General features: G+C 44.0%; 3 protein-coding genes and 2 non-coding genes across 5 annotated transcripts; 1 reads left to right on the forward strand and 4 right to left on the reverse strand.

The window, feature by feature from the left end:
- Nucleotides 1–6070: 6070 nt before the first annotated feature.
- Nucleotides 6071–13323, reverse strand: CLEC3A (C-type lectin domain family 3 member A). Its single transcript, XM_061173986.1, has 3 exons — nt 13209–13323; nt 8232–8315; nt 6071–6462 (listed from the first exon to the last, which is right to left on the reverse strand). Exons 1-3 carry the CDS (start codon nt 13321–13323, stop codon nt 6071–6073), a joined length of 591 nt encoding a protein of 196 aa, XP_061029969.1.
- Nucleotides 13324–47900: 34577 nt separating this feature from the next.
- On the reverse strand, nt 47901–205615 carry VAT1L (vesicle amine transport 1 like). Its single transcript, XM_061172851.1, has 9 exons — nt 205299–205615; nt 178301–178430; nt 173722–173937; nt 139597–139739; nt 131797–131900; nt 129585–129640; nt 125744–125938; nt 52373–52456; nt 47901–50451 (listed from the first exon to the last, which is right to left on the reverse strand). The coding sequence occupies exons 1-9, from the start codon at nt 205523–205525 to the stop codon at nt 50353–50355; spliced, it is 1254 nt and encodes a 417-aa protein (XP_061028834.1). The 5' UTR covers nt 205526–205615; the 3' UTR covers nt 47901–50352.
- Nucleotides 133324–133434, reverse strand: LOC133079252 (U6 spliceosomal RNA). The gene has a single exon (XR_009698131.1). It is a non-coding gene; the product is annotated as a U6 spliceosomal RNA (small nuclear RNA).
- Nucleotides 174924–175086, forward strand: LOC133079267 (small nucleolar RNA SNORA15). The gene has a single exon (XR_009698144.1). It is a non-coding gene; the product is annotated as a small nucleolar RNA SNORA15 (small nucleolar RNA).
- Nucleotides 205616–250892: 45277 nt separating the features above from the next.
- Nucleotides 250893–262367, reverse strand: NUDT7 (nudix hydrolase 7). Its single transcript, XM_061173256.1, is given in 5 exon segments — nt 250893–252321; nt 256984–257142; nt 259599–259752; nt 262257–262349; nt 262351–262367. Coding segments are annotated over 5 exon segments (792 nt in total). The 3' UTR covers nt 250893–251952.
- Between the last annotated feature and the right edge of the window lie 25991 nt (nt 262368–288358).

Consider the following 288358-nt stretch of genomic DNA (forward strand, 5'->3'; position numbering starts at 1 on the left):
TTTAATTATATGTATTTTGGGTAACTTTTTATTTAATGCTGGTCTCTATTCCCAGTTCTTAGCGCAGCTTGAATTTGTGTAACCCAAATGCATATACCAAATGTCATAATAACATTACCTGCTACTTGCGAGGCTTCTTCCAGGCACCTCTCTTACCCCCACAGTCCCATTCTTTTTCTTAGCTTAATTGAATAATTAATGTTTCTGAAATCAACTATTACCAAAAAAGAAAAATTAACTTTATTTTTTAATTAATTAATTAATTTTTATTTATTTATTTATTTTGGCTGTATCAGGGTCTCAGTTGCGGGCTCCAGAGCGCATGGACTCTGTAGTTTGGGCACGCAGGCTCTCTAGTTGAGGCGCACGGGGCTGAGTTGCCCCGTGGCACGTGGCATCCTAGTTCCCCAACCAGGGATCGAACCCGCATCCCCTGCATTGGAAGGGGGATTCTTACCCACTGGCCTACCAGGGAAGTCCCCTAACTCTGTTTATTTTTAATCCTAACAATTTTCTAAGGTAAATACGATGAACCCCTTCACATTATTGTTTTACTTTTATTGTCTGTTTACAAATTGGGAAGGTATTCAGCGAGGTAAAGTGACTTCTTCCAGGTCATAGAGCATGGATGCTGGTATTCAAACGCAGGACCAACTGACTCCAAAGTTAGTGGCATTACAGGGCATGCTGCCTCTTCAGTTTACACGATCTATTTGGAAAGCAATTTCGCACCATGATGCAAAGTGGCTAAAGTTATTCCTACCCTTTGATTTAATAATTCCACTTCTGGAAATTTTTTTTTTCTTCTTTTTGCCACTCCGTGTGGTATGCGGGGGGATCTGAGTTCCCCGACCAGGGATCCAACCCGAGTCCTCTGCAGTGGAAGCACGGAGTCTTAAACACTGGACCACCAGGGAATTCCCTGGAACTCTATCTTAATAGGGGAGAAAAATCTACAGTCAAAAAGAAAGAAAATTGCCACAAAATGTTCATTACAGCATTATTTACAGGAGAGAAATGAAAAGCAAAATTTCCATTTATTTATTTAAAGACTATATATTTATATTTAGATGTTTAAGTAAAATTCCATTTGTAAATGTATTAAAAATTGCAGTCATATATGTGCTCAATTAATAACACATTGGCATATTATGGAACCATAGAAGGTACATTATGGAAAAGCTAGGAAAATGGTTAAGTAAAATAAAGCAGGATATAACATTGCCTAATGATGTAACCTCTACAACTTTGCATGGGTGGTGGTAAAATTAGACGCTGCTGGATACATGTGCTTAATAAATATTAACTGGATAAATGAGTGAAGAAGACCAAGATGCAGGATAATTTCTAAATGTTTTTTCTTACTCTGCAAATTTTTCTATCATGAGATGTTTTGGTTATTTTACGGAACAAAACTGTTCTTTTTAAAAGATGTCGTATCCAGAGTGTTTCCTTGCTCAGAAATTGTATTTTCAAATTTCAACTCACAGTTCTGTGGATGATCTGTCATTTCTACTGATAGATGGGGAAGCGGGGGCCCAGAAGTTTATTCTTGCCTAAAATCACACATGTAGTAAGTGTGGGGTCTAGGTCTTCTGACTCCAAGCCCTTTGACCTTAAATGACCTTGAACTGGGCTGGCAAGATACAGCCTCTGCATTGGGAGACAGGAAATTGAATTCCAGTCCCTGCCCTGTCCCCAGATTGCTGGGAGATTTGGGGTCAGTCACTTCTCTCAGGGTCTCTCTTGGACTTTTGCTCTGATGATTCCTAGGTCACTTTCTTTTCCATTCTCTCTTTCACTGGAGAGAGGAGTGTATTAAAAGAGTTGTTCACCCTGTCTGGCATCACTCTCTAGTCACTCCATCTTTCATTGCCTTGTTTTATTTTCTTCTTTTGTCATTTTAATTGTGTCATTTGTTATGCCATTTTGTCATATTTTCTGAAATGATCTTGTTTTTTCTTTGTTTATTGTATGTTTGCCTATCTAGATATAAGCTCTGTGAGGTCGTAACCTAGGCTATCCTGGCTGATACACAAACTCCAACTAGCTCAAATGCTCATAGAATTTACAGAAATAAAAACCAGGGCCTTAAGAATGATAAACTCAGCATTATGTGAAAACATACACACACACACACACACACACATATTTCCTCCCTTTCTCTCTCTCCCCCTCCCCCTTTTCCCTTCCTGCCCTATCATTGCTCATCACTACTTATATTTGTTATAATTCATTCTGCGCATTGCATCCAACTGGAAGGGAAGTATTCTGTCAGAGCCCTAAATTCACTTTGTCCCAATTTAGTGTATCCAGCAAAAAAAAAAAAGAGTTTCATTACTCCCAGTGTCCATTGGCAACCACTGGAAAAGATTCTGATTGGGTTTGCCTGGGCTCTTTATGTCTCCCTGAACCAGTAGAAGTCAGCTATGCTTGTTTGAGTGTGTGCACAATTTTTTTTTTTATTAGTGTATATTCAATTTGGTGTTTATTTCCAGGAATTTATTTAAATCCGTGCCCATTTTGTGGGTTTCAGTTTAGGTTAAACTAGATAGTAATAATCTGTAAATTCACAACTTTCATATGTAATTAGAGCTACTAGTATTTTCTTCTCAGACTCCAGTGGAGAGTCTTGCTCTCCTGCTGTGGGCTAGGTTGTAATATCCTTGAGTGCAGATACCATAACTTACTTCCTTTCTGTCCTTCCGTATTACCTAGCACGATGCTTTATAGTTAGTAGGCGCCCTTTGAATCTCTTACAACAGATTAAATTAGTTACTTAAGTAGCTAAAATTGGTTGGCTTCTTCATTCGTTAGATGTGCTTTATTTGGTGACGATTATGGAAGTTCTCACTAATGTGAGAACAGGAAAATGTTTCTATCTTAATTTTAATTTCAGAAATGTTATTCAGCATTGTTAGAGAAGAGAAAGGACACATTGAACCTTGAGATATGTTCTCCTTTGAATCCCTAGTTTGAATCTCAACTATTGTTTCCTTTAACTAATTGATTTTTACTTTGTACCTCATTTAACGATATGGATGGAAGCATCTGTGATGGGTAGAGAAATTGCTCTTCTTATTGTTCTTCATACAGATGGATTGTAGATCCTACCCTTGACTTGAGTTAAAGGGAAACAAAACTGCTGGAATCAGCAGAGACTGTCTCTGGGCAAGTAGCTACAGCTTTAGACACTTGCACTCAGACTGTGGTGTGTGGTCCAGCCCTGTTCGCTTGCACTAGATGCTTTTAGAAGTGAAGAATCTGGGGGGCTTCCCTGGTGGCGAGTCACAACTACTGAAGCCCGCACGCCACATCTACTGAAGCCCGCACACCGCAACAAAGAGTAGCCCCTGCTCGCCGCAACTAGGGAAAGCCTGCGCACAGCAACGAAGACCCAACGCAGCCATAAATACATAAATAAATAAATAATATATATTAAAACAAACAAAAAAAAGGAAATGAAGAATCTGGGGCCTCAGTCCAGATCTATGGGGTCTGCAAGTTGATAAGGTTCCCATGCGATTTTTAAGCACAAGAATGCTTGAGAAACACTTCTTTAGAGATTAGAATCAGCTTTCTGGTAAATCTTGTAGGGACTTGACTACTTTAAATATAACTGCAGGAAGCCAGGTGTTTATACTAGGAATGACAATTATGTAGTATAAATGTTGGTGTCCTCCTACCATGAACTTGTGAGACATTGCTAATTGCTCATGGCACTCTTTCAACCAAGTTTCAGAATTCTCTATGCTATAGTCCAGGCAGCTTCCAAGGAGTGGGTCTGGCTTCTGGTTGATATGTTGGCTAGGTAGTAAAGTCAAGGTCATGAGTCTGACCCTGGGCAAACCAGATAATCTCTTAATCTACTCCTTCCCATCTTGCTCTGTCTCCCATCCATCTGCCCCTTGTCTTGCTAACTCATCTTGATTTGCCCTCACTAACTAACCTTCCTCTGTTGCTTTGAATTAAGCTTCTCTTGAGCTTTCTGGTTGGGGCATTTGGGGGAAGATGACCTTATCTATCACCATCTCCTAGGTACCCAAACTCTGACACTGACTTGTGTGAACCAGAGTTGTCTTTATTTAACCCTTTCGAAGCAGATTCAGACTGAATGCCTCATCAAGGTCAGGTGTTGGCCCAAACTGTTACCCCCGGTGAGGGCACAGGGAGATGGATTAGAGTCCACTTCCACTGCCTGTTTGAACAGGCTTGACCTTGTCACAGCTCCTTCTGAGTTGCTAAGGATGTAGACTCTGAGTCAGCTTGTTGGCTTCTGGTCACAACTTCACTAATCCTGGGGGTGATTTAGGGCAAATTACCACACCTCTCTTCTTCAGTTTATTCTTCTGTGAAATGAAATAATTCTAGAGCCTAAATCCCTAGATTGTTCCAAAGATAAATGAGAATTATGTAAAATTGAGCACAGTGTCTGGAATATGCTACTCATTACTATCTATGAATCTCATTATTGTCATTATCTTTAAGGAGACTGTGGTTGTGTTGGCTTAGGAAGTTGGCCAGCGTCAACCAAAAACAATTGCAGATACAAATTTTTTTTTTAAGTCTCCTCCTCCCCCTGGACTTTTTTTTTTGGCCGCGCTGTGCCGCTTGTGGGATCTTAGTTCCCTGACCAGGGATGGAACCCAGGCCCCGGCAGTGAAAGCGCTGAATCCTAACCACTGGACCACCAGGGAATTTCATGGACTTTACTTCTTTATTGTCAAGTAAAACTATCCTTGTAGTACAGCTAAATCACCGGTTTGATTAAATCCAGGGTATTTCCCCGTGAATTTTGCCAAGTCTGATATAAACCAACATAGTTTAAGTAACTGTAATCAATACCCACATACATCCACATTGATCAGAATTCAGGCTTTATTATTGTGCAATGTAAAGAACTAAAACTTAATTCCAAGCATACATAATTAAAGTTTGTAGAGAAGGATTTTGTTCCCAAAACACAATCAGCATTTAAAGGAAAAAAAAAGACATTTATTTGAAAAACAGAATATACTTAGAATTGTTTGCTTCTAAGAAGCCCACTTCCCCCAAGTCTTAACTTCATAATTTCATATTAAGCAATGACGTTACTTTACACAATCTAGTGAAACAATTTAGTGGGAATAGCAGAATAAGAAAAAATAACGTAGACATGTGACTCCAAAATAATATTATTTAAATCCAGCTTTCAACCTCCAAATATAGATTGCTCATAATAGACTTAAATATATGATTGTTAAATATATATAAGTATGTAAAATATGTTAAAAAAAAAAGGAAACTAACATGTAATATCCACCCTTGATTTCATAAAGGCAGGTAAAGATGTTAATGCAGGGAAAAAGTAGACTTTTTAAAACTTTCTTTTTCTATACAATCTGCTGCTCTATTCTGTCTTATGGTTACCGATACTGCCTTAATATTTCCTTCCAGATCTTTACTTGGAACTTCCAAAAAAAAAAAAAAAAAGATGTGTATATGGCTGGAGGGCTGGGGGGAGTAGGATGGTTTTGAAGAAAACAGAATTAAATCAGAACCTGTCTGAGACGTTCATGTTTTGATGTGACAGAGAAGATACTAGTCCCACCAGGGGATGCTGCAACTCAAAGAAAGGGTGATGGGCTAATAAGATACTATCATTAGGATGGAACAGATTGAACATCAGACTGAAAAGTTTTTGGATTATGTAGCACCTCATCAATCAAATATATACTAAACTTTTAAGAGAAAATCTTCCAGGTAGTCTAAGCTTGCTTTTCTGGCTATTGTATTTTTAACACTAAGCTGGTCTATATAAGTAAGAGGGACCAGGAGTGAGAAAGGTCTGATAGCCCATTTTGCAGAAGCCACTTTAACAGTGTGTACATGGTTAGATCATTATTTTCTGCTCCCCCATACCCCAGGGAGGGCAAAATCACAATACAATGTGGTAGCAAAATTGGCTGACTCTTGTATTCCTATGGACACAAAGTCCTGTGAGGGAGGACACTTTTGACTTATTCTTGAGATCCATCAGCCTATAAATCATGACCGATCTTGCTTGGAAGACACATTCAAGAAGGGTTTATTAGGGGATGGTGAACTCACATATGTACCTCTTGCTGCTACGACAGACCTCGTCACTCCATTTGCCCTGAGCTGACTGGGAGAAGAGGACACAGTTTTCCCGCTTGCCACCATTAGGCTGTGCATGGTCCCAGTTGAGGAAGGAGATGGCGACTCCATTGATATCGACGAACTTGCCTTCTGTGACCATGTCGTTGATGCCCAGCCAAAAGTCATTGACCCCCGGCAGGCTCCTTTTACCATAGTCTCGGACGGCGTTGATTTCATCGGAGCTTCTGGGGACAACCAGCGTCCCTCCCTTGGAAATGCAGTCTTCGTTGGCTTCGTGGAAGTGCTTCGAGCCTTCCAAAGCAAGGTAGCACTTCTTGTGAAATTTTGTGCCTCGGAGACAGACTGTAAAGATGTGAAATTTGACATATTAAGATGCTTTTGGAGTATAATAATCCAGGACTGGATCTGGCCAATAGCAATAATGTCATGTCATAATCACAACCATCCCATGAAGTGGGATTTTATTACGCCCATCTTTACATATCAGGATAACGAAGCTTAAAGAAGTTGGTACTTATTAACAACTTAGCCTATAAAAAGGTGACTTACATGTGTAACTGATTCACTTTGTTGTAAAGCAGAAGCTAGCACACCATTGTAAAGCAATTATACTTCAATAAAGATGTTTAAAAAAAAAAAAAAAAAAGGTGACTTACCTGTCACATAAGATCACAACTATGGAAACCCAGGTCTGCCCCACCCTTAAACCCTGGCCTTTAGCCTCCTGCTGCTTGGATATACACATGTTCGCTAGTTTGTGTAGCTCCATTATGTGCTGAATTTCCTTGGGACTTTTGGAACTGGTTGGTGTGCCACAATTATTAAAAAACAAACAAAAACAAAAGTCTGAGTTTGCATGTGGAGAGATAGGGCTTTTCTTATGCAGATAGCTGAGCCCTGGTAATATTTTTTATCTTACCCAGGATAAAACAAGTAGAAAGATAGTTTCAAGGCATAGCATTGGAGAGTCAGGCTCCAGGGCTGTAGTGCCTGGACTTAGGTGTCAGTTCTGACATTTACTAGCTGTGTAAGCTTTGGAAAAATTATTTAATTTCTCTGTGCCTCAGTTTCCTCATCTGTAAAATGAGGATAATCATAGCAGCATCTGTCTCATAAATTGTTGGAGGATTAATGTGTTAATGTTTGTAAGGTATTATTATAGTCCCCAACTGTGGTTGGAGGGTTAACAAAACTCTTTCCCCTTCTGCAAACGCATTTGGCCGTCCTTTAACTTTCTAATTCTGTTCCCCTGGGAACCTGATAAAGGGCCCTTTCACCAGTGTTACTAGGCAACGTTGCTTATGGTAAAAATGACTCAGGATCAGTAACATACAGCTGGCCTGGGAGTTGTAAATATTTGATGGAAAAGCTGTAACTTCAGTCTTCCTTGAAGGTGGTAAGTCTTATAATTGGGCAGTTCTCTTGTGAGACCCTCAAAGCTCTGCTTTTGGAGTTGCTATGAGAGTATTCATTCCTGAGGGTGTGAACCTTACAAGCCAGGGATGTTCCTGAACTTACCTAGTGTGGCTCTCATTTCCTTGCCCTGGGAGCCATCAGAGTAGCTCCTGGACAGCAGTGTGTACAGCTGCATAGGCTGCCAGGAGCGCTACTCCGTGAAAAAGGAACACTGAATGCTGCCCCCTGCTGGCAAGCTATGGCTCTAACCACTGGTCTTCTCTGCACGTGTTGCCCTACTTGTCGGGAGTGAGTCCTCTGATCCTGTGTTTAGTTCAACCTCGGCGATCTCCCAATGGGCACTTAGTAAATCTAAATAATGCTGATTATTTTAGCTAGTTAATACTTCTTCAGTTTCCTTTCATTGCCCATTAAAGAAGAATTATGGACGGACTTTTAAAATGTATTATTGAAATGCCTGGGTTTATTTCTATACCACCCATTTACAGGAGTAGGGAGTGGAAAATCAAGCTGATTTCCCCAAACAATCATCTCCCCAGCTTTTAGATCCTTTCTCCTGGACACATCTCTGGCTTGTCAATGTCTCTTTAAAAAAAATGTCGCTTACAACTCAACATGTACTCTCTATATGGTTTGAACTGCTGACAAATCACAATTTCTTTTCCTATCTTGTTTGAGATGAGATGGGATCTCACCTGTCTGCAGGGCTTGCATTTCCTTCAGGGCATTGACTTCTCTCCAGAGCTTTTCCACTTGAACCTTCAGGTCTCCATCCTTTTCTGAGGATATTTTAGGGTAGGGCGGGGTAGGAGGAATGAAAAGCGTATGATTAAAATAAGATACAAATAAAACAAAATAAAATAAAGCTTTGGAATCCAGAATCTAAGGCGAGGGTGATTTTGATGAAACTGAGCCCAGTGTACATGGAAAATAATGCATGAAAATAAGTTAGCCAGAAAGATGTATAAGGGCTTGGTGGGGGTAATAATATTAGAAGGTCTTTCTGGGGGATGGTGCTCCTGTCTGTCTCTCCAGCCCCACCCTGTGGGACTCGCCCTCCATCACCAGACTTCAGACTTGTTGATTTCGGATGCATCCTAGAGCAAGCTGTCTCATCTCAGGATGCTTCCTTTGTGTTCCTTCTGCCTGGAACACTCTTGCCCAGGTCTTGTCCACCTCCTTATCAAGCTTAAAGTTCTCCTCTTCTTTTTTTTTTTTTTAACATGTTTATTGGAGTATAATTGCTTTACATTGTTGTGTTAGTTTCTGCTGTATAACAAAGTGAATCAGCTATACATATACATATATCCCCATTTCTCCTCCCTCTTGCGTCTCCCTCCCCCCACTCCCTATCCCACCCCTCTAGGTGGTCACAAAGCACCGAGCTGATCTCCCTGTGCTATGCGGCTGCTTCCCACTAGCTAGCTATTTTACATTTGGTAGTGTATATATGTCCATGCCACTCTCTCACCTCGTCCCAGCTTACCCTTCCCCCTCCCTGTGTCCTCAAGTCCATTCTCTATGTCTGCGGCTTTATTCCTGTCCTGCCTCTTCCTCTTCTGAGAAGGCTTTCTGATCATCCTCTCTACATTAGCATCCCTCTGGCTGATCTCTTTCCTTGAACCTTTATTTTTCTTCCGCACACTTTCTCCAATCTATAATCATCTTGCTTTACTTACTTAATTTCATCTCTCTGGTTGTCCATGGTATTCCCGATGTTTAACATGATGCTTGGCACATAATCAGTCTCATAATGTTTGCTGAGTGAACAAACACTTTATGGCATACAAAATACTTTTGTGTTATTTTCATTTACTCTTCAAAAATAGTTACGAATGGAGGAAAATGAGATTCCCATTGAAGAATGAGAATGAACTCAATGAGCTAAATTGGCAGATAAGTGGTAGAACTCACACTCAGACTTAATTGGGTCCCCAAGTCCCCTGTCCCCAATATCCCTACTCAACTGATGTTCCAGGTATATTGGCTCCTAGCAGGGTTAAGTGATTTTCATAGAGAAACAGGGAAAGGCAATGATAAAAAGCCCTCTAAAAATGCTCTGTATTAGGGATTAGCAATTTACTTAGTCTTGAATGCCCCTGGATGAGGTTAATCTTCGTGGCTGTCCTCTACCAACCTTGGGTATAAGTAAGTAGTAGAAAATTAGCAACCTTGACTAAATAAAAAATCCAGACCTGATGGGGACTTAGAAATTGACAGCTTGTGAGCTCTTCAAAGGCAGGAATTATAATAAATCTTAATAAATATTAAAAGCCACCATATACTGTGCACTGGGAGCTTAATTCTTTCAGTATTACTATGAGATGGACACTATCATTTCACAAATGGAGAAAGAGAGGCACAGAAATCTGAATTAACCTGCCAAAGGTCACCCAGCTAGTAAGGTGCAGAGTTGGGATTTGAATCTCGCTGACTTCAAGTCTGTTCTCTTCCCACCCCTCCCATCTGCTTCTGCGCAGTGATCACCTTTACCTGGTTGGTCCCTAGTACGTGGCCTCGAATAGCTAAGATGCTTAAAGCTTGATATGGCTGTTCCTAACTGCCTTTTTGTGGGGATACCACACAGGGAATCTGTGTTCTATCCTGGGTTTTTCAGGACAATACCAAATCCAAATATGCTGATTCACTTTACCCTCCCACCCCTTTTCTTTTTTTGGCCACACCGCACCGCAAGCAGGATCTTAGTTCCCTGACCAGGGATCGAACCTGTGCCCCCTGCAGTGGAAGTGGGGAGTCTTAACCACTGGACCGCCAGGGAGGTCCCTCATTTTCCCCTTAAACATATGCTTTGCAAGCCAGGTGTTTCCACATTTGGGTTAGGAAATGCCTTCTGGGGTATCCAGGGATGGACATCAATTCTCAAAGCGTCCAGTAGCTCAGCTGAGAAGGACAATAACGCAAGGGTTTCCTCAACGGGACCATAGAATCCAGAATAAATGTAAGGGTACATTCAGGGTGCACAGCCATCGCCTGTCGGAGGCCAGACTTGCAAAGACTGATGAAGGTTTCTCCCAAGTTACAAGTTGTAAACCATACAGATGTCACCCCCAGTCCGTCGTGGCTTCCTGCTCCACGCTATTTAAATAAAGGGCCTCGTAGGGAAGCTGTAAACATTGTAATTAACATGACGACACATGAATTAATATTAGGCTCTTGGGAGATCACTATGGAAGTCGTTATCCAGGTGGCTTGGCTTCTGCTTCCGTCCTTGGTGAGAAATGTGGATGTGTTTTGTCGACAATGAATACAGGGAACAGCTATTTCACAATAAAAAAATTTATTTTTGATTCATGACTACAACATAATTTGCATTGCTCCACCTAACTTGTTGAGACCTATGAAGTAAATAGCAGGGAAAACTTGGTTTTGGAGCTAAATCACTCAACTGCCATTTCGAGTTTTTAAAAAAAGCTCCCTTTCATTTTATTATTGTTGTTCTCCAAAAGTAGGTACGGAGTAGGGATGCAAAAATAATTCCTGGAATAAATGACCAGTAAACGTATGAAAAATACCTCAACTTTGTTAACCATCAAAGAGGTGCAAATTAAAAGAAGGTTTTTGGGTTTTGTTAGGCTGGCACAGCTTAACCTGATGATAGGATGTCAGGTTGTCAAGGTGTGAATGGGTGCTCTCATACGCTGAAGATGAGAGCATGGGTTCATGCTACCATTTTGAGAGACAGTGTAATTAACCTACAATTTTACTTCTAGAAGTGTATCATCACAATATTCTAGCAGGGGGATCAATATCTGTGTGCAAAGCAGTTCACTGAGGCATTGGATCATAAAGGGATGGATCTGATGAACACAAAAGTTCACCAAGAGAGAACAGATTAAATAAGTCATGACCCATCCATAAGGGAATATTATGCAGCTGTTAAAAGGGCTGAGGTATGCCTTACATTTAAGGTTATCCAAGATTTAATAGATAAAGTCAATTAATTTGTCTGCCAAGTACTCTGGATAGCCAACTCTTATTTTGTTAAAAGTATCAATTTTTAATCGGACATTAAAGAAAACTCTGGGGATGCTATCTCCTAACAGTTAATAGCGGGTAATTCTGTGGAAAGGATCGAGAGAGAAAAAATGGCTTTCGCTTTTGATTTCATAAACTTTGGTATTCTTTCCAGGTACTTAAAATATTTTTAAAATGTATGGGGGAAAGAAATGTTTAGCAAGTTTAGACTAATGGTTTCACTTACTGTAGAATTTACTTTCTCGGATCTCATGGCAAAAATGAGCAAAACCGCTTTGGGAGGATGATATTTAAAATGTGGACCCAGTCTGTTGAAAAACAAACAAAAGCATGTGTGCATGCTGTGTGTGTGTCTTGGAGGGTAGGGCATAATAACCTGAACTACAACTGAGAAACACCCACACAGCGCACAAACACACACACTCACATATTCAAACACCTCCCTGCATCCTTACTGGGTGGTCACCACTTCGCTAGTCCTTCTTTATGGTAAAGAAATGCTGGCAACAAAAATATGCCACATCTTCTCTCCCTCCTTTTCCTGTCTTCATCACTCATGAGAAATATTTTAATCTATCATTAAAAGAAGTAACAGAGAAGTGTAATATTTTATAAGGAAAAGAGATTCCACTTAAGAAACTTTGCATCAGACCTAAAGTGTATAAATAAATATTCCTGGAAAAGGGCACTGTGTAATCTTAAAAACACGGTGCAAGATAAGCTCCCTTTTACCCACCAGCCATTCGTGTTGTGTTAAATCAAGACTTTAATGTTGTTTGTATTTTTGGTGTGTTTTGTTACTAATGAAGTGAAATTGATAAGGAAATAGTGTTCTAATATTTACCTTGAAATATCCTGATATGAAAATGACTCAGGATGAGATAAAACATCACCCCACACTTTTCTTGATGCTTTTCCTTTTGATTTGGTTTTAGCATATTGCAAATACATTGCCATCATCATTGTTCCTTGCAGGATTTTTTTTTTAAAATCTCTTAACCCAATTCAAGCCACCACAAATTTGGGTTTGCTTGGAGATTGTTTTGCATTAAAATGTCTTCAAATGCTATATGACTTTTGTTTGTTGAAATATTTTTAATTGAAAGAGTTTCAACTTCTCTATGACATTAAAATCTTAAATATATGTTATAGTATAGACTGTCCTTATATTGCCAGGGATATGAAAATATACCTACATGATAACTAATGATGAAACGGAAGTCACATTACCAATAGCTCTATCCTCTACTGCACATTTAATAAGATTATAGTTATCTTACAGATATATGTGAACATCATACAATATCTACGAGTGAAATGGTATATACCCTGTTAATCAGTCTCTTCTACTTGATCCCTCATTCCAAATACCTGATGTTGTATCCAGGTTATGACCCTCCAAAGAACATTCTCATGCCTAAGCTCACCTGACAAAAGATATACAATACAGAATACCATACAGATATACAATACAGCCTACCATTTGATTCCTTTAAATATCAAGCTGTCCCAGAAAATTAAGAGGTCCCTCAGTCCCCTGAAAATGCCATATCCACATGAAGCCACGGTACCGTCACCAGAGGTGGTCTCCTGGAAGAGTTTGGAAATGAATATTGTCCAGCTCCTCCCCACCTTGAGCAAGCCTAGGGTTTTGCTGGACGGAGAAACCCCGTTACCTTTCACTCGGCGTTTGCTGTGCTTCTTGGCTTTGAACTTGGACGTGTGGCTGGTGGTCTGGTCCAGGAGTAAGGTGATAACCAGGATGTAAATTACAAGTCCATTCTTTGCCATGGCTCTCAGGCAAGTCTGACAGCCACTGTGCTGGCTCCTCTGAAGTACGAAGGGGCAGGTAGACTTCACAGCCACATCTTGCCCTGACATGCCTGGGGCCACCTTTATAAAAGCGCACTGTGCAGGTCGGCTGGAATCCTGCTGACGGAATGTTTGAATGCCTCTGCTGGCTGCAGCATAAGGTGGCCCCTGTTCTCATGTCTTGTTTAGGCTTTAAAAAAAATTTTCCTGCTAGGAAAATTTTTCCTACTTGACTTGCCTTTTCAGAGCATATCAGAGTTTATTAAGGGACTAAGAGTTTCGCTTTTGTCTTTTTTTCTTTTCTTTTCTTTTCTTTTTTAAATTTAAAGTCCAGGAAGCATGGGGTCTCTCCGTGAAGACCCCAATATTTAAGTCTTTGGTTTGGAGGTCTGAAGTTCACTTAATATTCTGGGAAATGTATTCAATGACCCACACACAAATCTAGCAAAGTTATTGTGTGCGTGCGTGCATGTGTGATGCCAGAGCACCACCTGTGTCTCTTCACACTCACGTGACTACACAGCTCATGTGGAACTTGGGAAGGGTTTGCTCGCAGGGAGTAATGAAGGCGGTCGAAGGGGATAGTCCATGATCAAGTATAAGGCCTTCTATTAGGATTTTGTAGATTCACCAAGAACTAGATTCTTGGGAAAACACAGAAAGAAAAGAAAAGAAAGACGGTGAATTTTTTCCATAAGAATTAATGTAAAATATCAACTATTGTTACCTTGCATATCTCCACCAACCAACACTTTTTTCTTTGAAATTATTCCAAACACCTAAAAAACACTTTCAAAGGAAGTACAGAAATAATGGAGAAGTATAATGAAAGACTTGGTATAATTATTCTTACCCGAACAATGGGCTTTAAGGAAAAATACTGAGAACCAGGCAGGCTTTTTGTGACATAAGCAAGGGACCTCCATGGGTGTGACCAAGATGGAGTGAGTTAGACCCTGGGAAAGGCCTCTGCCCTAACTGACTCCGTTCATATCACTGTTGGGTGACCAGGTGCAGATGGAGGCCAGGGTTTGCAGATTTTGGAAGGTCTGAAGGACCAAATCCATTTTCTCTTTTTTGTTGAGACAATACAGGAAGAATCAAGGGGTGATTGATTCCTTCTGAATCTTAGTGAGTAAAATGAGTCTAATCCATCTTCATTTCCTTCCTGCTAAAGCCACTTTGTAGACTACCTGTGTACTGACATCAAAGGAAGACCACTGATGTAGGAAAGTCTAACATAATGTAGAGATGTAAGTGTGAAATAAAAAATAAAGATTTTACTTGTGATGTAAACTCCTTGTACCGATGTGGGCAATCTACGTGTAGGCATTTGAGAGCGCTGTGGAAACAAGCTGAGCTAGGTTCACATCCTACTTTCATCTGTTTAGCAGCTGTGGGATCTTGGGCAAGTCACTGAACCTCTCTGAGTCTTTTCTCATCTTAGTAATGGGACTAGGGATACTGACTTTTCAGGGCTGTTGGAAAGATGAAACGAGACAGTGACTATAAGCACTTAGCACAATGTCCAGTGGTTAATAATTATAGTGATGATGATAATAGTAATAATATCTGAATATCCTTACCATAAATTATAATAGTATGGTAATGGCAGATATTTCTGGTCTTTACAGGTCTTTACAAGCCTACGGGATACGCATTCTCTCCATTTTTTAAAAAAATTTTTATTGGAGTATAGTTGATTTACAACGCTGTGTTAGTTTCTCCTGTACAGCAAAGTGAATCAGTTATACATGTACCTACTCTTTCTTGCATTCTCTCCATTTTATAGATGATTGAAACTGAGCCTCAGAAAAATTAAGTGGATTTGTTTAGTGTCACTCAGGTCCCAAGGGTGGGAGTAGAATTTAAAATCTAGTTCTGATTGACTCTATTGATCTGGGAAACATGTGCTTTGATTTGAAAAGGGAAAAGGATCAATGTTTTACAGTTATCTTGTGATTGATCCAAAAAGCTTTCTGCCAGCTTCTCAGATCCTTTACTCTGAGATTTCAAGTTATAGAACAGTGGTGGAAAGCTAATGATTCCTCTTAGATCTTTGATCTGTGCTATGTTCAAGCTAGGCTTATAAGAACACGGTCTTTTTTCTTCAAAATAAATCTATACTGTTTTAAGCTCTTTTCTCTTTCCAGGAAAGCCTCTGATACTTTTTTTGATTGTTTTCTGTTTGCCATATCTGAAAGCCCATGCTTTCTTCTTTCTAAATTAATAAACTGTTTTTTAGAGCAGTTTTATTTTTTTCCATAAATCAGGTTTATTTTTTATCAGCGACCTCTTCTTTTAATTGAAGTATAATTAATTTGCAATGCTGTGTTAGTTTCGAGTGTACAGCAAAGTGGTTCAGCTATACATATATATATTTCTTCAGATTCTTTTCCATTATAGGTTATTACAAGTATTGAGTAGAGTTCCCTGTGCTATACAGTAGGCTCTTGTTGTTTACCTATTTTATAAATAGTAGTGTGTGTATGTTAACCCCAAACTCCTAATTTATCGCCCCCATCCCCCCTTTCCCCTTTGGTAACCGTAAGTTTGTTTTCTATGTTTGTGAGTCTATTTCTGTTTTGTAAGTAAGTTCATTTGTATCTAGACCAGTTGTAGATTTGTAGAAAAACTGAGCCGAGAGTACTGAGAGCTCCCATAAACCTCCTCTTCACTCCCTGCCCCCCAGTTTCTCTTATTGTTACCATCTTACATGTGTGTGGTATATTTGTTATAATTGATGAATGAATATTGATATATTATTATTAACTGAAGTCTATAGCTTATATTAGGGTTCACTGTTTGTGTTGGATGGCTCTGTGGATTTGGGCAAATAAATGTAATGTCATGTGTCCACCATTACAGTAGCATATAGGACAATTTCACTAAAGCCCACATTTTTTGTTTTAATTAAATAATTGAGTATTCACCTCTTTCTCACTGCTATTGCCTGGTCCTCCTTAGGACTCCCTCCCGGATGCTCTAATCTTCTACACGCTCTCCTTAGGTGGCCTTATTCCTTCTCAAGGCTTCAAATTCTCTGTCTGGGACTCTCCCACACTTACCTCTTGACTTGGATCTCCTCCTTCAGACTCACAGCTCCAGTTGCCCGTGTGATGCTTCCAATTGTATTTCAAAAGACACCTCAAACTCGTGATGCTTTAAATTCAATTCTGGATTCTTCCCCTGTTAATGTCCCATGAATATGTTTTTTTTTTTTTGGCCGCATGGCGCGGCTTACGGGATCTTAGTTCCCCGATCAGGGATTGAACCCAGGCCACCACAGTGAAAGCACTGAGTCTTCTTAACACTGGGCCGCCAGGGAATTCCCCAGTGAACTTTAAAAAGCCCCGTTCGTCCTGAGCCTTCCCCATCGTAGTCAATGTTCCTTCATCCACTCAGTGGGCCAATTCTAAAACCTGGGGGCCGTTTGGGGCCTTTGGCACCCACCTTTGCCCTCAACACCCCTCTCCACAACCTTGTCAGCAGCCAATGCTGCTGTGGATTCTACCTCCACATACATTTGCCCTCTCTCCTGCCATCATCCTGTGTTGCGTCACCAAGAGCTCTCATCCTAACCCATCTCATCCTTGAGATGGAGTTGGGCTCCCGCCCAGCTCATGGGAAAGATCCACATGTCACTGATGTGATTGTCCCTGTCCTATGTAAAACCCTCCAAATCTTTCCATTGTACTTAGAATGAAGCCCAGACTTCTTCTTCTTCCTTTTTTTTTCTTTTTTTTGGCTGGGCCGCGCGGCTTGTGGGATCTTAGTTCCCCAACCAGGGATCGAGCCTGGGCCCTCGGCAGCGAAAGCACTGAGTCCTAACCGCTGGACCGCCAGGGAACTCCCAGCCCAGACTTCTTCCCAAGATGTCCAAGGCCCTCTTACCTGGTGAGAACTTACCTGCTTCTTCCTGGTGGCTTTCTCCAGTTGTGAAGTTTTATCAGGTTTGACTCATCTTCACATCTCTCCATCCACCCCCACTGTGCTTTTCCACATGCTTTTTTTCTGTCACTATAGCCCACCCCTTCTTAAACTTGGTGTGTGCCCAAATTAGTGCCGTTTAGTGTATGGCTTATCCTCCAGGTCTGAACTCAAAGATCGCCTTCTCAGACATATCTTCTCTAACTGCATAATCTAGGAAGGTCCTGCTCTGTTTTCTCCATCAAAGTACTCTGCTTCCTTTATAGCCCTTATCACAATTTGTTACTTATTTTTAAATGTTTTTATTTGATTTACTTGCTGGATGTCAGTCTCTCCGGCTAGACTGTAAGCTCCCAGAGGGCAGGGGCTGTGTCAGATTAGCTCGACTTTGCATGTAGTATAGTACTTGGCACGTAGTATTTGCTCAATAAAATATTTACTCATGCAGGGCAGGGAAGTTTTGCTTTGCTTCCTTTCCTTCCCACCTCCCCTCTGAGGTTCCAGCAACAAGGCACTTGACCCAGGAAACAGCATCTCAACTCATGGAAGAGTAAAGAGCCTCAGGCTCATTTGGATGAATAACACGTGGAGTCATGCTAAGAAATCATCCCTCTCAGAGCTGGGGAAGTTGTAGGTGCTTGGCCCTGAGGCCAGACAGGGATGGGAACTTTCCTTTCCTCCTGGAGAGATGCCCAGTGCAGGGCCTCCTCCTTCAGGGGAAAGCACTGGAAACTCAATGTCCGCATGATTGGCTAGAAGAAGAGGAGGGATGGGAGTCAGGGGGTAGAATCTGAGAATATTCTCAAGGTGAGTATTTTTGTCCCTGTCCCAAATGCTGATTGACGCTGGACATGGCCTACCCCCTTTGGGTGGACCCCCACCCCCAAAACCTCAACAGGAAAAGCCCGAAGAGAAACGGCAGTGATCTGAAGAAAACACATCATGAGCCACACACACATCAAAGATAACGAGGACAGATGGCCCTTTCCCCACCTGGTCCTTGGGGAAGGCAGGCCTCACTCAGTTTTCTTGGAGGTGGAACAATTCCTTTTTTGTGGAGCCGCATGATGTCACCAGCTTGTCCCCTGGGCTGGACCTGGGCTTCTGAAAGGGCTATTTAAGAAGAAGCCCACATTTATAGCCAGGGAATAGGAGCTATAAAAATATTGCCTTTAATCCAAAAGTGTTTGGTGAGGATTTTAAAACAGTCACCAGGGTTTTACTTTCTTTATTAAATTGCTGTTTACAACATGTCCCCTGACCACCCAGAGTCATTGGTGTGTTTATTCCACCAGTTGCTATTTTAAAGTTGCTCCAGGCTGTTTTCCAGAGTGTCAAATTCTAACAGACACATTCATCTGGTCTCGTGGCTGTTTGTCTGTTAATACTAAAGGCGGGACACATTTGAAGGCTGTGTTCAGAGGTTCTGGGGAAGCATTCAGGAGAAGTGATAGGAATGAACTTGGAAATAGCACGAGCAATGTTGAAATGTTTGGAGGGAAGATTGGTGATGGTAGATGTGCAAGTTGCCTTCTTTCTACTTAGGACTCCTACCTGTAGCTGTGACTGGTGGACGATTAATTTGAAGAGAAGGCTGGGGACAGGTTTTGAGACCATAAAGACTCTGCTAAGATGGGGCAGTATTGAATAGAGGTAAAGAGTAAGGGTGCTGATAGTTTTGGGGACACAGATCTGGGACTTCCCTGGGGGGTCCAGTGGTTAAGATTCCACGCTTCCGATGCAGGGGACACGGGTTTGATCCCATGTGCCACACGGCGCTGCCAAAAGAAAAGAAAAGAAAAACAAAAACAAAACAAAAACTTCAGATCTGTCACTTATTAGTTATATGACAACGGCCAGACTTTGTCGACTCTCTGAACCTTGGTTTCTTCATCTGTCTTGCGGAATGGTTGAGAAAACTAGAGCATGTGTATAAAACATGCAAGCCACATCTTGTCACAATAGCTGATCAATCAAAGGGCTTCCCTCACTACCATGATATAGATGCATGACGCATCATCCCTGCCCTGACCCCAACCCCACAGATTTGGTCCCATTTGTACTTGCACTGAATATACTTCCATTACAGAACTTCTACACACTTTATACTTATTTTGTATTTGTCTCCCCCACATTCATTATCTTGGACACGGCTCTTGTCCTATTCTCTTCTGATTTCCTAGACCAGCGCTCTCTGATGGAAGTGTTCAATAGCCACTTGTGGCTAGTGGCCGCCATGTTGGATTGCACAATTTTGGTGCCTAAAAAATGGCTACTGTTGAGTGGACACTTATAAATGTGTATTACATGAAATGATCCAACCAAGAGGGTTTAGAGTAAAGTGATTTAGATTAGTGATTTAGATTCATTTAATCTTATCTGAACTACTGTGCTAAGATTTTTTTATCTAAATATATTGATAGTCAGGAAGGCATTGTTATCCCTGTTTTGTAGAAGATGAGACCTAACCTTAGAGAGTGAAGTGGCTTTTCTTAGAATACTCAACTTCGAAGCTTCCATCAAACTGGGGTCTCCCACTCAGGGCTCAGCTGAGGGATGAGGTCCACCTGGTAGTGAAGAGGGGTTTGGGACTCTGTGTGGAAGCCCTAGGAGGTCAGTGTGAAAATTTCTGGTAAAGTCAGGGCAGTGGAACCTCAAGTTTAGGAGAGACATGCAGTCATCCATTTGAACTTGATACATAAGTCTCTGATGTGGTTTCCCTGTCAAAGCTACTTTGAATCCTTCTCATGACGGAGAACTCACTACCCAGCAAGGTAGCCAGTTCTACTGCTAGAAAGTCCTGGCGTTCTTTCCTCCTTCTCCATGTCTTCTCCCATCTACTGTGACCAGCTTTCTTTCTTGGAAACCTGTAAGGAACGGCTCCAGCCCCAGTTTAATTCATGAAGGCCCCCTTGAGGTTGCTGTGTCTGTCCTGCCCATTTGACACTATTCCGCCATCGCTCCAAGTTCCTTGGGTTCCCCCTGACACTGATTCCATCAGCTTCCACCTGAGCCCCTCTTCTCTGCTCCAGGCCTGTGGGAGCTACTCCTCTGAGCCAGCGTCTAGTGTGTGATCTCATCTGGAACCGGCTCCCTCCCCTCTTCTGGGACCAAGTGTTCTTCGGGCTCCATCCCACCCTGCCTTCGTGTGGAGCCTCTCAGACAGTGGCTGAGACCACTGCATCCTTGGCCCGAACAGTCAGACACCTCACTATGTCCTTGCTTCCCACAGCAACGTGCGGTCGTGGAAAGTGCACAAATGACATCATCCAGACCTGGGGGTGAATCGGGGCTCGCTCGTCTGCCAGCTCTGTGGTCTGGGCAAGCTCATTAACCGCTCTGATCCTCATGTACCTGTAAAGTGGGGACCATGATGACTATCTGCCAGCGTGATTGGGAAGATTAAAAAGGTGCCCTAAAAGCGATCAATATAGTGGTTGATACAGAAGAGAGTTTTCCTATGTGGACCTACTATGATAAATTATTCATCATTATCACCATAATCATTATAATATTGTCCCAGCTCTTAATGACTTTGCCCATCCTGCCCCGATCTGACTACCCCCTCCGCCCCATCCTCCAAGCACTCACTGTATCAAACAGTGCATTTTTCATGGAAGGCAAACATTCTGTTGGTCTGTTTTTCCTAGGTGTACCGATGTTTCAAATTTACTGTGAGTTGTGCCTGGCCCTCCTGCCAAGATAGTTTGAGAATACAAATAAGTCAGTATTTACCTCCCGTCCACTGAGAACAAGGTCAGTCCATAGTGGGAAAACCTTCACAATTCCTCTCTGTGGGCCTCCGAAGGTTGGACTTGGTGGAACTAGAGTTCAACCTTCAGGTGACAACAGTGAGGTCTTTGTTCTTCCTCGTAATTCAGAGGCTTGTGACTTTGCCTGTGCTCCAAGCAAGATGACAGTAGGTTGCAGAGTGAACCTTTGAGAAGGTCTGCCTTTCTGGGTATTAACTAATTTTCCAACTTTAAATCCATGACCATCTTACTGGTGGAAATTTAGTGAGAGAATTCCAGTCACCTTATGGTCCCCCTGAGTGGGCTGGAGTAAACAGTCAAGCTATTCCTTTTGGTTGAGATGACATAAAAAGGATGGCCTTTTGGTCACCTTTCCAGCATGTGCTTCCTGAGGCTGAAACCCTAAATGGGTAAACTGAGGAAACTGTGTCCATGAGATCTGTTTCTCAGAAAGAATAGGAAAAGGAACCAAATAGGTGGATGAATTGTATGTACAAGGCATTACTTATACTTCTTTTGCTTCTGATTAATAATGAGAAAGAGGAAGAGAAGCAGCGGACGGAGAGGATGGAGGGGTTGGAACCAGTTTGATGCTGGACACGTTGGTCCTAAGGTTTTCATGGTGCACTCAGCTGTGTCTGCCTCGTTGGTGATTGAAAATAATGGCTGGATACTTGAATGAGGTAGCAAAAGAGAGTTCCATGAGAGAATCAATTATTTGTTAGTAGAGAATCAATGACGGTTAATAGTGGGAAACTGATGATGGGGGTGAATCCAGGATACTTTGATGGTTAAAAGAGGAGAATCAGAGGGCTTCCCTGGTGGCGCAGTGGTTGAGAATCTGCCTGCTAATGCAGGGAACACAGGTTCGAGCCCTGGTCTGGGAAGATCCCACATGCCGCGGAGCAACTGGGCCCGTGAGCCACAACTACTGAGCCTGCGCGTCTGGAGCCTGTGCTCCACAATAAGAGAGGCCGCGATAGTGAGAGGCCCGCGCACCGCGATGAAGAGTGGCCCCCGCTCGCCGCAACTAGAGAAAGCCCTCGCACAGAAACGAAGACCCAACACAGCCAAAAATAAATAAATAAATAAATAAAAACTCCAAGGAGACCCAGTCATAGCGGGGCCTCCACAATTTAAAAAAAAAAAGAGGAGAATCAGAGACAAATCCATGGGGTCCTGGATACTGAAGGGGTGAGAAGAGACAGGAAAGGGCTTCAGTGGCCACAAAGGCCAGAGAAAACCTGCATTTCCCTTTACCGAGTCAACAAACATTTAAAAAAATCTAAGAGAAAGTTTCTTAGGAAGGAGAGAGAAAGAACTGGTCAAAGAAGTAAAACAGGAAAAAAGACTAAAATACACAATTGTCTTGGGAGTTAGAAAATGACTTGAAGCAATTTTTGCAGTGCATTAGACATTGAAGGTGGATTGCAGTAAACTGAGTTTAAGAAGTTAATTTTTTTAATAGACTTTTTTTTTTTTAAAGAATAGTTTTAAGTTCACAGCGAAATGAACCGAAAGGTACAGAGATTTTCTGTATACCCTCCACCTCTAGGTCTCTGCCTGTGCGTTGGGTCAGATGGGTAAGAGGTGTTTGTGTGCAAGAGGGTGGGGGCCCTGTCCCTCCCTCCGCAGCCTCCCACCCCAGGCCCTGCTTTGCCCCCATCCCCTGTGCCACCCGGATCCAGACCCATGATCTTGCATGGACCTCACTCTCAGTGCAGGAATGTGCTGGCCGCAGGGCCACACACATGCATGCCCACAGGCTGGTGGGCAGGAGGTGGCTCCCACTGCAGGCTCTGTGCTGGAATGGCTGTGTGGGGTGCTGGTTAAGGCCGAAGACTGTGGAACCAGAGGGCCTTGGTTTGAATCCTGGCTTTGACTTTTCAGTTGTGTGTGTCTGCTGCAAGAGAAGATGTAACAGCAGTGTCTACCTCTTAGGTAGCGACAAATTAGTGACTACACACAAAATGCTTAGAACGGTGCCTTCCCAATAGCAAGTGCTAACAATTCTTATTAAATAGATGGTAACGTTGAGTGGTTCTAACCCTGGGCTGAAGCTTTTGTCTGTCAGAGAGAGGCTAGTTGTCCATTTAGTGAGTTGTCTCAGAGCCTCTGCAGGAACCTGGTCTCCTGATTCTCCCCTAATATTATAGGGGCAGGAGGAGGCTGCCTGACGGCTCAGAGAAACCCTGCTCTCCGTATCATGTATTGATAGAAGCCTCGGGTAGGTCTGCAACAACCCAGCAACCCGAGTTATTACACGTTGTTTTAATGGATACATAATATTTCATATACCCTACTTTAACTAAATCTTCAGTTGTTTTAATTTCCAATTTTTCCTTTATTGTAAATAATGATGAGATGAACAACTTTGTGTGTTAATCTTTTTTCTGTACTCAATTCTTGTCTTAGGACACACAATTCTATAAGTGGTTTTACTGAAATGCAGCAGAGTTTAATACTTAACAACACAGACTGGAGCCTGATTGCCTGGGATCGCAGCTAGGCTCTGCCACCAGCTCAGGTCATGGGCAGTTTTCTGAGCCTTTCCATGCCTTGGTCTCCCCATCTTTAAAACAGGGGACAGGGACTTCCCTGGCGGTTCAGTGGTTAAGACTCCGTGCTTCCAATGCAAGGGGCATGGGTTCGATCCCTGGTTGGGGAACTAAGATCACATATGCCATGAGGCCAAAAAAAAAAAAACCAAAAAAAAGGGGACAAATAGTAGTACTTAAAAATAGTAGTACTTAAAATACAGGGTTATTATGCGGGCTTAAATACGTTAACACTTTTAAAGCACTTACTTAGAACAATGTTTAATCCATAGTAAACAATGATAAATGATAATATCACTGGGCCAAAGGGAATGAATATTTTAATACTCTTGATACATATTGCTAATTATATCCCATGGGAAAGAGGAGAAGGGTTTAGTTTGTCTCCTTCCCGGGAGGAGGGAACTGTGATTGGACTGGGTCAGTTTTAGGATACAGAATGGGCCGTGTGGATCCGCAGTCAGGGTCACTGATTCTTGGAAGGGTCCCACATGGAAACGGCTAGCTCTTTCTTTTTGCCTCTTCCCATGAGCATTCCTTCTCATGGTGGTAAAGTGCTGAGATATGAGTCTAGGCAAAGGAAGATACAGAGGTTGCTAAATTTGGGGCAAGTTTCTGTGTTCCAGCCCAGTACACTGTGGAGTACTCTGTAGTGGAGTTTAAGACACAAGCTCTGCACTAAGTTGGTTCTTGTGTCCATTCACCACTGTCCCTCATGCATTGGGGAGGAGGGTTGGGTGGGCCAAGGCAGGATTCAGGTATTTCTCTGCTGTCTGACCATAATATCATCTAATAATGCCCCAAATGCCATCATCCTGCATAACTCTATTTTAAAGGGACGCGCCCATTCTCCCACTAGGAAAAAAAATCTGTAAGAGGCAGATTTCAATTTTATATTTTTTCTCAGAGATGTGGAGAGGTCGTTCAGATTAGGGAGCAAAATGGTGGGTATAATGAAGGTTTGTGTGGGCATCTAGAAAATGCTGGTCTTTTTCTCAGAGTCAAAGCCTTTAGGGCTTCAGAATCTGAAGCAGCTTTTCTTTCCTTTCAGGAGAGCACTCGCATGTCCATTTTGAATGTCTGGTAAACAGTGAAGGAGTTAGTGCTTTATGAGTATCTAGTTTTCATCTCAGGAGTCTTTTTCAGCTTCTGCTTTCGCCTGAGGGGCAGAGGGGCCGTCCAGTTTGCATTGGATGCCGTTTCTTGCTGAAGGGTTCCTCCCAGTGGAAACCAAACAGGAAATATTCCCAGAGCTTGGCTGCCTGGGTGTGGAGACAGCAAGTCCAGGGGACAGGTTTATGTCTTTGAAAGACCCACATTCACCATGCCTGCTTCCTTCTATAATTTATTTCTGCCCAAGGTGACTAGGCCATCCTCCAAAATGTATACCAGATAGCTGGGATTGTTGTTGAAAAACCCAGTACTTGCCTTGAGTATCCCTTATTGGAAATAAAGGAGCAAACAGTCTCTGGCTTAGGTCTATTCGCAGTAGTTTAGAAGGAGTAAACAAAACAATCTTTTCTAATGACCAAAAATTGAAAGAGGATTACTCAAAGGGGATTAATCTATTGGACTTTTTAGCCATCATTAAAATTCTGCTGTAAAAGAATATTGATCAGGCTTCCCTGGTGGCGCAGTGGTTAAGAATCCGCCTGCCAAAGCAGGGGACACGGGTTCAAGCCCTGGTCCAGGAAGATCCCACATGCCGCGGAGCAACAAATCCCGTGCACCACAGCTACTGAGCGTGCACTCTAGAGCCCGCAAGCCACAACTACTGAGCCCACGTGGCACAACTACTGATCCCGTGCTCTACAGCCCGTGAGCCACAACTACTGAGCCCGCGAGCCACAGCTACTGAAGCCTGTGCGCCTAGAGCCTGTGCGCCTCAAGAAGAGAAGCCACCGCAATGAGAAGCCCGTTCACTGAAACGAAGAGTAGCCCCCGCTCGCCACAACTAGAGAAAAGCCTGCATGCAGCAACGAAGACCGAATGCAGCCAAAACTAAAATAAATAAATTAAAAAAAAAAAGAATATTGATCTACATGGAAAATTCCCATAGTATATTTTTGAAGGGGAAAAAGCAGTTATAAAACAAAACTTATGGGCTGGGTAGTAACAGGTCGAGAGATGCATGTATATATCTGCATAGATTAGGGATAGGTCAAAATAATGGTTACTTGTGGGTGCTGAGATTGTTTTTTTTCCTCTTTGGTTTCCTAAGTCTTCTGCATAAAACATGTATCAGTATTTTAAATGTAAACATTTTATTGAAGTATAACATACTTACAGAAACATGCCCAAATTATAAGTATACAGCTTTATGACTCTTCATAAAAATTAAATATGACTGTGCTACTAGTACCTAGATAAAACCAGCAGAACATTCCCAGCACCACAAATGCTTCTTTGTGCCCAGTCCTCGTCACTATTCCTTAGAGGGTTAACAACTGCAGTGGCTTTGGAAGAGGTCACCTCAGCCTGGCTCAGCCGTGTTTCCCAGAATTCCCTTCCCTGCATGTTTTGGGATATGATGGGGCACCAGCTTTCCCTGCCAGACACCCACATCACCCAGGTAGGAGGCAGTGAGAGATCGATAGGTATTTCGGGTCATGCCCATGGCGTCTAGCTGGTCCTCCTTCTCTTCCACTTACTTCCATCTTCCCTTCCGCATGGCCAGCCCTGTGGACCTCAAGCTCCAGCCTCAGACATGAAGATGACAGCCTTATTAACAGAGACTGTGTAACCAGTTTCCACAATTGCATAAGGTTGAATCCTGGTAATAAATCCTTTAATATGTGTGTGTGCACACACATGTGTATCTCCTAATTAATGGCTTTGCTTCTCTGCTTGGACCCTGCCTGATAATAGATTGAGAAGGTGGAGGATGGTGGCCAGTGTTCAAGACGGCTCCCAGTGATGGGTCCTCACTTCACACACTTGTGTAGCCCCCTCCCACCCGTGAGCAGGGCTGACCTGTGTCACCGGGAGGGTGTTCTGGAAATGGTGACGTGCGCCTTCCAAGATTTGGCCATAAAGGACATTCCATCTTCCCCTTCTCTCTCTTGGGTTTCTTGCTCTGGGAGAAGCCAGCTGTCATGTCATGAAGATGTTCAGCCAGCCCTGTGAAGAGGTCCAGAATCCCCAGAACCACCCAGCTAAACTGCCCCCAAATTCCTCACTCACAGAAACTACCTGAGTTACTAAACGCGTGTTCTTTTTTTGAGTTGCTGAATTTTGGGGTACTTTGTTACACAGCATTAGACCCACAGAACTGTGAGTAAATGAAATGGTTATTATGTAAGATCCTTAAGTTTTGGCGTGGTTTGTACCTATAAATAGATATAACAATCCTTTCAAAAGTTCTGACAGTCTTGCTACAAATCTGCATCAGTTAGAGGCTGGTTCTAGTTACAGTTGTATTTCTGCTATAAGGAACAGTGTCTTGAACAAATGGGTGTGTTCTTCTCACATTAGGACATCTAGAGGGAGACAGTTCCAGCATGGGCTCAGGGGCTCAACATTTGGTATCAGTTCAGTGTCTTTGCAGCTCTCTGGGCCTCCTCCTCAGGTATAAGATGGCTATAGTGGCTCCAAGCATCACATCTTTACAGACCACTTTGTAAAAAAAATTATTTTCATTTTGTTATTTTTATACAATTTTAAAGGTTATTTTTCATTTACAGTTACTACAAAATATTGGTATGTTCCCTGTGTTGTACAATATATCCTTGAGCCTGTCTTACACCCAAGAGTTTGTACCTTCCACTCCCCCCCGACCCCAGTAGCCCCCCACCGACCCTGGGTAACCACTAGCTTATTCTCTATATCTGTGAGTTACAGCATCACTTTGAAAGCAGTGGGGGGGGGGGGTGGCGAGGAGGGGGGCTTTGTGGGATGGAAAGATGGTCTTCACATGCTCCCTTTTATCAGGGAAGGAAACTTGCTCTTAGGCATCCCGTTGCAGATTTCCCATTTATGTTTCATTGGCCAGAGGAGACGGGACCAAGGGTCATCCCTAGACAGGGGCCGAGCCTACTTTCTCTGACATGAAGGGCACTCTGCAAGATTCTTGGACAAAACAAGGGTTCTGTTAGCAAGGAAAAGGGCAGGGGCGATGGCTTTTGGATAGGCAACCAATGGGGTTTGCCACAAATTCTACCTGCCAAAATCCTATTTATCTCTCAGATTTCCATCTTTTCAGGAAGGACTTCTCTGACTGTGTCAGAACCTTCTTTTAAACTTTCTGGGTGTACAACATTGGGTTCTTTCTCTTTGGAACACTAATCGATGTAACGTGGGTAGTTTGTTACTTAACGACACATGTATCTCTTGTTAGACCACACATCTCATGGGTCGTGCCCAAGGATGCAGGGTCTGGCACACATGACTCCAAGAAGTTCATTCTCTTCCCCAACTCTGCCTCTCTTGTTCTTTTTTTTTGCTATTTCTGAACAGTAGAAATCATTGTAAGAGGTAAGATTTTTCAGTTTTCCACTGACTTTTATTTGTAAATCTATCCCAGGGATGTTCAGTTGACTTGCTGGGCATGAGTGTTTAATGAAGCAAGATGTTGGATATTTAGCAAGTGGAATGTTCCACTATGAATGAGAAGTCCCACGACAGGGGAATTGGATTTCTCCTTTCCTTTATTTAACTGACAGGGCTTGATTAAATATTAATTGGACTCTCCTGGAAACAGGACCTGAGTTTAGTGATATAATTGAGGCTCATCTTCATAACTTAGGATTCATGCTCCTTACTGTTTCCTCCGGAATAATAATGCCACTTCCCCCAAGGCTTGTCAAGTCAGGGAGAATAGACAGAGGGGGTGGGAAGTTGACACACGTCACACCTGGTTTGCTGGACAGAGAATGGGGGAGACCACTGATTAGTTTTGACTGGAATATGGCTTTTGTCTGGATACCTATTTCAGATTTGTCCATTTGTTAAGCATTGGTTGGGTCCTGCTGTCTGCTGGGAAGTGTTCTAGGTGCAAGGATACCACAGTAAACCACACAGACAAAACCTCTGCCCACGCAGAACTTAAATTCTAATGTTTCTTGATGCCCACTATTTTGAGAACTATTACATGTGTTCTCAAATAATGCTCACAATTACCTGTGAGATATAATTTATTATCCCCCATGATGGACATAGACAGATATTTTTCCTGCCCGGCATGCATTTATCCTCTTAGTTACAAAACCTCTGTTGTAAGAAACAAATTCTTTGTGGTTTGGGAGGAGATGAACAGCTCCCATTCCTGTATTCCAGAATTGGATCAGTTAACCAGATATGACCAACCAGAAAATCTTATCTCCAGGCCAAGCTAGAGTTCTCTCTGGGGCTTAACACCAGCATTCTTGGCAAGGCCGATTTCCCCCTGCTGAGATTACTAAAGAGACAGTCAGTGGCAGACAAAGATTCACATGCTGTTCTTCCTCCTCCACCCCATCCTGCCCTGCCACTACACACACACACACACACACGGGAGTGAAAAGTCTTACTGACATCTTTTGAGGTCCTGGATTCGGGACTAAAGTCAAATATCTTCCAGACTGACCTGCCTACTTACTGTTTCTCTCTCTCATTTCCTTTCCTTTCTACTTCTCTCTCTCATCTCTGCAGTTTTCAGTAAATATTTACTGAATACTGTTTTAGTTTACTATTGCTGTGGAACAAGTGACCACAAACTTAGAGGCTTGTTTATTATCAACCTAAGTTTATCTCAGTTTCTGTGGGTCAGGAGCCTGGGCTTGGCTAGTTCTCTGCTCAGGGTCTCACAAGGCTGCAATCAAGGTATCATCTGGGCTGTGTGCTCATCTGGAGGCTTGACTGGGGATGAATCATCTTCCAAGCTCATTCAGATTATTGGCAAAATTCACTTCCTCGGAGCTATCGGACCACGGCCCCATTTTAGTGCTAACTATGAGCCAGAGGCCACTCTCAGCTCCCAGAGGCCACCCACAGCTCCCAGCCATGTGGTCTACTCACAGGCCTTCTCTCGGCATGGTAGCTACTTCTTCTAAGCCAGCAAAGGGGAATCTCTTGCTGCAGTTTGCTAACCTAATCTAGGGAATGATGTCATCACATTTGCCACATTCCACTGGTTGGAAACAAGTCCCACTCAAGGGGAAGGGGTTATACAAGGGTTTGACTCATTGGGGGTTACCAGTGAGTGTGTCTGCCACAAGTACCTACTTTGTATGCCAGGCACAATGCACCATACTGGGGAATACCAAAGTGCAAAGAGAAAAAAAAAGTGTTCCTGCCTTCTTGGAGCTTCATTCTTATAAACTTGGAGTTTGTAAACTATATAAGTCAATGAGATGTTCCTTATCCCCCAGTCTGTTTGTTTGTTTTTCTCTTAAGCTGGCTTGAGTTTTTGGCAGCAGGGAGAGTCCTGACTGATACATCTCCATTTTGTAGATGGGACATATATGTAGGTTGTAGAAGCCCAGGATCCTATTATCGGGCTCTTTCCCTGGGCCCCTAATCATGGAAAGGGGTAAGACCCTGGGGTGAGTTTTTGAGGTTAACTGTCTCTTGTCTTGGCTGCACTGTTTAGAAACTGTCTGACCTTAGGCAGACACTTCACCGTTTTGAATCCCAGCTTCCTCGTCTTTGAAATGGACATAGTACCTGTCCATTATTGGCCTTTTTGTATGGTTCATATGTGAACATGTTCCTGAGAATAGTTGTGGACCCTGGTAAATACTGCTAGTGCTACTTGGAGACCAGCACCAAGATCACGGCTCTCTAGGATGTTTCTGCGCCAGCTGCTGGTTTACCTGGATCTTCCCAGAGTAAAAGCATCTTGAGACTTACTCTGCTTGAGACTTGCTTACTCTTATGTGAGACTGACTCTTGAGACTTACTCTGTGGGGACTCTGCCCTTGTACAGCATCTTTGCTTCTCCAGTGCCTAAAGCGCAGAATGTGCTAAGTAAGTGCTGTTTCTTCCGGGATCTTGTACATTCTTTCATCAAAGTGTTTGTGGTAGATAGAATAATGGCCCCTCAAAGATGCCCATGTTCTAATCCCTGGAAACTGTGAATGTGCCAGGTGTCATGGCAGAAGAGACTTTCCAGCTGTGATAATGTTAAGGACATTGAGACAGAGAGAGTGTCCTGGATTATCTGGGTGGATCCAATGTAATCACTAGGGTGTTTATAAAGAGGGTCAGAGTTAGAAGGAAGGGAAGGGTCAGAGTTAGAAGGAAGGCAATGTGATGACGGAAGCCGAAGCCTGAGTGATGCCGTGGCTGGGAGAGACCACAGGCTAAGGAGTATGGGCAGCTTCCGGAAGGCATGCAGCCCTGCTGACACCTTGATTTGGGGCCCTAAGACTCATTTTCGAACTTTCTGACCTCCAGAACTATACGATAATATATGTGTGTTGTTTTAAGATGCTAAATTTGTGGTAATTTTTTATAGCAGTAATTGGAAAGTAATACCATACTATTGTGATGCTGGGTGGTATTGCGTTATATGTATGGCCCTAATATATGCAGGAATCACTTCCTAACAGCACCCCAGAATGCATTTTCAAATTTGGAAATTTTGCAAGCTTACCATCAAACTCTTGATAGCATGAAATTGACCACGTTGGTATTAGTTACAGAAATCAGCAGCTACAAATTAGAACTTTAAAAAACGTCTGGAAAGCTAGCTGGCCAGAACATCACTGTGGGTGGGTGTTTGTGTATTATGGGGGAAAGGCTGGGACTAATCAGAGATATACATGACGGTGATTCCAGGGGACCCTAAGGACCTTGAAGGCGGGGGTCATGCCTTGTTCACCTCTAAAACTGTTCCTTCCCTATGCTTTGCACTTTGTGGGTTCCCAAAATATTTACTAAATAAAAAATTTAAATATGTTAGTTAATAACTGGCCTAGACAAGGACCAGCCTTCCAGTCTTGGCTTCATGCATCCTATTGTCCAACCAGCTGTCCGGGGCAGCCTAATATAGCATAAAACTGTGGGATTTGGAATCGGTCAGGACCTGGATTTGGGGCTCCGCCTTATCACTGATGAGTTATGTGACCCTGGAGAATTAACCTGTTGAGCCCAATTTCGTCATCTGCAAGATGGAGATTATCCTTGCACCTTGTTGTGTGATGATCAAAGGCTATAATCGATTTGAAGGGAGTTTATAAACTGTAAAGTGCCACATAAATAATGATCATCATCACACAAAAAACTGGGTGAGAGCCTCGTGATTTAAAAATGTTGTTTTCAACTTGGTGTGTGTGTGTGTGTACACGTAAGAAATTATTATCTGTGGAGTTTAAAAACTATATTCACCATGAGGGAGCCCATGCTAGGCTTTCTGAATATGAAACTCCAGGATTGGGCCCCTCCCTGGACAGGTGTATTGTGAAAAAGCTGCACAGGTGTTTCTGATTTACACCACCTATTGTGTAGAGGAAAAGAATGTTTGAGATGTGTTATAAGAGGAGTTGACACGGGATCTTGTGTAAGACACTCCCCTGCTTCCTGGGCTTCAGTTTCACCATTGGGAATGACCGAAGGAAATGATTTCTAGGGTTCCTTCCAGCTCTACAAGACAGAGTCTTACTTACCTCCAGAGCCTAGCAAGGTCCTACAACACCACAGGTGCCTGACAAAGGGATTCTGGATCAATGAATCAGAGCCAAGTGGAGGTTGAGATAAATTAGCTGCATGTCTTTGACTGACCACTAGGTGGCAGGAGCATCATGCCAAGTCCAAGCTCCGGTGCTGATTGCTCTGGGTGGGGCGGAGGTTGGGGGCTGACTGGGAGGCTTCCTTGAGGACCCTAGGCTAAAGCTTGTTATGGGGTAGGGAGTGGGGAGAGATGGAGGAGGCCTCTTTCACAAAAGATCTTGCACTTAGATTTTCACCTTATCTTCAAAGGCATGTATTTCCATTGTCATAGAAATTCATAGATAGGACTGAAAAAATTCATGCAACTATAGATCTGTATATTTTGTAAATGTAGCATTTCGTACATTCTTTCATGTATGGACAGTCTCAAAAACAGAAGTGCCAAGCTTTCCTTCCTCTTTTCCTGCACTCCCTCCCAGCCACCACACTTGAGAGATCCCGCACCCCTGACCTACAGAGCCAGGTGTGGACAGGGCTTCCTGATGGTGAAATGACACTTGACGGTCCAGCCTCAGAGCTCGCTTCCATTGCAGGAGGAGCCCGGCTCCCAAGCAAGGTTTTTTAAAATGTAGGAGAATCACCTGGGGTTGGCACATTTAAAAATACACATTCTCAGGGACCACCAGACTCTAAATTGGAATCCCTGGAAGTATTTTAGTCTGCAACTGCATCGGCTTTTAATAAGCTCCTTGTGGTTCTCATGTATAACTGAAGCGTGAGAACCACTCCCTTAGGCTTTCTCGGGAGGCTTTCTGGGGCTCCCACCAGCACTCTCAGAGGTCCAGAGATGCTGCAGCCACCTCCAGCTTCACACACACATATGCACACACACACACAGGTTATTTGTTTCTGGATTCCATGCACAATGATGCACATTAAATCCACAGATTAGAAGAATAAATAACAGGAAGTAGAAATCCTCTGTAATGTAGATCAGAGAGAGCTGCTGTTAGGAGTTGGTATTTTACTACCTTAAGTCTTGCTCCCTGCTCCCCATCTAGGTACTAAAATTTAGCAGTTTTCTTTTTTTTTTAACCGAAAAGCTTCATAAAAGCAAATAGGATGCCTAACCCCAGAGAGAGACATAATCTGTGTTTTTATGTAACAAATATCTCCTGGCTTCTTTACAACCAAATGTCCTCCAAGCTCCCCTGGAGAGATCTAGCTTGGGTCAGCCCCAGTGTTGATCTGCAGTACTGCAAAGTCAGATCCTCACCTTCTGAAGCCAAAGGGTAGGAAATCTACAATGCAGGCCATACGACCTGTTTTTCACATTAGCATATGTCATGGGGAAACACTCCAGAGTCCAAGTTCAAGGACATCTTAGAACAAGTTTTTTTTGCTGTGAAGTTTAAAGTTTGTGAAATGTGTACTTGTCCCCACACTCTGTTGAGATTTCCTTCCCTTGTTGAGGCTGAAATGGTCCAGCTATGCTCAGGAGTGGATGCTGTTTGAGCCCGTCCTGTGAGCCAAGCCCTGAACTAAGTGCTTTATGTACACGACCCCATTTAATTCTCATGACAACTCAAAGGGCTGGCGGCTATTTTCATCCTCATTCTACATATAAGGAAAGTGGTGTGTTTACATGAAGTTATGGCAAGACGGATCCAAGGACTCACAGGTAATAAATTAGTGGCAGGGCCAGGATTTCTGGAATCCATGTGGTCTGACTCTAGAGCCATACCCTTATTCACTGCAATAGAGTGGGTCGTTCAACTGTTTCCATCACCTGCCCAAGGAGAATCAGGGTCAGCCCTTGCTATTCTTCTTAAGGGGATGCTCATTACATAGGATTTCTCATTTAATTCTCTCAACAATACTACAAGATGAGTGATGTTTTTCCCATTTTGCAGATAATGGAACTGATACTTAGAGAATAGGCACAATTCTAAGTAATGATTCCCCCCAAATCTCCCCCCATGATTCCCACCCCCTGGTCTCCACACTCATGTATAATCTCCTCTACTTGAATGTGGGAAGAGCCTGTGACTTGCTTTCAATTAATAGAATATGACAAAGGTGAAGAGATTTTGCAGATGTAGTTCGGGTCCCTGAGCAGTAGATTCTGAGTTAAGTGGGAGATTATCCTGGGTGGGCCTGGCCTAATCAGTCAAGTCTATAAAAGAGGGTCCAGGCCTTGCTTGAAGCTAGAGAGATTGTTGTATTGACCTTGAAGAAACGGGCTGCCGTGCTGTAAGAGGGCCTGTGAGCACATGAGCGAGGTAGATGGCGCTGGGGACAGCAGGGAAGACCACCTGCTGATACCTGGATTACATCCTGTGCAAAGGACCCATCCGTATAAGCCACGTCCAGATTCCTGACCCACAGAAACTAGGAGATAATACAAGTATGTTGCTTTAAACTCCTAAAGTTGTGGTGATTTTTCAGGCAGCAATAGAAAACTAATACGGAGACATTCTGCAAATTCCCCAAGGTCACATCGCACAGCTTAAGAAGCAAATTCTAGACCAAACACTCAGAGCATCAGAAAAGTTGAGGGTTAGACCCACCATACCCGCACCTGGTTTAGTGCCCGGCACACGACTGGAACTCAGTCCACATGAAGCCAGGGTTTGAACCCAGATTTGACCTCTTCTGTTATTCCATGCTTTCTTCTTCTGTCCTAACACATGGGCATGTCCTGCCCTGGAGCTGTGTGTCTGTGAGGCAAACACCTCTTACCTTTGAACTTGATCTTCAATGAGGCAATGAATCTGCACATATTTACTGACTGAGGCTAAATTCTCTGCCTGACTTGGTAAAATACGGTGGGAAATGTACAGCTCTTGTCCTGAAGTAGATACGTTTTGTTTGAAAAAGAGGAGACAGATGCCCATAATGCAGTTACGATTACGAGATGCAGGTATTGGTAGGTGATTCAGTGCAGGAGACCACTTCCCCGGCTGGGGGCTGTGGCGTTAGTGCAGGGGCCCCTCCAGTCTGTACACCCACCTGATGGTTGACTGTGAACCGAGGAAATGCAGTGACACGTGTGTATCCACCTACATTTGGCCATTTCATCCATATTTGTTCATGTGTTCCTTAGGGTGAAGGGAGGTACAGGCATTGCTGGGCTAAAGATGTTCTTTCTTCTAATGACATAACCTTTCTCCTCTAGTAGCTGCCCTGTGACCTTCTGGGAGGGGATTTTAGTTCCCATGGAGGCTTTTAACAGAGAATTCCGGGGGGCACGCTCTGGAGAACGCTGATCTAGGATCACCTAGTCCAGTTGCTTTTTAAAATTACCATTTAAAATTCAATATATTTCTAAATTGAATGTAATTCACATATCATAAAATTTGCTATTTAAAAGAACAGCTCAGTGGTTTTTAGCACGTTCACACGGCTGTTCAGCCATCACCACTGTCAAATTCCAGAACATTTTCATTCTCCCCAAAGGAAACCCCATCCATGCCACATGAGGGAGATTGTCTGTTGCTGGCTGTGAAGATGGAGGCGGCCCATTTGCAAGTACCTGAGAGCAGCCTCTGTGAGCTGAGGGCCCTCCCAGCCCACAGCCAGCCAGAAGACAGGACATCGGGTGACACAGCCTCAAGGAATTCTGCCAACAACACGAAAGAGCTGGGAAGTGGATTTTTCCCCAGAGCCTCCAAAAGAGAACCCCACTGGCCTGACATCTCCAGTGAGGCCTTGAATAAAGAACCTAGATTAGCCAGTGTGGATTTTGACTGACAGACTGTGTGATGACACATGGCTATTATTTTAAGCTGCTAAAAAAAAAAAAAAAAAAGTAGTCACTCCTTATTCCCTCCCCCACCTCCCATACCCTAATCTACTTTTTGTATCTATAGATTACTCTATTCCGGAAATTTCATGTGAATGGAATTGTCCAACACGTGGCCTTTTATGTTTGGCTTCTTTCAACTAGCATAATGTTTCCAAAGTTCATTAGTCCAGTTGGTTTTAAACTGCAGGCTGCCTCAGAATCCCCTGGAGATCTTACTAAAATGCAGTTTTCCTGGCTCTTCCTTTAAGATTTCTGGTTCAGGTGGCCTGTAGGGACCAAGAATCTACCCATCTGACAAGTTCTCTGGGTGATTCTGGTTCAGGCAGCCTGGGGGCCGCACTTTGAGAACGCCCTGCCTGGGCTGAGGCTTGCACTCTGGGTATGAGAGGTCAAGGGTCAGGAAGGGAGAATGACAGCCCGGAGGTCACCCAGCTGACAAAGCCGGATCCAGGTCTTGACCTGAGGCCTTCAGGCATCTCTGTCTCGCTCACCAGACCCAGGACTCTGGGTTCAGCCCACAGGTGACCCTGAGTTTTTTTTTTAAATAATCATTATCTGTAGGATTCTTTGGCATCTTTCTAGAACTCACATATCACCCCCTTACCACCCTCCAAAAAGTTCTGAAGCGAATGGAAGGGCATTGGGCACGTAGACTTTTGTGAAAGGTTCCAGCAGATCCAGATGCCACTGGTGTAGCTGAGACCTGTGGCCTAATAGTGAAGCCACGTGTCTTCTGAGCCAGGGGTCGGGGGTTTGAGTCCTACCAGATTTAGGCTTTCCAGATTCAGCAGATAAAAATGCAGGGTGAATGCAATATGAATGCATTTCAGTTTCCTTTTAGTATGTCTCGTGCAATATTACCTTTTAGTATGTCTCGTGCAATATTTGGGACATATACTAAAAAGTTATTCATTGCCTAAAATTCAGATTTACCTGGGCATCCTGTATGTTAGCTGGCAACCCACCAGCAAGGTGCCTCTTTAGTTCCCTGAGGGACAGCTTAGCTTATTGGTTGACGGTGGTTGAGCACATAGGTGACCTGGCTTGGGGCTGAATTCTGACAGCGCGTGGCTGGCCATGGCACAAGGGCGAGTTACTGAACTTCTTGTAGCCTCACCTTCTTCATCTGTAAAATGAGAGCATATAGTGAGAGGGTTAAACGAAATGATCCATGCAGAGTGCTTAGTGGAGTCTGCCTTGTGGAAAATGATAAGTAAGTATTATTGGGGATGATGTTGAGAATCCCTAAGACTCTTCCCAGCACCACAGTCAAAACTTTGATGGGGATCACTGTGGTTTCCTTTCTGGCACTCTTTGGTACCTCTAAAATTTAGCCCCTTCAGAGTGGTGGGGCCATCTTGGGGGGCCATTTGGGGGATTCTGTCTTGTTTAGGGACTGCAGGTGCTTGGCAGTGAGAAATGGGCTGTCGAAGTGGCTGATGGTTTCTGTTTCCATCTGAGTTTCCTGGTGTGGAGGAAACAAAACTTCTGTTGATGATTCATTGTTGAAGCTGGCTTTAGCCAGCATTTAAATAGAAACGACTGGCTGTAGAAAATATTGTCACCACCCAGAAGCGAGATCTGTTTCACAGCTGTTGTGAGCACAGTGGATTTCTTACAGGTGAAACCAGGGCATTCGGTTACCTGCACTGGTGTGGCTTCTCAGCCAAGCACTTGCCAGAAAGTCTGACCACGCCGGCCTCCAGCCTCCCCGACAGATCACAGCTTCTACAAACCCTGTTTGCTGAGAACAGGCTTCCCTGAAGTTCGGTATTCATAGCACTGGGGCACGTACATTAAAGAACATTGGATGACACAGCGAGATGGCTACTCCCTTGCCAACTCGCTTTCAATCTTGATGATGGTGTTCAGGAGACAGTTTGAATTTCATGTCGGTATGTCAGAAAATCTTTCGAAAACTTGCTAATCTTTTTTTATTAACAAGAAACTAGCCTCAAGCTCAGAGATTTCAATGGGCAATAGTTTTTGACCAGACTCTATTAATATATTTTATTATATTAATTTTGTATTGTTCTTTTGGTGAATTTTTATTTTGATATAATTTCCAACTAGAGAAAAGTTGCAAACATAGTGTGGGAATTCCTTGGCCATCCAGTGGTTAGGACTCAGCACTTTTACTACCGAGGTCCTGGGTTTGATCCCTGGTTGGGGAACTAAGATCCTACAAGCCCTGAGGCATGGCCAAAAAAAAAAAAGTTGCAAAAATAGTGTAAGGAACTCCTTTCTACCCATGACCCAGATTCACCTACTGGTTACATTTTGCCCCATCAACTTTATAATTTTTTTTCTCTCTGCATATTTTTTTGGAACCATTGGAGAGAATTTTAGAGACATCATTCCCCTTTACACCTAAGTCTTTAAGTGTGTTTTTCCTAAGAACCACGACACTCTTTTATATAGATACAATACAATTATCAGACAAATAAAACGAGACAATGCGATATCGATGCAAGGCTATTCTCTAACCTGCAGTTCATATTCAGTTTCCTCAAAAGTCCCGTAATGTCCTTTACGGCCCCTCCTCCACTGCCACCCAGTCCAGAGTCCAGTGCAGGGTCACCCACTGTCTTTAGCTGTTCTGTTTATCATCTCCTTAGTCTCTTAATTTGTAATAGTTCTTCAGCCTTTTGTTGACTCTCTTGCCAGTTTTGAAGAGTACGGGACATTTGTTTCTTTTTTTAGAACATTCTTCAGTTTGCATATTTTGTCGGGAATATCACAGAAGTGATATTGTGTCCTTCTCAGTCCATCCTGTCAGGAAGCACCTATTGTCAATCTGTCCATATTGGTGAGAATGCCTTTGATCACTTGGTTAAGGTATTGCCTGCCAAGTTTCTCAACTACAAAGTTATCATTTTTTCCTCTGTAATTAATAGGTAAGTTGTGGGAAAATATTTTGAGACTAGGTAAATAAACTGTTTCTCATCAAACTTTCACCAACTAGTTACTTTTCTAACTCTATCTTTTTTTTGTATTTATTTGTTGGCATTCTACTGTAATTGTCTATTATTTATTGGTAGACTCATAGATTTTTATTTTATTCATGGTTTATATTGAATTACTATCATTATTTATTTTGAAGCTCAAATCTCTTGATATGTGGGCAGTGGGAGTCCCTAACCTGGCTCCATTTATTAATGTTTATGACTACTCTCTATTTTCTATTCTTGGCAAATGGTATTGATTTTCCATTTATGGTAGTAATTGAATTTTTTTTTTTAAATGCATTTTAAATTTATTTATTTATTTATTTTGGCTGTGTTGGGTCTTCGTTTCTGTGCGAGGGCTTTCTCCAGTTGCAGCGAGCGGGGGCCACTCTTCATCGCGGTGCGCGGGCCGGGCCTCTCACTGTCGCGGCCTCTCTTGTTGCGGAGCACAGGCTCCAGACGCGCAGGCTCAGTAGTTGTGGCTCACGGGCCCAGCTGCTCCGCGGCATGTGGGATCCTCCCACATCAGGGCTCAAACCCGTGTCCCGTGCATTGGCAGGCAGACTCTCAACCACTGCGCCACCAGGGAAGCCCCAGTAATTGAATTTTTAAAATATGTCTTTATATTTTTAAAATTGATTTTATTTAAAGAAAAATACTAATTATATAATGATATATATAAATAATATTAAGAAAAATATTAATGATACTTACGGTCCAGGTTTGACAAAACTCATGAAAAAGTTGGTATGCAAATAGCTGAAATTTGGGAAATACTGCTCTTGTATTATGGGGTATGTTGGTTCTATTTTTTTTTTTTTGGTACTTCAAATAGTTGGCCATTGTGTCCCAATTAAGAACTTGAAATGTTTCCAAAGTGCCTACATTTGGACACGCACACTCTGTCCCTTATTGCTGCCTCTTATCCCTGATGTGAAATCAATCCTTTGCCAGGCTATACGTCCTGACCTTCCTTTGGGAAATAAAGATGCTTATACACGGATACAATCAGAAGATAAGCTGCCTCAGTTACAACCCACCAGGTTATTCAAGGCCCAGTTCAAAAGCCCTCTTTTTATCAGGTAGGATTCTTTAGCTGCATGCAATAGAAATCAGGTCTGGCTAGCTTAAGCTATTTGTGTGGGATTGCTCACAGAATCCAAGACAAGTCTGAAGATCTAGGCTTGGGAAAAAGTGGAAACACAAGTGGCTTTGGGGATCTGGGTAACAGGGAATCACGGGCACCACTGTCAGGATGAACAGGCTCCATTCATTTTTTGTGTTTGCATCTCTCTTCTTAAGCTTCAAATTACTTACTTGGAGGGACTTCCCTGGTGGTCCAGTGGTAAAGAATCTGCCTTCCAATGCAAGGGGACACAGGTTCGATCCCTGGTCGGGGAACTAAGATCCCACATGCCGTGGGGCAACTAAGCACACATGCCACAACTACTGAGCCCACACACCTCAACGAGAGAGCCCGTGTGCCGCAAACTACAGAGCCCAGCACTCTGGAGCCCGCGCGCCACAACTACAGGGCCCTCGTGCCAAACTAGAGAGAAACCCATGTGCCATAACTAGAGAGAAGCCCGCGTGCCACAACAAAGAGCCTGCATGCCGCAACTGAGACCCAGCGCAGCCAAATATAAATAAATAAATAAATAAATAAATAAAATAAGTTAAATAAATAAATATTTTTAAAAACTACTTACTTGGACAACATCCATTTGGCCTTCCCTGAGTCATGAATCCCATTGGCTAGAGGAGAACAGGACATCTTTTTTTTTTTTTTCTTTAATTTTATTTTTGGCTGTGTTGGGTCTTCGTTGCTGCGCATGGGCTTTCTCTAGTTGCGGCGAGCGGGGCTGCTCTTAGTTGTGGTGCACGGGCTTCTCATCGCAGTGGCTTCTCTTGTTGCGGAGCACGGGCTCTAGGTACGTGGACTTCAGTAGTTGTGGCACGCGGGCTCAGTAGTTGTGGCTCGCGGGCTCTAGAGCACAGGCTCAGTAGTTGTGGCACACGGGCTTAGTTGCTCTGTGGCATGTGAGATTTTCCCAGACCTGGGCTCAAACCTGTGTCCCCTACATTGGCAGGTGGATTCTTAACCACTGCGCCACCAGGGAAGTCTGAGAACAGGGCACCTTGATTCACAGGACCCTCAACACAACATATAAAGGGCATCGTCATTCCCCAAAGGAAAATTCGGTGCCACTGACAATTGCATTTTGCACCTATTGACTCCTTTAATACATACCACAACGTGATAACATCTTAATGTTATCATTCCCCTTTTACAGAGGAGGCAACAGAGGCCTAGAGAATAAATCACTTGTTCAAGGTCATGCAACTGTAAGAGTCAGGATTCAAACTCAGGCCATCTGTCTTCAGAGTCCCTGATTTTGACCACCATGCTACAAGTAGGGTGCAGTCAATTACTGGCAGGCAAAATCTGGAGCGTCCCTTTACTTCCATCCCATAGAAACTGTCTTAGCCCTGGCCTAAATATCACCTCTCCCAGTTTTGCACCCTAGAGCCCCCTGCATCTCTCCCTTTTAGGCTGCTAGCCTTTCCTGGCTATTGGTGTCCCTGTCTCACTCAGTGGGCTCTTTGCCAGTAGTGGCCAGGCTGTATTTATCTCTGAATCCTTCACAATACATAGAACAGGGACATGCACATAGGCAAAGCTTAGTAAATATTTGTAGAATTTAATTGAGTCACCTTAATATTATTTACCTTACTAGAGATAGATAGATAGATAGATAGATAGATAGATAGATAGATAGATAGATAGACAGACAGACAGAGATAGAGATCCTGAGAATGGGAGCTTTTGATATACTCTTAATTCATCTAGTTAATAATTAAACACTCAGTGTCGATTTGATGGTGCATTGACTTCCTGCCTTGTTTATTGATTAATCTCGAAGGATCATTGGGATATTCCGACTTCTGCCCCCAAAGACAATAGACAAACCAGCTCTTACCATCAGCAGTCAACCTGAGCCTGAGCCTGGGCTCAGTAAATAGGTATTTGTACTTGTTTTTGCAAAGGATGAAGAGATCAACTTTACTGCAACTGTGTGATGGTCTTTCCCCTGCTTCACAGCACAGTCCTTTAACTCATCAGGGTTGCTGGGCCCCATCCTGCTGGCCTTGGATAGACGGCTCCAGAGTCAGGAAAACAGCAATAATCCCTTCTCACTCCCTGGGTAGGCTTTTGAAAAGCTAAGAAGGGCTGGCCCCAGAAGTCATTTTAATTGATGCTAGCTTAGCTTTTGAATAATTTTTTCCAACTTGTTAAGTGATTTTGTGCATTTTCAGTGACTTGGGCATTAGAGAGAGCTTAGCTTGATGTCTGGGCCCAAATTCTGGAAACTCAGTTGCTATGTGTAGTTTGGGGCACTTTATTTAACTTCTCTGGCTTCATTTATATATATATATATATATATATATATATATATATATATATATATATATATATATATATATATACACACATACATATATTCTTTTTGTTTTTGTTTGTTTGTTTGTTTTTTTGGCTGCGCTGTGTGGCTCGTGGGGTCTTACTTCCCTGACCAGGGATTGAACCCAGGCCCTTGGCAGTAAAAACGCCAAGTCTTAATCACTTGACCAACAGGGAAATCCCTGGCTTTGTTTTTCATCAGTAAAGTAAGGATAGTATCACTTACTTTATAGGGTTGTTATGAGTCTTTGACAAGTTAATACGTGCAGAATGCTGTCTTCATTTGGGTTCCCCTGAAGTAGCCCCCCCCAGATGAGGACTTGGGTGCAGGTAGTTTATTTGGAAGGTGATCTCAAGAAGCAGGAGTGGGGGGTGTAGGGAGAATGAGGTAAGGAGGGAAGAAAAGCCAGTGGACTTGCTAATGAATAAGTCACCATTGTGGGCACCTTGGGCTTGACCCCACTGAGGGGACCCTTCAGATACTGTGCGGAACATGGACAGGGAATCCGGGCATTTATCCCCCGTCTCCCGTCCTCCATGGCTGAGGCTGCCTGCGGGGTGTTACTCCCCCCGCCCCCAGTCCCCGCCACAGTAGTTCTGGGTTACCTTGGCACACTTGTGCCCTGTGGTACTGGAGGCGGGAAGCAGTCAGCTTGCCAGGAGCTGTCTACAGCTGCCGTGGACTCTGGTGTCAGGTGAACCAAGACAAAGTGTGGGGAGGTGTCAGTGGTGACTCCCACAGTGTCCAGAAAATAAAACTAAAAACAAAAGAAAAAGAAACAAACCAAACCAGACAAACAAAAAAACCAGTGTCCAGTGCACAATAAGTACTCAGTAGACTGTATCTACAGTGGACACAGTTTTAACTGTGCAGCATACTGTCCTGTGGGGATCTACCTCTCTGTCACCTGATGGGGTTCAGGTAGGGATATCAATCAGATTGCCTGCACCTACCATGACCAGTCACAGGGGTGGGCACGTGACCCAGGCTGGCCAATCAGAATAGCCATCCCTCTGCTTCAATGATTGGTTGATGGATGCACATGTGACCCAAGCTGGCTAATCAGAGCCTTCCTGAGAGTACCTTGATTCACACCAGAGCTAACAGAGAGGAAGGTCTTTGTTCTTGGGAGGGGGTGATGAGGAGAGAGAAGAGGAGAGGAGGGAACACCTCGCCAGGAGGATGTTAGGTTGGAACTGCTAGCCCCTACCTTCCCCAGCTTCGGGGAAGAAACCTTTCTATTATATGGAGTCCTGGGTTCTAGACAGAACTTTACTTTGCGGCTGAGTGAATATGAGCAGGCTACCTAACCTCTCTGGAATTTAATGTCCTTAATCTGTAAGCAGGGATGATATCTACTTTTCAGGGTATTGTTTCGATTCAGTAAGAGTATGTGTAAAATGCCTGGCAAATAGCAAATCCTCAGTAAATGTTAGTTTTGTTGGCATGCTTTGCCTTGACTCGATTTCACTCTGTGGAAATCTCCAAACTCTAAGCTGGGACAGGTTTTTGAAAATGATTCCAAGGTTTTTGAGCATGAGTGTTTGTGAGTATGCCCCGTGGGTCGTTGTCCTATGTTGGTTTTGACTCCCAGCTCCAGAAGGTAGTGATTTACTTTCTGGGGGCCTCCGATGGACATGTCCCCATTTCTCCAGAAAAAGCCTGCCTCCGTCCCTCATTGTTTCACTCCTGGAAGGGAGAGGTGTTCTTTTTCTCCCACTCATGCCAGTTTAGTGGCCACTTGACCAGTTAGACTACGGATGGGCTTTGGGGGACTAGCTAAAGAACCGTGATTCCAACATGCCCCATGCATCTGATCTGCCTCCCCAAACTGGACCAAGTAAAATAATGATGTTCATTTGGGGGAGATTTCCCATGGTCTCCTCTTACTTGAGCACGTTCTCCAGTTATCCCTGGATTAATCCCTTTGCTTTTAGTACAAAATCCAAAACCTTTGAAGGGGTATTAGTAGATTTCTATAATCCAGTCTTATTAATCTTTTGTCTCTTCTCTTGATGCATGCAACAGCTAAATGGACCATTCCATGAACCTACCCTGCACTTTCCCTCTAATGGGCCTAAAGATAGTTTCTTCTCCCAGACCACTTTCTTCCCCTGCTCCTGATGGACATTGTTCATCAAATACAGCACTGTTTACCACTCAGCCCACACCAGCTCTCAGTACCAAGGCAGGCTCTACAGATAAATTGCCGTTTGCATGCAAGATAAAACTTACTGTTGTTACATCCTTCAGTGGTAAACTCCTGAATCGCTGGAAGAGACTATGTATTTATTTCTAAAACACTGAAACTATTGTGTTGAGAACACGCTAGGTATTTGATTAGTGTTTGATGTGAATGAAAAACCGTGTTTTGAAAGCATCTGCCATCTGAATTCTAGACTGGAACTTGTGGGTCATGGTTTCAATCTGGTTACACACTTTCACATTTGATTTTCATAATGATTCTAGGACATAGACAATATGATCCTCCCCATTTCAGTATGGGAAAGCTCAAATGCCAAGCAATTTGCCCAAATTTGATTCCCAGTTTGCAAGACTCCAGAGTTTGTGCTCTCAGTCTCTGCACACGTGGGTGCATATGCCCGTGGTATGTTGGGGTTTCACTCACCCCTGTCTGAGTCGCTCCCGTGTTTGGGTGTTTGGGAGCCAATTTGAATAACCCATAGGACATGTTTCCCAGCATTTTTGCTTGGCTGGTAATGGGAACTCTGCTCCTTCTGCTCAAGGCAGAGAATGCAAAAACATTTATGTCTTAGACAGTTTAGGCTGCTCTAACAAAGTATCATAGACTGGGTGGCTTATAAACCACAAAACATTATTTCCCAGTCTGGAGGCAGGAATTCCGAGATCAGAGTGCCAGCGCGGTCAAGTTCTTGAGAGAGCCTCTTCTGGGTGGCAGACTGCCAATATCCTTTTATCCACACAGGAGAGAGAGAGAGAGAAGCAAGCTGTCTCTCATAACCTTATAAGGGCACTAATCCCATTCATGAGGGTGCCACCCTCATGACTTCACCTAATCCTGATTACCTCCCAAAGGCCCACCTTCTAATGCCTTCATGTGGGGGTGGGGGAGGGTTTCAGCCTATGAATTTTGGAGGGACACATTTAGTCCATAACAACTTATTTCTTTTCCCACAAGCAAACCTGGAAGTGAAATATTGAGGTCTGTATATTATCTGTTTTGTTTTGTTTTGTTTTAAAAGGAAGCTACTAAGTATTTCCTAAGCATCCCATTTTCCCAGCCCTGGCAAACAGGAGTAAGGAAAGGAAGCTAATGTTTATCGTGCTCACTAGGTACCAGGCACTATGCTGTGTGCTTTCATTCTCATGAACAACACCCACTCAGCTTAAAAGACTGCACTCAGGCATCTCCTCCTCCATGAACACTTTTCTGGACATCATCTTCCATCACAGAGTTGGCCCCTCCCTACTTTGCACCCCACTCTGCCCCCTAACATTGCCTCTCTGAATCCTTGTTACATATCTTGGTTTCCATTTCTGCCCTTCCTCTAGACCTGCCGTACAAGATGGAAGAGCATCAGGGAATCAACATGCTTGTTAGGAGTCACTTTCATCCAATGATGCTTGGAACTTAATGGAGAAATACACCTTCCTCACCAAGTGGGACAGCTCCATGGTCTCCCACAGTGGTCACCTACTCACCAACACATGCTGAAGTGGCTTCTTCCCTTCCTGTTTTACGTTCCCTCTCCCCAGTCCGTGCTTCTTGGGATCACCTCCCAGTACTGCTGACTTTCAAATCCTTGTTTCAGTGTCTGATTCTGGAGGACCCAAACCGGGGCAAAGGAATCAAGGAACTTGACGTCTATCTCTGCACCCCCTTTAGGCTCATCTTATATCCCTCCTCCCACTGAACCCTACATTTACTCTTTGTAATCACCTGCCACACCCACAAGCTTTCATGTCACACCATTGCACATCCTTGTTCCCTCCCGTGGAAATCCAAGATTATTCATTTGGCATTCAAAGACCTCCATGCCCAGTTGGGACTTCCCATCATGCCTTTCTCCAGCTCCACTCCACTTCCACGTGAGTGTATTTCACCTACTATTCTACTCTCCTTTCTTCCTATACGCCCTTCAATGTTCCCACCTCCTTGCTTTCACACTAATGTTTCCTTCTGCCCCAAATGGCTTTTGAAAGGTTTACCTCCATTTCTGCTCTAACTTCACCCACATGGCTGAAAAGAATTTTGTTCTCAACTGCAAGACCTCTTCCCCACTCTCAGAGTTATAAGGGAAGATGTGGATTTTAGTTTAGATTCCAGTTTTTCTTGCTGGACTGTGTTTACATGTGACAGCACACCACCACTGGCTATGTGAGGCCATGAGCCTTATGTGGAGTACATGAACATTAAATGAGAACATAATGAGAAAATCCTTTGCATAGTGATCTTGTAAGAATTTCACTGACAAGGTGACTAACCGTTCTACCTTGTAAATTCAGGTTTATGTATGTGGTGTTTTATTGACATGGGACCTAGCTCTAATTTTTTTGGCTTCCTGCTGAGAAATATAGTAAATACAGCCAAACCTCCCTAATCATGAATTCCTCCTTCATGAAATCTTTGCCCTTGGAGATTCACTTTTGTGCATCTCTTTGATAACCTTGAGGATGTTGGATCATGAAAATGAAAATGGTTGAGGTGTGTGAGTTTTGAAATCAGCACTTCACTGAACACTTGGATCGAGGGCCAGACAAAAAAATGCTTCTTGATGTGCATATTATTTGCTACAAAGCAAAACAAATGGATAAACATATCCTTGAAATCAGAGGAAAGAGAATCCCTGAACAGTTTCTAGTGAGAAGGGATGGTAATTGAAATGCATTGTATTTTACCCTTATTTAAGCCAAGAAGCATGGTGGGGCGGTTAAGAGCATGGATTCTACCTTGGCTCCAGATCCTGGCTCCATCACTTCCTAGCTGTGTGGTCTTAGTGCAGAACCTCAGTCTTCAGTTTTGTCACCTATAAGGTGGGCGTAATGGTAAACCCCACCTCTCAGGGCTGTTGGGAGGGTAAGAGAGTATACATATATATATATATATACACACACACACACACACATATATATATACACACACACACATATATATATAATATATATATACACATATATATCTTTTAATAGCATATAGTAGGTATCATAAATACTATTATAATTATTGTTATTCTTGTTATCATTACTATTATTACATGATGCCTTTAATAGTTCTTTTATTTAGTGGTGTCTTATTTTCTTGCCTGAGGGAAGCTGAATGTATTTTTAAAGGCTTATTTCATCATGACTCCTGTTTTCTGTATATAGCCTTTAGTTTCTCATCTGAAGATTCTTCTATGACATGTTTTTTATATTTTCTTTTTCATTCACCCATGCCTTGTGTTTTAATAGTGGGGCCGTTTTTGCAACAGCTATGTATGTGGAGTAACACATGCCAGGCGAGGTTATGCTATGCTGAATACTTTATTTATATTTTTTTATGTAAACATAATTTGCTTTGTAGGCACAATATAACAGAAGCTCTAAAGCCACAAACACATTAGACAATGTTTCAGTTCCCTCCCATCAAACGTAAATTACTGAGAAGCCTTCACAGTTCCTTTAAGGCAACCTGAGACGTTCTGTACACTTCCTTCAGAAAAACAGTCAAGTGACAGCAAAGAAGATGCTTCGAACGAGAGTGTGTTAAACAGTTGATTTTGATACTTTAATTTTTTTCCCTATTCTTCATGGCATAAGTTGGTCTTATTGGTCAAACACTAGTTTTCTCTTCTCATTCTGTATCCCAAGGAGACAAAAGGGTTTTCTTTAACTAACCAGCATAATTTGTGATTATTGTCTAAACCTTATAGTTGAAAACACAGATCTGGGGAAGAATGTCTTTTCATGCTAATCCTCTGGACATAACAAAGGCCATTTGGATTCTGAATGGAGAGTTCGTCTCCCCTGGCAAATAAGAGGCCTGATATGGCCAGTGGGTCTCTGCTCCCCCAGCCCTAAAAAATGCCATCTCTGGCCAGCTCACCAAGAATGTCACTTGGGTGACGGTTCCTCTTAAGACCTCATTGAGGGCTTGGTTATGGGAAAAACATGGACCAATAGCACTGCATTTAGCAAACATATTGGGGGGATACAACCTCTATGTTATCTTTCTAAATGACCCAGAGAAGAGAAGTTGATGTTGGTGTCTTCTTTTGAGATGCTCTCATCCCTTTGCTCATCAGATGGCACCACCCTTTCTCATCTTCATAGCTTACATGTACATTCACAATGAGGAGACACTTCCTTCAGATAAATATTTGGCATAAATAAGTCATCATCACAAGTTTAGGATAGGAAAAAAAGAACATGATTAATGAGGTGACATTTGTTACAAATGGACTTAGGGAATAAAACAGGTAGTTGCTGAAATGCATTCATTGCCATCACTCGGGGGAAGTGTGGGGTGTACCCTAAGGCTCATTGGTGGAGAGGTTGGGCAATGCAGGAGCCCTCGGAAGTCTTCCGGAACGCAGGTGAGTTGGGGTGCTAACCCTGCGGGCTCCTTGTGTCTCCGGTTTGGTCTGTGAGCGATGGAGTCCGCCCTCTGGGCCAACAGGACTGGGAGGAGGTGGGGAGGAGCACCCCCTCCCCGCCCCGTGGAGATACTGAGTCTCTTGTCCTCCCTCCAGAGGAACTATTCACCTCAAGCCGCGTCAAGTGGGGTGGGGCGGGGGGTGGGCTTCTTAGGAGTCTGGGAGCTGGAAAATTAATCAAGGGTGTGCAATCAAGTAATTTGGTACCGGATTTCCAAAAAGCAGGGCCTTGCAAAGAGTCTGCACCATAATTTTATATTTCAGAGGAGAGGAACACATATTTGGCATCAGGTACTAAACATCGACTTTTGTATCGCTAGAGTTTGTGACACGTTGGAACACGCTTTGGCAAGAAGAAAGATACTCATTGATTTTTTTCCCCCCAAATATGGTCTACAAAGGAGATCTTTCTTGGGGGATCCAAGGTAAAGGTTGTTATTCAGTACCAGGAAATGAAAAGAGCAAAATCGGTAATGCCAATGGCAAGTGTGCAAACATAGGCGGGTCTCAGTAATGACTTTGAAATAGTCCCACACCTGGTGAGTTTTCTTAAAATTAAATACATATGGCGGGGAGAGGATTTTGCTCGTGAGATGTGGTTTCAGAGGAGGGATCTCTGTGGCTGGTCCTCATACTGTGGCTGTTGACCCATCTTCTATCCTGAAAAATCCACACCTATTTCCCTATGTGTATGGTTAAGAACTGGTGAAGGAATCAAGCATCAGAGGGTGAGGGGAGGAGGTTGGTTTAACCTTTTGACTGTGAAACACCTGAATGAATGTAAGGAGGTTGCCTCTTCAATGGGAAGTAGGAAAGTGCAACTTGGAGAGATCATAAACTTACAGGCTTGTGAAAACATTTCCTGGCCTACCCTCTTTCTGCCAGCCAGATTGGCAAGTGGTCTTGTCGGAAGCATGGGCAGCTGGCAGCAAAAAGTGTCATTGGCCTGAAGAATTCTAGGACAGTGCTCTGTGATAACACCTTTCAATCCAAACTTGTCTTTGCCCATGTCTGGTCTCTTAAGCAATGGACCTGTGGGCTTGTATCAATTTGCAAGGCTGTTCTAGAACTGTCGAGAAGGACCCAAAGATGGATGGTTTTGAAACAGGGGAGTGGGGAGAGTGTAACACGCAGATGGGGGAAGGACGTAATACTGCATGGAATGGGATTGGCACTTAATTTCAAAAACAACAGTGATCAACAGCTTTTTAGCTCAGCTGACAGCAGACAAACACAACACACACTGGACTACAGCATTTGTTCACTGGGGCACAGAAGGGTTTTCTCAGCCGGCTCCTCTTTCTCCAGAGCATCCCTCACGTCCTCCTGCCTGGGTCCTGGGCTACTGGATGAAGGGCATCCTCTCCTTGTTCTCACCGTCACCCTCGTGGTCCTCCTCCTCTTCGCCCGCCTCACTGGTCTCTGTGCTGTCATTGGCCATCTGTAATTCAACAGAGGACTTTTTAGAGGGTTCTGCAGTCTGTCTCCTGCCTTCTTCGAGCATCTGATGAAGTCCCTTGGGAAAGATTTCTCTGAGGGCTGAACGCTAGGGTCACCTGATTCCTCAGGAAGGCAGTGTGGTACCAGGTGACTCGTGTTGGGCGCCCTAAGAGGCAGACTCTGACAAAGCATTTGACTGCAAGTATTTGGAGTTGGGGAGATGATTCCAGGGCTTGGGAGATGATCCCAGGGAGCACAGTGGGTCAGAGTGAGGAAAGGAGACAGAAAAGGCAAGGAAGCTGGCACGGGGTATGTTAATACTTAGGTCCTGCCATGGGCAACTGGGCTCGGTCCTGCTGGGGACCACTGGGGGGCAGTGGGGGACACATGAGCAGGGGAGAAGCCAGGGAGCGCTGATTTTGTGCATAACCCAAGCCTCTGCCATGGCCAGAGGAGGCTGTCAGGCAGAGAGGGGCAGCGGCCAGCAGGAGGACAGCGCCGGCATGCAGGGGAATCATGAGTGCCGGGGGCATGGGTGGGCATTGACGCCGTCCACTGCACCCACCGGCCAGGGTTCAAATCCTGATGCTGTCACTTCCTACGAGCCAGAAGAACACTATTAACAAATGTGGGTTTATCCACTTTGTTGTCTATATTCCCCCGTGGGAACGTCCTTTCTGTGAAGATGTGGACTCTTTCTGGTCCTGTCTATCCATCCATCCATCCATCCATCCATCCATCTGCCATCTGTCTACCTACCCACCTACCTTCTTGTCATCGCTAGTACCTGGCACACTTGTCACCCTCTTTGAGCCTCCATTTCCTCCATCGTTAGGACGAGGATAAACCCACCTGCCTTATAAAGTTGTCATGGGAGCCAAGTGAAACAAAGGGAAATGATGTATTTGAAGCATCTGGCAAATTGCTGAGCACATGACAGATGCTCAGAAACATCCTAGTCCTGTCCATTTACAGCCCCCTTCGTGAACGGTGCCTCAGATTTCTTTTCTTGTTCCTAGACCCTGAGCTAGGTAATTTCCCTTGAATCCCCTGAACCTCTGCTGTCCCCACTTATTCTTACAAACAGGAATCATCTCCTGAATCTCAGCCCCCCCGCCGCCCGTACCACATGGCTAGTCTGGAGCTGGACTTCCCTCTTGGCCACAGCACATGCAGTGCCATCCCTCCACCCGCCTGCCTACTCAATGCCTGCTTTTCCTTTCGTGCTCAGCCCGCTTCCTCAAGGAAGCCTTCCCAGACTTCCCTAATGGGAACAGACCCCCTACTGCGAGCCCTTCTTTGGCCTGGATCCATAGCTGCAGTGTCCCATTTCTATGTAGGGCTTGTTGACCGATGTCCACCTGCCCCACCTCTGGATCTGTGCAGTCTGGTGGCAGTCTGTGTGTCGACCGCCACACTGCAGAGCCCCTCAAGGGACCCTTGCAAGAGTGTCTGGCATGTGAGTGTGACATGCCTCACTCCTGGTGGGTCCCTGCGTGTAAGGGTATTGTCCTGGTAAGAGAAAACAAAAGCCGTGGGACCATCAGGAGGCATTTCGGAGGCAGTTGGCATCATTCTGTTGGATATCTGAATGTGAATTTATTAAATTTTACCAGGAATTCCTCCCACTTGTGCAGCCAAGAGTGAGCAGGTGTAATAGACACGGGTGTGGTCTTGTCCTCTCCTGACTGCCCTCAGATTGCTCTTGAAACGTTTTCACCAAAGCGTTTTCCTTTCTTTATTAGCGTTCATCCCATTTGTGACGAATCCCTCACTTGCACATTCGTTTCATTTCCTCTGGTCTCCCCCCGCCAGCCCCAGCCCAGCAGAGGGCTTCCTGTACTTCCCTCCATCCCCCCTGTGCCTGCACCGGATAAACCTTCTGGTGTTGAACTGAACGGATCCCTCTGCTTTTGACTCACCAGTGGAGTCGGGGTCTTTTCTACATCCAGAATTAACTTGCCGATGTTCCCTCGGTCGTGGATCCGCTGCATGGCCTCCTTCACCTGAGAGACAGGGAGAGAAAGCGCCAGTTAGATGAGATGTCGCTCAGGTGACAAGAGGGCCTGGAAAAGCCAAACCACCTGCTGTCCACCAGGGGGCGCTGCGGTTCAAGTTTAGCAGCTAAACTAGCAATGGTTTCCAAAAGCGCGTGCAGATAAATTCTGGTTGTCACTCACACTCTCTGCTCTTATGCAAGCGACTTGGTTTCCTGAGTCTGAAAAATGAAAGTGATAGCTCCGGAAATAAAAAGATGAACATTTCTTTAAAAAAAAAAAAAAAAGGCTGGGGGGGGAGGGTCCTATATAATTCCAAGAGTTACATGCTGCTGAGGGGCCAGGAACATTAGCTAGAGTAAATTTTGACCAATTAAATTATTTTTCAAGGGTCATTTGTGCCCTGCTTACCTAAATGTTATATAACTCTGATTCGTAGTTTGGCTAAAATGACCCATCACCGAGGCTGAACTACATTCAGGAAAATTCCCATGGTTCCTGGTTATTGAGTGGAAATTTTGTTTCCACCTAAGCAGAGGTTTCCCCAGAACTAGTATTCTCCCCAGTGAAGAGGACCTTCTGTTTCTTTTCAAGTGATGGGAGCTTGTCAGACAAATATCAATACATAGACGCCTCCTGGGACCCTCTGAAAAAAGCAGGTGTGTGATGTAATCTGATGTAGCCTTTGAGCATTTCATTGTGTTGTTGTATGGAAAATGAACTCTAGGGGGTGCTGTGAGGATAAAATAAAATAAGGAAAGGGCAACAGAATGCCAGGGCTTGGCGTGGGTAAGTCCTCCACATCTCTTAGTGAAACCTAAGTGGAAATGCAACATCTCTTGATTTTAAAAAAAAGCGATAGGTCTAGTTGAAATATTTTTCCTTAAGTCTCAGATTTTTAAGTATTTTTGTTCATGCATTCATTCAGTGCACAAATATTCACTACATGTTGCTTATAGGCTAGATGCTATGGTTTATTTTAGGCATATCTTTTATTGCTAGCATATGTTTTCATTTAGTTGTTTTTTTAAAAATAAATATATTTATTTACTTATGGCTGCGTTGGGTCTTTGTTGCTGTGCGTGGGCTTTCTCTAGTTGCGGCGATCAGGGGCTACTCTTCATTGTGGTGCGCGGGCTTCTCACTGTGGTGGCTTCTCTTGTTGCGGAGCATGGGCTCTAGGTGTGCGGGCTTCAGTAGTTGTGGCACATGGGCTTAGCTGCTCCGCGGCATGTAGGATCTTCCCGGACCAGGGTTCGAACCCGTGTCCCTTGCATTGGCAAGCGGATTCTTAACCACTGCACCACCAGGGAAGTCCATTTAGTTTTTTTAAACTATATCTGAAAGTATTTTCTTTTAGTTGGCAGGTTTCTCCCATTCAATTATTGTTATGCAGATAGATTTAGTTGTGTCATCTTTTACAGAGTCAGATTGCTTTTTTTTAATTTATTTTTTATTGAAGTACAGTGGAATTATAGATGCTATGGTTTAAAAAAATTTTTTTTTGAAGTAAGCTAGGGTGTCTACCTTTGAGGAACTCAGTCTGGGGCTGATGGAGCAGTGTTTGCTTATATAAAAACCAAAGCCATTTTCCCATTTGAATAAAAACTTGATGGAGCCATTAAAATGTGCATATTTGAATTGCTTTTCTGGGACTTTATACTAAAGACACAATTCAAATTATGGGGAAGAAACTTACCACACAAAAGATACTCGATTGCTTTCAATGGCAAAACATTGAAGCAACTTATATGTCACAGAATAAGGGAATGGTTAAGTAAACCATGGCTCTGACATTTATCTACTGAATGGAAATGTTTTGTGGCTGTTAAAGTGCTAACTATAAAGAATGTACAGCAGGATTAAATGTCTTTATAATATTGTTAAATGAGAAAATCGAGGTGCATATTTTTATTTACATCCCCATAAAAACATGGGCATTCTAAAATAACTAGAAAGGGATTTGGATATATGATAAAACATTATGTAGGGGGAATGGGTACTTTTTAATTCTAATGTCCAAACATTGTTATCTGGTAACATATTATCAAACTGCTGTTTGATATAACTTAAATGTATCTTTATTTTTTTAATTTTTAAAAATATGTATTTATTATTTGGTTGCGCTGGGTCTTAGTTGCGGCAGGCAGGCTCCTTAATTGCAGCACGTGGGATCCTTAGTTGTGGCATGCGAACTCTTAGTTGCTGCAAGCATGTGGGATCTAGTTCCCCAACCAGGGAATGAACCCAGGCCCCCTGCATTGGGAACGCGGAGTCTTGACGACTGCACCACCAGGGAAGTCCCTAAATGTATCTTTAAATGCAGTCTTTGGATAAGTGAGCATTGGTTAGAATCAACCTCTTTTATAGACTGACAGTGTCATGTGATTGTTGAATTTCCTCACCCTAATACATAATCCAGGAGATTTCTCCTATTTCTGTGATGAACGTTGCTTTCCAAGTGCTTTTGTATTCAGTCTTAACAACAGCTACTATTTACTGAGAATCTTTAAATATCGTGACAGACAGCTTGTAAAACAGCTCCCAACCACCTCCTGGGACTCACAGCCCTGTGTAGTCCCCTCCCCTTAAATGTGAGCTGGACCCAGCTACTTGCTTGTAACCAACCGAATACAGCAAAAGTGACAAAATGTCACTTCCAAGACGAAAAGACAACCCTCAGAATGGGAGAAAATATTTGCAAACGAAGCAACTGACAAAGGATTAATCTCCAAAATATACAAGCAGCTCATGCAGCTCAATATCAAAAAAACAAACAACCCAATCCAAAAATGGGCAGAAGACCTAAATAGACATTTCTCCAAAGAAGATAAACAGATTGCCAACAAACACATGAAAGGATGCTCAATATCACTAATCATTAGAGAAATGCAAATCAAAACTACAGTGAGGGGACTGCCCTGGTGGCGCAGTGGTTAAGAATCCGCCTGCCAGTGCAGGGGACACAGGTTCGAGCCCTGGTCCGGGAAGATCCCACATGCCGCGGAGCAACTAAGCCCGTGCACCACAACTACTGAGCCTGCGCTCTAGAGCCCGCGAGCCACAACTATTGAGCCCACGTGTCACAACTACTGAAGCCCACGCACCAAGAGCCCATGCTTCGCAACAAGAGAAGCCTCCGCAATGAGAAGCCCGCACACCGCAACGAAGAGCAGCCCCCGCTCGCCGCAACTAGAGAAAGCCTGCACACAGCAACGAAGACCCAACGCAGCCAAAAATAAAAATAAATAAATAATTTTTTAAAAAACCCAAACAAAACTAAACTACAATGAGGTATCACCTCACACCGGTCAGAATGGCCATCATCAAAAAATCAGTTTCTTACCAGTTTAAAAAAAAAAAGACTGTGACTTCTGTCTTCCAGACTCTCTCTTTCTCTGACTCTTCTTGCCTTCTTGCTCTTTTTTTTTTCTTTTTTTAAAGTCTGACGTGTTTTTATTTATTTTATTTTTTTAACATCTTTATTGGAGTATAATTACTTTACAATGGTGTGTTAGTTTCTGCTTTATATCAAAGTGAATCAGCTGTACATATACATATATCCCCATATCTCCTCCCTCTTGCGTCTCCCTCACACCCTCCCTATCCCACCCCTCTAGGTGGTCACAAAGCACCAAGCTGATCTCCCTGTGCTATGGTTGCCTTCTTCTTCTGATGACACAAATTGCCATGTTGTGTGCTGCCCTATGGAGAAGCCCACATGGCAAGGAATGGAGGGAGAACTCCAGCCAACAGCCAGTGAGGAACTGACACCGTCAGTTCAAAAGCCTGTGAGGCCCTGGATCCTGCCAACAGCCAACGAGAGAGCTTGGAAGCAGATCCTTACCCAATTGAGCCTTGAAATGAGATCACAGCCTGGGTTGACACCTTGATTGCAGCCTTGGGAAAGACCCTGAGCCAAAGGACCCAGCTAAGCCCTACCCAGATTCCTCACCCACAGAAACTGAAATCATAAGTTGGTTTAAGCCAATAAGTCTTAGGGACAATTTGTCAGGCAGTGATAGATAATTAATACATTGTTACCTTGAATGTATAATTCTTATCTTGCAAGATACATATTATACCCATTTTACAGATAAGTACCTTGGTTCTCAAAGACATAAGCAATTTGTCCAAAGACTACATGACTATTGGCGACAGAAATGTGCTTCAAACTCAGATTTGGCAGACTTCAAAAACCAATGCTTTTTCCCAGTTCTGCCCAGATCATGCGGCTTCCTTTGATTCTCACATAATGGTTTCCCAGAATTCAGTTGTTTATTACCCTGGCAAGTCATTAAGCACCTGGAAATTCCTTGGAGATTAGGAACAGTTTTTAAACTGCTTCTCCAGTAAGGTAGAGCCCAGGGAAACAGAAAAGCTGTTTTCTTACCAGTTAAAGCTGACTATGATGCTAGAAAAAAGTTCCCAGCTGGGCTGTCTGTAATCTGCATATTTTGGGGACATTTCTTTCTGAAAGGGACTGACTCCTTGAAGTTCCTTATATGGGGGTTGGAGAAAGGATTAGGAGTCTGATCCCCAGTCATGCTGTTTGAGTTTACATCCTCTTGGGCTGCTCTCGGGGGTGTGAAGAGTCTTTTATGACAACTCTCAGAGGGAAAGAAACTACCATTTTTTGATCAATTCTTTATGAAGCACAGCGTGAGGCATTTTACATATCTTGCTTCATTTTATCTGCACCTCAAGCCTCTTAGGTGAGTATAGGCATCAGAGTTTCAACAGAGGAGAAACCCAAGGATGAAAAATCGCAGGGATCTGTCGCAGGTCGCCCTCTGAATGGTGTGGGAACCACGTAGGAATTGAGAGAGGGAAAGTTTGCCCTTTTCAGGACTCTGGAAAAGCCCAAGATGGGGCTCTGCTGCCTGCACCCCAAAACTTCCCTCCAATAACGTCATCAAAGGGTAAAGTCTGCAAAGAGAGATTCTGCTCCCAAGTTATCAGTTTATGAACTGAGGCGCCTGGGTAGGTGACAGGGTACAGAAGATGGTGGTGACAGCCTCCAGAAAGCTACTGGTCTCCCTTATGGCTGCCAGGGAGATTTGTCTAAGGCACTCTTCTGCTTAGAACCTCTCCCCATTGCATTCAAGAGAAAAGTCTAGTGGAGGTAGCATTGCCTAATATAGTCGCCACTAGCCGCATGTGGCACTGAGCAGTTGAGCTGTGGCTGGTCCAAACTGTGGTGTGCTGGGAGTGTGAAATACACAGCACACTTCAAAGACAGTCATAATGAAAAAGAATGCAGACTCTCTCCTTGACATTGATTAAATATCGAAACGATAGCATTTTTAATATCCTGGGTTAAAGAAAACTTATAATTAAAATTAATTTCACCTGTTCCTACTTTTCTGCCTGTGGCTACTACAAAATTTAAAACTTTGTGTGTGGCTCACGTTGTAATTCTGCCGGCCAGCCCTGGACTCCGTTTCTGGGATCTGATGTCTGTTGCCCTTTCTGGCTTTGCTGCTTCCTCTTCCCCTTGTCTACCCACCTCACTCCCATCACTGGAGACACATCTGGACTTCTCAGCTTTGTGCCGATGTATAAACCCAGTTCCTTCCCACAGTGCCCTGGTCCTGGAACGAACTCAGATTTGTCTGTTGATTTAGATGTGAACTCTTTTAGGAAGCTGCTCTCACCGCCCACCCCCGCCCCTCACAGTCTGGGCTAAGTGTCCTTTGGGCTCCCTCGGCACCTGGACCAGCTAGTAACGTCACCCTCACCCCCAGCTTAGAACTTGCCCATCAGCCTCTCCTGTACGTTGCTGTCCAATAGAAATATGAAGTGAACCATGGATGAAACTAACATTTCTCTAATTAGTCACAGTAAGAAGTGTAAAAAGAAGCTGAGATTCATTTTAAAAATATGTTTTCTTTAACCAGATCTATCCCAAATATCATTTCAGTATATGCTCAATACAATAAAAAGTATGAATGAAATATTTTATATTCTTTTTTTGGTACTAAGGTTTTGGAATCCGTGATGTATTTTACACTTCGAGCGGGTCTCAATTTAGACCAGCCACACTTCAAATGCTCAGGTCTACCGTATTGGAGAGTGCAGCCATAGATGGCAGGAAAATGGCACCAACCTCAGGGACCCCAGCGCAAAGGCGTGTTTGGCATATGACAGCCTCCGGAATGAATGAATGAATGAACGAGGACGTTGATTTGAGGGGAGAGTGAGACTCACGTGGCTGAGCCATGCCCAGAGGTTTCTGCCAGGTCTGTCCGTGGTCCCAGTGCCCCTGGCCCAGGTAGCTGTATCTTGGTGGCCTGCTTGGTGCTGCCTGGATGGCCCGGTGGAGTCTGTTCGTCATCAGGGTCATGGTCCCCCACACCCGGTCTGAGACGCCAGTGCCAGCTGCGTGGCTGGCCAGGGGCTGGATTTCCCGGGGCTAGGGATTCTGGCCACAGTCAGTCCATCTCTCCTGGAGCTGGTCTCCCATCCAGACAGCGGGAGGAAATTTGAGTCATGTCATTCAAACACTTCAGGAGGCCAAGCTCCTGAGCACAGAGGCCATCTCAGTGTTTTCTGGCACTTCTTGTCCCTGGGAGGCACCTTGATAAACCGTCCCAAGCGGGTGGGGGCAAGAGGCAGTGGGAACGTCCCTGATTCCTAGGCTCTGCTTTGGCTCACTAATGCCATTCCAGCAAGTCACTTCACCTCTTTGCCCCTCATCTTCTTAATAGCTTAAATGATGATAACTCTTCTATCCATCCATTCATTCTGTCTGTCCCTCATCCAACAGTGCCAAAGCCCTTTTCTAGGAGTTGTGTGCGGAGTAATGATTGAAACAGACATACTCTCTCTGCCCTGAGGGAATCACAGTTTCGCTTATTAAATAGGCTAATCATCATAAAGAGTTTCACAGTCTAAAGAATGTGTTCCTGATTTGTTTATTTCGCCCCAATGGACCGCAACCCATCAGAGTTGATCTTGTACCATTGGTTGGTGCTTCAACCAAGTCCAGTAGCATTTAAGTTGGTGTTCAAGCATGACCCCTGGGGAAAATGTGACTGGCTTGGACCATGTTCACAGAGGAACACTAGTTGTGGTCATTCTTATTTCTTTCTGCAGTGGATCTAGGAGAGGTGGTTTTCTGGAAGTCTGGGAAGATGATGGTGAGCAAACACCTGCAAGATCCTCTGCGTTCATGAAACTTATGGTCTTACAGAGACACAGACTTAAACAATCAAAGTGACTCACATGAATGTAAGATTGCCATTGGATAATTCCAAGATGGTGTTATGAGAACATGGATAGGGCAATTGACCTGGTTGGGAAGATCAAGAAAAACTCCTCTAAAGAAGTGATAATTGAGCTGGATTTTAAAGGATGAGTAGAACATAACTAGGAAAAGAAGGGAGAGAGGACCATTTGAAGCAGAGGGAGCTGAATATGAAAGCAGAGACTGCAAAGAGGCTAGAGGGCATGAGGACAGAGAACAAAAGTGAACCTGGGACAAGATGCTGGGAAGGTTGCCTGGGGCCGATGGTACTACATTCCAAAGAGTCTGCAAGGGTGCGGTTGCCCACAGCGGATCCTACAAATCTGCGCTATCCAGTCACCTTCTGAGTGGTCAGTTCCTTCACACTTGAGCAATGAGGGTTAACATTGCTCCGTCTTTGTTTGGGGTTTCATTTAACGTTTCACGATATTCCATTTCCTTTTCAATGGTGTGAAAGGCGTAAATTCATTAGGGTACAAATGATACCACTTAATAACCAAAGCATTTGGCTTGTGCTATGAATAGTAATAAGCCTAGCCATCTAAAAGAGGAAAAAAATTAAGATGGATTATTCCACGGATCACTGTGCCTATTAGATGATAAATTAAAAGCTTTGAAAAAGAAGAAATGAGTAATACTCTAATTAAGAAACACATCTACCAAACTCTTCTCTGGAAGATGACTCATATTAATGACGTCCATCTTTGGGAGAGATTGATGACTGCTTAAAATCCAAAGTGGGTATTGAAAAGTAACACGTTCATTGCAGGTAGACTTGAAATCTGGAATTTGTGTTCTGTCAGGTAGCTGCGAGAGTCTAAGGAGAGTGAGCCCCGAGATTTTGACCTACGTGGAAGAGTGACTGAAAAAATAAAATGTCAGAGACCATGGATTGATCCACTGGGAAGGCAGAGAGAAGATTCAAACACAACTTTTTGGATTAGTTGCAAGTGGGTCTTTGCAGTAATGCAGGGCGTGGAGAAGGGCGGGGCATTTAAGGAGGCGCTCACTCCCAGGGTCATTCGAGTGGTGGTTCAGCACCTGAGAGTGAGCGCCTCCTAAAATTTTGCACCCTAGTCATCTCTCTTGCCCCATCCCAGTTCTGGCGCCACAGAATGGCCAATGTGGATGATCCAAGAGGATTTTTTAAGGGGCAGTGGTAGGAGTACCCGCTTAGAAGAGGTAAAGAATGTTCTGAGAATGAGGAAGAGGGAAGGCAAAAAAGCAAGACAGTAGAATTGGCATGAAGTAACTGGTCCTTTTTCCCTGGGAACTTGGACGGCCCTGACACTGAAGACCAAATATGTATCATGGTCATTAGGAGTTCAAATGAAATAAACATTGAGTTAAAAGCCAGAACTGTTGTGCAGAAATCTACAGTCCATAATCAAGCCAAACTATATATTCTTGTCCAGCTGTATTCCAAACTAAAGCAAAAGATGAAAAAAAATCTAGTGAATTGCCTCCAACGTTTGTTTGATCTTATTTAACAGTGTTCCCCAGTGTTGAATTTGGATGGTGGAGTAGAATTGAAGTGGACACTTGTGGATGCTTATTCCAACACGTAAGTGAGGTCTGGGGAGGAGGATAAAATATGCGTGAGACGGTTCCTGTCCCCTGTGGAAAAATATCTGCTGTACAATCTGTAAGAGAGATGTTTGAAGTGTGATGGGCATAGAAGAGGAAGCAATTAGGGTTGGGAGAAGGATGAAAACCTGGGGAAAACTCTTGGCAGAAAGGAACTGTTAGACTGAGACTTGAAGGTCAGGGAGAAGTTTGTCACTCAGCCAAAGAGAAAGACATAGAAATAGTCTACGGAAATATTACTCTATGCAGAGAATGAGTCATTGATGGCCACCAGAGCACTGAGGGTGATGCTGGTGATTATGCTTTGAAAATCCTCTTGAATTACTGAAGATCCTCAAGTCTGCTGGAAACGGGTTACATCGTAACGAGCTCCTGCCACTCCTGAAATCCCACATGACAATGGCAGAACTTACAAAATATAGTTTCACCTGGTTCTTGCTTCAAATCCTTTAGCAAAATCCTCCAACCAGTTAGAGAAACTCTTATTTCTGCTTGGAGGACTCTAGTTCCTTACTAATGTTGTAACCCCTTTGCTTCCAGATAGTACTGGTTTTATTCCTTCCCAGATGGATAACGATTCCATTCCACGGCACCTGAAAGTTTTCCCCTGGAACAGTCAAATGTGAGAGTTACGGAAAAGGGTTAGAACTGTAAGGAGGCCAAAGACCCTTCAAAATCTTGAAAGGTCTCATCTTTTCAAAGGGATGACAGCCAGACCTGCTAACATTTCGGAAAGTACAGTTTAGAAGGCCCTTTCCTTAGGCTTTAAGAGAAAGGGCTTGTTTGCAGGTGTTTGGGGGCATTTTAGTACCTAAGGGAATTGAGATAACATTGACGATGTCATCTAGACATAGCTGTCATTTAGGTGAGTGCTGGGGTACCCAGGGTGCAAAATTAGAGGCGGCCAACAGAGGCAGGTATGCCTGGGACAAGTTGTTTGGGGACTGTGGGTTGCTCTAAAGTAACGAGTGAAATAAAAGAGTGATTGCGTAAGAGGCATCTACAAACAAAGAGCTCTTGTAGAAAGCTGGTTCTCCACCACTTGGAAGGGGGGTTTCTTGTGGATCCCCGCACTTAGACAGGAAGGAAGGGGAGGGCTATAGGTTTTGGACCGTAGTGATTTAAGAGTCATCACCTGCCCGTAGGTTATGTTAGGAGAAGGTAAGAGTCTCAAGAAAAGAGCTGAATCTAAAAATCAGGTAACTGTAAAGGACGAGGCAGAGGTGGTACGTCCATGGGGCGGTGGGGACGGTGCTTATCCTCATCACAGCAGCTGACTTATGACGAATGCTTAGCAGGTGCTGTCACCGAGCAAAGCACTTCTGTGCTTGATCTCCTTTCCTTGCACCAACCCTGTGAGGTGAGTGGGAATTTGTCAGACTGTCGATCAGGGATACATACAAATATTCTCCCTTTTCTTCTTGAGTCCCTGTTGCTCACGGAGTTTCATCTGCTTATGGTTCGAGGGGAAGATCTCTGTGGAAGTGGGGTCACAGGATGTGTGTGCAAAAGTGCGAATCAGCGTGTTACTCAGGCGATCCACGGCCCACGGTGCAATGAGCCTGATCTGATTGTGATGTGAGCAGAAAAAATTAGAAGCAGAGTTACATGCTGGAAATGCAGTGGAAGGCTGGTTTCATTTTGGCAAAGGAAACGTCAGGATGAAGTGTGACCCAATGGCTGGTGGTGAGGCGTATCCTTGAATTAAATTGCAAACGTGTCAGGTGAAGATTAAACTGTATCTGGCTATCACTACAACCAAGTAAACAACAGTTTGCATATGGACAAGAACCTGGAAATCCTACCTTGAAAAATCACACCCGGTCTACAGCGAAACTAATCACTGTTTTCATTTTTTAAAAAATTATGAACGCATGGTAATGTTTGGGTATTGTATTGGTTTCCTAGGGCTGCAGTGACAAAGGACAACCAGCCAGGTGGCTTCAAATAATAGAAGTTTATTCTTGCACAGTTCCGGAGGCTAAATGTCCAAAGTCAAGGTGTCAGAAGGATGGGTTCCTACCAAAGGCTCTGAGGAACAATCTTTTCCATGCTTCTCTCCTAGCTTCTGCGGGTTGTTAGCAGTGCTTGGTATCCTTGGCTTGTAGTCACAGCACTCCAATCTCTGCCTCTGTCTTCACGTGCCATTCTTCCGTGTGTTTCTGTGTCTCTTCTTTTCTTATACGGACAGCAGTCATATTGGACTGAGGGCTTATCCTATTCCAGTATGCCCTCATAAGAATTTAACTCTCTGCAACATTGTAATGTTGAAATACATCTGCAGTGACGCTATTTCCAAATACACTCACATTCCAAGGTTCGGGGAAGGACATGAATTGGGAGGGGCACTATTTAACCTGAGACAGGTAGTACACCTTTAACTTTTTTTTCTTTTTAAACGATTTTGATTATGAAATAACACACACACACAGCCACACAAAACAAATATATAGTTTGTAAGCGCTCAGGTCAAGAAATAGAACTTTGTTGGACATCCCCAAAGCCTCCCCCCACCATGTATTCTGTGCCAACCTCAACTCCCTCCCCTCCTCCAACTATTACCACTTCTATCCCGACTTTCAGAGTGATCACTTCCTTGTGTTTCTTTTAGTTTTTCACCTGACTGTACTACCCTAGGCACCATAGTTTTGTGTTGCCCATTTAAAAAATGGACAAGTCCTTTTAAATCTATTTCTTCTGTGTTTTTGTTGCTTTTCCTTGCAAGTTGAAGAGTCCAGGTTGTTTGGTGGTGGTGGTTTCCTTCCCACTGTCTGGATTCTGTGGATTGCAGATAGCTGGTGTTGTCCAGCACGGCCCCTGTGCTCTGTATTTCCTCCAAGTTGGTAGGAGGTTTGATCAGACTAAGACTGTAGGTACTGTTGTGTCCTCTGGGAGACACACAATGGCTGGTTGACCCTCTTTTCCTGATAATCAATGCCTAGACCCATTAATTTATTTGGGGTTGTGAAGTGGTGATATTCTGATTCTAACACTCTGTGTTCATTTATTAGCTGCCATAATTTTTTAAAGAGACACGTCCCTTCATCTATTAGTTGATTAGGAGCGATAAACATCTCATATAAGAAAGGGAGAATAAATAATTGATTCTTTCCTTATTTTTATTGGTAGCAGCAGCCTTTTAAAAGGAGCAAAATTAAGGAAAGTGAATAAAGCTTTATGGGTAAACCATTCACTAATTGAATAGTTAATATTTCTTATTTGATATTTAAAAGGAAAAAGTTGGAACAAAACATATCCCTCAGGGTTTCCCTGGTGGCGCAGGGGTTAAGAATCTGCCTGCCAATGCAGGGGACACAGGTTTGAGCCCTGGTCTGGGAAGATCCCACATGCCGCGGAGCAACTAAGCCCGTGTGCCACAACTACTGAGCCTGCGCTCTAGAGCCCACGATCCACAACTACTGAGCCTGCGCTCTAGAGCCCACGAGCCACAACTACTGAGCCTGCGCTCTAGAGCCCACGAGCCACAACTACTGAGTGCACGTGCCACAACTACTGAAGCCCGTGCGCCTAGAGCCCGTGCTCCGCGACAAGAGAAGCCACCGGAGTGAGAAGCCTGCGCACTGCAACAAAGAGTATCCCCCGCTCGCCGCAACTAGAGAGAAAGCCTGCGCGCAGCAACGAAGACCCAACTCAGCCAGAAATAAATTAAAAAAGAAAAAAAATCTAAAACGAAAACAAAAACATGTCCATCAGGAGTAGGATGGTTGAGGGAATTGCAGGATATCCCTGAAAGGTCACCTCATCCCATTTCTTACTGATGTGATAAGGAGAAAAAGTAATTGTATATTCAGTGTGATCACACCTCTGTAGAACATATATTAATATAAACAATAAACAAGAGCTTGTATCAACCCAACTACCCTGGGTATATCTGTGGTAAGGCTAGTTTTCATTTTCTCCATTATACTTTTTCTGTTTTTTCTGTTTATTTATTTTTAAAACCACTTTATTAAGGTGTAATTGGTATGTAAAAAGCTGTATGTAATTAATGATTACAGCTGAATGAGTTTGGGGATAAGCGTACACCCATGAAACCATCACCACCATCAAGGCCATAAACATATCCATCACCTCCCAAAGTTTTCTCTCACCCTTTTTATTATAGTTACTATTTTGAGGTAAGAACACTTAACATAAGCTCTACCCTCTTAGCAAATGTTAAGTACCCTATACAGTATTGTTAGCTGTGGGTACTATGCTGTATAGCAGATCTCCAGAACTTACTTATCTTGCATAAAGCTTTGCTCCCTTTGACTGTCACATCCCATTCCCCCTCCCCCCAGCCCCTGGTAACCACCCTTCTACTCTCTGCTTCTGTGAGTTTGACAGTTTAGATTCCACATATGTGACATCATATTGTCTGTGTTTTTTAAAATGTCCACAGTGAGCATGTGTTCATGCAGAGTAAGTTTTAAAAGCAATGGTGGGTAAAGCACCAACTCTGCTTTGATCATCACGCTAGTGAAGGGAGGTTACAGAGCAGGAGTAGGAGGAAGCTCCTCAGGGCGGGGCGTCTGGAGCCTTTCACAGGGAGATGTAAATAACTCCAAGGTAAAACGAACCACCAGCTATACAGGAGAAGCCATGTGCTGTCATAATCAGTGGGCTCATGTGCCAAGTGTCTTTCCCAGGATGTCGCATCAGAGGAAGCCCCATCAGAGTTGTCCCATCAGAGCTTGTCCCATCAGAGGAAGCCCCATCAGATGTTGCCCCATTAAAGGATGCCCCATCAGTACTGCAAGGACAAAGCCTCTTAAGAGGAAACTCATTATCTCACAGCTTCTCCTCTCCCTTAACTTACTCTCTCCAGGCCATCAAAATCTAAACTTGACCTTTAATTGCAGCAGGCACCTCCCCTGCTGCAGCTAGTCAGTCAGAGGTCTTTGTTCTCATCTCCCTGTGTGTCCTATCTCCACTCTCCATCACTGTCTAGCTCAAGGCCCCATCACCTCCCTCCAGGATGATTTTTCCAGCCTCCTATTTGGTCTCTGAGGCTCCAGTTTCTCCAGTCTGCTCTCCTTCTACTGCCAGAGCTATGATTAGTGATCGATACAGCTGTATGTCTTTCATGTCCCAAATGCTTGGGACTGTGCTATAAATTCAGTAAGGATAATGATAATAATAGTGATTTTAATGGCTAACACCGACCACTTAGCACACAAGCTGGACAAATGCCGAGTGTCAAGTGGTTTTTGTAGAACAGTCCGTTTGCTCCTCGTTATAACCCTATGATGGATGTGCCGTAATTATTCTCATTTTACATACATAGAATGCAAGGATCAGGAGGGTTAATTAATCTGCCCAAGATCACATAGTAGGTAGAAGAGCTAGGATTTTCACCTAGACTGCTTATGAAATATTAGCGGATGAAATGACATCATGTCTGGGATTTGCCTTAAAATACTCCAGAAAAATAGTGGAGGAGGGGAGGCACCAAAGGAAACAAATTGGCCAAATGTTCATCATTGTGGAGGCTGCCTTGATGGGTACATGGCTGGTGGGGGTGGGAGGTGGGTCAGTATTTGCTACTTTTGAACATGTTTGGAATTTCCCAAAAAGGTTATAAGATATGAACTGTGACTTTGCTCCCCGAAACAATAACTATAACAACAGTTTCAGTACCCAAATGCTCAGCTATGTTGGATACTGATGTTATAAATGAGGGGTTTGGGCTCCTTAGAAGCTTGGTGCTGGAGAAGGTCAAGGTCTTACCCCATTTCCCCAGATGGAATAATGTATCCTTTTCAGCAAATCACCCAGCTTTGCAAGGCTAATAAATTCCAATACTGAACGCCTACCGCAGGCCAGGCGGCATTCAGGGAGATGATCGTGCACGGCCCCTTCCCCAGACGAGCCCCCAGGCTGCCGAGGTGGGGGCGCCATCCACGCACTCCGTCCAGGAGGGCCTGGGAAGAGCTATATTCTAGGTGTGAATCAAGAGGCCTGCAAGCCCAGGGGCAGGAAATGACTCAGTTTAGAGAAAAATGGCATTTGCTCGGGGCTTTTAAGGGTGGGAGGCCTTTTCCAGGAAGAGAAAATGCATGTACAGAGTCCTGAAAGGGGAAGGATGGCTCACGCAGGGACCTTGAGAGTTAGTGAGGGGACACTGTGCCGAGCTGCGCCGGCTGGGGGCTGGAGGTGGGGCTTGGAGACGTCTTCACTTGGACCTGATCGGAGGTGTGTCTTGAGAAGATGGCCTGAGAGGGATGCCGGCAGGTGGGGCAGGGGACGAGGAGAAATGGGAATTAGGGGGGTTGTGAGGTGGAATTGACAAATTTGATGGTAGGATATCTCAATAGGCTGTCCATCCCACCTGGCCTTTGAGATCATTTCAGGCTGTTTGAAAGCCATGTAATTCCCCAAAGGGGAGAAAGATCCTCTAAAAAGACCTATGTTTTGAAAGATTCTCCATCAAGCAGAGAGGAGATCTGAGGTAATTTGATATATCTTCGTCCATTTTAATTAGCGTTGCAAACAGGTGACTTTGCTAGGTCTGGAACCTTCCTTCTGTCGGCGTCTGTGTGATTCTAAAGTCGAGTTCTTAATTATCTCTGCCCGTTTGCCGAGGCACAGAGGGACATGGGGGCTAACCTTTTCCTTCCTGCATCTTCCTCGCTTGTCTGTCAGCTGAGTTTTTCCCTCTAAGCGCCAAGGAGTATCTATTAGCCTTGAGGTTGCGTTGCCACTGCGACGCAGGCTCAATACACAGGGTAAAAAAGTCAACGGTTGAGGGAGGTTTTGTCTTCCAGCCACTTCCCTTTCCTGCTCAGGGGCCCACTGCCTCAGGTGACAGGGCCGTACGTCCAGGACAGAGTGGACGGGCCACTCGGGTCCACAGGGTGGTCACACTGACTGATCCCCGAGGAGCAGCTTCGGACTACAGCCAGACCCCTCGAGTCATAGGGGAGGGTGGATCTGGGAAGGTCCCCATAGCAGACAAAGAGTTTGGTAGAAGTTGGGGAGGTGGGTGGCAATTCACCCACACTAACACAAAACTGAAGTCACATCCACACCAAGCAGTGTAGGAAATGCTTGCAGAGTCTTTACACGGTCTTTAAAACACCTTGTAATGTCTTTAAAATTCTCTGACCTAGCAATTCCACTTTTGAGAATATATCCTAAGGAAATAATGCTACATTTGGAATAATAAGAGAAAAAGCTTTACATCCAAAATATTCATTGCAGCTATAACAATAAAAATAAAAAATAACCTCGATGTCCAGGAGCAGGGGAACAGTTGAGTAAACCCTGATCTACTCATTTGTTGGAATAATATGTGACCATGAGAGTTAAAAATGCTGAAAGAGTCTATCAGAGGGGAAAAGAAAGCAGTCTGCAAAATTTTTTACTGTGTGATTATAACTTCTAAAAAATGTCAAACCCCCGAACAAAAGAAAATCAAAACAAACCCCCAAATGCACAAAAAGAAAATTTTGGAAGGAAGAAAACCCACAAAATATATACAAGGGTTATTGTTGGGTGATGGGATATAGATGGTTTTTTCTGCCTTTATTCTTTTTTCTTTGAAGGGGTATATTTTTAAATGTCTCCATTGAATATGACATTTTTCCTATTGGAATAAAAATTTTTTAATGGTTTTAGTGCTTTTCTTTTTTTAAATTTATTTTTTATTGAAGTATAGTAGATTTACCATGTTATGTTAGTTTCCAGTGTACAGCAAAGTGATTCAGTTATATATATATATATGTATATATATATATACTTTTTCATATTCTTTTCCATTATGGTTTATTACAGGATAGTGAATATAGTTCCCTGTGCTATACTGTAGGTCCTTGCTGTTTATCTATTTTATATATAGTAGGGTGTATCTGTTAATCCCAACCTTCTAATTTATCCCTCCCCTGCCCCACCCTTGGCAACCACAAGTCTGTTCTCTATGTCTGTGATTCTGTTTCTATTTCGTAGATAAGTTCATTTGTGTCATATTTTAGATTCCACATATAAGGGATATCATATGGTATTTATCTTTCTCTTTCTGACTTACTTTACTTAGTATGATAATCTCTAGGTCCATCCATGTTGCTGTATATATATATATATATATATATATATATATATATATACACCACATCTTCTTTATCCATTCATCTGTCAATGGACAACTGGATTGTTTCCATGACTTGGCTATTGTACATAGTGCTGCAGTGAACATTGGGGTGCATGTATCTTTTCTAATTATAGTTTTGTCCAGATATATTCCTAGGGGTGGGATTGCTGGATCATATGGTAACCCTATTTTTACTTTTTTAAAGAACCTCCGTACTGTTCTCCATAGTGGATGCAGCAATTTACATTCCCACCAACAGTGTATGAGGGTTCCCTTTTCTCCACACCCTCTCCAGCATTTGTTACTTGTAGACTTTTTAATGATGGCCATTCTGACTGGTGTGAGGTCATTGTAGTTTTGATTTGCACTTCTCTAATAATTAGTGATGTTGAGCATCTTTTCATCTGCCTATTGGCCATCTGTATGTGGAAGAAAATAATTTTTAAAAAAGTTCCACGATCTCGAATCAGCCATGTTTCCAAGTGAATGAGTCAATAGTCTCACCAAATACAGGTCCCAGAAGCCACTTATTACACTATTTTTTGGACTCTTCTATCATCAAAACAAGTCTAGGCACTGCAGGAACTGCAAAACCAAATGATACAGCGTCTTGGCCCCCATGGATTTGACAGACTAGGTCTGTTCGCCTCTGGATGTTCCATAATTGAGCACTCAGCCCAGATCATCCGTATGAAACACAGCAGACAGGCCTCTGTACGATGTGGAGTCTGTAATTAGGCTCATCAGTTTTCATTGCTTGGGATTCCACGCAGGTTTTCAAGAAATTATCACATGGATGAAGAAAGCTTGGGAGACCGTTCAGTTTATCACTGCATGTGTGCAGGTGGGATTATGAGAAACCTGCCCCCATGGAGGACCCATCTGCCTGCGTTGTTTTCCCCTCCTGCAGCTCATCAGTCTGCAGTCTTGGCACAAAGAAGAGGTGGGTATACATGCCTCTCAGCCACCCACAGCTATTTAAGAAACTGAAAGAGATCTAAATAATAATGTGGATGAAAACAGCTATTTGAGCTCTGATTACTGTAGGCAATATAATAGTAATAGATAGTAATGATTATAATGGTTACGTCTATTCAGTACTTACGACATGCCAGCAGTAACTGGCTAACTGGTTTCCAGGCATCATCTCCCTTAATCTTCACGTTGACTTTGTACATGGTGGGTCATTATTTCTACTTTACAGAGGATGAAATTGAGAATCCTAGAACTTAATATGCTTAAGGTGACACAGCTAAAAAAAGTAGAAGAGCTAGGATATAAAGATGGAAACCAGGAGACTTAAAATCTGTTCTGTCATGACCATTTAGACATTTAGTGCTTCTAACAAGTCTGAGAATGAGGCATCACTGCAGTTTTTAAGGATGAGAAAACTGAAGCTAAGAGAGGTTGAGTAGCTTTCCCAGCATCATACAGCAAGAAGGCAGCGTAGCTGGGATTCGAGCCCAGCTAGCGTCCATGTGTCTCTAGAGCCTGCTTCCTTCCCAACTGTGACAGCACAGTGGCCCTGTCCCCTAAGCATGACAAAGAATGTTAGGCGAATATTTCATTTCTAACACTTAACATTGGACCCCATACCGAGCAGATTCTTAAAAAGATAAAAGGATGAGTACATGACATATAAATGCTGAGAAACTGTAAGCAAGACAAGGTGCCTCCGTCCATCCCAAACAAAACAATCAACCAACAATCAATCATCCTGGAATCACTACTGAAGGAGTGTGTCCATCAGTGTGTCCATCCACACCTAGGACTGCAGAGGTAAAGAGAAATACTTCATGCCCTGAGTGATTGGTTTTGCTCTTGCAGAAACTCGGTGCTGCTCCATGGGGCTGCCTTGCTGGGAGGTGTCTTTGAATGTCACATGGGAGGCAGTCACCAGGAGAAAGTGCAGTGGGAGCTATTGTGGGGAGATGAAGGGAGTGCCCTTGTGATCCCAGGAAGATGGTCTCCAGCCCTGCCTGGGAAGCGTAAGATTTAGTTCCAATGCCCGGAGGCTAAGCCATTCCTTCTCAGGATGGGAACTGAAGGGATTTCTCTAGGACTCCAGTAGAATAAACAGAGCTTCCAGAGTGACACATCTCCCTAATGCCTTATAGCGGGGTTTTCGACCTCGGCACTAGTAGCATTCCGGGCCGGATGATTCTTTGTTGCGTGGGGCTGTCCTGTGTATTGTGGGACGTTTAGTACCGTTCCAGCCCTCTGCTCACTAGATGCCAGTAGTGTCCTCCCAGCTGTGAGGACCCAAAATGCCTCCAGCACTGCCAACAGTCCCCGGAGGACAAAATCTCTCCCAGCTGAGAACCACTGCTTTAGAGGTAGGCATTAGAAACGGGAGACTGGAGGGGAGCCTGTAAGTCATCCTGGGGCCCCCCTTAACTTGATCCTCCTAAGCTAGGAGGGTCACTAATTGGAGAAGGGGAGAAAGTGGGCTGTGGATGCAAGACTTCTGTTCCCCCAAAGAATTATCCCCCCTTCAAAGATGTCACAGGTCACTGCTGCCATTGCCACTCTGACCTGTAGAGGGCGCTGATGTCCTTCACTGTCTGGCCCAAGCGTGACGATGTAATTTTTACTTAATTATTGAACGAGTTGAGAATTGGTTATAACACGTAAGTAAGACTTAACGTAAGGCTCAGACATAATCTGCTCCAGTATTTACTCATCCTTCATGACTTCCTCTCTTAGTTTCATGGTAACCCTGCAGTTGTAGAGAATGAAGTACACCAAGCAGGAAATTAGCAGTGAGAGGTGAAGTGACTTGCCTAAGATCACACAGCTAATAAGTGACAAAGTTTGGATTAAAATCCAAGTGTTTTTTTTGACTTGAAAAGGAGGCTTGTTCCACTGTTCTTGGAAGATTGAAGTCACATGGAGGCTTCACATCCAGGCAGGATGACATAGTGACATAGAAGCCACTATGTACACCACCTCCTCCTGGCCTTAGGAGCTCACTGTTGGGGAGCAGAGAGGGCCAAATAGATAAACACACATGCAGAACAGCGGGGGCTATATCGGGGGGATGAAGCATGCACTGCTGGCACCCCAAGAAGATGATCCATAACTCTGCGTGGAGAGTGTGAGGTTTGTTTACAACTCCCAGGGGCTATACCACTCCTCCTCTGGATGGAAATCCAAGGAATCTCTCTAGTACTGCAGTACAATGAATAAATCCTGGGGTAGCTTTGTCAGTGGTCATCGTGGAGCCACTGCCCCAAAAGGCCCAGCTTTTATGAGGTCAGTGGCCTCCTCTGCTGCCCTCCTGCCCTGTACCTTGACACAGAAGATTAATTCTGAATTCAGTGTGTCTGGGATTGTGCGGGGCCCTGGGGCAGAGCTAGTTTAATGGAGACGTAGTGGGCACTGGAGCTCCAATCCCAGTCTCATCACTTCCAAGCTGGGTGACCTTCCACAGGTCACTCAACCTCTCAGGGCCTCAGTTTTCTCATCTGTAAAGTGGCATAAGTGCCCACCTCATGGAGTGGTTGTGAGGATAAAATGAGACAATGTGGTAAAGCCACCAGCACAAAGCCAGGCATATAGCAGGAATTCAATAGAGAAGAGGTTACCCTCCTCCTCTTCACCCTACTGAAGCAGGATGTTCAATGTCATGGCCAACAGGGAGATGACTGGGGCTTTCTGAGGGCTGAATGAGGACCTTATGAAAGACGTGGTGGAGAAAATGTTTTTGTTTCTGTCTTTTTTTTTTTTTTCCTTGAGTCCTACATGGATAGACTTGGGGCAGAAGTTGTGTATCTAGAGAGATAAGATGAGATGGGCTAGACGGACAGTTTCAAGAGGCAGAAGAAAGGGAGCCACACACCTTGTGCTGGGGGATGATGCACTGGGGGGCTGGGGCCTGCTCCCGTGATGAGGGAGCGTGCCCGTGCTGAGAACCGGGTTCAGATCCCAACTCCATCACTCACCAGCTGTATGACCTTGGGTGTATCCTGTAACCTTGCTGCCCCAAAGTTGCTTATCTGCAAAATGGTGATAATTGTTATCAGCAGCTATAGCCTTGGGGGCTTTCATGAGCTGGCATGAGAAACTGCCTGGTCTGGTGCCTTGCACATAATCCAAAAGCAGCTGTAAGAGGGGGCTGAATCCAGTGTGTGCTGGAGCCAGCTCCTACTGGTCCAGGAAACCTGACTGTGTGCATTTCTTCCCCAATCTCAGTTCACTGATGTCCTGTTGGTTGCTTGAAATCAGCCACGGTGGGAATACTGCACATTTTCCCAGTCCCTAAACTTTCAATGACTTAGCATCTTCCTTCAGAAGACTATAGTTCTATCTCACATCTTTGGGCGCATTTTCTTAGGTAATTGTCAGCTCTCTTTACACCTCCAGCTTAACAGCCTCTTTTGAATCCTCAGCTGGTAGGGGCTTCGACTTGTCTCTTCAGTTTGTGTAAATCTAGAGACCCAACTCGCCTGGTCCAAGAGGTCTTTCTCCAGGTCTCTGGACTTGGCTCCTTCCCTTTGCTGTTGGCTTTTACCTGAAGGTAGGGGGCAGGTACGATGTGGCAGAAAGAGCTGCTTGCGTGGTGATTTGGGAAGATTCAGGCTCCTCTTACTGGACTTTGCAATCCTGGGCAAATCATGAAGCCCCTCTGAGCCTCGGTTTCTTCATCTCTAACATGGGCTATATGTCGCTCCAGAGGTATAGAGGGAATTTGGCTACAGAAGTACAAGTGTTATTTAACCTTAAGTCTCAGTATATTACGATAACCAGGAAGGTCCAGAGCTTGGAAGCGCCCACTGTACCCACTAGGTCTTTCCCGCAGCAGGCCAGGGAGTTTGTAAGACAAGCCATCGGTGCTCTGATCTCCCTACAACCTTATCTCATCTCCCACTTTCTCCCTGCCTGCTTTCCCCTCGCCCAGGCATATGTCACTGACCCTTGGAGGAGGAAGTCAGGAGGTGTCAGAAAGAGAGAGGGAGGCAGGCTGCTCTGGAGAATGAAATGAATATTTTCATTTCATAGTAGAGGCATCTACTATTCTTTAGACAGTGCCAGGCACTCTAGACACATCATCACATCACAAGTCTCAACAGCCCTGCAAACAGGTATTTCTTCACTTTAACTTTACAACCAGTATTGATTTTACTGAGCAATTCTGTCTCTAGCAATAATGGCAGGAGACACGATCCAGTAAGTCTAACCCTCTTTCCCATGCTTCCTACTTAACCTTTCTTTTTTTTAAAAAAGTTACTTTATTTATTTTAATTTAATTTAATTTATTTTTAAATTGGAGTAGAGTTGATTTACAATGTGTTAGTTTCAGGTGTACAGCACAGTGATTCACTTATTTATATACACACACACACACACAGACATTCTTTTTCAGATTCTCTTCCCTTATCAGTTATTACAAAATTTTGTGTGTAGTTCCCTGTGCTATATAGTAGGTCCTTGCTGTTGCTCTATTTTATATATAGTAGAATGTATATGTTAATCCCAAACTCCTAATTTATCCCTCCCTGCGCTCTGTTCCTCTTTGGTAACCATAAATTTGTTTTCTATGTCTGTGGGTCTATTTCTGTTTAGTAAATAAGTTCATTTGTATCATTTCCCACTTCCCTTTCTGATCCTCATTCTCTCCCTCTCTCTCTGCCTCTCTCTTCCTCTCTCTGAGATTTGGGGTAAGGGTAGAGTTTTCTCTTAAACATTATTGAACGGACAGTGGAGGAAGGACTGGGTACAAGGTTCCTTCTGATTGGAAAGTGTTAAAAAAAATTCCTGATGCCCCGAAGAGGTGGCCTTCCCTTGATTTCCCAAACAGTTGTAATTCTATAGAATATCAGTTCTGTTACCTGCACTGCCAATTTATTTCATTATCTGTAATAAGCAGTGATGACATTTCTTAATAACATTCCATAAAAATCTCAGTTATCACTTTAGAATTACATCAGGTTAGATGAAGAGACATGTCCCACAACCAAAAAGAAATTTCACTCGTTGAATGAAACTTTGATTATTTTTTCAGAGATGCCCTACACTCTGTGAATCAGTTGGCTAGTTTCAACTGAAAGTAAGAACCAAGTGAAATAAACTACATTTGGTGAGGCGGAAGTAAGAGAGAAAAAAAATTTGCCTGAAGAAATGTTCCGTGGGACCATAAGGGAACAGAGCATCTTGATGCATTTTTCTCTCACTCAGAAATGAAAACTAGATCGGAGTCGCTTTTGGAGGTAGCATAAGAGGCGGGTCGTTAAGCTGCCATGAAACTGTTCCCCAGCCTGTGAGTTTTTCCATCAGACCTGGAGACCTGCCTCTTACTCATCCTTACACCTCCATCGTCTGATGCAGGACCTGCCATAATTGGTACCTCCTGCTTGGCTTTGAAACTCTAAGGTACCACACAATCAAGTACTTTTCATATTACAGTTGAACCATAAACCCATCCTGTCTCCCTCTGTCTGCTCCGCTGTAATCCCTAATTTTTCATGGTGGTTACTGCTTAGTGTTTTGGTTTTCAAAAGACTGTTCCACATACTACTCAGTAGTTGTGGCCAACTACCACAAACTTAGTGGCTAAAACCAATACAGATGTATCGTCTTACAGTTCTGGAGGTCGGAAGTCCAAAATGGCTTTCACTGTGCTAAAGTCAGGTGTCAGCAGGGCTGTCTTCCTTCTGGATGCTCTAGGGGAGAATCTGTTTCTTTGGCTTCCACCTGCATTCCTTGGTTCGTGGCCCCTTCCTCCATCTTCAAAGCCAGCAGCATCTTCAGATCTCTCTGACTCTGACCCTCCTGCTCCCTCTTACAAGGACCCTTGTGATTACATAGGGCTACCTGGATGAATCGGGAAAATCTCCCCATCTCAAGATCTTTAACGTAGTCACCTCTGTAAAGTCCCTTTTGTCATATAAAATAACATATTCACAGGTTTCAGGGATTAGGACGTGGACGTGATTGGGCGCCATTATTTATCTCGACAACCACTATTCATCTGTTTTTCAGGCCAAAAATCTAGGAGTTTTTCTTGATTCTCTTCTCCCGCTCTTTACCTCCAACCTACCAGAAAGTCTGGTGGATTCTACTCTTACTCCCCTTTTCTCAGAACCATCTATTCTGCACAAAGGAGCCAGAAGGATTTTTCAAAACAAGAAACTCAGACCATGTTGGTCCATTGCTCAAAGGACCCCCGTGGCTCCGTTCCTGTCAGAGGCAGAAAACTCCCAGGTTCCTTATGGTGCCTCCCACCCCAGACTGTGCACCGTCCGCTGCCGCTGTGACCTCCTGTCCTCTTCCTTCCCTGTCTCAGTCCTTCTGGGCTGTGACAACCAAAACACCGGAGACTGGCTGCCTTATAAACAGCAGAATTCATTTCTCACAGTTCTGGAGGCTGCAAAGTCCAAGATCATGGTGCTGGCAGATTTGGTGTCTGGTGGGGGCCTGCTTCCTGGTTCAGAGACACTTTTTCATGTGCCCTCACATGGTAGAAGGGACAAGGGAGCTTTTTTTGACCACGCCATGCAGCATGTGAGATCTTACTTCCCCAACCAGGGATTGAACTTGTGCCCCCCTGCGGTGGAAGCGTGGAGTCCTAACCACTGGACCACCAGGGAATTCCCAAGGGAGCTTTTTAAAAAAAAAAAATTAATTAATTTATTTATTTTTGGCCGTGTTGGGTCTTTGATGCTGCACGCAGGCTTTCTCTAGTTGCGGCGAGTGGGGGCTACTCTTTGTGGCAGTGCGTGGGCTTCTCACTGCGGTGGCTTCTCTTGTTGCGGAGCACAGGCTCTAGGGATGCGGGCTCAGTAGTTGTGGTGTGCGGGCTCAGCAGCTGTGGCTCACAGGCTCAGTAGTTGTGGCACACGGGCTTAGTTGCTCCACAGAATGTGGGATCTTCCTGGACCAGGGCTCGAACCTGTGTCCCCTGCATTGGCAGGCGGATTCTTAACCACTGAACCACGAGGGAAGTCCCCGAAGGGAGCTTTTTAGGGCTCCTTTTATAAGGGCTCAATTATGAGGACCTAATCACCTCCTAAGGCCATCACCTTGGGAGTTAGGTTTCAACATATAGGTTTCAACATATGAATTCTAGGGGGACACAGACATTCAGACCACAGTGCTTCCTCTCTTAATCCCCTACACCAGCCATGTTTGCCTTATTGCTGTTTTTTCAAATGTGCCCAGGCTATTCCCACCTCAGGGCCTTTGCACTTGCTGTTTCTTCTTCCTCCAGCTCTGCATAAGACTGCTTTCTCTCTTCCTCAGATAGGTGTTTAATAAATATTTGAATGAATGAGTGGATATCTAATTTAATCAGTCCTCACAATAGCCCTGTAAGATACAGTTTTTAGATATGGGTTTGATTCTGGCTTTGTCATTTATGAGCTGAAGAACCTTGGGCAAGTTACTCCACCATTCTGAGCTACAGTTTCACCAATAAAAGAGGAACTAAGATATACTTCAAATTTACTGTAAGTTCAAATGAGACAGAACAATGAAACTGCAGGATGTGATACCTGAAGCATTCTGTCACATGAATTTCCTTTTCTTCTCTTGGCCACTGAAATTATCAAGAACTTAGGGGCTTGAGGTTGGGACACTTGTGCTACCCACATCTGGTTTTCCTCTCCTTCCTGGGCACTCAGGAAAACTACATTTCCCAGTCTCCTTGCAGTTAGGTGGGACCATGTGACCAGTTTTAGCCAATGAGATTTGTGTGGGAGACTATCCCCCAAGTCCTTGGAATCCCACTGCTTTGTCCCTCTGCGTGGAGTCCTAGCATGCTTCCCTCCTAACATTCATTCTCCTGTGTGCTAGCTCAGCACTCCTGGTTAAGAAAGACTCCCCCTTTGTTTTTCCCCTTTGGATTTCTGTGAATTCATGGAGGCAAACAAGAATGCAGGTTTGTGGGCAGAGCAAGAGAGGAGCCTGGGAGTTCACAAACAGTGTGAGCCGTGACATGTCAGCGATTGCTTCAGTGGTAGGAAGCGGCATTCTTCTCCCCAGACACTCTCTGTTTCTACTGTGGGTTCTAAATGATGAAGCACCATCCTGTTCTTCCCCTGAATTTGAACTATTGCATGGCTAAGATTTGACAATCTGGTGACAGAGACAGAGCTATATGTTTGTAAAGACGTTAGTTTCCCGAGCTGTGTTCCATGGAACAAGTGTGCCTCAGGAAATTGCATTAAATGAGCTACAAAGAAAAACATTTCCATAGTCAAATAAGTAGGACAGTGCAGTATATTCTCTAAACAAGGAGTCCTGCAGGAAAGAAACCTGTTGAACTTTGTTTAACCTAGCGTTTCTTAAACTTTATTTCAAACTTACAGGATGCATTTCCTGATTTCTCCTCCCCATCTTGCAACAAAAGAATAAGGATCCCAAAATTGCCTTGCACTAAATGCCCAGGTATGGATGAATGAATGAATGAATGAATGAATGGATGGATGAATGAAACCCAAGGCAAAATAATATATGGTAACTCCCTTATTGGTAAAACAAGCAGCCTAAAAACATCACTGTCAAGATACATTTTTTCCCCACGTTCGATCAGAAGTTTTCTTATCAGAAGTAGCAAGTTAAAGTCCACATAGCTACTAAGGTGTAGAGCTTGCGTTTTCTCCCTAATTTCTTTCTCTTTTTTTTTTTTTTTTTTTGGCTGCATGGTGGTGCAGCTTTGGGGATCCCAGTTCCCTGACGCGGGATGGAACCTGGGTGCCCTCAGTGAAAGCGTGGAGTCACAACCACTGGACTGCCAGGGAACTCCCTCCCTAATATTTTGAATTTAAATGTATTGCTACTAATCCTGCCAGGTGCCAGCATTCACATAGCTGGGTGATTTCCGTGTCCCCTCAGGAGTTTGTAAGGTATTACTACATAGCCAGACTTTACGATTTCCAACTAGGATTCCACTATACAACATTCTGCATTTGCATGTATAAAATTTTTCCCACTATGAAGTCACTTTCTAAAAAGTATGGTGAAAATTACTATTTTGAACAAAATTTATGACATTGCATAGGTCTCATATAACTGGTGAATTTTGCACACCAGCAAATACAGTATTTGACCCCAGGACCCTTCCCCTTCCTCCCCTTATCTGCCTTTTAACATCTCCCAGGCCTGATTCTTCCATAGAATGCATGTTGGAAAATCTGATGTAAAAGTTAATTCTTCATAGGCTACTGTCATTTGTTTCCCAGACAGAAAATGTGTGATCTTGGCCAAGTTACTTCCTCTCTCTGGCCCTCAGTTTCCTTCTCTTTAAAACAGGGAGCTACTGAAATAGTTAAAGCCCAGAACCTTTCACTTCTGACATCCCGTCATCCTGTGTGCGCTGATGTCATTTTGTACAAAGTTAAGCTGCTGAATGCCCAGTCACCCCCTCCAATAGAAGAATGTTCTTAAGAGACAATCATTCTGATCTGGGAGGCAATCTAATACAAGGATTAAGCCGTTGGCCTCTAGACTACAATGACGTCAGTTTGAACTGCACTGGCTGTGGGTTCCTGAGCAAGTGACCAATCTTTTTAGCCTCATCTGTAAAACGGGTAAAACCGTTATCCACTCCCTGTGAGGTTGTGAGGTTGAAGTGAGATAGAATTGAAGATCCTTAGCACAGTACTTGGCACATCTAAGTACTCAATAAATTATGCTGAATCTTATGTCTTAGGTTGGGTCAGGGTTAAGCCAGATAGAACAAAGTGTCAGGAGACAAGCCCTGCTTTCTCCACCTGCTCCTTCTAGAAGGACAAACACACTGGGGAGGAGAGAGACGAGCCCTCGCCTGTAGGCTCCCTTGGACAACTCTGCGACACTGGGGAGGCCAAGACAAGATGTAGTTCTCCTGGGAGCAAGAGTGAAGGGTCGGCTTAACAATACAGGCTTCTGATGCCCTGGGAATCACATCACTGAAGCACCAGAGTGACCCAGGCCGTGTACATGGTATTATTGGGTGTCAGGGAACTCACCCTGAGATGCAAGTGAGGCCAGACCCCTGGAGCCATTTAGAACACTGGGTCAGGATTAGGGGTGCATGGTTGAGTGTGATTCAGCAAAATGTCGTCTGTATGACACCTCCCCCCAACCCCGAACCTGTCTCATGTGCTATGGCCAAGAGGCATTCAAAGGACAGGGTCAGACTCAACTCCTGCTGGCCCCTCACTGTGCAGAGACACAGAACCAATGAATGGGGTAAAAGGAGGCGGCCCCCAAGAGCACCAGCAGGGGTTAACAGTGGGGAAAATCTAGTGGCTGCCACCGAGGCTACGCATGGCCCGGAAACAGCACGAATATAGGCTGGGGGTAGAATTCGGTGGCTCATTCCAAGAATGATGAGGAGTACGGGACTGGGGTTAGGGGAGTGATTCATTCCAGGAAGTATGAAAAATAGGAGCTCGGGGTATTAGTATTGGTGATCCGTTCCAAGGAAGATAAGGAATTTGGGCTTGGCAGGGAGGGAGGTGTCTCTGGCTCATGCCAAGAAGGATAAGAGATGTGGGTTGGAGGAGGGGCTATGTTGGTGGTTCATTCCAGAAAGGATAAAGAGCATGGGCTATGGGTGTGGGCTGGACGTTCATTGGGAAATGCCATGCTTTTTCTGGAAAGACATGCAGGAAGTGGAGTGCATTGTGCTGGATAGGACAGTGGCTTGGAGGGAGGTTTTGGACCCATTCTGCTGACTTGAAGTCCCAGTTCCATCACTTACCAGCGGGGTCTTCTCAGATAATTTGCATAAGCTCTAAGGGCTTCCTCAACTATACAGTGGGGAAGGCAATTGGATTAACCAAGATGGCGGAGTAGAAGGACGTGCTCTCACTCCCTCTTGCGAGAGCACCAGAATCACAACTGGCTGCTGGACAATCATCGACAGGAAGACACTGGACTTCACCAAGGAGGATACCCCACGTCCAAGGACAGAGGAGAAGCCACAGTGAGATGGTAGGAGGGGCGCAATCAGAGTAAAATCAAATCCCATAACTGCTGGGTGGGTGACTCACAGACTGGCGAGCACTTATACCACAGAAGTCCACCCACTGGAGTGAACGTTCTGAGCCCCACGTCAGGCTTCCCAACCTGGGGGTCCGGCAACGGGAGGAGGAATTCATAGAGAATCAGACTTTGAAGCCTAGTGGGAATTGATTGCAGGACTTCGACAGGACTGGGGGAAACAGAGACCCCACTCTTGGAGGGCGCACACAAAATAGTGTGTGCATCGGGACCCAGGAGAAGGAGCAGTGACTCTGGGGGAGACTGAACCAGACATAACTGCTGGTGTTGGGGGGTCTCCTGCAGAGGCGGGGGCTGGCTCTGTTTCACCGTGGGGACAAGGACACTGGCAGCGGAGGTTCCAGGAAGTACTCCTTGGCGTGAGCCCTCCCAGAGTCTGCCATTAGCCCCACCAAAGAGCCCGGGTAGGCTCCAGTGTTGGGTTGCCTCAGGCAAAACAACCAACAGTGAGGGAACCCAGCCCCACCCATCAACAGTCAAGTGGATTAAAGTTTTACGGAGCTCTGACCGCCACAGCAACAGTCAGCTCTACCCACCTCCAGAGCCTCCCATCAAGCCTCTTAGATAGCCTCAACCACCAGAGGGCAGATAGCAGAAGCAAGAAAAACTACAGTCCTGCAGCCTGTGGAACAGAAACCACATTTACAGAAAGATAGACAAGATGAAAAGGCAGAGGGCTATATACCAGATGAAGGAACAAGAAAAAACCCCAGAAAAACAACTAAATGAAGTGGAGATAGGCAACCTTCCAGAAAAAAAATTCAGAATAATGATAGTGAAGATGATCCAGGACCTTGGAATAAGAATGGAGACAAAGATTGAGAAGATGCAAGAAATGATTAACAAAGACCTAGAAGAATTAAAGAACAAACAAACAGAGATGACCAATACAATAACTGAAATGAAAACTACACTAGAAGGAATCAATAGTAGAATAACTGAGGCAGAAGAACGGATAAGTGACCTGGAAGACAGAATGGTGGAATTCACTGCTGCGGAATAGACTAAAGAAAAAAGAATGAAAAGAAATGAAGACAGCCTAAGAGACCTCTGGGACAACATTAAATGCAACAACATTCGCGTTATAGGGGTCCCAGAAGGAGAAGAGAGAGAGAAAGGACCAGAGAAAATATTTGAAGATATTATAGTCGAAAACTTTCTTAACATGGGAAAGGAAATAGCCACCCAAGTCCAGGAAGCACAGAGAGTCCCATACAGGATAAACCCAAGGAGAAGCACGCCGAGACACATAGTAATCAAAGTGGCAAAAATTAAAGACAAAGAAAAATTATTGAAAGCAGCAAGGGAAAAACGACAAATAACATACAAGGGAACTCCCATAAGGTTAACAGCTGATTTCTCAGCAGAAACTCTACAAGCCAGAAGGGAGTGGCATGATGTACTTAAAGTGATGAAAGGGAAGAACCTACAACCAAGATTACTCTACCCAGCAAGGATCTCATTTAGATTTGATGGAGAAATCAAAAGCTTTACAGACAAGCAAAAGCTAAGAGAATTCAGCACCACCAAACCAGCTCTACAACAAATGTTAAAGGAACGTCTCTAAGTGGGAAACACAAGAGAAGAAAAAGACCTACAAAAACAAACCCAAAACAATTAAGAAAATGGTCATGGGAACATACATATTGATAATTACCTTAAACGTGAATGGATTAAATGCTCCAGCCAAAAGACACAGGCTTGCTGAATGGATACAAAAACAAGACCCATATATATGCTGTCTACAAGAGACCCACTTCAGACCTAGGGACACATTCAGACTGAAAGTGACAGGATGGAAAAAGATATTCCATGCAAATGGAAATCAAAAGAAAGCTGGAGTAGCTATACTCATATCAGATAAAATAGACTTTAAAATAAAGAATGTTACAACAGACAAGGAAGGACACTACATAATGATCAAGGGATCAATCCAAGAAGAAGATATAACAATTATAAATATATATGCACCCAACATAGGAGCACCTCATTACATAAGGCAACTGCTAACAGCTATAAAAGAGGAAATTGACAGTAACACAATAATAGTGGGGGACTTTAACACCTCACTTACACCAATGGACAGATCATCCAAAATGAAAATAAATAAGGAAACAGAAGCTTTAAATGACACAATAGACCAGATAGATTTAATTGATATTTATAGGACATTCCATCCAAAAACAGCAGATTACACGTTCTTCTCAAGTGCGCACGGAACATTCTCCAGGATAGATCACATCTTGGGTCACAAATCAAGCCTCAGTAAATTTAAGAAAATTGAAATCATATCAAGCATCTTTTCTGACCACAACGCTATGAGATTAGAAATGAATTACAGGGGAAAAAACGTAAAAAACACAAACACATGGAGCCTAAACAATACGTTACTAAATAACCAAGAGATCACTGAAGAAATCAAAGAGGAAATAAAAAAATACCTAGAGACAAATGACAATGAAAACCCGACAACCCAAAACCTATGGGATGCAGCAAAAGCAGTTCTAAGAGGGAAGTTTATAGCTATACAAGCCTACCTAAAGAAACAAGAAAAATCTCAAGTAAACAATCTAACCTTACACCTAAAGAAACTAGAGAAAGAAGAACAAACAAAACCCAAAGTTAGCAGAAGGAAAGAAATCATAAAGATCAGAGCGGAAATAAATGAAATAGAAACAAAGAAAACAATAGCAAAGATCAATAAAACTAAAAGCTGGTTCTTTGACAAGATAAACAAAATTGATAAGCCATTAGCCAGACTCATCAAGAAAAAGAGGGAGAGGACTCAAATCAATAAAATCAGAAATGAAAAAGGAGAAGTTACAACAGACACCGCAGAAATACAAAGCATCCTAAGAGACTACTACAAGCAACTTTATGCCAATAAAATGGACAACCTGGAAGAAATGGACAAATTCTTAGAAAGGTATAACCTTCCAAGACTGAACCAGGAAGAAGCAGAAAATATGAGCAGACCAATCACAAGTAATGAAATTGAAACTGTGATTAAAAATCTTCCAACAAACAAAAGTCCAGGACCAGATGGCTTCACAGGTGAATTCTATCAAACATTTAGAGAAGAGCTAACACCTATCCTTCTCAAACTCTTCCAAAAAATTGCAGAGGAAGGAACACTCCCAAACTCATTCTATGAGGCCACCATCACCCTGATACCAAAACCAGACAAAGATACTACAAAAAAAGAAAATTACAGACCAATATCACTGATGAATATAGATGCAAAAATCCTCAACAAAATACTAGCAAACAGAATCCAACAACACATTAAAAGGATCATACACCACGATCAAGTGGGATTTATCCCAGGGATGCAAGGATTCTTCAATATACGCAAATCAATCAATGTTATACACCATATTAACAAATTGAAGAATAAAAACCATATGATCATCTCAATAGATGCAGAAAAAGCTTTTGACAAAATTCAACACCCATTTATGATAAAAACTCTCCAGAAAGTGGGCATAGAGGGAACCTACCTCAACATAATAAAGGCCATATATGACAAACCCACAGCAAACATCATTCTCAACGGTGAAAAACTGAAAGCATTTCCTCTAAGATCAGGAACGAGACAAGGATGTCCACTCTCACCACTATTATTCAACATAGTTCTGGAAGTCCTAGCCACGGCAATCAGAGAAGAAAAAGAAATAAAAGGAATACAAATTGGAAAAGAAGAAGTAAAACTGTCACTGTTTGCAGATGACATGATACTATACATAGAGAATCCTAAAACTGCCACCAGAAAACTGCTAGAGCTAATTAATGAATATGGTAAAGTTGCAGGATACAAAATTAATGCACAGAAATCTCTTGCATTCCTATACACTAATGATGAAAAATCTGAAAGAGAAATTATGGAAACACTCACATTTACCATTGCAACAAAAAGAATAAAATACCTAGGAATAAACCTACCTAGGGAGGCAAAAGACCTGTATGCAGAAAACTATAAGACACTGATGAAAGAAATTAAAGATGATACCAACAGATGGAGAGATATACCATGTTCTTGGATTGGAAGAATCAACATTGTGAAAATGACTATACTACCCAAAGCAATCTACAGATTCAATGCAATCCCTATCAAATTACCAATGGCATTTTTTACGGAGCTAGAACAAATCATCTTAAAATTTGTATGGAGACACAAAAGACCCCGAATAGCCAAAGCAATCTTGAGGGAAAAAAACGGAGCTGGAGGAATCAGACTCCCTGACTTCAGACTATACTACAAAGCTACAGTAATCAAGACAGTATGGTACTGGCACAAAAACAGAAACAGATCAATGGAACAAGATAGAAAGCCCAGAGATAAACCCACGCACCTATGGTCAACTAATCTATGACAAAGGAGGCAAAGATATACAATGGAGAAAAGACAGTCTCTTCAATAAGTGGTGCTGGGAAAACTGGACAGCTACATGTAAAAGAATGAAATTAGAATACTCCCTAACACCATACACAAAAATAAACTCAAAATGGATTCGAGACCTAAATGTAAGACTGGACACTATAAAACTCTTAGAGGAAAACATAGGAAGAACACTCTTTGACATAAATCACAGCAAGATCTTTTTTGATCCACCTCCTAGAGTAATGGAAATAAAAACAAAAATAAACAAATGGGACCTAATGAAACTTCAAAGCTTTTGCACAGCAAAGGAAACCATAAACAAGACGAAAAGACAACCCTCAGAATGGGAGAAAATATTTGCAAACGAATCAACGGACAAAGGATTAATCTCCAAAATATATAAACAGCTCATTCAGCTCAATATTAAAGAAACAAACACCCCAATCCAAAAATGGGCAGAAGACCTAAATAGACATTTCTCCAAAGAAGACATACAGATGACCACGAAGCACATGAAAAGATGCTCAACATCACTAATTATTAGAGAAATGCAAATCAAAACTACAATGAGGTATCACCTCACACCAGTTAGAATGGGCATCATCAGAAAATCTACAAACAACAAATGCTGGAGAGGGTGTGGAGAAAAGGGAACCCTCTTGCACTGTTGGTGGGAATGTAAATTGATACAGCCACTATGGAGGACAATATGGAGGTTCCTTAAAAAACTAAAAATAGAATTACCATATGACCCAGCAATCCCACTACTGGGCATATACCCAGAGAAAACCCTAATTCAAAAAGACACATGCACCCGAATGTTCATTGCAGCACTATTTACAATAGCCATGTCATGGAAGCAACCTAAATGTCCATCAACAGACGAATGGATAAAGAAGTTGTGGTACATATATACAATGGAATATTACTCAGCCATACAAAGGAACGAAATTGAGTCATTTGTTGAGACGTGGATGGATCTAGAGACTGTCATACAGAGTGAAGTAAGTCAGAAAGATAAAAACAAATATCGTATATTAACGCATGTATGTGGAACCTAGAAAAATGGTACAGATGAGCCGGTTTGCAGGGCAGAAGTTGAGACACAGATGTAGAGAACAGACATATGGACACCAAGGGGGGAAAACTGCGGTGGGGTGGGGATGGTGGTGTGCTGAATTGGGCGATTGGGATTGACATGTATACACTGATGTGTATAAAATTGATGACTAATAAGAACCTGCAGTATAAACAAACAAACAAACAAACAAAAAACTATACAGTGGGGGTAATTACACCCCTACCTCACGTCATCTTGTGAGTATGAAAGCTCTTGGTAGGGGTGAGGGTGGCCTTTGCTTCATTCTGTAAGGGGTCTCCATCCCACCAGAGTTCCCTTCTGATTCCCTGTCTGCCGCCCTCTCTGTTCTGAAAATGTCAGTGGTTTGAGATATGCTGACTGCTTGGGAAAATGGGGCTCTTTTCTTCCATCTGAAATTTACTTTTATATTTTAAGTGTTCTCTGGAACACATCCACGATTTGCTAGAGCTGAGAATTGCTAAGGCCTTTATTTATGAAGTATTAAACACTGACAGAAATTCAGCATGTCTTGAAACTCCTTAGGGAATAATACAAATAGATGGCCTTAAAAACACATGCACAGAGTGATCGTGTAACTCCGGTTTCTACCAAAGTAGAAAAAAAGTTGCTGTTCCTTCCCTCACTCATGATCCCTGTCTGGAAGAGAGTGCCCCATTGTCGAGGTGGCCCTGAGCCAAGCAACTCATTATTGAAGGAGAGGGAAGGGGATTTCTGGAGACAAAGAAGGATGTCATATTCCATCCATCCAGAGAATTTAGAGCTCAAATAAAAAGCATTCAAAGTAAGTCAGTACCATGCAGCTTAAAAGTAACAGAGTATCCTCGTGCAGCAACCTGGAAAGTTCCAAACACTCATTAAAAAAAAAATTCTTACTTTTCTGACTCCTCTGTCAATCAGTATAAGACGTTTTGTGCAATTGGTTTTATAACTGATTTTGGTGAGTAATATCCAACGAGCCATTTAAGAGGGACTTGCTTTCAAATCTTATTCCCTTGATCATAACTATTTCTTTACACGTTGCCATGATGGGGAGAGTGAGGTACAAATGCTTTAAGGGGAAAAGGTTGGATGTAATACCCAAGATTTTCCAGGTTTCCGAGATGTCAGTTACAGAACGTTTGTACGTGACTTTTGCCTCACACATAATGTGATGTTACAAAAAGTCTCAGCACTCGATGGATGAGCTTTTAGAAGCTGAGAGACAGCCTCTCTCCATCCCTGAGTTCTGTCTCATCCATGTTGGAATAATAATAAGAGAGAAGTACCAGCAGTGACAGCAGTGGGATGAGTGAGCAGTGAGTTTTCATAAGTGCCGAGTACTGTGCTAGGCGATTATATAGCTTGTGTCATTGAGAATTATCTGACATTTATTCGTCAGAAGGGAGGCTGGTGACCAGAGACATGACGGTTTCCCTGGCATCTCAAGTGTAACAAATGGTCCAGAGTCAGGCCTCACTGTCCTCAAGCCTTCACAAAGGGAGGCCAGCTCTGGGGTCTCTGACTGGACTCAGCATTAAAATGGCTTTGCCAATAAGTCCTGCTGTGACAGTGTTCCACTTGAGCCAAACAGACACCAGAGATATGAAATTTTACTCCATTATTCTGACAGTGCAAAGAAGAGGCATCTCACTGTAAAGGGAAGGACTGAACTAGAGGTCAAAGGACTTCTGATTTTCATGAACAAAGGGAGTCAGGACCACGGGTCAGAAATGCTAAGAATTTGAAAAGAATTTTGAAAACTTGATGGCTGGCAATATCTTCTGAACTGCAGATCAGGACAGATGGCCTGATGTGAATTTGTGGGTGTATCTAGGGCAACCGCAGGGAGACAGCACAGATTGGTGGCAAAGAGTGCAGCCTCTGGAGATGGACTCACTGGTTTTGATCCTGGTTCTACCTCTTACTAGCTGTTCAACCTTCATCACGTTATTGAACCTTGCTGAGCCTCAGTTTCTCCATCTGTAAGATGGGAACAATAGCAAAACTCACTATATGCAAAACCCACCAAACCGTGTGATGGGTACTAAGTTCTCAATAAATAAATAAGACATTCCTAAGCAGACAGGTAGAATATGTAAATGTATAAAGGACTTCAAAACACTGGAGAGAGTGGTTGGTTGATCTCTAACTTCAGGGGCAGCCATGTTGGAGTGACCTACGGAGGCAGAGTCCCTTTCCAGGTCACACGTAGAGGTAGAGGTACCCCCACAGAGGAGACTGCAGGAAGAATGAGACAGGGCTGTGTCTCTGGGCTGAAAACAAAGGCTCAGCCTGAGCTATAGGCTGGGAAATTGCACACTCAGAGAAGCCATTGGGCGTGGGGGGAGGAGGGGTTGGGGAGGGCTGTGAAGCCAACTTTAGTTTTTATTCTGAGATACTTAAAAAAAATCTGGCCTCATTTCCATGCGCTTAATCAAACACCACATCTCTGAGTGTTCTATTTTTTTTCCATTATTTTTTTATGATGAATCATTGGCAGGAAAGGATCAAATGAACACATACCATTGATCATCAAAGGACCAAATAAAGCATCTAGTCAATTTCATGGTCAAGGACTTTCAAAGAAAGAGGTGGGTGAGGGAATTAAAGAAAGATGATGCTTCCGGCTTTTTATGTTGTTTTAAAGATTTCTCAGAGGGCACTGTCTTGTGATCCAGCAATGACTCCCTAGGTCCACAATCTATTTTATTCTTTCAATTTCCTTTAGTCTCTCCTCTAGACTTTACATCATTCGCAGTGATGAGGAAAAGGCAAAATTGATTTTAGGAAGGGAAACTGTGAAAAATGGTATGGGTTAGTCTCATCTCCTGCTGAGTTCATTTTATTAAATGAAGCAGAGAAAACACCAGAACCTGGGAAGCTGAAATGGTCCCTTTTTCTTAGATTAGTTCTGGGCAGAGAAGAGTAGCATTTCCTGAATGAAGCGCTCTGCATATATGGACCTCTTTAATCCCCTCAACAAGCCTTTACATTAAGGGGTCTGAGCCTGACTTTCTCAAGAGCTCAAGCAACTTGGTCAAGTTCAAATAATAACTATTTGATAAAGCTGGGATCAAATTCACACTTGTCAGATTCAAATAAACATGTAAGAGGCAGACAATGCTGTAACCAGGGCTAGGACCAGGGTAAGTCAAGATTTAAAGAGGAACTCATGCTCAAGGCTGTGTGTACGTGAACCCGAGACAGAGTGAACATCTCCTTAACTTTTGCACCCTGAGTGCCTCATCGGCCCCACCCCAGTCCATCCACCGAGTTGTCAGCATTGACTGGTGGGGGGGGGGCGCATGAGGGCAAATGGGCTACTAAACTAAGGACCTCCTATGAACTGGACACCGTGCCAGGAGCTTTATGTGCATAAAGGACCACCCATCCTCTCACATGCCTTGGAATATTTACCTTCAGTGTAAATGATTAGATAGAAACAATTGTATGCACCAGAATTCCTCTTCCAGCAAGAGGGCACCATATTTGCAAAGAAATCCTTTAATAAAAGAAAAGGGACAGAGAACGAGTTAGCCTTCTCCCTGGTCCAGAGCTTAGGTGTTTACTGATACCAAGTCCGAAGGGGAAAAAAGAAATCACTCTGCCAGCCAGAGGGAGAAGAATGTGACAGTCTCGGGAGGGAGGTTGAGGGGAGATGGAAAGAAGGGGGAATCAGGTGGCGGCTTAGAGGCTGAGGGTTTTTGCCCTTTGATATGATCCCTACTCCCATCCTCAAATGCCCCCGAATCGCAAGCAAATTTGCTAAAGTTCAAAATGCTTCACCTGTGTGTGATGGGGCAGTGCGGGGGATGGCGGGCGTATTATGGGACTCAGCGAAGGTGCTGAGTTGATGCCTGCGTGATCCCAGGTGAAACAGGGACCCTGCCCACAGTCACAAGGAAGACCACCAGATCGTAAGCCCCAGGAAATAGCCAATATTGAAGGAAGAGTTTCAGACTTTGGCAGACCACAGGGTTGGCTGGGGGTCTGAGTCAATACAGCTGGTTAAGGGGAAGAGGGGTCCCCCGTGGACATGTGTCTTACGCACAAATGGAGACAGTGAGGTTGAGAGAGGTTGAGTCAGGTGCTCAATATCCCACAGCTGGTCAGAGGGTGGGCTCCAGCCTCTGGTGTGTCAGTTTCATAGCTGCATAGATGGACACCCTCACCCATGCTGAGAAAAGGGAAGGTGGGAGGGGGGCCAACCAGGAGGGAGACGTCAGGGCTGGTGGCGAGAGGGCCAGCTTGACAAACAAGCCCAGCACAGGCCAGCATGTAGCCGCTAAGCTCAGAGTAGCTGCCCTGAACGGTTTTCTCCGCAGTCGTCTTTTTTTTTTTTTTCTCAGTGAAGGCAGTGTGTTTTCAGAAGCTGCGTCCCCAACTTGGGTAGAATCTTAGAGCAAAAAGGAGCCTTGGTGGGTGTCCTTGCCCATCCACCTCATTTTACACATCGGGACATTGAGGCCCAGAGGAGAAAGCCCTGTGACCAGGCAGGAAGCTGGCTTCTGAAAAATGCCAAAGGAATTCTACAGAACAGAGAGCAGAGAAGGCCTGGCAAGTGAGGAAGTCTGCTTGATTTTGATAAAATTAATCCTCCCAGGGACAAGGATTTGAAGACCTGATTCCGGGCCCCTGAGGTTGCTCCTTTTGGTGGATGCTGTCAGCCCCCCAGCCAGTTCCCGACCCCCTGCTGGCTGTGAAACTTCCAGCTGCCCCTTCACCACAGAACTGCCCTCTGGAAGCTGAGGTCCTGGGGGTCTTCAGGCCATGCTACTGGGGGAAGGCATCGTGAGCTGGGGGAGCTTTCCAAAGCCCACATCTGTGACAAGACAGTGCTGGCTTTGAGAGGCCACCAGGTCTGGTGCGGCGTTCTCAAGATTGAGTGCATGTAGAAATCACTCAAGATCCAAATTGATAGATCTGGGCTGGGGCCCGGGAATCTGCATTACAAAGCTCCAGGAATTCCAACTCAGGTGGTTCACAGACCACACTTTGAAGGGCAGTGGTACCGCGCAAACTGGATGGGCTGGGAGGCCGGATAAAGCTAGGTTGACATCCTGGCTCTGCCTCATCGTAGCTACATAGCTACGGGGCCGTGAGCAAGGGGCTTGGTCCCTCTGTGCTAAATTAAGCATCTACTACTGCGGCTGCTTCCTCCTCCTCCTTTTCCTCTTCCCCTCCTCCTCCTCCTTCTTCATCTTTCTGATCCAACTGGAAATCCAAGTTTATTAAAAGAATTTCAACTACAAAAAGATAAAAGGCTGCTGACTGTGCTTAAGCTTCCTCACCCATCGCACGGGAAGTGTTTCTGGAAGTTGAATGAGAATTTCGAAAAAGTGCCTAACAGTGCCTGGCACACAGTAGGCACTTCGTAAACATGGACACCCTTCTCCCTCTTGGCCCCTGTTTGAGAGGCTGAATCCCTTCCTGCTTCTCCCACGTAATGACGGTCCCTGCCGGCAGAGGCCACATCACCACTCTCTTGATGACACTCCCAGCTGTGACAAGCCTCCAGCAGCTGCCTGTCTTTTCATCCTAAGGAATGAATCGCCTCTCATTCTGAGGCCAAGGCGGAAGAATGTTCCCTTGCAACCATTAAAAAGCAGCGGCATTTCTAACAATGGCCCGGGCTCTCTTTGTTCCGTTGAAACCTGTCTAGCTCGGCTGCCTTGATGGAACTGGCCGTGGTAATTACTATGATTCTGTGGCGCTGAGTAGCACAGCTTGAAGACTGTGCCTTTTAATTCCCAGACATGATAAGAGGCTTGTGTATTTCACATACACACACACACACACACACACACACAGTTATTCTTTTTAGCAAATACAGTGTTCCACACGCTTGAATTTTCCAGATAGTCACGACTTGTATCAGTAGACGCTAATCTAAAAAAAAGGTTTCTCTAAAGTGTCCAAGATTCCCTAATGATTACTTATTCAGTTAGGATTTGAGGGGACTTAGAAAAATGCATATGCCTGAAAGTCTCAAAGTGATCAAATTAGGACAAAGGGAAAATATTAATAGAGAGATAAAATTAAGTCGGGGTAAGATGAGCAGGTAAAAACAGAGAAAAGGCCCCGTACAGGTTTACAGGACAGCCCACATCCAGCTCCCACGGACACTGTAAGGTGGAAACATAATTCATTACAGGATTCGTGGTCCCCAGAAGATCAGAGCCAACCAGTTTCTTAAGAGAAACACAGGTCTGTCTCCCACTGGATGTATTTCTCCCATGTGTCCTCGTAAAGGGGAATCTGTGGAATGGATCAAGTTCTTCTAACACCCCTATGAGATATACAGTGGAATCTCTTCTTATTGCGATATCTCTGGGTACAAGATAGGAAAATGTCAGCACAGTTGAGTAAAAGCAATTCCATGAGGACTTGGAGCAATAGGGTTTTGATTTACAGTGTTTTTGGGCTCTGACTTGCTCCAACCAGAAAAGAGTAGAAAGCCTGTCACCGCTTGCTTCCCTCCCAAGTCCCATGACACACGTTATCACCTCTAAGTAATAGCCTTTCTTTTTTCTAAGATAAGATTTGGCCTCAGAATCCTTCCTAACACAGATTTTCAGGTAGCTACTGGCAACCCACTGAAATTGACATATGAGAAAAATTTATTTGCCACTGCTGATCTAGAAGGATGGATATTTGTGTTAACTTCTGATGGATTCACTATGTGTGTGTATGTGTGTCTATGTGTGTATACACACTATATATACATACATTCATATATACACATATTATATACATGCAGTACACACAAAGAAGATACTCAGTCTTCTGAGGACCAAATACACACATTTGGATACAGTATTCAGTCATCTTAGAAGATACAGTACAAGGTCATCATTATGATTATCAGGTAATGTGTTCAACTCTAAGTCAGTGGGGATTTTCAAGCACTAACGAGGTATCTGGAGTTACTTTCTTCTTACTATAAATGGCAGCTGTGTTTGGGGGAGAACTTTGGACCGCTTTTTGCAGGTCTACTCTGCTCTTTCCTGCCCCATTGCTGGGCTACTGGCTATCACTCTGGCAGTTAAGAGGACCTGCCTCCATCGGTTTCCTCCAGCTTTTGAAACTTCAGATCCCACAATAGACCAAGATGTCTAGCGGTTAGAACTGTGTGAGAAGTAAAAGTCCCCAGGAGCTGAACTAGGTCTTGCCTGATGAGGCGTATGCTTTTGACACCTCTGTGTGGTCCCAACAGTGACCACTTTGCCTTTTCTTCTGGACTTACGGCTGTATCCAGATACGGTTGCTTTTTAGATAAATGACATGTATTGAGCCTGCCTTAATAGTTCCGGGTATTTCTTGCTTTCTGAACTCTCGCTCTGCACACCCAAGAGCCAAGGAGATTTCGCTAGTAAGGGATATTTTATAATACCTTTCTCTTTCCCGGTCACAGTGGTCTTTCCTCTTTTTCACATAGAGGCTCACTTTAGCTCACGCGATCTAAGAGCTATCACTTGAAGAAATGGGATCTGAGAAGGCGGTTCACACCCCCACAAGAACACTCACGTAGCCCCACATCCTGTTCCCCACATCCCAGCCTGTGAAGCAGGGAACGGGGGTGTTCTAGGGGACACATATCTGCACCTTGAATTAATTTTAAACTGCCTGCCTGGCAATGCCATTGCTGAACACTTCCCACCCCAGCTCCAGACTCTATTTCTGTTAATTAGAGAATGTTTTGTTTCAACTAATCAGCCCAGCATCCTTTCTAATCAAAACAACATTCTGGTCTAGGTACAACACCCATCGCCGAAGGGCCTGGTTAGGTTTGCAAATCGGGAAGCACAGGCAGCTTTCTGTTTCCCTCTGTATACCCTGGTTGCAGGCGAAGCATCCTGACACACATACACAGACACAGACACAGACACACAGACACACACACACACACACACACATTCATTCATCTGGAAGCTCTAAGAGGACTTTTCGCTAGTGGCTGGTTGGTTTCAGTGCTCTTTCCCTTCCCCATTGGCACAGCCTGTACTGTGAAAGGAGATAATATGGATGCCTCAGCATCATTTATCTAGCCAAGTGTCTCTTAAATAAACAAGAAGGTAGATAGGAACTTAAATTTTAACTAATAGCCATGCTAGACACACACACACACATACACATACACACACACACAGAGCAAGAGAGAGAGAGAGAGAGAGAGAGCACACACTTATTGCATTGAGCAAACATTTACTGGGAGCCTGTCCTGGGCCAGATATTCTGCTATAAATTCGAACCCAGAGACGACTAAAGGAAGGTTCCTGCTCCAAGAAGCTCAAAGTTGGAGACAAGCAAAGTAGGAATTATGTAGAGTGTGGTGAGAGGTAAGACAGAGGAAACCCAGGGGGTCCTGGGAGCATGGCGGTGGGATGGTTGGCTCTTGTTGGAGAGCAAACAAGGAAGGCTCCCTGGAGGAGGTGATGTTTGGTTTGCGTCTGAAAGAATTCCTGGTAGAACAGGATTTTCTTTCTTTTCTTGTGCCCTCCCTCCTTACCCCTCCTCATCTACGGTGGGGTGTGTGTGTGTGTGTGTGTGTGTGTGTGGGTGGCGTGGCCTCTGGATAAGAGTAGAAAGAAACAGGCACCTTATTAGAATAGTAACATGTTGAAGTTGTATTCTGGGGAGGGTGTCAATGTCAGTAAGAGGAAATGTGGATGACCCTTTTGTAGAGTGTGCAAGGCAACATGCCTCTTTGACAACTCAGCAGGGTGGAGCCTGGGGTGATATGCAGGGGTGCTACTCCAGGAGGGAGCCAGGGCCCTGTAGGGTATCAGGGGAGGATAATGACCCAGGAGACTGTGGGGTGGACAGAAGACAAGGAAGCACTGGAGGTCATACCAAGTAGACCATTTGCGGAATGAAAGTTCAAGGCACCTTGTTCGCTGTCATGTGGGAGGCACACTCACGGTCAGCTTGGGAGGGTGGACACACGTCCTCCCCATTTTAAGCCTATATTTTCAGGGATGGAGCTGGATGTTGAGAAACAATTGGAAGAGGAGGTTTTCTATCCTCCCCACAGCTCCGGTCGCCCAAGTGCACCATGGGTAGCACCTAAACTCCCAGCAGGCATCTGGCCCTGACATTCTCGTGTTGGCCACGGGAGAGCGGGGGTCAAGGGGACAAAGGCAGGGAGACAGGTGGCCAATGAAGTGGTCTATCTGAGGGAAAATGGTGGGTGGGATGATAGCAGTGGCGGTAGGAGTGAAGAGAAAGTACTAGATTCAAGAGAAGTGTAGAGGGAAGAATGGACCAAATACGTGTTTGCATAGGTGTCTGCGGAGGTGGAAGGATTTCCCCCATGGCCACTTGTGTGGATGGTAGTACCATTAACTGGGATATAATGAGAAAAACATTTCCAAGTGTCTGAATCAGCAACAAGCTTCTTGGACTCAACTGTATCACCTTTTCCTGGCCTCTGAGACAACATAGAATAAACAGCTTGCTGGGCCAGCTGCTGTGGGGTCAGCGAGAGAACCTTCCAGCTTCTTCAGGCAGTTAGCAAATTCCTTAATGCTTCCACTTTGCATCCCCGAAACTCCCCGTTCACATGCTTACTGGGCCATGAAATTCTTCAAAGTGTGTCTTTTTGATCGAAAAGATTCAGGCTTCTGTCTCTGCTCTTTATTTATTTCCCTGCCTTGTTGGGTGGCAAATAATTGATCATCTCCTAGGATGATGGGAAGGGGCTGCCTGTCGATCTAGAACTTCAGGGTCTGGCTTCAGTTGATTTCCATTCCTGCGGCTCCCCCAAGTATGAAAATGGGATGTCTGGGAATTCAGAATCCTTGCAACCCACATGTCTCCCACTCAAAGGCAGAACAAATCACATACCATCCTCATTACTCCTTTGTGTACTTCTGTAATAATGTCTCCTAAATTCCAAGAAATCCATTGGAACCAAAAAAGCAAGGCAGCAGAGTAGAAAGACCCTCAGATTAGAGAAAAAGGATCCAAATCCCCCTCCACCCTATAGCAATCTTTTTGAGCCTCAGTTTTCTCATATCTAGCCTTATAAACTGCTTATTAATGGAAACTACAAACAAAGCAAAGCATAAAGAAAACACGGTTAAGTCTCTGAGCTGGATTGAAAAGTGCCTTCTTTGCAATGCAATGATTTCAAGTTGAACAGGGGTCTTTGGGACTGCCTTGGGATGAATTTCATTATCACTGTTAAATCCGCAGTGAGACCCACCCGAGTTCCTTTAGCAATTTTTATTATCCAGTATTACAGGTGATACGGTTAAAGGAAATACTTTAATCAAAGGTAATATCTCTGAAATTATAAAGCACAAATATGCCTTTCCCCATAATAGCTGTATCTTAGCGCTCAAGATGGTTTACCCCTCCCTTTTTCATCTCATTCAATTTTTCTCCCCTTCTGATTCCACCTCCCATCTTAACACTTACTAGAAGATGAGCCTAGATTTCCTCTAACCCCTTCCTTTATTTCCCTCTCATCCTCCTTCCAAATTGGCCCTCAGTTAATGAAGTGAGGCTTCCAAGGCGACTCTTTGAGAGTAGGGTTATTTTTCCGAGGCTCCGTTAGGCCAAGGAGACAAATTACTCCAGAATATCTCTTATCTAAATCCTTCAAGTGCTGGTGGATGAATAATAAACTTTGGTTCGCTGAAGTAATACACAGAGATGATTTTTTATCAAAACAGCGTCTGTTAGAACTGCTGCTGCCCCGCTATTAACGGTGATGACTAATGTCACCAGAAATGCCATCACCACGAATCAGAGGGCGCTCTCTGCACAGGACGCCCACAACAGAGTGGAGAAATGGCAGGGGTCACTTTGAAGATATGCCTGCCTTTAAAAAAAGAACAAAATTCAGTATGTCATAAGAAGCATCCCTGTAGGCATAGGTTAAAAAAAGGCAAACCTCTGCTAAAGGAGTTTTTCTTATTTCTTTCTTTGAAATTTCTACATGTGAAAACAATATTAAAATACCAATTTACAAACCTCCCTAACATGTATCTTTTTTTTTTTTTAAGATTGATTGATTGATTGATTGATTGCTATGTTGGGTCTTCGTTTCTGTGCTAGGGCTTTCTCTAGTTGTGGCGAGCGGGGGCCACTCTTCATCGCGGTGCGTGGGCCTCTCACTATCGCGGCCTCTCTTGTTGCGGAGCACAGGCTCCAGACACGCAGGCTCAGTAGTTGTGGCTCACAGGCCTAGTTGCTCCGTGGCATGTGGGATCTTCCCAGACCAGGGCTTGAACCCGTGTCCCCTGCATTAGCAGGCAGATTCTCAACCACTGCGCCACCAGGGAAGCCCCACATGTATCTTTAATCCTCAGAACAACCTTATCGTGAACATAGGAATATACCCATTTCACAGATGAGGAGGAGACAAGACCCTTCTGAGTTTCATAGTCAGACAGCAACTAAGTGGCACTGAGTAAACTCTAATCTTCTGAACCCAAGCCCCTTGCGTTTTTCTCTGTACCGTGTTGTAGGAGTCACAGGGACCCTAACATAAGGAAAGTTCTTGGAGAGGCAGCATTTCCAAAATGCATCTTTGCTCAAAGACCCACAGTGAATCCCTATTGCTGGGTTCACCAAACCCCAACTGACTTCCGGGGGTAGCAGACGCTGTGGCTGCATTGCTCTCAGCCCCTCATCCTTACTGATCCCACAGTGATGCTGACCCATTTCTCTGTCCGAAGGCTTTCTCTCGCTGATACTGCCTGCACAGAGGGCCAGAAGTGCCAGAGTATTAATGTCACCCACCCTCGGAACAGCTTTCAACTAACGACTGTTGGGAGTTGATGCTTAAGTATTCCGATCCCCTCGTCCCTCAGGGAGATGACTGAGGTGGGCGTTTCCTGTTACCTCTCAAAGTTCCCCCATGGGGTCAACCTCCAATCACCCACCAGTGTTGCTGGCTGGATATGGCACCATGCAGTGACTACCTTTCCTTCCTGATCTTGCTTTCCCACCTCTCCCACTGGCTGTTCTAGATCCCAAATAAATATCTTGCTCTTGATCCCCTGTCTCAGGGTCAGCTTATGGCTTATGAGACCCTCCATTGGCTGCATCTCATCTTTTCCACCCCCCCTTGCTATTACTTCTCTGTCTGCTCATCCACTCCCAGGGGCTTGGTCTTGCAATTGACAAAGTGATGAAACACCACCAGCATGTTCTTCCGCCTCCAAGCCTTTGCTCACGCTGTTTTCACCCCTGCTCTGTACTCTCATCTTCTATACGTCCTTCAAGGTCTTGCTCAAGTCCAGCTCCTCTGAGACGTTGTCCCTGAGGACTCCTACACGGGTCCCTCCCATCTTCTTCCCAGGCCTTTTGAGACACTGCCCAACATTAACCAGTGTACTCCTCTGTCATGTATTTTCTTGTCCCCTAATCCTTCTTTCATCCATGCCATTGTTCTAACCACTAAATAGACTTTAAGTTCCTATATAGGAACTTGCTTGCAGCTAGTGGTGTGCTGGTAAATGTTTAACAACCAACTCTGAAAAAAATGTATGCCTATATCTACATATATACGTTTATTATAAACTTTACTGACATAAAGAATGTGTAGTCCCCAGTTTTTCAGTGATGATAAAAATGATTATTTATAAAATAATAATAAAAGTGATAATAAAATATGCAATACTCTTTGTTTATGAAATCCATATAGTGAATTAAGTCCCATAGAACGCTTTCATTGATTTTTGCCCACCTATGGTGGCCTGTCTGTAGCCAACCTGGGGCCACAATTCAGTCATGATTTGACAAATTGAGTTGTACCTTAATCCAGTTACTCGCTACCCAATAATATATTTGTTATTGATCCTGATATGTGATTGATCTCTGATTTGATATTGATCCTGATATGTGATTGATCTCTGATTAATCTCTAAACTATTTCTCACCCTCATACAAACTTGTACTCAATTGTCTGTAACCTCTTTCCGATTTAGCACTAGACATGACACATTTTAAAAGTTTAATCTGGATTATTCACATTTTCTCCATTCCTTTCTTAAGCTTGGACAATCAACAAAATGATAACTCAAGCTCTGATTTCTGTGGTGTAATTACTCGAACCAGGGCTGATGTTCAGGCTGCACAAGTGCTGTCACTGCAGGCAGTTAGGAAGCAATCACGCAGCACATCACTGTGGAGTACTCTCCCTGTACAGATAAAACAAATGTAAATAACCCCGAGAGCACTGACCGTCGAATGTAGCAAAATAATTAAGAAGTGGTGAGTTTTAAGTATTTCTCACCTTTGTCTACAATAGAATTTTTTAAATTGTAAGTTTATATACTTTAATATTTCATATAATAGTTTCGTTGATTGACCGGCTCACAGAATTCCTGAACATCTAACAATAGGCTCTTGTGAGCTGGTGGGAGCCAGCCCCGGCACACCACTGCAACTGTTTCGTAATTCAGATTGTCGAGTGTGGTCTGGGTGGCAGTCAAAGCTCTCTGAATACTTGCTGTGTGAGTGAGTGGCTTTAGCTTTCTAAAGGACAGATGACCAAAGAGCTTGAGAAAATGAGGCCACCATCAGACACTTCCTCAGTAAATGTTGCCGAACTGCTCAGGGCACCAAGCCAGAGGAGGGGAGGGTCTTGTCCCTGGGCTGATAGTGGGGAGGAGGGGCAAGTAGTGGAAGCTGCCCATCACCTCTTGGTTCCTTCCTTCTTATAACCAAGTATCTTGGCTGATTAGCAGTGGATTCCCCTATTTTCTTCTCAGGAGAGACACCGGGCTAACCAGAGGTATTGTATGTCTGAGACTGAGGTTATGTTTCTCACTGTCAGTTAACAAACTGGCATTCTGGTTTGGACATCGGTCTTACTGGGTGGGTCAGGCTGGGTTAGACACTGGCTGGCCATTGCAAACCAGTTCTGGGGTCCTGTCCCATTGGATGATAGTAAACGTGCGCATGTAATAGTTACAAGCAAGGCTTTGGAGTTAGACTGTTTGGGTTCAGATGCCAACGATTAGCGATGTGCCCCCGAGAAAGTTACTCAATTTCTCTAAGACTGTTTCATCATCTATAACGTGGGGACAGTCATTGCACCTTATAATCTTGTAAGGATTCAATGTGAAATTGCACGTAAAGCTCTTTGCACAATGTCTTGCAGATAGTATGTACTCAAATAATGTAAAATGATGATAATAATAGCAGTAATAGCCTAACAACTTTGGGAAATAGAAGTTCAACTAGTATTAATGAGGTTTCTTTAATGCAGGGCTGCTAAAAGTCCTTAGGATCTCAGAATGCTTAGGGTATTCCTAAGAAGTGATACTGCATGCTCAATTTCCAAAACCACTGGTATTTGCGTTTGTGAAACACTCCCTGAGATGCCCATGTTTAACTTTTTCTGGAAATTTTTGAAATGTCCCTTCAGGAGAAAAGAGCAGCTGCTGTCCCCAGCTTTTCATTTTCCCTTTCCTTGAAGCAGAATTCCTATTCATGCCTACATCTCAGATGCAGGGAGATGAGTGGAGATTTAGGGACCCTCATTTTTCCTATGGGAAGAATTCGTATGTTTGCGAAGAATATTCCAACTCAAACTGAATTTCACCTTAATGGTCCTTCTTGGTTTCCAAAAGACATCAGAAGAGGAATCTCCTAGGTCTGCCCTCTCCAGCAATTGGGTTGTTGACATATTCTTGATGTGGTTTCCAGTTGTATTCTTCCAAGAGCCTGAGGTGTTCCTGTAGGTGCCGCCCTCAGGAGGAAGGAGGGGAGGGTGAACGGAGGCCTGGGCTGATGGGCGGAAGCAGCATGCAGGCACGGAAAGATGCAGAGTCCCAGTGATGTGGGTTCAAACCCATCTCCTCCACTGCACAAGCAGATGTGTGATCTTAGGCAAGACGCTGACTCTTTCTAAGCCTTTGTCTCCTGAACTGCCAAAGCTGGACTGGTTGTGAGTAGATTGCATGAGAAAATACAGGTAGAGTGCCCAATACTTAGTAGCTCAAGAAGTCTTTACAATTCTTTCTCGAAGAGAAGCGAGAAAAAGAAGCGCAGAAGGAGGTAAGGATTGGAGGTAATAGACAATTTCAGAATGAACTGTCATCACCTAATTTTAAAAAAAGACTCTCTAAAAAGCAGTGATTGTCTTAGTTTTCATGTCTTACTGTGTGACCTTGGGCAAGTTACTTTACTCCTCTGTGCCTCATTTTCCTTCCTGTGGAAGAGCGATAAGTAATACCATCTACTTCCTGTGGTTATTGAGAGGATGAAATGAGGTACAGAGCACATAAAGAGCTTAGGATGGTGCCCAGTTTGTAGTATAGGCTCAAAGTGTGTTCATCATCATCATCATCATTATTATATATTATTATTATTTTTTTTAATGCTTATTTTATTTATTTTTTGGCTGCGTTGGGTCTTGTGGCATGCAGGGTCTTCTTTGAGGTGTGCGGGATCTTTCACTGCAGCGCGGGCTCCTTGTTGTGGCACGCAGGCTTCTCTCTAGTTGTGGTGTGTGGGTTTTCTCTCTCTAGTTGTGGTGCATGGGGTCCAGAGTGCGTGGCTCTGTAGTTTGCGGCAGGCGGGCTCTCTCATTGAGGTGTGCGAGCTCAGTAGTTGTGGCGCACGGGCTTAGTTGCCGTGCGGCATGTGGGATCTTAGTTCCCCGACCAGGGATCGAACCCATGTCCCCTGCATTGGAAGGCGGATTCTTTACCACTGGACCACCAGGGAAGTCCCTGTTATTATTATTATTATTAGCATCCTTTGCCCAGCTCCTCCTGTTTGTCCTTTATTCTCTCTCAGCTCTACTTTCCTTTCCATTTTTTAAGCCATTAAAAAAGCATCACTGTCAGAAGATGAACGCCCTTCCTTCTGCAGGTTCTGCAAGTGTTCTTGGCTTTTTCCAAGCTCCAACAGCTCCTATTATCTGGGCCTTCACTTGGAAATTAATCACGGAGAGCCTTATGATGGCTCTTCTATAGTTGTCTGAGCTCTTATCCCAATCTTTCATTGCAACTTTATGCTTTTATTACCATTCTCTCTACACAGGCACTAAGCAATGATTCAAGGCCCACACTCTAATCATTGATGGTGAGAATCACAGCTTTCCATAGACCTAAACTGCCCAGCTTGGGGCAAATACACTACTTAGCACTACTCAGCACTCTTCCTCGAGGGAGAGAAGAGAAGAGGGGTTAAGATTAATAAAGTTTCAGGCCCTGGGCTAGTAAATCCAATGCTAGGAATATCAGCTAAACACAATGTCTGCCCCTGCCTTTGGGAAGCTTAGGGTTTGGTGGGGAATCTGGACAATAAAAAGACAATGTAGGGGCTTCTCTGGTGGCGCAGTGGTTGAGAATCTGCCTGCTAATGCAGGGGACATGGGTTCGAACCCTGGTCTGGGAGGATCCCACATGCCGCGGAGCAGCTAGGCCCGTGAGCCACAACTGCTGAGCCTGCGCATCTGGAGCCTGTGCTCCGCAACAGGAGACGCCGCGATAGTGAAGAGGCCTGCGCACCGTGGTGAAGAGTGGCCCCCGCTTGCCGCAGCTGGAGAAAGCCCTCGCACAGAAACGAAGACCCAGCACAGCCAAAAATAAATATGGCAATAAATAAATAAATAAATAAAAGATGATAAAGCTTGTGTTAAAAAAAAAAAATTGAAAAAAAAAAAAAAGACAGTGTAGGTTCACGTGGATGAATGGCCCAGGGTGAGGGACAGCGCCCCCACCTCTCCAGGGGACCGCAAGACCAGCAGCCGTGGGGCTGATAGGGTCTTGGTGCTCCGGCCGGGTGTCAGGCCTGAGCCTCTGAGGTGGGAGAGCCGAGTTCAGGACATTGGTCCACCAGAGACCTCCCATCAGCTCCACGTAATATCAAATGCCAAAGCTCTCCCAAAGATCTCCATCTCAACGCTAAGGCCCAGCTCCACTCAACAACCAGCAAGCTACAGTGCTGGACATCCTATGCTAAACAACTAGCAAGACAGGAACACAACCCCACCCATTAGCAGAGACGCTGCCTAAAATCATAATAAGGTCACAGACACCCCAAAACACACCACCAGACATGGTCCTGCCCACCAGAAAGACACGATCCAGCCTCATCCACCAGAACACAGGCACCACTCTCCTCCACCAGGAAGCCTACACAAGCCACTGAACCAACCTTACCCACTGGAAGCAGACACCAAAAACAATGGGAACTACGAACCTGCAGCCTGTGAAGAGGAGACTCCAAACACAATAAGTTAAGGAAAACGAGAAGACAGAGAAATACACAGTAGATGAAGGAGCAAGGTAAAAATCCCACCAGACCAAACAAACGAAGAGGAAATAGTCAGCCTACCTGAAAAAGAATTTAGAGTAATGACAGTAAAGATGATCCAAAATCTTGGAAATAGAATGGAGAAAACACAAGAAACGTTTAACAGGTACCTAGAAGAACTAAAGAGCAAACAAACAATGATGAACAACACAGTAAAGGAAATAAAAAATTCTCTAGAAGGAATCAATAGCAGAATAACTGAGGCAGAAGAACGGATAAGTGACCTGGAAGATAAAATAGTGGAAATAACTACTGCAGAGCAGAATAAAGAAAAAAGAATGAAAAGAACTGAGGACAGTCTCAGAGACCTCTGGGACAACATTAACCGCACCAACATTCGAATTACAGGGGTCCCAGGAGAAGAAGAGAAAAATAAAAGGGACTGAGAAAATATTCGAAGAGATTATGGTTGAAAACTTCCCTAATATGAGAAAGAAAACAGTCAGCCAATTCCAGGAAATGCAGAGAGTCCCATACAGGATAAATCCAAGGAGAAACACACCAAGACACATATTAATCAGACTATCAAAAATTAAATACAAAGAAAAAATATTAAAAGCAGCAAGAGAAAAGCAACAAATAACATACAAGGGGATCCCCATAAGGTTAACAGCTGATCTTTCAGCAGAAACTCTGCAAGCCAGAAAGGAGTGGCAGGACATATTTAAAGTGATGAAAGGGAAAATCCTACAACCAAGATTACTCTACCCAGCAAGGATCTCATTCAGATTCGATGGAGAAATTAAAACCTTTACAGACAAGCAAAAGCTAAGAGAATTCAGCACCACCAAACCAGCTTTACAACAAATGCTAAAGGAACTTCTCTAGGCAGGAAACACAACTGAAGGAAAAGATCTACAATAACAAACCCAGAACAATTAAGAAAATGGTAATAGGAACATACATATCGATAATTACCTTAAATGTAAATGGATTAAATGCTGCAACCAAAAGACATAGACTGGCTGAATGGATACAAAAACAAGACCCGTATATATGCTGTCTACAAGAGACCCACTTCAGACCCAGGGACACGCACAGACTGAAAGTGAGGGGATGGAAAAAGATATTCCATGCAAATTGAAATCAAAAGAAAGCTGGAGTAGCAACTCTCATATCAGACAAAATAGACTTTAAAATAAAGACTATTACAAGAGACAAAGAAGGACACTACATAATGATCAAGGGATCAATCCAAGAAGAAGATATAACAATTGTAAATATTTATGCACCCAACATAGGAGCACCTCAATACATAAGGCAAATGCTAACAGCCATAAAAGGGGAAATTGACAGTAACACAATCATAGTAGGGGACTTTAGCACCCCACTTTCACCAATGGACAGATCATCCAAAATGAAAATAAATAAGGAAACACAAGCTTTAAATGATACATTAAACAGGATGGACTTAATTGATATTTATAGGACACTCCATCCAAAAACAACAAAATACACTTTCTTCTCAAGCACTCATGGAACATTCTCCAGGATTGATCATATCTTGGGTCACAAATCAAGCCTTGGTAAATTTAAGAAAATTGAAATCCTATCAAGTATCTTTTCTGACCATAACGCTAAGAGACTAGATATCAATTACAGGAAAAAAATCTGTAAAAAATACAAACACATGGAGGCTAAACAATACACTACTAAATAACCAAGAGATCACTGAAGAAATCAAAGAGGAAATATAAAAATACCTAGAAACAAATGACAATGAAAACACGACGACCCAAAACCTATGGGATGCAGCAAAAGCAGTTCTAAGAGGGAAGTTTATAGCAATACAACCCTACCTCAAGAAACAAGAAACATCTCAAATAAACAACCTAACCTTCCACCTAAAGCAATTAGAGAAAGAAGAACAAAAAACCCTCCAAAGTTAGCAGAAGGAAAGAAATCATAAAGATCAGATCAGGAATAAATGAAAAAGAAATGAAGGAAACAATAGCAAAGATCAGTAAAACTAAAAGCTGGTTCTTTGAGAAGATAAACAAAATTGATAAACCATTAGCCAGACTCATTAAGAAAAAAAGGAAGAAGACTCAAATCAATAGAATTGGAAATGAAAAAGGAGAAATAATAACTGACACTGCAGAAATACAAAGGATCATGAGAGATTATTACAATCATGAGAGATTGTCCATAAAATGGACAACCTGGAAGAAATGGACAAATTCTTAGAAAAGCACAACCTTCCGAGACTGAACCAGGAAGAAATAGAAAAATATAAACAGACCCATCACAAGAACTGAAATTAAAACTGTGATTAAAAATCTTCCAACAAACAAAAGCCCAGGACTAGGTGGCTTCATAGGCGAATTCTGTCAAACATTTAGAGAAGAGCTAACACCCATCCTTCTCAAACTCTTCCAAAATATTGCAGAGGGAGGAACACTCCCAAACTCATTCTACAAGGCCACCATCACCCTGATACCAAAACCAGACAAAGATGTCACAACAAAAGAAAAGTACAGGCCAATATCACTGATGAACATAGATGCAAAAGTCCTCAACAAAATACTAGCAAACAGGGGGCTTCCCTGGTGGCGCAGTGGTTGAGAGTCTGCCTGCTAATGCAGGGGACGCGGGTTCGAGCCCTGGTCTGGGAGGATCCCACATGCCGCAGAGCAACTAGGCCCGTGAGCCACAACTACTGAGCCTGCGCGTCTGGAGCCTGTGCTCCGCAACAGGAGAGGCCGCGATGGTGAGAGGCCTGCGCACCACGGTGAAGAGTGGCCCCCAATCGCCGCAACTGGAGAGGACCCTCGCGCAGAGACGAAGACCCAACACAGCCAATAAATAAATAAATAAATAAATTTATAAGTGATGTTTAAATAAAAAAAAAAAACTAGCAAACAAAATCCAACAGCATATTAAAAGGATCATACACCATGATCAAGTGGGGTTTATCCCAGGAATGCAAGGATTCTTCAATATATGCAAATCAATCAATGTGATACACTATATTAAAATATTGAAGTATAAAAACCATATGATTATCTCAATAGATGCAGAAAAAGCTTTTGACAATATTCAACACCCATTTATGATAAAAAACCCTCCAGAAAGTAGGCATAGAGGGAACTTACCTCAACGTAATAAAGGCCATATATGACAAACCCACAGCAAGCATCATACTCAATGGTGAAAAACTGAAAGCATTTCCTCTAAGATCAGGAACAATACAAGGTTGCCCACTCTCTTCACTGTTATTCTACATAGTTTTGGAAGTTTTAGCCACAGCACTCAGAGAAGAAAAAGAAATAAAAGGAATCCAAATCAGAAAAGAAGAAGTAAAACTGTCACTGTTTGCAGATGACATGATACTATACATAGAGAATCCTACAGATGCTACCAGAAAACTACTAGAGCTAATCAATGAATTTGGTAAAGTAGCAGGATACAAAATTAATGCACAGAAACCTCTTGCATTCCTATACACTAATGATGAAAAATCTGAAAGAGAAATTAAGGAAACACTCCCATTTACCACTGCAACAGAAAGAATAAAATACCTAGGAATAAACCTACCTAAGGAGACAAAAGACCTGTATGCAGAAAACTATAAGACACTGATGAAAGAAATTGAAGATGATACAAACAGATGGAAAGATATACCACGTTCTTGGATTGGAAGAATCAACATTGTGAAAACGACTATACTACCCAAAGCAACCTACAGATTCAGTGTAATCCCTATGAAACTACCAATGGCATTTTTCACAGAACTAGAACAAAAAAATGTCACGATTTGTATGGAAACACAAAAGACCTGGAATAGCCAAAGCAATCTTGAGAAAGAAAAACGGAACTGGAGGAATCAGGCTCCCGGACTTCAGACTATACTACAAAGCTACAGTAATCAAGACAATACGGTACTGGCACAAAAACAGAGATATACATCAATGGAACAGGATAGAAAGCCCAGAGATAAACCCACACACATATGGTCATCTTATTTTTGATAAAGAAGGCAAGAATATACAATGGAGAAAAGACAGCCTCTTCAATAAGTGGTGCTGGGAAAACTGGACAGCTACATGTAAAAGAATGAAATTAGAACACTCCCTAACACCATACACAAAAATAAACTCCAAATGGATTAAAGACCTAAATGTAAGTCCAGACACTATCAAACTCTTAGAGGAAAACATAGGCAGAACACTCTATGACATAAATCACAGCAAGATCCTTTTTGAGCCACCTCTTAGAGAAATGGAAATAAAAACAAAAATAAACAAATGGGACCTAATGAAACTTGAAAGCTTTTGCACAGCAAAGGAAACCATAAACAAGATGAAAAGACAACCCTCAGAATGGGAGAAAATATTTGAAAAAGGAAGCAACTGACAGAGGATTAATCTCCAATACTTACAAGCAGCTCATGCAGCTCAATATCAAAAAAAACAAACAACCCAATCCAAAAATTGTCAGAAGAACTAAATAGACATTTCTCCAGAGAAGATATACAGATTGTCAACAAACACATGAAAGGATGCTCAACATCACTAATCTTTAGCGAAATGCAAATCAAAACTACAATGAGGTATCACCTCACACTGGTCAGCACGGCCATCATCAAAAAATCTACAAACAGTAAATGCTGGAGAGGGTGTGGAGAAAAGGGAACCCTCTTGCACTGTTGGTGGGAATGTAAATTGATACAGCCACTATGGAGAACAGTATGGAGGTTCCTTAAAAAACTAAAAATAGAATTACCATATGACCCAGCAGTCTCACTACTGGGCATATACCCTGAAAAAAACCATAATTCAGAAAGAGTCATGTACCACAATGTTCATAGCAGCTCTATTTACAATAGCCAGGACATGGAAGCAACCTAAGTGTCCATCGACAGATGAATGGATAAAGAAGATGTGGCACATATATACGATGGAATATTACCCAGCCATAAAAAGAAATGAAATTGAGTTATTTGTAGTGAGGTGGATGGACCTAGAGACTGTCATACAGAGTGAAGTAAGTTAGAGAAAAACAAATACCGTATGCTAACACATATATATGGAATCTAAAAAAAAAAAAGGTTCTGAAGAACCTAAGGGCAGGACAGGAATAAAGATGCAGATGTAGAGAATGGACTTGAGGACATGGGGAGGTGGAAGGGTAAGCTGGGATGAAGCGAGAGAGTGGCATGGACATATATACACTACCAAATGTAAAATAGATAGCTAGTGGGAAGCAGCCGCATAGCACAGGGAGATCAGCTCGGTGCTTTGTGACCACCTAGAAGGGTGGGATAGGGAGGATGGGAGGGAGACTCAAGAGGGAGGAGATACGGGGATATATGTATATGTATAGCTGATTCACTTTGTTATACAGCAGAAACTAACACACCATTGTAAAGCAATTATACTCCAAAAAAGATGTTAAAAACAAAAAACAAAACAAAAGACAATATATCTCAGTGTTGGAAGCACAGGAGGGACGTGAGCTGGGGGTGGATGTCCAAGTAAGGGGAGCGTAACAGAGGCCTAAAGAACAAGGCAGAAATGGATCTGAGGCCTGGCGTTGCTGAGGGAGGGAGCTGCTGCCTGGATATTGACTTTTTAAAAATATTTATGTATTTATTTATTTTTATTTTTTAAAATTGAAGCATAGTTGCTTTACAATGTTGTGTTAGTTTCAGGTGGACAGCACAGTGATTCAGTTATACTGTATATATATATGTCTATATATCTTCTTTTTCAGATTCTTTTCCCTTGTAGGGTATTACAAAATATTGTGCATAGTTCCCTGTGCTATACAGTAGGTCCTTGTTGGTTGGATATTGATTTTTTTATACCGTCTCATAGTAAATATTCTGAAATATTCTGAGATGGTTTCCCCCAGTTGTACTGCACGAGCTGGGCAAGCTGACACGGAGCCAGGGTTTCTGCACACAGGAGACCAGCAAAAATGAGCGCTCTGCCTGATGGTTCCTGAGGGAATCCACCCTCCAAGCAGTATCCTATCATTGGCCAACCCCGGGAACTTGGCCCCAGGAGACATGTCTGAGAAAATGTATCTCTGACAGCTGATGGTGTGTGTCTCTTCCCAACTGTGCACTCATGATGGTAACTTGATACTGGTCCTGATGGAGAGTATTTACAACACAGAAAATGGCAAATGCTACCCATCAGGGCGTTCTTTGCCAAGGCCAGTTGTTAAACCTTTCCCAGCCCACCGCTGTGTGTACCTCCACTTGGGGAGCTTTCTGTGCTACCTGTTGCAGGACCTACCACTTTCCAGGTCTCTGTATCTCATTTCGCTAAAGAAACTTTACACCCGTTGGATTGGCCCCCTCTTGCACAGCACTTGAAATCTTCTGGGTCCCCTTCATTCTCTAGCTACTGCTGCTGGGACCTGTACCATGCAGGCGTTGACTACCCTGCATGTGCCTTGGGCCCTGCCTGTACCTGGGCTTCACCCTGCGGTGTCCTTGATGCGTGAGCAGGGGAGCCCATCCTCGTGCATGCACAGCTTGATGCACTGGGGACTTGGTACCTGTGGGGCCACCTGGACGAATGGGGAGTGACAGTCAATGACAATGCGTCCTTCTTTGGTTTCCCAGGAAGACGGTTCTGAGATGCATTTCCCAAGTCTCTCCAAGAATCGAGCCTTCTACCTGTGTCTTCTCCTGGAGTCCATTGACAGCCAGTCTGACTAAGGCAGGTAAGGAGATGAAGGCTCCGAGAGAGTCAGTGACTTGCCTTAGATCACGCATCTTGGTGGTGGAGGAGGTGGGATGTGAACCCACATCGCAGGGCCAGTGTGTCTTTCCATGCCCGTGTGTTGCCTCTGCCTGTCAAGCCAGTCTTGCCAGCTCACCCTCCCTTTCCTCCTCCTAAGAGTGGTTCCCATGGGAACACCTCAGGTTCTTGGAATTAAACAGTTGGAAAGCACTCATCATAGGAATAGCTGCCTCTGATAACAATCATTTCTTCATGTCCTGAGTGCTCTCCATCTCTTTTACTTTTCCTCCCTGGGATCATTTCTCACATAAATTCTTGCACCCAAGCCTGTATCCCAGGCTCTGCTTTGAAGGGATCTCAGCCTAAGACAGCCTCAGAGTCTGTTGACGTCTGTCCATCACTCACATGACTCTCCTCTTCTGATAACAGTAACAAGCAGGAAGTGGCCTCGTGATGGGGATGCAGGTCAAGTGTGACCGACCTCCTCTTTGAAGGAAGTCTTGCCTGGTTCCCCTCAGACCTGGTCATGCTTTGCCCCTATGGGAACTGCACTGCACTGGAATTGATGGGTTTATACATCAGACCTCTCTCCCTCCCGACTCTGGAAAATGAGACAGTGGGACATTATTTTCTTCATCTTACAACATCCTCTAGCACAGAGTAGGTATCAATAAACTTTTTGAAGAGTGAATGCAGAGAGCATTTTTTTTCAAAGGTTTACAGTTTAGCACAACTGGGAAAAATCATTCTTTCAGCACTCATTGTTGGTAGAAGATGGGGAAGGACATTCCTGATGTGAGCCAAGGCCATCCAAAAACCACAGAGCGATGGCGAGAAGAAACTCAAACAACAGACAGGGAAAAGTAAAAACTTAAACCTGTAGCAAACAAGTAAATATTAAGCCTGAACCTCCTAAAGCAAATAAAACGCTCGGAATGTCAGTGAGAGAAGCAGAAGCCACTGCTATTGACCAATTTTTATGATTATTTTTTAAAAGGCATGTTTCTTAACACTGCAGGTCTGTGATAAGTTTATAAACAGAGGAAGTACAAACATAGGTGATGAAAGTTACAGCGAGTGAGTCATGTTTGCAGCGCGTTGAGGATGATCCTGTCACAGTTTAGCAAACCTAAACTGCAGCTAATGATATAAACAGAGGATAATGATGTGGGGAGGCCTGCCTGCCTGGAAACAAGAAGAAAGTCAACTTGTGGATAAATAATAAAGCAACAGAGGACACTGAAAAATGGCAGCCAAGTGGAAACCAGGAGCAGAAAAACAATATAAAAATGGATCCAGGCACAGACGTAGAGAATGGACTTGAGGACACGGGGAGGGGGAAGGGTAAGCTGGGAAGAGGTGAGAGAGCGGCACGGACATATATACACTACCAAATGTAAAATAGATAAGATAGCTAGTGGCAAGCAGCGGCATTGCACAGGGAGATGAACTCGGTGCTTTGTGACCACCTAGAAGGGTGGAATAGGGAGGGTGGGAGGGAGACGCAAGAGGGAGGGGATATGGGGATATATGTATACGTATAGCTGATTCACTTTGTTATACAGCAGAAACTAACACAACATTGTAAAGCAATTATACTCCAATAAAGATGTTTAAAAAAAAAAAAAAGGATCCAGGGACTTCCCTGGTGGGGCAGTGGTTAAGAATCCGCCTGCCAACACAGGGGACACAGGTTTGATCCCTGGTCCGGGAAGATCCCACATGCCATAGAGGAACTAAGCCCGTGTGCCACAACTACTGAACCTGCGCTCTAGAGCCCACGCACTGCAACTACTGAAGCCCGCATGCCTAGAGCCCATGCTCCGCAATAAGAGAAGCCACCGCAATGAGAAGCCCGCGCACCGCAACGAAGAGCAGCCCCCGCTCGCCGCAACTAGAGAAAGCCTGCGTTCAGCAACGAAAACCCAGAGCAGCCAAAGATAATAAAATTAAAAAAAATATGGATCCAAACAGAAAAATGATCGCAGTGGGTGTGGCAGGGACTATTCCATATTTGCTCTCAGAAGCATCCTCCAAGGAAGAGCTGAAGAAACCATGTCAAATTTTTGAACACAGAAAATAAAGTTAGAATCTTGGCCAAAACGAGGGACAGTGAGCAAAACTTCAGGTGCCTCCTTTTAGCTCTTACTTCTTCTGTCCTGATCCTGCCTTAGGTTTTTTCTTCTCTAATGAAGAGTCAGTGAAGATCTGCCAACACATTGAACGCTCCCTTTCTCTTTCTAACCATCAGGAAATTATTGTACTTCAAAATTTAGAGCACCCAAGCATTTAGCTGTCTTACAAGTTGCTAACAAGAGGCAGACAAGTAAAGCCCACAGCTGTGATGGGGAGGGCGTGGTTTATAAGGATCTTTCACAACCACGGGACCACTCGAGCAGAGTTGAATTCCTTCCATTTGCCATCAGTATTTCTTATGAACGTGCCACCCATTACTGAGCTTGCAACACGATATTTTAATTGTCTGTTTACATGTCTGCCAGCAGCTGGTGTGCTCCTTGAGAGTACTTTGCTTTTCTGTCCCTCCAGGGCCTAGCTCTGGGCTTGGTAAATAGTAGGTGCTCAATAAATGCAAGCTGGTTTTGAAAAACTATTATGTGCAACTACATAGAAATTGAAAAAAAAAAAGTTAAATAAAAAACAGGTCAAGGAAAGAATCCATAGGCAGCCCAAACACTATTGGAAGCACACTTCTTTACCCCCAGTTTTTATATTAGTTAGAAAGAAAAGAAAAGAAGGAATGAGCTAAGTCTCTCTAGGGAATTTAGGGAGTGTTATGAACTGAATGTTTGTGTCCCTGCAAAATTCCTGTGTTGAAGCCCTAACCCTGCAATGTTCCAAAGCAAACACTTCCTCCATTTTGTTGTGGTTCCACATCCCTCCTTAAACAAGCATCATAATATACTCCTAATGCGCTCACACAGGCTCAGGAGCCAATCTGGGCCACTTACAACTGTCAGGGGTGGAGGGCGAGAAGATGTATAGGAATAAAGCCGGGAATGGGGTACATACATTAAGACAATAACAGTAGTTCTGTTTAGGGTGGCACAATTATGGGTGCTCTTTATTTTTTTTTTCTGTTTTCTAAATTTATATTGTGGTCATATGATATTTATATCATTTAATCTTTTACTTGTGAGAAAAAATTATGCTGGGGAAATAGGCAAAACAAACACATAAGCACCGCAGACACACAAACACACAAACACACACATATATACAAACATACACACCTATTCACACATACACGCAAAGACACATATATTCACAAGCACACGTACAAACACACATACTCACAAACACACATGAGCTCCAGAATAAGAAACCTTGCTTGGATTCCTGGTTCTACCTCCTTGTACAAATTACCTTGCTCAGTCCCTCTTTTTAAAAATCTGTATAATGGGCATAACACCTGACCTGCCTGTCTCTGTGGGTTTACTGTGGGGCTCGATTCCTACAAGGCAAGTAAAATGCTGTGCCGATGGGGGGTGGGTGCAGCTCACCTCTACACTTCCCACCACAGCCTTGGATACAGTGACTTGGATGGTAAAGATGATCGTTTGGAACATGTTCACTTGCCAAGAATAAAAGTGCAATGAAAATAGCCCAACTAGCTCATAATTTGTAGCCACTGTGGCCGGCAGAGAGGGAGGAGGTGAGACTCAAGTACTGGCCTGGGAGTCGAGGGAATTTGTGCTGCCCTTTAAGTCCCATGTCTTGGAGAAGGATCAGCTCTCCTCACCTGAGTAAAACCCACCCCAGAGGGCTGAGGTGAGCATCTGACAGCTGAGGCTGTCAACTGACTCACCACGGCCCCATCCTCACCCAAGTGCTGTTTGACAATGCGTGTGAGTGTGCCAGGGAGTGATGAAAGTGACACGCGTGGGGAAGAGACAGGGAAAGGAAGAAACAAACGAAAATTGCATTAAGTGCCCACTCTGAGACATTTGTACACAGCACATGGTTTATAGCTGACACGTGGTTGCCCCAGACTTTAACATGGAAGCAAGAGCAAGGGTCATCGCCCCATTTTACAGAGACAGAAAACTAAGGCTTGTGATTCAGAGTCACCTGTCTGCACTCACAGAAGTTAGGGACAGATGCACCGGGGTTTAGAATACCAGTCTTCCCTCCTGACCCAGGATGCCTCCAATCAGGGTGATGGGGCAAGCAGGGTGTAGGGCCTGGGACAGTCATCCCCGTTCCCGGAGGGGCTGAGACTTGGTTACGAGCTCAGCTTTAGGAGAGAGCCAGCCGGAGAGTCAAGGTTCGGCTTCACCACTTCTTGGCTATGTGACCTCGTCCACAAAGCCACTTAGCCCTCTCTCCAAGCCTCAGTCTCCCCATCTGTAAAATGGGGAAATAATGGCTCCTGACAGGACGGCTATGAATCTAGAGGAGCCAGTGCCCGTGAAGTGCTCAGGACAGCGCCTGGCTCAGTGTAAACAGCAACCTTCAGCTGCCACTACTACTTTGTCACTTGTCCAGGACCCGCAGCTGCTCATTTAGAGTTTATTAAATGACTAACCATAGCACGGCACTTTCCTGGCAGCGCCTCCCCCAACCAGCTGACAGTTTATAGAAATCCGAGATGAGATGGGCGGAGGCTCAGAGGATCCGAACAGCAGCATGTATTTATCATTTGCGCTGCTCTGAGCTTCTGTTCCATGAAACAGCTCCTACTGATGCCTTCAGGAAGGAAGGAAAGCGTAAGACCCCAGTTAGCCTGCCTGCCTGCATCACACAGCGGCAAATCAGGGAGGAAATGGGTCCTGGGGGCATCCACCTGCCAGAGGATAGAAAGACAGGGCCCACCCCTCCCACCCCTCAGAGTGATGACAGAGGCTGACTTTTACTATGGGCCCGGCCGTGCCCGCCCCCCGCATTGCCCCTGACATTTTCACAACGACCCATAGAGGAGGCACTGCTGTTATCCCATCTCACAGATGGAGAAAGAAGAGAAGAAGCAAAGTACCTTTCCCAAGGACTCACAGCTATAACTGGAGGGCTTGAACGATTCCGGAGGCTGCCCTTTGAAGCCCTATGGGAAATCTTGTCTCTGCAGCCCCTTATAGCTCACAAAATATTTTCCCTTTTGATCTTATCTGACTCGCCGTTTGTTATGGACTGAATCGTGTCCTGTCCTCTCCCACCCCCTGCGAATTCATATATTGAAGTCCTAACCCCCAGAACCTCAGAATGTGACCTTGTTTGGAAATAGGGTCATTGAAGTTAGTTGAGTTCACACTGGAGCAGGGTGGGCCTTCATCCAATATGACTGATGTCCTTAGAGGAAGGGGAAATTTGGAGACAGACAGACACACACACACACACACACACACACACACAGAACACCATGTGAAAACGGAGGCAGAGAGAGACAGTGATGCTTCTGTGAGCCAAGGATTGCTGAAGACGGCCAGCAAACCACTGGAAGCTGGGGGAGAGGCCTCGAACAGATTCTCCCTAACAACCCTCAGAAGAAACTAACCCTGTTGACACCTTGATTTCTGACTTCTGGCCTCCGGAGCTAGGAGACAATAAATGTCTGTTGTTTAAAGCCATTCAGTTTGGGATACTTTGTTACGCCAGCCCTAGGAACAAATATACAACTGTTCCGGGAAATAGGGTCAGTTGCTCCTATTTTATAGGCGAGGAAAAGGAGACTCAGAGAAATGAAGTGTTATAGGCCAAACAGCCAAGAAGTGGGAGGGTTAAGAAACCCAATATGTTTGCTTCCTGTTCCAAAGCTTATCCCACCTGATTGGAGCTGCTCTAGCCTATTATCATATGCCTCATATTGGCAGAGAGCTTTACAGTTTGCAAGGGTTCAACACATATCAGCTCAAGTGATAGCACAATAAACATAAAATCCTTTGCAATAACAGGGAACGTGGTAGTAGCTCCATTTTCAATGGATGAAAGGGGTGCTCAGGAAGGAGGATGGATTCCGGAAGGTGAAAGTGAAGGCAATATCCACAGTGTGTTTCCCTGCCGGGATATGACCTTTATTCATGTGTTCTCTCATTTAAATTATGTTCTCCTATTCAAATGATCTTGGCCTGCAGAACAGTTGTTTATCCCTCTTCTCTGGCCTAGCGAATAGGCCAGAATCTGTGATGAACACATCAGGACAGATACCTCGGAAAATATTTGAAAACAGTCCTTCTGATGCCACCGTGCAAATAAGACATAAAAAGTGATTCCTCCAACACCTAGGAAGGCAAACAGAAGCAAACAGACATGTCCATTTCCAGCCTTTGGAAGCAGCAGAATCTCATCTGGGTCGTGTAAAAACACAGCCAAGAGCAGTCTGCACTGACCCTGTCCCTGGCTCACAAGGAAACCCAGTTTTGTGATGTGTTTTCAGCCAAATGACAGGTGTGAAAGCAAGAGTGATCATTTCCTTCGTAACGGATGTGTATTCAGAGTTGAGCTCCCAGACCTCTTAACAAGGAGTGGAAGTACGTGTCCTGAGGCCCCGGGAACCTTCTGCCCAGAGCATCCTGTGTCCTCCTTGCTTGGTACCTTGCCTAAGAGTCCCTGACCCCAAAGACCTCAACTCCGTGGCGGCCACATTTGCAATGCGCTGTAAGAGCAGCAGTTCATACTATCCAGTCAGCTTTGGGTTCAGCACCTTTTAGTTCCTCCAAACTGATGGAAGGTACAATTATCTTCTCCATTTTCACAGGTAACTGTCAGTGAACATGTCAGTGAGGGCGGCAAACCCTTGGGACCTGAAAGCAGGGGTTCCTAACCAGGGGTGGGCGTCATGGCAAGACTGGGGGATGTCGGGGATGTTATGGCAGAAGAGTCAACACCGTCCCTACGTCTTGGCAGGTGGGCAGGAATTTTGCAGGAGGACAAGGACGAGGGAAGGGCATGAGAGGTGGAAATAAGAGCACGGATAAAGGCGAGGAGGCAACAGACTCAGGTTTCTGAAGAACCACAGTGGTCCAGTGCGGCCGGAGGGATGGAAACAGTGGGCAATGGGTGGGGGCTTCCACCTACCCCACCTCCTCCCAAGGCCGGCCTTCCTGGCCTCCCCATCACTCTGTGTTCAGCCTCATGCCTGTTTTTTGAGGCTTGGATGCTCCAACCTCCATCTCTCTCCAGCTTCCAGGCCTTCCCCTGGGATGTGGCGCATGCTTGGGTGGGTCACACCCCCATCCAGCTACCCTCCTCCGGGGCTCACTTCCCACTGGTGTGATCGTCTGGTTGCTCCTTGTTGGATGGACGGCCTATTAATTTCCAATCGCTGCTTTGGCAAAGTACCACAGGCTTAGTAGCTTAACACATCGCAGATGTGCTCTTACAGTCCTGCAGGTCAGAAGCTTGAAATGGGCCTATCTGGGTTAAAATCAAGGTGTCCACAGGACTGTTTCCTTCTGGAGGCTTCTGCTTCCTTGTCCTTTCCGGCTTCTAGAGACCACCTGCATTCCTTGGCTTGTGGTCCTGCATCACATCACCTTCCCTCTGCTTCCTTTGCCACATCTCCTCTGACCCTAGCTCTCCTGACACTCTTGTAAGGACTCTTGTGATTACATCAGCCCCACCCACGTAGTCCAGGGTAATCTCCTCATCGTAAAATCCTTAATTTAATCACATTTGCAAGGTTCCTTTTGCTATATGAGGTAACATATTCGAAGACTGTGGGGATGAGGATGTGGACATCTTGAGGGGGCTGTTGTTCAGCCTGCCGCAGATGAACGTGCTGACCCAGAGCTGTGACTCACTGTGCTTGATCTGTTGGATAGTTAGAGCACGGTGAGCGCTGGCGCGTGGCAGGGTTGGGGGCATGACTGAATTGCAGAAAACACGTGAGCAGGGCATGCTGGGAGAATGTGCGTGGAAACTGGGAATGTGTGCGCGAGCCGGGGGTGATTATGTTGAAAGGGGGACATGCAGCAAAAAAAATAATAAAAGGGACATAAAACAAACATAGTGGTTACTTCTGCAGCCTCAGTTTCCTTATCTGAAAACTGGGAGGATGGACCAGGCTGAATGTGCGGCTTTATAAGGCCATGCAGCTAGAATATTAGTAAGGACTGAGGCCAGCAATCTGACTTCCCAAGCTGTACCTCTTTCCCATCTCCCATGTCCCCTTATCCCAACCTTAAATAGCCCTTCTCTCTCTCTCCCCCTCTCTGTGTGTGTATAATTTATTGAGATACAATTTACATACCATACAATCCATTCATTTAAAAGTGCACAGCACAATGGTTTTTAGTGTATTCGCAGAGTTATACAACTGTCATTAATTTTAGAACATTTTTATCTCTCTAAACAGAAATGGCCCCAGCCCTAGGCAACCCCTAACCTACTTTCTAAACAGCCCTTCTTTGGACCCAGCACCCCCTGGCTATTTGCCAGCCCTTTTTTCTGCTCAGTGCCCAATGGGAGGCTTATGCTGGCTGTCAGACTGTCCTACCCACGCATTCTCTTCCTGACCCTCTGCCTTCAGACTTCTGCCCTCATCATTCTACTGAAAGGCTTTCTGAAAGGTCAACAGTGACCCCGGGGCCAAATTCAAAGGCTTTGCCGCTCTGTACTTCCTGACTTGTCAGCAGTCCCTGACTTTAACGACCTGTCATGGTGGTCCCTTTACCACTGCCCTGCCCAGGACGCCTCACCTTTTGCCTGCTGTGTGAATGGTGGGGGATGCTAGGGTTCTGTCCTCACCCTCTTCCTTCTGCAGGAGAGAAGTTAATGCCCACGGTCTGAACGCCAGCTTCGCCGTGCACCAGCTGTGTGAGCTTGGGCAGCTGACTTCATCTAAGTCCACTTTCCTTATTTGTATCTCAGGAAGAGTAACAGTACCCGCCCCTCGGGGTTATTGTGGGGACTAAATGCGTTAATTCATAGGAAGTGCTTGCTGGGAGGACTGCCTGGCACATATGAACAGGCCACGCCCAGTGTTTGCTAATATGATTGCGTTGCTCCTCCTTTTGTTCAACTGAGTTTATTCATAGCCATGTTTTCTCAATAACTTCTATGCATCACACTTCCCCGGGGTTCAAATTTCCATTAAATTCAATTACAAGCAGGGGCTTTGGGCAAGTATAGCTTCCCCAGAGCCTCACTTCTGTGACCTGTAAGACGGGGGTAATAGTAGCTGGGTCTTAGGGTTGTTGGAGAGTTTAAATAACTTAATACATGCAAAACATTTAGAACAATGCCTGCCACGTAGTAAATCCTCTAGAAATGTCAGTAGCAGCAGTAGTTGTAATTATCCAGCCTTCATCTCTCACCTCCATGTGATGGTGGGTTTGACTTGACCGTGGACATCACTTGCGTGTTCTACCATCATCTTAAACCAAAATCACATCTGAGCTCATCAATTTTTTCACGGCAGCTTCTATCACTGCTAACTCACATCACACTGTTGGCACCCCCAGTCCTGGTTTCCCAGGTCAAAAGACCATTGGTCATCTTGCATCTCCTTTGTCCTTTCTATCCAATTTTCATCCTTCCCAATGACTCACATTTGCTCATTCCCTCCCATTCACTTCCCCCACTTTTGTCTGGGGCTTGCCTACCCAGGTCTGAAAGTCTGCAATGACCTCTTGCCTGCCCCCAGTCCATCCACCAAACCAAAGTACACATGATACAAAATACATTGCCCACTTCCGGATGATGCGCCTAAGTACTCTCCCTACCCCCAACTCTGCCCCTGAAGGAGCTTCTAAATCTTTAAAAAGGGTCTCCACAAGCCAGTCGCCAACTGCCATAATTAAGTGGGACTTTCCACGGTTTCTCCTCGAGTCTTTGCCTCTTAGTTTTGGTTTGGGTATATGTTTCAGATGCTTGGCTTCTTTCTTTTCAGTCTGGTGTTGGAGGGGAAGCCTGTGGCTTCTTTAAAACTGAAAATCACACCTCCACCCATCCTTCTCTCTTGAGTCATCCCATCCTCCCTGTTTCTATTTCAACATTAATCTGCCTTTTATCCAGTCAACCTCTTGCTGTGTCAGCTAAGGGTCCCTATCAAGCTCAGCACCACATTATTTTTCCTTAATTTATTCTTTTAGGCAGACCCATCTCTGTATAGGTTTTGTGATGTCATAGAATGAAAGACACATTATAATTAAGCCACAACTATTAACATGAAAGGAAAAATGTGGGGGACACATAATGAGGGATTGGAGCACTTAAATCAAATAAGTGACTGCATTTGGTCAGTGAACTTCACTACAGCCAAGGCAAAGAGAAATATACAAGGAAGGGCATAATTAACGTAATTTACTAAAGGTAATCATGCCACATTGCTGGGGAGACAAATTTACCTTCAAACAGAAGGATGACATCATCTCATAGACCAGCTCTAGGAGAATTTCTGCAGTGATGGGAACATTCTTCCATCTCTGCATGGTCCAATATGGCAGCCACTAGCCACATGCAGCTACTGACCACTTGAAATGTGGCTAGTATACCCAAGGAACTGAATTTTTGATTTGACTTAATCTTAATTAAATTTGAATAGCCACATGTGGCTAATGGTACCATAATTGGAGAGTGTAATCACCGATTTTTATGTAAATTATGTTGTAAAGTATCTTTAATAGAATATTTCAAAATTGCCAAGATCTCTCTGCAACCCTGTATCCATTTGCTAGGGCTGCCATAACGAAATACCACAGACTGGAAGGCTTAAATAACAGAAATTTATTTTCTCACAGTCCTGGAGGCTAGACGTCCAAGATCAAGGTGTCAGTGAGGTTGGTTTCATTCTGGGGCTCTCTCCTGGGCTTGCAGATGGCCCTCTTTTCACTCTGTCCTCACATGGTCTTTATGCAAACATCCCCGGTGCCTCTTTTTGTCCTAATCTCTCTTCTTATAAGGACACCAATCAGATTGGATAAGGGTTACCCAAAGGCCTCATTTTAACTTAATTATTTCTTTAAAGGCCCTATCTCTAAATATAGTCAGATTCTGTGATATTGGGGGTTAGGGCTTCAACATATGAGTTTGAGGGGGGACACAATTCAGCTCATAACAGAGCCCTCTGTGCACTATTAAACAACAGACAGGTAAAGGCATTTTTGATCAGAGGCCACAACTGGATAGTTCAGGTGTGTATCTTTCTAGCGACATACTTGGGACTAGGATGGGCTTCTGGGAGTTGGGAAATCAAAGGGTGTCATATTCCTTAGGCCACAGTCTCTAATAGCAATCCGCTCACCCAGAATGTCAACTCACACTCCTCTGCCTGGCAGTGAAGGCCCCCAAGATTTGACTCCATTGACTGAACCAGCCTTCTTTCCTCTCTTCCTTTATTCCTGTTCCTCTGCTTTGTTCAGACCTCTCTACCCCATGTACCTCATACTCACTCCTGCTTCTCTGATTTTGTTCACACTGTCCCTCCTGCTGATAATACCTTGTTTTTTAACTCCAGCAGCATCCTAAGAATTTATATCCTGCTAATCTCAACCAAGACCCACCTCATTCTCAAAACCATCTCTGAACATTCAGTCTTCCTTAACATCATTCTCTCTTGTTTTCACATCCAGTCACACTTGAAACAAACACCCCATGATTGAAAATGAAGTTCTTCTCTAATTATTTCTAGGTCTTAGTGTTGTCTCTGAAACGAAATCATAAACGCAAGGGTCAGGGAACAAGTGACCTATCCCTTCTGTAGACTTGACATCCTAACATAGTACAAGCGCATAGTAGGTGCTCAATAATGTGTCTGCTGCTTGGTTGACAGACGTAAGTATTTTTTGTCCCTTTCCCACCTCTGAACTGTTTTTCCAACTTTATGTACAGCTGCATATTTAGTATCTGGAGCAAACCTGAGGCTGCAGCATATCACTCACTCTGTGTATTACATTTACAATAAAGTCAAAGATAGATGGCTAAAAAGAAACTCTAATCATCTCTGGTATTATTAAATCTTCTAGTCTGAGTTCTCAGAGAGCCCAAGAAAATTTTCTTTAATCCCTATGGGCTTTCTATTCCATAGATGAAGTTATAGAGCTGGCCTGAGAAGCAATTTTGTGAAATCATTTACCAAAGGGGAGGGGGGAAAATCATTATAGTCCTCCTTTGGAGGTTTGCAAGTAATAAGCATGCTCTATTCTCTTCAAGCCCAGAAGAGCTACGTGGGCTTGATAAATAGCTAAGCTTGGCCCACCTGCAGCTCTAAAAAGATGTCTGTAAACATTACAGAAGAGAACCATCAGAAAGTTGGTGGGTGTTACTGATGAGTGGCTGTGGGTGCTTTTGTTGGCCAACAGGGCAGCAGCCTTCTTTCTCTCCTCTGTGAATGACTAGTGACCTGTATAATTCCTTTGTTTTCCTGGTGACTGTCTTAACCGATATGGCTTCTTTTAAAGCAGTGGTTTTCAACTAGGGAAGGTTCTGCCTCTCTCCCCATCCCACCTGGGGGACATTTGACAATGTCTGGAAACATTTTATGTTGTCACAGCTGGCAGTGGGAGGTGCTGCAGGCATCTCCTGGGTAGAGACCAGAGATGCTGCTAAACATCTATCTTCCCTTGTCCCTTTGCTTTTGAGGGTCTCTCTGCCTTGCATACTCTTCTTCCAGTTTTTTCCTCTTTCATGTCCCAGTTCAAACAACACCTAGCCTTCCTTATCGAAAGCCACTCTACAGCATGCGTTCTCAGTGGGAGCGGGGCCACCCCCAAAGGGGTAAAAATGGATTCTTGGAGGATTTTTAAAAATCTTACTCTTCTAATGTATGTAAAGCACAAATATACATACAGGACATAAACAGATAGATGATAGGTAGGTAGGTAGATAGCTGGTGTATCTATGGTACTAAAATTTCATAGAGGTGGTTGATTAAGAAAAAAAAAGTCTAAAAAAGCTCCTTAGGGGGCAATAATGAAAAAAAACGTTGAAAAATATTGCTCTGTGTCTCCCCCCTCCACTTACTCGCCAACATATTCCCTAATTTACCTCCTTCCAGAACTTACTGCAGTTGGAGAATACCCTACTTATTTTTAGTTCACTTGAGTATTTTCTGCCCCTCCCCACCCCTCTGAAAGTGAGCTCCTTGAAACTCAGGGATCTTGGCCATCTATTTGCCACTGTACCCCCAACACCTGCACATTGTCGGGCATGTAACAGATATTCAATCCATATTTGGTGATTCAGTTGTGTTGTAACCAAGGAATGATTTCCAGTACTAAACCAAGGACCCACTGGGCCAACCAGACCCCTCTTCGATTTCAACCCTCACTTAAATGCTACAAGATTCGTTGGGTCCCTTTTGGGCAGTGAGCTTAAGTCCCCTTCTTTCCTCTATGGTCAAGTTAATCTCTTAGCCCTGGTCTCAAGTAGCTCAAATTTTCTCTCCTCCCTGACCTCTGAGACCCAGCCACTCTGCAGTCCAACCCTTCTCTATTCCACTGACATACCATAGTGAATACCATATGGATGTTTGACCCATTGAATTAAAACATTTGATCCATTAAATTAAAACATTTTGACCATTAAATTAAAACATTTTCAAGTATAACAATAGGTTAACCATCTTAGAAATGACACAACAGAAGGAATGTATGATTATCTGATTTGATTTAGTAACAAATTGAATTACAGTGAGCATATGCTGTAGAAAAAAGACTGGAAGGAAGCAAACCAAAATATTAACAATGTTATCTATCTCTGGAATGTGGACTTGCAGTTTATTTCCTCCTTATGTTTTTGGCTAATTTAGGAATTTCCTATAATAAGCATGTATTTCTTTTACCATAAGAAACAAAGGGTTTTGGTGGTCGAGTTTTTAAAGTATCATTCATGATATTGCTGTATCAGAGAGGCGTATATAGGCCTGATCCATGGATCCAGGACCAGGCATCTCTGATTACATGGTGACTCCCACAAAGCTTTTTTGGGGGGGATTTCTGTGCTTAGGAAAGCCATTAGATTTTGGCCAACCTAGTCCATTAAGCAAATAACACCTGCTTTCTTGCCAGGATGACAGCCACTATCTGTTCCATGGAATTTTATATTTGTTAAGTGTTTCAAAGGTGTCCGTGACTCCCCAAAGTACAAAAACGTACTTTTACTGTAAGACACTCACCCATGCAAAATGCAGAAACCAGCCAAACGAACAAAAAACACACTCCCACATCTTTCTCAGGGGCTTCATGGCTCCCTGACGCCAAGGTCATGACATCCTGACCTAGGAAGATTTCTTAGTGGAATGCCTCTTGAAACCTAGACCACATTTCTTCATTTTATCCTCACGGGCAGCTACCGTGACTGGCTTCCCAAATGTCCAAAACTTCCCTTGTCCTGAAGAATTTTCTAGATGCTGCCTCTTCCTAGCACATCTCCCCTGAACCAGTATGGTCAGTTCACACTTCAGTATCCTTAAAGGTGACACAAGGGGCTCTTAATTTTTTTTTGTGATCAAGGAATGCTTTCAAATACTAGAACTTTTGGCAGATCAGTTAATAAAAAGACTCAGTCAAACTCTAGATCCAACAATTCATTAATAATTACAGTGCCCAGGGTGACAGCTAACAACGTCTGGAAGGGGCTCCAAGCATCCGGGCTTGGCACACAAATCATTTCAACTCTGAACCATTGTCCGCCCTGACCTTGATCTCACGTACCCACATGGTGAGGATATAACTGACGCTGCACAATGTACACGCTCTCTTGTAACCAAGGTGAATCGTACACACCCATCAAGATTTGATGACCTACCCGGGAAGGGTTCATGGCATGAATGGCATGTTGACACACGTGGTTTGAGAACCACTACGAAACTTGAAGTATTTCTTACATCCAAAGCACTCTATACTACGGGACAGTGACTTTTAGGACCCTCATTTAAAGCAAACAAACCTGGAGAAAAATCACTTAATAAAAGATCGGATCTGGCTGCCCAAAGCTGACTAAAAAGACAGAGATTATTCGCTGGAGAAACATCATCCTTACCTCCTCCAGGGCCCACAGGGAGTCCACCACGGGCTTGACCTTTTTCTGGTTGTAGAGCCCAATGAGCTTGTCCACCACTCCTCGAATGAGGCCAGCACGGCCCTGTTTGAAGAGCAGGTTTAGAAGGGAAAACCCAGCGATGACTTTGTTCTCTTCGTATAGCTTGATGGGGTTCACCTTCTCAACCTGCCACCACTGGAAAGAGAGAAGGTGTGGGTTACAAGCAATCAATGCCAGGCCATGTTTGTAGCGTTGCAGGGAGACAATGGGGCTGCACTTGGGTGGATTCCAGCTGCCCAGCTGGTAGCTCTCGCTGGTGTGTTTCTGTCAGCACCTCTTTGGCTGGGCACTGCTACAGGTGCACAGTGGTGCTTCCCAGAAGAGCTCGGGATGTAGGTGGGGCACAGCCCTTTACAAAAACAACTCCTAGACCACCGGTGATCGGAATGTTAAGTCACACGGCTGGGCCCATCAGATCTGGAGTTGAATCCTGGCTCTACAATTTGCTCCCTGTTATTCTCTGTGCTTCATTTTTCTCAGCAACATACAGTGGCAGGATGCTGCCTCCGAGGTTTCCTGGGAGAATTTAGCGTAAAGCGTTTGGCTTAGTGGATGGCGGTGGTGGTGATGGGGCTGGTGAAGGGAGCGGGGAGGGGTGGGGGGACGTGGTGGGAGTGATGCCTCTGCCTGCGCGAGCAGCTTTCCTTGGGGGAACAACAGCAAGGCTGGAGAGGTGGGTCAAAATGCATCAGATAAAGAAGAGGAAGGAAGCATAATATAGGAAGACAGAACAGCATAATGGAGCGATGAAGCCACAGTGTTGGAACTACATCGATGGTTCTCAACTGGGGGCGGTTTTACCCACCAGGGACATTTGGTAAATGTTTGGGGATGTTTTTTGTTATAACTCAAGGGGGGAATCAACTGGCATCTAGTGGGAAGAAGCCAGGGATGCTGCTAACCTACAATACATAGGACAGGTCCTCGAAACAGAATTATCCAGCCCCAACTGTCACTAGCACTGAAGTCCTAAGTGGGATACCCACATCTGGCACATATGGCTCCCATATTTCCTGTCTTTCATCTCCCACTCCAGACATGAAAATAAGTAGATAATCCATTAACAAACTACAGAAATGGTGATCCAACTGCTTTGTTCTGATTTAATTGTGTTTCTTCTGGGGCTGGTTAGAATTTAGAAATTCAAAGGTCCAGCTTCTAGAGGGTGCTAAGAGATCAAAATGTTTAATAGTTTAATATAGAAAGCAAAGAGGAGTGTGATGGACACTTAGGAACATTTATAATAGTTATGTTATCGGTGTGCTTCTTTTACATCCTGCCTCCTTCCAGGATTGAGGAAGCTCAAAAAAGTAAAACATCTTGTGTTTTTTAAGTGGGGAAATCAGATTGTTGGAAAATAAGTGTAAGAAAGACAGGTTGTAAACAGGGACAAGGTTCAGGGACAAGGGACAACATTTTTTACCAAAATACGCTCCCCAAGGGCCTGGGGGCCAGCTCTTGGAGAGATATGTATTTGGCGGTGGGCTGCTTGCCACAAAAGCAAAGGTAGAGAAATGATTAGTAACTTGATTCACAGTGTATTTGCAGCGCTTCCACAAAGCGTTTGTGAAATGAAATGCTTGCCGAAGCTACAATTGCTGCCCAATTGTGTTTGTGTTCTAGAGCTGAATGCCTGGTTTTGAATCCCAGTTCTGTCACTCGCTAGCTGTGCAACTTTAAGCAAATCACTTAACCTCTCTGTGTTCAGTTTCCCTACTGTACCTCATGGGGTCGTCATGGGGAATAAATGTGTTGATACATACAAAGTACTTAGCTCAGTGTCTGGTGCATAGTACGTGCTCTATAAATATGAAATATTTTTATCACCTTAAGTTGGAGAGAGATTTTGGATCGAGCGAGTAAGAGCTCTGGATTTGGAGTCAGACTGCTCTCGAAATGTTGACTTCATTTGCTATTATCGTCATCGTTAGGATCTAAAAGCAAATGGCATGTGAACACAAGCTCCGTAAGAGTTTTAAGGGGGAACATCATTAAGATAGCTGAGTGAGAAATTCCTGTGTGATTCCAAATATGCCTTTAATTTCTAAGCCTTTCTCCAATGTATAGAAGAAAATGCCTTTCTAGAACCTTCCAGAACAAAGTCATCATCCCACTCCTCAGCATGCCCTACCTTCAGTTTGCTTCTAACTGAACAACAAATACTGAACCCGGCCTCTGAAAGGGAACAGTCTTCATTCTTGACCTCCAACTACAAAGCCTTCTGGTTAGTTGGCACCCTTGCTTTGAGCAGGAGAGTCGTACCCTCCATCTTGGCTGTTTTCACGAGTGCCTTCACTGAACGTGGGCACACTGCAATTATTTCATTAGCGCTGTGTGTTGTGATTGTGCATGTAGGGGAGAAAGGGAAAACACTTCTTACAATTGTATGTAATTTGGGACCAATTTGGTTCCCTAGAGCAGGCCGTCAGCATCGTGTTAATTATAGCCACAGCAACAAAACAGCTGCGAGTGACACAAAGCCTGTCTTCAGGGGACACGCTCCAGACAGCATCCTTCATTAGACTCCGTTCTTGCTCCCCTGTTTATCCCGAAGTTGCGATAACCTTGACCTGAACTTTAAAGCTCAAATGCAAACCGAGGCCCTTTAATTCTAATCTCACAGGGCAGGGAGTACTAATCATTCCAGAATCAGGGAGTGTTTGGAGATGAAGCCTTTGGCAGCCAGTGTTGGCACTTTGGGGGCATATGGATATCCCACAGTGCCACAAAGAGTAAATTCTAATCCCCTTTCCCTGGCTTTGCCTGACCGCCCTATTCACAGTGCTTCCACCCCATTCTGCTGTCTTCTACTTCAGCACCCTGTTTTCATCCCTTTCCGAGATTTTATGACTATTTACAATCATCTTATTAATATGTGTTACTTATTTCATCATCTCCTTCATTAGAACGCAAGAGTCGCGAGGGCCTCACATGCACCTGTCTCATTCGCTGTGGTATCCTGGTGCCTGGCACAGCACCACAAATAGGAGGTGCTCAGAAGGTGCTTGCAAAGCGAGTGAACCCATCAGTGCCTCACTGGCTGCAGAGGAGGCTAAGAGGAGAGAGGACAAAGGCAAGCTCTGATGAGACACGGCGGCCCCCTGTGGTGGGGACAGGCGTCAAAATGGAAGTTCAAGCCCAAATTAGTTTAATTCTAGTAAGTGTGGCTCCAGGTGGGAATGTAGACCTGAGGAGCTTCGTGGTGGGGTGAGTGCCCAGGGATGCAGCTTCTCAACTGCAGACACAGTAACCACTGTGTTCAGAGCATGAGCACGTAATAAGCTAGCGGTTCACACACTCGCCTGTGTCAAAAAGTCACCCCAGGAGCGTGCGGAAAGTGTCGAGTCCTATTGTCTCTCCAAGCCAGTCAGATGGGGCTACAGAGAAATCTCAAGTAGCCCTAGAGACCTGGTCAGAAAGTGGCCAAACTGAAAGGCTGGTCTCTCCGTGGACCAAGTAAAGTGCACTAATGCTAAGTTTATTCTTGACCAGGGATTAAAAAGACCAACACTTAAACAATCTCTGTTGAAATCAAAATACAGTTTTCTGGAGTTTCTCGGGCACTCTCATTTCTCTGCTGCATTTGGACAAAAGTGGCCCAAGTCACAGTCCTGTCCATGTGTGGTGAGCAGGTTGAGAATGCAGGCTTTCTTGCAAATGAATGATGCAGATGAAGGACAAGCAAGATTTAGGCTATTCGGTCCACGTCCTTGGATGGAAGAGCTTACAACATGCCAAGCACCACACCACCCGCGTACTTTAGACGTGCATGGATACTTACTGATTTTGCAAAGCTAAAGAAGCTCTTGGTCTCTCCAGTCACCATGTTGGATGAACCTGCAAATGGAAGATTCCCAAATCAAGCTAACGAAAATCAACATCTCTTGGTTTGCGTGGAAGAATGGCAGTTGTCTGGCCCAGAACTGTCAAGAACTTGAAAAGAAATTTAGGTCAGCCTTGGAAAAATGAGGGAATTGGAGGGGGTGGGTGGCGTCGAGTTGACTTAATTTTAACTAAGTATCACTGGATCAGAGAGGAAGTAACATTTCTCAAGGTGACTATTTCATTACTTTGGACAACAGGTCACGTGGCAAAAATGTGATTTAAGCCAACATTCTAATAAAATGATGAGTTGCCGAAATTTCTTGTTGGTTCCATTCTCTGAGACCGAGAAATGAACTCCTTTGTGAGATTACTTTATGTCTTGAATTTGATTTCTCGGCAAGTGAGGGGCTTGGGGAGCTGACCTTGGCTGGGCATTTAAGTAGTGGAGAGAGGCGGGGCTGAATTAGAATTTAGATGGATGGAAAGATGGGGTAGAGAGGAGCAGATGAGGGTGAAAATAGGTTCACAAGCCAAGGAAATGGTGTGACCCATGTGTGAGTTCCAAAGAGGTCTGGGCAGAAAGGTGAAAACCACTTGAGACCAATGGTGTGGGGAACGGAGGCTTGCTGATGGGAACAAGCAATATTCAGAGTTAAGACAGGAAGTCGAGTCAGGAAAGATTCCCTAACATGCTCTTACAGAAAGGAAAAACCCCTTTCTGCCATTCTGGGTTGGGCGGGGGTTAAGAGATACTATACCTTAGTGGTGCCTTTTCAGCGACTTTCCTGCCTTCCCCCCACAGATTTGGGAGTAAGTTCCTCTCAGAGAACCATTAAATGAAAAAACAATGTATGTCTTAAACTTAGTTCTTTGGCCTTGGTAAACTAGTAGCCAGTTAATCACTGCTTCTCCTTTTATGGGGTGACTTTTACGGGGTACAAGCTTCACAGCACTAGGCTTTGATTACTTAGTCAAGTAATTGATGTAATAAATTAGATACTCGTGATATGATCAAGTTGTATACACCAAAATGATGTCATGGAACTGGGGCAAAAATAGAACCAGTAAATGAATAAGGATGGATAAAATGCTCATCTGTATTTGACTCACGTGTTAGTCATAGCCAATATCCCTACACTGACATTTATAGCTTCTCTTATCAATAGTAATAATTTAAAAACTGTGCATCCACCGCTAAAGACTTTCAAATACATGGCCACTACTCATAATGCCAGAATACTCCAGTAATGAAAGTTTCTTCCTTCTCTTTCTGTCACAATGATCTGATGATGACAAAATGATGCTTGACTACTTATACCTCTCAGATATCTCTTTTATAAGCTTCTCAGCTAATAGTAGGGAAATGAGTGTTTTTTTCTGAGTTATGTGGAACTAAGGCTCAATTTTCTACTCTACTTCCACGGGACAGAGTGCCAAAAATCTCAAGCATTGGAGAACTCCAAGATCATTTGGCTTTGGAATGTGACATCTGGCTTCAGATATGCTTTTTTCTTTGCAGAGACTAATGTTTAAATTGGTTTACCTGCCTATGACAAAGAGAAGAAGAAGAGGGGGGAGAGGAGTCTCTGGGGTCTCATTCTGCTGGAGAAAACCTGCTGCCAGATGTCTCTCATGAATCCTCCCAAACCCAAGAGCATATAAGTGAATGTAGAGGCAGACATGGGCTCTATCCATCCGGGGCTTCTGTCTTGATTGGGACATACAGGAGTCGTTTAGAGGAAGGAGATTCTGTACCTTGCAACTTCATCTCCAAGAGTGAAGTTCCTCCCTTTTAAAACCACCACATCCTAGCCACTCTTCTCCATCCTCTTATGGCTGTTTTATTGCTTCATTTTTGGAACCTCCTTTGAAGCTATTAGTATTTTCCACCTGTGCCACCTTCTGTGGGTCGAGTCCCATCTCGTCACTACCTTGGCTTGGCCTTGCTTTATTTCTTTTAGAATGAGAAATGCTCATGGGGTAATAGGGCAGTAGGCACTTTTATAATTGAAAACAGTAGCGATACTATAGAAAACATTAAAATATTAACACCACCCCCATCTCATTACGCCAACATATCAACACATCTCATTTTTCAGAGCCCTTGTAAGCACACGTGTGGTGCTGCCTGTCGCCAACCATGTCCCCTGCTTCTGTTTAGCGCTCACCATATAAAATGTAGGTTCCCAGTGGTTTGAGAAGGCCGAGACCTTTTCCAGTGTTGTCCCCACAGAGGCAATCCAAAACAATGTCCACTCCTTCAGCAGAGATTCTAAATGGGGAGAAGACAAAGTAAAATATTGTAACCTGTCAGGGACCAAACTGTCAATCCCTTTTCCTTCCTGTGTCATACTGTTTACTGCCAGAATCAGGAACAGAGAGAGCTCTGGGAGTAGAAATAAATAGGGCAGAAGCCCGGGAGGTGGATGTATCCTCCTGAGTCTGACTCTCAGAATTGCACAAAGCCACAGACAGCTAAGAACCTGGCTGGTGGTGCCAGCAGAGCACATCACAGTCGGTCTAGCCACCTCGCTCAACTTCTCTGAGCCTCAGCTTTCTCCTTTGTAAAGTGGAGCTAGTGGGACTTCCCTGGTGGTCCAGTAGGTAAGACTCCGCACTCCCAATGCGGGGGGGCCGGGTTCGATCCCTGGTCAGGGAACTAGATCCCACGTGCCTGCCACAACTAAGAAGTCCTCATGCTGCAACTAAGAAGTCTGCATGCCGCAACTAAAGATCCCGCATGCTGCAACGAAGATCCAGCATGTGCTGCAACTAAGACCTGGAGCAACCAAAAAATAATAAAAATAAATAAATTACATAAATATTTTTTTAAAGTTAAAAAAAAATAAAATAAAGTGGAGCTAGCATGTTTCTTTGTGCTAAGAATGAAGTGAGGTGGCAGATGTGGTGCTTGGCCCATTGCCAGCCACATAATAGTTGCTCCATAAGTCAATCAACAGCTCATATTTGTGGAAATTGGGGTGTGTGCCAGGCTCTGTCCAAGGTGCTGAAGAGTGATAAAACCATCAAGCTCCCTGTCTTCATGGGGCTTCTGGTCTACCAGGGATTGGCTTTCTTCCCTCTCCACCTCCCTCCTCAGTGAAGCTATAAAGGCACGTTAATTTAACTTGCAAACTTCTATTTGTCCAATCTCCAAGTTCAACCTATAAACATACCCCTAGAGGAAAAGGGTTAAATAGAGAGGATTTTCCTACAGTGATGGAGGGCTCCAGAGGGAATCCACATTTGTACTCTATTAGGAAGAAGATCCCTTCTTCCATTCATTTATTTATACATTTATTAATTCACTCACTCATGTACTTAACAAACATCTACTGGGCTTCTTGGGTTAAAAGAGATTATGCAGGAGGGGCGGTAGAACCGGAAGGCTCTGGGGATTGTAGGGGATATATTCCTACCCACAGAGTTCCCAACTCTGGCTGGGCCCTGCTCTGCTCAGACAAGAATGGCACTTCCTCAGGCTTGTGCCTTTGCAGGGTTACCTTGTCTTAGCACATCGCTCACTTTTTCTACCCCCACCCTCATCCCCCAGCGAAGTTCAGGAACTGCCACTAACTGACGTCAACAGCTTTGTCCAGAGTGTCACCAACTAGGAAATTACACATGCATCTCCTGGGTTCATACACTAAGTTGACTGCTCCAAGCCCCTGAGAGCTGAGTCTTTTTTTTTTTTTTTTAATATGGAACGCCTCACGAATATGCGTGTCATTCTTGTGCATGCTTGTGCCATGCTAATCTTCTCTGTATCATTCCAATTTTAGTATATGTGCTGCTGAAGGGAGCACCTGAGTCTTGGTATGAATGTGCCCTTCAAAAGCCCTCAGGTCTTAACCAAAATCCAGCCCATTACAAAGCCTCTTCCAAAGTGATCAGCTTAGCTTCCCACCCAATAGAGTGCTTATCTCATAGGTGTGTCCGTTCAAGTCCCACCTGTAAATTCATAACCAGGGAGTTAAGCCAGTGGATCTCAAACCTACATGTGTGTCAGAATCTCCTGGAGGGCCCATTAAGATACAATTGCAGTTTGCCCTCCATCTCCCTCTCCTCCTAGCTCTGCTGTACTTGGTCTGGGGTGGGGCCCAGGGAGCTGCATTTCTGAGAAGTTACCAGATGCTGATGCTGCTGATTCCAGCTGCACACTTGGGAAACCCCTCATCTAAACCAGTTACTCAGAGGTCCAGGCAGCCTTTTTTTTTTTTTCAGTAGTAATTAATTTGTTCCTTAAATATTTAGCACTGGCACCACACTAGGCACAGGGGGTATCATGGTGAGCCCACACAGATTTGATTTCTCCCCTTTTAGAGGTTACATTAGGCAGACATCAATCAACAGTTAAACAAATAAAAATTAAATTGAAAGTGAATGGGGTCTAGTGCCACAAAGGTACTATGAAGCTGTTTAAATTGAGGGTTTGCCCAATCAGGGCTGCCAGAGAAGATGTCCCTGGGGAAGTGATGAGTGGCAGTTGGAGGAGGTAGGTAGGGAAAGAGTGGTGGGAACAGTGTTCCAGGCGGAGGGAACAGTATGTGCAAAAGCCCCATTCAGGAGGAGCCTGGTAGGCAGGAAGACTGGAGTAAAGAAGATGCGAGGGAGCTTGCTGCATGGTGAGGCTGGAGAGGCAGGCGGGAGGTCTGAGTACAGACTCTGTGGGGGGCTCTGGGCTGGGCCGCAGACCCGCTGATCAGGTCCCCACCTTGCATCATGGGCCGGGTAGCTCTGCACCTGTTTTTCTCACTTTGACCAGATCCATTTTTGCCAAGTTTGCTCCCTCGTGTGGCAGTGAGCCCTCCTGGGCCATCAAGTCCTCCCTGTGAACTTCATTTCCCTAAGATCTCTCCCCTTGCCTGAAGGATGCCGCCCGTGCTTAGGAGCAGCCTCCCAGATGCGAGGCTGTGCACACCTTCCAGGGAACCCCCGATGGACCCGCCCATTCTCTGCTCCTCATTTCTTGCCTGATGCTCCTCATACCCGTATTCTGCTTGTGGGTCCACGTTCTCTCCTCTGCCAATCACATCTCCTTGCATTAGCTGCCCCGCCTCGGCCTGTTGCTCTCTCCTGTGGACTATGGTTCTGCAGAAATGCAGGGCAGGCCCACAGCAATGGGTGACCATAAGCTCTGCCCACTTCCCCATCCTCACCTCCCACTAACCACGCCAGACATTCTGACCTTCTAGCTATTCCTAAAGTCCCACATTCAGGAGCACCTACTGTGTGCCAGGCACAGCGCTGAGCCTTCCTAAGTCTCATCTCATGACACCTCATGCCAACCCTGAGACTCAGGGCCTTTGTTATACCCATTTGATGGATGAGGAAACTGAGGCTCAGTGGGGTCAGGTGACTGCGGGAAATGGGCGGACCCTGGTTTGATCCATCACATCCAGAAACCAAGTGAGGGCCCCAGAGATGGAGTAGGGTTTTATAGGGTGGGCTGTGGCCAGCCCAGGGGTGACCACCACTGCCACTTCTAGCTCCCAGCGAGGGCTGAGCAAAGCTGGGGGTTGCTCCACTGGGCTTTACACTGGAAGGAGACACTGCAGGTCTCCTGCATATCCAGGCACCTGCTCCTCCCACATCTCTCTTGGCATTTCTATAGCTGAATCAGGCAAGACAGGGTTTGGCCATGCACAGGGGTCAAATAAGCCACAATTCACTCCCCATTGCTGTCACTGCATCCTTTAGAAGGTCAGTGGTGAACTGGGGGCCAAGAGTGGGGGAGGAGATGGATTCTGTGGAAGAGGAGCTGGGTAGAGGCAGGTGTCACTCCCAGGGCCCTGAGGGTGAGGACACTTTGCTGTAGAAGTCAAACCTTTAAGCAGACATTGCTCCTTTAGAGGCCAGCAATGTCCCTTCAGGTGAGAGTTGCAAAATTGAAAAGCGCTCCATCCCCTGTTCAGTCCTTATAAGCTCAATCAGTGGATCAGACGGAACTGGATAGTGGGTCTGCTTAAATTGCTCCAGGCCCCGCAAGTAAGCTTGGGCCAGGTCCTCCCTTGGTCATCCTTACACTGAAAAGCACCTTAGCAGCATCTTTTAATGGAATAATCATGAATATCACAAGCAGAGCAGGTAGCCCATCAGAGGCACAGAGGCCATCCTCATTTCTTACCTCAACCCCGCCCCCCAATTTCTGGGAGTGTCTGCCTCGCCTGCATATGTGTAATTGTAATTACATAAAAGCAGAGACGGTAAGGGCAGAGGGTTAAAGGCAACAGTTCCTATTCTGCTTTCTCCCTCTCTCATATATCTCTGCAGACTTAAACAGCAGACAGAAATAGCCCCAGCTCAGCGATTCTCTGGGCCAAATTCAGCAGCAAGATATTTTGGGATTGCTGATCCGAGACTTTCCTGTCTGTCCTTCCTTGGTCTCCAACCCCTTGCTCCTTTATTGAGAATACCGCCTCTTTGCTTCCCATCCACTCGGATCAGTGGAGAATTTCTCTTGAGTGGTGGTAGTTGCAATAGAGCCGTTACTGGGTAAGCAGCCCTTCAACTTTGTCGAGAAATTAATTCCCCTTTACTGTAACTTTCATTTCCAGTTGGGTCCTTGGCTCTCCACACACTTCTTCTCGTTCAGAATTCCTTTTTCTCTGAGAACTCATCTGTGCCTTAGCTTTAACCATCACCTCCAAGCTCGTGACAGAGGGATGAGGCGATGTCAGAGTGCCAGCACTGTGCCTGGCGCACAGTAGGCTGCTTAGTAAAAGTTTACTATTGACGGTTCCCACATGCACGTAGCAGTACCTCTTCTAGGAATCCTTTCTTGATCGCTTCCTCTCTGTTCTCTCCTGGTGGCTAGACTCTTGTTAATTTCCACTAGGTCTCAGTTTTTTACATAAGGTAAGGAATTTTCATCTTGCAGGATGCACCTACAGTGATCTCACTGAAATGCTCAGCAGAGTGGGAGGAGACAGACAAAGCCTGGTGCCCCCTCGCCTTGCCCAGGACTCGCTCCCTACCTCTCTCTACCAACTAAAATAGTTCCCACTCTTCAAGCACCCGCTTGGGGCTGTCCACCTTGGCGTGCTCTCTGGTCTTTCTTCCCTCTTTATTTTTAAAGCCCTTACAGTCAGATGCACACAATTCAAGGCTTCTAACTCTTCCACTTGGTTTCAAGCATCCTCTTCTTTCTCCTCCCGAACAGAGAAGGGGGAAGTGACATAAAGGTTATGTCTGTATTATAAATATTTTTTTCCCCCTATTCCCTTTATAATGCCTGGCTCTAGGCTGCAAACATATTCAAAAGAATCTTACTGAGTGACTGGTGGATAAAAGAATTTTCATCCCAAGAAATTTTATGTTATTATTTTTTCTAGTTGATTACACACAACACAGTGTAACAAACAATATCCATGATCAGAAAAGGAAGAAAAATCACTCAGCATTCCACTCCTATTGCATCTCAGTGGGTGGATTTTTTTTCCCCTTTCCTTTTATGCCTTCACACGCCAAGAATTTATACAAAGCTGTGATCACAGTGTAGCTGGAATTTGGCATTCTGCTTTTTTTCACTCAATATGCTACCACAGGTATTTTTTTCATTTTCTGACAGAGTCTTCATAATTATCATTTTTTAAGGGGCTGCATAATACTCAAGTGTGTGGGTGTAGTGTAATCTACCGAACCGTTTCCCTTCTGTTGATAGTGGGGGCTGGTTCTGAATTTTAGCTTTTACAGACAATGCTGTAATTCACCCTGTCGTCACATCCTGAGCACCTGCAATGAAGCAGAACCAGTGCTTGGGTCTGCAGCAAGCAACGTGGACCTGTGGCTTTTATTTTCTTTCGGATTATATCCTGAGGGTAGGATTCGTGGGACAGAGAGTACAAACATATTTGCAGCTTCCCAGTCATTTTTAGGCTAATCCCAGAATCTACTTAAAAATGTAAGGAAGGAACTGTTGGAGGTCACGTTTGCAGGAAGGTGGTGGGCAGGTGGGTCTCAGATGCTGTTACCTTCGGCTCTTCTGACATCAGAAGAAGTCACTGATTCTGGGGCTAAAGGCAGCAGGTCAAGGACACTGAGGGGATGAGGGGATGGTGTAGCTACCTGGGACATGGGGACTGCAGAGGCTCCCTGGTTATGGACTGTCACTACTTCAGAAGAGCTGCCACCTCCTGATCCTCTTCTCCCGCTACCTCACACATCCTCTGACCACATCCTCCAGCTGCACTAGTCTCCCTTCAGATTCTTGAATTGACCAAGTCTTTCCTGACCCCGGGCCTTAGCACGTGCCATTCTCCTTGGTCAGAAATGCTCTTCCTTTAGCCAAGTTCTCAGCCCTCAATTCTCAGCCCAAATCTCACTCGTTGATGGATGACATGTCTGATTTCCCCATCTGCCTATGTTTATTTCACTAGCACCTTGCATTTCTCCACCAAAGCACATATCAAAAGTATAAATCAATGAATTTTAAAAATATCTCTTGTCCCTTGTTCCCCAACGAGACTCCAGGCTCCATGAAGACAGTGATTCTCAAGGTGGTTTCTGCTGGATCTCCTGCCCTAGCAGAGTACCTGCTAGGTACTCGGTATTTATTAAGCAGGTCAGTGCAGGAACAGAGGAAAGGATGCTTGAAGAAATATCTCTTAAGAGGGTGAAAGGAAAGATGGCTGAAGGGAAAGTGGTAGTTCATTTTCCAGACCACAGCTTGAAAGATGCAAGTTAAAGGAAGGAAGTTTATAAAAGTAGGCAAAGATACATTCTGGAAGTCTTTACAAACTACTATACATAAAATAGATAAGCAACAAGGATTTACTGTATAGCACAGGGAACTCTATTCAATATCTTCTAATAACTTATAATGGAAAGTAATCTGAAATATATATATATATATATGTATGTATAACTGAATCACTTTGCTATATACCTGAAACTAACACACTATTGTAAATCAGCTATACTTAAAGAAAAAATGCCTGCAATCTCTGGACATCTGAGAAACGGGTGGTAAATTTCCAATATCTAGCTTTAAAGCTTTCTTTTCACATCACATGGGAAATACCGGGGCAACCTTAAATGACACACAAATCTTGACACTCAAAATTTTTTTTAAAATTTGAGAATTCAGACTGTCAGAAGACTCTCCTTTCCAAAAAACTTCCCAAGTTTCACCTAATCTGGTCTCAATCTATCACTTCAAACAACCAGATCTCCCATCCTCCAACCCTTCAATGTTTCACCTTAATCAGTGATTTGGAGGAAATTGTTTCTTTGTTATGATGCTGTGCTAACCGGACAACTTAATTCCTTTGTACCTTCCCATTTTGTGCTGGAGAATGAAAATACAGAACCAGTGGCTCTGGGACATCGCTGAATCCCCCCAGGAGCTGTGAGTGGAGCAGAGCCTGGGAATCAGCAGGGGTGAGACACACAAATCATCTGAAAGCATGGCAGCAGCTGGGTGTTCCATCTGATTTCCTGTGTTGACATGCACGGGGCCGTCAGGATCATAGGTGGAATATGGATCATGTTATAAAGCAACGTGTCCCCCGGGGAGACCACAACAGTCAGCAGACGGATGTCCCCTCCCATTCATTCTCTGTGAAGCACCAGTGACTCTTCCAAACCCGAATCTGATCATGTCACCACCTTGGTCCTTTGGTGGCTCTCAGTCACACCCAGGTTGGAGTCCACATTCCCTGGGGCTGTTACATGAATGAATGAGAAGTAAACTTCTCTGTGTTAAGGTAGTGTTATAGCAGCTCTCACAATTTAGCTTTGCAACTTACTTAACTGCTCTGTTCCTCGGGTTTATCGTCTCCAAAATGGGGGTAATAATAAGGTTGTTGAGAGGATTAGGTGAGTGAATACGTGTGAAATAGCACAGAACTAGTAATATATATGTTTACAATTATGATTATTATTAGCCCTCCTCTAAGTGAATGCTCCTGTTCTTTAAGAGAGAAGTGCAGGGACCATCCTGGTGCTCTCTACAGCAAACATCTTACCTTTTCACTTCCTGCACATAGTCTGCATTTCTGTCAAAGAGGTGAGTCACGGAGTCTTTGATGGCTTCATGCTTGAAAGTAGAAGCTGTTCCAAAGACAGTCACGTTGGGGACAGTGGAGCACAGCTGAGCCACAGCTTGGCCCTGGGAGTGAAATACAACAGACAAGTCACACAAGAGAGCTACCATCCAACAGCTAGTCTTACTGGGTGTAGAGCAGGATTTCTCAGCCTTGCCGCTGTTGACCTTTTTTGGCTGGATTAGCCTTTGTTGCAGGGGGTTGAACTGTGCATTGTGAGATGTTTAGCAGCATCCCTGGCCTCTACCTACTAGGTACCAGCAGCAAGCCCCCAGTTGTGACAGCCAACAATGTCTCCAGACATTTCAAAATGTCCCCTGGGGACGAAATTTCTCCTGGTTGAGAACCACTGGTGCAGAGGAAGGTAAGCCAGCAAAACCCCAGTACCAAGACATAACAACTGTTATTTAACCACATTGACCCTCAGGCTCTCCATTTATAAATTAGCACTAATACTACCTACTCCCTAGGATCTTGGAGGATGTCTTAGTTTGGATTTCCCAGAAGCAGATTCTGAGGCAAGGATTTGAGAGTAAGTCCTTTATCTGGAATAGGATCCCAGGAAATACCAGGGTAGAAGGCAGCCAATAAAGGGTGTGTTTATCAAGTCAGTATCCACCACGCTAACTGGAACTCAGTCCCTCTGAGGAACTCCATGAGCAAGTGTAGAATACGCCTCGGAGATATCCAAACCAAGTAGTGAGGAAGCTGGAGTATTTATCCCCCAAATTTCTGTCTGATACCGGTTGAGGGTTGCTTCTGCAGCAGTGACTCTTAGGCACGTCTGACTTGTCCTCAGAGGCCAAACGTGCTTCCACAGCCAGCCAGGAGCCCTAAGTAAGCAACCTTCAGCACGTTGAGTGCAGAAAAGGTATGGTGTGGCTGACAGCATCTGCTACAGGGGGTGTTAAATGAGGCAACAAGTAACACAGGTCCAGCACCTGGCACAAAACACGACACTTAATAGGTAATCAATCTTAATCATCTGTACCCCTTATTGGCTTATTACACCCAGGGCTGAGATGTCCAGGCGTATAAAGAAAATGCCAGTGCATGAGGTTTAAATCTCGAATGGTCCAAGAGAAATCACAGAGGTAGTTAGGAATGGTTAATCTTCCCATATCCTTTTTCAATATCGTTGGAAGTTTAAGTCATTGGACAAAATACTGTGATCATGTGCATTCAGAAACCTTCCAGTAAAACCCAATTTGCTGCTAATTAAGATGCATCCTAAAACCAAGTACTGTCTCTTTCCAGTGTTCCATCTACCATCTTAAGAAGGCAGAAATTATTGAGGGAAATTATTCTACCAAAGGCGTCTGTGATATGAATTACAGCCTCTCACTTTATTTACATGTCTTCATGTTGATGGACTCAATCAGGTTGGAAGGTCAATTTGTGGAAATGTGATTTTTCCCAACATTTGCTATTAGAGGCAACATTGAGAGAATCAGAGAATGTCAGAGTTGGAAGATCATCCAATTACCCACTCCTTATTGTTTTATAGACCAGGGAGAGGGGACTCTGAAAGGTTAAGGTAACCCAATTCTTCAGAGGCAGACCTGAGATTCAAAGCAAGGTCTCCTGACTTCCAGCTACTGCCATTTTCTATTATGCCATGCATGCTGTCTACTTATTTTGGCATTTAAAGCTAAGCAGACTTTTAAGTTGCTACCTAAAATAGACACATTACTGACACGCTCACTTGGAGGTCAATATTTCAGAACACAGGCGTGAACCTGAGACTCCAGACAGGCTACAGTTCTCTATTCTAAGAAGAGCTTTGGTATTTGGTTAAATTTTTTATCCCCTGATTTTAAAGAACAAAAAAGGGACTCTCCTTCCTAGTGAGTGTAAATATCAGCAACCACCATGACGATCCTCAAAAATTCGACAGGGCTTGAGCTAACCTTGTTAGTTCTGGCATGGGAGCTTAGAACTGGTTCTCATAACCATGTGGCCCCTCCTCTGTCCTTAAGCAAGCCTGACATTTATCCACTCAACTCCTTTTCAAATTCCTACTATGTGCTACCTCATCACACTGTGCTATAGATGCTGGAGCAGCAGAGATGCCTGATACACCTCAATCTCTATCTCTAGTCCCACCGAGTCCCAGACTTGTGTATTGAAGTATCATTTTGGCATCTGTCTTCACCTGGCTCTCCAGAAACCACACATCAAATTCAACTCATCCAAAACATAACTCATGGCTATCTCCAAATGAGTTACTTCTCATATTAGCTTGCTAGGGCTGCCAGAACAAAGTACCGCAAACTGGGCAGCTTAAAAAACAGAACTTTATTGTTTCACAGTTCTGGAGGCTAGAGGTCTGAAATCAAGGTATCAGCAGGGTTGGCTCCTTCTCATGGCTGTGAGGGAGGGATCTATCTGATCCAGGCATCCCTCCCTGGCTTGTAGGTGGTGGTCTTCTCCCTGGGTCTCTTCGCATTGGTCTTTCCTCTATGCCAATCTGTGTCCACATTTCCCATTCTTGTAAGGACACCAGTTATATTGGATCAGTGCTCACCCTCATGACCTCATTTAACTTGACCTCTGTGAAGACCCTACCTCCAAATAAGGGCCTATTTTGAGGTGCTGGGGTTTAGGATTTCAACTTATGAATTGGATGAGGGTGGGGGGACACAATTCAACCCATAACACTCCTCTCACTGCATTTGCTACCTCAGTGGATGGAACTGCACCACTCACTCATCGCTAAAGCCAGGAATCAGGGGGTCATCCTGGACCCCTCTTCCTCCCTCGCCCCACATCCAGTTAGCACCTTTGTTGTTTCCACTCAGCATCTCTTGGGACTGTCACTTCCTCCCCTGGATTATAACAACACCTTTCTAACCGGCCTGGCTGTTTCCACGTGCACTTCAGAGTGATTTTTCTCAAACACAACACTGAGCATTTCATTATATGTTTCAAAGCTTCCCCATGCCTGTCATGGCCTTCAGAGCGAAATGCACACCCTTTCCTTGACCGCACAAGGCCAGCGCTCTGGGATCTGACCCAGTCTGCCGCGCTAACGTGATTGCCCTCCACTTTTCCAATATCCACTCCCTAACTACACACAGACGTGAGCCATCACTGACATTGGCCATGACCCTCATCCCATAGCATTCTCAGAATGAGCTTTCAACCTTACTTTACTGAGGAAGGAGCTGAGGTTTACGGAGGTTAGGGACCTGGGCCAAGGTCATTAGGGTACGATGTGGTGGACCTTGATGTGCTGTACTCACCAGCTGAGTGACCTTGAGTAAAGTATCAGCTCCTCTGATCACTTGTCTTCATATGCATTATACACAGTACTATATAAAGACGAAGATTGTTGTGGGATTATATGACATTATGCATCCACGGGCTTGGAAGAGTGAATGTTTAATAAATACTTGCTATCATTACTACTGGGACTCCTATTACTATTTTTCTTCACATTATTATGGTTATATCAGCAGTGGAAGCATATCCACTACCTACTCTCCAGAACATCTCATGCTATTTTGCATCAGTGCTGGTTTTCCCACACACCTTTCCCTTCCTGTCATGGCCTGGCCTTCCAGTGTCTTCTGCAGATCACAGCCACTCCCCCTGAGGCATATCGTCTTCTAGAAACCTTTCCCAGCATCCCAGGCAGAGTCTCTTGCCTCTTCTTGTGCCACCATTGACCTTCCTCCAGGACAGTGGCCACCACGGCCTGCTGGGGCTGCTCCCTGACCCATCTGTGAGCTCCATGGGGTCAGGGACGGTGCCGCATGTGGCTCCAGACCCCAGTGCCCAGGGCAGAGCCTGGCACAGAGCAGGTGTTTGGTAAAACTTGTTGAATAGATGCATGAGAAATGAGAGGGGTTTGATGTAATGGGGAAGCCCCTCGTCATTTTGCAGATTTCTACGTTCTTTAGCTTTGCAGAGTGGGAATAAAGCATAGGTTTAATGAGCATATCTAGCCTCTGGCCCAAGCAGAATTTTACCGTTTCCGTTTTAAGGAGAAAGATACATGTGGTAGTAAAATGAAATTATATAAGTAACTGGGTTACTTACATATTTAAATTATTATGTAACATATATGAACATTATATGTGATATATAATACATAAATGTATTATATATTATAATTATAGTTGGCCCTCCGTATCCATGGATTCTGCATCCGTGGAGTCAACCAACCATGGTTCGAAAATATTCAGGAAAAAAAAAATTCCAGAAAGTTCCCTAAAGCAAAACTTTAATTTGCCACATGCTGGCAACTATTTATGTAGAATTTACATTGTATTAGGTATTATAAGTAATCTTGAGATGATTTAAAGTATACGGGAGGATGTGCATAGGTTGTATGTAAATACTACACCAAGGACTTGAGCATCCTTGGATTTTGGTATCTGTGGGGGGAAAGGGGTGGTCTTGGGTACCACCACCCTGTGGGTACCAAGGGACAACTGTATATGTAATTAGAACAATTATGTATATATAATTAGAGTAACCTATGATATGCATTATATGTGTATATGTACAATTAGTATTATATATGCATATATAATAAGTAATACCTAGCATATAATATTCCATTCGTACTATATAATTAGGATAATAATAAATTAATATGATTATTATATGTGCATATGTAATATACATGCACATATAATTAACATAATATACAAGTAGTATATGTAATATTATATCATAATTTGTATTATTATATAAATAATGATGGGTAGTAAACACAAGTTCAGCGCATATCTATTTACAGCATCCCTACCCCCTCTTTTAGCTCTTAAATAATTCACTCAGGCAATGAGAGGCCCTTGCAAGATCCTCAATGATTTTCTAAAGTAAATAATGCTCAGCATTCTGTATTTAAGCAGAAAAGTGCTGTCCCTCACATTTATAGAAAATCTGTACCCTCCGTTCTCCAAGTCCCAAGGTGAATGCAAGATCAGCATCTAATTTATCCTCATTTCTCCCACGTGCCTAGCAAGTAGCATGGACTCAGTAAATACTTGTGGAAGACGGAGTGAATTTTCAATAAAAAGGATTCTGCAATTTACCTGCAGACCCAGAACATAAAATGAACAAGACAATCCAGTCTCCCGGCAACAGCACTAAATGGAGATTTGCATGTACTTGCTTTTAATTGATTTTCCCTTCCCTCTGTAGACTGTAAGAGCTCCGCAGCAAGCCTCTCCCTCCCTTCCCTGCGGCTAACAGTGCAGCAGTAACAGCATCTGTGGTTCCTGCCTCTCACCATGTGCCAGGTACTGGGCGAAGGTGCTTCCTTACACCCTTAAACCACTTTTAGAATACATTTTTTTTGTTTCCCTTTTATACCTGAAAATGGGGATTCAGAGAGGGAAAGGAACCTGTCCAAGGTTGTGTACCTTGTAAGTGATAAACCTGGGGTCAGACCAGCTGTTCCTGACTCCACAGCCACTCTGCTATTGGTCTTTTTGTCCATCCCACTAAGCACTCAGGTTGCTGACATGGAAATCTTAGAGAAAACCATGGGTCCTTGACATCAGTGTGGAAGGCTTCATTGATCCACTCCAGATAGCTTTGTCTCAGGTTTAGATGGGTGAACGAATTTCAACCAGCTCAGTCCTTATTCCAGGGCTGTTGGGGTCCCCTCAAGCAGAGCACAGACAGTAGGAAATCCAGGGCCAATAGTCAGAAGGGAGTTGTTTGGGGGTCCCTGAAATTTGACTCTTATCAACAGACTGGCAGTTCAAAGCAAGATCCTATTCCAGAAAAGCTGGGCACAGTAGACAAACAACTAGAGGAGCAGATACATTTATATAAAAGACTTAGTACACTGTCTGGTACATACTCAGTACTCATTAACTGGCAGTTTTTAACACAACTGCTCTGGAATTAGGACTGATACTGGTCGAAATTCTGGTTACCCACTAAGTGGGAATTTAGGATAGATGCTCCTATCAGGGCACTGAGATTCAGGATTCAGCATCAGAGACTCAAGTAAACAGGAGACAAAGAAAGGATGGCGTAAAAGGGCCTCTATGGGACTTCCCCGGTGGTCCAGCGGTTGGGACTCCGTGTTCCCAATGCAGGGGCCTGGGTTCCATCCCTGGTCAGGGAACTAGATCCTGCATGCATGCCACAACTAAGATCCCATGTGCTGCATCTAAGACCCGGAGCAGCCAAATAAATAAATAAATATTAAAAAAAAAAAAAAAAGGACCTCTATGATACAGATATTCTCTACCTCCTCAGCCTTGTTTCTCATCATATACCAGAACTCTAGCTTTGGAAGGACTGAGCACATGGAAAAATGCTTAGTCCTTCCTAAATGCCACCCCCTCTCACCACAGGACATTTGCACACATGCAGGTCTCACTGCCTGCAGCCCTCTCCCTTGTCTTTTCTCTTGGTTGATTCCTAGTCATCTGTGTCATCTCAGCCTCTCTGTCACTTCATTGTCATTCATTCCATCACTATAGGGCTATTTCATGACTGCCGCAAATAGAGTAGACACAATGAGAGGTCCTGGAAAGATAAAGCTGAACAAGTTATAGACAGTCCCTGTCATTTTGGAGCTTGCATTCCCCTAGAGACAACAGATATTTAGAAAATAAATATACTCTTAAAAGTACAGTCATACACCTAAACCAATAGGGCGAGAACGCCAATTCCAACCACTGAACCACTGGGGTAAGACCCCATTGGTGCGCTACAGTCTTGCAAATATGCAGAAAATAAGGGGCATGCACTCAAGTGCATGTGGACGATGCGTTGGGGAGAGAAACTAGATGAAATGGGAACTTGAACTTGATGATCCCCGTGGTGGCTCCAGTTCCACGTTTTCTAGGTCACATGGGCTGGTTCTTAGCTGGTCTAAAGAAAATCTTTTTGAAAAGCCTCCCAAAGAGAATGAGAGTTTACACATTATCCTACATTTAGTGAAAAATGGAATTTTCGATTGCGAACTTGACCATTTCCGAAATCACTAATAAAACAGGATTAGGTTTACCTCTCCCAAGAGCTGTTTTCACATTAAACAGCTCCTGGAAACCACAAACCATTCTAGCAGTCAAAGAATGTAAGAGAATGAGCTTGGGGCTATCTAGAGAAGATGCCTGGAGGAAATGGTGAGGTCAGGTTGTTTTCCTCCAAAGAACTGTCAGTTTACTTTTTCATCTTCATCAAGGCAGAGAGGCCCTTGGACTAGGAGAGAGAAATGAATGTTATCACAAAATCTAGTACATTGGATACCTGAGCCCTCCGTATGCTTTTCGTATGACAATACAAACTCCCACGCTGGGATTCAGACACAGGTTTAGAAATTTTTCCTTTTCCCCAGATCAGTGCTGTCATTTGCCTGCTCAACAATTCAGTTGACTCAGTTGTTGTAAGAGGGGGAAGTTCACATCCCACTGTGTGGGCCGATCCATGTGACCCACCATCAAAGGCAGCAAAGAACATTCTATGTTTTCCCCTAGCACACTCTCAGAATCAGTCAGCTCCTCTTTTTCTTTATCTCGTTTGTCGCTGCACAACTCTTGAACCACGCGTGACACTCTGTGTAACATGCATGTGCTGAGACTCTCCACAGTGAGAAGCTTCAGGGGACGGTGACTGAGGGAGGAGAGAGAGAAGGAGGAAAAAAGTGAAGATTGATTGAGACTGGCATTTTTCAATTGCTCAAGGTGTAAATGTGGAATTTTTTTTTTTTTTTTTAATCCAAAAAAGCCGTAGACACATTTTTGGGGAAGCCTTGGCAGATAATATCTTTCATTGATTGATTTTATCTATCATACAGCTCAGTGCTTCTCCGTATGAGCTGCCAGCACCAGCAGCGTCACCTCCTCTGGAGGCTTGTTAGACATGCAGGTTCTCAGGCCCCACCCCAGACCTGAAGAATCAGAACCTCTGGGGGTGGAGCCTGGTACTCGGAGTTCAAGCCTTCCAGCAGATCCTGATGCAGCTCAAGCTGAGAAACCACTGATGTAGTGCATCCTTCATGGCGCCACTCCACTCCCCGTGATGCAGAGGCTAAGGCCCCTGGGATGCTCAGAATATCTTAATATCACATGTTTTATTTCAAACCAGGGTGGGGTCTGGTTATTAGTATATATTTTATAAGCTCCCTGGGTAATTCTAATGTGCAGCCTCTTGCTGAGAGCCAGCGCTCTAAAAGTTTCCTTCTTCTCATTTGGTCAGTTATGGCCTTGACCATAATCCACTTCCTCCTTTCTGAGTCGAGGTTGGCATCAGAGCCTGTGGGTTTAGTATGTGGGATCCCGTAGGTGAGGGTATGACTAACAGTCTTCTGTGAGTCAGAGATGCAGGAAGAGAAAATAATCCCCCACCCTATTAGCAGGATCTGAAGCTCTGGATGCCTGGAGACGTTCAGCCTCCCTGCTCGCAGGGCCTCAGCGAGGCTGCTGAGCACCCGGGTTTCCCAGCCACTCACAGCTCTGCCCATCAGTTGTCTGCAAGGTGAATATTCAAACTTCTCCTCTGCTCAGCCTGCACCAAGCTCACTGCAGAGGCTCTCAGGTGAGAAGCAGCAGGGCTAGGTGGTGAAGAGTATAGATTTATTTATCCAGTGTCATCTGCACAGAACTTCCTGTGTGCTGGGCAGGGTCCTCCACGCTCTGCAAACACCAGCTCATTCGATCTGCATCCCGACCTCCATGAAGAGGGTACTATGTCATCCTTGTTTTCCAGAAGAATGAACTGAGGCCCAGAGAAGTTATGTAACCGCCCAAAGTCATACAGCAACAACAGAAACTAGATTTGAAACAACATCCCCTGGCTCTAGGGTCCACAATCTTAACCACTGCCCCAAGCTACAGAACAGTAGAGGGTCTGGAGACTAAGAGAAGAGAAGGAAGGGGAACCATCTCTTACTGGCCAGTTGCTCTTTGTCAAGCACTGTGCCAGACGCCTTACATATATCTCATTTTATCCTGCCAACATCATACTCCCATCATGAAGACAGGCTCAGAAATGAAGGCTCAGAAAGAACAAGGTTATCCTGCTGGTCATTGGAAACCGAGGCTCAGAAAAGCTAAGTACTAGCAGCGGGAACTGATGGGATTTAAACCCGAGTCTCCTTGTCACTAAGCCCAAGTTCTCTGTGCTGACATCAAAACAATTAAATAGAAATGAGACCCATCCAAGGTTGTAGAGCAAGCTACAGCTCTCAGATCCCAGACCACTTACGTCCTGGAGCTGCCACGTAAGCTGGCTGAGTGGCAGATTCTTCTTCTCTAAGTCAGGGATGATAACGTCTACTCCACAAGGTCAAAGAGGTCAAATGTGGGTCAAAGGAGGTAACACATGTGATGTGGTTCACCAGAGAAGACTCAGAGCAGGTGTTCAATAAGCAGGCTTCCAAAGCCACCTCTTCCAGGAAGCTTTCCTGGATATCCCCAGAGGAGTTAATATCTCCTGCTTTGCCCTAAAACCCACACATATCATTTCTCAACCATCTTTCACGCCGTGCTGTGGTTCTTCTTCTCTCCTCTTCCCTCCTCTTCCTCCTTCTCCATCTCTCTCTCCTCCTTTTTAAAAATCTCTTTCTATTGTGTCTCCCACTAGCCTGTCAACTCCTTAAGGGGAGGACCACATCTTATTTGCCTTTATCCACAGCAGTGGGTCCCCCTACGTAGGTCTCAGTAGCTGTGTGTTGAATGGATGAAGTAGCAGAAATGACAGAAGTTTGATGAGCAAAGAGCAAGGTAGTCAAAGAGGACTCACAGTGTCAGAGGGCGACTGAGGGCTGGGACTGGGCAGATGTGCCCTTTCTAGAAGGGGAGGCTTGGAAGGAAGGTCCAGCAGCTTCTTTGCTTTATCCCTTGCTTGGATGCGGACAAGGTCTGCCCCACATTCCTTGGGCAGTTACAACTTTACATCAATGATGGGGAGGGGGCGGGAAATGTATGTGCTCACCAAGAGTAAATATTTTCTTGTTTTTCCCTTCCACTATAGACACGGAGCGGGGAGAAGGGTAAGATGTGGGTAATAACTAAGGGAAGAATATAGAAAGAATGTTGGGATGAATCAGGTTTGGGCATAGAAATATATTTCTCAAAGAGCCCCCAGAGACTAATTACAGTTAGATGGTGGTACTGGGTCCTCCTAAGGCAGTTTGCAGGCGCTCCCAAGCTGGGCTGGGGTGGGCATCTGCCCTGCTTTTGCCCCTCCCACCAGTGCAACCTACTGGCAGAGTCCTGCTTCCAAGAATCTGGTCACCTGGGGGGACAGAGGGACATGTTCATGAAGGGATTTGGCCAGAATGAGTCCCACGGCCCAACATGAGCCCAGCTCCCCACTTGGTGCCTAAAACACTTGGTCTCAGCACAGTTGGGTTTCCTAAGGACAGGTCATCACCGAGCACGACAGGCAGCTTTGGGACAGAGGGTAGGAGGGAGGTGACTTTCGCATTCCCGAAGTTTCTCCTAGGACACGGTCCCGTGAGCGCTGGGGCCTCCTGGGGTGACGGACCGGTGACAACTCACCTTCTGTTCTGGCCCAGAGGGCAGACAGTCTGGTTTCACTTCATGGAATGTTTGAGGGTCAAACAACATGGCGCATTTTTGTTGGAGAGGCAGCTCCAAGACAGGGGCGGGAGAGAAGCTCAGGTGGGGTCTTAGGAAATAGCCTGTAGGGGACCCCTCTTTCAGAAGGCCAGAGCAGCCTGGCCCCAACAGAGCCTTGGACAGACAGGAGTAGAAAAACTGAGTCCTGACCCTCCTTCCACCATTTCAGCCCTCATACCTTGAGTTGCTCATATGAACAGGAAGGGCCCGTTCATATGAACAGAGCGCAGCATCTCTGGGGGTCCCACACAAGACAGCTCAACATACAGGGAGAGGAGAATATGGACTTTCTATAAAGATCGAGGTGTGGCTGATACAGAAAAAGTCTGTACATACTCAGTGAATACATCCTGATGCGTTTTAAGCTAAGTATACACCCATGAACGCATTGCCATAAACTCAACCATCACCTCTAAAGTTTCTTCCTTCCCTCTTTTTTTTTTTTTTTTTTTGGTGATGAAATTTGACATAAATCTTCCCTCTTCATAAGTTTGTAAGTATTGCTAGCTCTGGGCACTATGCTGTACAGTGGATCTGGAGGACGTAATCATCCTGTATAACTAAACTCTGCCCCTTTGACTAGCACCTCCCCCATTCTCCACCCTGCCCCCAGCCCCTTGTAACCACCATCCTACTCTCTGCTTCTATTGAGTTTGACTATTTTAGATTCCTGATAGAAGTGGGATCAGGCAGTGTTTGTTCTTCTGTGTCTGGCTTATTTTACTTAGTGTACTGTCCTCCAAGTTCATCCATGTTGTAGCAAAGGGCAGGATTTCCTTCTCTTTTTTTAAGGCAGAATATTTCATCACCTATATACCACATTCTGTTCAGCCATTCGCCTGTCAATGGACACTTAGGTTGTTTCGATGTCTTGGCTATTGTGAGTAATGCTGCAGTGAACATAGGGGTGCAGATATCTCCTCAAGATCTTGATTTCAATTCATTTATGTATACCCAGAAGTGCGATTGCTAGATCACATGGTAGTGAAATTTTTAATTTTTTGAGGAAACTCCATACTGTTTTCCACAGCGGCTACACCAATTTACATTCCCACCAACAGTGTACAAGGATTCCCTTTTCTCCACCTTCTTTATTTTTTTAATATTTATTTATTTATTTATTTACTTTTTGGCTGTGTTGGGTCTTTGTTGCTACGCGTGGGCTTTCTCTAGTTGCGGCGAGCGGGGGCTACTCTTCATTGCGGTGCACGGGCTTCTCATCGTGGTGGCTACTTTTGTTGTGGAGCATGGGCTCTAGGCACGCGGGCTTCAGTAGTTGTGGCACACGGGCTCAGTAGTTGTGGCTTGCAGGCTCTAGAGCACAGGCTCAGTAGCTGTGGCGCACGGGCTTAGCTGCTCCATGGCATGTGGGATCTTCCCAGACCAGGGATCGAACCTGTGTCGCTTGCACTGGCAGGCGGATTCTTAACCACTGTGCCACCAGGGAAGCCCCTCTCCACCTTCTTGCCAACACTCGTTATCTTTTGTCTTTTTGATAATAACCATCCAACAGGTGTGAGGTCCTATCTCATTGTGGTTTTGATTTGAATTTCCCTGATGGTCAGTGATGTTGAGCATCTTTTGAGTCGGGCAAACCTGAATTGGAAACCTCGCTACCCCACGGATGGGCTGTGTGACTTTGGAAAGATATTTCACCTCTCTGCGTCTCAGTGGTCTCATTTATAAAATGGAGAAAGGGCTAAGGACGCCAAAGTGTTGCAGTTCACATGCTGACAGACCAGAGTACTCAGTCCAGTGCCAGGCAGAGAGCAGAAGCCCAGTACATTTTAGGGCCCTTCTGCAATCCTTACCCTCAAGAACGCGCATGCTGTGTTATGAACTTCCGCCTCCTGGTTCCAGGTCAAGCAGCTTTTCCCCAGGTGCTCTGGGACTTAACGATTGTCAACTGCGGGGCAGGGAGCCAAGGTGGAAGGGTTCAATTCAGGGTCACCACTCCCCTCTCCCCTACCTCCCCGCAGGCACAGCTGGGAGCCTTGGCAACCACAGTGTGGGCATGTGTATTGTAAATATTTTAAGTTTTCTCTCTATTATATGATGTTTTGACATCTTAAGAACCTCTCTGGCTGGGGAGAGACAGCCCCTCCCTGGGCTCACCAATTCAGTAACAAAGGGCTCCCCCTGGGAGTGACTGGCAATCTTTGACGCACAAACTAACTAATCCAGAGCCCTCCCTCCTCCATCTGGTTCGTTCACTCCTGGAGGGAACACCCCTCTGCCTTATCCCTCCCAGGGCCGGGTACCAGGCTTGTAGAGACGTCCCTATAGCCCAACCGCCACTGAAATTATTCAGAATAGCCAATCCTCAGCTGTCCACCCTGCCCTGCCTTGCCTTTCCCACAGAAACCCCAATAAAGGTCAGAGCCTAAGTAACCCCCCCCCAGCTCCTGTCTTCTGCCTCCTGAGCACCCTGGTATCTTTCCCAGGTGGCCCTACGTGGTGTGCCTCCTGCCTCTAGGGCTGGAGAGTATAATACCCTTTGTTTCCCTGAGCCTTCCTCTGTCCCCTCCTGTGGCCGCATCTGACTGACCATCTCGTAAAAGAATACAAAACAGCATCCCTCGCTTTTGCCCCAGGGGTTGAGTGCTTTTGTGCAGTGTACAGCCCGCCCAGCTGCACATGGTAACTCTGCTAACCAGCCCTCGTGGGAGTCATACTCAGTCTGTGTCTTTCATCGGGACTATTTTCCAGCAGAGACCACGGGGGGCCACAGAACAAGCCAGAGCCCAGAGCCTCCCACACTGCCTGAGAACTGGACTCCAGGAACCCCGTGGCTGGAATCCTGGCCAGGGAGCCGGTCCAGGTTACCAGATGGCAAAGGCCCCTTCACAGGGCTCTAAATCAGGGTGGGTCAGAGCCACTTCCAGGCTGGCTGCCTTCCATGCGGTGAATCTGGATACATTTCCTGGATGATTACTTTTGCACAGTGGGATGCCGGATTCACGTTTCCAGCCAAATTACGATTTGTACTCACATTTTGGAGCTGTGGTTTTGATAAATGCATCTATTTCAACCAAAAACTTGTTAGGTAGGCTGAGCGTATAATTTATCCTCTAAACTGGGATATTCTTTGAGAGCGGGGGGTGGGATGCTATTATTAACTTTGCGCACTCAACACGCATAAAGTAGAAGTGCCCTCGGCAAGTTGAGTGCCCACACCTATTATTGTGTGGCCACCCTAATATCAAGTCAAGGAAAGGAACAAATAGGGTGGCTGGGAGAGGAGGGCAAAGGTATAGGCATCCGTGAGACTTGGATTTTGACCCTTGATCTACCACTCACCACCTGGGGGGCCGTAGCCCAATTATTCTCAACTGACAGCCTGATCTCTAAAGTTGGGATGATAATACCTACCTATATGTGCTAAGTAGACAGAGAGAGAGAAAGCTCTGCATGGGGTCAAGCACAAAGTAGGGGCTTAGGCAGTGAAAGCTCACTTCCTTGCCCATCTCCTGCATTGTCTGCACCATGACCGTGGGGATTTGTGAAACCAGCGTGTAACGGTGCCTGGCAGGCAGTAAGTCTCCCTGCTTGGGATGATGATTCTCACAGCTCAGCGGTCTGGCTTCGTGCCTTTTTCTGAGTGTCCCTGTTTGTTGAAGGCGCCTCATTAATCAGGCCTCTTGACAGAACCAAGAGCCTGACCTTGGTTTCAGCACCCTTCGGATATGATCGACAACTTCATAGGAAAGCCCCTGCCCTGGCTACAAAACACTCAGACTCTCAAATCCCTGCTCCCCCTGCCAGCTCTCAGGGATCAGACATCTGGACCCTTTCTGTGCTTTCAAATCCCTCAGCTGAGGTTCTGAACCAGGCTGTGGTGCACAGCCCATCACAGCTGGAGGGCGGCATGGGATGCTTCATATTCAGTCCAGTAGGGAGCAGAAGTGTGGCGTCTCCAGAGAAGAATTCCCACGGGGATGTGTAGCCCTGTCTGCTCGACCTTTTCTACCTCTCCGTCCTCAGACCTGCTCTCTTTAAAGAGCAGCTCACTTCCCAAATCTTTGTCCTGCGTTTCAAAGATCACTGACTTTCTTTGTAAAGGCAACATGTGTACCGTTATTTCACTCTTAATATTGTTTATCAAGCCATCTCCCTTGGTGAGACACTGACACCACCACCTCCAACACCATGCCTTGAATCACCTCTTTATCTGGAGCCCCCGGCACAGCAACTGGCATGCAGAAAGTGTTCATAAAACGTGGTAATGAATGAATGAAAATCTCTTCGCATTTTTTTTCCTCCTTTGACACATCTCAGTAAGGGAAATACCCTGTTCCTTTCGTGGTATCCTTTTCACTGCCCCATAAATTTTACATGTTTATTTATTGTTCTATTCAGTGAAAATGTATATGCCATGGACATAAATCAATGCCATGCACAGAAATCAGTGTGGTTTGTGCACATTTACTTCGTGCCACATGCTGTGCTGGGTTCTAGGAATCCTAAGTGACAGGTTCTGGACACAGGTCACCTGTGGGGTACCCCTGAGCACACTCACTAGCCGTCTGGAATTGGGCAAGTCCCGTGAGTGCTCAGAACCCTAATCTCTCATGCGTGTGTGGTAATGGTGTCCTCCTCAAGGTGGGGGTGAGGAGTGAAGGCTGTGACCCTGTAAGGGGCTGGGCATCCTGTCTGGCACCAGCTAGTATGGTAGTTAAGGACTTCGTCTCCTATTTCTCTAGCATCTCCGACCAGGCAGCGACGCATGGTGGGACAAGAAGGCAGCAACCTGAGGAGCTTTGGAGACTTTAAGAGCTAAAAATCTTCTTGAATCATTCGCTCCATCCTCCTACCTGGTGTAGGAAGCCTAACCCAGCTCCCTCCTGTATATTTCCAGGATGAAAACTAATGAAATGGAGACAGAGGTTCATTACCTCCCAAGTTAGCCCGTTCTATTTGGGGGCAACTATGATGGCTCTGAAGGGTTTATTTGTATTGTGCTCTGGGTGGTCCCCCTGTAGATTTTGCTCCTAGGAGGTATGACACGCTGAACAATAGACTTGTGTGTCTCATACTCCTTATTACTATTCTGTTGAGAGTTCCAAGATTGCTCCCGCATCCTGAGTCTTCTTTTCTCCAGCCCGACCATATTCAATCTGTTTAACCCTTCTTTTTGGCAGATGAAACTATGGTCCAGCGGACAATGGCCTGTAGGGTGAAAATCCTCTTCAGTGTGGCAAAGTGGGACCATCTCCCTCCAGGTGAGCACTAGCGGTTCTAGATATTTCTGTGTTTGCAGCCTACTTTCATAAAACAGAATTTTGACTAGCATACTTGAATGGATCAAAAAGATCAAGATGACACTACAAAGGTAGGGAGGATGGCATGGCTATTCACAACCACAGCATAGCAATATCTCATCGTCTCCGTAAGGGCGGTGACGGTCATTCCACTGTTTCCTTGGTTTCACCACTTGACTCACGTGGCCTAATCAGGCTCTTTTCACATGTATGCGTGAGACAAATTTCTTGCATGGCCCAGTAAATAGGAGATCTTCTTTAGGCAACAGGTTCAATTTAAGCTTCTTCTTTCACTCACAGCAAGTCGTATCACGTGCTGTGATGAATTTCAGAGCTCTCTCATGTCCACACTCTGATGGATAGGCAGGATATGTATCCTCAGTTGTAGCAAAAGTCAACTTGTACACATGGGTGGGTCAATGCCAAGGTCTCAGGTGTGTCACTGGTCCAGCATTAGGGCAGCACCATTCAAGGGCTGCAGGTTTACACGTGAGAAGCCTGGGGGACAGAGGGAGCAGGGCACAGTTTGGCTTTTGGCTCCCTGCCTCCTCCCCAACACCCACTGCTTTTGGCCACTAAATATTTAGAGGTTGCAGTCAACGAAAGAGCTCATACAGGTACACCACTCACAGGCCCAGAGTTTCCTAACCACTTCCTCATTCCCAAAAAGCTCTGGAAAAGACCGAAGCTATTATTTCCTGAAGCACAGCACAAACTGATCATATTAGTAAGCTCTCTCGACAGATGAGAGAATGCAATCGCACGTTTTGCAGTGGAAGGGTCTACTCTAATCTTTACTAAGCTCTTTAAAAAATATATTACTATAAAGCAACACATGTTTGTGTCCCTTGTAAAGAATGAAATGGGGAAAATACAGAAAATGATAAACATGTCAACCATCATGCCATATCTCAGAGATAGACACTACATACTTCGGCTCCTTTTGTTCTAGTAGTTTTCTGACACGTATAGATCAATATTTGGTTGTCCACAGAATTGGAATCACACCAAATATACCACTCTGTACCCTGATTATTTTTTTTCTTTCTAAGCTTACATTGTGAGCACGTTCATGGGTTGTGAAACATTTTTTAACATCATTATTTCGAATGGTTGGGGAATATTCTGTTGTGTGATATATTATAATTCCTTTTACCCAGTCCCTATCTTAGAGGAAATTATAATGCTGTACTGTTGTACGCCATATTTCAGTGAACATCTTTGAGCGTAGATCTTTGACTGTAAGTTTCAGGTGGCAGGGTGTAAGTCTGTTTTATCTGCTACTGAGTATTTTGTGTCTAGCACATTGTTAGACAGACTGTAGATGCTCAATGTTTGAATACGGACTGGCCGCCTGTTTGACTATCTCCTTGATTATTTCTTTAGAAGACATTGCCAGTAGGTAGGGTTACATCCTGTATTTTATATGGCAACCCTACCAGTATAAATTATAAGGTCAAACAGCTTAGTATAGTTCTAAAGAGAAGATCTGGGAGGCAGAGCAGGAATTCCAGACTTTGTGGTCCACAGACTGATGAAGTAGAGCCGGCCGATGGTCGTTTTTGCTTTGAAGAATACATTTTGGTATTGGGAAGTCAAACGTGGTTCCTGACTTGATAGCTTACAAGGTATCTTAAGTAATGAAATGGTGTCTACGTGTGGTTCAAATTTGATAACATACTCATTTGTTAATTCCACATACTTAATAAATGTATCCTTCTCTGTGTAATTAAGAACCTCATTATCATTGCACAGATGCTGTCTGCCTGGAACAGGTGAAGTTCATCAATTTAATTTGATCAAACAATTGTCAAGCACCCACTCCACATGGACCCTGTGCTATGTGCTAGAAGCAGAGAGATGCCTAAGACCCACTCTGACCTCAAGAGCTAGACAGGAAGACCCGAGGACAATTGTACCATGCTAGTGTCTGGCATATGAAGGTGGGTGATGGGTGGATGGTTGGATGGATGGATGAATGGATGAATGCAGTCTGGTGAAGGCATTATCAGTAATACAATTGTGAACCATTCTTTAACATCATTATTTTGAATGGTTAGGAAATATTCACAATGTTGAGGGTGTAGAGATGAAAGGGCAAGAAAGGCTTCCAAAGGGAAGTGACATTTAAATGATGAATAGGAATTTTCCAGGAGGAGAAATAAGAGGAGCTAGCAAAGGCTGTGGGGTTGAAATGTGCGTGGTTGCAAGGGGAAGATGGACAGATGGGCATGGCTGGAGATGAAGCAGTGGGTGGGCAGGAAATGATGGGGAGGGATGCTTAAGTTCATCTTTGGCTGATCATGAATAACTTGTTCAGAAGGTTTGGGCTTCCCCCAAAGTACACCCTCGGATAAAGAGTTGTGTGCATATGGTTTATTTGGAAATTGACCCCAGGAAGTAAGATGAAGGAGTATGGTAGTTAAGTCAGGAGAGGAAAGAAACGGCTCAACGCAGTGACCAGCTGGAGCGCATCTCTAGCGGGGACCTTCTGAGAAACCATGTAGAACACACCTGATGATTCCCCCACCTAGGGGGAGGAAGCTCAGGTATTTATCCCCCCAAGTCCTATCACTCACTTGTTGAGGGTGCTTCTGGGGGCGTTAACTCCCAGACGCTTCCACCTTGCCCCAAGCAAGGGCTAAGTTGCAAACCAGAAAAAATGACCTCAGGCAGAGAGCTGCAGGAATCTGCTGGCATGAACTGGGACCATGCACTGACCTCGGGGATGGAGGGGGTGGGTATGGCTGGGCAGCACGGGCGTCTGCCGCAAAGCCTAGTGGGTAGCAGGTTAGATCTCAGCGAGGCAACTCTGATTAGACAAGAATAATCCTCTTCCAACGAGTTAATACCATCAGCAATTCCTGCCTCGGGTGTTCGCTGTTTCCTAAAGCCTGCAGTGGACTTCTTTCTTGCTTTTCACATAATTACCACCTTGTTTCTGCTTAAATGTTACCCACTCGGTGAGGTCATCTTTGATGATTCAATCTGCAGTGCGTCTTCCTCCCTGTTTATTCCCTATGATAGCATCTTGATCCTTTCCACGTATATATCGTGTAATAGATATGCATATACATATATATGTATATGTATGTCTGTGTGTGTATATATATAATATGTCTATACGTGCATATATTTGTTTGATCTTTGGCTATGTGCCTATCTCCCTTATTTGCCACTGTATTCTAGACATCTAGCATGCTGCCTGGCACATAGTACGTGCTCAATAAAGGTCTGTTGGGTGAAGGAATAGAAGGAATAGGGTCCCCCACCTGCCTCATGTACTTTCTGGCAGAGGAAGTCTCCTCTCCTGTCTCCTCCCTTGCCCTGGGGCTGCAGGTCTGGGGAAGAACCCTGAGCAGCATGGTGGGGGGGGGGGGCCGGGGGGGGGTGGTTAGTGACGGTAAAGCTGCCCTCTGCTTGGCCCTGGGAAGGGGAGTCCCAGTCTTGGCATTGAGCACGTAGCCACTTTCTCATCACGGGGATGGGCTCTAGAGAACAGGGCTCCTTTCAGTCACTTCTCTTGGGGCTTAAAATATTTGCCCTCCTTAATGCATTCCTGCCTAGATGCATCTCTTAATCATCTCAAATCCAGGAGTTCAGCCTCACTAGTGTAATTAGTTCCCTGAAAGGTTTAGAACTTTTTGTGGGAGAGCTCGGGGGCCCCTGGGAAGGAAGGATTGCCAGATAAAATCTGTATTTTGCTAAATCTGGCAACCCTACTGGGATTGACCTTGTGTTAGGGCTCCGGAGAAGGGGAGCAGCGTACCCACCCGTCTAAGCTGGCTGGGTGCATAGCACCACCACCTCCCCTGCCCGCCACCGCCCCACAGGCTTCACTGCTGCCCTTCCACTGCCCAGCTGGCTTCTCAGAGGCCAGTGTGACCCCATACACCGTTGAAAAAGACAGCTTGTAGCAAGGTCGCGTCAATGTTCCAAAAATAGCTGAGTGGGCAGAAACCCTGCGCAGATGGCTCCCGCTGTCTCCTTCCGCGTTTCCTGACCTGCCTTCGTGCTTTAAAACACGGGCTTTGAGAAAGACCCATCTGAGCGTGAATTCTGTCTCCATCTTTGCCAACCACGTGGCTTTGGATTATGAGCTTCACTTCCACGAGCCTCCATGTCCTGAATCTCAAAATAGGTTGAGGATAATGGTATATACTACACGGAGTTGTTGTAAGCACACATAAAATAATGAGAGCAAGGTACTTGGCACCATGTTTTTAAAAAATTAAGCAACACATACATTCCCATGCTTAAATCCATATATATATATATATTTCACAAAATTTGAAAAATTGGAATTTTACAATTAACTTTTAAAAAAATTGCTGCTAGGTATTATCTTAGACCTCATTCATCCATCAGTTTTATCTATTCAAAGAGTTATGAATAAAATGTAAATAGTTGTGCCGAGAGTACGGAAAGGAGAAGAGTCTCGTGAAGCCAACATCACACACAGCGGGATCAGGGACCACATGATGGAGCCCTGTCTTCCTTCCTCACGTGTCATTACCTACCCAGTACTTGCAACTCTATGCTTCCCTTGGGCCTTTGTGCCGTGTTTCCTGGCAACCTGGAAAACTCCGATTTGTCCGTAAGAATTCTGCTGGCATATCATCCCTCCCCCATAAAGAATTAACCCCTCTTTCTCCCAAATGCTTCCATTGCTTTTGTTAGTGCAGACTCCAAACTCTAGTTCACGTGTGCGGTTGCTTATCTGTCTCCTCCAGAGAGCGAGGAGTTTTCCCGAGGCAAGAACTGCCTTATGCATCTTTGTCTCCACAGAATGGGCATCTGTATATCTTGCTCTATGTCAACAGACCCTCAGGTTTATTCAGCCCCAGGAAGAGTTTTCAAAGTCTCCCCTTGGAAAAGAGTGACCAGCCTGATTTTGAAAGCCCTTGATAGCGCCCCCCGATGGACAGTCTTGGGTACCACTACTGCTTTCCAAAAAAGTGGAGTCCAGACTTGTCCTTGAATTACTTGGGACTCTTATTTTGACACCACATCCCAACCCTAGGCTGAGCCCAAGTCTGTTACCTCCCAAGGAAGCAGCCTCCAGGCTCTTCCAGTCGCCAAGCAAGTCATCTCCTTGTCAGAACAATGAAGCTCCAGCTCTAAAAAGCAGGGTGTTCAGGAGACAGGCTGACGGCCCGATGGAACCTTCTGTCAGCTCTCTGACATTCATGGCATCCCTGTACACCTGACACAGCCTGACCGTGGCCCAGACATTTATCAGAGAGAACAGGGGGCAGCCGTGTGTCCCTCCACTGCCCCCAAGACCACCACCGTTGGTGGGGGTGACAGTCTGTCACGTGCAGTGGATCCGCAAGGAGGAAATAAAAGGGGCGCCGCCGACTGACGTCAGAGCTACATATGAGCATTTACAAGTGCTCAGGGAAGTGTGTCATTGTCATGCAGGAGGGCTTTGAGTTAATGGTTAACTTTTAAAGCCATGTAGCTCACTCCAGGTTTGAGACTGAAGTTATCGTAAACCCAGTTTAACCTGAGGATGGATAGGGCAGAAAAAAAGTGCAAAACCAAGAGTGCCTATGTAATTCGAATATCTGTCTCCTTAAATCCATGCTGGACGGTCTAACATCATTGCCGGTAGTACAATTAAAAATAGTAGAAGAGTTCAAAAGAATTATGATTCGCCAACCAACCATCTTTCTCACTCTGTGTGCTTTGAGCAGTTTAATTGTCCTGTAGGGAAAAGATATAGTAGGCTACTTACTGGTCATGGATAACCAAGGAACCATTGAGCCAAGATCATTGAGAGTGTTTTTAGCATTCTTTTCAGAGGGTTTATATCTGAACCAATACATAAAAATATATGATAAGTGTTATATATACATATAATGTAGCCATAATAAAGTTTACTGTTATAACATGGCAAAAAAAAAAAAAAAAAGCGGAGTGGGTGTCATGTGCTGTGTTGACTACTCGTGTACATTAAATGAGTTTTCTCATTTTACAAATGAGAAAAATGAGACTTGGAAAAGTTAAGAAATGTGCCCCAGGTTATACAATCAGCAAATAGCAGGGCCAGGATTTGAACCCACGTCTGCCAAGGCCAGAGTGCTAACCTAACCTAACCACATGAGTAGACATATTCCTTCCTAAGTGGCTGTGTATTTGGTCAGAACCTCCCGTCTGTATGTTTTCTGACGCACACAAAACTGAATGCCTGCTCCAGGTGGAGGAACAGGATATGAATGCCAGACAGATTTTACGGACACAAAATAAGCAATGAAACCGAGGAGGATAAATAGCATCCTTAGTGTCCAAGTACTCCTTGTGGGTTGTTTTTCTTGTCCTTTTACACTAAAGTGTGTTCCTGACATTCTCAGACCACAAACTTCCTCCTCTATCAAGAAGTCAGCCCTTTCACCAGCTGGGCACGCAGCCCGAGAGGCTGGGCATGAGAAAAGCTCAAAAGTGGAAGAGTTCACAGCTGTCAGATTTTGAAAATAACCATTCATTCCCGTGTGACACAGATGGGTACCATTTTATGAGGGCCTCCCTCCTCCTCATACAATAAGCTGGGTTGCACATCTGCTTTTATTAGCAAACACAAAAATGCGTACAGGATAATTATTCCATTACTTCTTCTCTCTGAGGTAGGGCATGATTTGCACGGGATCACCGGCACCATTTACTGTGCTGTCACTTGGAGCTGGCATTGTGTTAAGGATTCTATTATCTCGTTATCTACACAGCAAGCTTAGGAGGAGCAATCTCAAACCTGGAGCAATCGCAAACCTGGAGTGCGCTATGTGGATTTAAAAGTTAACCATTAACTCAAACCATTAACAAAGCATTCGCTACGATGTGAATTTTATACACAAGGAAATTGAGACTTAGATGAAGCACCTTGGTTAAGATCATCCAGTAAGTTGCTGAAGCTCGTATTTCAAGGAATCTAAGCCTCTGTGCCCTAATAAACCTAAACTAACGTATACTAACACAGAAGATTGAAATGAATACTAATACATTCTTTAATGCATGACATTTCATGTGCATTACCCATTACAAAGCATTACCACACAAATGACAATGATATCTAATTCCTAGTGAACTTCTTCTGAGTGTCAGGCTCTGTTGGAAGATCTCTGCCTCACTGCTTCTCAAACTTGACCACGCATTGGAGTCTCCTGGTGGACTTGTTAAAACACAGATTGTTGGCTTCCATCCCAGAGTTTCTGATTCCATAGTAGGTCTGGGGTGGGACCCAAGAAAAACCACAGTTCCATATGAATTAACTCACTGACTATTCACATCAACACTTTCATCCTCATTATGAAGATGAAGAAACCAAGGTCCTGAGGGTTTAGTAGCTTGTCCAAATAAAGAGAAATACACCTTTAATCTTTTATTTGAGCTTCTCTTCTTTAAGCTGAGCCCAGAATAGCTTTATTTCTCTCTTCTTGATACTGAAAGCAAACCCCACCATAGGAGACTAAAGACCAGGGCCCAGTTTACCCAGCTCAGGGCCATATTGTGAAGTTATTCTGATGTTTTGTCTGGCATATATCCTGGGTTTATTAATATCAAGTGGAGCCCAAATGGTTTAGGAAAAAGCAAGTATTCACCAGCTCCCTTGTCCACACACTTATTCAACCCATTAGCACTAATTAGCTTCTTCTGGGCACTCAGCAGAGTTCTAGACAACAGGAATGATTCCCAGAAAAAAGAAGATAAGCTTCCAGAACTAAGCATAGGGCTGGGAAGCAAGGTCTAAATGACAGCCGTCATTGGAAATTCGACCAGTGGACCAGGTAGGCAAGCAGGTTTGCATGGGCTACAGATATGATGACGATAAGCATAGTGGTCATCACAATAATTGTCATAGGCCAGGTTCTCTGGAAAAGGACTCTGAGTGGAGACCTGCACGCAGAATGTTTATTGGGAAGTACTCTCAGGAACAGCATCTGCAAAGCAGTGAGGGAAGCAGAACCGGGCAGAGAGAGAAGTAGAGCTGTGGTGCAGCTGCAAGAGATGCTCTAATAATCAGTCCCATAAGGAGCTCCAAAGATGGGCTAGCCCTTCAGAGCTATCTCTATTGAGGCAAGGGGACTGGACTTCTGTAGCCGTGCATTCAACAGTGATTAGATGGGGGCTGCCCCAGCAAGGGGCAGAAAACCTTGAGCAAGGCAGCTCCCTTCCGCTGAGGACTATTACTGGGGAGGGATACAGCCATGAGTCAGCAGTAGCCAATGCTCCTGCCGTCTCGGGGAAATGAGTACCTCAGTCCTGAAGGGCGTACTAGATGGCACATCACAGCATCCACTAGTTTTATTAGGTAACATTTTTTGAGTACTTACTAGGTTCAGGCACTGTTTAAATGTTTTACACATATTGATTCATTCAAGCCTCCTAATACTATGAGATAAGTATAATAACTATATTATACATGAGGAAACGAAAGCACAGCTGAGTAATAAGCCAGAGAAATCAGGATTCAAACTCAGGAATTCTGTTCCAAAGACTGAATGCTTAACAACGGTTAACTATCTCTCTGACTCTAAAAATTCAAAGAAGGGGATCATGGTGGGGCGAATGGTGGGGGGAGTTGGTGCTGGGGAGGAGAGTGATAGGTAAGGAGGTTTTCATCTAGGAGATAAAGACTGGCAGCATCTCAAGAAAGCACAGGATCACCAAGGAAGGTGGACAGGGCCTTAGAAACCATTGGGTCTGTCTCATTTTACTGAAGAGATATTGACTCTATCTCATTTTACAGAAGAAACATCTGGTCTACCTTGTTTTACAGAAAAACCTAAGGCACAAGATGGGAAAGGGCTTATCCAGGGTTGCACTGTGATGCTGTCAGACCAAAGGATAGAGTCCTGGATGCCTGAATATCTGGCATTCAGGCATCCAGGACTGTAATTGCTCTAATGAGAGAAGTTGAGGGACACTCTGGAACACAGCCATCCCTCAATCACCCAGCTTCCACACTGACCTGCTCCAATCTATTCACCCTTCAGCAACACAGGATCTTATAAAAATGTCAACCATGAGTTAAATCTCTGCTCAGAACCCTCTTCTGACTCCACGTGGCTTTTAGGATAAGGATAAGGATAAAATTGTCAACATGGCTGCTGTGTGGTTATCCATCTCCCAGTCCCTCACTGCCCCTTTTTCCTCTATTCTTCTCCTCTCTTGCCACACTCTGGTCGGTTTCTTGAATGTACCCGGCTTCCGCATTATTGCCCATTCTCATAGCCTCCTTCCCCTCCTCCCCCTCCTCCCTTCACTCTTTCACCCCCTCAGCTCCTCCTCATCCTGAAATACCAGTTCTAAGTTTAGTTCCTAGTACAGTCATCTCTCATTCCCTAGACCAGGTGCTTAGGTCCCATGTGCTACGGTCTCAGCACCATCTCCTCCTCCCTTAGTACCTGTCACCACTGTCATCGATGATTCATGTGTCCCTGGTAAATATGTGTTATATTCACAAGACTGCAGGCTTCAGGATGGTGGGATCAGGCCTATGTTGCTCATTCTTATATACCCAGAGACTAACGCAGTTATCCTCAGGGCTGCTACTAGATAGATGAAGAAAGAGAGAGAGAGAGGGAGGGAGGGAGGGAGGGAAGAAAGGAAGGAGGGAGGAAGGAAAGAAGGAAGGGAGGGCGAAGGGGGGGAGAGAGAAAGGAAGGAAGGAAGAAGGAAAGACGGAAGGAAAGAGAAAAAAGGTAAAAGCAAGGGAGGAAGGAGAGAAAGAAGAGAGAGGGAAGAACAGAGACAGAAAGGTACAGAGGAAGAGAAAGAAAGGAGCAAGAGATAGAGATACAGACAGAGAAACAGGCAGAAAGATAGACAAAGAGATAGAAAGAGAGCCAAGCAGAGAGATGAGAGAGATGAGAGACAGAGACAGGGGCTGGGGGTGGGGAGGGAGGGGAATCATGACCAAGTTTGGGGGGGTGGGTGGGAAGAATGGGGGGGCGGGGTGGGAGGAGGACTCCAGGCTGTGTGAGGAAAGGTGGGGTTGAATGTTCATCTGTGTATCAGGTCATACCGCTGAGGGGCCCGAGCACATTTTGAACAGGGGATGAGTGGGGGATTCTGTTGAGTTTCTCGTGGAGTGAGCTGTGAGCTGCAGGATGGACACCATCAGAGGGACCAGTGGCCGGCGGGGTGGGTAGAGTACCCAGGACCATGGCTGATAGCCTGGTGGGTACCCATGAGAACAGACGAGGCTGCTTCTTGCTACACATCTCATTCTTTCCCAGCTGAACTGATTTTTTTTTCATCCTAATATGGGCAGTAATATTCTGAAAAGCAACTGTGGCCTTTTTGGGTGTGTTGCTGGGGAAGTGGGCGGGTCCCTGGGGTTATATAAACTCAGCAAAGTCTAGTCTGTGTATTTGGAGTTCTTGGCACATGTCCAAGACCTGGAACTATGGAGGTAAATCTTCTTGAAGTCTAATTATGTCTTAGGTGTTTTAGGGAAGTGATGTTTGAAAAGGGGCTTATGTGACAACCCCACTAATTCATGAGATCATTGTGCAGCCTCCTGTCAGGGAAGATAAACAAAGGATGCTGAGATCGGCTTTATCTGCCTCTTGCTCCAAGTTCCAACAACCAGCCGCCAATTGACTGTCCTATTTGCTGCTCTCTTGCTTCTGGCTATAAGTGCCAGAGTGGCACTGAGTAATATTTTCTAACCAGATAGATAATAATATGATGATAATAGTAATAGTAATAACAGCAGCTGACACTTGAGTTTCCTCTACGGCAGCTAGCTTGCAAAGCCCATTCCATAATCCTCTTTTTTTAAAAATTAATTAATTTATTTATTTTTGGCTGCGTTGGGTCTTTGTTGCCGCGCGCAGGCTTTCTCTAGTTGCGGTGAGCGGGGGCTGCTCTTCATTGTGGTGCGTGGGCTTCTCATTGAGGTGGCTTCTCTTGTTGCGGAGCACGGGCTCTAGGCGTGCGTGCTCAGTAGTTGTGGCTCGTGGGCTCTAGAGCGCAGGCTCAGTAGTTGTGTGGCCCACGGGCTTAGTTGCTCCGCGGCATGTGGGATCTTCCCGGACCAGGGCTCGAACCCGTGTCCCCTGCATTGGCAGGCAGATTCTTAACCACTCCACCACCAGGGAAGTCCCCATAATCCTCTTTTAGAACACCATACAAAAACTGAGATAGGTATTATACCCATTTTTAACAGATGAAGAAACAAGATCCAATGAAGTTAAAGTACTTGTTCAAGGTCTCTCACCTGGAAAATAGAGAAGCTAGGATGAAAACCAGCTCTGACTTTGGAATCTGGGTCCTTAAGTTCTATACTGTCTTCAAAATTAACTTGAATGCTGCCTTTTGGCCCCTTTCTTCCTCCATTTCCTCTACAAATATTTATCAGGTAACCCCAGTGTGCTGGGCAGTGGGCTCTGTGCTCAGGATACAGGGATGAAGAGATCGCACCATCCCCGCCTTCATGGACATGGCAACCTAGGGCTTATTTCCAGCTGGATAGTTAACGTCAAGGGCAGCTTCAGCACTAAATCTGCCTGATTCTTTGAAAGGATGGTCTTGTCAACAGAAGATGCTCCCCTCCTCCTGAAGATAGCTCAGCTCTCCTGAGTAACCCCAGGTTGTCCTCAGCTCCTAGGGAAGGAAGCTCACCAACAAAACCCATAGCATGGAATCCATTCCACTCCATTCTAAGCAGAAGCACGGTTTCTCTGAGCATGGCCTCCCAGTACTTAAAATCATGGGCTCTGTATTCAAAGGGACCCAAGTTCACATGCCAGTTCATCCTCTCCATGGTTGTGTGACCTGAGGCAAGTAACTTAACCTCTCCGTGTCTCAGTTTCCTCTGTTAAAATGGGGATGTAATAGTATCTACCTCACAGACAGTGTATGGAAATTACTGGACTCCATCTATTTTAGTTTTTATTCCCTCATGAGCTGATACATATGTTCAACAAATATTGAGCGAATGAATCCTGCCTCAGAGGCCTAATTTAACCTTTATAATATTTGTAATAAAGATAGTTTCTTTGGCTCAGTCATGACTTACTGTAAAGGAGTTAAAAGCAACTAGAATAAAGATCACGTGGGGCTTTTGTGGACAGAGACCTAGCTTGGAAGAAATGTTTTTAGATATATTTTTTCTTAACCTAAGGCATATTGCTGACTTGTGAGGAGTCAGGCACTGGCTGCCAGCATCAGAGGTTTCTGGAAGCAGGGAGGTGGGGCCTTGGTCCATGACACGTCTCTGCAGCATCTTTGACATTTAGGAGGGTGAGGGCCTGTTTCCTGGGGTGAGCAGTTATGGAATAAGGGTCTTAACCATTCCAGGGAGTCCCCAGGCCACAGCCCTTCCTGCTGATGCCGAGAGGCAGTTAATCCTCGTCTCTTGGATTATTCATGAAGGATATGACAGAGGCACTTCGTCCTCTTTAAATTTTCAGAGGTTCTGTTTCCTAGTGTTGCAGGCCCCTGGGGACCAGGAGGTCTTGCTATAGTGAAGACTCTCTGGTCCAGGGCACGGGGTGGGGCAGGCAGAAGACAGGAGGGGAGGTGCAGATGATTCCGAGGCCACTGATGTGGGGTAGTCTCAAGAGCACTGGATTGGGAGTTCCTGGCCCTGGAGTTTAAGTTCACATTTGATCTTTTCTCCTAATGGACGTTGCAGCCTTGGGAACAACATTGAAATTCTGAATCTGGGAAATGACAATAGCTCATTTTCGCTGGGTGTTTATCATGTGCAAGCACTGCTCCAAGTACACAAGTGCCACCTGAGGCTAGCCCTGATGTCACCCCACTTTACAGATGAGGAAGTGTAGAGCCTTAGAGGGGTTGGGAAGATGGAGCTGGGATTAAGCCCAAGGAGTCTGGCTCTAGAGCTCGTGATCTGAACTCTTCACTGCCACGTACTCTCCCACGGGGAGGGTTGTTACGAGGGCTAGATGAATAATGTTTTCAACAGCTAGTGTGCAACAGAACTTGGTGTCTTTGTCTCCTTCCAGCTCTGAGATCTCATGCATGCGCCCCCTATTTGGAGTGCTGAAGGGTACAGACTGAGCATAGCTGTACCGTGGGATGATGGGGGGTGGTGAGACAGCCACAGGGCCGTGAAAAGGAGGCCACGTTCAATTAATAATGCACACTGGATGCAGACAGAAAGCTCAGAAGAATATTCAAATGTGGGATGGCATGAGCTAGGCTGCCAAAGATGGCTGACTAGACTGAAGTTTACAAGATCCCTAGGAATGAGTTTTGTTCTGAGATTAACTCAATGATGGGGCCCTCCTTAGCTCAGCAAATAACTTTTCCAGAACATAAAAAAATGGCTCGCAACAGCTTTTGATTCACAAATGTTTACTGCATTTATGATGTGTCAGGAATGAATCACAGGATTTCAAACATGAGGCATCTTGAAGAAGACTTAACCATGATTTGGGGGTTGCTGACTTGAGTAGCTGGGTAGATGTTGGTGCCGTTCATGATCAGCAATGGTTTTGTTTTCAACCAACTGTTCTCCTATAGTGATTTTGCAGATGGCCGTGTCTTTTCTGCTGACATGGAATGACTCTCCAATATGTCCCATTCCTCCACCACACTAAGGATTCCTGCTCACCCCATGCTTTCCCAGTTTCGTGTTAGAATGGTGTATGGTTAATGATGTATGGTTAAGCCATTCAGGGAGGACCCCCAACGCATGAGCCCTTATATAGGGTCGGTGGGGGGGGGCTTATGATGCGCCCCTGTAGATTCTGGCCTTCCCTCTGCGGTATCTCCTTGGAAGTGATTTGAATGACACTGGGAAATGCCCCATCCATAATGAATAGAATTTAATAATTGAGTAGTAGCCATTTAACTCTGTCTGAAAGTTAAATTCTGCTTTCCTTTCCAAGATCTGTGGCCCATCTCTGTTCTCTCTGTTCAGATGAGATGATGAAAAAGGTCAAAGGGCTCTGAAAGCCCGGAAAGCATCAAATGTCAGACATGGATGCAAATATCCACACAGTAACAGTAAGGTTATTCTCCAGAAATGGAGCACACCCCCAGTTAAGATGGTCAAAGTCATGGTAGCTTGTTAATGGGATTGGCAGCAAAACCCTCTATGGAAGTCCCTGACAAGAGCCCCACTTGCTTATGTATTTTCTTACTTTTCCTTTATGAGATTGTAAGGAGTCTTCAACCAGGTTCTAAAGATTTCATTAGTGGCATTATTGTCTTACACCATCTGGCCGTGCTACTGTCAGAGGAAATCAACAATGTCTTCAGAGATGTGACAGAGCAGTGTTGACACTTGGGCAATTCCAATGAGAAAGTGACTGGCTCTGGATTGAATTATTTTCCTATAATATATTAAAGTTTCCTTCCATATTACAGTTTAGGCTGGCATTTCTCACTTCCTATCTGCACATTTCCCATCACAGCCTTTGATAAAAATCAGACAGAAGTCTTGGTGCCATTACAACTGCACACTTTATACGAACTCAGTTTAGGAAACTTTATCGTAATTAGGTTGAACTTTCTTTGTCATCATCATCAAATTAGGAAACATGTACCCAGGCCATAGTCTTTTAGCTCTTTGAAATGTCTGTAGTTGGCACTAAGGTAGAATATGAACAAATATATGTTGAATGAATGTATAAATGAAGGAATGAATGATTGGGTTGTCAAGTGGAAAGAGAATAGATTTTAGAATCAGCCAGATTAGGGTGTGAATCCTAGTTCTGTTCCTTGTTACTTGTGTTTTCTTCAGGCCTCTGTGGGCTTTCCACACTGGGAAGGGAGGCAGCCCAGAGAAAGTGGCTGTATTCGTTTTCTATTGCTGCTGCAACAAATTACCACCGAGTCCATGGCTAAAAGCAAATAAACAAAACCAATTTATTCTATTAGAGTTTTATACTGTAATAGGATAAGTAAGAATGTAATCTGTATTACATTATATACAGATGTATTATATTACAGTTCTGGAGATCAGAAGTCCAAAATGTTTTTTTGTTTTTTTGTTTTCTGGCCACACTGCGTGGCTTGTGGAATCTTAGTTCCCTGACCAGGGATCGAACCCAGGCCCCCTGCAGTGGAATCGCAGAGTCGTAACCACTGGACTGCCAGGGAATTCCCCAAAATGGGTTTCACTTGGCTAAAATCAAGGTTTTAGCAGGGCTGTTTTCCTTCTGGAAGCTCCAGGGGAGAATCCCTTTCCTTATCTCTTTCAGCATCTAGAGACTGCCCACATGTCTTGGCTTATGGTCTCTTCCTCCATCATTAAAGCCAGCAGGATAACATCTCTGAATCTCTTTCTGAGTCTTCTCCCTCCCTCTTCCGTCTTTTAGGACCCTTGTGGGTACATCGGACCCACCTGGATAATCCAGGATGGTCTCTCCATCTCAAGGTCCTTTCCTTAATCACATCTGCACAATTCCTTTTGCCATGTAAGGGATTAGGACATAGATGTCTGAGGGGTGTGTGTGGGGGGAAGGGAATCATCCTGCCTACCACAGCAACTGCACCAGACTTATCCAACAGTGATGGGAAGCAGCTCCACACCTCTCCAGGGTATCACAGATAATGCATCAAAAGTCCTCCCCAGGGAGCTCCCCCCATCATGAGAGCCGTGGCTGGTTGTCTTCTTGGGAGGAGTCTAGTTCTGCCCGGGGGCGACTCGCTGGTCTTTCCACCGTGGGGAGGTGAAATGGTCTGGGCTCCCTTTAGAACTTGTTGGGTTTTGTAAGACAGTGTCAACTCCACCTCAGCTTGCTTGAGCATTCACATACGTGGTTATGCACTTGGCCAAAAAACTTTCCTCTCACGGAAACCTTGAACCCCGTGCTGCACACCACCTAGCAAATCTTGGTTGGAAAAACGTTATTTAAGGAGACCCACCCACCTGAGAGCTGGGCAGTCCAACCGCACCCTTCAACTGCCCACGGATTAAGCCAGACCACATCCTTTTTGGCCTAGGGTATTTGCTTTTGCTAAATGTTGCATTACTTCGGTGCTATTAGACTACATTACAAGCACACCATAAGAAAAAGCATCACAGAAATTGCATTTATTATAACCATTTTGTGGATGGATGTTCATTGCTTGTCAGCGTACATTTCTTATGAGAAACCACAGAGAAAGATTCCCCCAGTCTTAAAACCCAGTACTGGGCTTCCCTGGTGGCGCAGCGGTTGAGAATCTGCTTGCCAATGCGGGGGACACGGGTTCGTGCCCCGGTGCGGGAAGATCCCACATGCCGCGGAGCGGCTGGGCCCGTGAGCCACAATTACTGAGCCTGCGCGTCCGGAGCCTGTGCTCCGCAACAAGAGAGGCCGCGACAGTGAGAGGCCCGTGCACCGCGATGAAGAGTGGCCCCCGTTTGCCGCAACTAGAGAAAGCCCTCGCACAGAAACGAGGACCCAACACAGCCAAAAATAAATAAATAAATAAATAAATTTATAAAAAAAAGAAAAAAAAAACCCAGTACTAGTTATGGTTTTCCTAATAACTGGTTTATTTCCATCAAATGAACATTAGTGCACGTGACTGATCATTTTTCTCTTTGCACAACTCACTGTTAGGAAGCAAGAGCCTTCAACAAAGCTTTAGCACGTCAAAGCCTGCAATACTTGCACCAACTTAGTTACCTACCCTCATTGTCCCTTTTCCCCAGTTCCTTCATCCGTTGCACATTTTATTTCTTACTGTTGTAGTGTCTGTGAGCTTAGAACAAGGCATGATAAGAAGTTTTGTTATTTTCCAAGACTGTTTTTCTCTTTTGTGAGACCCATGTCCCTGATGCATTTCTCTTGGTTCCAAGAACAAACTCAAACAAACAAAAAAAATCAAAACATGAAACGAAACATCATCAGTGCCAATGTTTCAACATGGACTCCCAGCAGAACTGAGTCCAGCCCCGTTGTAAAGCCTGGCGCTTATGTCGATAACATGAAAACAGGCCTCTCACGCTTTGTATGCTGAGCGCACGGAGCTCCTAAATGCCAGCATTCTAAGTGGCTTGCTTGCTGTTAATAGAGTCACTGGCACCAAAATCCATTTCTTTTCCGAGGGATATTTTAACGTTTATTGTATCTTTACTCATGGTCAAAAGACATTGGCAAATTTGCTAAAGTGATTGACGAGACTCCTCTTAAAGCATTCCTAAAGTTTCACGTCTTTGCCTTCACATTTTTGTATGTGAGCTTGTCTTCTTGGAAAGGAAAACCGGAAATGTGCTTTACACTAGGGTTTTGGTAGTTGTAGAAAGCCAAGATAAAAAAAAAAAAATCAATGTTAGTAGAACCTCCAGTGAAAACATCTTCAAGATACACCTAACCTAAGAGTTCATCTCTGAGTTCATCAAACCACAGAATCCCCAACACCAAGAACCTCTCACACCAGATACTGGATGGTGTATCTGGACCTTCTCTTTTTAATCTCTATCCCCATAAAGTCCAAGACATAGTATGTATTTGATACATAATGGTTGAATTAATGAGTAATGTCTCCTACTCTCAAAGAGTTCTCCTCCAACCCCAGTAGACCATGATGGGAACACAGCACTTGCCATGGGGCAGGTGTGCAATACATATGGAGTGACTGGTACTGAGACCCATCCAAACCATGGAAGAAATCTCTGCCATCCCTTAGCTCCAGAGCAGCGATTTTAGTTTCCATTATATCCCCCCTTGTCAAAAACACACCTTACAGATGACATTCACATAGGCAACCACTCTCATGGGTAGACTTGGGTTAAAGTGTAATTCCTATTGTGCTAGGACAATCTCTGTCTACCTCTCTCCCACTCAAGAAAATATATCAGAACACAAATGAATAAGGATGCCATTACTATGGGAAGTATCACGAATTCGTGGCAACTTATTGAAAAAGTAAATCATCCGCCATTTTGGTGTTTCAGATAATGTTAGTAGTACATGACTTATGAAGTGTCTCACAATGATTGACATAACAGCTCACTGAGATACCAAAAATGAGAGTGCTTCTCTACAGAATCCATCTCTGAGACACACTGAGTCCTAACACGCCATCTTGGAGACCTTTCCAAACTCCAGGGAAACCATTTCTGAGGCTCATCCTACCCCACAACGCAATCATCTGTATGAATTCCACCATCCGTGTGAGCTTCACCAGAACCATAGCAATCATCCCTACGAATGAACACAGCTCACACAGGAATCTCATCATCAACTGGGTGTCACTCCACTTTCTCCATTCTGACCTTGGGGAGGAGGACTCACAAGCAGCCCACTTACCACACCGCCGCCAGCAGAGTGTACGAGCACAGACATCCCTTCTCGGAGGTTGGCAACTTCAAAGAGCATCATGTAGGCTGTGACAAAGTTCACAGGGAATGCAGCAGCCTCGGAGAAGCTCATGTCATCTGGGACCTTGTAGACGAATTCCACTGGTGTGCAGACCACCTCTGCCCAGGCATTGTAATTGACAAATGCCATGACACGGTCCCCGATCTGGGAATAGGGAAGCACAGAGTTAGTGGAGGTTTCTTAATCTTTTCTGAGAGATTTCTCAAATATTCTTAAGAATCTGATGAAAACTATAGAGTCCTTCCCAGAAAAAAAAGAAACCCCAAACCCTCAAATATGCACACCGTCACCTCACCTGCCTTTCAAGGCATTTGTGGATGCTTTTTTTTTTTTAAATGAGAAACCATTTTTTTCAATTATTTATTTATTTATTTATTTATTTATTGGCTGTGTCGAGTCTTAGTTGCGGCAGGCAGGATCTTTCATTGCAGCACGCGAGCTCTTCACTGTGGCACTTGGGCTTCTCTCTAGTTGTGGCGAGTGGGCTCCAGAGTGCACAGGCTCAGTAGTTGCTGCACGTGGGCTTAGTTGCCCTGTGGCATATGGGATCTTAGTTCCCCGACCAGGGATCGAACCGGTGTCCCCTGCCTTGGAAGGTGGATTCTTAACCACTGGACCACCAGGGAAGTCCCTGTGGATGCTCTTGAAGTCCATCTGTGCCAGCTTCCCAGGGGCCATGGAAGCCAGGGACTCTACCCCTCTTCTGGAGCATAAATATATCGATACAACGTGCATCACGTCACATGCCGTGGAATGTTAGTGTGGGAAGGTCGTATTACTGATTCAGCCTCTCATCTAATCTCCCTGTTGGGGAACTGGGAAGGTCAAAGGGGCTAGGAGTCAAATCTACTCTCGGCTATTCTCTCCCACCCCATATAGATTCCCTGCCAGGTTAGTTCACTGTGGTATTTGCATCAATGGATTACCGATTACATCGGATGTGAAACGTGGTCCATCAGAGGAACCATGTAAATCTAAGTGCAGGAGATTGAACAAGAGCAACCAGGCTTAGGGTGAAATAGGAGAATGCCATCGGGTGTGAGGAATAACAACTAACGTTTATTGCACACGTATTGTATGGCAGACATTGTCCTAAGGCTGTCACATGCTTTACCTCATGATTAGATGAGGCAGGGCTGAATACTGTGTTTTTTTTTATCAGTGGTTTACATAGCCAGACACCATTCAAAAAAAAAAAAAAAGAAAGAAAAAAAGCAGTCTTCCCTTTAAAGTGGTTATAATCATATGCTAAGTTTTTTTCATAGCATATCATTATTAAAGGGAAATACAAAGGAAACTATCACTGATAGCTTACATGAGCTGCCAAGTGCTAGTTCAATTGAACCATTCTGCTATTTGATGTTAGTTGCTTATACTATAACTTTTAAATGCACTATTCAAATTGCTGTGGTCATAGTGATTTCTCAGTAAATTAACGGCTTTCATATATGTGTGTTTTAGTGTATATATATTTTTATGATTGACTCTACTGTTTTATTTTCTTTCTAGTTTAGGATTTCTCTTTCACCCCTGCTCAAAAACAACAACAAAAGCCTCCTATGAGATGGGTTTTGTTACAGCCCCATATTACAGATGAATGATCGTAGGTTTTACAGACATTTAAACTGAGGCAAAGAGAGATTAAAGCACATGCCCAAAGTCATGTAGCCAAAGAGTAGCTGTACTGGGATGTGAATCTAGGTAGGCTGACTCCAGATACAAATAGTTAATTCATTACACCTAAGTGCTACAAAGAAGACATAAAGTTATATAACGGTGTACAACAGGGGAACCTACCAAGTCTGGGAATATTAGTCTAACTCCTTAAATCTCAGTTTTCTCAGCTTTTAAATGGGTATAATATTAGGAACAGGTCCTTATGGAGATTAAATGACATAATATGCATGCAATCCACTTGGCACGGTGCATGTAAAACGAGGAAAGAACAATTAATGCTAACTCTTAAAAAGAACAGATTGGTTCCTGATCTCATGGAATTCACAGTTGAATGATCAAAAGCTAAATATCGACCCACTGAGTTTCATGAAGCAGAGGAACAGCTGTCTAATGAAGAAACTGATGGATAGGAGAGGCTGTCTCATTGGCAGTGAGTGTCCCAGTCTCTGGAAGCGTTAAAAACCAAATGATGATGTCAGGAATATCATCTCAGATGCCCTAGCTTGGACCAGAGGGTCTCTAGGATCTAACACTGGCATCCTCTTCTGCACAGAATCATGCAAACCCAAAGATCCATAACACCACAGAGTAGCTGATGGCCTCCAGTGTCAACAGAGTGTATGACAAGAGTATTTCAGCCACCTTGACAGTGATGGTTGTGCCGTCACAGACCACCTTGACAGTGATGGTCATAGCCAGCCCAGCAGGGTTGACTGCTCCAGACTTCTTGTTTCACTATCAAAATGGCAAAAAGAGGATCAACCATCAGATCAGCAGCCCCAGTCTCAGAGTCCAGCGGTGGGGAATCATTTTTTTTTTTAAAACATCCGATTCACCTCATTACTTGATTCTGTTTAAAAAACCGAAATTAGTCCTGGGTGACTGAGCCCAAATTATTCCTTTACTGCTGAGCCTCTGACAACAACTTTTCAAGGCTCCCTTGCAATCCATCAAGCCAAGAGAGAGCTATTCAGTGTGTTGCCGTGTGGAATTCCATCTCCAACATGATTGAAAATTTTAAGTCAAAATTATAGAGGGCCTATTAGTATTGGTTTTCTCCCAAATCACACCCTGACTGGAAAGCTGTAGGTGGCTACTTTTATTTGTTTGTGCAGCTGAAAGTACTGGAGGAGGGTGGAGGGGGTGATGGATCGGTTTGACAACAGCAAGTCAGGGCTAACTAGCAGAAGAAAGATCACATATGAGGGAAACAATACAGACAATCAAGCACAGTGATTCCTCCCTCTAAACTAAGGCCAACAACATCCTTATCTGCTGTTACAGTCTAAAATGATGGGTTATTTATCCAATGCTCAAGATGAATAGCGCAAACGGTATGATCTTTTCCTTTGGGACCACGTGGAGGAGCGAAGAGCAGACCATAGTGCTTACGTGCAGCACTTTCAGGGGGAGACGGTGCTGCCGGGTGAGGTTAGATTGCTCACCTGGGGACAGAAAATGTAAAGTCATAGGAAAGAAAAGAAAAAGCGCATTTACTTCTCTCTCAGCGTTTTTCTGCCATGTTATCTGGAAACCACCGACGAAAAGGCGGACGAGCGGGATGAGATTTCCAGACGTTCATCAAAATGAATCGGGAGCGTATTGATCTTTTCACAGTATCTTGAGGCTCCGAGGCACTGAGAGCTGAGCAGCAGACTCAAAATCAATTCCAAGGGCATTCTGGCTCGCCTTCTATAGGATTTTTCTTCCTGTCTTAACTATCGCAACAGTTGCAGGTGGGGAGCAGGGGTAAAGAGCGTGGGATTGTAGGAAGAGTAAAAAGGCTCTGGTGATTTGCGTCCAGCTTCAGCTGCTACTTAGTATCTTTCTGACCTCATGGAAATTACTGAACCCTTCTGAACGTCATCTCTAAGGGGGTAATAACAGTATTTACCTTGCAGGCTGAAAAGCCGTAACTTCCCCATGTTTCTAGTTATGGTAGATTCTCAAATGTGAGGTCCCTTCATCTCTCCATGGGAAGCATTTAAAGTCGAGCGAGAGCGCTTATGGCTGATTTCCACTGTTTTTTCTTGCTCCAAACTACCGCAATTTTGTGCAATTGATTTGCCCATAGTTTTTCAGTTTTTATAGACAAGATCCTACTTGATTTGCATGATAATGGTAGGAAGGGTCATACATCTTTTCAGCGATTAAAAAATTTTTATTATGGGGAATTTTGAACATGTACAAAAGCAGTCAGAATAATATAATAACCCTTTTTCTCCCTTGCCCTACTCCCCAAGCCGCCAACCCATAGCCAATTCTGTCTCATTGTCAGTTACCCCTCCCCTTCGGCTTTAAAATCTTCATCCAAAAATGCCACTTTCCCAGTGTCTGAAATAACGATTTATAAATGATCACTTGGATGCATCAGCTAAGTAGATATTTAAAGGAACCCAATTATAAAATACAGAGGCTACTTCTCCCCAACTTTTGTGTTTTGTAATTGACTTTTGAGCCTGAAGTGATGGGGAAATGAGAGCCACGGATAGAGAGGAGGGATGTACACTTAGTTAATCCAAGGCCAAATTCATAGCTGTATTAATTTTAATCTTATTAATAGTATAAAATAAAATGAATAAAGGGGATGCTAAGGTTTCCCCTGGCCCCTTCACCAGACTGTTGCCAGGAGCAACAAGACGGTACATGAGGAATGCATGAGACATTTGGAAAGTCCTATCATTTGTAGCCACTGTTAATAAACCCAAATAACGAGACAATAACAATAAGACACGTTATAGATTATTTCAAACATATTTTGCATACTCTTTTATTATCTTAATGGATTCCAGATAGATATCATCCTTTCAGTCAGAAGTCGAAACATTACCTCGAATCCTTTAACGCTGTCCCCCAGAGCTTCAACAATCCCAGAACATTCAAATCCTGGCACCAGGGGGGTCTTGGGAGGGTTGTCGATATTCCCTTGTCGCACCATCAAGTCAATGAAGTTTAAACCACTGTGAACAGCAAACATGAAAAAAGAAATTCACAATGAGATCCGAAAGAAAGCACTGGCTTGACTTTTCTTTCCTTCCCATTCCCTCCCTCCCCCCGCTCCCCAATACCTCTCTCCTTTCTTTTTAAATTTTCTGACGAAACATGCCTAATAGTAATGCTACTTAGCTAGATGTCACCAATAAAGTAAAGCAATGATCTTTCTAGACAACTAATGCTTTCCCGGCCCTTCAAATGGCAATTGCAGAGTTCACGCTCTAATTCAAAAGAGAGTTCCCTTTGCTCCCACTCAGAGCCTCCTTACTCTTATTTTAAAAGTATGTATTAACCAGCCTGGTCATTAGCTGTTCTAGCAGTTAATCAAGGGTAAAAAATATACTAGGAAGAGGTTATAAGAAGACACATGGAAAGCAGCCAGACACAATGGCCATCCGCCATTCTATGAAAAACAAAGAGAAAAAGACCTAACCTAAAAGGTCTCAAAACAGCCGTCACACCTCAACCATCCCATCGACTTACATGAGCACCGAGCCATAAACAGTACCCATAATGGTGACTATGAGCCATTAAGAGACCACATTGGGTCCAGCTGCAGGAGGGTGACTGAAGAAGATAGGTCAAAGTGATGGACTGATGGGTATGGGAAGACTGGAGGGTTCATTTCAAAAACTTTAGTTATCTCTGGCTGAGAGAAGTCATTAGGTATTTTCTACAAACATATTACTTTTTAAATAAAGTTATCATTAAAATATATCAAAGTTATTGCCTTGGAAAACCACACACTTGATTCTAATGATGCTACCAATGCTCTGAACTGTTGGATTTTTTTAAAGAGCTACAATTGGGAATTGCATTTAACACCCATGAACTAATCAAGCGGGAACACATATCTCACTCAACATGTATTTTTTCCCACCAGCTGTGGTTCTAATGTACTGCCTGTTTTCATAAGCTGCCATCTAAGAAAGACACGGGTTATAGAAACCAAACTCCTCGGTCTGGCCCAAGGCCCATTAGCATCTGGCCACAGCTTCTTTTTCAAGTAAGAGACGAACTCTTTCTTAAACACAGATGGCCCATTTCTTCCTTGGCCTCTTTGGAGCCAAGGAAGCATCTAACTCTACCTACGTCTCCTGGTCTCTCCTCATCAGTCTCACCCATAAGGAATGGATAAGGGCAAGGAGGGTGACTTCCTTGAAAGATGGGTTCAAGAGTCATCCCTTTCTCTAGGTTTTGCTCACACAAATGAGGCAAGATTCACATATTGCCCCATTGAAGTATCTCTAACATGTGCCTTTTCTGAAGGCAGCTGCATGCCTCATATTTCTTTGCTTCCAGAATACCTGGCATACATTATGCCCACAGCAACACAGTAGGGACTCAAGCAACATCCACTGAATGAAGGAATATTCATGAATATCCAAAAACATGTGCTGCCAGTTTGAGTACTAACTCCTTTTTTTTTTTTAATTTATTTATTTATTTTTGGCTGCGTTGGGTCTTCCTTGCTGTGTGCAGGCTTTCTCTAGTTGCGGGGAGCAAGGGCTATTCTTCATTGTCTTGCGCGGGCTTCTCATTGAGGTGGCTTCTCTTGTTGCGGAGCACAGGCTCTAGGCGTGCAGGCTTCAGTAGTTGTGGCTCGCGGGCTTAGTTGCTCCGCGGCATGTGGGATCTTCCCGGACCAGGGCTCGAACCTGTTTTCCCTGCATTGACAGGTGGATTCTTCACCACTGTGCCACCAGGGAAGTCCCTTAACTCCTTTTAAAAAGCAGCCAAGGGATGCTCAGAGTCATGGACACATTTCTGAAATGTATGTGTAGACTTCCAAAGGTCCTGCTTTGATGGTTAACAGTTCTTAGGGTCATTTATTAACCAAAATGTTCTCCAATAATGTGGCCAGTTTCTTAAGAGCTCGGGGAGATCTGGGCACAAATCTCAATTCCATGACTTCTCCCTGTGTAACCTTGGGTCAGTTACTCAACCTCTCTAAGCCTCAATTTCCTTATCTGTGAAATGGGGGCTATGGTAGCACCCATGCCACAGGGTTGTTAATAAGAGTTAAGCATTAAGAATGGTGCCAAGTACATAGTAAGTATTCAATAATAATATCTGCATCTTCTGTTAAGAAGGCTGACGTGTGAGATACATTTTAGGAAGATTCCCATTAAACAAGAGTTAAAAATAGTTTCAGAGCTGAAGTGGGAAAACTTCAGGTATCTATAAGCTTCACTTCTGTGAAATAGCCCATTTTCTGACACAATCAAGTAAATAAAGCATCGCTGTATAACAATAAAAGGAATTTCTACGTCCCAAATCAAACACTCCATCTCATTTCACGCATATTTCAGCGCACTGTGTTATATCCTCTGTGTGAAAACTTAGGATTTCCCAAGACCCTGATGGAAAAATGCCAGAAGAAATGACTTGACAGTGCTGTAAACGTTCCAGCCCCCTGGAGAAGGCTTCATCCTAGACGCCCGTTACGCTGCTCAATAAGGCGGCCTTCAATCTCCATCCAGCGTGAAGTGGGCCCAGTGACTGTAAATGGGGAGCCAGCTACTTGATTCCAGCGAGAAGGGCTAAGACAGACCTTATAAAATCCTGTAGCATCCCATTTTGTCAGTGAGGCATGCAGTGATTCTGTCAGGATCATGGAGAATGCCAACCAACTTGAGGACAGAAACATGAAGGAGGTGTATCCCAGGGGACAGGGGATGGGTCAGTGTTGTTCATCTCAACACACAGAGGAGGTGAACAGTTGTTAATGAAGTACCCTTATGTGATGCATCAGACCTGTTTCATGGTGCCTCCCCACACACCTCCTCCTGATATGGACCTATCCAGCATTTACTGAGGGTTCAATTCGTGGCAGAAACTGTGCTAAACACTTCCCTTTTGTTATTTAAGACTCAATGACACTCCTACGAGGTGTGAACTATGCATATCCATTTTTTAGATGAGGAAACTTAGACTCAACAGGATTAAGTTACTTATGTAAGGTCTCATCTTTAGAAACTGTCAAAGTCAGGATCCGAATCCAAGCCAAGTCTAGAAACTGAGCCCTCACAGATGACGCCCTACTCCGTCTTTAAGGGAACTTCACCCACTGCCCTTGACGAAGGGGCACATCCAAGGGACCAGGTTTATGACTTCTTATCTCTTTGCCCGCTGATTGCCCCAGTGGTGGACCCAATGTTGGAGGAGTGGCCATTCATAATCTAAGCAGGAGCCCATTCAGTATAAAATAAATGAGCTGGCCCAAGAACTGGATGTTCTCTCAAAAACTATGAGTTGGGAAACATGCATCAAGAGAAAAACTTAGTACCAGAAAGGATGTCAAAAAAATAGAACTGAGCTGGGTCACAGAGCCAACCTAACAGGCTATACCAGGGTGAGTTATACAAACCTCACTGCTGAGTTATCAAGGATGCAAGGGTTCAGTCTCTACATGTGGTGAAACCCAGCCCCACATGCCTCCTGCCCTCAAATATCCAAGAGTTCCTTTGATACTTCACGCATGTCTTTATAATAGAGCTCTTTGTTGGGTTATGTGTGTGGTCTCTGTCTCATGAAACCAAAATACAAATTAAAACAAATACCATAATCAATAACCCTAAATCACCCACTGGACAGCCATTACTGACCTCATTTTTTTTCTTTTTTCAAACAAAACCAGTAACATTGTTTCGAGATAATAAGTTCTTTGCCCAAGGCCACACAGACAGTGAATGGTGAACCCATGAACTTAAACTTGGGTCTGTCAAACACTTTTTTTCCCCAACACAACAGGAAAACACAGGGGCACATCAAGCCATACATCATCATAATTATAGTGTCCAGTATTCGCTAAGATAATTTGATTTTCACCTGGAAATTTTGAGGGGGTAGCAATAACTATGCCTGATGACTCAGGCCCACATCAGGGGTAATTGTCAAATGTCTCTCTTACCTAATTTTTACATGGCTCTTAAACATTTGAGAGCATTGCAAAAAGAAATAGTGCTGCAAAGTGCTTGATGTAATGGTCTTCTAAGTAATCCTAGGTTTCTCAAATATTGGTATAATTATAAAAATAAGGCTGTTTTGTTTCCCTCCCACACTAAATTATTAGTCAAATAATAGGCTTAAAGGGTTATTACTGAGACTTAGCATCCTGAAGGAATGAAGGCCGAGGTATGAGAAAGCGACCCTGAAAAACTCAAAACACAGAATGAGGAGGTACAGGGAAATTTGGAGGCAGTCTCTTTAAAAAATAACTCTTTCATTTGCATAGCATAGTGCAGTTTATAATGTGCTTTTATACACATCTCATTAAACCTTGTAACAATCCTAGAAAGGCAAGAAGTGCAGATATTATTATTCCCATTAGATAGATGTGAATGTTGAGCCTCAAATAAGAAAGCTGACTTGTCAAAGACAACACAGTTAGTCCATGGCAGAGCTGAGACTTGAATCAAGATCTTCAAGCTCCTTGCTTATCATATATCCCATGACACCATGAAATCTGCGACGCAAGTAAATTCAGTGTTACTAAAATCAATAATTTCAAGATTCAGGGGCAAGAAGACTAAGAGAAAAATGGTGGAAGGAAACAGACGTAGGGTGCATGGGTTCCGCTTCCTGCACTGCCATCAGTGAGCTGCGGGACCTTGGCTCGGTCTTTGAAGCCCACTTCCCCCCCGGCCCCACCCCAGCTCTCATACTCTGTTTGCTTGATGGTTCTTTATCCTGTGGGCTCTGCTTAAAATATTATCAAAATCAAAGCTGAGGTAGAGAGGAAGAGATACTTGGTGGTCTTGGTAAAAGACACTGACTTGGGATGCTCAGATTCTATCTAGAAGCTGAAGGAAGGCAAGCTAGCCTTGGCGTCTGTGCTTTGTTTTCTATTATCTATGAAGTGATGGATGTCAACCCTGTAAAGTCTCATGAGAGATGTCTAGCTATTTTCATTTTATGTTCTACTAGACTCAACAAATGTTGCTCACTTGATGACGATGCTACAGGTTAGGTATTAAGGTATGGACCATTTTCATCTCCATTTTGTTCAGGAGGATGGTTAAGCCTAAAGAAGATATAGCACCTTGTCCAAGGCCCTATTGTAGGTACCAGAACTGGGGTACAAGCCCTTTTGATATGGCTTCACAGTTTGAGTTTCTGACCACTAGGCTGTCATTCTGTTACCTACAAACCATGGCAGGCTGCTGTGTATTCTTGTCCCCAAAGCTCTGGCTTGGGCTCTGTTCATTTCCGTTGGATATGCTAATAATATCAAAGAAGACATAAATTATTTCTTTTTTTATTGAAGGATAGTTGATTTACAATGTTTCAGGTAGACAGTAAAGTGATTCAGTTATACATATACATATATATATTCTTTTTCAGATTCGTTTCCATTATAGGTAGGTCCTTGTTGTTTATTTTATATACAGTAGTGTGTCTTTGTTAATCCTAAATTCCTAAATTTATCCCTCCACCACCCTTTCCCCTTTGGTAACCATAAGTTTGTTTTCTATGTTAGTGAGTCTATTTCTGTTTTATAAATAAGTTCAGTTGTATCATTTTTTTTAGATTCCACATATAAGTGATATCATATGGTATTTGTCTTTCTCTTACTGACTTACTTCACTTAGTATGGTAATCTCTAGGTCCATCCATGTTGCTGCAAATGGCATGATTTCATTCTTTTTTATGGCTGAGTAGTATTCCATTGTATGTATGTATATGTGTATACATATATATGTATATATGTATCTTCTTTATCCATTCATCTGTTGATGGACATTTAGGTTGCTTCCATGTCTTGGCTATTGTAAACAGTGCTGCTATGAACATAGGGGTTCATGTATCTTCTCGAATTATAGCTTTGTCTGGATATATGCCCAAGAGTGGGGTTGCAGGATCATATGGCAAATCTGTTTTTAGTTTTTTGAGGAACTTCCATACTGTTCTCCATAGTGGCTGCCCCAATTTACATTCCCACCAACAGTGTAGGAGGGTTCCCTTTTCTCTATACCAGCATTTATTGTTTGTAAACTTTTTAATGGTGCCATTCCGACCAGTGTGAGGTGATACCTCATTGTGGGTTTGATTTGCATTTCGTTACTAATAAGCGATGTTAAGCCTCTTTTCATGTGCCTGTTGGTCCCCTGTGTGTCGTCTTTGGCGAAATGTCTATTTAGGTCTTCTGCCCATGTTTTGATTGGGTTGTTTGTTTTTTTGATACTGGGCTGTATGAGCTGTTGGTATATTTTGGAAATCAATCCCTTGTCGGTTGCATCATTTGCAAATATTTTCTCCCAGTCTATAGGTTGTCTTTTCGTTTTGTTCATGGTTTCCTTTGCTGTGCAAAAGCTTATAAATTATTTCTTAAAGGACACCACTAAGTGGATGACAGAAGAATCAGCCCAGCTATAGTTTATTAATTTTCCAATTTGAGATAAAATTGGCCCAGTGAAGGATTTAGCAAAGAAGAGGCAAGTAGATATGGAGAGGGTCCCCTTTTATTTTCCAGGTGAAAGGAAGGCAGGGGTGGCTCATGGGAAAAGATTTTAGATCTCTTGCCATCTTGTTCCTCCCTCAGATAATCAGTATCCTCAGCATTGACCACAGGAATCCAAACACTCAGACCATTACACAAAGAATTGTATGATGAAAATCTTCCTCTTCCGGAAGACTACTTCTTTACTGATGCAGCTCAATAGAGCCCAATCATATATTTCGAATTCACACTCAATAGAAATCCCTAATCTTGCCCCATCATTGGTTCAATTGGGAGATACATGGCCAAAGAAACAACCTTCAGAAACCCACTGTTTTACTTACTGAAGGGATATTGTTGAACATAATATTTGTTAAAATATACATTCTCTTCTTTATGAAGACAGGGAATTTTTCCTCAAATTTCAGCACAAAGGTTGTTTGTGTGTCTCTTACAGACCGAGTGCAGTGTAGAAACTGATTATATTTCTTTCTTTGCATTGGCTACTAGGAAGCTCTGAACCAAATTTGTAGCACCCCTCCCCGCACACTGCAGAGCTTTCTGGCATTCATTCTCTATGTTATCCTAACACTCAACTTCATCTTAACTTTCTGAATGCTTTGGAGTTTCCATTAAAAAATATCTTAAACTCTATTAGATTCGATTTCAAACTTGATTGTGCATCAGAATTCGCAGGAGTACTTGTAAACACACAGATTGCTGGGCCCCATCCCTGCGTTCCTGACTAAGTAGGTCTACGGGGGAGGTCCAAGAATTTGCATTTCTTTCTTTCTTTTTTTTTAAATTAATTAATTAATTTACTTGGCTGTGTTGGGTCTTCATTGCTGCACGTGGGCTTTCTCTAGTTGCGGCAAGCAGGGGCCACTCTTCGTTGCGGTGCACGGGCTTCTCATCGCAGTGGCTTCTCTTGTTGCAGAGCACAGGCTCTAGGTGCGCGGACTTCCGTAGTTGTGGCACGCGGGCTCAGTAGTAGTGGCTTGCGGGCTCTAGAGCGCAGGCTCAGTAGTTGTGGTGCATGGGCTTAGTTGCTCCGTGGCATGTGGGATCTTCCCGGACCAGGGCTCGAACCCATGTCCCCTGCATTGGCAGGGGGATTCTCAACCACTGCGCCACCAGGGAAGCCCCAGAATTTGCATTTCTAACAGATTTCCAGGTGATGCTGCTGCTCCTGGTCTGGGAAGCACACTTAGAGAATCGCTGCTGTATCTATTTCTTTTTACGCTATTTCAGGCTGTGTTTGGAATGAGACAAGGTAAAAATGAATAGATGATGATTAAATAGATAAGAAAATGAAAAGCTCTCTCGTCCTCTAGGGCAGTTGAATTTTTTGATCCTAGTCCAAAGAATTATATTTACTCTTGTTGAATGTGGTCTTATTAGATTAGATTCATCATTCTGATTTGTCTGGCTCTTTCTTGGATCCTAATTCTTTCATCCAGAAAAATTGGCTTTTCCTCCTGGATTTGTGCCCTCTGAAAATGCAGTTATCATGCCATTGATTTTTATGTCTAAATTGCTGATTAAAATATTGGATAGCAAAGTCAATCCCTCCACTGCGCACCTCATCTCATCTCTTCTCGCTACTCCAAACACCACTCCAGCAATTCTCCCATCTCTTGTACATCATCACTGCTCCAGTCTCCACTACATGAAAGCTAATCAAAACATGGTCCATGCACGGATGCCGGTCTTTGAACTAGTCGCTGTCGGTCGGGAGACGATGTGTACAGAAATTGAGAGTAAGCATTCAGAAACTTCTAGAAGATTTTGACAGAGTAATTTTGTTTAGTAAAGTTAATCATTTTAAAAAAAATGTTGGCTAGGCTGTCACGTTCCAGGTTACTAAGGGTGTCTGTGAAGATCACAAAAGATGTCGTGGAGGGAATTCAAGACATAGGACCAGCTGACATTTTTTAAGTTTCTTTAAATCATGACCTCTATGATCCTCTGAAACATCTCCAAGATACTTTGAATTCATGTTAAACAAATACTGTATTAAGATCATGAGCCTCACTCTTTGTGAGCGATGGCAGTCAGTACCCTCCCCCAACGGCAATAATTGCGGACCACGTGGGTGCAGGCTGACCAAGTTTCAAGTATAATCATTTTCTGGATGCATGTCAGGATCATCGTGGTGATATATATATTTTAACGTGTACATCCTGGCTCCAGCTCTGAGAGTCTGTTTCACCCAGGCACGCATTCTCACGTGCCGTCAGCACTGAGAAAAATTGCTCTCAGTAGCCCCAAATCAGCTGTTCCCACAAAGAAGACTGTTCAAGAAGAGATGAACCCTTTCTGAGACGGGTTCTCATATAGGGCTTTGTGATGGTTGGGGGGGCCCCCAAGAAGCTAGTAGATCTCTAGAAATCCCCATTCTAATTCCTCAAGTGATGGGGCATGGGGAGAAAAGGACTTATTGGTGGCGAGTCGTTGTAGTAGACAACATTTATGTGGTGCATGCTGTGTATCAGGCATGGTGTTAAGTGTTTTATAAGTGTGATATTTAATTTTTCCAACAACCATAACAAGGCAAAGAGATACACGACATTACCTACATTTCACAGAGAACAAAACGGAGGCGCATCGAGGTTTACAAAGCCAAGGGATGAAGGCAAGTGATGTCTCCAGAGGCTACTGCCCTTTGCTTTTCTTCTGAGAGAGCATCACTCAATTTTCCCAGTTACAAAGAGGGGACTTCCCGACTCATCTGTCACATTGAGCACTTACTGTATCCCGAGCAGACACTTAGTATTGGATATCCACAGTTAACAGGGGGCTCGGTTTCTCATGGGGAAACAGAACCATGAAAACTGCTCACAATGCGGCGTGATGAGTGGTTTTACAGAAGTGTAGCTAGAGAGCTCGCCCGGTCACCAGGAGATGGGCTCACAGACAAGATAACCATGGAGTCAAAACAGTGACCCCCGGAAAGGCTTTCCCAAAGAATTGTTCGCTTTGCTGATACCCTCTGCAGTCACCAAAGCTAAATTTGAATCCTTAGCTTTTGCTTTCTGGCTCCTCCTCAAGTGGGTAGCTTCATCTCCCTGAACCTAAGTTTCCTCATCTCAAAAATGGGTTAGTAATACCCTCACCCTTTCGGGGGTTGGTGTGGATAGCATGTGACAGTGCGTGTAAAGCAGAGTGCCTCACATACCGTAAGTGCTCAGTAAGTGTGAGCTGCCATCACCGTCATCACCACCACCACCACCACCACCACCACCACCATCATCATCAACACACAAAGAAGGCGTCATAGGTCACGCCCCCTGGGAAGCAGACTCTGAGACTGAGGTTTGCATGCCAGAGGGTTTATAGGGAGTTCTCCAGGGAACACCTGTATGGGGGTGAGGGGAACTGGATTGAGTAGATGGAGAGGTTGAAACACTGATGTAGTAGTAAAAAGGACTCAATTTATCCACGGAGGGTTCTGGACCTAGGACGGTCCCTCTAGTTATGATGAATCAAGGCAAGGTGACTGAACTTTTTACCCTTGCATCAACTGGTCATAGGATGAGAGCCGCCCCCACGAGGGGATCTCATCTTGGACAAGGATGCTTCCCTCTGCTGAGGGCAATTCCTCAGGAGGGACGCAGCTGCGAACCCTCAGCAGCCATCACTCCCTGTAGCTGGGGGAATGAGCACCTCCGTCCTAAAAGAGGGTTCTGGGTCGTGTGCCCCAGTATCCACTACAAGAGGGGTGTTGTGATCTTCCTTTACTGGGTTTTATTCCCCTACAGGCACAGAGCAGTGGTCACTGATGGTGAGTATTTATGGAGGTGTCCTTTGTACAGTGGTCCCTGAAGAGGAAAAGGTCTAGGGGTTCTTATAACCAATGCTGGGAAGGCAGAAAGGAGGATGAGATCTTTAAATTGGGACCCGAAAGAATGAGAGGAAAGGGAAAGGGAAGATTTGTAGAGATCAAAGCATTAAGGAGGAGACAGACTAAGAAAAAAGAGAAAGGTAAAGGTGGATGAACCATCAAAACACATGCAGGAGTTGATCTTAAATATTCTCATTACAAAAAAGAAATGGTAGCAAAGTGATGGGATGGAGGCAGCTAATAGGACAGTGGTAATCATTCTGCAATTTACAAAAGTTGTACACTTGTGCACTTTAAACTTACACCATGTTAAGTGTCAAGTGTATCTCAATGATGCTGGGGGAAAGAAAAAAAGCCTTTTACAGGGTTTAATAGACAATTTTCACTATGAAAAAATATACATGCAAGGTTGGTAAATTGCTTGGGGAAATCCATGAAAAATCGTAGCTCGGGGCTTTCTAGGTGTCTGTGGGAAGGCGGGAATCACAGGATGCTGGAGAAGACCCGGACACCAGGGGGAACATGGTCAAATCCCACATGGGAAGTCTGGGATTCCCTCTGCTTGGTGAACATCCCCAACCCAGCATTCATGGCGGCCTCTCCCAGAGGCTCCTCATGTGAGGCTTTGCTCTGAACAAAAGCAGCCCCGGAAGCTGTGCCCTTCCGCATTCTGCTCTTGTCTCGCTGCTGCAATGTTTATCAAAGCATTGAATTCCCAATCCAAGTCGGGCCGAAGAAGTACATGTTTGAGTCATTCCCTCATGTTCCCAGAATGGAAGTTTTCGTTTTTGTTTCTTCATTGCAGCTGATAACTTGGAAACATCTAGGACCATAGGCATTGATCTCAGAAAATCTTGCTCCCAATTCTTTTTTTTTTTGTCCTTTTCCTTTCTTTTTGGCTTTAAGTACCTATTTTATGATCTCAAGACTATGAAAATAGGCTGATACAAATCTGCTATGGAAGAATAAACACTTTTTGTCAGAACAAGGAGAACTTTCATGCATATCTCAAATGGCATCTTTCATTGGGGAACAGCCCGAATTGTCCTGGATGGACCTCAGGAGACAGAAACCACCTGAGCTCTATCAGAAGTTGGAAAGAGTGTGTTATGACAGATGCCGAGAACAATCTAGTGGTTACCAGTGGGGAGAGGAAGGGGGAGGGGCACAAAAAGCGTGGGGAATTAAGAGGTAAAAACCACCAGGTATAAAATAAATAAGCTACAACCCAGGGAATATAGCCAATAGTTTACAATAACTAGAAATGGAGCATAACTTTAAAAACTTGTGAATGACTATGTTAACACACCTGAAACTTGCACAGTACTGTACATCAACTATGCTGTAATAAAAAAGGAATGCAAAAATAACAGAAAACTATAGAAAAGAGGGAGTAACCTCTGAACAAATAGTTTTGCTTCCGCTAAGATCTTCGTCAACTAGTGTGTAGACTACTCTTCAAATCCTCAACCGAGAATAAATAACTAAAAACTGACATTCAAATTGACTAAATAATTATTTCAAATTTGAAATGACATGTCAGCGAAAGAGACAGGAGAGAAATTTTCAACTCAAAAATGTTCGACTCCACCACATTTTCCAAACAGACTGTCATGTTTGATGCTAAAACATAGCATGGGATAGAGTTAAGAGCCCGAATTCTAAAATGAACCTCCTGGTTTAAAAATCTGATCCCTCTACTTAAAAACCAACCAACCAACCAACCAACCAACCAACCAACAACAGCAACAAAAACCTCCACAAAAAAACCAGAAAACTTTTTGGTTACAAGTACACCATTTTCCTGCAGTCCCCAGAGAGAATAAAATATAAAGAAGATAAGAAAAAAAAAAGCGTGTGTTATGGATGCTCAGACTCCCTTCTCCCCCATCGCTGGCCATGGCTCCTGACAGCGGTCCCCTTCGTGTCTGGCTCCACACGATCCTGCTTACCTTGTTTAACCATTATTTTTAGATCTGAAACATGAAGTTCTCTGACACATCTGATGTTTTTCATAATCTACCGCTTTACTTATTAAGTAAATAATTCTTTTGTTGCCCAGCCCAGATCCCTTTATCTACAACATAGGACCTGAATTGTGAGGGCAATACAGACTGAGCTATAGTGGTACAGGTCTGTTGTTCCTCAGAGACAGGAAATATATTCCGATCATACGTCCACATTAGTATTCAAAACACATCGGTAGTATTTCAAACATGGAACAAAATGACCAAGGAGATACACTGAGAATCTAAATATCAAGAGCCATTTTCAACAGAAACAGAAAAGCATGGCATGAGTGGGTCCAAAACAAGCTGTCCTTGATGCCAAGACTGACCCCTTGATTTCTGGACCTGGAGTTATTTATTTACTCTCAGCCTCTCCTGGGGACACAGCAGGTATTTATTCCTAAGAACGTTCTTGAAAAGGTTAAAATCTCTGTGGTCCAGGTTAGATGTTGACGGAGTCATTGACTTCAAACAGGTGCCTGGCAGTGACTGGTTGTGTAGAACATTCAAACTAATTTAATTTAAATTCCACAGACCTTCCATGATTTGGGATTTGGCTCAGGACTAATGTTACAACAATGACAATGACACCTCTGGTTCCCAAGAGTTCCGAGATCAACGAAATAAATGACTTCACAGTATGACAATTCCCCAACAGGCAGTGGGACACGGGTCGCAACTAGCACAGGGAGGGCAGTTACTAACTCACTTTGCAGGAGTCATGGAGGTTCCACAGCTAAGTGTCACTTAGGCATGGCTGCGCCCTTTGCTTCCATTCTCCCAAGCTCTCCAGCCTCATCCCACCTCTCCATGAGGGGAGAAAGCATTATGAGACAGTGCAAAGCGCTTACTGCTTGACTTCTCACTGGAGCCTCAGAGGGGCAGGGTTCCCACAGAGAAACAGTCCATTTTTGCTATAACGTGACAGCTGTCTCCTAAGTCATTGCTGCTGATAAAAACTATGCTTCCTAAAACAGTTGTTTCAAGGGGAAAACGAATAAGGTAGACTAGAGCGACATTGTCCAAAGAATATTCTGCAGTGATGGAAATGTTCTGTGTCTGCTCTGTCCAGTATGGCAGCCACTAGCCACGTGTGGTTACTGAACACTTGAAGTGTGGCTAGTGTGGGTGAGGAACTGAACTTTTAATTTTACTTAATTAGTATTTAAATGTGATTAGCCTTTATTAGAGAAATGTGAATCAAACCTACCATGAGGTACCACCTCACACCAGTCAGAATGGCCGTCATTAAAAAGTCTACAAATAGCAAATGCTGGAGAGGGTGTGGAGAAAAGGGAACCCTCCTACACTGTTGGTGGGAATGTAAATTGGTGCAGCCACTATGGAGAACAGTCCGGAGGTTACTTAAAAAACTAAAAATAGAGTTACCATATGATCCAGCAATCCCACTCCTGGGCATGTATCCAGAAAAGATGAAAACTCAAATTCAAAAAGATACACGCACCCCAATGTTCATAGCAGCACTATTTACAGTAGCCAAGGCATGGAAGCAACCTAAATATCCATCAACAGAGGAATGGATAAAGAAGATACGGTATATACATACAATGGAATATCACTCAGCCATAAAAAAGAATGAAATAATGCCATTTGCAGCAACGCGGATGGACCTAGAGATTACCATACTGAGTTAAGTCAGAAAGAGAAAGACAAATACCATATGATATCACTTATATGTGGAATCTAAAATATGACACAAATGAACTCATTAACAAAACAGAAACAGACTCACAGACATAGAGAAAAGACTTGTGGTTACCAAAGGGGAAAGGGGGTGGGGGAGGGATAAATTAGGAGTTTGGAATTAGCAGATACAAACTACTATATATGAAATAGATAAATAACAAGGTCCTACTGTATAGCTCAGGGAACTATATTCAATATCCTGTAATAAACCATAAAGGAAAAGAATGAAAAATAATATGTATATGTAAAACTGAATCACTTTGCTGTACATCAGAAACTAACACAACGTTGTAAGTCAACTCTACTTCAATAAAAAAAATGAGTTAGCCTCAGAAGGAGGCAGTAGCACAGTCACTACCCTGCTGTCTTCCTCATGGACTCTGCGCAATTCCAAGGCAGAGAGTTTGCCTTCAAATCCATTTTTTCCACGTTCTCTGCTTAGCCCAGGGCATATTCTAGCCTTGCCAACGATGATTCCTCCACTGAAGGTGTAAGTAGGAAAATACCGAGGAGTGATTCAAGCTCTTTCCTTCCTTCTGCTAGAGGGAATTATTGGTTGGCAGCCTTGTCGTGTAGCAAGGGGAAAGCTGAGAAGAACAAAGACCTGCTTGATTGATGTGCTTTGGGAAGAGCAAATATTTATCCTGGAAGATAAAAGAATAGATGTGAAGGGTGAGCAAAGATAGATGCAAAAGACCAGAGAGAGCAAGGGCAGGGGCTGAGAATCTGGGAGAGTTGAAAGAGCACAGGGAGAGTCTGGAGGGAGCAGGAGGCATTGAGGGGATCTAAATGGGAAGGGAAGTTTTTCGAGAAGTTTTTCTCCATAGCACGGATGGATCCAGCTTTGGTGTTTTCTAAAGGACTCAACAGAATTTGACAGTGCTTCTCAGTTATATTGGAAACTGGATTTCTATTCAAGGGTGAATCATGCCAGCTAAATCTAGGATACAAAAGGAAAAAAGAATAGGAAAAGGAACAAAAAATGTTAAAAGAGCAAAAAGAAGAAGTCAAGTGTCCCATAAACGCTGTTGGCTGAGGGCAGAGATGTGGACTCAGTGGGTAAGGGGGTGCAAATTGCCTTTGCTATTTATTTCCTATGAAGGAGCAGTCCCAGGGGCATGGGACGTCTCCTCTGCGGTCAGACAGAAATGTTCTCCAGGATCTGAAAGCAGAAAGGGCTGTCTTTGGGAAGGTGGGCACGTTTTTAGCTGTATTACGCATCCTGGGTTCTGGCTGCAGAAACGTTGAGTCAGAGTTTATTACAAGGTCCCCAGTTGGAACAATTTTATTCAGTTTAGCTGGAGGATACAGAGAATCCAATTACGAAATCATTCAGACCAATCATAGGGACAATGGGTTTAATAGCTCCCCATTAGCTGATTGAACTATGTGTAGCATAGATAAATGAAAAGCAATTCTTTCTGATCTTAGACAGGGATCTTTTTATTTTTTATTTTTTTAAGTCTGTTACTTGATGGATCGTCTATTTTAAGAAGCAGGTAGGTCTGCATTGGGAGGAAGGGGAGGAGGCTTTGTAGAATGCAGTTTGAAAGTTTCGTCAGAGTTTACTGTAGAATTTAGAGTGTCTGAGCCCCACTATGTATCTATTTGGATGAAGAGCAGATAAGCCTTCTGGGGGAAAGAGAAAAAACTCATCCTAAGGGTAATCTGAGTTGGAGAACAGAAGCCTAGATGAAGAAGCCTGTGGCAACGCAAGAGGAAGGTTTGACTCTGAATGTGGTGTTTGGTCCAACTCAGATTGCCCTTCAACTTCAGGGGCTTGTGTCTAGGACTGAGCAGTGAAGAGTGGGAGTGAAGTTTGATTTCAGCAAACCCTGGCTGAAATCCCAGCTCTCTTTGTCTTATGAGATGTGTGATCTTTAGCAAGTTCCCTTATTTCTCTGATCCTTTCCCTTCATCTGGAAAATGTTTGGTATCTTAGAAATTTCTAAAGAACCTTTACTATGGTGCCCATGGCACACAGAAATCACTCAGTAAAGGTCATTATGATAATAATGATGATAAATAATTAATGACAAGAGTGTCATTATTATTAGCTCCAAACAGGAGGAGGATTAATACAGAAGGTAGCATATGCTGCTTTATAACCTGTATGGGGTGGAAAGGGGACCACAGCCTAAGCAGAGGGCCAGGCTCCACCTGGGTTGGAGAAGAAATGGGGAAACATGCTGGGTGGCTTTGGACTTTGGGGGGGAGCAGCACAGAGCAGCAGGAGAGGGTCACAGTCAATGGGGAGCCAGAACTGTGTTTCTGAGCATCCAAGCTACACCCCCTAAGAAACCCTTGCAACTATCTGGGAGGTGTTGAAGGTGGGGGGCCTGATACCTACAAAGGAAGGTAGGAACAGAGTCATGGACATACTGGGTTTTTTTTGTTTTTTTGTTTTTAATTTATTTAATTTATTTATTTTTGGCTGCATTGGGTCTTCGTTGCTGCTTACAGGTTTTCTCTACTTGCGGCGAGCGGGGTCTACTCTTCGTCACGCTGCACAGGTTTCTCATTGCAGTGGCTTCTCTTGTTGCGGAGCACGGGGTCTAGGCGTGCAGGCTTCTGTAGTTGTGGCTCGTGGGCTCCAGAGCACAGGCTCAGTAGCTGTGGCACACGGGCTTAGTTGCTCCGCGGCATGTGGGATCTTCCCGGACCAGGGCTCGAACCCGTGTCCCCTGCATTGGCAGGTGGATTCTTAACCACTGCACCACCAGGGAAGCCCAACATACTGTTTTAAAAGGGGATTTTTTTTCCCCAATAGCTTGAAATATTTATTCATTTACTTTCCAGTTTTATTGAGCTGTAACTGACACACTGTATTAATTTAAGGTGTACAGCATGATTTGATGTGTGTGTATCTTACACAAGGATTACCACCATATGTTTAGTTTAGTGAAATGTTGTTTGGACACCCAGGCTGGCAGGGCCTGGCGTCCCCAGGTGTACGAGCATCGCAGGAACACTTGAGTTCAAGTGCTCTTGGAATAACCATCATCAGAAGCAGCACACCGGGTTCTCTCCAAGAGCCCTAGCCTCCGGTCCCCGATGGAGCCGCATGGCAATACGGAGGAAATTACAGAGCATCTTGAGAAGTCAGAGGCCCACATTTCCCAGCCTCGGGAAAGTAGTTATTAGAGGGTTCAAAAAGTGATCTCTAGGGACTTCCCTGGTGGCGCAGTGGTTGAGAATCCGCCTGCCAATGCAGGGGACACGGGTTCGAGCTCTGATCCGGGAAGATCCCACATGCCGCGGAGCAACTAAGCCCGTGCGCCACAACTACTGAGCCCGCGTGCCACAACTACTGAAGCCCACACACCTAGAGCCTGTGCTCTGCCACAAGAGAAGCCACCGCAATGAGAAGCCCGCGCACCGCAACGAAGAGTAGCCCCCGCTCACTACAACTAGAGAGAGCCCGTGTGCAGCAGTGAAGACCTAACGTAGCCAAAAATAAATAAATAAATTAAAAAAAAAAGTGATCTCTAGTTTCAAGAGAACAGACTGTGTCAAGGAGAAGTAAAACTCTCCAAAAACATAGCTCATTTGGTATTCTTTCAACTCCCCACTCAAAGACCTGCGTGCTGGAGAGACGTAGACTTTTGTCAGAGAAAGCTGAGATGGCAGAGGGGAGGCTGAAGGCACATTAGCGTGGACGGGCCACTGTTTGTGTTAGGAACGTCACATTTACAAGTGACACTGCCGCTTCTGCCAAAATGTACACTAACAATTTGGGGGAAGTCGGTAACATTGGGCTGGCCAAAAAGTTTGTTTGGACTTTGCCATAAGATGGTACAGAAAAACTCGAACGAACTTTTTGGCCAACCCAATATATTCACTCATTCCCCCAAACACTGATTGAGCACCTACTGTTACCCAAGCCCCAGGCTTGGTGTTCATCGCTTAAATGAGAACAGAGAGAGTTTCTGGAATGTCCAAGATGACCAGAGATTTAAAAGATGATGGGCCTCAAAGTTGAAAATATTATATATGTTATTTAATACGATTCAGTAACTTGGTGCTGAGAGATGTAAAGTCCCAAGACAGGGACTGGAGCTGCCTTCTCCAGTCCCCTGCCTGATTCTTCACTTTTCCTGGGTGAAGAAGCCTCTCCTATCCCCCATGATGACTGCCATTTTGATCAGTCCAGTGTGTCTCTTACCTGCGCCGTCTGATAACTGCCCTCCATTCCATTTAGAGTATCTACCCCACCCCCACCCCGAACACACACACACACACACACACACACACACACACTTCATGAGCTCCTGGTGGGGCTGTCAATCATGAGGCTCCATTCTTCTAGGTCAGAATAGGACAGAATGGGGCACAAATGTGGCCAATCACAGCACCTCACTCCCTTGGGCCAAACAGAGAGAGGGACATCCAGGGGCTGGTATTGTGATTCATGAAGGGCCAATCAGATTCCTTCCTTGATATATGAAAATTGGGAGAAGAAAGTTCTCTTTGCATTGGGGCTTGCTAAACTTGCAGAAGGCAGCTGGGGCGAAAGGCCGCCATCTTTCCAAGTCTCAAGAAGGCAGCTCATTGCAGTAGGAGCACATGAAGCTAACAGATGAGGAGAGAGAAGATAAAAGATGGAAGGGTCAGGACAGGGGAGAGCCTAGAAGTCCAGGGACAAGTTCATCATGACAGTCACCAAGGCTGAAATGAAGGAAAGAGGGGTCAGAGCAAAAGTGACTGGTCTTCTTTTTGAAGATCCCTAAGCTTGGCCCAGCTTCTGGAACACAGTAGGAGCACGATACATTTTGGTTCCATTTCCTCTCTTGTTCCTTCAGGAATTCATCTGGATCTTCTTGTTTACGTCATGCCACAGTGGCACATTCTGTCCAGGCTACTTTTTTTTTTTTTTTTTTTAATTAATTAATTTATTTATTTTTGGCTGTGTTAGGTCTTCGTTTCTGTGCGAGGGCCTTCTCTAGTTGCGGCAAGCGGGGGCCACTCTTCATCGCGGTGCTTGGGCCTCCCACCGTCGCGGCCTCTCCCGTTGCGGAGCACAGGCTCCAGACGCGCAGGCTCAGTAGTTGTGGCTCACGGGCCCAGCCGCTCCGCGGCACGCGGGATCCTCCCAGACCGGGGCACGAACCCGTGTCCCCTGCATTGGCAGGCGGATTCCCAACCACTGCGCCACCAGGGAAGCCACAGGCTACTTTTGATGTTAGGGTCTTGTACCCTTTGGGGAAGACATGTGGAATCTGAACAGGGACTCCATTCAGAAAACTTTATGACACGTGGAGGGACTTTCTAATGTCCTATTTTTTTGCACCTCCTCCTCACCACACCATTAATATATATTAAACATACACTGTACAACAAGGACTTCATTCATTCAACAAATATTAAATATGCCAACATCATTGCTAAATACTTTAGACATGATCTCTCTTTTGATCCTGACACACACAAAATTATCCCATAAGGACTATAATTATACCCATATTACAGATAAGCAAACTGAGGTTTCAAATGAGTAAGTCATTTTCCCAAGTTTATAGAGATTGCTAAAATGATCAGCTTCAGGACTTGAATCCACATCTGTTTCACTTCAAACATTAACTCTTTTATAACCAAAAGCATCCTGCCTCCCATCCAGTTTGGGTGTTTAGTCAGTGCCAGCCCAAGAAATGAATCATTATCATTCTTTTCACAGAAGATAATTACCCTGCAATGGGCTCTGGGGACTACAGGTGTTTGGAGAAGTCAGGAGTAAGAGGACCCAGTGCTTTAACTTGCCAAGGGGGTTCTGTTTGGGGAACCACTGACTTGCATGTTCCTGCCCCCAGGACAGTGCTGGGGAAGAGGCTTAGGCTGAGGGATCAAGGGTCACTGACGGAAGGAGATTGAGGACAGAAGCTCACTGCAGGCTGTCATCAAGAAAATACCGCATTTAAAGATGAAACAGCCCCTTTCACTGGAGCATCTATTCTGTCTCTTGGGCCTTCAAACATTACATTTACTCATTTTAATACCATGGCTCCAACCGATGTTCTGTGTGAGATCACACACGGAGGAATCAAACTAATTTGAGATTACACGCCCACTGCCCTTTCCTAGGAAGAGCATCTTCTTGTTTCTAATTAAACGTTTTCTTCTATGACAAATGCCAAGATGCCAAAAAAGATCCCTATGAAGAATAAGAAGTGGCAGGAACTTGGGGTCACGGGGGCACTATTCCCCATGTCTGGGTGAGCTTTGTTGTTGGCGCTGAATGTCAGTGATTTGCCCAAAGGTCATGGGATTTTGGGTTCTTCTGGATGAGTGTGAACCAAACTCCAGAGGCTGGGCTGTTTTGCACACCCAGCTATCAGAGAAATCCGTGCTGCTACCCCCAAATGAGTGTGCGCAGAGCTGGTGTTAGGGTAGCAATACATCAGTCCAAATCCATTCTCAACCCTGGGCATAAGACTCAAAAGCCAGCACCCTAGTCCCTGCTGCCCACGTAGTTTGGTGGGAGATTATTAGGACAGGGAATGGGAGGATGGGGTCATGTCCCAGTTCTGTCCTTTGCAGCCCCGGTAACAGAGGAAGGAAGATAACTTTTACTGAGTGCCCACTATGTGCAAGGAGCAGTGAGGACTTTCACAGCCTCTCAGCCAGTCTTCATAACAATACCAAAAAGAGGGTGTTATTACCAACGTGAGGATACGGACAAGGTGAAAGTGCTGTCTGCCTACCATCACACAGCCATGGTGAGGTAGGGTTAGGGTAAGAACTCAGATCTGTTGTAGCTTCTCACTCTTTCATCTCTGAGTCCCTTTTTCTTAGCAAGTAAAGATGATAAACTCATGGGTGAGCGACAGATGAAAAATGACAAGGATGATAGGCTTTATTGCTGCAAAGATGCTGCCGGTGGAGGGTAGAGTGAGCTTGAGTATCAGTCATCACTCCCTTTGCCCATCATGAGCCACTGCCATTGGCTTCTGTCTAATTAAGATCAGGCTGCTGTTTATGGGAACCTGCTCTATGTCAGATGTCCTATAAGATGTTCTACATTTCCTTTTTGAATGAAATAGAAGAAACACTGATTCTGGGCTTCCTTTCTTCCTCGAATTGCTGGGGAGACAGGAAGTCTATTCCATTATTGGATCAAGAGCACACATTGTCACCATCACCAGCCCTCGCCAGGGAGGACCCAGATAATGGGAAAACGCAAACTTCGATGAATAAGAAAGACCCCAGAAGCAGCATCTCTACCTTCTCATCACCAAACAGGGCTCACTGTGACTCAGCAGAGTCATCCTTTCCTATCAAATCCTCATAGCCCCATCCAACACAGAGTGACTCAGAACACCTTATTCCAGTCTCTGTGCCAGAGTGGCTCCTGGCTCAGGTCTTGAGACCCTCCAAGCAATTTCTCAGTTTTACAAACATCTGTGTCACTTAACCTCATACACTCCATTTGTTTATTTGAATAAACTCAGGGAAGATCATATTGGCCATATTTCATTGGATTGGCCTTGTCAGGGACACTTTAATGCTGTGTTGTTTGGGGACATCCTGCACTCGAGTTGCCAATGTAGCCATAGCCCAATGGAGGCCACAGGGGCAGAGGAAGGAACTCAGTGTCTTGAGTGATGAGTATATCGAATCAGCATGGGTATTCTGGGTCAACAGCCATAGCAATGTGATCCTAGGTGGATCCCAAAAGCATCCCAGACCACAGAAATGGACAGAAAGTGAATGTGGTTCAGAAGCACAATGGCCACTTTGGGAGACAAGATGGCACCATGCAATTTTGAGTCTTATCAGCTATACTTCAGATCAGTCAAATGCATCCATGGTTCTTTCTCTGTATTTCCGATTCCGGTCTTTGTGTCTGTCTGCCTCTCTCTGTCTCTTGGTCTTTCATTGTCTTTCTGTCCATTGTGCCTTTGTCACTGTGTCTCTCTGATAATCAGACTCCCACATGTAAAGAGTCCAGGAACAAGACAGACTTGGATTTTTATACTGCTCATCCACTTAACAGTTTGTGATCTTAACTTGTCTCTGAATGTCAGTTTCCCCATTATTAAAATGGAGATCGTAACATTGACCTTGTTGAGTTGCCATTAGGATAAAATGAAACAAAGAGTGTATAGCAGGCAGTTCAGTTGCTGGCTCCTAACAAGTGCCCAATAGATATGAGTTCCCTCCCCATCTCCAGTGCACTTTACCCTCGTGATATATTAGGATCCTACCAATCTGTTGGCTTTCCTCTAGCGTGGCCTGCCCTCGGCCCATTTTCAGATCAGCCAATGGAGCCATTGGCTGATGGCTGCAACTATTTTTCATCCAGTTGGTCTCATTCCAGCAGTTTCATGTGGCCTCTTGCTGTAAATCAGTCTGGGCAAATACATGTCCCCAGTCCATTAGTGCCTTTCCACCACAAGCCAATTTGAGCCCCAAAACAGACCAGCTTCTTAATGGCCACTTAAATACATTCCTGCAGCCCAGTCTGGAGACCCTCAGCCTCAAATCCCACCAGCTCCTGTGCAAAAGAACCTCCACTGTTACAAGACTGCTGGCAGCAAAGGCATAGATCGGACCCTTAACACCTGCGGGGGGCAGGGCGGGGGAGACCACAAACCCAGGTTTGCCTAGAACGGTTCCAGTTTGTCCCTGCTATCCCAGAGTAATTATTAGCAGTGTCCCTTTCACTCTCCAAAGAGTGCTGGTCTAAATGATAGACTATAAAAGGTATCTATGGAAACCAAGAATAATAGTTTATAGTTATAATAATAATGTCTAGCATTCATTGATCACTTGCTCTGTGCCACACATCACCATAAAGGTCCTGATGCACCGTGGGCTCAGTGTGACGCAGCAGAAACCCCCTTACAGCACTCTGAAGGGAGGTGCTATTATTATCTCCATTTTATAGAGCAGGAAGCTGACGTTTAGAGCAGTAGGCGACGCGGTCAAGGTCAGCCAGTGTAGAGGGCGCTGGCTGTGCCTCACTCAGATCCCTTTTACTGGGCGGTGCACCCATCCTCCGGCTGCTGGGAGAGCTGGCTGCTCAGAGCTCAGGGCAGTCCCCGTCCCCTCTTCCACGGGGAACAGAGGCTCCACGTCCCCACGTGGAAAGCAGCCCAGAGCCCAGAACCGACTGATGACAGGGGCTGGGGGGTGTGGGGGCCAGAAGGCTTCCCCCATTGCTACAAGGTCAGATTGACTCTATGGTACAACTCATGCTCCAGAACCCCTGGTGGGATCCAGCTGAGACCCAGCTCTTGCTTGGCTACTTCCCCAGCCCCATCCTGCTTCCCTTGCTCCCAGTCTCCCGAGAGCACCTCTTACATCAACCACTTCAAAAAGCATCCCTGTCCCAGGCTCTGCCTCCAGGGGACCAGTCCTAGGATAGCCAGTTAGCAGGTGGCTGAGCTGGGACTCATGTCTAGGAAGGTCTCACTCTTCATCCCTAAGCAGATGTGATATAACACTGCCTATATTATACATCTCCAAGTCATCAAGTCTCCAGGAAATATGTCATACAGGCATAGATATGACAACAGTCACAACAACTACCGTTTACTTAGTGCCAACTTTGGGCCTCTTTCCTGCATCTGATCCTCTCAACACCATGATGTTCATCTTAGTATCCCCATTTTGCAGTTGAGGCACAAAAATCTTGGAGAAGTTAAGAGAGATGCTCACCGAGGTTACAAGGATACATCTTTCTACAAAGGCCAGGCGCTTTTTCCCCTCGGCCAGTTAAATCGCTTGCTGTGTAAATTGTTCACTGAATGGTAGATGAAACAGATTCCCCATTAAAGTTGATGCTCTGGCAACAATTTAGGTGGAAGACTGGGCTATCCCTCCCACCCTGCACACCCCGCAGTGGTTCTTTCTGAGCCGCGTTTGACCATCAAGCCTCCACTTTGGGGGGAAAGCCGTATTACTCTGGGAATGGCCAGAGAATGTTTCCTTAAGCCAGACATAAACAGATCAAAGGAGCCATATTCACTGAAGAAAGGAAAGAAAGCCAGCTTATGTGCCAAAGGTCCGGAGAAGTAAATTACATATCTTGTGGCTTTTCCACAGAGGGAGACAAAATAGAATAAAAGGAAAACAGCAGAGCTTTAAGGAGAAACAAACCAGAATTCAAATCCTATCTCTACCACCTGTGTGATGTTTTAGCAAATTACTGAACATCTCCAAGCCTCAGTTTGCTCTGCCATAATACCTACTGCGTTAGACCACAGATGAGAGGGGTAAATGAGATAAAATATGTATTTCCCCCTGCCTCTTCTCTTCCATTTCCATAAAATTTATACAGTAACCAACTTGGACCCTCATTCCAGGTCTGAATACTACTAGTTCAGATAAACTACGCTTTATTCTCTAGCAAAAAGCATATCCTATTTGATGATAAAAGGTTTACATTAAAAATAGAGAATGAGAGAGAGAGAGAGAGAGAGGGAGAACAGATAAGAGGGAAACCTTCATCCAGGAGGCGATCAGCTGAGTCATAAAACTACAGAATGAGTCATCCTGGCTCCCAAGGCTAAACTTACAATCAATGGGCATCTTTGGCCAGCCAATCCTAACCTAGTGGAGAAAGAAGGGCCCAGCGGGCAGCCCTCACAAACCGATTCCAGTCCCCCCTTGCAAAACCGATGATCTCTGCTTCCAGCTTCGGGGAATGAACATCAACCTGGGCCTTTGCAATACTGTATTCCAAATCCGCCCCCTCACCCCCCATGACTGGCTAGCTTTCTGAACAACTGGGGTGGGAGATCTGCAGTGATTCCATTGTGTGTGTGTGTGTGTACGGCTCCAGTGAAGAACAGGCTTCAGTGTCTGGCTTTGAAAATCAATCTCCCGGCCTTCATCTTGACATTTATTATTTCCAAACGCTTCAGATTCTCTCAGCATTTGTGCAGTAAGCAAAAGACTGGAGAACCCAGACCTATTTGCCCTGCAGATGACAATCTTTTCTCTTAAAAAGTAGCTTCAACATTTTCACTCTCTGAAAATACACTCTGACGAAGAGTCCTAGAACCCGGTCCTCAATTTGAATGGAGGGTCATAAATTACACACACACACACACACACACACACACACACACACACACACACAGTATTTTTGATGGGTGGTTTAGGAAGGAGAATTATCAATACACAGTTTTAATGTTACTAGATAGACATTCTTCCACCAGCAAGTGAAGAAAAATAATGACTCAACAATCCCCCTCCAGGCGTCTTTCCTCCATCCATTCATCCAGCAGTAACTTAGTCATTCAGCAAGAGCTTATTCAGGATATACTGGGTGCCAAGCTCTGCGCTGGGCACTGGGAATTTATTGGTAAGCAGGGCAGAGGTAAGCTCTGTCTTCTGGGATCAGCCAGCTTGGTGCAGCAAGAGTTAACAGAATAGAACCGTATAGGATCCCCCAGCTGGCCGGAGCCTTGTCCCCTGCCCTGAACTTCCCAGGGAGAGGCCCCCGTGTTTAGAGTCAAGCATGACCAGCCCCGTACGTGATGCGTGAGCCAGAGAGCAGCGACCGCCTCTCTCCAGCCTCCTTCCAGTCTGGCAAAGGAAACCCGCGTCTGCTCTCAAAGCGGCAGAGGGGAGGGGAAGCTCCTTTGCCTTTTTCTTGCCTCTAGATTGTTCCCAGATTCTGAGTTTGGGGGTCTAACCTGGGAACCGGTGAGCTGGCTGCTGCTTTTAGGGAGCAGTGTCTGTTGGGGGCTTTAAAAAACTGCGATGGGAAGGGGTGGGCCCATCTCACTGTGTTAACAGCAACTTACCCTGGAAAGCCTCCCACGCTGCTGCATGGACAACTCAAGAGTGGTGGTCCAGTGAGCCCTCTGGGGTGAGCCCTCCCTCCCCAGAATTCCAAGGAAATGACCATATAGTAACAGCACAAGAGAGGCTTAGACACTCCAGGAGGAATCCCAGCCGGTTGGGGGGCGGGGGGAGGGGGAAGGGAGGAGGGAGGCGGCAGTCTGAAGTTCCCCGGGGAGGAGTGGGGAATAGAAGGGCACTCAGATTGCTGAGCTCCTCCTGAGATGGCAGCAGGAGTTAGGAGAAGATTCAGTTGTTTTGTTTGTGTTTTTCCTCTTCAGAGAAACACAGAAGATGCTTGTGGGGAAAGAGGGGGGATGAAGTAGCAGTCTTGGCCTCACCCCTCACGGGGCTTAGATGCTGGGTACCTAGGATGCTTCCCAGTCCCTTTCCCCATATCAGACCACAAGGACGGGAGTGCAGCGGTGAGGAGGAAGGACGCATTTCCCCAGCCCCGCACTTCGTCCCCAGCCCCACCAGGACAATAGCATAGAGGCTGAAAAGATCCAATATCAAATCCTGGCCATGCCACTTAGTGGCGGCCGAATGATCTTGGGCAAATCACTCTCCGAGCCCTGGTTGCCGCACCTGTAATGGGGGACAATGATGGTACCTAACTCACTGGGTCCCAGGAAGTATTGAATAAGATCGCACACATAAAACTCTAAAAAAACGATAGCTCGTACACAGTAAGCCGACGGTTATTTTTTAAGCATGTTATCGTCAAACCCCCTCTCCTGGCAGCTTAGCTGTAACCCCACGGAGAGCTCCCGCGGCGCAGTCTTCCAGACCCTGAGCGCGGGGCGCCACATCGACCCTTCCCCTCTCACAGGCTCCTCCGGTCACCCCGAGATCCGGCCTGGGGAGGGCGAGGGCCGCCTCTCAGCACCCTCCCCAGCATCAGCTGGCCCAGGGCCTCGGGGAGGCTCTGAGACCCGGGTGAGGGCGCGGAGAGGGGTGTCCACGGAGGGTCTCCCCCCACCTGCTCCCCGGAGCGCTGAGCGCGCAAAGAGAGAAAAAGAGAAAGGCGCGGATACTGGACCAGGCTTTGACGCGGATCTTGAGCTCGCCGTCCTGCGGCTCGGGCATGGCCTTCCTGGTGACCCGCAGCTTGTTGAGCCCCCCGAAGCCGGCCAGCACCACGACGCGCATCTCCTGGGCGTCCCCGAGGCGGTGAGAGCCGCCGCCGCCCTCCGCCGGCTCCTTGACTGCCTCCTTCTCGATCATTTGCTCCGTCTCCTCCGCCTTCTCCACGCCTTCCTTGGCCATGGCGCGCGCGGGCGCGGGGCGCACGGGCTGCAGCGGCTGAGGCGCGGGGGGCTCGGGGCTCCTCTCCCGCGGGTTCCTCCTGTTGAATGTGGGATGCTCAGCGGTGCAATGGCTGCAGCCTCTGCGAGCAGCGCAGAGGTCCACAGCCTCCGCCGTAATCCTCCCAAGAGCCGCGCCCCTGTCCGCCCCACCTCGCTCCCCACCGCTCTTCCCTGCCCGATCAAAGCCTCAACTCCAGTTTCTCAACCAGTGTCAAATCAAGCTCTTGATCGTAGACCCAGAGTCCAGATTTGCCCCAAACTCGTGAACTAAACATGAAGAGAGGACGCCTTGTCCTCCGCTGTGGGCGCAATACTTCATTATATACGGCGCAGGCTGGGCGCCTTGAAATGGACAGAGATGAATGTCTGGGTCTGGAGGATGCCTCCCCGCCCCAAGGTTGCCTCCTCTCCCACCGACATGCGGGGGCGGGCAGGATAGACTGGAAATGGTGCTTTTTCCCAAACCATCAGTCCCAGCTAGAAGAGGGGAGAGGTTCTGGAAGCTGGAAACTAGAAATCCCTCTCGCTGCCCCGAGGAGTCCAAATCCAGGGCCTTTGCACTCAGGACCTCCAGGGTTATCGCGGATGTTCTTTACGGCATCGCCAGGAGCATCTTCTGATGGCTAATTCTCACTACCCGCACCATTTGGGGCCGCTAAAGAGGCTCCAAAAAGAATTCAGTACCAGAAAGCGGTCCTGTTCTTGATTTGACCTCCCTCCCCCAGAAGATCAGATCAGTGTGCACCCCTCTGCAACACAGTTGTGTACACACACACACACACACACGTGTGTGTGTGCGCGCGCGCAGCAATAACTAGCTTTTTGTCTTTTGTTATCGAGGCCTTTGAAAAAGAGCTCACGGGAAAATCTTAGATTTTTTTTTTTTTTAAGGAAAAAAGATGGGGGATTGCCTTACGGCAGTTTAAGGAAAGATGCAGTTGAGGAATGATAGGTGTATATTCTAGTTACTGTGCAACCACAGCCAGCCTTGGGATCTTGGATGACTCATTCAGTCTTTCAAGCCTCAGCTTCCTCATCCATAAAATGGGTACATTAATTTTGTTTATTTGCATTGTGCTAAATGCTGGGCTGGACATGACTTTCGATAACTCATGGTCCTTACCTTTGAGGAGCTCATTCTCAGAGTGTGAGGCAGGGAGGACACAGTCAACAAATAGACAGGACACAATGAATAGTGTCAGTGCCTCTTCTCCCTCGGCCTCTCTGCTTTAATGCCCTGGCCTTCTATTCCTCAAAAAGAGTATTAGGTTCCCTCCTACCCGCTGTTGTCCCCAAGCCTGGAATGTATGTCCCACCTCCTTGTGTTAATTCTTACTTCACTCTCAACTCAAACACCCATTCCTAGTGAGAAGCTCCCCAACCCCAGGGTATGTTGGCTGTCCTGTATGGTAAACTCTCATGACAGTTTGTAACAAACTTTTATATGATTACCTGTTAATGTCTTTCCCTTTTCCAGCTGTGGTCTTCATGTGAGCAGGAGCTATTTCTGCATTTATCCAGCATGGTTTCCCTGGGAGGTTAACACATGATTGGTACGTAGTAGAATATACTCAGAAAAATGCTTGTTGAATGAATGAATGAGTTTGTGAATGCAGATGCTACCGTGGGAACCCAGAGGAGGGTACAGTTGAAGAAGACCTCAGAGAGCAGGGGACTTGAGCCAGACCTTGAAGATGAGCCAGATTCCTCAGGTGGGTGATCTCAAGCACCTTCAAACACATAGAAAGGTGACAGGTGATAGGACTTTTGGGAAGACACTGCCTTATTCTACATGAGCTGAGCATTGGCTCTGTTTGGCAGTCACTGGAGACTAGGCTGAAAGGTTGGTAGGCACCAGCTTTTGAGGATTTTTACATACTGTGTTATAAAATTTAAGACATAATCATGGAGGCAATGGGCATCACTGAAGGCTTAAAAAACAAAAACAAGGGAATGGCATCAACAGACTGCATTTCAGGATAACAACTTTGGCAGTAAGGGGGTGATGGTTTAGAGGATAGAGTTACTGGAAGCGTGGAGATCAGTTAGAGACTAGACAGACAAAAATCAATAAATCAATCAGTAAATAAGAGGCTCAACTGAGGCAATGGCTGTGGGGTGGAAGAGAGGAGATTCGAAGGAAGCTGAATAGACAAGGCTTGGCTAGTGAATTAAACATTTTATTGTAAACCCAATCGTCCAAATTATTAAGCCTGTTGACATTGTGAGATACAACGTTGAGGCTGGATTCTACCCTGAAACAAAAATCGTTTTTTCATAAATTTATTTATTTATTTAATTTTGGCTGCATTGGTTCTTCGCTGCTATGCGCGGGCTTTCTCTAGTTGCGGCGAGCGGGGGCTACTCTTCATTGCGGTGTGTGTGCTTCTCATTGCGGTGGCTTCTCTTGTGCCGAGCACAGGCTCTAGGTGCGCGGGCTTCAGTAGTTGCAGCGTGCGGGCTCAGTAGCTGTGGCTCGCAGGCTCTAGAGCGCAGGCTCAGTAGTTGTGGTGCACGGGCTTAGTTGCTCCGCGGCATGTGGGATCTTCCCTGACCAGGGATCGAACCCGTGTCCCCTGCATTGCCAGGTGGATTCTTAACCACTGCACCACCAGGGAAGTCCCTGAAACAAGAATTTGAGTGCCAGTGGTTTATTTTGGAGGTAATCCCAGGAAGCTCCCATCAGGAAGTCAGAAAATGAGCAGGGAAGCAATAGAAACCAACGTAGGGTGTGTTACCACGGGGACAAATGGGGCTCAAACCCAGAGACAGTGTGGAACAAGCCTTAGAGTTATCCTTCCCAAGGAGTAAGGAAATGGGTATTTTTAAACTAAGTTTTCTGCTGATTGAACAGCTAAAGGCTGTTTCTGGAAGTGTTAACTCCCTGGCACTTCCAGCCTGCTCCAGGTACCTGGGCTGAGATGCCCCAGTCGGGACGCTCTCCGTAGGAAGCCATCACCTTAGACAGGGAATGGTGTGTTCAAAGGGGATATGGGCTTGGCGCTGACAACATCTGCAAGGTGTGGTATTGTTTTGGGGGTGACTACTCTTCTAGACACTTTAGGTATGTTTTGTAATTTGATTCTCAGAATAACCTTATTAGGTAAGCATCATTATTCCTACTTTACAGAAGAGGAAACCGAGTCTTAACATGGTGAATTATCCTGCTCAAAGGAACACAGTGACTGTGGTGTGATACACAACTGACACCAAATGGATGCTCTTGACATGTCACCATGCATGTTTATTTGGATGGGTCAAGTGAGTCCTTCCCCTGATTGGTAATACTCCATGGCATTTTTGGTGTTCTTTTCCCCTTTATTGGCCTCCTAATATTTCTGTCCCACTAGGATCCCTTGCCTTGATTCTGAGGGTTTTCCTTTAGCAACAGAAAGTTAATCTACTTTGCACTCAGCACACAGCATGTTTAAGAGAAAGTGTTTGCCTTATAGTATGTTAAAAGGAATATAATTACTTCCTCCAAGGGAATCTTCTGGCTGTTTACAAACCCCAGATTATAATTGGTTGGCAGCCGATTGTGACAACAACTAAGAGGAAACACACCACAATCTGTGCTGCTTGGGGAGGAATACCTTCCTCTGAGTCTTATATACCACCATTTGGATCATTAAGTATTCCCAAATCTTCTCCTCTCTGGTGGAATATGACAAGTGCCATGTGGCAAGGCATCTCTCCAAATAAGCACAATAAATCTATTTTCAATTTATAAAATTGATTCCCTGGACATTAGCTCATTTAGAGCTTCAGTGGTGAAATATCTTATGTTGTAGGGCAATGTCACACAGCGGCCACTGTTGGTGAAATACAGTATTACAACTCAGCTCTATTAGCTTGTATATGACGTGGGAACAGGTGTGTGTCCCCATGGGAGGAGTATAGACAGTCAAAATAGGAACTGCTCAAGGTATTAGCCATCTTAGGGGAGTGTCACACAAAAGAGGTGAGATCTTTGAGCAAGAATATATGGGAAACAATCTTAGTATGATTTCAGAATGGTTTTCTAAATAACTTGGAATGGTTCAGTAACTTTCCAGAGAAATAGGTTACCTGGAGCAAACAGTCAATGTCTGAAACTATATCCTTCAGTAAGATTTCTTCTACTGTATTTTCCTCAAAACAGTTAGAGTCATTTATTATAATACATTGTTTAATCTAAAAAATAATCCTGTGCCATAGGTACTATTATCCTTATTTTACACAGGAGAAAATTTAATAGAAACTGAGTAACTTTCCCAAGGTCACCTACTTAGTCTGTAGCAGAGCTGGGATTTGAAGTGGGAGGCATTTGACTCTAAAATGTGGATTCTTAACCACTATGCCTAATGCCTATGGTTTTATAAGCTGTTATATGTTTCAAAAATTCCATAGAATAGGTTGAGAGGAAGGAGAAAAATTTAGAAGGTCAGTAATGAAGAACGGTTAGTAGTTGATGGCCACTGAAAGATCTCAGTAAAATACAAGAACTCATATTCAAGGATGTATGCTATAATTTCTTATAGTTTGGGTTGATGTAATTTAAAAGGTAATGAAGCATGATTGACACAAATACAGCATTATCTTCAGAGAAGTACTGGATAGGTGTGCAGCCCATCCTGAAGGTGGTAGAATAAACTTCCCATTTATATATTGTAGGACCAGTCATAGACGGTTAACTCTAGATGTGTCAGAGGAAAAAAAAATGAACTGATATCTGTTCATCACCTTTTGAGTGCTGACCTTGTACTACTGCTAAGTACTGGAGATAGAATGGTGACTAAGACAAACATTCTCAGTCCCAGTGGAGCTAGCATTCTAACTAAGGAGAAATATATTGGTTTAGGTTGGGTTCCCCAGAAGCAAATCTTTCTTAATTCAAATATTTGAGTACAAATGGCTTATTTGAGTGGTGATTCTAGGAAGTAGGCATCTGTGGAATTGATATAGGGAAGGGAAAGAAGTCAGTACAAGGTACATTATCTAGCAGGTTATCACTGTCATTAACTCAGGTTAAATCCTGCTGGAGAACTCTAGATGACAGTGTAGAACACACCTCAAAGGTCTCCTAATCAAGAAGCAGGGTAAATGGAGTATCCATCAACACCTATCCGTCCTCCAGTCCTGTTGGTCAAGGGCTCTTTCTGGGGGTTGCTAACCGTCTACCCTTTCTGATCTGCCCTGTACATGGATTGTTTTGGAATTGGCAGTTAGACCAAGCTATCCTGAAAGAGTTGCAGGTGTCTTGACTTAAAGCCATTGGGTCATTGTGCACGGCAATGGTGAGTTCCAAGAAGGTGTACGGGGAACAAAAACAATCGCTGCTATATATATGAAACCAAAAATATCATAGTATGGTAAGCACTGTAAAGAAGGAATAGAAGGTGCTGTCTGGAAGGTCAGAGAAGGCTTCACTGTGAAAGTGATGATAAAGTACTAGATTCAGCTATGAATAACAAAAACCCCCAAATAAGAAGTAGCTTAAAGAAAGTAGAATACACTTAAGGATGGTATGGTGTCTCCACAAAGTCATCAAGATCAATGTTCCTTCCAGCTCTGTACTTCAACTAGATGAAGGATTGGCCCGCATTCTCATGGTTCAAGATACAGCCCTCACACCCATGTTCCAGGTAGCAGGAGCGAGACATGTGGGATGGGAGAGAAAGGCCCACATCTTTCTTTTTGAGGAAACTTGAGGAGACCACCAAAATATTTACATCTACTTACCTCTTATTGGCCAGAGCCTAGTCACATGGCCATATCCTGCTTCAAAGGAAACTGGGAAATGTCGTTTTTTCTTAGTTAAGTGACAGCGCTGGAGGTGAGAGTCAGCGTTCGATAATTGATGGGGAATAGGAAAGATAATATTGGGATGTGGTATATAGAGATGTCACTGAAGGGCTTTTAATAAATGAATGATATTATGCAGAATGGAGGTTAATCCTCATAACATCTGAAAGTGCAGCATTATCCAAGGATCTCAATCATGTGACTCAATCCTGCTCTCTCAACAACTCCTTTAAGAGAGCTTTTCACCCTTTTGGATTTTTCTCTTCAAAGGACTTTGACTGTCATTTTATAATGAAAGTTAACAAGAAGACTTATAATTCTCTTTCCATAACCGAAAGATGCTAGTCATGAGACACTGAAGACCATTTTAGCTCTTTATGAGCCCAATCACATATGAATACAATTAGAAACATTTCACCTGCTCTTATTCTTTTATCCATAAGTAGCTGTTATCCCTGGAGACGTGGTCTTATCAGTTAGTATTATTTGGTATACACGATCAGCCACGTGAGGAGAACAATATGCCGCACAGGAGTGAGTAAAAAATTTCAGTCCAGTAGCTTATGTTTTTGAAGCCTTCTTCATGCTAAAAGGTAATTTCTGAGTGATTTATTTTACCCCTCCCTCTGAATTTTATCAAGCGTTTTCCACCTAGTGTGAGGCTACATGATTTCTCGTATGCATCATCACTGCAATGATGCCGTCTGCTTCTTTCAAATGCTGCAGAGAGCTGTGTTTTCCCCAGAGTACTTTGCTATAGATCATTGTGAATAATGGTAATGTGATAGGGATGAAAAATTTAGGTTCAGAAGTAAACAAAGCATTTACTCCTCAGATGGGGTCCGAGAGAAACCCGAAAGGGGGAGAATTCCTTCCCCGACCCCATCCCAACCATTCGTTTTCTTACAAGCTGAGAACATCATACTACAAATCAGGATGAATTAACCCTCCAGCTAACTCAGTCTCTTATTTCCCTGATGTCTCTGGTTTGGGCTAAGAGCCGATTCCCCTGAGAGTTTTGTTTCCATCGTTATTTGATTGGCCCATATCCAGATGGTTGGGGCTTTCTCAGAGTGATGACTGTGTGAAGCTACAAGATCTCGATGTAAACTGAAAGTACTCAATATGAGAAGGGCACATTTTGCCTTTCCTGTTCTGAGATTAGAACGATCAAACCCCAGGAAATAGGGAAAATCTCTTCAAGAGCAAGCATCCTACCCTTTTCCTTTTAGTATGCCTCTCCTCTTCACAAAGTTTAGTGGGGTGCTTTACACAAAGTAAGTGGGCAAGAAATAATATCCATCTATCATCCATCCATCCATCCATCCATCCATCCATCTATCCATCCACCATCCATTCATCCATCCATCCATCCATCCATCCATCCATCCATCTATCCATCCACCATCCATTCATCCATCCATCCATCCATCCATCCATCAGTCTATCCATCCACCATCCATTCATCCATCCATCCATCCATCCGTCCATCCAACCATCCATCAATCTATCCATCCACCCATCCATCCAGTTCCTGTATTCTTACTAGGCAATAAGCAAAGTGGAAGGAACACATACCTTGTTTCCAGAACTTGTTCATATCCCAGTTTTCTGTTTACTAGCTATGTGGCTTCTAGGCTCCAAGAGATTGAGAGAGTTGCCCACATTAAGTAAGGATCAGAAGACCTAATTTTCAGGATGTGAAAACTATATGAGATACCATGCCAAATCCTTCCAAGTATTATTTCCCACACAAAGCCATTGATGAATGGACAGTAATTTCCTCTCTGTTTCCTTCATGGGTAAGGCTTGGTACATGTCCTGAGAGGGAGACAGACACATAAACAACATGGCACAGTGTCCTAGGGAGGTAGTACAGTGCAGATAGAGAATAGGTGCATAGGCTCTGGGATTGGATGGGCTGTGTTCCAGTCCTGGCTTGAACTCTTCCTAGCTGTGAAATCTGGGCTAATTCCTTTTCTGTTGCTTTATTTTCTAATCTGTAAGATACAGATATTGATCACACCAATTTTACAGATTTGTGGGGGAAATTTTAAAGAAGTAATCCAAATAAATGTCTATGCTTAGAAGAAATACTCTTTATAAATACTCTTTATGTCTATGCTTAGAAGAAATACTCTTTATAAGAAATAATCCAAATAAATGTCTATGCTTAGAAGGAATTTTAAAGAAGTAATCCAAATAAATGTCTATGCTTAGAGAAATACTCTCCAGCTACACATTTGTAGCTGCCTTTGTCTTCGCACTTAATATTTCAATAACTGTGTTTAATTCATAAAGTAGAGAGTTCCAATCCAGCCTTTTACAAAGTTTATTCAATAACACAGTAGTTTCCTGGGATATTGGTTGATGCTAGGGTAAAAGGGAGTTCTGTGATTAAATTTTCTTGTGTCTCTGTAGTGCAGTTAAGCCTCTTTCTTTAATGTAGGTCATTTTAGAGACATGCAAATCTTTTGATTCTCTAAATGGAGATACTGAATGCAGCTTCACCCAAAATTGCTTGACTTCCAGCCATTTTCCCTTGAAGACTAGCATTCTGCAGGATGTCTTTTGGGAAAAGATGCTCTAGACAAATCAATGGATAACTGTTTCTGAGTGGCTGCTCAGGGATAGCCACTGTAGAGGAAAGAGAAAGAGAAAATAGCATGATCTGCCCTCAATGAGCTGAGAGGCGTGCTTGAGAGAACAGAAAAGTACAAACAGTTTTGAGAAGCCTTAAACACTAAACTGGGACCCAGAAAGATTATGAAACAGATAAAGTGGGTCTGATGGGGGGTACGATAGGGAGCAGTGGAGACTGTGGCAAACAGGGGTGCAGATGGCCATTCTGAACTCAACTTCAGTCTATCATTGCCATGTGAGGACGTGTGTTTAGTGTTGCCAGGTCTTCCAAATGTTCAAGAGAAGCCTGAAGTCTGGATTTTTATGTGAAATCTCCCCAATTTAAAAAATCCTGACAAATATTACATAGGATGAACGAAACCTATCTGTGAGCTATATTTAGCCCATGTGGCACCAATTTGCAATTTATGCTCTAAGCTAGGAGTTCTCAGCCGGGGATGATTTTGGCCCCCTGGGAACATTTGGCAACGTCTAGAGACATTTTTGGTTGTCGCAAGTGGTGCTACAGACATCTAACGGGTGGAGGGTAGGGATGCTGCTGAACATCCTACAAGGCACAGAACTGCCACCACAACAAAGAATTATTCAGCCCCTCATGTCAATATTGCTAAAGTCGAGAAATCCTGCTCTAAGCCATGAATCCTTAACAAAGAATTATTCAGCCCCTCATGTCAATATTGCTAAAGTCGAGAAATCCTGCTCTAAGCCATGAATCCTTAGATCCTGCGAGCGAGGAAGTCCATGGTTTTGACTTGCCGCCTGTGTGACCTTGGAAATGTCCTTGTTCCAGGTGGTAAAAGAAGATATTTGGACTAATTGATGCTCAAGGGACTTTCCAGCCCAGGGGCTGAGGTCACATCAGTCCTCAAGGTTGGCGGTGGCCTGGCACACGGGCTGTCTCTGCAGAGACAACATTGATCGGAAATGATAGCTACTGAAATGACAACACACACTGGGGGAATGTTTCCAACCTGGAAAACTGTTTGTCCTTTTGATGAGTACAGAAGCCTGTTTCCTACAGGTCTCACTCCATACACTTGAATAAATTGGAAGCTGATTTTAGAAGCTACTGAATCATCCTGGGCAATTTTGTTGTAGAGACCGTTCATATTTTATTAAGGCAAAAATCAAAGGACATGCTTTAATCTAATATACCAGTGCCTTTCCAAATAGAGAGAGTCTCTCGGATATTGATTTTGAGTTTTGGCATCGCACAAGCCTGCTTATCCAGTTGGTTATCAAGAGCAAAGTTTTTTGGTTCTTTGTTTTTATCTTAAGGATTTAATTCAATCATGCCCTCAGTGGAATTGAGGCAGGCTGCAGGATGAGGTGCGTGGAGCGGGGTAGATGCTTTGACCAGGATAAGCAATGATGGCTGGGGGTTGGGACAGAGAGTAAATGAAGGTAATGAAGCCTGGAGTCTCCAGTGATACACCCAGCACATTATTGCTAATGTCAACTCTGACCCCATCTCCAGGCACTGAGTCACCCACTACACAGGCTGCCCTCGTGTGACATCATTCCTCCTTCCCCCAACGCGCTGCAGGGTTTCTCAAAGAGATAAATTACTAGGGAGGAAGGGCTTTCTGCGATCCTGCAGAGGTAGAGGCAGGGATATTGTTGCGGGACTCCTGGGCCCTGACCCTTTTCCCCATGATCCCGAGAGAGGAGGTTTTGCCTTTGGTGATGCTGAGTTTCAGGAACCAGGAGAGCCACATGTTTGCAACGTTTGCTTTAACAACAACGTGTGTAGATTGTTAGGGCTGTTTCTTCTGGAATGATGGTGTGAACCTGAGGATACACGAGCAGTGGCAAAGCGAAACTTCCATGCAGTGCGGATGATGTCATCAGCAGCTGTGCCCCTGTTAAGGGTTCTGGGGGCCAGAGGAACTGCACCAAACCTGCTACATCTGCCCCTTCTCTGGGTGGCAATCACTCTTCCAATAACTTCCTGTCTCCTTAGCCTACTGAGCTGGGAAATCAATCTAATTGTATGGCAGGTGTATGAGTGAATGCATACAACCTCTGCTGGTCCCTAACACACTTGAAATGCAGGTCAAGGCACAATGCTGGCTGCTGTGCAGGTGTCTTGGTTATGGTTTCCCCTAAAGCAGACCCTGAGACTAGGAATTGATCCAAGCAGTTTATTTGGGAGGAGATCCCAGGAAACACTAGTAATGGAGTGGGAGAGTTAGGGATTGAGAGCAAACAGGAAATGTATACATTTTCAATCAAGTGGCACCTGGGGCTCATCCCCACCGGGGAATCATAGAAGGCAGTGTAGAACATGCTTTTGAGTTATTCCACATGGTCATTGATGAAGCTAGGGTATTTATCCACCAGGAATTCCCCTTCTGTAATTTGTTGAGAGCTGCTTTCAGAAGCATTAACTTTTCAGAACTGCTGACCTGGCCTGCCTTCAGGCCAAGCAGGCTCCCACAGCAAAAACCCTCAGGCAGAGAGTAGCAGGTGTTCACTGCTAGCAGCTTTAGGAGTGCAGAGCTAAGTGTTAAGGGCAGAGGGGTGCGCAGTGCTGGCAGCTGCTGTAGCATATTGATTTAAATTATTATTGTCATCCTACCACTTATGTGAATGCAAGCCAACTATAATATCCTTATGCTTATAGCTCTTATAGACAACTACATAAAAGCCAAACATGCTTACATATTATATCTTTAAGCAGTAAAAAGCCATATAAATCAAAATTACAATAATAACTCTGTGTGATGGGTGGTGTGGTTTGGTCAGATAAAGTCAAGCTTTGTAATGCAAGTGTGATCCTGACTTCCCAGGAGCACGTTGTTTTGAATCCAGAATTCCAGTTACATCTTGTGATAACTAGATTTCCCCCCAACTTTTCTAAATTCCAGCTGCTACAAAAAGTCAGCCCTGCAGCTATGAGGGCATCTGGTCTTCATAGGACATAAGTGCATTATTTTGTATTGTCCTTTTATCAGTCAAGGTTATTACTTGAAACTGAGTTAACATGTAAAGGAAAGGAATTAATTGGAGGGTGTTGGGCGGCTCACAGGGTCCCTGGGGAGGCTGTAGACTCATGGAAGTTGGGAAGCAGCTGGGAGCCCCGCTGAAATCAGGCCACGGAACCTGTCTCGTGAGGACACTGCTCTTGCCATTTCTGGTAAATACGGGACCGCTTTGCTTGTGCCGCCACCACCAGCAGCAGACATTGGGTGCCACTGCTGCTCCGTCACCCTGTTGCTGCTAAAATCTTGACTTTCCTGCCACTGCTCCAGCCAGCCATCCTCAGAATCAATTCTCTGCTACCTTGCTTCAAAGCCCAGTTTGGGTGTGAATCTGATTAGTGGAGCTTGGACCATGAGCCTGCACCCTCATTGGGAAGGAAGCTGGCAAAGCAGACATCTGGTGTCATCAGGTTCTAGAGTGGGATTCGGGGTTTGCCTCCCTCCAAGGTTCAAGGCTGGGGTGTTCCCCAGACACAGGAAGAAAGTTCAGATGCTGTGTAGCCAAAAAAAGGTGACTAGTGTCCACTACAGTTTTTTTTTTTCTTTTCTTATTAGTATGTCACATTTAAAGAGGCTAAAGAAAAACTAGGTGAGCTGGTCACCGTCCACTAAAAGTTATCCCAAAAGATTATCAAAGTGGTCGAATTTTAAAAAAATGTTTTAAAGTTCCCAAAATAGAGAAATGGGAAGTGCTCAGTACATGAGGGCAAGGTAGTCTTAATTCTGCACCTGTTACTACCTCTCATCCTAGAAAGCAAGGGTTATGTCTTATTTCTTTCTTTGTGGGTAATTATAGGCATTGACTAAAGGAGGGGAAAGAGGTGTCAAGTGGGGTCAGGGCGGGGGGAGGAAACAGTTTATATTAGGTTTTAAGCTCTTAAACATGAATAGGTTGGGGCATTGAGTTAGCAGGAGCCACTTAGCTCTTGCGCTTTTGAGAAGTGCAATTTCTAGGGTAGAGCAGAGAAGAATGCCACTTGGTGTGGGAAGAGGGTCTAAGAAAAGGTGTTTTGAAGCCCAGGGAAACTCAGCTATGGTTTGAAGAAAGAACCATGGTATAAAACCAAGACAGACCAAAGTATTTATAAGAATACTGAATGTTCTAGAGGAAAAAGTGCTTAAGGGAAACATTCAAGGGTAACTTGGCTTTCCACAGTCTTTGCCCTGGAAATAAAACTCAAAGGAAATCTACTAATCAAGACCCCTTGAGCAGCAGCTTTGGATGACTTCAGTTAACACACCAGAACTTCTATGGAGGGAAAATGAAGGTTTTATTATTTTTGATAAAACATTCTAGGGTCCCAGGTAAATTTACTTTACCAACTTTCTCTAATTATGTAAAAATAAAATTATTCCCCTAAGAAAAGTACTGGAAACAGATGGGCTGCATAATCTATCCAAGATTTTTCCATCTGTGTTTTTGGGCATCTGGGTATTAACTTGGGATTTCATGGAAAGGCATATGCTCAGAAATGAAAGTCATTTTTCATATAAACACATCTCAAGTGAGAAGGCCATCCCTATTCATGGAAAAGGCCCAAGACAGACAATCTAGACAGGGCAGTGATTTATTTAAGATTGTTCCAATGAGTAAGCTGGAAGCGTTTAATTTAAATACAAATTTAAATGCTGACTTCCTTTCTTTTGCCAGTAAACATGAAAAGTGTGTGAGAAGTGTGTGTGTGTGTGTGTGTGTGTGTATGTGTGTGTGTGTGTCTTTGAATGCCGCAAGCCGGTGTGACTTTAGGTATAAGGCAAAGGATCCATATGGAGTGTTTTTGGGGGTGTAAAGTGGTACATACACTTGAGAGGGGAATTAGTGCACGTGAAACAAAAGCCTTTAGAAGATGTAAACTTTTGATTCAGCAATTCCCTTTTTAGAAAGATATTTTAAGAAAATTATTAAAGACATATGCAAATATTTCCGCTCTAAGCATTTTCACTGCAACATTAATTATAATACCACAAACCTGGAAATCTCAACTTCTACAAGAGTCACGATAAGAGATTCTCTCCCATAGCCATACAATCGAAAACCATGGGACTTTTGAAAATACTATCAATGGAAGAATATTTTAAGCAGGTTGAAGAAGCATCCAAATGAGTGATGCCTATGCATATACATATGTACTTGATATTAAGAAGATGTGGAAATATCAAAGAAGTTCTTAATGATGATTATCTCTGGTTGATAATTTTATGAATATGCTGAAATGTTTATTCTTTATGCATAGCTGTACTTTCTAACTTTTCTACAATTAACATATATTGCTTTTATACTTGAACATTTTCAAATGACTTGTTTTAAGAAAAAAAAATAGCATACATCTTCCTTTCCAGCTCTTTTGACGGGAGAAGGAATTTTTAATAAGTAAATGAAAGGCTACGTGGTGTTCGATGTTTTTATATACATCATTTCATTAATTGCCACAATATCTTATGAGGTAGAAAGTGCTTTTATTTTAATTTTACTCCCATTTACAAGAAACTGAGGTGTACACCACTAGAAAATGGAAACCCTGGGTTCAACCCAGGGTGGCTGGTTCCCAAATCCACATACGTTCATCACACCCACTGTCACCCAGGTCCCAAAGGGTCTTCCTGAGGACTCTTACACCTGCTTTTCATTTCCCAGAATTCTGTCCTCAAATTGGCTTTGAGAGACCAACGTTCCTTTTCAGAGGGAAAAAAAAAGGAGGCAAGATTTTAGTCTATCAGATTTTAAACACCCAACAACTATTTACCCTCAAGGTAGGATTATTTCTCCTGTTGCCCCACTTCCTGGGGCAGAGAGTACACCAAGTCTAAGAAAGTAGATAGTATTTGGTGACAGGACACCAGGTGCAGAAAGAGGCAGCCTCCTCTGGGACAGCACAGAGGAAAGGCTGCACGTGGCAGTGTAGAGCCCAGATGCCTTGGAGATACTTCACCAGCCAGGTCCAAGAAGATCCTGCATGCTCCTCCCCGGAGAGCCGGCCCAGGAGAAACGCAATGAATGAATGAGTGAATGAATGGGAAGTGGGTGGGGAGACCTAAAGCATTAGAGATACCAAGGGCAGTGGAGGGAAGGAACAGAGAGAATTTCCAAAGGCGAAGAGTATTTTTTAATCTTTTAACTGCAAAATAGGTGATGCTAAAGCATAGCCGCAAATGCTTGGATGAGAAGTCCCATCTCTACTCAGTTGCTGGGCCAAATTGAAGAACTAGGGGAGCCATTGGCCCTAGGGCTGGTATGGGTTGGATGGTATAACTCAAACCCCAGAGAAAGGACTGCTGGGCACATGTCACACCTTACCTCACGTTGACCCGAAGTGTGTGAGTGACCGACTGACGTTAGGGGTTGAACCTTGGGACGTGCTGCTTGCTCTTCCTTTCTCATCCGTGTTGATTTCACTTTATTTTTTTTGAATATGTGGAGCATTAACATGCTTCCAAAAGTCAGAACAATACAAAATGGTATACTCAGACAAGTGTTTCTCCTTTCGGCACCCCTTCCACCCTGTTTCTCCTGCCTACTCCTTAAAGGTAACCAAGTTCATCGTTTTCTGGGTTATCCTTTGTGTTTCTTTTTGAGGTAGATTAGCACATATTTATGTACATTTTCTTTTTTTCCTCTTCTAACACAGAAGGTAGCATTCTATGTATGCCTTTTTGCACTTTTCTCTTTGCCCTTAATCTCTCCTGGAAATCACTCTGTAAGCAGTTCATAGGGATCTTCCTTATTTCTTTTTACAGCTTCCTAGTAATCCATTGTGTGTAAATACCAAGGTTTATTCTTTCCTGATTTTTTGCTTTTTGGTTTTTTTTGTTGCTGTTAATTAAGACTTTATTTAGAAAACATTTAAATAAAAGCCCTGAAATTAGCAGCAGTCTGACATCTTGGAAAAACACCATTGCCAATACTAATTTGGAAGATATACAGAGATGTATTTAATATAAAGATATATTTAATAGTCTGAAAGATATTTAAAAGCTTTTTCACTCACAGACCCTTAGAATAATATATGTCAAGCTTTATACTTTTTTTTGAAGATTACTATTCTTCTCTAGTTTTAAAATATTGACTACTAAACTCAAATTTTAAAATAGAATAAAACACATCCGTGAGCTGTGAATTTATCATCTCTGGCCTGTGCATAGAGTTGAAAAGTCCCCAAGGGAAGGAGAGGGCGCTGGGGTTGGAAGATTGGGGGACGTGGAAGCTGCCAGCTCATGGATGGGTGCGGAGAACCTTTCCCAAGGCTGAGGGAGAGCCTCAGGTTCCACGAATGATGGGGACCCACACCTCACTCCCTCACAGTGCACCAGGGAGGTGACAGACATCAGAGGAAAGTGGCTGTGGTGAGGAAGCTCATAAGGGCCCAAGCCCCAGGTACCAGGACCCTCAGCCTCGGCAAAGCCCCTGTACTCACACCGTGCCTGGAAGCAATGACAAAATCCTCCTTTGGGTGAGTATCAGTAAGGACCCAGAGGCTCCTGAATGACTGCTCTGCTCTTTGGAAGAGCTCTAGGGCCTTCACAAGTTGGAGGGAGTCCCTTTAGTTTATTCTCTGCCATCCTCGTGGAATGGGGGATCGGCATAGATTTTTTTTCCTCTATCTATTTACTTACTTCTTTATAGCTGAGAAGCAGAAGGCTGTTAGTAGGTCACATTTCATTCAGAGAAACGAACGTGACATTTCTTACACCCTGTATGTGGAAGCTAAATTCATTTCCCCTTCATATATACTATCTTATTTGATTCTTACAGAACTCCTGGCAGGAAAATATTATTCCCACTTTATAAATTTCAAATGTATAAGATCCAAAGAGACTGAGTGTCTTGCCCAGGACCACACAAGAAATAAGAGGCAAAACTGGAATTTGTAGCCTATGTCTGACTTGCAAATCCCCAGACCATCTTCTCTAAAGAGTAACACTTCTCAGTAACTGAACCCACAATTAGTTCATGATCACAGAAACCAGTCTTTCAGAGAGTGAAAAAATACACTTTGGTGTGTTTTGTTGCACTCTTCGAAGCTCAAGAAGTACAGAGCAGTTCAAGTAGTATATGCTTTAGAGTCTGTACAAGTAAATCTGTACATCTCCAGGAATGATTCTGAATAAGCAGATGAAGCAGTAATGGACACTTATTTGGCATATTTTGTGAATTACATAATTCAATTTCACTTGTTGGTCGGGAGCGGAGAAAATTCACCCCAGAACGGAGAAGCACTGAAAACTCCAAGAAGAGCTATAAGTGAATTAACTAGATTCACTATGAAAGCAGTTTCATAGTAAAAGAAAACCTTTAACAGTGACCTTGAAAAAGTGAGGTGGTGTTTGGAAGGACACCAAGGGCAGATGGGGAAGCTGAACAAGGAGGGTGTTTGGAACTCAGACTACCGTTTGCTCAGTCTCTGGGGCTGTGTTCTCTTTGCTTCTGTCTGAAAATTTGCTTTTTCCCCTCCCCCCCTTTTTTCCCGTCTCTGAGCATATGGTGGAAAATGATTGTTTTGACCCTCAGTACTTTCCCTCAACCTTTTTCATGAATAAGAAAGGAAATAAGTCAACCAGTAGGAACCTTTTCTGGTGAATGACAGTGAATGAGTTTAAAACTCATGAGTTTAGGAATTGAAGAGTCAAAAACAGAGACTTTCTAAGTTCTTGAAGTGCCTTTCAGTGTGTGCAGGGTAGGCTCTGCAGTGGGGGGACAGTGCAGAAGGCAGTGGGGCAGATGAAGGCCTGGAGGCTCCAGGAAGGCGGATTTGCAGATTGTACTACATTACACCCTTCTAAACAGCAGATGCAGGCCTCGAGCCCAGGTCTCTCAGGCTAAAACCATCACTCTATGACTGTAAAACAAGAATGACTTTCCTTTTTCTGGATCCCTCGTGGATTGGTTGGGAACTTCAAATAAGATGCTAATAATGTCTTGGGAATGAGAGGGCTCTCTAGATGTGAAAAGTACCAGGACAACCCCACCCACCTACAAATCCCAGATTGGGGTGGGGCAAGCGAGGCTGAGTTTTGCAAAGGCAGGGGTGGATCTGGTCTTTATTAAAATATTGACATTTTGGTTATCATGGATTTTTGTGTTCATTGTGATTTCTAGAGATCATGCATTAGAATATTATTTACCTTGATTACTTTTTTGTCATCCCCTGAAATTGTGCATCTGAGGTGGGTGCCTCCCTCACTTGACCCTAGTGGTGGTTTACCTACAGCAAGGTTTCCGGAGGTATAGGACACATGCAAGGTAATTTTAGGTGGTCCGTTGCCATGACACTAAATAACACTAGCCACTTCATGAGAAAGGGATTTTTTCCATTTTCCCATTTTTTTCCAGACCTTTTGACCAAGTTAAGCAGAAAGTAGCAGGTTGGGTGGCAGAAGTATTTGATACTTTTCTAACACTTGCTAATCTTTTAACAATAAAGAGATTAGACTCTGGGTTCAAATAGCTGGACGTGTGCTAGTATCTTCTATTTGCCCTCCACACCCACTCTCCCTTTTTTTTTTTCTACCAAGTTCTGTGCCCTGGGAGGCTGATCTTCATGGAAGCCATTGGAACGGGCTTACGTGACTATTAGTTTCTAATACTGGGAAATACCAGCAGGCGATGGGAAGCCTGGAGGAGGAGAGACAGTTCCCATCCTTACTCTCCCCCAGCCCCTTCCCTGCCGCATTTGGTTATGCTCTTCTGACAAAGGCCACAGCTCTCTCCAGGCAGCCCTTCTTTTACAGATCTCGCTCTCCCTGTGTGTTCCAATAACCACTTCTTCCCCTGCTCTTTCCCTCCTAGAGGAGTGTTGCCAGAAAAATACAGGATGTCCACTTACATTTGAATTTCAGAGAACAACAAATAATCTTAGTGCAAGTAGGTATAAAATATGCCCGAGACAGAATTATATTAAAAACTTGTTTGTTGTTTTCTGAAATTCAAATTTAACTGAACATCTTGTATTTTTATTGGCTAAATCTATGAAGCCCACCCTAGGGGGTAATTGCTCTCAACTCTTTCCAGCCCCTTGTTAGTTTCCCTTAACCCTGCGCACATCTTTTTTAGCAGTTTCCCCATTAAACTCTCCCCAGTTTCCCCATTTGAGGCTGTCCTCTGTTTTCTGACGAGCCCTGGACTCAGACGAGTAAACACTGCTTTCTGGCTGGAACTTTATACCATTGTTTTGTTTCTCACTTTGAGTTTATCTTCTCTCAGCGGCAAGTGGTATTGGTTTTCCTTCCACAGCAGTGAAATATATTTTCCCTTTAAGATAAGTGTATTTCAGTTTGAAAATAATAGTAGAAGTGGGACACGGCGGTGGCAAAAGCCACAGAGATGGTACACAAGCCGACTGGCTTTTAAGAAACACTCGGGGCTGAAAAGCCTAGTGTCTGGAGTCAGACCAACTCTAGTTGGAATTCCAACCACACAGGGTGGGTGTGAAGATGAAATGAGATCAGGAATGCAAAGGACTGGGCTGAGAGTGGGGCTCTGTTCATAGTAGTGCCATATTTACATATAAAGAAACACACATATCGTTCTCCACCGGGAGAGGTCAAGTGACTCACCCATGGGCACACAGCGAGTGGGTGAAAATCTGGGACCAGAGGGCAGGCACCTGGCCCTGTGCCCCATGTTTTTCCACAGGACATGGGCCTGGCTGCGTCGTGTGCAGAGGAAATGCCACGTCAGCTCTGGCCCTGCTCGTCACTCTGCAGTCTGCCTGGCGAGAGCAGTCTGTCCTCGTGACTCTGGTTTTTTGGATTGCTGGAGTGAAGGCCTTTAAGTCTGGCCAAGTTGATGTTTCAGAGGGAGATGTTGAAGACGCATTTTCTCCTTGGGTTTAGTAAACTCAGAGAAGGAAAGAGTAGCCTCATTCACTAGTGAATGAATGAATGAATGAATGAATGAATTCAGGGAGATGGGAGGGGAACGTCTGCTAAACTCTGGTTGTAGTGCCCCGCCCTCACATCTCCTGAACATTCCTCAGCGAGCTACTAGTTGACGCTTTGTGGTACCTTCTCCCCTCCTGGAACCCACATTGGGAGACTAGATCTGGCCTGATCTTGGTTTACCTGCTCCTCACAAATGCTAGCCAGGAGGCTGCTCTGCACAAAGCACACTGTAGGGCACAGAGGGAGCCCTCAAGAATGGACAAGAAAGCATGAGCGTTTCCCTTTTCCCCAGCCCAGGACAGGGAGAGCAGATATAAGCCACTCCTAGTGCGCGGGCAGCCCTAGAGACCTCCCACACCGCCTCTCCTTCCACCCTCACAACAGTCCGATGCTGAAACAGCCTCGGATGGCGCTTTTTTTGTTGTTGCTGTTCTTAAATGTCATTCATCTTATACCTTTTATTTTTTAAATTAATTAATTAATTAATTTTATTTTTGGCTGCATTGGGTCTTCGTTGCTATGCGCGGGCTTTCTCTAGTTGTGGCGAGCGGGGGCTGCTCTTCCTTGCGGTGCGCAGGCTTCTCATTGCGGTGGCTTCTCTTGCTGCAGAGCACGGGCTCTAGGCGCACGGGCTTCAGTAGTTGTGGCACACGGGCTCAGTAGTTGTGGCACGTGGGCTCAGCAGCCGTGGCGCACGGGCTTAGTGCCTCCATGGCCTGTGGGATCTTCCCAGGCCAGGGCTTGAACCCGTGTCCCCTGCATTAGCAGGCAGACTCCCAACCACTGTGCCACCAGGGAAGCCCTGGGATGGCGACTGTGTTATCACGCACGTCCTACGAACGCACCCATCCTCAAAGCTACACCAGGAAGCAGGTGCTAGCACTTCCTCCACTTCCAGATGTGGACGCTGAGACTTAGTTGGTGTCTTGCCCACATGCACCACATGCTATGTGCTGTTACTCCTAAAAGCAGGATTAAAACCCAGTACCGTGGCCCCAGATCCCAGGTTTTGTCCCATCAGGGCCTATGTGGAATGGTAGTGAAGGGATATGCTTGTACAGCTGGTAAGAGGCAGAGTGAGATTTGCATCCACACTCTTTTTCTTATACAATTATGTTTACTAAGGAATTTAGTGTGTTGCAATCCTGGAACCTATGTTTCTGTTGAATTGAGTTAAAGTACCGGAAAAGTACTATAGGAACAAAAGAGAGAGAAGTGGGTACAGAGAGAGAGAGAGAAAGGGAAAAAGAGAAAGATCAAATGTTAGTGCCATCAGAGGTGAGGCAGCACTGAAGGACAGCCAGGATTTGGGTGAGCTGGTTGCGTGGAGCCGACATTACGGGGGAAGGACGTTACAGGGGACGAGGCTGGCGGTGAGAGGACAGCATGGGGCACAATCGAAGCATTGTCTCGTTTGGTGCTTCCTGTGCACACCAATCTCGTCTGGCTCTGTTGGCAGACTTTCTGGTGTATGTCCATCTGCGGCCCGTTCTTCAAGATTCTGTAGAGATCTCCCTGCTGATATTGGACTTTGATATTTCTCAATTCACAGCAACCTGCCACACACATCTTCTGCCACTTTATCCTCTAGTGTTCAAGACTCAGGGATCATTTGGAGAGCTGAGAGCAGACAGAAGTCGCATGAATAGAGGGACAAACTTTCCCAGCCCAGGAGCACTTTGTATCTAATATTCTGTCTTTCCTGGGTGAGTGGTGGTGGGAATGGGCATCCAGGGACCAGCACTGACATCCCCAGTGGCCCTGGAAGAGACAAGCCCTCCTTGCAGGGCACATGTCAACGAGGTGACCAGACAGCTTCATTTCCTTTATTGGAAAGAAACAGGATTTTTTTTTGGCAAAATGCCCTGTTGTGTCATACCCTTTTTTTTTTTTTTGAAACAAGGAACACCATGACTTTCCTATTTGCTTTCTTTGTGAAAGGACAAAGCTAAGGGCTTTGAATTTTTCCATCTTGTTTGCAAAGTGAGCTTTTCAAGAATGGGAAATAAGAACTGATGTTTACAAAGGGACTTAGCACTTTTGATCCTTAATGTAACTAGTAGGAGGGACAGATGTTTGCTGGCGTCAAGCGAGTCAGCGAGTCATTGAGCCCCGGGTACAGTTGCGTGGTGTGAGGCTGGAATAGGTTAGTAGGAGTCAGGGATGAGGGTTGAGCACGTGAGAAACTTCCAGTGGTCGAGTCAGCACACGTTCCATTATATTATGTTGTCTCTGTGGTGCTATTTCTCCCTCACTTAAATTGTGTGTTGACAAGCGTGATGGTGCATAGCAGGGACGTCGAGCAGAAATGTATTCAAACACCTACCATGAACTGAAAAGTTAATTTAATTGTGCCGAGCTTTTGCAAAATAGCCTCTACACTGTCACCAGAATGATCTTTCTTCAACGATGCTCTGATCTTCTCAGTCTCCTGATTTTAACCCTTTAATAATTGCCTGTTCTCTACAGGACAGACACTGATTTCCTTGGTGAGATATTCGAAACCCTTCCTGATGTGATCCTTACCAACTGCCTTTGCTTCATCTTCTGATTCTGGCTTTATACTTACACTCTAATTCCCCTAATACTTACAGCTCCTTAAACAGGCTTTGTTGTTTTGTTTCCATGTTTTTTTCCTCTGCTTGGAATGTCTCTCCCTGTCTCGATCACCCGCTGAATTTCTATTCATTTTTCAGGACTCATTCACCTCTTTTGTGAACCCTTCAAGGTTAATTACCTCTTCCAGCGAAAACATAGGAATCTGAGGGATATGTTCACAAATACTCAGTTATGATAAATTATAGTCGATTTATTTAGTTGCCTGTCTCCCTGAAGGCATCTCCAGGCAGGCATCTACTAATTATGGCATCCACTAAATGAACAAAAATGTCAACCAACTTTTATTAAAGACCTACTAAGTGCCAAAAAAAGAGAGACCCAGGTATGATAGAATGTATTATGGGCCTCCAAAATATCCATGTCCTAACCCCCTGCAACCTGTGAATACCACCTTATATGGCAGAAGGAACTTTGCATATATGAGTAAGTGAAGAATCCTCAAATTATAATCCAAGGAATCCTGGATTGTCTGGCTGGGTCTTAAATGTAATCACATATGTCCTTATAAAGAGGAGGCGGAGGGAGAGAGACAAGGCAATATGAAGGCTGAAGCAAGTTGCTGCTGAAGGTTTTGAAGATGGAGAAGGAAGCCACAAGCCAAGGAATCAGTTCTAGAAGCTGGAAAAAGCAACAGAACAGATTGTACCTGGGAGCCCCTGGAGGGAGCACGGCCCTGCCAATACTTTGGTTTCGGCCCAGGAAGCTGCCTGTGGGCTTCCAGCCTGTGGAAGCTCAAGAGAATAAATTGGTGTTGTTTTAAGCCACTGAATTTGTATAATTTGTTACAGCAGCAATAGGAATCTAATCCATCGGATAATATGTATTATGGGAGAAAATTTACAGATGATAATTACAGGGGAAGAGCAAAACAGAACAGTGCTGCTCAAAATTTAACATGTACAAGAATCACCGGGAACAGTTACAATGCAGGTTCTGATTCACTAGGTCTGGGGAAGGGCCTGAAATTCTACATTTCTCACAAGCTCCTGAGTGAGGACCATGTTGCTTGTCCAGGGGCCACACTTTGAGTAGAAATGGACTAGAGAGCCGTGGGGTGAACACAAACTAGACTGATCAGAATGAAGAGTTTTAGAGAGGTAGCTGTGGGCACAGAACTCTGGAGACAGAAATCTGATGGGCAGGAGTCTGTGCCGTGATGACCCCGGGAGTGTGATGCTACCATTTATCACTCAGTGCCCCTGTTGGTGGGGAGTCTGGAAGCTGCTCACTTTTATTGCCTCTATTACTTCCAACAGTGTTGCAGACTAGACACCTTAATGCACTCATTTGGTGAATGCGTGCATGAAGGCCGACAGGATTAAAGGACTTTGGCCACACCTACATGGGGTCAGAGGTGATAGGTCCAGAAGTATCTAACTCCAAAACGAGTAGGGTTTTTCCCTACTTTCCTCCACCACCTTTTCTCAATAATGGGTAATATATATGTACAATGGAGGTCCTCAAATCCCCCAATGAAATATATTCATATTACAGGGATTAAAATTGTATTTGCCAAGACCCAGGCTGTGAAGGGACCAGAGCCTTCGCCAGGGCATCCTCTTAGGTAAAGCGACGGTCCAAATGCTGAGTGGGCAGAGTCCGGTGCAAAGCATGGGCATCAGGGGTAGAGAAATACAAGGCATCCTCTTCCATTTGGTGGGTAGAGGAGACAGTGGAGGACTGAGTGTGGGCCAGCCCTTACAGAGGGCTGTCTCCAGGGGTCAAATCCGAGAAGCCAAGGGCATTTGGCAAACTCAAGGGATGGGAACAGGGCTAAAATGGGAAAAGAAAGCGCAGATGCAGAACTAGAATGGAACAGTAATGGTATCGGGAGCCAAACAGGGGCCACAGAGGGAGACCATGTCCTTTACCCCTCATCAGGTCTGTGGCTTGGGCGGGTCTCCTCACCTGTATGTAGGAAGGGTTATAGCCATGCTGTAGATGTGGTGATGATCAGAACTAATCTACATAAATCTCCATCATTCTCCAGCCATTATGAAAATGACTGATTCCTTCAAACAGCCAAGATGTCTGTGGCTGGTCTTGAGGTGCTCTTGGTTTCATAGTCCCAGATGGAAGAGAATGACCTAACATGTACTTTCCCACAGAGTTCCTCCAAGTTCTGAATGGCCAAGTCCTGTATTAACAAGCTTGTTTTCTTTTTTTTTTTTTTTTTTGCATTGTTTTTGTATTGTTCTATGGCATAGAACATAAGGGAAATCCTTGAATTTTTCCTAAATTACTCCAGATCATCAGAGGTTCGGAGGAGAAAGGAGAGAGTACATTTGGGCAGAGAAGTTTTAATTTTGTGGTGACATCATTGACCGCTGACTGATATTTATGTAATGCATGATACAAAAGGGCCTTCTCCTTCTCTCTAATTCCTCCTGCACCCACCCCCTCAATCTACTATTTAGAGCCTTGTGCCAAAGGCTACTTCTTCTTGCCTGGGCAGCAGATTTTATACATTCTAGAAGGTGCTAGTGGAGGACAATAGTATTATTTGCATTAGGGAGACAGCACTGTGGATTCATTAAGAATGTAAGTTTTACAAATAGAAGTGGGTGGAGCTCCGCTTTACTTGAAGAAGTTACTTAATCCTCTCTGGGCCTTTTTCTTCATCTGTCAAGTGGGAATGGAAATAGCATTAACCTACCTCATGGTCTTTATGAGGGTTGTGTAAGAAAATGCTAGAAGAGCATTTAGACCAGGTTCAGCAAACTTTTTTCTATAAAGGGTCAGAGAGTAAATATTTGGGGGCTTTGTAGATTATAGGTCTCTGTGGCAATACTCAACTCTATCAATGTAGAGCCAACGTGGCCACAGGCAATATGTAAATGAATGGGTGTGGCTGTGTTCTAATAAAACTTTATTGACAGAAACAGGCCTTGGGCCATAGTTTGTAATTCTCTGCTTTAGAACAATACATATACACACTAGTATATATAAAAAATATATACATGAATCACTTTGCTGTACACCTGAAACTAACACAACATTGTAAATTGACTAATTTCAATTAAAAAAATAAATAAATAGAATAAAATTTTGATCACCACAAAAAAAAAAACAGTGGCAATAAGCCTTCAAAAGTGGTAATAGCAGTTATGATTCTTTGCTATCATTGTTAGAAGCATCATTATACGGACCTAATCCTTATTCTTTCAGCCACCAGGTTCTCCAAAATTGGGGCTGGTCCCATTCATTTTTATCCTCTTTGGAGTAGTTGTTTTTATAGAAGTGCTAGTAGGGAGAGGGGGGATTCTTTCCTTTGGGCTTTAAATCTGACAACAGAATCCTATAATCCAACTGTTTTGGATATTGCTTTTTTAATATGTTGGCCCCTTAATGATTTCCTTTTTATTGATCAATCTTAGAGTAACTGAGGATAATTTGAGAAATAAATAACAGACAGCATGGTTCATTCTCTTAATAGCACAGCCAAGATTCAAGTGGAGAGCTGGAGAAGGGAAATTTTATACAGAACAATTCACTGTAAAGTGTGAGTAGATCAAGATAATCTCATTGTTTACTTTTGTCTGTCCCTGAGGCCTGAGTACGTATAGCCAAGAGAATTTATTTGATGAGTGTAGTCCAAGAAACACAACTTTCTGGTCCTACCAGCAGAGCACAAGCGTTAATTTAACAGTGTCTAATGCCCTCTGAACATTGATGGCCTTCTGTTCCAAATGAAAAAGTTCATCAGTGAGTTTATCTCCTGATATGTTATTAGCTGGAAGTCAAAATTAATAAATTTTGTCCCATTGCCTCGAGTAGAGATAGAAAAGGATAGAATTTTTGGCAGTCAGTTTCCACTCTGTCATCTGCTTAGTGTTTTTTCTTGATGTTACTCCTAGGGATCTTCTGAACTTAACACTGCCTGGAATTCTCAGGGCACAAGATTGAATAGTATTGTATTTCCCCCTACTTCCATAATATCCTTTAAAATATCTGAAACTTTGCTGCCCAAACAGGAGCAAAGCAACACTGGGCTCTATGACAGGAACCTCAAAAGGAGTGACTGGGGCAAGACAAAGCTGTTGGTCGTTAATGCATTTGGTGTTAGGCTTCCTTTGGTTATGAGAGACAGAGACATGATGCAGACCAGCTTAAGCAAAAAATAGTTGTATGGACAGATGCAACTGGCACATTCACTAATGACCGAGGGCCAAGGGCAAAAGGAAAACGTGCTGGGCAGATCACAAGCGTAGCTACCACAGAGCCCGCTGGTGAGAGGCACAACTTCTCTTCCCTTTGTCTTTCATGAGAAATCTGATGGAGGTAGAACTGGGGAATCGGCTCTGCTGTGGAGACCCTCACGTAAATAGCCTCGGGTTCTTAGGCAAGCACTGAACATCACCAAATACCCTTATACTCCTGGAGTACCACAGGGGTAACGTGTCCAGTCTCACACATAGGATTATAAGGACTGCTAAACAAGAAGCAGCGTGAAAGCGCTGTAAAGACACACAACTGTTCATTCCATCTGTTATCTGAGTCCTTTTAGACTCAACTCCTTCCAGGAGGAGTGGGTGGAAGAGGAGGCCACAGGAGAAGAGTTGCCTGATAATTGTGGGCAGAGGAATGAAGGTTTTCAAAATCTATGATCCCACGAAAGGACCTGCTCTTAGTTTTATATTAAGAATCTGTAGGGGACTTCCCTGGTGGTGCAGTGGATAAGACTCCGCACTCCCAATGCAGCGGGCCTGGGTTCAATCCCTGGTCAGGGAACTAGATCCCACATGCATGCCACAACTAAGAGTTCACATGCCACAACTAAGGAGCCCAGGAGCTGCAACTAAGGAGCCTGCCTGCCACAACTAAGACCTGGTGCAACCAAATAAATAAATAAAAAATAAATTTAAAAAAAAGTATCTGTGGAATGAGAAGCAAGTGTCTTCTGCATGTGAAGGCTCAGACACTTTTTTTTTTCCTCAAATAATTACCCACATCTGGCCATAATGCAAACCCATATCTTCAATTCAGGAAGCTTGTGATTGTCACGTGGCCTTGAAATTTTGCATGATTACAAGCTTTTTCCCCCATCTTGGTGGACCAGTCTAGGGGATGGTTTTGTAATAGAGATATATCAACATTGTTTAAGGCAAGTAAGTGTCAAGAACCTCAGACCCCTTCCATGAAGGCATGCTCACGGGCACTGCTGAAGTGGCCGGGGGATTAGCAGGCACCCCTGTCCATCTTGTGTGATGTTTCCCTTTTGAAAAATTCCAAAGAAACCTCTGGTTCTTTGCCCAGTCTCAGTCTGTTATTCTAGACTCTTTTTCTTGCAGGTTGATTTTCTCCTAGGGGCCCTGAGGTTCTCCTGACAACTTGGTCTGTTCCACCAAGCGCTGACATGCCTGTGCATTGCTGGTTCCCACTGCTGGCATGTTTCAGTTTACTTTCCCAGGACAGAACTCAGACCCCATGTGACTCAGTAGATGAGAACAGATGCCCAAGAGAAGGAGCCGTCACAGCCCACATGTAGAAAACCTTCTCCACCTTCTCTGGGTGTTTTACACGTAGCCAATTTGCAGTGCAGGCACATGAATATAGTACACTACTGGGGTGTAGACAGATGATGCTGTGGGGCGTGAGAGGGATGGGGTAGGAGAGAGAACAAAAGGGAAATGGTCTCGAATATAGTACACTACTGGGGTGTAGACAGATGATGCTGTGGGGCGTGAGAGGGATGGGGTAGGAGAGAGAACAAAAGGGAAATGGTCTCGAATATAGTACACTACTGGGGTGTAGACAGATGATGCTGTGGGGCGTGAGAGGGATGGGGTAGGAGAGAGAACAAAAGGGAAATGGTCTCGAATATAGTACACTACTGGGGTGTAGACAGATGATGCTGTGGGGCGTGAGAGGGATGGGGTAGGAGAGAGAACAAAAGGGAAATGGTCTCAAAGCCATCAACGTTCTGTTGTGGTGTTGCCCTGTCAGCTAAGCCAATGCCTGCAAAGATGTCCTGAGGATTACCATTATCTGAGCACCCCAGCTGAATTTGCGAATAGAAAATCTTGGTTTCAGAATTTGAATTTTTACTTCCTGTCTTTTTTCTTTTTCACTTAGGGATTGGTTTTTTTTTTTAAGTGAAAAACTCTCTCCTCCAACTCAAACATTCCAAGCCCTTATATTTTATAGCCTTTCAAAGTTTTTCTTTTAAAGGATAGTCATAATCCCAACCCCCCTTTCTGAGAAGAGAATTTTAAACAGTTCGGTGAACATCCTTCTAAATAGAGAGGTATGGACAAAATTATTTGACAAAATGGAGTTATATATGTTTTTCTATAATTTATCATAATTTATTTAAACAGTTCACAAGTTGGGTGTCTAGAGTGTCCTCATTTTTTCCTAATGTATACAAATGTAGAGCTGGGCTACTTAGCTGGAATAAATTAGATATTTTTTAAAAAGAAAAAAAAATTAACAATTATGAAACATAATTAAAGACACATAAATGGTTATAAAGTTGTCATATAGTGAAACAAATTATCAATTTTAAAAAGTACTAAAAATAAAAACTGAAGTGCTCAGGCAGACTTTTTACCTAATCACTGATATTATTTCATTATTGTGCTGACCTACTTCTTTGTGGCAACGTGACTTGACCATTAATTTTAGACAAAATTAATTCACTCATCTATTCAAGATATAGTTATTGAGTTCCTGGCAGAAAATAAAATATAATAAAAGGTCCCCACACTCCCAGAGCTTATGTTCTGAAGAGAGGGAGAGAAAGGGGAAAAAAACAAGTAAACAAGTAAATAAATATACAAAAATATCAGATACAGAAATGGTGTGCAGAAAATTAAAATATGGGTGTGTAACAGAGAGTAGAATAGGGTGGGACTTTCCCAGGAAAGGACAAGTATACTGAGAATTGATGATAAACTCATGCCAGCCATGCAAAGACCAGGGGTGAAGACCATTCCAGGGAGAGGGGACAGCTAGTGCAAAAGCCCTGTGGTGGGAGTGAGCTTGGCATGTTTCAGGAAGACAAGGAAGCCATATACATTTTAGCTCACTAAGGAAGCCAGAAAAGTGGCCCAGGATGAGAAGGGTCAGAGGTAAGGAGGGTCCAGGATGTGCCAGTTTTGTCAACCAGGAAAGAAGTTTGCAATTTATTATAGGCACAATTGGAAGGTACCAGAAGGTCTTAAGCTGAGAAGTGACATGATGTTACTCATGTTTTCAAATGATCACTCTAGACGTTCCATGAAGGATGGAGTGCAGGGGGCAAAAATAGACAAATTAGGAGACTGTTGTAGGTCCAGGTGGGAAGTGATAATGGCTGGACCACCTGCCACAGTGCCGGGGAGACCTGGATGAACTTGGGATATGAATTGGACACAGAATGAACAGGACTTGCTGATGGAATGCATGTGAGGGATGTAGGAAGAAAAGAGCTAGTGAAACTATGGAGAATAGTTATTGTGTCTGCCAAGCATTTTTTGGAAAAAGAGCATGTTTGGGCATCTATTATAATATGATGCATAAGGTAAATTTTTTTCTCATAATAATGAGTGCATCCCATTTGTTAAGTACCTACCATGTGCTGGTCACTCTTTTCCTTACTGTGTGTGTAGAGGGGATACAAAGATGTCCATCGAATGAAATTCTCTTCCTTTCACCTCACTAACTAAACTACAAAATGACCCCTGTTTTCCATATGGCCTCTGCCCCTCTGAGGATTGCATTGCCAAGGAAACGGATTGCGGAGCAGAGGCACTGTAGCTAAATCCTATTAAACGTGCAACAATTCAAGCAAAATGCATAAAGCCTACCAGCACTTGGGTTTGGAATGTTGGCTTCCACATGTCCCCCTCCTAACTCTTGACTATATACCTAATAAGGTGCAATGTTTAGATGCCTAATTCTACCCAGAGTTCTGGACTTGTACATTCCTGCCCCAAATCCCTGCTCTGAATGTCAGAATTTTTAATGAATCTCCCCAAATGGTATTTTCACATAATGAACTCTCTGCATGCTGCTAGCTTCAAACAGTAGACAAAAAGCAGTTCTTTTCTTTTCCTCAGTCAGATTTTTCCTTTGTAAAACATTCAGCAAAACTGCTTAATTAACTGTATGTGTTCAAATAGAGTTGGAGAGAGTCCAGAACTCGAGATTTCAGAAGTAGACATTGTTTAGAGACCATCTAGTTCAAGTCTGCTTTACACATAAGGAAACTGAGGTTCAGAAAGATTGATTTATGTGTCCAAGGTCACATGGTATTTTTTTAAAATTAATTTTTATTGGAGTATAATTGCTTTACAATGTTGTATTATTTTCTCCTGTACAGTAAAGTGAATCAGTTATACGTATACATATATCCACTCTTGAGAAGAGTTCCCTGTGCTATACAGCAGGTTCTCATGAGTTATTTGTTTTATATAGTAGTATATATATGTCAATCCCAATCTCCCAATTTGTCCCACCACCACACAGTGTACTAATGGGCAGTGCCAGGGCCAATGCTCACTTCCCCTGGCTGGTGACCCAATGGTGTCTCTGTTTCAATGTTGTTCCTCTCACCACCTCTCTCCTAAAAGTCATCCCTACTACTCCTTCAGTATAAATTCTTCACATCGAACTCTCTTTCACCTGCACCCTTTGCAACCCAGTCTCAGTCTCTGATCCTTATTGTTCATCCCTATCCTCCGCTTGCCCACGCCTCAAATGCAGCTTCTTACTCCAAGTCCTTCTCATCTTATCATTCACTCCCATCACCATTTCCCAGGCTCATCTATCTCCTTACAAGATCAATGCATTTACACATCAAATGTGTTTTGCACAAACGGATTTTTTTAATCCAGTGCCCATGGGTTTGGCTATAAGGCTGTCCTCACTTCACCCAGTCATTTCAAGAAAGAAAGAAAAGAAAAGAAAAGAAAGAGAGGAAGGAAGGAAGGAAGGAAGAAAAAGATCCAGTGGAGTGAGAAAAAGGTGTTATTGGAATTAATATACCATGTATGGATAAAGTCTTCTTATTTAGGAAAATTCATTGCTAGGCTTATTGGATATGGAAGACAAGTCCTAGTGGGCATGAGATGCAAGGAATCAAATAGGTAGATTCAACTCTTCTGCAGAAAAAATGAGTGCCTCATTGGTGGTGCGAGCAGCTAGAGAAGACAAAGGCCAGAGTGAGAGCACTAAGAAACACAGCGTCAGCCTGAAACCTGATTTGGCAGAAATGGACAAGACTTTTTAAGAACAAGAAAACACGATATTCAAATATAAGCTCTGCAGTTTATGTTTACCTGGCTGATACCCCTATGTCTCCAACTAAAGTCACTCAGAGGTTTATGTAAAAGGCAATCTTGGGAAAAACAAGAAGAAGTGGTCTCCATCCTGAATTTGGGTTGACACTACAGTAAAGGAGGTGGGGCAAAACCTCAAGGTATAGGATGCAGAACTAAGATTCATTGAAGCTGGAAATTGAACCAGAGGTGATTAGAAGAAATGTAAGCCCTTAAGGGTTTGAATAAATCTTGGGAGACAATTGAGTTTGCATTGGAATTACCATGGGGATTCCAGTCAAGTTTATCTAGATCTGAAGGGGCATGGGCCCCAAATATATCCAGGCACTGGGGATAGAAGGAGGAAGAGGCTCTAATTCTTGTCCTCTGGTAGCTCTTAGGAAAGTACATCAGACAGCTAGGTATGGAAATAACTAAGGTACAAGGCAAAAATTGGTTAAAGGTAGGAGCTACTCATGTCGACTCGTGGTAGGGCACTTAATATACTTCATACAGTAAATGGGAAATGACTCACAATGATATCGGGCCACCTTAGGTTAACCTTTGTCAAGTAGACAGTTGGGAAGAGACTGAATTTTTTCCTTGGCCTACTGAATTGGCTATTTGATTAGAAATAGCTGCATTTTTACTTATTTACTTTCCTTCTTTCATTGAATAAATATCTATGGAGCATCTCCTTTGTGCCAAGCATTGAAGCAAGTGCTCTGAGTGCAATGATGGACCACTGTTGAGACATGATTCATTGTCATGGAGCTCAGAGTCTAGAGGAGAAGAGAGGCATCAATCAAAGAATCAGACAAAGGGATATGATACTGTAACTGTGATGGGAGTTATAGGAGAGGTATATGGTACCAAGAGAACATAGAACCAGGGAAACATACCTAGTTAAGGTGCCAGAGGGGGCTTCCCTGAGAAGCTAAGATCTGAATGATGAGTAAGAGTTAACAATAGGCAAAGGCAAATGGGAAATCATTCCAGACTGAGCAGTTAGCGTGTGCAAGAGTCCTGTGGCATCCATGAACTGAAGCAAGTGTTGTAGGAGCGGGGTGAGCAGGGAAGAGGCACATGGTACAACACACAGGAGCCAGAACACCGGGCTTACAAGCTCCATTCCTCTTTCTCATAAAAACAATGAGGGCACTTCTCCGCTGGTCCAGTGGTAAAGAATCCGCCTTCCAATGCAGGGGACACGGGTTCAATCCCTGGTCGGGGAACTCAGATCCCACATGCCGTGGGGCAACTAAGCCCACGTGCCACAACTACTGAGCTTGCGTGCCTCAGTGAGAGAGCCCACGTGCCACAACAAAGATCCTGCATGCCACAACTAAGACCTGATGCAGCCAAAAATAATTTTAAAAAATTATAATAAATAAATACAATAAAAATAAATGTTACAAAAAAAAAAACCAGTGAGGAACCATCAAGTTGTCTCAAGGAAAATATGATCGTATTGAAAGGTTGAAAAAATAACGCTGGCTGTACAGGAAAATGGTGCAGAGCGATGGTAATTCCTAAGTAGATATTTTGCACAAGTCTGTGATGGCTTAAACTAAGCTAATGTCAGTAGAGATAGGAAGAACTAGATTTGACAGATATTCTGAAGGTAAATTCAATAGAGTTTGGTGAAAGTTTGGATATAGGAGGATCTTAGTTTGGGTTCACCCAGAAATGAACTCTGAGCCAAAGACTCAACACATTGGAATATACAGGGCACATTGGTATGGGGGTGGGGAAAAGAGACAAAGGAGGGAAGGCAGCCACTAACAAAGGAGGTATTAAGCCAGTTACTGTAGTGAGCGACGGGACTAGGGCTTAGTTCATTCTGGGAGCCAGGGAAGAAGCATGTCTCAGAATTATCCCACTCAATGGGTAAAGAAGCTGGGCTATTGATACACCAAATTCCACCAGTCATTGGTTGAAGGCTGATGTGGGAACACTCATTTTCTGGCACTCCCAACCTGCCTGATACGGATTTAGAAAAAGTCTTCAAGAACAGAGGTGTACGAATCGGCTGTTAGAAGTGGTCTGGAGCTCACGGCAATGGCAGGGCCCAAGGGATATGGTTGGGGCACAGACCGAGTCTGCCGTAGCGGGTAAGGGCGAGCGTCAAAGGCAACTTAGATTTCTGGGTTGAGCTGCCGAGATAAGAAACACTGGAAAATGTTGCATGCCAGGCACTACCAGACCCTGGGAGTGCCCCTGCCTTCATGGAATGTATACTCTAGCAACTGAGCTAGTTTGTGAGAACACCCAAGGTTGCTCTCCAGGGAACAGGCACATAGACTCTGCCTGCTTTGTCCTGATCTCAAGGGAATTACTGAGGGAATAAATCTGATTAACTGAGTTTAGGCTGTGTGTCAATCCAGGGCAGTGAACAGTTGGCTCTTTCTATGTTACTCCTGAGACAGAGGGGAGAGCTAGCCCTCAAACTGGGGGGTGGTTTCAGAAGCAGCAGGTTTTAGTTTTCTAGGGCTGATATAACAATTGACCATGAACTTGGTGGTTTTAGACAACAGAAGTGCATTCTGTCACAATTCTGGAGGCCAGAAGTCCAAAATCAAGGTACGGTCAGGGCCACATTTCCCCTGAAGGCTTTAGGGAAGGAGGCTTCCTGGTCTCTTCCAGCTTCTGGTGGCTGCTGGTATTCCTTGGCTTGTGGTAGCATCACTCCAATCTCTTCTCCATCTTCACCTGACACTTCTTCCCTGTGTCTCTGTGTCTGTGTGTCTTAAATCTCTCTCTCCTGCCATTTATAAGGACACTAGTCATTAGATTTACGGCCCCCCCTAAATCCAGGATGATCTCATTTCAAGATCCTTAATTACATCTCCAAACACCCTATTTCCAAGTAAAGTCACCTTCACAGGTACTGGGGGGTAGGACTTGAATATGTCTTTTGGGGGCCCCTATTCAATTCACTACAGAGGGCTAAGATCGGTATATGTTTTTTTTTTGTTTTTTTTTTAAACATCTTTATTGAAATATAATTGCTTTACAATGGTGTGTTAGTTTCTGCTTTATAACAAAGTGAATCAGTTATACATATACATATGTTCCCATATCTCTTCCCTCTTGCATCTCCCTCCCTCCCACCCTCCCCATCTCACCCCTCTAGGTGGTCACAAAGCACCGAGCTGATCTCCCTGTGCTATGCGGCTGCTTCCCACTAGCTATCTATTGTACATTTGGTAGTGTATATATGTCCATGACACTCTCTCACCCTGTCACATCTCACCCCTCCCCCTCCCCATATCCTCAAGTCCATTCTCTAGTAGGTCTGTGTCTTTATTCCTGTCTTGCCACTAGGTTCTTCATGGCCTTTTTTTTTTTTTTCCTTAGATTCCATATATATGTGTTAGCATACTGTATTTATTTTTCTCTTTCTGACTTACTTCACTCTGTATGACAGACTCTAACTCCATCCACCTCATTACAAATACCTCCATTTCATTTCTTTTTATGGCTGAGTAATATTCCATTGTATATATGTGCCACATCTTCTTTATCCATTCATCCGATGATGGACACTTAGGTTGCTTCCATGTCCTGGCTATTGTAAATAGAGCTGCAATGAACATTTTGGTACATGACTCTTTTTGAACTATGGTTTTCTCAGGGTATATGCCCAGTAGTGGGATTGCTGGGTCGTATGGTAGTTCTATTTGTAGTTTTTTAAGGAACCTCCATACTGTTCTCCATAGTGGCTGTATCAATTTACATTCCCACCAACAGTGCAAGAGTGTTCCCTTTCCTCCACACCCTCTCCAGCATTTATTGTTTCTAGATTTTTTGATGATGGCCATTCTGACCGGTGTGAGATGATATCTCATTGTAGTTTTGATTTGCATTTCTCTAATGATTAATGATGTTGAGCATTCTTTCATGTGTCTGTTGGCAATCTGTATATCTTCTTTGGAGAAATGTCTATTTAGGTCTTCTGCCCATTTTTGGATTGGGTTGTTCATTTTTTTGTTATTGAGCTGCATGAGCTGCTTGTAAATCTTGGAGATTAATCCTTTGTCAGTTGCTTCATTTGCAAATATTTTCTCTCATTCTGAGGGTTGTCTTTCGGTCTTGTTTATGGTTTCCTTTGCTGTGCAAAAGCTTTTAAGTTTCATTAGGTCCCATTTGTTTATTTGTGTTTTTATTTCCATTTCTCTAGGAGCTGGGTCAAAAAGAATCTTGCTGTGATTTATGTCATAGAGTGTTCTGCCTATGTTTTCCTCTAAGAGTTTGATAGTGTCTGGCCTTACACTTAGGTCTTTAATCCATTTTGAGTTTATTTTTGTGTATGGTGTCAGGGAGTGTTCTAATTTCATACTTTTACATGTATCTGTCCAATTTTCCCAGCACCACTTATTGAAGAGGCTGTCTTTTCTCCACTGTATATGCTTGCCTCCTTTATCAAAGATAAGGTGACCATATGTGCGTGGGTTTATCTCTGGGCTTTCTATCCTGTTCCATTGATCTATATTTCTGTTTTTGTGCCAGTACCAAACTGTCTTGATTACTGTAGCTTTGTAATATAGTCTGAAGTCAGGGAGCCTGATTCCTCCAGCTCCATTTTTCGTTCTCAAGATTGCTTTGGCTATTCGGGGTCTTTTGTGTTTCCATACAAATTGTGAAATTTTTTGTTCTAGTTCTGTGAAAAATGCCAGTGGTAGTTTGATAGGGATTGCATTGAATCTGTAGATTGCTTTGGGTAGTAGAGTCATTTTCACAATGTTGATTCTTCCAATCCAAGAACATGGTATATCTCTCCATCTATTTGTATCATCTTTAATTTCTTTCATCAGTGTCTTATAATTTTCTGCATGGAGGTCTTTTGTCTCCTTAGGTAGGTTTATTCCTAGATATTTTATTCTTTTTGTTGCAATGGTAAACGGGAGTGTTTTCTTAATTTCACTTTCAGATTTTTTGTCACTAGTGTATAGAAATGCAAGAGATTTCTGTGCATTAATTTTGTATCCTGCTACTTTACCAAATTCATTGATTAGCTCTTGTAGTTTTCTGGTAGCATCTTTAGGATTCTCTATGTATAGTATCATGTCATCTGCAAACAGTGACAGCTTTACTTCTTCTTCTCCGATTTGGATTCCTTTTATTTCTTTCTCTTCTCTGATTGCTGTGGCTAACACTTCCAAAACTATGTTGAATAATAGTGGTGAGAGTGGGCAACCTTGTCTTGTTCCTGATCTTAGTGGAAATGGTTTCAGTTTTTCACCATTGAGGACAATGTTGGCTGTGGGTTTGTCATATATGGCCTTTATTATGTTGAGGAAAGTTCCCTCTATGCCTACTTTCTACAGGGCTTTTATCATAAATGGGTGTTGAAGTTTGTCGAAAGCTTTCTCTGCATCTATTGAGATGATCATATGGTTTTTCTCCTTCAATTTGTTAATATGGTGTATCACGTTGATTGATTTGCATATATTGAAGAATCCTTGCATTCCTGGGATAAACCCCACTTGATCATGGTGTATGATCCTTTTAATGTGCTGTTGGATTCTGTTTGCTAGTATTTTGTTGAGGATTTTTGCATCTATGTTCATCAGTGATATTGGCCTGTAGTTTTCTTTCTTTGTGACATCTTTGTCTGGTTTTGGTATCAGGGTGATGGTGGCCTCGTAGAATGAGTTGGGGAGTGTTCCTCCCTCTGCAATATTTTGGAAGAGTTTGAGAAGGATAGGTGTTAGCTCTTCTCTAAATATTTGATAGAATTCGCCTGTGAAGCCATCTGGTCCTGGGCTTTTGTGTGTTGGAAGATTTTTAATCACAGTTTCAATTTCAGTGCTTGTGATTGGTCTGTTCATATTTTCTATTTCTTCCTGGTTCAGCCTCGGCAGGTTGTGCATTTCTAAGAATCTGTCCATTTCTTCCAGGTTGTCCATTTTATTGGCATAGAGTTGCTTGTAGTAATCTCTCATGATCCTTTGTATTTCTGCAGTGTCGGTGGTTACTTCTCCTTTTTCATTTCTAATTCTATTGATTTGAGTCTTCTCCCTTTTTCTCTTGATGAGTCTGGCTAATGGTTTATCAATTTTGTTTATCTTCTCAAAGAACCAGCTTTTAGTTTCATTGATTTTTGCTATTGTTTCCTTCATTTCTTTTTCATTTATTTCTGCTCTGATCTTTATGATTTCTTTCCTTCTGCTAGCGTTGGGGTTTTTTTGTTCTTCTTTCTCTAATTGCTTCAGGTGCAAGGTTAGGTTGTTTATTCGAGATGTTTCCTGTTTCTTGAGGTAGGCTTGTATTGCTATAAACTTCCCTCTTAGCACTGCTTTTGCTGCGTCCCATAGGTTTTGGGTCATCGTGTCTCCATTGTCATTTGTTTCTAGGTATTTTTTGATTTCCCCTTTGATTTCTTCAGTGATCACTTCGTTATTAAGTAGTGTATTGTGTAGCCTCCATGTGTTTGTATTTTTTACAGATCTTTTCCTGTAATTGCTATCTAGTCTCATAGCGTTGTGGTCAGAAAAGATACTTGATACGATTTCAATTTTCTTAAATTTACCAAGGCTTGATTTGTGACCCAAGATATGATCTATCCTGGAGAATGTTCCATGAGCACTTGAGAAAAATGTGTATTCTGTTGTTTTTGGGTGGAATGTCCTATAAATATCAATTAAGTCCATCTTGTTTAACGTATCATTTAAAGCTTGTGTTTCCTTATTTATTTTCATTTTGGATGATCTGTCCATTGGTGAAAGTGGGGTGTTAAAGTCCCCTACTATGATTGTGTTGCTGTCGATTTCCCCTTTTATGGCTGTTAGCATTTGCCTTATGTATTGAGGTGCTCCTATGTTGGGTGCATAAATATTTACAATTGTTATACCTTCCTCTTGGATCGATCCCTTGATCATTATATAGTGTCCTTCTTTGTCTCTTGTAATAGTCTTTATTTTAAAGTCTATTTTGTCTGATATGAGAATTGCTACTCCAGCTTTCTTTTGATTTCCATTTGCATGGAATATCTTTTTCCATCCCCTCACTTTCAGTCTGTATGTGTCTCTAGGTCTGAAGTGGGTCTCTTGTAGACAGCATATATATGGGTCTTGTTTTTGTATCCATTCAGCCAGTCTGTGTCTTTTGGTGGGAGCATTTAATCCATTTACATTTAAGGTAATTATCAATATGTACGTTCCTATTCCCATTTTCTTAGATGTTTTGGGTTTGTTATTGTAGGTGTTTTCCTTCTCTTGTGTTTCTTGCCTAGAGAAGTTCCTTTAGCATTTGTTGTAAAGCTGGTTTGGTGGTGCTGAACTCTCTCAGCTTTTGCTTGTCTGTAAAGGTTTTAATTTCTCCATCAAATCTGAATCAGATCCTTGCTGGGTAGAGTAATCTTGGTTGTAGGTTTTTCTCCTTCATCACTTTAAGTATATCCTGCCACTCCCTTCTAGCTTGCAGAGTTTCTGCTGAAAGATCAGCTGTTAACCTTATGGGGATTCCCTTGTGTGTTATTTGTTGTTTTTCCCTTGCTGCTTTTAATATGTTTTCTTTATATTTAATTTTTGACAGTTTGATTAATATGTGTCTTGGCGTGTTTCTCCTTGGATTTATCCTGTATGGGACTCTCTGTGCTTCCAGGACTTGATTAACTATTTCCTTTCCCATATTAGGGAAGTTTTCAACTATAATCTCTTCAAACATTTTCTCAGTCCCTTTCTTTTTCTCTTCTTCTTCTGGGACCCCTATAATTCGAATGTTGGTGCATTTAATGTTGTCCCAGAGGTCTCTGAGACTGTCCTCAGTTCTTTTCATTCTTTTTTCTTTATCCTGCTCTGCAGTAGTTATTTCCACCATTTTATCTTCCAGGTCACTTATCCATTCTTCTGCCTCAGTTATTCTGCTATTGATCCCATCTAGAGTATTTTTAATTTCATTTATTGTGTTTTTCATCGTTGCTTGGTTCCTCTTTAGTTCTTCTACGTCCTTGTTAAATGTTTCCTGCATTTTGTCTATTCTATTTCCAAGATTTTGGATCATCCTTACTATCATTATTCTGAATTCTTTTTCAGGTAGACTACCTATTTCCTCTTCATTTGTTAGGTCTGGTGTGTTTTGACCCTGCTCCTTCATCTGCTGTGTGTTTTTCTGTCGTCTCATTTTGCTTATCTTACTGTGTTTGGGGTCTCCTTTTCACAGGCTGCAGGTTCGTAGTTCCCATTGTTTTTGGTATCTGTCCCCAGTGGCTAAGGTTGGTTCAGTGGGTTGTGTAGGCTTCCTGGTGGAGGGGACTAGTGCCTGTGTTCTGGTGGATGAGGCTGGATCTTGTCTTTCTGGTGGGCACGTCCACGTCTGGTGGTGTATTTTGGGGTGTCTGTGGCCTTATTATGATTTTAGGCAGCCTCTCTGCTAATGGATGGGGCTGTGTTCCTGTCTTGCTAGTTGTTTGGCATAGGGTGTCCAGCACTGTAGCTTGCTGGTCGTTGAGTGAAGCTGGGTCTTGATGTTGAGATGGAGATCTCTGAGAGATTTTCGCCGTTTGGTATTACGTGGAGCTGGGAGGTCTCTTGTGGACCAGTGTCCTGAAGTTGGCTCTCCCACCTCAGAGGCACAGTCCTGATGCCTGGCTGGAGCACCAAGAGCCTTTCATCCACACGGCTCAGAATAAAAGGGAGAAAAAATAGAAAGAAAGAAAGAAAGAAAGAGGATAAAATATAGTGAAGTAAAATAAAGCTATTATAAAGCAAAGCTATACAGACAAAATCTCACCCAGAAGCATATACATATACACTCACAAAAAAAGGAAAAGGGGAAAAATTAATATATCCTGCTCCCAAAGTCCACCTCCTGAATTTGGGATGATTCGTTGTCTATCCAGGTATTCAACAGATGCAGGCACATCAAGTTGTTCGTGGAGTTTTAATCCGCTGCTTCTGAGGCTGCTGGGAGAGATTTCCCTTTCTCTTCTTTGTTCGTACAGCTCCCGGGGTTCAGCTTTGGATTTGGACCCGCCTCTGCGTGTAGGTCGCCTGAGGGCGTCTGTTCCCCGCCCAGACAGAACGGGGTTAAAGGAGCAGCTGCTTCGGGGGCTCTGGCTCACTCAGGCCGGGGGGAGGGAGGGATACGGATGCGGGGCGAGCCTGCAGCGGCAGAGGCCGGCGTGACATTGCACCAGCCTGAGGCGCGCCGTGCGTTCTCCCGGGGAAGTTGTCCCCGGATCACGGGAGCCTGGCCGTGGCGGGCTGCACCGGCTCCCGGGAGGGGCGGTGTGGAGAGTGACATGTGATCGTACACAGGCTTCTTGGTGGCGGCAGCAGCAGTCTTAGCGTCTCATGCCCGTCTCTGGGGTCGGCGCTGATCGCCGCGGCTCGCGCCCGTCTCTGGAGCTCGTTTAGGCGGCGCTCTGAATCCCCTCTCCTCGCGCACCAGGAAACAAAGAGGGAAGAAAAAGTCTCTTGCCTCTTCGGCAGCTCCAGACCTTTTCCCGGACTCCCTCCCAGCCAGCTGTGGTGCGCTAACCCCTTCAGGCTGTGTTCACGCCGCCAACCCCAGTCCTCTCCCTGGGATCCGACCGAAGCCCGAGCCTCAGCTCCCAGCCCCCGCCCGCCCCGGCGGCTGAGCAGACAAGCCTCTCGGGCTGGTGAGTGCTGCTCGGCGCCGAGCCTCTGTGCGGGAATCTCTCCGCTTTGCCCTCCGCACCCCTGTGGCTGCGCTCTCCTCCGTGGCTCCGAAGCTTCCCCCCTCCGCCACCCGCAGTCTCCGCCCGCGAAGGGGCTTCCTAGTGCGTGGAAACCTTTCCTCCTTCACGGCTCCCTCCCACTGGTGCAGGTCCCATCCCTATTCTTTTGTCTCTGTTATTTCTTTTTTCTTTTGCCCTACCCAAGTACGTGGGGAGTTTCTTGCCTTTTGGGAGGTCTGATGTTTTCTGCCAGCGTTCAGTGGGTGTTCTGTAGGAGCAGTTCCACGTGTAGATGTATTTCTAATGTATCTGTGGGAAGGAAGGTGATCTCCGCGTCTTACTCTTCCGCCATCTTCCGGGAGTCCTCTGTTATCACAATTCAAGATCGGTATATGTTTACAACAGGTTAGGAGTTCTAGCAAAACTATCTTTAGTTTATCATCTGGTCTGATGTTAAGCCATATGGATTTATAGTCAGAAAAAAAAAATGTAGGCAACTTCTCAGAATGCTTTATGGGATCCATGGGATGTAGCAGATTTAGAAGAAAAACTCCAGGTTAGTGGAGGGACATGAAATGAGCCCAGAGCAGAATCTGTTCGCAAATTAACAAAGAAACAGAATTGAACTAAGAAGGTAGAACAAAATCACCAGAAGAAAAACTTCAAGTTTCACGTGGGAAATAAGTGAAAAAGAAAAAGTGGAAACAGAGGTACCATTGACAATCATGATGGAGTAAGGAACAAAAGCTCAAACATATAAAATGAAAAATGAGGGAAGTTATAGTCAAGGAAATATCAAACCAAGGCTACATCTAGAAAATAAAAATTTATGGACTTGAATACGAGACCTTTAAAAAGGGTCTTTAAGTTGCTTCGGGAAATATTTCTTCTTCAGTTGTTTCTAGTGGAATCTCTGACATGACAACTACTACCTACATCAAAGACATTTCCACCAATTATTGTCCAACTAACCTTTAAACTCTAACTTCTCGGGCTTACTCCTCAGCATGCATGTGGGTCAAAATAGTTCCTGAGCATCTATTATCTTCTGGCATGGTTCAAATTCTTTGGAAAATCTAATGGACTTAGCTCAGCTATTTAAGTACACTACACAAGTCATAGATTACTGGCCGTCAAATTAGATGCTACCTTTGGGTTGACCATGGATCCTTGGTCGATTCACCAGAGGCCAGGGGAAGTCAGACAGAGGGGGTCTCATGGTTTGTGGATCTGTTCCTCCCAGGGTCACGGCTGGAATAAGCAGAAAGATATACATATATTAAACAGGTACGCAAAGGGGTGAGAGGAAGCAGTGTCCGAGCTATGAAATAGGGGTGGTTGGAGGAGTTGGCATAGAGGACTTGACTCTTAAGTCTGAGTGGTGTGCAACCATGGGAAGGCAGAGGGAGGTGGCTGAGTGATGCTGGGAGGGCAATCAGGACTTCTGAATGGAGTCTATACATAGCCCCTAGGAGGGACCCCAATATGCCACATCAAAGACAGCTGGACCAGGGGCTGATTACCGCAGCAATTTTATCAAAACTTTGTGCTAGTCTCAGGTAAGAAAGCAACTGGAAACAAGAAAAAGACTGGAATTATATTTATTCATCTTGCCTAAAGGGTGGAGGAACGTTGCCCCATCTCATTTCTTTAATCGGAAAGCTGGCACCATGAAAGGAGTTGTTAAATGAGCAAGGATGCCAGCACTCTCATTTATTTATTGGTATGTTCCATTTTAATTAAAATCATCGTAGCTAATCACTCGTTTCACTGTGTGCAACACCAGCTGAATAAGCTGGAGGACATGACAAAGGCAAAAATAAACTCTGCTCTCTCCCAATTTATTTAGTTTTGCTTTCCCTTTCCCACGTGGTAATTCAAGGGAAACATAAAGTTAACCTTCTATTCTTGCCTCTGTCCCTAGGAAATGAGTCTTATGTTGAGTCAGTGGGTGTAGTAGAAAGAATATGGGCTTTGAAATTCATACCTGTGCATTTGGATGTTGGCTCTGTGACCGTGGGCAAATACTGAACTTCTCTGATCCTCAAATTTTCCTACCTAAAAATGGGAATTATCATAGTACTCACTGCAGAGAGTTGGTGGAGGGTTAAATGAAATAAAGTGACGGGCCAGATATATAACAGGTGCTTAATAAGAATAGTCCCCATCATCACCACCACCATCCCGTTCACCTGGGTAGCATCTCCTTATCTGTCAAAGCTCAGCTCAGCCACCACTTCTTCTGGGATGGCTTCCCTGAGTCCCAAATCTTGTCCCTCCTCTCTGTGACTGTGTGTTTATTCCCATTATGTGACTGTGTTTGAGTTTTCCATTTACTTGGGTGACCAGCTGGTGCACTCATCCCATCAATAAGCAATTGTGTTTTTTTAAGATTGAAATGAAAATAGTATTTTTCTAGTATATAGTGTATTTTCAAACGGCTACCAAGTTAGGAGGACATAAACACTTGTTAACTTGTTTGCCTATAATAACATAACAAACCAAATTATTAGGTGTTTCCTTTGGCCTGGATGTACTGTGAAAAAATTACTGAGATGCCAAGGGTACTCACTGTGAACCAAGAAAATTCAGGAACTTCTGGTATAGGAAAATGATAATATTCAGAACTAGAGAAATAGCAATGCTTATTATTATTGTTATAATATAATGTCACAGTTATAATAATGCTATAATTACTAGCTAACAGTAATACTGCTGTTTCCCAGGCATTATTCTGAGCATTTGGGTGTGCTTTAAGTAAAGGGGTCACATGTACTAACTCTTTTAATCCCATCAATAGCCCTAAAATAAAAAGTTTCTCTATTCCATGTTACAGAAGAGGAAACTAAGGCCTATAGAGAATGAGTAACTTGCTAAAGGTCGCCGAATGGACTGATGCTGGAGCTGGGATTCAAATCCAGGCATCCTGACTCTAGACCCAGACTTAACCACCTGCTTACCAAGGCCGCCGGGATGCAAAGAAGGAGACAGAATTGAGATGCCTGGCTGGCAGAATCCACAGACCTTACAAATTTTAGGGACTGGAGACAGTAGCTGTTTGGGCATGTTTGTCCAGCCCCCCCCCCCCATCTTCAGCAATGCTCCCACCCAGAGCCTGCTGACTCAGGGGACTTAGGGAGACACATGCAATTGTGGCCCCAACTCTGACCCCTGCCCTTGAACATGTCTGTAGGTTCCTGGAAACCTGCCAGGTTACCCAAGCGAGGCCAAATGGAGTTTCCTCTAAGGAATGAGGGACTGAAGCACTGTTTCTGTTGTTTTTCTCTGTATCAGTAAACGCAGTAGGATGGTTATTGTCATAATAACGACAGGATGCAAAAGTAAAGGTTCACATCCTCTTGCTTTTGAGGTAGGGGTTGATCCCCATCACCGTGTTCCTTGAGATTGATTTTTTCAGTGGTTTTGCATATTCCGTGAGGTCAGTACTTTGCCAATAGCTTCTTTCATTTGAGCCAGACTTCCTAGATGTCTGTCCCTGTACCAGGATATTTAACACCACTGAAAGGGGGGTGGGGGCAACACCTCCATCACTAAGTCCCTTCAAGTGGGTGGCCATGGGTGTCATTCAGAGTGTAGACTTCAGCTGGGCCACCTCCTCTTAGAAACCGGGCAGGTCTGTGGCGTTCGCATAAACCAACAGTTCAGAAAGGTGGCTTTCCACACTGCCAGAGAGGTCAACCATCTACCCGGCAATTACACCGCTGTCAGATTGTAAATACACATTTGCAAATGCCTCCAAAATTGTTCGGAAACAGTTTAGGCCTGTTTATGCAGGGCTAGTTACAGAATGTTAATGGGGAAACTCACCCACCATCTGCTTTCGTGGTTGGAGCCAGATTTGCGCCATTTCAACATTTATGGGTATAAAGCAGCAGATCAAATGTTTTCCTCTGCCAGCTCTCGGAAAATCAAAACTCAGCAGAATGGACAGTTGCATGGCTGATTGATGAGTTTACTGTGGGCACCACATTTTCAGCTACAACACAGTCTTATTAAAAATGGTCTGGCTTTCTAAAAATCTAATAATACTCAGGAAGATGGGAAAGTGCCATCATACAATTGAGGTTATGTGGCTTTATTCAAGACCCCCCCCCCCATCGCCCCTGATCTGGTGCAGGACGGCTGATACCATAATTAAACGAAGAAATCCCTGCTAACTCTAAAGCATGATATATGGTGATGCCCATGTAAGATGTAGTAGATTTCAAGGCATGCGATTCAGAATGTTTGTCTCTTTGGCTTTTGATTTGGGGATTGTGCTTGAAATCAGTGTTTTTCTGCTATCATATTAAGACAGATAATGTTCTCTCTCCTGATTGTAGGCCTCTCATATTCTTTCATTTCAGTTATTTTGGATGATGACTGCCAAACCCCACCAACACCCAAAGTTGTCCTGTGCATGTCCCAGAACTCATATGTTAAATGCAGATCATCCTGAATTCGAATTGCTGGCAACACCTCAAGTTTCGGTGAATATCCATCCAACCATTTTCAAGTGTTATGGTGTATTATTAGGGCTATAGCTCTGCTGTAACAAAGTGACCCCAAATTACAGTGGCAGAAATGACAGAATTTTATTTTTCTCCCATGTAACAGTCCCAAGTGAATAGTCCAGGATGGTGGGTTGCTTTGCTTCACAGAGTCATTCAGAGATCCAAGCTCTTACCATCTTTTGGCTCTAACTTTCCTGCAGGAATTGTCTTCATCTGTGTAGTCAAGGCTGGGTTGCAAATAAATCATGGAAAAGGGAAAGAGAATCCAGGGAATCTGGCTTGTCCCTTAAATTGGAGATGACTGGCAAGAACGATTTTCACTCACATCCCATTGGCTTAAATTAAATTTCAGAGCTACATTTAACTGCACCAGAACTTAGGTAATGCTGTTTCTACCTGGGCAGCTATGGGCTCAGATTCAACTCTATTGCCAAATAAGAAAAGGAGGATGGATTTTGATGGCTGGTCAGAAGTTTCTGTCACATGTAATGACAGATAGAGGTATTACCTCCTACAAACAAGATAAATGCCACAAGATCATACATTTAACAAATATTTATTAAGTGCCTACTATGTGCCTGATCCTTTTTCTTACATGTGTAAGGAAAGCATTGTTAAATATACTGTGGGTGAAATTATGCAACAGTATAAACACATTTTTCTACAGTAAAAAAAAATTTTTTTTTTAATTTTTATTTTTATTTACTTATTTATTTGGTTGCACCAGGTCTTACTTGTGGCAGGTGGGCTTCTTAGTTGTGGCACGTGAACTCTTAAGTTGCGTCATGCATGTGGGATCTAGTTCCCTGACCAGGGATCGAACCTGGGCCCCCTGCATTGGGAGTGTGGAGTCTTAGCCACTGCACCACCAGGGAAGTCCCCATTTTTCTACTTTTGAAAGACTTTTGCTTTTTCAGATAATAGAGGGGAACTGGAAAAAAGGCAAGGTTTTTACCTTCATATTACAGGAAACATATTCGCACCTGTCAAATTCCAACAGCTGGCATTATTGTTGTTCTGTGGATAAGCCCACACAAACACCGCTTAGAGAGTTATTTGGGTGTTGGTCTCATAAATCATAACTTGCTTGTAGCATGTTTATGAAGCTTCAGTAAAGACTCTTCAGAGGATGACATCAGATCGTTGAGATTAAATTCAACCTCAAAGGAGGGTTTTTTTCCCAAAATAATTAAGGCAACAAACAAGGCACATTTTGCAGTCATTCCCCGGATATGATAAGTCACACCGTCTTCAGGGTTTGTGTACTCAAAGCAGTGAATAATAATATGATGACCAGAGCGTATCAGGTGATTCTGCTGGTAGACGCTGGGATGCAGGAAATATTCCAGAGGCACCAGGAACACATTCTTAACTTCATCGGGGTTAGGCTTGGCCTGGAAGTTGGAGTCTATAAATCCTACAACAGGGGTTATCAGTGTATCTCTCTGAAAGCAAAACACAAAAGATACAAACTGAGAAGTGAAGACATACCGTTTCAAAAAAAGCATGGTTAAAAGCATGCCACTTCTACATAAACTAAGCTCACAGGCCAAAGCAGTCAGTTACATAAAACTTGCTCCATAAGTAAACGTTATGTCCCCCTAAATGGGAGTGGTCTCTGCCCTACCTGAGGCAGCATCTCAGATGAGTCTGAAAATGATATTTTTGGGGAACATAAATTAGTACAATCTTTTGGAATAGAGATTTAGTAATATTATAAAAATGTGCTCCCTTTGGCCCTGAAATTGCATTTGTGTGAGTACATCTGTATGATAAATTCCTACCAGTGAGAAAAGATAAACGTACAAGACTGAAGCATTATTTGCAATAGTCCCAAACTAAAGTTATCACTGCTCAATGGATGGATATTTAGGGTAGATCAATTACGACTATATCCATATAATGGGGTACTATGCAGCCCTTAAAAAAGAATGTGATAGACACCTTTCCTTATCAGTATAGACAAGTATGTGCCATCTTATCAATAGAAAAGTGACATCATATTAATTGTGGCATATTCCCATTTATGGAAAATTTTATATATATGTGTGTGTGTATATATATATATATATATATATATATATATATATATATATACACTATTTTACATAACATATATGTTTATAAGTGGGGGGGGATTTCTATTTACAACCACTACTGTGCTGAAATGAATGTAGGGTGCTGTTAACTGAAAGATTCTACTGAAAATCTTGAGGGGGAGGCCTGGAGTTTAGTGTAGGAGCTGATAAGGACTGCATGACCTTGAATTAGAAAGTGAGAAGAATCAGGAATTCCTGGGAGAACTCCTAAGAGGAAGTGGGTGGGAAAATCCAGGGATACATTGTGAGGCTGGGGTTCTATAGGAGGACAAACAGGGCTGTGGAAAATTCTGAGGAAGGACAGCTAAAGCATGTTTAAGAACAGTGATGACTGGGACTTCCCTGGCGGTCCAGTGGTTAAGACTCCACGCTCTCAATGCAGGGGGCACGGGTTCGATCCCTGGTCGGGGAATTAAGATCCCACATGCCGCATGGCACAGCCAAAAAAAAAAAGAACAGTGATGACTCAGACCATTAACTAAATTAATGATGAAAGTCAACATTTGGACCAGGAGCAGAGGATGGGAGCACAGACTTTAGACATCCTTAGGGTGGGAAATCTGGGGTCATGAGTTGCCAGAGGGCAGAGGCTTTGTTCCAGCAGCAGCCCTCACTGTGCCTGGCCCTGTGTGAAGGCTCAGCCTCTTCTGTCCCAGGGTTCCCCAAAGGCGGCCTCTGCAATGAAGACTCAGATGCAAGTGATTTCTTAAGGAAGTGCTCCCAGGAGAAAGTGGTGAGGAAGGGAGCGGGGAAGAAAGACGGGTAGGGGGGAAGCCAGGCGAGGATGCTGCGGGGACCTGTGGGGTGCAAAGTACACCTTCGAGTCTGTCCCACGAGATGAGGGGGCTGGGCTTTCATGCCGCTCAGTCATTGGCTGAGGACTGCCCGGCTGGAAGTAAATCAAGGCAGTGCTGGCTCTCTGTGCATCAGGGGAGGCGGTTCCAGTGGTCCAAGGGCACGGGTCTTGGAAGAAAGGTGCCGGTGTGTGTATCAGAAACACGGCCTAAAAGGACTAAGAAGGCATCTGAACAGAGCCTGGAGTATCGCTCAGCACGCATCCGTGGCTGCTATTTCCATTCAAAGACCATAACCTTCTCTAGAATCCAACACCCTCCCCGATTCTTCACAACAACCTGCCCACGAGGAAGCTTGAAAATGGCAACTGGACAAGAAAAAACTTGCCCAAGGTCACATCCAGCTAACACTTGGCAGAAACCAGGATTCGACCACGGGCCTGCTGCCCACACACTCAAATTCTGTCAAACACGTGTCACCATATCTCCGAGATGGCACACAGCAGGTGGCTTAAATACGACGGTGGAGAGTTCCCAGCTGCAGCTCAGATGTCATCCCCGCCCGAGGACTGCGGGCCACGCCTGTTAGGCAGGAGCGTGGACAGTGAATTGGCATGGCAGTGCCGGCCCTTAAACTGGCGTGTCAGAGTCTGAGGAGATTGGCGGGGCAAAAAAAATCAGAGCCTCAAAAGGAGATCATGGTCTAAGACTGAATGTTTCAGATGCAGTCAGGCACGTTCCACATGGTTCAAGCTTAGAAGAGTAAGAGAGACTGAGGGAATCTGTGGATGAAGCAGCATCTCTGGACATCCGGTCTCTAAAAACACAGGTGTCTGAATTGGCAGGGAAAAAAAGGTGTGCATGGCAGACATCCTAGGACCCATAAAACTCTGCATTTGGCCATTTGCTGAGTTGAAATGCCATGGAGACAGGCTTCTGCTGTGGACATAGGGTGAGGCAGGCTTTAGGGCCCCTGGAAGAAGCTGCAGGCTATTAGAAACATCCCCGGAAGTCAGAATACACCACTGAAATGTTACAGGAATTGGGCCTTTGGGAAGCAAAGAAAAGGATCGAGACTGGCAGGTATGGGCCACGTACAGAGAAAAAGGAGAAATGTCCCCCAAGGCCTTTGCAGAGAGAAGTTCATACATGTATGACAAAAGGACAAGCAGGTTGGGGGCTGGAAGGCGTGGGAGGGTTAACGTCGGGTGTGGGTAAAAGCCAATGACACCCCAGAACATCTCCGGGCATTGCCCTGTGTTCCCTGGGGGACAAAATTACCCCCAGTTAAGAACCATTGGATTAGATTAGGCTTCTAAGCATTAAATAAATGGCACTTTGGTAGCACATTTAAAAGATCTGCAAGGTCCAAAAAGCAAAATGACCCTCACTAGCACTTCTAAACATAGTACACCTTTCTTGAAAGCCTTTGTTCATTCTAATTTCTCGTTGATGTGATTAGCATTATATCAAGAGCAGGTCATCTTAGAAGCATCTTGCTCCGGGAGCGTCTGGTCCACGGAAATCTCCTGAAGACCCATAAACTCCTGTGAAGACTGTTGTATCCTATCCCCTCAAGGGCAGAACTCAGTAGCTCCTGGGGACCTTGGAAATGGAGTTACTCTTACTTGCGTTTTGTCAAGAGTTCTAAAATCAATCCCTAAGATGTGCTGGGGGATTTGCAGACATCCTCTGAAAAGGGCTGCCAGTAGAAAACATAGTTGAAGAGGAAGTAATTGACACGTATCTTGTCCTAATCCCATGTTCTTTTTCTCTGTCTCATTTCTTTTTCATTGAGGATGCATTTATTGCCATTAGCTTCTTGCAAACTAAATCTCCCTTGAGTGGTGACCTTTCTATTTTTAAAATGGACCCAACTAAGACATATCTCAGCACCACCGATCTTCACAAAGGGCGATCTGGTTTTCTAATTTTTAGGTATTAGTGGGATTCTTCCTTTGACATAAAAATTCACCTGGAAGCCCGATACTATTTAAAACATAAAAAAATTTACACCTACCTCTGATATGTGATGAGTGCAGTTCACCTCTGTGATATTCTTCCCTCAAGCCCATAACCCTAGCTTAACCAGGAGAAAAGTATCAGATAAACCCCAATTGAGGAGCATTCTAGAACATACCTGACCAGTATACCTCAAAAGTGTCAAGGTCATGAAAATAATGGAAGGCTAAGAAACTGTCACAGATCAGAGAATAAGGAGACACGACAACCAAGCACAACATGGTGTCCTGGATGAGATCCAGGACAGAAAGGAGGACATTAGTAGAAAAACTAGCAAAAGACAAGAGTGGAGTTTAGGTAATGGTAATGTACTAACATTGGTTTCTTAGTTGTCACCAATGTACCACAGTGATGTCCGACGTCAATAATGGGGGGACACGTGTACGGGTATGCGAGAACTCTCTGTGATATCTTTGTGACTTTTCCGTAAATCTGTAACTATTCTGAAATTAAAAGTTTATATGAATAATGTTATACGGATAAAACAACGCTGTTATCCAACTTCAAATTTACTCCTTCTAAAGTCAATTAGTACAACAATGCAATTGTTGTGTTCAGTTCATATGAAATAAGGTCTGGCTATCTCAGCCCCAGGATTCATTTTGTTGTTATGTTTGTTTGTTTGTTTGGTATATACTATCAAGGAAATACTGCTTCACACAGAAATGCAGTTACATTTTTTTTTAAAAAGCTTCCCTAGTGATCTCAGGGTACTGCTCAATTAATGTGACATGGAGAAACTTGGTTCCACGGTATGTGCAAAAATGAGTATCCTTTGGGCAAAAGTGATACCCTGGTGGCCTCCGAGGGGCTGAAATTTGGTATGCTCGAGTGTGTATTATTGTTTCAAGAGGATTCTCAAAATAAATGCATACTGGAGAAAAATAAATGTGAACTGAATGTTAATGAAACAATTCTGAGGCATCTGCAGGGTTCCACAGCACCTAGTTTGAAAACCACTATGGAGTTCAGCCCTTTCATTTCTGGATGGGGAAGAAGGGGCCCATACAGGCAGGAGGGCTTGCCCAAGGCCTCTTAGCTCACAAGGGGCAAAGGCCACACATGAACCAGTCTCTTGACTCAGTATAGCACTCTTGAGGGTCATGTTTGGCCAAACATGGAATCCTGAAGATAGTGTATCCACTGTGAGCTCATGAGAGTCTCAGAAACCCAGTTCCATCCCAAGCCTTACATCAAACAGCACTGGCACCAGGCGGCAGACGACCTCCACTTGATGAGGATGCAGCCCCACTTCCTCCTGGGCTTCCCGGAGAGCCGTGGCCACGTCATCCGCATCTGTAGGTTCGTACTTGCCTCCAGGAAAGCAGACCTCTCCAGGTGACCTTCTCAGCTGGATATGGAAAGAAAAGAGCTGCAATGTGTGATTCCAAGTTTGGTACTGTTCACTCATTCAACAAGTATGTGCTGAATTTCTATCTTGTGCCAGAGACCATTCCCACACTCGTGGTAATAAGTGGGAATAAGACCAAAAAGAAAAGTTTTTTTTTTTTTCTTGAATCCTTTTAAAAAATGAACTTGGAGAACTACCCTCACTTCTGATTTTTCTCTCCTTGCCCTCCAAAGATACCATACACACACAAACAAATTTACATGGATGAGGAAAAAAAGTGGAACAAAAGGAGAACGAAAACAGCAATGTCATCCATAATCTTTACTGAGTGCTTACCATGTTCTGGGCATGCTGCTTCACGTGGATTTCTTTTCACTGAGCCCTCAGAACAGTTCTATAAGTGACTATTTTTTAAAGTGTTTGTTTAATTGAGGTGAAATTCACATAATATAAAATTAACCCTTAAGAAAAAAATTTTTAATATGTTTTTTCATTGAAGTATAGTTGATTTACAATGTTGTGTTAGTTTCTGGTATACAGCAAAGTGATTCAGATATATATATAGATACATATATTCTGAGATACAGATATATATTCTGATATCTATATCTATATATATCAGATATCTATATATATCAGATATCTATATCTATATATATCAGATATATATCTCTATCTATCATCTATCTATCATCTATCTGCCTATCTATCATCTATCTGTCTTTCTGTCTATCATCTATCTATCTATCATCTATCTATCATCTATCTGCCTATCTATCTATCTCTGTCCTTCTATCATCTATCTATCAATCATCTATCATCTATCTATCTATAATCTATTTATCTATAATCTATCTATCTATCTATCACCTATCATCTGTCTGTCTATCATCTGTCTGTCTATCATCTATCTATCATCTATCACCTATCATCTGTCTGTCTGTCTGTCTCTTGGGGCCCTGCTTATATGACTCCAGGGAGGGACACAGCTCCAGTAATGCCTCAGGGAATTTCTTACTCCCACAGCCAAATAGAGCCTAAAGTCAGATGTAATTAGATTGAAATACTTCTTTGAAAAAAAATGTGACCTTTGCACATCAGAATTTATGGTCTAAGATGATTCTTACATAACAATCAACAGGCAAAGTAACTCCGAGTGAAACCGAGACCCATTTTGGGGTTCTCTAGATTTTCTACATTACTGCCTGTCTGTCTGATAATATTAAAAATATATTTAAGTGCTTCACTGGTGATTTTGGCAGAGCTGGGAACAGACCCTGGTCCCTGCTTCCCACTGAGTACCTCCCCTTGGAACTTGGATTTTCATCATCTCATGTGTTTATGTCATTGTCGCCAGACCCAGACCACAGAGAATCCACACATGTCTAATCCCAAACCCAAAAAACTTCAGCTGATTCCTCAGCTTCCCCCTGACCCCACCCAAGGGATACTTCTTATTCTGCTTACAAAGCCTATTTTCTCATTATTGTGGCCTGTTTTCTTTTTTGTACTAGGATAACTTTGAAATGACTGCTTCCCCAACTTTTCCTCAGAAGTACCCCCAATAGCAAGGGAGAGTGACAGTACCCAGGGGTGTACCCAGGGGAACTCCATTCCCAAGCCCAACATTTCTTTAAAGTGGACCGATTTATCGTAAAAACTCAGGCCACATGTGCTAATGACACTAATGGTGACAGCTGAGACTTACTGAATCCTTGCCAAGTGCCAGTGCTGTTTTAGGTGCTTTACATTTGTTACCCTGTAAAGCCCTCACAGCAGCCCTATGATGCAGGTACTAATAGCTTGTCCTCATTTTGCAAGGGAAGACATTACAGCACAGAGAGGGTAAGTAATTAGGACAAAGTCACACAGCTTCAACAAGACTCTGCATTCGAACGTAGGCAGCCAGCTTAGGGCCCAGGCTGTCAACTTCAGTGCTTTAGAATTTTCACGTTATACCTGGGGTGGGAGTAGTCTAAAACAGTGGCTCTCAGTGGGGGCAATTTTATCCCCTCCCCATCCCTGCTGAAACAGTAGGCAATGTCTGGAGACATTTGTGGTTGTCACAAAAGTGTGTGTGAGTGTGTGTGTGTGTCTGTGTGTGTGTGTGTGTTACTGGCATGTAGTGGGTAGAGGCCAGGTATGTTGTTAAACATCCTATAATGCACAGGGCAACTCCACCAACAAAGAATTATCCAGCCCAAATGCCAATGGCTTGATAAGAAACCCTGGCCTAAAAGTATTTTAAATTACTTGCTAGCTAAATTACTTATTTTACTTTCCAAAACGTCTCCAAAACAGCCCTGTTATCCTGTGGCTTCATGTACTTGTTGAACATCACAATTTTGAGAGTACAGTTGAGAATCTAGAACCTCAAAATATGTGCCAGTGACAGCATTTCATGGGGTTTTCACATGTCCTGAGACTTTAATGGAAGGAGTCTTTTTGTCACCTACCTTCTCTGACCGGAGGGTGAACAACAGGTAGAGTTTTCCTTCTTTAGCCAACAACGGTAAAAGGATGGAACATTTGTTAGACAACAAGTGAGAATATTTGGTCCCAACGTCATGTTTTCTTAAGCGGGCCTTAGCGTCATCTACCAAACTGTTTCTAAAATGGAAGCAAACCAAACAGTTGAATAACCAGAGTTATGATGTCATACAGAGTGAAGTAAGTCATAAAAAAAAAAATATCGTATATTAACGCATATATGTGGAATCTAGAAAAATGGTACAGATGAATCTATTTGCAGGGCAGGAACAGAGAGGCAGACATAGAAAATGGATGTGTGAACACAGCACGGGAAGGGGGTGTGGGACAAACTGGGAGATTAGGACTGACATATATACACCACCATGTGTAAAAGTGATAGCTAGTGGGAACCTGCTGTGTAGCACAGGGAGCTCAGCTCGGTGCTCTGTGATGACCTAGATGGGTGGGATGGGGGGTGGTGGGAGGCTCAAGAGGGAGGGGATGTGGGGATATACGTATACATATAGCTGATTTCACTTCATTGTACAGCAGAAACTAACACAATATTGTAAAGCAACTATAGTCCTGAAAAAAAAAAAAAAAAGTTCCTAATCCCGACAGTTTCTGCTTCATTGTGTGTCCTGGCATTTACCATTTTTGAGTCTCAGTGTACTTTTTAATAATATGGCAGCAGTAATAATACCCAAATCACGTGACTGTTGGCAAGCTAAAATGAGGCAAAAAACTACTAAGGACACAGTTCCGTACCTGAGTTCACTTTAAAAGCTAAATGAATTTTAAATGATGGTAAATGTTCTTTCAACAGTGCAATAGCTCAATGTTGAAATCCATAATAATATTCAGGAAGACAGGTTTGCAGAGCAAGTCACTGTAAGGTTAGACCATCGTAAGGTTAAGGACTTTCTCTTAACCTGGCCCTTATGTCACATTATCAAACCCTTGTCTTCAAATGCCTTGTAACAGTGGTTCACAAACTTAAGCAGCAACAGAATCACCCAGAGGTCTTGTTACAACATAGATTGCTGGGTCCACCTGTGACTTAGTAAAAGCCAAGTATTTAGATTTATAACCACAAATGATGCCCTGAATCCGTAACTATGGGTCTGTTTTGGTCTTTTTGACAGGTGTATTTTATTGCTGGTTTGTGAAGTGGGTTAAATAGTGTCCCCTCCCCCAAAAAACCATTATTTGAAAACAGGATGGTATTTGGAAACAGGATCTTTGCAGATGCAATTAGTGAAGGATTTCGAGATGAAATCATCCTGGATTAGGGTGGGCCCTAAATCCAATAACTGGTGTCCTTATAAGAAGAGGAGATGACACAGAGAGACACATATACGGGGAAGAAGGTCATTTGAAGATGAGGCAGAAATTGGAGTGATGCTGCCACAAGCCAAGGAATGCCTGGGGCCACCAGAAGCTGAAACGGGCAGGGAGGGTCCTTCCCTGGAGCCTTCAGAGGGAGCATGGCCTTGCTGACTCCTTGATTTTGAGCTTCCAGCCTCAGAACTGTGGAAGAATACATTTCTGTTGTTTTAAGCCATCCAGTTTGGGATACTTTGTTATGGCAGCCCTAGAAACTAACAGTTTGATTTTAACTTTTCTATGGTTAAGGCAGTTCTGCATAAGGGGCAAAATCGGGTATTTAAGTGAGGCAGAACTGGTTTCAAAGTGTTAGGAACGACCTCTCTAAGCCCCCCTTTCCTCATCTGTGACATGTTGAAGATATTTGTGATGATTAAATGACATGGTTCTGTGGCTGACACTCAGGGCCCAAGGAATGGTAACATGTTATCATAAATGTCTCAGTCCTTAGGCAGTTGTTGCCAGAGATGTTTGCTATTTTTTGCTTCTTTCTCCGAGGCAGGATGCTCAATAATGTGGTTGGGTAACAGCAGTGGATGTCAAAAGCGACCAAATGGCCTGAAAAGAGAAATGGAATGCTGGCACTGGAGGGGACTCCAGAGCGCATCCCGTGCACACAGGCCCGCGTCCAGAAAAGGAAACTGTCCCTACCGGGAATGCGAGGGACTACTTAAAAGTGTGGCTTTTAAGAGGTGCCCAGAACTGACCAGAGGGACCAGCAGAAGCAAAAGTCTGCAGAAACGTCCCCTTTAGGGGGCTGGTCCTTGGGGTAATCGCCATAAAAACACCAACAGTAGCAGCCACCACATTCTGGGCATGGGCTCATCTCACCTTCTTCCCATGCTTTTCTCATTAAGGTGGAAACACGATCACGTCCTGGCTCAGAGAGGTTACGTAACTGAGACCCAAGATCCCGACCTTGAACCCAGAGCTGCCTGGCGCGGCCTCGCAGTCCCTGAGGTCGGACTCCGGAGACCGGGTGAGCGGAAGAGGGAAGCCCTCGGGGAAGGGGTGTGCACCCACGATGGCCACAAACGGCTCTGTCTTTGGCGGGAGAAGCTGCGAAGGCCCAGGGACCCTGCGAGCGGCCAAGAGAGGTGAGCGCCCGGAGAGCGGGCTCGGAGGGTGGGCAAGCGGGCTCAGCAAAAAGTAGCCAAAAGGCGCCGGTCATACGTGGCCCAGCAATCTGTTCGGCCTCGCCGCGATCAAGGCCGGGCCAGGCAGGGCTCGGGGTGCCAGGGCCGGGGAGGCTTTACCTGACTGGCTCTTGGGGAGGACAGGCTCGCCACATCGTCCCCGGGAAAGTTTGTTTCCGGTAACTCCTCCCGGGGCGGGCCGGGGGGGAAAAAAATCGCCCGGACTGGCATGCGCAGAGCAGCTCTGGGCCTGGGGCGGGGAGAGAGGCGGGGCCTGAGGACGGATGTGGGGCGGGGCCTGGGGGACGGAGGCGGGGATAGGGCGGGGTCTAGGGTCGGAAACAGGACTGAGCCGAGAGCCGTAGGCGGAGGATCGGGGCGGGGCGAGACGTGAGGCGGGGCTAGTGGGACTTAAAAGCCGCGCCCTCCCGGGCGCGCAAAGTAGCTCTCAGCTCTCGCTCAGATGCCGGAGGTAAATGAGGCATTCTGAAATTGACAACTGTGAAAAAAGAAAAAAGTGAAAATGCAGTGCTGGTGAGTTGAGAGGATTCTTACACTCGCACTCACTGTTGCTAGGAGGTCAAGTTGGTTCAACTTTTCTGAACAGCAGTGAACACGTGACTACCCAGCACGTACTTTGTGCTGGATGCAGCTCCCACAGTGAGCGAAAAGACACCGCAGAGCTTACAGTCAAATGGGAGAGAGAGACACGAATCAAAAAATTACATAGATAAAGCAGAAGTCCTTAGTCCTTGGAGAGCATGTGAGGGAGAAACAGATCAGAGAAGGCTAACCAGAGAGATTGACAGCGGAGCTGACGTCGAAAGCAGCTCTTCTCCAAGTGTGGTCCTGGGACCAGCCACGACCGTCCACGTCAGCACCACCTGTGTGCTGTTAAAAATAGGGAGATTCTTGGGTCCCACCCCGGGGCTGCTGGATCAGAAACTGAGGGTAGAGCACAGTGATCTGTACTGGAAGGGGATTCTGATGCGCCGAGAGGGTTAGGGTTCCAGGAAGAAGGACAAGTTTGTGCAAAGACCCCAGAAGTAGCTGGAGAAGACCAGTGAGAGGGAGCCTGGTTTGAGCTGACACTTAAGAGGTCACTTCAGAGGCTGAAGGCTAGGCTGACTTCTCCATCCTGCACAGGAGGTGCAATGCCCGGGGTCCCCAATAATTTCAAAACCCCATGAAAATGCTTTAATTTTAATTTCTTCTAAACGAAGAAAATGAATACAATAATATGCAAAATATAATAATGAATTCAGCCTGGCTTATATTCATCTTTATACCAATGCAGTCCTAAAATAGAATTCATTTTATTATTTTATGGAGGAAGGGGGGTCCATAAACTCAAAATTACCTAGGGCCCATGAAAATCACAATGTGGCCCTGGGTCATGGGACAGTTGGGCCACAGTTCCCAAGACCTTTAAAACCACTGAACTCAGATGTTCACCCGGCCGGTCTGCCATGGCTGGGAGAGCCCAAACCAAAAGCTTGATGACATCCTAATAATAGTGATGATAGTACTTCACTCTTAATCCTCTGAGCAACCCCATGAAGTAGGGTTATTTCCATAGAGGTATTACCATCCTCACTTTCCAGATTAAGAAATTTTAAAATGTCTTGCTTAAGGTCACACAGGTAGGGTGCAAGGTTAGATCATTCTGACCTCTAAGTTCATTTATTTTGACACAACCTCTCAGAAGCAACTGGCCTGTGAATTTTGTGGATGTGATTAGGAATGAGAAGGAGATGAATGAACCCCTCATCCAATATCCGTTGCAGAGCTACTCTGTGCTAGCCATGTCTAAGGTGCAGCCCCTTGACCTCCTCTCAGTCCGTTGGGGATGATAATGAACATGACTCTCAGCTCTAGTAATGCACAGTGTGCCATCATCTCTGTATGAGAAGGGAGGGGAGACTGTTTAGAAGATTGAGTTGGGGGGCTGAAAATTATTGTCTGAGCATTTTATTTTTTTAATTTTCTCTTCTTTCACACATCTTTTGATTGAATCCTCCTTTTGAAGATGAGCAAACCTTGCCCATAGTCACACAGCAGGTAGCTGGCACTCAGGTAGATTTTGAGGGATAGGTGGGATTTCAAGAGGCCAAAGTGGAGGCAATGGCCTTCTGGCCAGAGGGAACAGCAGACTCCAAGCTTGAGTGAAGGGTTTTATTCAGAGGGTCAGGTAGTACAGCATGGCTGGAACAAAAAGAGCATTTTGTAGAGTAGAGCCCTGGGAATAGAGGAAAAGGCTTTGGAAGCCACAGTAGATGGAGGTTGACCTTCTTTCTAAAGGAATAGGAATAACAGGTCTGGGTTTTCAGGAAGATCTCTGTGGAATCAGGGTGGGAGATGGATTGGAAGTGAGGAGAGATGGGAGGCAATTGGGTGGGGGCAGCTCTTCCAAAAGTCTGGGCTGAAGGAACCAGAAAAAAAAACGCTTTAAACCTTCTGAAAAATCCCCATCCATACTCCTGACATCAGAAAATCAGAATGTAGCAGGAGTTTGGATTGCCTTCATGTAAAAAGCAGAGTCCTGAGGTGCTTTGCTGTATACCAAGGCTATATGCAGGGCATCTACTTTCAAGATCAGAAATACTGCTGGAAAAACACTTAGCTTTTATGGCTTTTGTAATGCTGGAAGCCATAGCACAGGGAACATCACAAGGTAAAATGCATCATAATAAGATATATATATATATATATCTGCAAAACAATACAGGATTCAAGATTAATGGGCAATGTCTTTTAGAGGAAATGACTTGTCTCTGTAGCTTTTGCACACAGATTTGTTGGTAGTGACATAATTCTGGAAAACGTGTTGAAGAAAGCAAAGCTATAAAAAGCTTCAGGCCAGCCTGCAAAGCCAACACCTCCATGTGCATTTCTCTCAAAAAAGCACATCCCAGGGGCCAGGGTGAAGCTTATCTGCAGTGCACCCACCTGGGAACATTGTTGAGCAGCATCTTAAGGCCAGGCCTGGGTGGTACAGAGATAAAGAAAACACCAACCAGCGTTTGGAGCAAAGGATGTCTGGGGAAAAGACCTGCAACAATTAGCTTTAATGCCAGAGAAGTGCTCTAATCGAGGAGGGGAGCCAAAGTGCTCTGGGAGTGAGGAGCAGCGGGGAAGCAATTAATTCTGTCTGGGAGTAGGCAGTGGGGTCTAGGTAGGCTGTGGAGAGAAGGTAAGATAGAAGGAAACACTTCGCACTTAGCATTACTTTCCTACGAAGATAAAGCTCAAGAAATGTGAGTTTCCTCCACTCCTTCCTCAATTTGCAGAGGGTCTCTAAACTCTTGCAGGGAAGTCTCAGGGGACAGCTTTCAGACTCGTGCTCATGTATCCATCAGGGGATGGCGGTTACAATTGCTGGGCTGGGTATTGGCGGAGTAGACACTTCTCCCATCACCTCCATCCACTCCCCACCCCTCCCCCTGGCAAATAAGAGAGAGTTAAGGAGGCACAGCCTTCTCCCCTTTTAGCAGAGGAAGATGACAGCGTTCTTTGAGGACTAGGTTGAAGTAGAAATTCCTTTATGAATGGGTCGGGTCCTCAGCATCAATATCATCTGGGGGCGAGGAGGCTGCGTGGACATCTAAGCGCCCCGAGTCCCACCCTACAGGTACTTATCTCAGGGTGGAAGTTCGTCCAGGAACAGGCATTTGTGAGCAAGCTTCTAGGTGATTCTGTTGTAACGGTGAAGACACTGGTTTAAGTGCTCCCAAGGGAGACGTTTGATGTTGAGAGGATAAGGCCACCTCCTTTGAACACTGGGTGATGTAGCATCCCCAGAGGGAAGGCAGTTGGTGACCACCAGTGCCAGGAGGTACCCTTCCTGGTAGCACTGGAACAGTCTTCTTTTCTGGGCTTGGGAGTTGGCAACTGGGGCAGGTCCAGCTCAGGAGAGACTCCAGGGAAGTTGAGTGGATTGTTTTGTACAAAGTGGGCTGAAGTGTACAGATCCCTACTTAATGTGGTCCTTGCTTTTTGGTAAAAGACCCATTGAAAAGGAAAGAGCTTGTGAATTTGGTTCAGCATGTTTTCAAGGCTGAGCGCTCATTCTTGGGCTTGGCATCAAGTTGGATGTTGGAGATGTAGGGACACCTGACAGTTGATCCTTGTTGTTGAGGACTTTGATGTCAAATATGGCGGCAAGTAACTTTAGTCTGCACAAGAATCTTCTGGGGGCTCATTAAACATGTAGCCTCTTGGGCTGTGGCCTCATTCGCAACACAAACGCATCTGCATTTGCAACCAGACCCTTGTGTGATTCTGATATAAGTCTACACTTTGAAAGGGGGAGAAATGGAACTCAAATCTGAAAAAATTAAAAGAGTAGAAATCAGCCAGGCCCAGGAAGTCTGGATAAGCGCTTCAGCCAAGAAGTCGGTGACCTGAGGCAGTCCTTTATTTTTCTGGCAGTGGGTGTGGACTGAAAACAAAAGGTTAGATAGGGAATATTGGAAAAATGCTTCTAGAACGGCCCTGGATTACAAAAATGTAAATTGCTGGGAATTTATTTCCTGGTCCTGCCAATGTGATTTTTCAAAGTAATTCATGACCTTTTTTCATTCTTGTTTAATTTTCATTGTGTGACAATAAAACAGATACACGCTTGCATATTAAAATGCCTTAAATCTCTGAGTTTCCATGATCCAGGCTTGCCAAAAACTGATGGGCGCCCATCTTTCACAGATTTTTCTACCCTTGTTGGGTCTCATTTCCGTGCACATTTAGAAATGAGATAAAGATTATTTATGTTTGATTCCTTTACCGTCATGTAATCTTTGTGTAATGGAACAGTCAAGTAGGTTTAATCACCAGTAACAACTGTGCTGGGAAATTTGTAATCTAAATGAAGGCTCAGCCTAGGATGCATGGAATGACATGACTGTGCAGCGCGATGAGAAGCAGTCTGGTCTCAATTAGCTTGTGAATTAGTTGGGAAATTGGCTTAAGATTTTCCAGTGCATGTGGGAAGCTCAGCCTCTATGGAAGAAACAGATTCTGCTCTACAGGGAATTCATCCTCTGCGTCCTCACCTTGGCGTTGGGTCTGCCCACCAGGAGCTCACCACTCAACCCTGGTTAAACCCTTTTGCTTGTACAGGTTGGTGAGAGGAGATGGAAACTCACATCCCTCCCCAAATCCAGACCCCACCACTTACCTAGCTTGGTGCCTTACCCAAGCCATTCTTTCTTCCTCAACAGAAACGATGCTATCTGTGCTCCGCTCACAGGGACGACACTGTGGCCTGCAGCCTCTCCTGGTGTATCTGGGACAGTGGACACTGCCAGGTGGGCAAAAAGGCAGATGGAGAAACTCTTTGAGATGCCTTCCGTTTGCTGCTAGCCGCTGGTTCCATGTCGGTCCTTTGGCTGGGCCGTCTTAAAATGACCACACAGTAATCTTGTCTGGGATGGAGGGCATTGGTCATGGTTTAAGGTCTTCAGTGGAAGCCAGAAAAGAACATGGGCTGTCGTGGAGTAATTTCAAGGGTCTGATGGTGGAGGATTGTACTTCTAGCAGCCACTGGCCAGTAGAATTTTCTACAATGATGGAAATGCTCTCTGTTGGTACTTTCTAATACAGTGGCCACTGACCAAATGTGGGTATTGAGCCCTTGAAATGTGGCTAAAGTGACAGAACTCAATTTTAAATTTTATTTAATTTTAGATAATTTATATAGTCACACGTGGCTTGTGGTTACCATATTAGTACAGTCAAAGGGTTTCTAAGTTTCCTTCTGTCCTGCAACCTTCTTGGAAACATCAGCTCAAGTCCTCTATAGAGCGGGGTTACCATATCATCCAGGTTAAAAACTTGCTTTGAGAAAAATTCTTAGAGTTTTTTCCCCAGGGTATTTTGGGGAGATGGAGCTGAAAGCAAGCATCATTACTTCTTTTCTTTTACAAAAAAAAAAAGTAAGCTCACATACCCCCCAGTGGGCACCCATTCCTATCCCACCACCTATCACATTAGTGAGGGCTTTGAAACCAGGTCTTTAGTTTTACCCAAGACAATAAGCTGTTACCAACAAAAATGCTTATTTGTTTATATCTACTACATGACATGAGTTGTGTTGAGTTATATGTTGGACACAACGGTTGGCTATCATACCTCTCTTTAAATAATTAATATTGTGGAAGTGGAAATAAAGTATTTTTCGAAGTATGTTGCAAGCAACCTTAGACCCACGGGGGCACTGTAGTCAAATATATTTTGGGAAGACTGCATTTGGTACCTCCTCTTGCAGGTATGGAACCTGTTTTAACATGTATCAACTTTAATAATATAATAGCCAGTTATTTTAGCAACAAAAGCGAGTTTACTTGAGAATAGCCTGAGGAATTGCAATTTGGGACCTGTAAATATGGCAGATCATAGGCAAATCCAGAGAACAACGAAGGGGAATTTGCTTTTATAGGGAAAAAGGTTGGGGGTGGGTAGTTGGGAAGGGCTATAAAAACCAAAGAGTCCGTTGGAGGATATTGGGAGCCCAATGTATGGAGGTTTCTCGTGGGTGGGGCTGCTCCAGTCTCTGATTGGCTGGGCTGTTGGGCAAAGAGAAGTTTTCTTCTTTCTGCTGGACAGTAAAGCAGACAACACCTTCCCGTGGGAGATATAGGTGCTGTCTCATCCTGTCTGGAGTAATTGACTATGCATGGCAGGGGCATGAGACCTCCCCCTACAAGCCTGTCCTGACTCTCATTTTATCTGAAGTTCCTTTAATTCCACACATGGTAAAGTTTTCAAAATATTCAGCTGTAAAGAAATCTACTTTACTTTGTTTAGCCCAACTTTTCTCTGATGTACTTGGCCACAGACTTCTTTTTGCCCCCATGATATCCACTAATATTGATTTGAACTGGTGTTTTGTTGTGTTTTGTTGGTGAATGTAGCTCTTTGGGTGGTGCTACATTAGAGTGATGGGTAAGGATATAGGGGAAGGATGAATTATTTCCTCCTGAGGATAAAGGACAATTTCATGGAGAAGCCTGAAGTTGCCACCATTCCTTATTCCCTCAACCTACTTTCTTTTCTTCATGGCATTCATCACTAGGTGATACGGTACATATTTAGTTTTCCTTAATTCTCTGCTTCACTGCCACTAAAATCTACTCTCCAGGAGAGAGGGTACAGTGCATCTTTTTTCCACTGCTGTGGCCCCAGCACCCAGTTCATCAATGCATATCTTTTGACTGAATATGGAAAGGAAGAAAACATTTCAGCTGGGCTTTGAAGGAGTGGAAGGATTTTAATAGGCTAGACATTCATTCTAGAAGGAAGGAGAAACACAGAAGAATAAAAGCACTCAGCAAGTTGTTGAGAAGCTGGCTTTGTTTGAAGACACAGTGGATCTCCCAGTGGCAGGAGATAACACTGCAAGGATTCACGGAGGGAAGTACATGAATTGAGAGAGAGAGAAAGAGGGAGAGGGAGAGAGGAGAGAGGGAGGGAGAGAGAGAGGGAGGGAGAGAATCACCTTATAGGAGCATCTTCTAAGAGGGTCAGGATGTTGGAGTTACCTCGCTATCTCCAGGAGGTGCTGGCTTCTCTATTGGGGAAGAGAAAGTGCTAGAGGAGTAAGCCACTCTCTGTTTTCTGGAATTCTGGCCAGGTTACCAGCCCACAAACAAATCCACTGATGTATCTGTGCCGATGATACACACGCATGATATATGCCTGGTGCCTGCTTTTATACATTTTTATAAGATTGTGCATTTAAAATGAACTTGCTGCATTGTATCTACAGGGAAGCAAAAGACATAGCCTAAAACATGCACACCAGTGGCTCTCAAAAGTTGCCATCCTTATAAACACGTCTTGTCCGGATGTTAAGGAGATGAGTCATCCTTCTGGGAAAAAGGGCATCACCGTCAGGCTGTATTTCCTCTCTGCTTTGTCATTCAGAATACAGATGTGCTTTAGAGGCAGGGACAAAAAACAGAACATGTTTCTTTTAATGTTGTTTGTCTTTCTTCCTAATTAAAGAAACGTTTTGTTCCCCGAATAGATACTGTGCAGCTAACTAGGCTAATTTGTACAGCCTCATGGGAAATGAGATGTTCATCGTTTCTACAATGTGAGTCCTGTCCGACCTTGTGTAGAGATTAAAATGTACATCCTGTTCTCTCTAGGTAAGAAGGTACTCCCCACAGAATCTTCCTCAACCTTGGCAGCCCCGGAGTTGCTAGTTTTCCCTCCTGGATCCTCCGCCACAGTCACGTGAGTTTTACGCTCCTTACCCCAACTGAAGGATGATGAGGTCAGTAGCAACACATCAGCATCAACAACGACCGCTTATGTTTCAAGCCCTGTGTGAGGCATTGTAGGAAAGTGCGTTCATTGCTTTACATGGACGGGCTTAGTTAACCTTTGTAACCACCCTCCCAGGTAGAGATGCTTTTCTTTTCTGTGTGTGTGATGAGTGCACTGAGGCAGCGAGCAGATAGACAACTGAGCATCACAGAGCAGGTATATCTGGGCTAGGATTTGGATATAAACCATTTCACTCCAGTGTCCATATCCACTCTATGACATTTTGCTCCTTATTGAACATGGTTTTTAGACTTTTTAGGTCTATTTTTCTCTGTCTATTTGATTGCTACTTAATATATACATACATACATGTGCATATATATGAATACATATATGCCCTCTGATGTCCTTTATTTGTGATGTATACTCTGCCTATTAAAAAATGGTCTAAGACGATTTGCTTGATATAAAACTAAAGACAACTGGAGAACATGAATCGTACAAATGGGAAAGAGGAGGAAATTGTACCAGAAGCCGAGGGCAAGGTGGCAAGACGTTCATGGCATTGAAGTTTATCTTTGAACCTCCAGGGAGCTGAGGGAAGGAAGCAAGAAGCCTCCTCTCTTGCTCATTCCATGTCTATGTCCTGCTAAATGTTTCCAGATGACATTTTCCTTGTAGCGTGTCCGCAGATGATAGGCTCCTCTAGCTCTGGGGAGGACCAGGGCCCCCATCTCTCTCATAGAACAGAAGACAAAGTGAGAATAGATCAGCCTCTAAGTCTTAAGGCTGTGCTGACCCCTGAGGGGTGGGGGCATTGCGTGTGTGTATACACAAGTGTGTGTGTTTAACTAATGGTGTTTTCAGAGACCTGACCGTACAAAGTTCTAACTGGCTGCAGTCCTGGACTCAGTACACTAGACAATGCCCTGCAGAGATTAAAGACCATCCTTAGTAGGATCTGATTTAAGCAAGTATGTAGTCCACAGAAAGGCAATATAGAACCAGCAGGAGCTTTGAAACAATGGGAGGAGATTGGCGTTGTTACCCATGGGGACTGCACATGGGTTGGGTTTGAGTGCTCTGGAGTCAGATGAAAGTGAGTTCAAATCTTGCCTCAGATCCTGGCTAGAGGTTTACCCTGGCTAAGTAAAAAAATGGGACCACCTCAGAGGGCTGCTTTCACACCTGTTGAGATGACGTATGCAAAATAGGATAGTCAGTGCCTGGCACATAATAAATGCTTCATCAATGGCAGTCTCACACATGCTGATTTGTAGAGATCTTATTCAGTTGATTGTCACCCATTTTGATACCTTATTACGCTTATGGAGATGCAAATGCAACTTATTTCAGCTGCGTGTGGAGGCATTACTATTGTTCATCAATTTCTAGTTCTCTTTTTCTTCCTGGATGTATAGGGGACTACTCTTCCCAGCTTCCCTTGCAGCTAAGCAGAGCCATGAGACTCGTTCTGGCCAATGAAACGTGAGTGGAAGTGATGTGCACCACTTCCGGTTGAGAGAGTGAAAAAGCCACAGCTAGGTCTCCAGTTTCTACCCTGCACCAGGATCTGGGGCCACAGGCTGAGGGAGCTGTGTCCCAAGACGGCAGAGCTCTTGTAGCCTGGGGTCCTGAGTGACTGGGTGGAGCACAGCACTCCTCCCCACTACCACCACACACACACACACACACACACACACACACACAGACACACGCACACGCACACACACACACGCACACACACGCGCGCGCGCGCACACACACGCACACACACGCGCGCGCGCACACACGCACGCACACACACGCACGCACACACGCACGCACACACACGCACGCGCGCAAGGCTGGACATGCCATGTGATCATGAAAGAGACAAACCACTGAAAATCTCTTTTATTTAGTACTCAGCCCATTCTCTCTTAAAATTTTTATTTTATTTATTTATGGCTGTGTTGGGTCTTCGTTTCTGCGCGAGGGCTTTCTCTAGTTGCGGCGAGCGGGGGCCACTCTTCATCGCGGTGCGCGGGCCTCTCACCATCGCGGCCTCTCTTCTTGCGGAGCACAGGCTCCAGACGCGCAGGCTCAGTAATTGTGGCTCACGGGCCCAGTTGCTCCGCGGCATGTGGGATCTTCCCAGACCAGGGCTCGAACCCGTGTCCCCTGCATTGGCAGGCAGACTCTCAACCACTGCGCCACCAGGGAAGCCCATTCTATCTTGACTAGTACAGATTGCCAGAATCCGGAGGCAAATTTGATACAGTGGAAACAAATGTCTCCAATTTCTATTGAAATTAAAGTCAAGGCTCATAAAATTATGATTGTACCCTTGCTTGTACCCTTATTAAGAGATTATAATCTTCTATCTAACAAAGACTGATATGTTAATCAGAGTGAGGTGTTTTTCTGTAATACTACAGGTTCAGCAGTTTTCATTTCTCTTGTGTTGTTGTTAATGCCTTTAGATCTTGGAAACATTCCTTATAGTCCAGTGTGTATCTTACCACAAATCTATCAAATCAAAACCATATATATATATATATATATATATATATATATATACATATATATATACACACACACACACACAGGTATATAAACTATATATATATGTGTATATACATACATGGTTTTTGAGAATTACGTAACTCAGGCTAAAGGGGCTAATGGTGAATCTAGAAAAAGCTGAGTCGGGGGTCTGGTCTAGGGTTTTAGGAATGCTCCGCACAATTCACCATCTTTGAGAAGCTGAGAGAGGATTTGCCAGGGAGGATTGTGCATTGGCCCCACCGTGAGTGCAGTAAGGACATCAAGGCTTCTTCCCTCATCTGGAAATGAGACAGAGTGTCCAGCAGGGAAAAAAAAAACACACCCATAAATGAAGGAGACTAGAGAATACACTGCTGTCTAGGGCAGTGGTTCTCAAATTTCAGCGTGTATCGTCCCCTGGAGGTCTTGTTCACACAGGCGGCTGGGCTCCACCCTGGAGCTTCTGATTCAGCAGGTCTGGGGTGGAGCTGAGAATTTGCGTTTCTAACAAGCACTCAGGTGATACTGCGGCTGGTGCTCCAGGAACCACACAATGAGAACTGCCACTCCAGAGCCCTGTTTGTCCAGAGGTGGTCTCTGCATTAATAGCATCTGCATCACCCGGGAGCTTGTTAGGCGTGCAGAGTCTCAGGCCCTGCCCCAGACCTCCTCCCCCTCTTCCTTCCTTTATCCTCTTGTGACTTTGGACCAGATCATCTCCCTAAGCCTCCTTTTCAAAGGAGCCTAATAACAGGATCTACCTCTTAGGATTGTTTTGTATTGTTAATGTGCATAAAATTCTTAGAACAACTGTGGGCATATATTCTCCTATGAAGCTTTTCAAGTCTTGGCTTCTATCATGATTTCTTATATAGATGTCTAAACACAACCTGTGGGCTGTGCTGATGGCTGAACTTGCGAATCAATGTCTCATTTATCTCTGAATCTTGATAGCACTTGGCACAAGTCCTTTGGTACCTTAGCTGCTCAGTAAGTGTTGGGTGAATGAATGAACATGCAGGTGTCTGTGTGTTGTCTGTGTGTTCGCTCTACCTTTCAGCAGAAGGAGGGATGTACACACTCAGGTCCTGGGGTGGAAGGACCTCAGAGCATTGGAGGACCCAAAAGAAGACCAGGGCACTGCAGGAAGGGAGGGGGATGGACAGAGAGTTGAAGAGCTCAGAGAGATGGGCGGGGCCAGATCATACAGGGCTTTTCCTACCATATTAAGGAATTGGAAATTCAAACCTCTGTTTCAAATGAAGCATTATGAGCACTCTAACAGTCCTCTGAAGAGTCTCTCCTGAAACTGCCTCTGAGCTGCCATGTTTTTGAAAACTGTCTATGTGGCAGCTGCTGCCATGAGCTTTGTGTTTTGTGATTACTCCTCTCGCTAACAGCTGTCGGTTGCTTCTAGAACTCTGTTTACCTAATTTGGTTAGGCTGGTACGCAGACAAATGGGTTTTGATATGATAAATGGTCCATGAAAGTGAGAGGAGAAGACATACAACACTCATTTCCATTCTATCCAGGAATAAATAAAAAGGTTACCAGCTGTGAAAAAACACCAGATTAGAAGCAGATTTCTGATTGTCAGCCTGCTGGGAGATAATCTTGTCAGCGTGACCTGCAAAAGTGGTAATAATTTGCAATTATGTACCAGCCTTTCTCTTAGGACACACAAACGCTTTCTAAATATTTCCCTAATGTCAGTGAGGCAGAGATGCTGGGATATTATCATTTTGCAATTAAAAAGTCATCTTAAAAAGAAACACTTTAATAATCCTTCTCAGGCTGCGCATTTGGAAAGCTTCTCAAGCCGGTGGTTTGGGGAGGGGAATGACTACCTGATTGTGTCCCTGGACACCTAAAAGCTTGGTGCTTGCGTGCGTGTTTCTATGCTGGCCTCTTCATTGAATTCTGGAGCAGGCAGCTTTGGTTTCCTTTACAAGGCTGCCCTGTGAGATAGATTGGATGGAGCAAAAGCACTTTAACCCATGCGTCCTTCAGAACCAGCCATACCTTACTGAGTCCTGAAGGTCAAGAGGAATCATGGCGGCCAACTCCTTGTTGATGTCACTCCAAGAACTTTCCACAAGCTTGCTCGAAGAGGGTGTCTTATTCATGGGCTGCTGAGCGAAGTGTTTTCTTTTTTGGTTGTTGTTTCAAAAGCTTTTCTAGAACAGAGACCAGGAGGTTTTCCAGTCACCAATGAGAGCCAGGCCTCTGTGCCAGGGCTATGGCAAGGGCTCCTGCTAGGAGCCGCGAGAAATGTAGGTTCTAACCTTGGTTTTGACAACCACTCACACTGCATGCCTTCAGGAAAATCATCTAACTCCCCTGAAACATTTTTTTCCTTTATCTAAAATGCGTATCTTCTAAGAGTGTTGAGAATACCAAACGAGGTAACAGAAGTACAAGCAGTTTGAAAATCACAAAGGGATGCACATATCTGGGGAAGGATTTTTATCATGTTATATGGAAAAGAGGCCTAAGCTCAGGCATTCTGACCCCTTTTCTATGCTGACCCAGATATAAGCGCTGCCCCATCATCCAAGTCTGTTCCCCCTCGAACTGGAGGGGCAAGTCCATGGTATACATACTCTATTTCTCTTCCATTGTTCACCCGTCATAACTGCTGTCAGTTATCATCCCAGAACCCATGCAGAGCTGAGTCTGTCTTGGTACAACAATCTTGACAGCCAATTAAAGTTACAACAGTTCAATTACCATGGTCATCCGAAATGAAATGAAACTGTCCGTGGGCCTCTAGTACTTCTTGATAGCTCTTCCAACGCCCCTGCAACTTGCAAAGGGGGAAGACTAGAATGACTACGTAGTTACCACCCAGCAGAGCATTGCTTGGCAGAAATATTTAGTCTCTGGGGAGGGTCCCTGGTGGAAGGTGCCAGAGAGTGATGGTCACCCAACGTTGTGTCTGTTTCTCAGCCCTGCTGTCAAGACCTGTAGGACTAGTCCTGACCAACAGCCTTTGAACACAAGTGGCCTGTGTCGCTTCTGGGCCAAAGCATGGAAGATCCTCCTGGAAGCTCTTCCCTGGGTCTTACTACTGAGAAGGCCATGAGTTCCACAGGGCACAGCTACCAGATGGTAAAGTATTCATTATCTCAGGCTGCTGGGGGACAATTTGCTTGGGCTGCTGTAAACAAGGTATCACAAACTGAGTGGCTTAAATAACAGAATGGTGTGCTCTCACAGTTCTGGAAGTTAGAAGTATCAGCACAAGGTCAAGGTGTCATCAGGGTTGGTTCCTTCTGACAGCTGTGAGGGAGAACCTATTCCATGCCTCTCACCCAGCTTCTAGTGGTTTGCTTCCAATCTTTGGCATTCCTTGGTTTGTAGAAACATCACCCCATCTCTGCTTTCATCTTTACGTGGCTCTCTCCCTGTGTGCATCTGTCTCCAAACTTCCCCTTTTTATAAGGACGCCAGTCATATTGGATTAAAGGCCCACCCTACTCCAGGAGACCTCATCTTAACAAGTTACATGATGACCTTACTACCAAATAAGGTCACATTCTGAGGTTAGGGCATCAATATATGCATTTTGGGGGAACACAATTCAAACCCAAAACAGTGTTGGCCTACATTGGATATGTTGTATGAGTTAAAAATACACTTCTGTTTTAAGCAACTGAGATTTGAAGGTTGTTTGTTGTATGAGCATTGTCTCACTTGTCCTAATTAACACCAGAAGTTTAAATTATATGCACGGTAAGTAATCAGCTTGCTCATAGGGGGCATGAAGTTGAGAGCAGCGTTTCTTCTGAGAGGTGGGCTCTCCCAGATGTGAGTGCCTTACAGGTTGGTGATGACTCACCTCCTCACAGCCTCACAGAAATGGAGCTTCCTGGTTGGCTACCTAAACCGGATCATGCCTTGGACCATGCCTTTAGACCGTGTCTATACCAGGTCCTTCATGCCTCACTTTTAACTTCCTGAGAAGCATCACAAAACAAAGACAGAAAGAAAAGAAAAATACTCTTTTCTTGGGACCAAAGGACAGATAATCCATGTATTATCACTATGCCAGCAAAGAAGAGTCTCCAGACATCTCCTAGTTCAAGTGACTCAGCTGTAGATGAGGAAATTGTCATCTTGACAGGTGAAGGGGCCCCTTGTCCAAGGTCTTGGGGTTAATATGAGGCAGAGCTGGAGAGAGGTATTGGAGCAAGTGAGGGCCAAATACATTTTTTGGCTTTGAGCACTGCTATATTTAAATGTTTGTATTCCTTCAAAGTTCACGTGTTGAAACTTATTGCCCAAAGTGTTGGTATCAGGAAGTGGAGCCTTTGGGAGGTGATGGGGTCATGAGGGTGCTGCCTGCATGAATGGGATTAATGTTCTTATATAAGAGACCCTGCTGAGCTCCCTAGTCCTTCCACTTTGTGGGGATATAATGAGAAGTCTGTGACCTAGAAGAGGTTCCCCCACCCGACTGTGCTGGCACCGTGATCTTGGACATCCAGCCTTCAGAACTTTGAGAAGTAAATTTCTGTTGTTTATAAGCCACCCAGTCTGCAGTATTTTGTTATAGGGGCCTCAGCAGACTAAGACAAGCAGCTTATACTTCAGCAATGGGAATCAGTATAAGTATGACTTTCATAAAGATGAACCAGAAAGATAAGTGTCTTGCAATAACAACTGAGCACTTGAATTGTGGCTACAATGAATTGAGGTATGCTGTAGTGTAAAATACGCACCAAATTTTGAAGACTTAGTAGGAAAAATTAATAATTTTGTTAATTAGGATCACATGCTGAAATGATAGATGAGATGAAATATGTTATTAACATTAATTTCTTCTGTTTCTTTTTACTTTTTAGACATATGGCTACTACATAATGTAGAGTTACAATGTGGCTTGCAATTGTAGCACACATTATATTTTTATTGGTTAGTGCTGACTCAGGGTGATTGTTAAAATGCAGATTCCAGAACCTTGGTCTAAACAAAGTGAATAGAATCTTTGGTTTTGTGGCTCAGGATTAATTTTAAAAAGATTCCCCAGTAACTCTGTTGCAGGCTACATTTTGAGCTTAGAATATGCCATGAATTAGCTAGAGATAGCTGACAGCTGCCCCTTAAGTTCACCATAGTCTGTACCATTCCCTATTGTCTGTCCTCTAGTCATTGAAGCTGAGCATCCCTTTCCATCATTGTAAGACAAACATTAGCACAAGTGAGAGAAAGATGAGAGGGAAATTTTTTATTTACCTACATCTCAAACTTTGGGAAAAAATAGGAATCATCTTCATTTCCACAAATACTCCCTCCCATTTTCCTTGAAACACAGAATATGCTAAATGTTTGTTTGGCAGTGCCTGGGGATAGTGGGGATTTTTTCCAGCCTCCTTCATTAGGTTGAAGGAGGGCTGGTCTGCCTGACCTCTCTGGCCATGGAAGTTAGATTCCATCTAACCAATGGTCCAATGGTCCCCTCCCCCTCTGGTACATGTGATTCTATCTGGGTTGGTGAGAAATTATAACTCTTATTTTCCTTTTTTGCTAAGATTCTTCTCTTCTCTTTCACACTGGATTTCTGGGAAAATGAGAGGAAGCCTTAAATCATGTCTGTGTTTTTTTTCCCGTCGTGTATGAGTCTTTGGCTCCAGGTAATGGTTATTCATTTAGAGGAGAAAAGCCTATTTCACACCCTCCTGGAACTAGGAAAATAACCTTTCATCATATTAATAAAGTAGAATTAATGAATCAAGAAGAAATATTATCCTGGATTCTTGATTCTTCTTCAATATACCAACTGACTTCTATAAATTTAGAAATAATCTGTGAATAACAGTATAATTTCTATTTGATTTTTAATACTGTAAGTAGATATGTATGTGTGTAGATTTTGAGATTAAAATTTTTCAGATAAAGGAATACTATAAATCTGCCTAGAAAACTTGGAAAAAAGAAGATAATTAAGGGAGAAAATAGAAATAACCTGAAATACCATCATGCAGAAATACTTATAGTATTTACATTTGTCTGTAACTTTTTTTACATATTTTAACTCATATATTCTTTTTTATGAATGATATTTTATTTCATTTCTTTCCAATTTCATTTTAATTTTTTTACACTAATTATGATTTCTAACATTGATATGATACTACTACCATCCATAGTCAAATTTCCTCAATTGTCCTAAAGATGTCTTTTTTTTTTTTTTTTGGCTGCGCTGAGCAGCTTGTGGGATCTTAGTTCCCTGACCAGGGATTGAACCCGGGTGGCTGCAGTGCAAGCTCGGAGTCCTAACCATTGGACCACCAGGGAATTCCCTCATATATTCTTAAAAAGGTGTTTTCCGACATACAAATAGGAGTGTGCTACACTATATACAGTTTTATATCCTTCTTTTTATCACTAAACATTGTATAGCATGGACTTTTCTCCAGATCATTTTTTTTCAAAAATATAGTTTTAATAGTTGAATAAAACTTGCATTTTTGATGGATTGAAGTTTGAGTCAGTTTGTGTTATATCAGTGTAGGCTAAGAATATGATGTCATTAAAGTTATTCTCTCTCAAAGGATGATGATGTTGAGGATGACACTGATGCTAATTACAACCTCTAAAAAAAGTGCCTTTTCATCTCTCTTTCTGCCAGAGAGTAGGAGTCTTTCTGTTCCATTTGGTAGAGTGAATAGCTGCTGACTTTTCCTGTATTTAACATGGAATATGAGGCTGCAGTTTACACTCCCAGATGTTTTCTCTGTAGATCAAGTGCCCCCTCATTACATGATCAGTGGGAGCAGCATAAAACAGGATTTTTGAGGGCAGGATACAGGGGTTTAAATCCCAGCTCCACTATTTGTAGGCTGTGTGACCTGGGGCTAGTTTCTTACCCTCTCTGATCCTTACTTTTCTCATCTGTAAAATGTGGATAATCCAGTGACTTCCTCATAGGGCTGTTGTGTGGATTAAATGTGATGATAAATATAACATTTTAGTGAATTCTAAACAAATAGTAAGACTTCAATCAGTGGTGGAAATTCTCCTCCTTCTTATCATCATCCTCATCATCTTCACATTTTACTTGGATATTTTCTCTCTCTCTCTCTCGAGCATGAAAACCTCTCAAAAAGCAGAAGTTCTCCTGTGACATACATCTTGTCTGACCTTCACTGGGCATCGTGTCCCATACTTAGGTGCAGTTGCTTAACAAATGTTTATCGATCATTTCATACGTCTTTTGCCTTCTCTATAAATAGACATTTTTACTTCAAAGACTACGTCCCAGGCATTGCTGCAAGAAACAGAGCCATTTTGTACATGGTAGTGGTACAGTCGCACTTGATTATGTTACTAATTTATTCCTCAAATATACCAACTAATCTGTCTTCTCACATCGTCATATGCACCCACCGTGCACTAGGCCGGAACCGAACGCTGGCAAGTTGGCCCCTGCCATCAAGAAGCCCAGAGTCTAACATCTCTTGGTGATGTGCTCAGCATTTGGCTAGTCTTCTATTTTTAGCACAGAGCAATTTCAAAAGACTTTACCTGCCGGACTGCTTTTGTTGGTGGTGGCTGATAAACCTCCAGTTTGAGCAGCAGTGTCTTTCTGGTCTTAGCAAGTTCAGTAATACCTGAATGAAAAGGAAGTTTAATTTTGTAGGGGAATTATGTATTTAAATATACGACACAAATCATACAGTTCAGGTATGTGAGTTAAAGATAAATCTGTTAGCCTGATTGGAATTCTTCATTACTTCTTCCTTCCTCTCGTTGATACTTACGCGTCTCTAAGAAAGCGTGCAGTGGTCCAGTTGTCAATGATGAGATTGGCAAAGTCTAGTGCTGAGACCTGGCCGTGTCATTGTTGTTGAAGCCAAGTTTGTGTGCCCAGTGCCCAGTGAGGCCAAACAAACTGAAATGTTGGAGTTTGGAGTGGAGAAAGGATTACGTATTGCAGGGCCATGCAAGGAAAACAGGGCGGCTCCTGCTCAAAAGACCGGATGGGTTTCAGGGAAGAAGCTTTTATAGAAGCAGCATTTGCGGGGGAGGGCTGCAGGTGTGTGACCCTCCTCTGATTCTCTGGCGGTGAGATAACAGGATGGCTTTCTGGGAATCTCAGCCATCAGCCTTCTGGTTCCAACCAGTCTGGGCTTGTGCTCAGCCTGAGGTCACCATCCTCTGCCTGGGTGGAGGCCTTAGTTCTGAAGGAAGAACTCAGAGATCTGTATCAGATTTCTCTAGGAAGCTCCCGCCCCGCCCCAGGAAGAATGGGCGCCAGGTCCCATGCTGCACTATTGTTTCTTTCTGCATTTCCTCACTCCCCTAATTAGTAGCTGTTTGAATCTGCCCTTTGGAACTCAGGGAAGGTCTAGGAGGCTGAAACCTTTTTCCTACAAACAAGCAACGGGGGACACAAAAAGGCCTTTGTACTTGGGAGGGCCTTACAGGGTCCTGCTTGGTTTCAGCCTGCCCATTTCTTTTCCTCCCCCTCCACCTCTACCCTTTTATTTATACTATTCTTTCTACTCCTTTCCTTGTATCAAAAATAAAGGCATTCTCCATGGCCCAATTCAAGATTCACCAAGGAACACTTGTTGACAGAAAACGAGGTAGCTGCCTCAGGGCTCACGACAACCCCTGTTTGCAGTTATTACTAATTATCTTAACTGTGCAATTAACATCTCTTTTCTATTTCCTAATTAGGCTAAATAATGAACTTGTGATTTCCATGAGTTAGTCAGGATTTCCATCCTATCTGAAGTAGCGATCACCTGCTTTTCTTTTCATCGCCTATAACTGTGAAACTGAAATTTCACTGTACATTTTTACATTTATTTATTTGTTGTCTGTCTAACCCACTAGAAGATAAACACTATGGGAAAAGGGCTTATGTTGAGTTTACTGCTGTATCTCCAGTACCTAAACAGCACCTGGCTCATGGTCGGTACTCAATAAACACTTGTTGAATGAATGAATATATTTTCAAGAATTGACTAGTGTACAAGATAAAGGTGGCACCCAACCTCTTGTGTCTCTTGCTGAAGAAAACTGTGGTGGCAGCAATAAAAACGAACCCAAAGGTGCTATACTTTCCTCATCCTTTGCTTCTTGAACCTGACCCTCTCCAGCTCCATTGCTACTGCCCAAGTCTAAGCCACAGTCATTTCCCCACGTGGGGAATGGCCTAGTGTCTCTGCATCCTTCCATTTCAACCTGTTCCTCTGCACAGCAGCAAAAGAGATATTCTTAAATTTGAATTGCATCTTGGCAGTCTACTTAAAATCCTTCAAACCCAAAACTCTCAGAAGATAATCCAAACTGGAACCAAGGTCTTCGAGGCCCAGCACAACTGTCCCTTTCTTTGTTGGTCAGTGTCACCTCATGCCTCTCTTTTTTTTGGCCTGCTGTGCTCCAACCACATTGTTTTTCCGTCAGTGCCTGGAATGTGCCAAGCTCTTTTCCACCCCAGGACTTTTGCATATGTCCCCTCCACCGGGAATTCTCTCCCCCTCAACTCCTTCTCGTTAGGGTAAGATGTCACCTCTTCAGAGATACCTCCCACCATCCCCATTCTATTAGTCTTTCCACCAACTGCTCTTTGTTTTTTCTCCTTTGCCCATTTTATCGCCTTTAATTATTTATTTTCCCCTCTTGTCTGCACCACCAGAGTATAAACTGCAGGAGGGGAAAGGTGGTAGCTGTAGCTTCACTGTTGTCTGCCTAGTACTGACCACTGTGCTGATAATTAAGTACCAAGTAAGTGCTTGTATTCATTTCCTGTCTATCGCCACTGTAACAAATTGCCACAACTTTGTGACAAAGCAATGCAAGTGTATCGTCTTACAGTTCAGGAGGTCACAAATACAAAAGGGGTTTCATTGGGGTAGAACCAAGGTGTTGGCAGGCTCTGGATGTTCTAGGGGAGAACTGTCTCCTTGCTCTTTCCATCTTGTAGAGGCTGCCTTCATTCAGTGGCTCATGGACCCCCTTTTTCCAGCTTCAAAGCCAGCAGTGTTGCATCTCTGTGTGCCTTTCTTTTCTAATCATATATTCCTTTGACTCTCTTCTTCTGCTGCCCTCTTGCACTTTTAAGAACCTTGTGATTACATTGGGCATACCTGGATAATCCAGGCTGACCTCACTATTTTATTTATTTTTTGAGTTAAATACTCCTTTTTTTAAAAAATTGAAGTATAGTTGATTTATAATGTTGTGTTAGTTTCAGGCGTACAGCAAAGTGATTCAGTTATACATATATATAATACATTTCTATTCTTTTTCATATTCTTCTCCCTTATAGGTTATTACAAAATATTAAGTATAGTTCCCTGTGCTATACAGTAGGTTCTTGTTGGTTTTCTGTTTTATATATAGTAATGTGTATATGTTAATCCCAATAATCTCACTATTTTAAAGTTAGCAGATGAGCACTTTTAATTCCATCTGTAACCTTAATTCCCTTTGCCATGTAATTTAACAAATTCACAGGTTCTGGGGATGAGAAGATGGACACCTTGGGGGACCATTATTCTGCCTTGAATAAATAAATGGCCAACTGTTCTTTGTGGGCAAGTGGCTGCATTTAAATTTCTTTTGTTGCTTCGTGTGCCTACCCAAGCCAGGCCAATATTCAGGCTCAGTAGTTACTGTGATAGGCACTTTCTGATTCCCAGAGAAATACAGCAGGCTCAGACAGGAGTTCTTTTAATTATCAGCCTTAGAAGAGGACCCGGAGACCGTCAAGGTACTAGGTGAAGAGGTTTTTTAAGATCTAATTAAATATCTACTATTCTTTGTAAGGTATGACATTTATAGTTGGTGCCCCTGGAATTGGCACGGTTTCTCCTGGAGTGACAAATGTAGGCATTATAAACGTTTGTACCTAAAGTGATTCCAACCAAGGTGATTAATCTCTGGGAGGTTAATACAGGGAAGCCGAAGGCCATGTTTTGCAATCAGGCAGACTGCTCTTGCCCTGACCTGGATTGAATTACAGCTTTGGAGTGGGAAAAAAATATGGAGATAGCAATTTCATGAGTCGCTTACACATGGCTGCACCCTCCCCTCTGAGGTGAAGGAGTGGAATGAAGTAGTGTGTTTTCTGGGAAAAGCTGCTGATACCCAGCCTCCCATAATTTCACATGCTTTTCTCAAGGACAACACAGCAAAGACATTCCATTGCAAGATGGGTTTTTCTTGGAGGAGACCTTGTGTTAAGCTGTCATAGCTCAGGCTATTTTTAGTGATGGTGTTTTAAAAACTTAAGGAGCCTATCTCCCCTCACCAGGCTCAAGCTCAGGGTTGCTATGCAACAGGCCCATCGTGGCTCTCACACTCTTTTCTCCCAGATATTCAGTGAACTGGACCTTGGCAGAAACCAAGCAATAGGGTGAGGCTGTCTCCTGGGAAGGAAGAGCAGTGGCTCTGGAATCTCTCAGACCAGAGTCCTGGCTTCACCTGCTCCCAGTTGTGTGGCCTTGGGCAAATCTCTGTATCTCCCTGGGCCTCAGTTTCACCATGTGTAAAATGGGGATGCTATTAGTACCTAACTCATAAGGTTATTGTGAGGACCGAATGTGATTCTACATGTAAAGTACTTAAAACATGATGGTTTTGTTACGGAGTCCAAGCTCATACTGATCGCCATATGACAGGCCAATAAAAAAATAGAGAGACGAGGCACTGGGGCAAGGAATAGCGACTTTATTCGGAAAGGCAGCAGACAGAGAAGATGGTGGACTAGTGTCCCAAAGAACTGTCTTCTCTGAGTTAGGATTCAAGCTTCTCTTAAGCTAAAAGGGGAGGGGGTGTGGCTGGTTGTTATAAACTTCTTGGTGCCAGAATCCTCTGTTCTTGCAGCTGTCCGTGTAGGTCAGGTCACAGTGTTCCTGGAAACCTCCAACAGGACAAATACTATTCTCTGTTCTGCAGCTTTTTATCTCTATATGAATGAAAAGTGTGATAATTTAAAGGTCAAACCTGGGAGGCAGAGCCTTGAGAATGGGCTATCATGTATATTTCAGGTTTGTTCACAAAACAGTGGTCTAAGTTGCACAAAATGAGTGTGATAAAATCACGTGGGTAAAATTGAGGAAATCCTATTGATTAACCCTTTGGTGCCCCTCTACCTCTTCTGTTTATTAGAATCTTTCACAAGATAATTTTCTACAAAACTAAAAATAAAACAACAGCAATGCTAGCAGTTAACGTTGGTGAGCATACAGTGAGTACAAATGCTCATAATTAGACACTGTTTCATTGATTTTTACAAAGAGCCCTGTGACTTCACGGCTTTGCTGCTTGAGCGTTGTGGAGAAGCCTGAGTTACTCTGCAAATAAGGTCCAGGTGTCTCTCTCTGTGTGTTTTAGGGCCACTGGGACAGAGGTCTAGGAAATTCCTTAGTGAGCCATGGGTGACATCTTTAATTCTCATCTAGAGCTGATAGCCTTGCATGTCTGCCCACCAGTAAAAATAAGCTCCCTCATCTGTAGAGCTCTTCACAATTTGTAGAATGCTTTCACATAGATGATAACACTTACTGACTGCTTGATTATGTGCCTACAGAGTGCTGTTTGCTTTTTAAATGTTGTAATGGTTAATCTTCACAACAATCTGATGGGATAGGTACTATTATTATAGAGAGGGCAAACTGCGTAGCTAAGGTTACTCAGCTAAGCAATGCTAGATAGAGACTTTATAATTGGAGCTGTTTCAACCCAGGGTCCACATTCTTAACCATGACCCTACACTCCCTTCCATTTAACATTCACAGAAAGGCTGCCCCATGGACAGGAAAGGTGATTTCTCTCTGTCTTATATCAGATAGAGAAATAAAGTGACATAAAAGTAAGTGCAGGATTGCAATTAGAAGTCAGGTTTTGGACATTTAGAATAATAGTGCTTTGGCTCTTCCATCAGGGTCCATTAAATAGACTAGAGGGGGACCATTTTATAGTCTTTATAAAGGAAAAGGGACACTGCATGATCTGTAAGGCGACTTCACAATGCACGTTTGAGCCTTTTCTGGTTTCTCTAATTAAATTTAAATGGATGTAATAACAACCCTTGGCCAGCGGGGGCGCTCTCACCGTCAGCTGGGCTGTGCCTTTAACACAGTTTTTCAAACTCTAATGTGCATCCACATCTCTTTGGGACCCTGTTAAATGCAAATTCTGATTCTCTAAGACCGAGGAAGGGCCTGGGACTTAGCATTTTCTGGCTAGTTCCCAGGTGATGCCAATGCTGCTGGTTCTGGGACCACACTCTGAGGAGCAACTTTTAGTCTAGTGCAGGAGTGAGGGGCTGACGAACATTTTGGGGGTTGACTGACAAACAAGCACGTACAGTATGAGAAGTTTTTGTTTCCTTTCCTTTTTTTCTGTCTTGTTACTTTGATACAGACTCATTAATTGACCAAAATTTGGGTTTTGAGCTTTGAAACAAGGTCTGACATCAGAAAAAGGTCTTTGAATACTTTCTCACACCATGTTAAAAAAAAAACTCAAAATGGGCTAAAGACTTAAATGTGAAACCTGAAACCATAAAACTTCTAGAAGAAAACAAGCAGTACGCTCTTTGACATCGGTCTTGGCAATATTTTTTTTGGATCTGTCTCCTCAGGCAAGGGCAACAATAGGAAAAATAAACAAATGGGACAGCATCAAAAAGCTTTTGAATGAGAGAAGATAATTTGCAAACGATGTATCTGATAAGGGGCTAATATCCAAAGCATACAAGGAAGTCATACAACTCAACATCAGAGAAACAAACAACCCAGTTAAAAAATGGGCAGAGGACCTGAATAGGCATTTTTCTAAAGAAGACCCAGAGATGGCCAACAGGCACATGAAGAGATGCTCAGCATCGCTAGTCATCAGGGGAATGCAAATTGAAACCATAATGAGATATCACCTCACACCTGTCAGAATGGCTATTATCAAAAAGGCAACAAATAAGTTTTGGTGAGGATATGGAAAAAAGGGAACCCTTGTGCACTGCTGGTGGGAATGTAAATTGGTGCAGCCACTATGGAGAACAGTATGGAGGTTTCTCAAAAAATTAAAAATAGAACTGCCATACGATCCAGCAATTCCACTCTGGGTATTTTTCCAAAGAAAACAAAAACACTAATTTGAAAAGATATATGCACCCCTATGTTCACTGTAGCATTATTTACAATAGCCAACATATAAAAGCATCCAAGTGTCCACTGAAAAATGAATGGATAAAGAAGATGTGATATATAAACACACTGGAATATTACTCAGCCATACAAAAGAATGGAATAATGCCGTTTGTAACAACATGGGTGGACCTAGAGAGTATTATATTGTGTGAAATTAGAGAAAGACAAATACAGTTTGATTTCACTTGTATGTGGAATCTAAAAAGCAAAACAAATGAACTAACAAAACAAAATGAAAACTCACTAATGAGTACGGAGAACAAATAAGTGTTTGCCAGAGGGGACAGGCATGGCGGTGGTGGTGGGGGAAATGAGTGAAATAGGTAAGGAAAATTTAGCGTACAAGCTTCCAGTTATAAAATAAGTCATGGGAAGATAATGTACAGCATAGGGAATACAGTCAATAATATTGTAGTAACTCTGTATGGTGACAGATGGTAACTAGAGTTATCGTGATGATCATTTTGTAATATATTAAAATAACAAATTACTGTGTTGTACACCTGAAACTAATATAATATTGTAAGTCAATTATACTTCAATTTTAAAAAAAGAAAAGGAAAAGAAAAAGGTCTTTGAAATCACAGGTGCTCCAAAAAAAGAGAAAAAAAAAGAGCGAGAAAAGAAAAAATAAATCCATGATATATAATCACTATATCATGTGGCCCTGGACTAGGGGAAGAGCCAGAGATAGGAGGCCACAAGTGGAGATGTTTTGCTAGGGTTTCTCCGATTAAGGATAAAACAAGAAGTATGTGTGTGGGGGGGGGGGGACCAGGGAAGAGGGACTGTTCTAGAATAAACACAAAGGAGTGGGGTTATGGAAATGCCACTGCAAAAGATGACAAAAGATCCCAATGCTAGTACCGATTTTGCCAATAACACTATGGTCTTCAGGACAACTACTTGTTCTACCTGGTTTGGCATGGCCCCTGGTAAACCACATTTACCCAGCTCCCATCACATCCTGAGGACCCTACTTCTAAAGTGACCTTATGTCCTGAGTTTTCTGGAACAATCCTCATTTCAATATCCTATCTTGGTTTCCAGCTTTGTAGCCAAATCTGCACCCCAACTTTTGGTTTTGAAAATAAGGTCATTGTAATTCTTCCCCAGCAAGAACACATAAACAGTTGGTTGCTAAATTGATACCTTGTGTATCTCAGTGGTTCTTAAGTTTGGGGAGTGGGGAGTCATGGGACTTTTGGGAATTTGGTGAAAGCTATGGATCATCATCTTAGAAAAATGCA

This window comes from Eubalaena glacialis, chromosome 18, assembly GCF_028564815.1.
Source record: "Eubalaena glacialis isolate mEubGla1 chromosome 18, mEubGla1.1.hap2.+ XY, whole genome shotgun sequence".
NCBI lineage: Eukaryota > Metazoa > Chordata > Mammalia > Artiodactyla > Balaenidae > Eubalaena > Eubalaena glacialis.

Coding starts and splice junctions, on each gene's coding strand:
- CLEC3A (XM_061173986.1), bottom strand. CDS start 13,323: ATGGCAAAGAATGGACTTGTAATTTACATCCTGGTTATCACCTTACTC. Junction 8,316..13,208: donor CAGCAAACGCCGAGTGAAAG/GTAACGGGGTTT, acceptor AAATATCCTCAG/AAAAGGATGGAGACCTGAAG. Junction 6,463..8,231: donor AATGCAAGCCCTGCAGACAG/GTGAGATCCCAT, acceptor ACATCTTTACAG/TCTGTCTCCGAGGCACAAAA.
- VAT1L (XM_061172851.1), bottom strand. CDS start 205,525: ATGGCCAAGGAAGGCGTGGAGAAGGCGGAGGAGACGGAGCAAATGATC. Junction 173,938..178,300: donor ACAGCGTTAAAGGATTCGAG/GTAATGTTTCGA, acceptor CCCTATTCCCAG/ATCGGGGACCGTGTCATGGC. Junction 52,457..125,743: donor CCCTGTGGGCCCTGGAGGAG/GTAAGGATGATG, acceptor CCTGTCTCTCAG/GTGAAGGAGGCCATGCAGCG.